Below are 270,156 nucleotides of genomic sequence, written 5' to 3'. Positions count from 1 at the left end.
TGGCTAAAAGAAATCTGTACCATTCTTGAAGAAGTCAAATTTACTTCTCTTTCAATTTCGTCAGGTGAATAAATGAGTAATTCAAATTTGCAAGAGCTTACTTGGTTGGAGCCAGTTGCGGCTGGTGGGGTAAAATTTTGGGTAGGCCAAGCCAGCAAATTACATATATAGCTATGAAAATATAAACTTATTTTTATGTATAAAAATACTTAGAAGGTAACTGTAACAGACTTACGTTATTTTTAAAACTAAATAAAATTATGAACTAAACTTGGTAACGCCTCAGAATAACTGATTTTTATGTATCAATTATAAAACTATTTCGCTATTCCAAGAAAAATTTTAAAAAATAAACGAGATCGGCCAAACCACTAGTAATAACAGTGAAAATCGAACTAATGCTCGGCGACAGTGTTGCCATCAGGCAAACTTCATCATCGTTACGTTATATAAGTTGCATACAATAAGGCGATATAAAAATCATGTGATTTTTTTTTTCGAATTTTTTTGAACTTATTTGCGCAACCGTGCACTTGTTTGCAATTGTGTTGTTTGTTTAAAAAAGATATTACAGTTATAGATTATGATACATATTTTTTTATCAAAATTTAGAAAATTTATACTAAGTACAATTCGATAATTATGTTACAAGTGGCAACGAGGCTCGGCGAAAGCCTGGTTGATTCGGGCCTATACACCGAGCATAACACGACAATATAAATCATTGTCCTGATGCCTGGGCCTATTAATGATATTTAAAATTCATGAATACGATTCGATGCTTTCTGTGATAATATATAACAAAGTTGTCCTAACGGACGCTAACATATTGAGTGCTTTAGTACATTTAAAAGTTATTTACATGATTTAACATAATTTTTGAATATATCTTTTTCAATTTTAAAGCTCTTAAAATTATTGGGTAGTCCGGCGTTTCCTGTCTACCCCCAAAAGCCGCCACTGGTAGGAGCCCGTGAATATTTGGATTTAACGATTTATTTGCTATCAGAACCGGTATATCGACTTATCTAATATTGAAGAGTTTTAATATTTGTTTGAAATAATGTATCTTAACTTGACCATCCGTGTACATAATATTCAGTCGGTTCGGTTAATAACTAGGTATGTAAAAATACTCACTTGGGCACGTTGCATTTTGCTTTATTTTTGTTGGTATCTTTAATTACCTGTTTATCAACATAACAAAGAACACTGTCTTTTATAAGCATCAACTCTGGACGTTTAACCTTACCGTTCACGATTTAGCAACAAATGAAGTTACATGCTTTATGTGGGAAGAATAAACTGCTGGAAGAGGTGGCAATCAGATAGCTTCTTGTATTTACCGCTTTTTATCGGAACTTCATGATGTGGAAGAGGTAACTTTCCACTCAGATACTTGCGGAGCCCAAAATAAGAACCAGCAAGTCGCTTTTATATTCACTTTCGCTTTCACAAAACTCCCAAATCTCAAAATTATAAATCACAAAATTTTAGTCAGTGTGCGTACTCACATGGAGTGTGATACGGATCATGCTCTTATAGAGAAAGAAAAGAAGAGAACGCACATTAAGATAAATCACCCTAATGACTCGTATCAGTTGGTAAGATCCTGCAAAACGAAGAAACCATTCAAAGTAGTGGTAGGTAATGAAACAAGAAGATTTCTGGGATTTCACAGTCTAGGAAAAGGAGCATTCTTCTTCTTCTTCTTCAGCCTTCATTCATCCATTGTTGGACATAGGCCTCCTCCAATTGTTTCCACGCTTCCCTATCTTTTGCAATTCTCATCCACTGCTTTCCAGCTACAGCTGTTATATCGTCTATCCATCTCTTTTTGGGTCTTCCCACGCTTCTTTTTGTTTCTCGAGGTCTCCAGAATGTCACTTTATGAGACCATCTGTTGGTGTCTTGTCTTGCTACATGTGCTACCCATTGCCATCTCAATGTCGCTATTTTTTCCATGATGTCGGTTACTTTAGTTCTTCGACGTATTTCGGTGTTAGGAATTTTGTCTCTGAGGCTTATATTTAACATGGCCCTCTCCATGGCCCGTTGAGTTACTCTTAATTGTTCTGCCATTTTTCTTGTTATTGCCATAGTTTCCAATCCATAAGTTGCAACTGGTAGTATACAAGTGTCATAGGTTTTTCGTTTTAAGTGCATTGGGATTTTTCTGTCTTTTAAAATGAAGCTCAACTTCCCAAAAGCAGCCCATGATAATTGTGTCCTTCTTTTAATTTCTAGGGTTTGATTTTCCTTTTCGTTTTTAATTGCGTGTCCTAGATCTAGGAAAAGGAGCATTAATCGTTAAAAAGTTAACACCCATGGAGAAAAGTTCCTCTGGCAGCCAGTGCAGTGCTTCCAATATAATAGTAATATTGGAATAGTGAATAGTGAAATATAAATATAGTTTAGACGTCTCCAATCCTTTTAAATCTGTAAATTTCCGAAGAAGAGGAAAACATGTTGTACAAAGCACATTGTCCCAAATCACAGACAAGCTTCTGCCAATTAGTAAGGAGAAAAAGATGATCTTTTGCCGCTCATCGATGAAGTTTTTCATAATTTTTACCGAAATTTGCCCACTACAGATAGATATGCAAGACTTACACCCCGATTTGGTAGAGTTTGATGCAGACAATCAGTAGTTTTTTTATATTCCTTTTTGAATTAAAGTTGATGTTGCGTGTTATAAAGAAATAAAGTGTAAAAAAATGTTAAATTTTTTGTCCTGGAATTAATGTACAGTAAGTACAATAAGTCGGTAACTAAATAAGAATACAGAAATTTGGCGTGAAAAGTGGGTAAGTTAGATTTTTTTAAGCTTAAATAATATACTCACAGCTCATAATTATTTATGTCATTCGCTTCATAATTATTCACCGATTTCTACAAAAACGAAATTGAACTTAAATTTTTTATTCTTCAAAACTATTAAAATGTTTAAAATGGCCATACTGAAAACTTTATATTTTTGATTTATCGACTTAATCACAGATGATACAGAAATATGGGAACAAGACTGGCCGGTGCGCCTGTGTTAACCCTTTGTCTACGCACATTTGCGTAATTTCATTAGTGCACGAGATATGCGGGAAACGCATAAGAAGCCAATTTATGGCATTGTGTGTATACTCTCGAATAGCGTATGCTATTTTTATCATGCCTCAAATGAACCACTTTAGGACCACTTTAGTGAACTGAGTCATTATCAGTATTAAATGCAAATGAATTCATATTTAAAATTTTTCAACAGTTACTAAAAGTATCAGCCTCATGATATGATGTTAAATTCGTATGGATTAAGGGACATTCAGATATATTGGATAGTAGTATTGCGGAATAAATATTTATTTTTCATTAACCTTTAAAAAATTACGTGCCACTAAATAAATGGCTTAAATGAATTAACAAGTACAAAAAATGTCTATAACCTCTATAAATATGATATTACAATAAATGTTCAAAATGACCCCCATTTTCTTCAATACACATTCGGTATCGTTTTAATAAGGAAAACCGAATGCGCTGAAAAATCATATTTTTCTGACGAAATTGATTTGCAGCTTCAATTATTCTAACACTTCCCTACACTTTCCTTTTCATAAACCCCCAAAAGCAAAAGTCCATGGGGATAAGACCTGGAATTTTGGGTGGCCAAGAAATAGAGCGTCACGACCCCTTCCAATTCACCGACCAGGATACTGCCTGCAAAGGTATTACCAGAATTCATTACTGAAATGCGTTGGAGCGCCATCTTGTAGAAACCACATATTTTGCCTTATTCCAATATTCACTTCTTCCAAATAGTCTTGTAAATCGTTTTTACGTATTAGATTGTTATCCACAATTCCTGCCATACACACAAACATTAACTTTGAAAGTCCTTTGGTGATGAGTCGTTTTTTTGGAGTGAGGATTTTCGTCGGCCTAAATGTGTTCGTTATGATGGTTTGTTATTCCATTTCTACTGAATGTAGCCTCGTCGGTAAACAAAATATTTTTAATAAAATTAACATTTCGAGTGTTTTCCATTAACAACCAATCGCAAAATCAAATCCTTTTAGGATAATCTTCAACTAATAACTCTTGAACCGTTGTTAAGTGATAGGGTTTAAGCAGCTGATCTTTCAAACGCCTCTAAACCCTTACGTGAGGAACATTTAGTTGAGCAGCTATTACCATTATACTTGTTCCAGGGATTTCTTCAATGATTTCTAAAATGTCTTCATCAGTTGCATCCATTATTGGACGACCACTATTATTGCCAGCAACTTGCGGTTGGCATGTACCCGTTTCCCGTAAACGACAATCAATGGTCAGAAATAATCGTCTATCGGGTGTATTTCGATTGGGGTATTTTACAGCATAACGCCTTGTGGCTGCTGCACTATTTCCTTGACATTCACCTACGATATTCCCGATAGTTTATTAAAATCAATATTATTCTTATTCACACAATAAATGATAGCTTCAAATTATTGACTATTATTGATGGAACTGTTTGTAATTATTGTATCCGTAGAAACTAATTGTAATTTTATGGCCAACTAGGAAAAAACTAGTTTTTCGAAAAAGTGATAAGAGGCAAAAAAGTTATAAAAATATTGTTTTAAACTAATGATTACACAAAATTCATTTGATTTGAACGTACTCAAAAGTTTGGGGGAATTTAGGGCTGCACACCCCTTTTGAAATTTTTCTGTGCGCTTAGATTTTGTTGTTTCTTTTGTATGAAAAATGCTTTCAGAACAAGAAAGTAACGTGTCCATTTTTATTACAAAATGTTAAGTAGTTTAGGAGATAATGCAAAAAACAATGTTTATTTTTGTATCTTCAAAGGGCTGTAACTTTTTTTGTGTACACTTTTGTCCTAAGGTAAGTTGGATTCAATTAATTTATTTTTTCCCCGGAATGCGTGATTGAATTTATAACATACCTTTTTGAAACACCCTATATGTGAGTGTGGAACTAGCTTAGCTGATCTAAATCACATATTCTTTAACTGTCACTTACATCTCAATACAAGTACGCGACTGCTTCAAGAATTGCTGTAATGAATTGAAGATTATGGTATCTATTGAAACAATTAAATTAAAGGCGTTAATGAAAAAATGATCATTTAAATGGATATTTCCTTTGAATGTGTACCTATTTGTTACCCACATATCTAACCGCGGTTTATGTCTTGTGAGTTATAATGAAGTCACTCTGATAAACCCCTGAGCGTGGAAAGTGTCCACCCTGTACAATCCGGAATGAATAAATACTTTTGTATATAATTACGTGGCTAAAGGTTCTAAACTAATTAACTGTCCCGTCTTTCTCCATATCGATAGCGCCTGGCGGTGTATCGGTAGCAGAAGAGTCTTTACCTTTCTGTAAAATAATATAAACAAGTGCACAAGCCATCGCTACTTTACTGACTTTACTTTGTCAGATTCTAGTAGCGTAGGTGCTCTAAATATCTGGAGGACCGTAGCTAGTATTCCGAATACGTTCTCAACAATATGCCGAGCACGAGACAACGTAATTAAAGACTCTTTCGCTGCCTGCTTGGTAAATTCCTTGGAATGGTTTTAATAAATGGGGTCCCAAAGCAAAAGCATCATCTGCAACGAAAAAGTAAGGGAAAGTAGTTTGACTATAATTGGGTAGAGTTTCATATTTGAAATTTTGAATAACATAACACTATTTTATTACAGTTTTCTGTTTACACTTACGTCACTTATGCGGCATTGACATCCAACATCCACATATGTGAACATGTAATTGGCATCCACAAGTGCCATCATAACAACACTGAATGTGTGGTTGTAATTAAAAAACTATGGTCCATTATTCATTGAGCTCTGAATCAGTATATGCTTCCCGTCTATAACTCCCAAGCGATGAGGAACATTCCACCTATTTTCGAATTCAATTGCAATTTTTTTCCATTCATCTAAAATTCTCGGCATCTGAAATAAATAATAAAGAACATGAAAATAGCATTAATAATAAATGAAATCAGTGTGTAAGATAGTACACACTGTGGCAAAATTCGAGGGAGATCATTGGAATATCTTAGTATACTCCTCCTAATTCCTTGAGCTCTTGTCAGGGCATAGTGATACTCTAAATATTGTTATCTTAGCTTATTGTCTCCATTGGCTGTGTTTCTGTGCCATATAGACGGCTTCATGTAGGGATTTTCTCACCAGAGTCTTCATTTGGTCTGCTCATCGTGTTGGCTCTTGGTCTTTGGCCCTCTACCTTTCCTTCTACTACCAATAAGAGCTGCTGTTTTCGCCTATAGTTTTTAGGCATCTAAAATAAAATTTCAAAAAATGATCATTTAATTATTAACTATGGAATAATCGTAACAAAGCAGCCTACGACGCTGTGAATAGAAGAGAAATGTTCAAAGCAATGAAAGAGCTAGGAATACCAAATCAGTTGATAAATTTAACAAAACTAACTATTAAAAAAGTTGAATGTAGAGTACGAATTCAGGGGAACTGTCTGAACCTTTTAAAACAAATAACGAGCTGCGCCAGGGAGACCCTCTCTCCTATATACTGTTCAATCTCGCTCTGGAAAAAGTAATATGTTTGTCACAAATCACAACCATTGGTTCAATATATAATAAACAAGTGCAAATCTTTGCATATGTTGATATCAATATTGTTGGGAGAACGGAAAACGCTGTACGAGAGGCGTATGTAGCATTAAAAGAATCAGCTACCAAAATAGGTTTAATAATAAACACCAACAAAACGAAGTATATGAAAATAAGCACGCAACCACAAATCCTACTACCACTTGTGATAGAAAACATCATTGAAGCAGTGAAGAATTCGTATACCTGGTAGCGCTCCTTAACACTGAAAATAATACTACCGCAGAGATAAACCGCAGAATTTGCACGGCGAACAGATGCTATTTTGGGCTCAATCTCCTCCTTAAATCCAAAATTATATCGATAAATACAAAAATGAAACTCTACAAAACAATAATACGCCCAGATATTATAAAACATATTAAAATAAGACGTCTGAGGTGGATAGGACATGTAATGCCGATGCAACAAAATGACCCAGCTAGAAAAACGCTCCTTGATAGACCCATTGGTCAGAGAAGAAGAGGAATACGTGCTTGGCGGAGGAAGGCGATGGATAGGGACAACTGGAGGGAAATTCTTGAGATATTTGTGTGCATAAGTTCGCAGAATTTCCTTTTTATGCAATCTATCTACATATATATATATATATATATATATATATATATATATATATATATATATATATATATATATATATATACATATATATATATATATCTTAAAATAATATATTTTTCACACTCTACACATTTAATAATTGTTCATATAAAAGCAAACCATATATAGTTAAATATTTATTTAATAAAAATAACAATTATGGAAATCAACTAAAAAACAAAGACTCACCCATATTATTTCGTCTAGTCGAAAATTTATAAATAACAGTAATCTACATTCTACAATATTTCAACTTTGTCCTTAACAAACTACTTTAAACCAATTATAGAGTAAAACAATACGTAATTTAAATACATATTGATTTTACAGATCAGGTAATTAACTTTTACTTGACTAATTAAAATGGACAATTATGGGCGAACGGAATGAGCCCCGACCATCCTCTATACTTAACATCAATTTAAACAATTCGCGAGATAACAAACTAATTTTCACTCACCCAGAATAATTTGTACTATGACATTTATAATTCGTAGTTTCAACTTAAACTTACTTTAATTGGAGATGTGGGTGATTCCTACACCCATTCCTACACTCCTGAATGTACGAATAGGATGATAATTTGGTTAAAATTTTCAATTGGCATGTTTGATTAACTTAAGGCTGTTTTATCGGTGCATCAAAACCTAGGGACAGTGTTTTCTCTGTTATTTACTGACAAAATGTCTCGAAATTTGGACACGTTATTCGAAATTATGTTGCCTTTAAACTGATGGTTTTACTTTTTTTATTTTTTTGAAACTTCTGTTGAAAAATTGGAATATACTGTTTAACGTTCTATTATAACCAAACTTTTTACGCCCATCACTCGAAAGAGTTTTTTTTTCTGTAATCGTTAATTTTTGTTTCACCTTTCTGTGTCCAGTAATAATCGAGAAAAGCGTGTTCCAACTTTAAAGAAAATTGCTAAAAAATACTGAAATCTAATAGTGAAACGTGTTACTCATCATTGGGCTTAGTTTCATCGTTATCGCCTTCGTGACGTCAAATCTCATGAACGTACGGTCAGTTAGTTCGTGTTAAAACTAATTTGAATGGAGAATAATGTATTTGTTGTCATTAAACTACCCGTCGGCCGGCGGCACTGAGTAAAGATGGTCTCGCGTAAGCAGTGTAGAAAAGTAAGTGATACGCCCATTTCAAATCGCAGTTGGCTTGAACTGCTAAAACAGCCTTAATCTTAAAATTCACAAAAACACAATATAAACGAGTTAATTACTACTGTCCCCTTTTCTCGCACCCTAGCTTCCAAGGCTTGCGATCCTTCTAGTTATTGCACCGTTTCCTTCTTGTCTTCATGATCTTCTTGGCCTGCTCCTTTTTCTGCGGTTGGTGAGGATTCACTGTAGTATTCGCTTTGGCGATCGTTACTGCCTACAATTTTTTTCGCCTACAATATTCTTTTTTATTTATTGCCTAGTAAATCTTTTTAGGAACTTTTCAAGTACAATATTTATGTGGTTCCCAAGCATCTGCGCCATGCAATTCCAGAGAACAACTTAAGCCATAGGATTTATCTAAGAAGATTATTTATCAGGTTTGCCTTTCGAGCAATTTAATTTAATTGACTAGCTCGGCAGTGCACCCAGAATAGTTGATTTGTAAATTCAGTGGGGTCCAAGTAGCTTTTATTTGCCGGCTCTCTACTTTAGCGGTGGAAGTATCCTCCCGCTACAGGGGTGCGATCCCGGCAAGGGGATATATCTACTTCAGAAATAGCACACCTGTCCACACGAGCTCATGGATTTCCCCAGCCTCCCATCACCGGGAAAACCATGTCCAAACTGAAAGCATTCCCATCTCCACCTTTTCCTCCCCCACTTCCAAACTAACTGGCCAACACGCTCTAGCCATGAGTGACGTTTTAATGACTTAAAACCCAAAAAGCTATTTTCCATGAAAGACGAAACTACTGTTAGGCCCTCAGTCTCCGGCGTCTCCAACACCCCCAACCAAGGTAGCGGTTGGGACAGGATTGGAGCAGAGGGTGCTAAGAATCTCCGGAAAAAATCAGGCTACTATAAAGAGCGATAAATGCTTATTACTTCATACAATGTTAGAACTCTTATATCAGACCAGAAGATGATAGAACTGGAGGAAGAGCTGAAAAACATAAAATGGGACATCATCGATCTTAGTGATATAAGACGAAGAGGAGAAGCCCAAATTACTCTTAAATCAGGACACGTATTTCATTTTAGAGGTGAAGACGACACTTCAAATGATGGAGTAGGATTCATTATACATAGTAATCATCATCATCATCTTGGTGCTACAGCCCTTAGAGGGCCTCGACCTTCTCAAGCTTTCTACGCCATTCTGTTCTGTCTCTTGCTTGCATTTTCCAGTTGCCGACTCCGATCTTCTCGGCATCTTGTGTTACCCCGTCCATCCACCTTAGCTTTGGTCTACCCCGTCTTCTCATTCCTACGGGTTGCGCTGTTAGAATCTTTTTTATCATGTTTGACTCAGGGGCCCGGGCTACATGTCCTGCCCACTGCAGGCGGTTTCGCTTAATTATAGTGGTAATATCTTTACCACCAAACGTATGCTTGTAGATATTCTGCAGTTCAAAGTTATATCTACGCCTCCATAATCCGTTCTCACAGACCGCTCCGAATATCTTGCGTAGCACCTTTCTTTCAAAAATGGATAGAGCGGATTCATCTGTTTTCGTTAGCGTCCATGCCTCTGATCCATATGTGAGAACGGGGACTATCAGTGTTCTATACAGCCTTATACGAGTTTTTTGAGACAGACGTTTGTTAGCTAAGTACTTTGATAGACCATGATAACCCCTGTTTGCAATTATTATTCGCCTTTTTATTTCCTCAGATGTGTTATTATTGGGGTTAACCGATGTCCCTAGATATATGAACTCTTTGACTGCTTCGAAGTTTTGGTCATTGATGATTAAATTTGTGTCAACATTTCCAGCTCTTGTTTTTGTGTTAGTCGCCATGAATTTGGTTTTATTTTGATTTATCTGTAACCCCATTCGTTCTGCTGCTGCTACTAGCTCGGTTAGGATTTCCGCAGTTCTCGCCCTAGTTCTTGTTATAATGTCCACGTCGTCTGCATATGCTAGAATTTGGACTGATCTATTAAATATTGTTCCCCTGCTATCTAAATTAGCGTCTCGTACAACTTTTTCTAAGGCGACATTAAAAAGCTGACACGCCAGCGCATCTCCCTGCCTTAACCCCCTATGTATTTGAAATGGGGTTGACGAGTCGTTTTGAATTTTAACTGCTGATAGCATCTTCGCCATTGTCACTTTTATCAAACATATGAGTTTTTTTGGAATTCCCAACTCATTCATAGCATTGTAAAGACTTGGTCTTAAGACACTGTCATATGCCGCTTTAAAATCGACAAAAATATGATACATATCTATGTTAAACTCTTGCGCTTTTTCGAGGATGTGTCGTAGTGTAAAGATCTGGTTAATGGTTGAACGTCCACGCCTGAATCCCGCCTGATATTCTCCTAGAAACATTTCAGGCTTTAATCTCTCGTGCAAAATATTTGACAATATCTTGTATGCTGTATTTAGGAGAGTAATTCCGCGGTAATTTTACATAGTACAAGCACTGACTTTCCATTTACATTTCAATTACACCCAGCGTCCAAATCATGTATGCAGAAACATGTAATTTTATTTTTCAGTGTCGAATTTTAAATTTAGCGTCCAAATCATGCACGCCCGATAGAAAAGGCAAAGAAAATGTTTAACAACATTAAGATCAGAAAGTTACAATATCCGGGATATAGCATGAGGCAAACGTTATATCTTACTTAAGTATGTAATAATGCAAGGAACATACAAGAAAGAAGAAGTCAAGGAAAGAGACGTATTTTCTGATTGAACAACTTAAGAGCCTGGTTTGCCAATTGCCAATTATTCTAAGAGGAGATGGTATACGAAAAAGTAGACGAAAATTTATTCGAATATACATTTTTATTAGAGATTCCCATAATCATATCTGCTTCTGGAATATATTTCAGGACTCCCTTGTGTTTTATATGCTCAAAAGAGTAGATAAAAATGATCTTATTCTTCTTTTCGTATTCCTTATGCCTTATAAGCGTACAGGTTAGATAAATTTGATACCAAATATAATTTATTAGGAAACTCTGCTGAAAGTAAAATACAAAAAGAAAATTATGATTTCACAAAGAAAAATTTCACAGTTAAAGTATTATCTGATTTACATAAATACCACAAATATTTTTAGGCGATGGTTTTACCAACAACTGTTTCGTGATTGGCACTTGCATATAAAATATACTAATTTCCTTAAATACACTTATTAAGATTTACCAAAGGAAATGAATATTACAAATTGCGTCTTAACCAATTACAACGTCCATATAGCAATTTTCCAAATAATGCATATCCTTTTCAATTGTCAACTTGGATTTTTAATTTGTTATTACTTACGGTGAAGCAAGCAAGTCAGTATGAAAATTTTGTTATTTTTGGTAGGCTTTTTAATTGCAACAGTAGCAGCTGAAGAAAAATATACTAGTAAATACGATTCTATCGATTATCGTTCGATATTGGCTAGCGAAAGGTTGTTAAAACATTATTATGATTGTTTGATGGATGTAGGGCCGTGTACACCCGATGGAAAAGAATTGAAAAGTAAGTGTTTAATTTGTTTTAATAATGTACCAGGTACTGCAGGGAAATAAGCAAAAAAGAGTTACTAATCCAGATATCTGACAATTTTTTTAGTTGTTATAGGCTTATATAAAGAAAACCTATATGCTATCCGCATAAATTTCGGCGCCTTTTTTTTATTTTTAACAATTAACTGTAAAAAATGTCATTTTTTCGATTTTTTGCTTACCATTGCATAGCTTATTATTTAAGGTAAAATTACAAAACTTTTAAATCATAAAAAAGCTGTAAAATGGCAATTTCTAAAAGTTCTAAAATTAATTTGTTGCTTCAAAAACTGCAAAATAAGGCAAATACGTTATTTGTTTATAATTATTGTAAAAAATCAACCTAGTCATTTGTTACTTTGCCGGAAGTTGGGTATTGTGGTCCTTAACAAACCTTCAAAATTTCAGATCGATCCATTAATTAGTTTAAAAGTTACTCCATTTGTTTATCTCAGAGACCTTTTTTTGCAGTAACATTAGTCAGAAAAATAATGAAGATACAGTAATTCTACGCATAGCAAATGGAAGTTTAAGAATTAAACTATCAATATACATAAAAAAAATTGAAAAAATAATTTTTTACAACGCAAAACCCTTTTGTAAAATGAAGGTTATTTTTGATTTATAAACATTTAGAATAACTTTTATACTATTGCTCGTAGACAAAACTGTTTGTGTATTGTTTCTAAGATAATTTGGGGCAAGTTAGTTTATTTTTAAATTCACAGCTTATTTGTTTATAACAATTAAGGAACGCCATTTTCCGCATTTGAAAGAAAAGAATTCGAAATTTTTTGTACAAAAAGTTGTACAAATATTGCACTATAATTGTCAAAATTGTCAAAAATATGGTTCAAATTAAGACTAAGAGTGGCGAGTGGAGGGGGAACCCACAAATCTACGCATTCAAAAAATGAAAACGCATCTTCAAACTATTACAATTGTTTATATCTTTGGATCTACTCAACGGATTTTAATCTTACTTTTTTTTAATTTGTATATACTCTTTGCGTACATTACAACTATGAAATTTGTTTATAAATTAATTAACTAATAAATAGTGTAATTTGTTTAAGCAATTTATGAAAAAAAATCGTCCAAAAATCGATATTTTTTGTAATACTATCATTGTTAACTATAGAAAAAGTTAAAATACACTATTTCTTTAGTAAATTATCTTTAATAAATAATTTTTTTTTATTTTTTTTTATTGAAAATTAACGTGCTCGGCAACAAAGGCCACTTACACGAAAACGGTTACAATAAATTACAAAAATATGTTATAGAGTACATACTGTTATAATACAATCAAAATTATATTTTATAATATAACAGAACGTCTCTAAGGAATTTTAGACTTGAGGTGAATTGATCCAAGTTATTGAGAATGTCTTTTAGATCACTTTTAAGGCAATAAAATAGTCTTTTTGCTGAATATTGATAACATTCGGTGAGAATATGGTTAATTGTTAGATGTGATTGACAGGTCTCACAAGTGGGTCGGTTGCTGGATGACATCAGGTATCCGTGTTAATCTTGTATGTCCTATTAGAAATCTTCGTGTTACAATAGCGCCTGCACATACCCACAGAGATCAAATCAATGGGGCTATCGACTAACTGTTGGATTTGATGTAATGCTGAGTTATTGGTGTCCCAGTGTTGTTGCCATCGGGTTCTTGTTCGTTTCTTAATGTGAGACTTTATATCTTTACTAATTTGTATATTAACCGTATTATCAGATGATGTTGAGGCAAGTTTTGCATGGCTATCTGCAAGTTCGTTGCCTGTAATACCAATAAGGGATCGTAGCCAGATTAATGTAACTACTATTTTTTGGAAAGCGATTAGTTGGTATTAATCGAGGATCTTTTGGACAATAGGATGATCAGTGAATATATTTTGGATACATTGTATTGAGGCTAGTGAGTCTGTGCATATTGCAACTTGTTTATTAGGTGAAGAAATGGATTTGAAAGCTTGAAATATGTATGCTAAATAGTTCGCCAGTATGAACACTACAAAACGAGGGGATACAAGATGATGTGATAAGGTTATCTGACGTGGTAACACAACAGCCTACTCCTGTATCATTCTTTGAGGCATCAGTGTAGAGTATAGTCGTATTTATTTGTAAATATAATTTCTTTAAAAGATTTTTTAATGAAATCCCTGGGTGTTGTAAGTTTATCGAATCTTGTAAGTGACTAATAGTGGCGAGTGGAGGAAGAACCCACAAATCTACGCGTTCAAAAAATGAAACGCATCTTCAAACTACCACAATTGTTTATTTCTCCGGATCTACGTAACGGATTTTAATCTTTCTTTTTTTAATTTGTATGTACTCTTTGCTTACATTACAAATATGTAATTTTTTTATAAATTAATTATCTAATAAACAGTGTAATTTGTTTAAACAATTTATGAAAAAAAAAAAATCCACCAAAAATCGATATTTTTGTAATACTATCATTGTTAATTATAGAAAAAGTTAAAATACACTTTTTTTAATAAATTATTTTTAATAAATAATTTAATATTACTTAATTTTAAGTAAAAATAAGTTATTACATATCTTTACATTGATATATAAGAAAATAAGTGTAACTCACATTTTATTTGATTGTATGTATAAAAAATTCACAAATTACATTCACATATTCTCAAATAATCATACAAATTAATAATATTTCATTCCATGCATTTAGCAATATTCCATAAATACACAAAATAATATATATTTCATACATTTGATAATATTGAATGATACATGCAAATATTATTCTTATTAAACACAGCAATCACACATTTTTTTTAAATTTTCAAATATACACAATATGAGGTAAACATTTTTAATTTCTAATAATAAATGTATTTTTAGAACACTCATAAAAAAAGTTACCCCCGATACAAGAAAAAGTGAACTTGTAGGATGAAAAGGTAAATTTCTCTTCTGACAATCGTCCAATCTAGATTTTCTAGTGCATGGCCTATCTTGGGTAATGCCAAATTCTTGATGTCATAATTGCACACGATTTTCTTCAAGTTAGTTAGAGCACGCCATATATCTTCGTAGCTTGCTCTGTCTGTATACGACTTCCTGGTCACCATATACAGCAAAGATCGAGGACCATCTTCTAATCTCAGTACTCTTCCAACTTTGCGCTGCTGATTTCTTAACTCGTCCAAACGACCGAACTTCTTATAAAATACGGATGAGATTGCTTTAGTCGTCTCAAGATCTTGGGCAACACAGTGGGCTAGTGAGACGTCATGCGGAACACTAAAAAGATCCTGCTGAACTTCTGTGGTCACGCCGAATCTAGCACTCTTTCTCTCTGCGTAATTTGACATAAATTCATTAAAGCTTGGTCGCCGGTCATCTTTGATCTCATGTTGAAGGGTTCGTTCTTCTTCTATTTCATTTGAGCCAGCATATGGTGCAAGACGATTTATGTGAACAACTTTTGGTTTACCTTTCGGCAACTCCTTAATTCGGTATATTACGTGATTTATTCTGACGTTGTGGATTATAAAGCCAAACAAGATCACCTACTTCATAGCTTTCATTCTTACATCGAGAATCATATTGATCTTTCATTCTGTCATTGGATAACTGGATGTGTTGTCGGGCAAGTTCATGAATGTTGTTCATTCTTAACTTCAAGCGGTCGACATAATATTCGCTTGCAACATGTTCTTCGGAAGATCTGCAGCCAAACTCTCGGTCGCAGGGCAAACGACCTAACAACAGGCATGTTGGAGTCTGGCCTGTAGTTTCATTCACTGCCGAGCGGTAGGCCGTTAGTAATAAATGAATGTGCTGGTCCCAATCTCTTTGATGTTCTGATACAACTTTGTTCAGGTGTTTACCCATCGTTCGGTTCATCCTTTCGACCGTTCCATCTGAATAAGGATGCAGTGGTGTCGTTCTGGTCTTATTGACACCAATCAATTTACAAACTTTTTGGAAAAGGGTTGACTCGAAGTTTCTCCCTTGGTCGGAGTGGATCTCCAAGCGAACCCCAAATCGGCTAAAGAATTATTTAACAAGTACCTCTGCAACGGTAGCAGCTTCTTGATTTGGTATCGCATAGGCCTCAGTCCATTTCGTAAAATAATCCATGGCTACCAGGAATTAATAAAAATATTTATTTCTATCATTCGTCTCTGGAAGTGGACCTGCAATGTCGACTCCTATGCTACCCTTTCCATAGGACTACTAACATTGTACTGTTTTATAGGTGCCCTCTTTTTACCAACTGGACCATTACTGGTTGCACACAGTTCACATTTCCGGCACCATCTTCTTACATAATCTTTACAGTTCACCCAATAGAACCGTTGTCGAACCTTTTACAGAGTCTTCGTAATACCAAAGTGTCCACCTGATGCACCGTCATGCAACTCACGCAATACTTCTGACACTTTACTTTTAGGAACAATTAACTGAAGCTTAGATTCTGTACCATCATCGTTCTCAAAGGTTCTATTCAGAAGATCATCTTTTAGCACTAGGCAATTCCATTGGCTCCAGTAACACTTGACTTCGGGACTACATGCACTAATGTCTTGCCAAGAAGGTCTTTCACTTCGACGCATCCAATCCAATACTCTTTTAATACATGGATCATCTGCTTGAGCGTCTTGTAGCTGTTGAGGCTGCCATTGATCATTAATGACGGTGGTTCGTCTCACGAGACAAAGTCGTTCTTCTAATCTAAGAGAGTGATTACAATTTGCACTGCACGCTGTCTTGACCGAGCCTCTGCATTTGAATGACTTTTTCCAGCCCGGTGTTCGATCTGTTCTAGCTTTCTGACTGTTGTATTATTTTCTTGCAATTTCCGACGAATGTGACCTACGTCGCCGCCATTCCAACATCTGGTTTCGAGTCTCTTCGGCATCGTGTTACGAACTACTTTGCGTACGATTTCCTCCAGACGTTTATCGTTTCGTTCGTTGCTCTCTTCAAAGGTTCGTACTCGATAGCTCCGTGAAGTTTGACTACCTGTTTCGTGCTCCAAGGCAATGACGAGCGCTTCATCTAAAACTTTCGGTCTTGCTAGTCGTAAAGATTTATGTAGTTCACTGTCTCTCAGCCCATTGACAAAGGTATCTACAGCAATTTCTTCCAAAAGGTTGTCTGGTATCTCTGAATAAGCTAACCGCACTATACGAGCAACATCTACTTCAAACTCTTGCAAATTTTCACTTTCCCGTTGAATTCTACTTCTTAGTTGCTCCTTGTAGACTTGTTGTAAATGGACATCTCTATAACATTTGTCTAGTCGAGTGAACAAGGTCTGGCAACACTTTTCTTGACCCTTAGGAATCGATCTTAGGATATCCGCAGCATCACCTCGTAAAACAACAGTCAAGGAAACGGCTTTTTCTTGTTCTGTCCAATGATTGGCTGTCGCAATAGCTTCAAAGTGTCTAAGGTATATAAACCAAGAAGACTTTCCATCAAATAGTCGCAATTTGAATCTCATATGATGTGTCGTTTCGTCTCTAGGTGATTCTTCTTTCACTACCAGATCTAGAACTACTGCATTAACTGGTGGTAGCACTTTCGTATTAGTTATCATGGTCTCTAATTGTTTGATGTTCTCTTCTACATTGTTTACATTTTTCTGTATCTGATTAAATGTTCTAGAGACTTCTTCAAATTTCTCATTGTTCTGAATACATACTTCGTCGAATCTTCTAGAAACCTTTTCGAGTTTCTCGTCGTTTTTTCTAGCTACTTCTTTAATAATTTGAGACATTTTATCGAATCTTTCATCATTCTTTCTAGAATATTCTTTAATCATTTGCGAGATGTTTTCAAATTTATTATCATTTTTTCTAGAACTCTCTTCGATCATTTGCGAAACATTTTTTATTTTCGTTAAAACTGCTTCTTCTGCTATTTGGAACCGGAATGTCTCTGGGTCATCTCCATTCTTGTTCAGAACATCCTTCAGTCGTTCTTGAAGGATCTTCTTGGACCCGCTGCAGTGTTAATCCGTTCTTCTAGTTGCTCACGCAACTGTTTTACTGAAAGTTCTACTAGCAGCATCTTTGGTCAGGCACACACATACTTTTTAAATTTTCTTTCGTACAAAGATCACTACCGAACTATTCGGATGTTTCCGACGGGTCTAGCCGCCTGATACTATCACATACCCTGTTCTGAATGTGATGCATGTTATATTGGTCAAACTGGCCGTTCCCTTAAAGGACGCCTTACTTCACATCGTAGTGACATTAAACTTTCTAAACATACTTGTGCCCTTGCAGAACACGCAATCAACACCAAACATACTGTGAATTTTGATGATGTTAGAATTCTCTGTAGAGAACGTAACCTTAATAAGTGACAGTTTATGGAGATGTGTCATATTTTGAAACAACCTAATGCATTAAATAAGAGAACTGATATCAGCAACTTAAGCCAAATTTACCATGCACTAATACTACAAAATTGATTCTTCCGTATTCTACTTTTAAATTATTGGTTTCTTCTTCAACTTCTTTTATTATATCAAAACATTTATGTTGGCATCTACAAAACTTTTCCTTAAATCTCACCAGCTGATTGTCATTTCTGACATTCTAGCTTTCAAATACTTATTTTGCATGATATGATCATAACTGTCAAGATCCCTAGCCTTGCCGTTGTTAAAATAACATTTCAAAATTGACAATTACATTTTTTAATAGATTTTAGAATCAATCAATGTTTTCAAAAGTTAAATTAAAAAAAAATTAATATAAAATTACTTTAATTGGGAATCTTCCATCGTTATGTGTTTCTGTGTTTTTGCTGATTTATTGAATAGTTTAATTTTGATGTTTCTTCACAATAATAACAACTTAATGCTACAGATCTTTTAAAGGTAAGATCATTTACTTAATTGTTTTTCATATAGATGTATCGCTAATAATACTCTTTTAGATGAACTGATGATGCCCAATGAACATTGGGCGAAACGTCTTCAATAAATAGATAAAGTAGCACAACTCTTCTTTTTTATCTCCAAATTGACCGAAAATATCCCATTCACTTACGAGTACACATTTATATATATATATATATATATATATATATATATATATATATATATATATGTGGCTAAACACCCCTTTAGGGGTTACGCCGCTTACGCTCTCTAGATCTATGTTTTGAGGTAGATCAGTCCTCATGTTCCTTATTTAATTTTCTCAGTTATTTTTCTCCATTGTGTCCTATCTCTGGTTTTTCCTTTCCACTGTCGTATGCCCGCCTTGTTGAGATCATTTACAACTTCTTGTAACCATGTAGATCTTGGTCTTCCACGTCTTCTTTTGCCAGCTGGTGTCCATTCCAATATTGAGAATATCGTCGTAGTTGATCCTGATCTCCATACGTGTCCTAGCCATTTTGCTCTTTGTTGTTTTATTTTACACACTATATCTTCCTTAATTTCTTCCAGTAGCTCAAGGTTCGTTCTTTGTCTAAATTCATTTTCATTTATTTTTATTGGTCCCAGTATTGCTCTTAGTATTTTTCTTTCTTGTATTCTAAGGTTTTCCTCTTGTTTTTTTGTCATGCTGAGGGTTTCGGCTGCATACATCATCGTCGGTCGAATTATTGTTTTGTATACCTTCATTTTCGATTTCTTACTCAATAGTTTATTTTTTAGTAATTTCTTATTTGCATGGAAGGTCTTATTTGCTGTAATAATCCTTTCTTTGATTTCTGTTTCTCTTTCTCCATTGTTTGTTATTAATATTCCCAAGTACTTAAATTTTTCGACTTCTTCAAAAATGTATTCGCCTAGTCTAACCTTTTTGTTTTCGAAGTTTTTATCAAATCTCATTATTTTTGTTTTTTCTTGGTTTATTTTTAATCCCATTACTTTTCCTTCTGTTACCATTTCATTTAACATTTTTTCCATTGTTTTTCTATTTTTTGTTATTAGCACAATATCGTCAGCGTATGCTATTATTTGTCCTTCTCTAGTTCTAAGGGTACCTTTGTTTATTTTCCTGACGATGTATTCCAGGGCAAGATTAAACAGGGTTGCTGATAACGAATCTCCTTGTCTAACCCCTTTATTTATGACAAATTCTTCTGTGTCTCCTACTTGAGTTTTTATACTCACTACAGTTCTACTCATTGTCATTTTTATTAATCGTCTTAATTTGTTTTGTATTCCCATTTCTTTCAGAGCTACCATTAATTTTGATCTTTTTATTGTATCAAATGCTTGCTGAAAATCTATAAAAAGCAGTTCAATTTCTATTTTATATCCATGAGCTTTTTCCATAATTTGTTTAACTGTATGTATGGCATCTGTTGTAGACTTTCCCTTAATAAATCCGCATTGATAGTGTCCTATGATATTCGTCATAGCGTTGGTCAGTCTTCGATGTATTAAGGTCGACATAATTTTATATGCTGTGTTTAATAGCGTCAGTCCTCTGTAGTTATTACACATTTGTTGGTCTCCTTTTTTATGAATCGTGATAATTTGTCCTTTGTTCCATTCTTCCGGCATTTTTTCTTCGTCCCATATGTCTTTTATTAAATTGTACAGTTTTTCTTTTAATTCTTCACCACCATATTTTATAAGTTCCATATTGATCCCGTCTGATCCTGAAGATTTACCATTACGGCTGCTATTTATAATTTCCTCAACTTCCTCTTTTGTTGGTCTTTCTAGCTGGTTTCCTAACATCATTGTCTCTTCTTCTACGTTTTCATTTAGGTCTTGATCTTCTTGCTCTGTTAATAATTCTTTAAAATAGTGAGTCCAAATTTCTTTATACTCTTCATCATTTTCTGATACTTTTCCATTTTTATCTTTTATGCCTTTTATCTTTCCTTTAAAAGTTTTGTTTTGCTCGCTAATTTTCTTATAAAATGCTTTTGTGTTTCTGTTCTTACTTTCTTTTTCTATTTCTTTTATCTTATCATCTAACCAGGCACGTTTAATTTTCCTTATTTTTTTCTTACATTCATTCCTTATTCTATTGTATTCTTCCCTATAATCCTGTCTATTTGTTCTTATCCACATTTGTCTAATTTCTATCTTCTTTTTTAGCATGTTATGGCATTCTTCATTATACCATTCTTGTTTTTTTTTGTTTCTTTTTATTCCTATGTGTACATCCGCTGTTTCATTTATACATTTTTTTAAATTTCTCCATTCTGTTTCTATATCCTTTGTATATTTACACTGTTCCTTTAGTTTTTTGTTCATGTCATCAGCATACTTAATCCTTATGTCTGGAGCATTCAGTTTTTCTACGTACCATTTGTCTTTCATTGTCGTGTTTTTTAGAGTTCTTTTGACTTTTTGTTTTACCTTTGCAGTCACCATAAAATGATCTGTGTCTGCATGCGCACCTCTGTAAGTTCTCACGTCCGTAACCGATGTTTGTTTCCTTCTTGTAATCAGAATATGGTCTATTTGGGACCATGTTTTTTGGTCTGGGGAAATCCATGTTACTTTATGGTATTTAGGATGTTCGAAATTTGTACTAATGATAATCATATTGGTACTAGCTGCTAGGTTACATAATCTTTGACCATTGTCATTTGTTTTTTCGTGTAATGTGTGTTTACCTGCTACTTGGTTAATGTAGTCTTCCTTACCTACTTGGGCGTTAAAATCTCCCATTACCAGTATTGTGTCTTCTCTAGGTAAATTCTCCATTTCTCGTTCAAGTTCCTCATACATTTTGTCTTTTTCCTCCGCAGCAGCACTTTCAGTTGGAGCATATACGTTTATGATTGATATATTAAATGGTTTGGCGTTAATTCTCAGGTAAGCCATACGTTCATTTATTGGTTTAAATTGCATAATGTTATTTTTTATTTTTCCCATAATTATGAAAGCAACTCCATATTGACCTTGTTTTCCATGTCCCGAATACTGTAGTGTGTAGTTTTTTTTATTTATTTCTCCTTGACCTGCCCATCTAATTTCTTGAATCACTGCAATATCAATTTGGTATCTTTCTAGTTCTGAGACAATCTCCTGCATTTTTCCTGGTTCAAGCATTGTTCTGATGTTCCACGTACTTATTTTTAGTTCATCGCGTTTTTTCATTTTTCTATTATATTTTTTCCTGCTCGTCTGTTTTATCTTATCTAATCTATTCATGTCCTTTTCCTTTGTCATTTTCGTTTCCGTTTTTTGTTGTGTGTACGATATTTGTTGTTTTATCGGTTTTTTGGCGTGTCTTGGTTTGCCTTTTCCAGTTCATTCTTCTCTTTGTTCCATTTCCATATAGCCCCGTCAATATTTAATTTTTGATAACCTACTCTGGTGTTCATACCTTTTTCTTGTTGAAATTTTGCAATTTTCCGTATTTCTTGTTGGATCTTCATCTCTTCTTGCGTTAGATCGTTATTGATGTATATTTCTGGCTTTGATGCCCTTAGTTTGTTTTTGTTCTTCATGATTTTAATTTTTTCATTTCTGTTTTTTAGTTTTACAAGACATGTTTTGTCGCCTATTTTATAAGCATCTTCTATTTCTACTTTAATGCCTAATTCTTTTTCCACGAAATTTGCCATAATCTCGTTGACTACATTTGGGTTATTTGTATCCATCGGTAGACCCTGGACAATAACATTGTTAGCCTTTCTCTCTTTCTCGAGCTGTTCTACCTTCATTTTCACTATCTTTAGTTCCTGCTTCATTTCATCATTTTCCTTTTTTAGTTGTTGGTTACTTTGTTTGAATTCATTTATTTCTTTTTTTAATTCTCTGAGGTCATTTCTATATTCTCGTTGTTCTTCTTTTATTCCTTTTACCTCCGTTGTTAGATGTTTTGTTTGATCTGTTAAATTTTGCATCATTTTTAAAAGCTGATCTATTTTGTTTTCATCTTTCTGTTGTTTGGTTGGTGTTCTGGTAAGTTTCTTGCTCTTGTTGAAAATATCTTCATCATCTTCCTTTCGACTTCTTTTTTTATTGTCTTCTGAGGTGTAGTCATCATCGCTATCCATTTTTATTTCTTTTTTATGTATTTTTTACTCTATATTATAGCAAGCGGTAAGTTCTAGTTCTCCGGTCAACCCGTCAGAAGCTCTAGAACTTCTCAAGCAATAATTGAGTATGAAATTTAAATTTATTAAATATTTTATTTCTTCTAAATTTTGTTTATTTAGTTAATATTATTAATTAGCGGATTTCCTTTCTTGGATTTTTGAAACTTTTTGGATAACCGGCAACGTCGCATTCAATTTGATCAAGACTTGTCTTCTTATCTGTTATTAAAAGAACTGGAATTTCTAAATGTCGTTTTGTTTTGAATACAATAAAATGTTTTAAAACTTACTTACAGGTCACTTTTTGCCAATTTTCTTTGCACTGCAGAGAGTTTATGTCCTCATACAATTTTTCACGTATAGTTTGGATTTTATTTCTCACTATTACCTCAAAAATCGGAATAAACACTGGTAAAAATGTTTAACACTTTTATTTCGCACAACGCGCTGTTGCCTCTCATATCATCTCTCATATATATATATATATATATATATATATATATATATATATATATATATATATATATATATATATATATACATATATATATATATATATATATATATACATATATATATATATATATATATATATATATATATATATATATAAAAGTTATTATGTACTAGAATTTTCTGGATTAGTCCACCTCTAATTCGCCTCTTTGACGGGTCGATCTCTCCCGCGCTCGATATCGCTTGAAGTTTTTAGTCGCTTTCGAGATGCAACTGTTACATGGGCACGCCGAATGCATGTTCCTAACAATAAGATTGATGTTCACATATTTAAACATTTAATGGTCTTGATGTTTCATCTAAATAATAATGTTTACATTCAAAACGTATTTTATAAATACACTTCTTTGGTCTTTCTTGTTCATTGTTAGGTTTGATTTTAGATAATATAGATCTCAGTCTGTTTGTTGTTTTGAATGTTGAATTTATTTCCCATCTTTTAGGTTTTTCCGGTAATCTTTTTATGTATGGTATTGTTAGTTTCCTCTATTATTTCTTTAAGTGGGCCTCCTTTCTTAACACAGGAACGTGAGAAGAAGATGGTAAAACATATCATAAGATTACAAAAAATCAGATTTGCACCGACTAGAACTGAAGTACGTACCATTCTTAAAACAAAAATCCAAAACACTCAGACCGCAAATCGGAAGGAGTTTCACAGGCACGATCAGCGAGTTTAAACAAAAAAAATGTTGAAAACTACTTTTCATTGCTGCAGAACATCTTGATAGAGCACAATTTTCTTGATAAACCGGGAAATATATTTAACGTAGATGAATCCGGACTTCAACTAAATAATATACCAGGTTATGTGTTGGCAGCAAAGGACTCTAAGAGAGTAGCTGCAATAACATCCGGTTAGATGGGTGAAACCATCTCTGTAATCGCTTGCTGCAATGGATAGTGCATGTGTTTTGAAGGGAAAATGAAAAACCTGAGTATAAGGATGGTCTGCCGCATGGTTCCATAATTTTTATATCACAAAAGTTGGCGTACGTAACAACTGACATTTTCTTTCTATGGCTAAGAAACCATTTTGCACCGAGGAAGCTTAAGGGAATAGTCGTGCTCATTTTGGATGGACATAGCTCCTATTGCAACAGTGTGGATACATTAGAGATTGCACTAGACCGAGCATTTTTTAAAGCTTTAAAATCCTATTATTACAATGCTTGTAATTCCTACATTAATGAATTCAAATAGAAAAATTTAGAGACTAGTGTTTGGAGGACTGCTTACAAAGGCCTGGTACCAGCAGCTAAGCAAACTAAGAGACGAAAAGCGTGTACCACTGACACGGAATCCGACTCATCGCTGGATGTCCACTTGCAATACGATGATGAGGACGTGGACGATAATGCCAAATATGATACAAGAAAGAACAATGACTTTAACAGCTGATTTCTACTTAAATATAATACAAAGAAATATAATGATGTTAAACAAAAAACAATCGAGATGGAAATAATAATTATATTATACTATAAGCAATTTAAATGTAATGACAATTAGCAACAAGACATAAATATACTATGATTAACGTTAATAATATTTTAACGCGACACAATAAAATATTAAATAGTTCAGAACAACTATACAAGTAACCCATACTTGTCATGGAACAGCAAACAATGCAATTGGTATATAATAAAATATGTACTTTACCACCGAAATGCTACCATGTAGCGAAGACCCTCTCTTCTTGTCAGGTCAGGAACAAAAGTATCTCGAGATAGGGAACACTACCCCAGAACTCCAACACACATCTCTTTTGGCTGAGCAGCCTCCACCCCTACTGGATGGAACGACTGATGGTAATTGACTGCCACGGCCGTTGGGCCCAGAGTTGTTTTTTACAAGCAAACGCTAGGTGTGTGCGATAAATACCCAGCGATCTGCACTTTTAACAAAAGCCATTAATTTTTTTTATCGTCCTTTGTTAATATAGAATGTATGGAAGAACACTCTTTTGTCTGCTACAAAGTATTTAACAACCGTTCGTTGTTCTCTAAAGTCTGTGTTTTTGTACGCGGAAACTTGGCTAAATATACGGGGAGAATCAGAACTAACACAAAGTCTGTTAATATATTGCAAATATTTATACACAGTTGGGAAACTGCAACAAGGTCGCCATAAATAATTTTCATATCATTTCTCAAAAATCTTAAAAAATGATTCGTTAACATGAATAAATTTGTTTTAGATGTTATATCAGATGCATTGAAAACGGAATGTATAAAATGCACAGAAAAACAAAAAGAAGGTGCGAAAGAAGTAATCGAATTTTTGGTCAAGAATAAAGTCGACTGGTGGAATAATATGCTGAATAAATACGACCCTGATGGAATTTACAAGGCAAAATATCAAGATGAATGGAGGAAGATGGGTTATCCATTCTAAAGATATGTGACTGTAATAAAATTTAAACATGAAGTTTACGCATTATTTTTTTTCTTAATTGTGGGAGATATAAATTAATGTAATTTTTATGTAATATACTTAAACTAATAAAAGTCTTGGGATAATAATTATGGTAGTAGAAATTTATTAAAGACCTTATTTTTATAATATAGAATATATTTTTATATAGAAGCACACTTCACTGTTTTTTTTATAACTAATAGGCCAGGATAATAAGCAAAAGAAGAACCCCATTTGTGTCACTGACCCGGCCAGGCAAACGACAGTTGTTTTGAGTAGTATGGACCTCTCTAACAAAAACCCATGTATGTTTCCTGCAGTCGATTTTTTGGATTTAATTAGTTATTAATAAGATTATCATCATGGTGCTACAGCCCTTAGAGGGCCTCGACACTCTCAAGCTTTCTACGCAATTCTGTTCTGTCCCTGTCTCTTACTTGCATTTTCCAGTTGCCAAATCCGATCTTCTCGGCATCTTGTGTTCCCCGCCCATCCACCTCAGCTTTGGTCTACCCCGTCTTCTCATTCCCACGGGTTGCGCTATTAGAATCTTTTTTATCATGTTCGATTCAGGGGCCCGGGCTACATGTCCTGCCCATTGCATGCGGTTTCGCTTAATTATAGTGGTAATATCTTTACCACCAAACGTCTGCTTGTAGATATTCAGCAGTTCAAAGTTATATCTACGCCTCCATATTCCGTTCTCACAGACCGTTTCGAATATCTTGCGTAGCACCTTTCTTTCTAAAATCGATAGAGCGAATTCATCTGTTTTAGTTAGCGTCCATGCCTCTGATCCATATGTGAGAACGGGGACTATCAGTGTTCTATACAGCCTCATACGAGTTTTTTGAGACAGACGTTTGTTAGCTAAGTACTTTGATAGACCATGATAACACCTGTTTCAATTATTATTCGCCTTTTTATTTCCTCAGATGTGTTAATATTGGGGTTAACCGATGTCCCTAGATATATGAATTCTTTGACTGCTTCGAAGTTTTGGTCATTGATGATTAAATCTGCTTCAATCTGCTGTGTTTGTGTTAGTCGCCATGAATTTGGTTTTATTTTGATTTATATGTAACCCCATTCGTTCTGCTGCTGCAACTAGCTCGGTTAGGATTTCCGCAGTTCTCGCCCTGGTTCTTGTTATAATGTTCACGTCGTCTGCATATGCTAGAATTTGGACTGATCTATTAAATATTGTTCCCCTGCTATCTAAATTAGCGTCTCGTACAACTTTTTCTAAGGCGACATTAAAAAGTTGACGCGCCAGCGCATCTACCTGCCTTAACCCCCATTGTATTTCAAATGGGGTTGACGAGTCGTTTTGAATTTTTACTGCTGATAACATCTTCGCCATTGTCACTTTTATCAAACATGAGTTTTTTTGGAATTCCTAACTCATTCATAGCGTTGTAAAGACTTGGTCTTAAGACACTGTCATATGCCGCTTTAAAATCGACAAAAATATGATACATAAATATCTATGTTAAACTCTTGCGTTTTTTCGAGGATCTGTCGTAGTGTAAAGATCTGGTTAATGGTTGAACGTCCACGCCTGAATCCTGCCTGATATTCTCCTATTCGGTATAAGGCTTCAATCTCTCGTGCAAAATGTTTGACAATATCTTGTATGCTGTATTTAGGAGAGTTATTCCGCGGTAATTATTGCATTCCAGTTGTTTTCCCTTTTTGTGTAACTGGCAAATTCAATAAATCTGCGACATGATAATCAACAACGACAGCGATGTCGATGAATCTTAAGTTAATTATGTATTAGTGTTATGGTGTTATGATGAATAATAAATTTGTACAAAAAATTTATGATCTTTTTATATTTTTTATTTTTATGTTGCATTTCTAAGAAGAAAAAGGGTACAAGTGCTAGTTAGCAACATAAAAATAGCTCCAAAATGAGTAAAGTCAATAAAATTATGATTATTTTAACAAATAATAATGCCTACAGTTACTAAACTGGAGAAGAAAAATTAGCATTAAAAAATCATGGCAATTACAGTGAATGCTCAACTTTGAACGACATTTACTCAAAAGTTACTTTTTGTCACTAATACCCCTTTACTTCTAGGGTCCCCATATGTGAATTTAAAAGGTATGTTTAATAAATAAAAACGTTCAACCTTCATGTCGATTCTAATAATTTAGAAACCTAAATCGGCGCAATGCAACAATTTGTATGCAGATCATACCTACCTTGAGTAATAATTGTAAGAAATGATGTAGTTGTTGTCATTTGATTATTTACGTCATAGTAATCGCAGAAGGTGAGACTATATAAGTACCAATTTAAGAAATAATAGTTCTAAATTAACATCAGTAGTACTGCTAAGTGATTAAACATAAGAAAGGATTGAAAATGGGATATTTATCGTTAATTTTCTTACTGGCTGTCGTATCGAGCGGCGTTTTAGCTCAAACTTATAACACGAGATATGATAATATAGATATTGATCAAATTTTGTCCAACAAAAGAGTATTAGACAATTATATAAAATGCATATTGGACGATGAAACTAGAAGGTGTTCTCCAGAAGGGCGAGAGTTCAAAAGTAAGTTTACGAATGAATAAATTCACTTACATTATTTCTAATATTTAAACTATTTTATATTATTTAATATGAATTATCTGAGAAACACGACATCAATTATAGCGTAAGAATATTTTATAAAATTTTGACTTTTAAATTTAAAGTTGTCAAAACAACTTAATTTAATTGTATTTTGTCAAAAATTTCAGATTTGGACGTACCGTTCGCGTCATAAAAAACTGGTACAACTCATAACAAAAAATTGTGTTTTTTAAGTTGTGTACGTTGATCTGGTCACATGTGTCATTCTAATTTCTAGGGCACTGTTGCCAATTAAACGAAAATAATGAAGCCAGCTAAAAGCAGAGTTGTGCGACAGACCGCCAGTTTTGAGTATACTAAAAACATTTTCGTCACATTAAATTTGTTTAAACATGCATCCTAAAAAATTCTCATATTAATTTTGTAATTCTTCATCATCTCAATTAAGTACCCATACATTGATTTGTTTTTTATTATAATTTATGAAAATATTTCAATTCAAAAATAATGATAGATAATCAATCTAGACATAACTTTTAATTATTATAATAACACATTACAGTGAGATATTGGATTGTAACTGTCACGTTTCGAAAAGCGTTTTTTCGCCCCGGATATTTTATAGTTTATAATACGTAGGATAAAGCATAATGTTAGTTTTTCACATTTATTGTTCTTGTAATAAATAATAATTAATCTTGGTAGTTTGCCTGCTACTAAACTTATTGACACAAAATACAGATCGTGTTCGGTAGGTAATTGAAGTATAAAATTACAGTAGATGCATTCCAATGTTTCCTGTGCCAATAACCTAGGTTTAAAGATCCTTCAAACATTCTGGATATTAGCTCAACCCTATCTCTGGTTATTACATTTATTAGATACGGTTTTTTGTTGTTAATGATAAAAATAATAACTATCTAAAAACTTACATTTTTGAACGTTATTTTTTATATCTAGATTTTGTGTAATTCCGTTATCTGTGACGGCAACAACGAATTGATTCACGAACCATTGTGTCCAGTCTGTCCATTGTAGTAAATATTATTTAATCGTAGTTACACTTTTTTGGAAAAAATTGTTTATTTCTATTTTTTCTTAATTATGATTATGATATTGTGCATACAGGGTGAGTTTTTAGTGCTACATCGATCGATAATTTCATTATGGTATAGAATATCCAAAAAGCTTATTTAGAAAAAGTGTAGGCAATAATATTCTCCATACTTGAAAAATATGTGAAATTCTACAGGGTGATTAATAACTACGTGGTTTAGCAAACATACCATTTTTTTTAAATGGGACACCCTATATATTTTTTCAAAGTTGTATTCTTCTCATAATTCTTGTTCCTATAGTAGTTTTTTGAATTACTATACAGAGTATTTAACAAGTTATGACCGTCTTTATTTCGAAATCTCAATGGAATCAACACCATGAATATAAAGAAGTAATGCATAAACAATTATTTATTTTATATAATAAAGTAAACAATATATTGTAGTTTTTAAATTAAGTTTAATTGAAATCATTGACAAAAATTTGTATAAAGAGTGAACTTCAAAACAAAATTACGATTTTGTCAATTTTTTTAAATGGATCACCTTATATTTTATTTTTTAGAAATATTGTATTTATGATACTCTTTCATTTTTATATAACATTCCCTATACCTAAACTCATTACTTTCCGAGATATTTTTAGTTTTCTTCAAATTTCGGAAATGCATTCAATTTTTGTAAGTTGAAATAGGTATTGAAGATTGAGTGATAATATAACAAAATTATTTTTATTCAAGAAGTAACTAAAAAAAAAATAAACCATAACAATATGTAATGAATGTATCAATAAATGTGATATTATGGAAATATATATATATATATATATATATATATATATATATATATATATATATATATATATATATATATATATATATATATCACACAAAACAATATACAATTAATGTAACAATTTTTAGATTGTTATATCAAGAGTATTCTAAACCAGGAATTTTTAATAAAATATTCCTAACTGCCGATTGTGGCGCGCAAATAAGTAAAAGGCCATTTGTGTCAGTTCCTCCTCCTCAGTCCTAATCCCTTTTGGGATGTAGTGACACCATCAGGCCTTTACAGTTTTTTCACGATTTCCCTCCATCCTTTCTTGTCCTGGGCTAGTTGTTCGGCTTCATGCAACCCTTGGTTAATCAATATTTTTGTTTGATCTACCCAACGGCTTGGAGATCTTCCCCTAGGTCTCTTTCCTTCAACTCTACCTTCGACTATCAGTTTTTTCATCGTACCTGTTCCTCTAGCAATGTATCAAAAATACTGCAAATATATCTGCTGTAAGCAATATATCCTTTACTTTAAGTTGTTCTAATATCGATACGTTAGTGCTATGATCAATCCAGGATGTTCTTAACATGCGGCGGTATACCCACATTTCAAAAGCGTCTAGTTTATTTTTATCCGCTTTCTTTAAGGTCCACGTTTCGGATGCATATGTGGCTATGGGAAAAATGAGCGGCCTTACCAGCCTTAGTTTTGTGTGTATTGTTATGCTAGAATTTTTCCAAATTGCTACCACTTTCATCATAGCTGTTCTAGCAATAGTCAACCTTCTACATATCTCTCTGTCACACCCTCCGTCATTTGTTATTAGGGACCGCAGGTATATGAAACTATTTACTACTTCAAAGCACCCAATTTCTTTAATGTGTTGAAGATTATTCCGAGCTCTGTCTACTATCATGATCTTTGTCTTACTTCTATTTAGCTTTAGTCCATATGTTTTGCTTTTCTCCTCCAGACATCTCATTATGTCTTCCATTTCTTCTTGATTTGCCGCGATTATTAAAGTGTCATCAGCATATCTCAAGTTACTGATTTTTTGACCTCCTACTGATATTCCACCCTTCCATCCGTCTAGTACCTTTCGCATAATGTGTTTGCTGTAGATATTAAACAGAGTTGGCGAGATTATGCATCCCTGCCTGGCACCTGCCTCTGTTCTGAAATGATCGGAGTGGGTGTTGTTTATTTTTACGCTGTACTTATTATTTTCATATAGACTTCTAATTAGTTGAATTAAGTGGTGGGGTGTTCCCATTTCCACTAGTATGCACCATAGCTACTGCCATTTGAAGGCCTTTGTGTAATCCACAAAGCAAATAACATAGGAGTATTGAATTCACGAGTTTTTTCGATTAGCTTTCTGACATTAAGAATGTGTTCTCTTGTGCCTTTTCCTGGGACAAATCCAGCTGTCAGTTATAAAGGTAAAATAGTAGGTTTTGAAAAAATGACAGTGTGGCTTGTCTTTATTGTTAAAAATGAATTTTTCCGTATAAGAGTTAACAGATATCGTTTGGGTATTAGAAGAAAGTTCGAGAAATTGCTTACTTGCATTCACAATATATCACGAGCGATATCCTCAATGGAGGAAGCCAAACGCAAGAGAGAGAACCAAAACTGTTCTAAGTGAAGAAAAAAAATATGATGTACTGATAGCTACTACTGAAGATACCCACATCAGCACTCGTGAAATTTCACGTCAACATGACATTAGTCAAACTTCGGCGGTAAAAATCCTTTGTAAACATAAACAGCATCCTTACCTTATACAGTTACATCAAGAATTGACAGTCGATGATTATCAACGCAGATTAGCTTTTTGTCAATGGTCTCAGCAGCAAGTGCAAAGAGACCGATTTTTTTTTTTTTCGATTATGTACGTTTTAGACATGAGTCTACATTTCACAAAAATGGAACGGTGAATCGGCATAATTTTCATTACTATGCATCAAGCCATTCCTATTTAGTTAACACTTATAGTTAAACTAGGTGGTCTATAAATGTTTTGGGTGGTATTGTTGGCGATTATGTGATTGGTCCACATTTTTTTGACGGTCGTGTGAATGGTGCCATATATTTGGATTTTCTAAATAATTATTTGCCAATACTACTGCAAAATGTACCGCTTAATATTCGACAACGAATGGTTTTTACACGACTGTGCTGCAGTTCACCATACTGCTCTTATTCACAATCATCTAAATAATAACTTTCCTGAGAGGTGGATAGGCAGAGGAGGACCAACTGTTTGGCCACCGCGATCACCAGAATTCTCCAAAATTGATTTTTTCATGTGGGGCTATATAAAAGACCTTGATATACCAGAAGCCTCCAACAACGCTAGATCATATGGAAAATAGAATACGAGAAGCTTTTACTAAAGTTGACTTACAAATGTTAAGAAATGTGTCTCGGTCATTTGAATATCGATAACAAACTTGTATAGACGTTGAAGGTGGACATTTTAAACATTTACTTTAGACTTATTTCCTTAATATTACATTCATTACATATTATTATGGTTTATATTTTTTGTTAGTTAATTATTGAATAAAAATAATTTTATAACATAATGACGGTATTAGATTTTTGTTTCGATACAGGGCAGCGGCAAGCCGCTTATACGTATTTCGACCTTTTTAGGTCTCCTCGGAGCGGTATAGCCACTGCTGAAAACAAAATCTATCCAGTCGTAGACTAATAGTTATCAAAATACCTATTACTGTCATAACTACGCCATCTAATAACAAAAAGAGAAATCATACGATTTCTACCTGACGAAACCGAATTCAAATTTTTACCACTGTGCCTTCTAAAACTTGCGATAGCTTCACGGATGATTCTTGATTTTAAGGAGCGGATGGAGGCGATGGTTTTTGCTTTTTCGAAATCTATTTTGTGGCCTGTCTCAATATGATGTTGGGCTAGGGCTGACGTAGTATCGGAATGTTTGACTGATATAGAATGTTCGTAAATACGGTTATGGATTCGTCGCTTTGTCTGTCCTATGTATGTACGTGGGCAACTGGAACAAGGTATCTCGTAGACACTATGGTCTTCATTGGGGATTTGGTCTTTTACGGATCTGACGAGATTGGACAACTTGGAGTGAGTAGTGAAGATGGTTTTAAAGTTTAGAGGAAGAAGAGTTCTACTGATCTTGTCAGTGACACCTTTAATTAAAGGTAGAAAAAGGTAAAAGGTAAAAAAATAATCGAGGCTTTCGAACACTGGTTATACCGCAGAGTATTAAAAATATGGACTGATATAATTACAAATAAAGAATTACTGGAGAGGGTTGGTAAAGAAACAGAACTAATCACCACTATACAAACCAGAAAACTGGAATACCTAGTCCACGTGATGAAGGGACCAAAATATGAAATTTTGAGACTCATAATACAGGGAAAGATTCAAGGAAGAAGATCTGTTGGCCGAAGGCAGAACTCATGGTTTAAGAATCTACGTGATTGATATCAATGCAGATCGATTGATTTGTTTAGAGCAGCAAGTTCAAAAATAAAAATAGCCATTATGATTGCCGACCTCCGTAGGCAGACGGCACTCTAAGAAGAAGAATTTAAAATTAATTTGACCATATTTAAAGTGTTTTTACCCATGCATTTAGTGGCTTCAAACATGTAAACCTAGAAAGCACGGATGGTAGAATAATCATTCAGAAAACGTAGCCCGATAGGTTTTTTATGTTAATATACCTTTTATAAAGGATTTTTTATTTTAATTTTTTTTTATCTCGTGATAAATTATAAAAAAGAGATACTGTATTTTCAAGCAAAGATACTCTTCATAATCACAAGTGTTAATTGAGCGCACAATTAGGAATATGTATAGGTACGTAAAGGTTGCACTGGTAATTTGCATTTCAGGTCATGTACACGTTCAATGCCGACCGGTGCAAAATAAAGTATTGCACTATAAGCATAAGCGATGGCTTATACAGCGAGGGAAATGATCAGGTGATGCATCAGCTCCTTTAGCTATTTTTGAAGAGAAGAAAAAAATTAAAATGTATTAATAAAAAAACACATTAATGACTCTACAGTAATAAATTTGGGTAAAGAAAATTCATAGATATTTTAATTTAAAAAATGAGTATGGTGGGTGATAAAATGAATAGAACAATTTAATCAAATGTAGGAGTAACTTTTTATTTAAAAATGTTTACACAAATACGCTATAAAATACAGGGTTGAGATAATGAGAGAGTATGAAATCAATTGAATATCTTGAGACAACTCTATAAATATCTTCAAAACAAACAGGAGGGTATTTATGAAATTTTGCAACTAAGTACAGGGTTTCTCATTATATTTTGAACCCCCACTTATTTTCCTTAATTTCGGGAACACAAAAAAAAGTTTTAAATAAAAGTTGTATTATTTTATCTGTACCGACCAACAGTATAGCAACAGATCAAATTTTGTATACAGGGAGTGCCCAATAAAATGCATCTTCAATATTTCAAATGGGACACCCTGTAATTTTTTTATAGTTTTGAGTAGCCCTGCATTTCCTGATTACAAATAAATAACATAGTGTAGCATTAGTTCTGTTCTATAATGGCGTATGGTACTACTATACTATACTAAGATAAGAAAAAAATATATTTAGAAAGTCAACAAAATTAATGACTTAAAATACTACATTTAAGATACAATGCTACATTTAAGATATAATACTACATTTAAGATTACAATAGATGCTCAAAGTGCCCTTCATTGTTATCAATGCACAAGTAATATCTTCGTTTCAAATTTTCTAATGCGTCAGATATTGTGTTATTATGACCATTTAAACTTTCAATTTCCGCGCGAATTTTTGCCGTGATAGTGTTAATATTTGTATTTGAATCAAAATACACTTTTTCTTTTATATATAATAACATATAATAATATAATTATACTTTTTACAATGTCAGTTTGCCAAGCGTCGGCTTTTGAGATTCTTTGATGCCAATGCCGACCATTGGCGTGGAAATTAAGAAAAGGGATCAGTTATCAAACGCATATTTCAAGAAAAATCATATAATTTTTATTAATTTTTACATAATTATATTCAGGAAAATTTCTCAATTTTTGGGCAGAAAATGTTTAAACAATTTTTTAAACAAATTCAAAATATCACCTTTTGTGCTCCACAAAATATTTTTTAGGTTTTTGGGTGACTCTAAATAAGATCTATGTCATTTTTCTCAAAAGTTAATAGTTTTGGAGATATAGGCGATTTAAAATATATAGGAGATATAGGCGACTTATTATTTAGTTTTTACATAAACCATAATATTTTTTTACAATTATCAGTAAATAATGGCTCATTCTGTCAGAAAATTTTAAAAGATTATCTATCCAGCAATTAAGATAGTCAACTGAAAATTAATTTTTAAACACGGCCTACTGTTAATGCACAAACAGGGTGAATCTTCAATATTTTGCTTCGAGTTAGAGATATCTGAAAAAGTTATTTGGAAAAGATGTTCCAAATATTATTATAACCCCACATAACAACGTTTTATGTCAAAATTCGCACTTTTACTTTTTTCATTAATTGAAGAGCTTATTTCCAAAGTGTCTTAAATCCAAAATTTCGATTTTTTTAATTTTCTTTTTTTAAACTTTATAGATTTCTTCAAGTCTAGAATAAAGTTATATGTACCAAAACAACTTCTTATTTACCATTTAAAAGTGCATATGAAAATTGTAAAATTGTATAATTTGTATGTTAAATTTGTATGAAAATCTGTAATTTCATGGATTTCATTATATGGATTTAAGACACTTTGGAAATAAGCTCTTCAATTGTAGTCAGGATTCTAAAACGGACAGTTGGCTGTCCCGAGATGCATCTTTAGACAGCCAATTGTAGATTTAGGATCGAGATTACAAATAATACTGAAAAACTAAAATTGCGAATTTTGTCATGAAATTTGGTATGTGCGGTTACAATAAGTGGAACAACTTTTCCAAATAAGTTTTTCCGATTTCTCTAACGCGAAGCAAAATATCGAAAATTTACCCTGTTTGTGGATTCGCAGTAAGCGGCGTTTAAAATTTAAATTTCAGATGACTATCTTAAAAAAATGTGCACTATCAACATGTATGACTGTGCAAAATGTCAAATCTGTATGTATTTTAGTAGCTGATATATAGAGGTGTCTTCATCTTAAATGCGACACACTGTATAATAATGAATACTAGTGTTCAAGATGCATCGCGATAGCTGTAAAGAAATTAATTAGAAGGACTGAAAAGAATCGTCAGAGTCTTCTGAAGTCGAATCGTTCCCAGGTTGGATAACTATTGGTGCTATTGCCGGTAAAACAGGATATTCGTTTTCTATTTTTACAACATGAGCTTCGCAATTTTTCCACACATCGCTATTAATGCCACTAATTATTTCTCGAATATTCTCAATGGCCATTGCGCTTAATGTTGGTGACTGATTATATTTTCGCAATCGTTTTTTTACGGTACCCCAAACCATTTCAATTGGATTAAAAATGCAATAGTATGAGGGTAATCGCAAAAGAGTATGGCCGTGCCTGCTGCAAATGGTGTCAATAACGTATTCGTTTTTAAAATTCCGACTTTTGATAATTCTAATTAATTCTTTCTTTACTGGAATCTTTTTAGGAACAGTGATGTTTTTAAGTTGCATAAATTTTAAAATTTCGTCCTTTTTCGTGTTATTATTAGGTATTTTATTTAATATGCGGGAATGATACGAAGCATTATCCATAACAATCACTGAATTCGGCGGAATATTGGGCAAGAGTTGTTCAACAAACCACTTTGCAAATAAATCGGCTGTCATATCTTCGTGATAATCGGCAGAAGACTTTGTTATATTTTTGGCCGACAATAGCAATGCATTAGATACAATTAGAACAATTGCATTATCAGCCATCCCAATATTTTCTTTTTTCAAACACTCATACATATTTAAGACTATTCTTTAGGATTGTACGTGCAAATCTTTATTTTTTAATTCGGAGCTGTCATTAACATAATTGTCATTATTTATTGATAACACAGAAGTTGACGCATCTTAAAAAATGCCATCCTAGAAAAATATAATATTACTTACCTTATAATAAGCCTCCGCCTCTGCAAAAGGAAATATTTTAGGGTGTCACATAGCGAGACAAACAGGTGTTCATTACGATTTATAGCTTTGCGCTTCGCTGTTGCCATAATGCATGAGTTTAAAATTAGTGAATATAACTTTAATACCATATTAATATATCTGCAATTTTTCATGTTTCCAGGTAAGGTATAAAATCAATGAAATTTGGAAAAAAATAATACAATTCTTGAAACCGTTTTTGAGAACTTGGATTCTTAAAAGTTGTCTGATTTCTTCGAAGTCGATCATTATATCTATAAAAGTATTACCGCTAAATTCACCAACATGGCAACGTCGATATGGACGGAAGGGTCAAATTCTCTCCAGACTACAATGTGGCCGATATTCGAAAATTACTTAGAGTATAAGTAATATATACAAAGTTCACGGTTGCTTTAATTCATTAGTGAAGAGTCCATGGAAATATTAGTACCTAGTTAATTAATTTATAGATATATTTTTTGAGAATATGTTCATATTATTTTTTAAGAGTGTCGTTCGTTGACTAGCAATTGAATAATAACGAATAGAGAATAGAGCATATTTTTTAAATATAACCTTAGGAATTTTAGGAAATATGTCTGACAACCTTAATTTGAAAGGCGGTCTCTTTGATACCAGAATGAGGCATGTTTATGTTGGAAAATTATTAGTGCATGTACTATAACAATTTGCCAGGATTTACAGGAATGGGTAGAATTGCTTCTACACCTGTTGAATGTTTTATGCTGTTTTTTGGTGATATTCTTCCCATCATCATAGAAAATACTAACATATTCATTCGAGCTAACTCACACAAGTATGCTAATAAATATGACACCAAACACACTGATGAGTGTGAAATAAAAACATTATTGGGTTTACTATATTTGGCTGCATCTCAACATGGTGGTCGTAAGAATTTGTTGGAGTTTTATGGTACTGATGGATTGGGAGCAGAGATATTTTCTGCTACAATGGCTTTCAGAAGAGTCAAGTTTCTGTTGAGATGTCTAAGGTTCGATGATATTAATATTATAGAAGAAAGAAAAACGCTAGATAAACTTGCACCGGTAAGAAGAATTGTTGAAATTTTTAACCAGAAATGCAAAGCTAATTATTCTCCTGGACAATATATAACACTCGATGAAATGTTACTTGCATTTCGAAAACCTTGACAACACATTTAGAAATTTATGCTGGAACTCCTGACGGACCTTTCAAGATTGAAAACTCTACTGGTGCTGTAACCGAAAGAATGTGTTTACACTTATCTGGAACACAAAGAAATATTACAATGGATCGATGGTTTACTGGATATCAGACTGTAAAACGTTTGTTAGAAGTTCACCAACTTACAGTCGTCGGTACCATTCAGTCCAAGAGAAGAGAATTGCCGCATCAAAAAACAAACATCAAAAACCGATCTCGACGTTCGTCTGTTTTTGCATTTGGTACTGATATTACTGCAGTGTCAAAAATGTATTGCTTTTGTTCTCTATGATTCTGGGCAATAAAACTAATGAAGCAATTGGAGAAGAAGCAAAACTGGAAATTATTGTAGACGTTGTTGACCGAAAAATATCTTCCTATAATGTTGCTAGAAACACTAGTCGTTGGCCTATGGTAGTATTCTATGACCCCGTCAATGGAATGTTGCTGCCGTCAATGCTTTCGTAATATATAAAAGAAACAATTTAAGAATTGCAGAAGATTATTTATGAAAGATTTAGGAATAAATATGACAAAAGAAAATATGGGAAGGAGAGCTTTGAACCCTCATTTAGCTCGAGTTGTACGACAATCAGCTTCGCGCCTATCAAATACTCCTATGCCAGGAACATTAAAATTGACCACCAATAAAAAAGGAAATTGCAAATACTGAAAGACGGAAAACGCGATATTTTTGCATATTTTGTCTGTCCTGGTTGTGTATGGAGCATATTGTAGCATGTTGCTCTGAGTGCAGAGATAACACTTTAGGGTAAAATTCAAACTTTTGTATTTTGTGCAGAGAATTTTTCTATTTTTTGTTATAACTAAATTTATGTAGTTTAATTATTTGTAGTTTAATTTGTATTCTTCTTCTTGGTATTATTCTTCTTCCTATGAGTCCTCTTATTGCGGCTCTGGCCGTTGCTGTTTTCTGGACTGTCGCGTTAACATGTGGCGTGAATGTTAGACCTTGGTCCATTGTGACTCCTAGGTATTTGGCTTCGTATTACCATTAAAAATAGTAGTTAAACACATACAATCTACCAAGGGCATATCAGATAGAGTAGCATACACGACGCTTAAATTAAAAAGAACGTCCTTAAAAATCATACAGGTGTACGCTCCAACAAGTACCTACAGCGATGAAGATATTGAACATTTCTACGAAGACATAACAACAGCTATGGAAGAAAAGAAATCAAAATTAACGCTAATAATCGGGGACTCCAATGCCAAAATAGGAGAACAACTACATAAAGAAGAAGACAAAGTAGAACACCATGGATACGGCAAAAGAAATGATAGAGGACACACATTGATGAATTACTTGTAGGAGTAGCAACTATATGCAATGAATACATTTGAAATGAAAATGAAAATGAGCCATGAAAAGTTCGCTGGACATACCATTAGACAGAAAGACGACAGATGGAATAAGATGATTATACACTGGAGACCATATAGTTACAAACGAAAAAGAGGAAGGCCACAAATGAGATGGTCAGATGACTTGAAGAAACACGCAGGCCCGAAGTGGATACAAACTGCCTACAAAAGAGAGACGTGGAAGAAGAAAGAGGAGGCCTACGTCCAAAATTGGACTGCAAGGGCTGTATAGATAGATATATAGATTGCCATTCGATGGGACTATCTTGCACTGTTAGCTGTTCTTCTGGATTATTTCTTCTGGGTTCCTATGGGTTTTGCAGCGATTGCAGTATCGTCTGCATAAAGGCTGATTAGTGTTCCGGGTGTTCTTGGAACGTCTGCAGTATATATACTTTACAGGAGGGGTGATGAGACTGTTCCCTATGGTACTCCAGCTTCCGGGATTCCGTGCTCAGATAGAACTGATCCTATCTGGACCCTGAATCTCCAGCCACTTAGGTACGTAGAGATTAGTTTCGACATGGCCCTGCTGTATCCATAATCTCTCATTTTGTATGTCAATCCATGCCACACTCTGTCGAAGACTTTACTTACATCCAGGAAGGCTGCTATTGTATATTACTTGTCATTGAATCCAGCGGTTATGTATTCTGTAAGTCTGCGTACTTGTAGTTCGCTGGAATGTTGAGCTCTGAATCAGAATTGTGCTTCTGGGATTAACCCTAGCCTGTCTCTCTCTGATTGGAGCCTGGTTTGGATGACTCACTTTACTATTTTACTGATGTTATATAATTGTAAACAGACCAGCAGTTGGACACATTATTCATTCAGTCATTACTCGTATTTGAGTTCAGTCGTGTTTTGCAATATGATACGTAAACATTCATAATAAATAAGTAATGTCATCGATACGCTATTCCATGTATATAAGTAGCGAATAAACTAACCGAAATACCGAAATAATATATGTTCACTAGTCCTTCTCTCTAACCATTAAGATGTAGTCGCAGGAGTTACTTCGCCAGGAGGCGAAATAATCAAATTATGCATCCAGTACAATAGCAACTATACTTTTTTCTATTTTATATTATACACCCAAATAATCCGATTTTACTTCTATAAACTACGTAAGATAGGTGGAGTGCTTTTTATATGTAAAAAAATTAGTTAACTTATTAAATTTAGATTGCAAAATCTATTAAATTGAATTTAATAAAATTTGGTGGGCTGTTTTGTTATATTATAAAAATTTCCTAGGCGAACGATGAAGGTCCTAAGTGCAATCTAAGTAATTGACATTCACAGCTTGTTCCCCCTCCTTTTTTGTATTTATTGGTAGTTTGCACCAAGGGTAATAAATTACTTTTTAATCAGTTGTATCTTATAAAAAATTCAATTATCGCGATTTTATTTCCGTACGACTTTTCCAAAATAATTCGTTTTAAAGTTGAATTTAAAACAAGAGAAGTGAAAAAAACGATGTTTTTAGTAATTTTCAAATATTTTAATATTTTATTAATATTCCCAACCTATTTGAGAGGAAGGATAAGTTTATTGTTATTACTGAAGTTATAACATAACTTTTTCTGCAAAAATCAGATTGCCGCCTATCACATCCAAATGTATTCGTTTTTTCACAGATCTGCACTGGTGTATCGTCGTTTTTACGGTATGTTATACTTTTGGCCAATGTTCCATCTCCAGAGAGCATCAAAGGTATAAAAATTTTAAAATAGTGGTTGATGGTTGATTAATGGTGGGAGTGCGAGCAATAAGGAGCAATCAGAGATAGGGCTAGCTGTTGGCAAGAGATGACGCGCTCGGCGGCATTATCGTTACAAATCTCTTATTAATTGTCTCACTTACATTAATTTTATTTTTCAGAATACATACCAGAGGCCATACGAACAAACTGTGCTAAATGTTCTGATGCACAAAAGCGAATAACAAAAAAGGCTTCTGTCTACATTATGGAACATAGACCACAGGACTGGGATAAAATTAGAAAGAAATTCGATCCTCAAGGAAAATATCAAGATAGTTTTGCCGCATTTCTTAGGAGTGTAGCTTAAAATAATATCTGTTTTTACATTATATTAGACTATATTTTTATTACTTATTTATTTTAACAACTAAAATTCTGTCCCATCCTAATATATATTAATATTTTAAATTGCAATTCTAAACATAAATCTAAGAAAGATACAAAGGGAAACAGCCATGCATCATGAACAACTGAGTTAGATGAACAATTTTTTTCTTTCAATCCATCCATGAAATCTATATGCAATCAAAAGCAATAAGATAAAAATTAATAGTTTAGAATTACCAAAAAAAGAGAAAGTAAATAGTTGTAAAACAGTTTTTAAAAGTAAATAGTAAAATGTCAGTATAAATAATAGGTTAAAAAGACATTTGTTGAAATCTGGCAACTGGAGGTTTGAGGGTTCTGACTCTGTTGTCAAATCTATCCATAGATAAATTTCTATCCCCTTAATCCGCTAACCTATCAAAGGGCAGAAAAAATTTTATAATTCATAATAATTAACTGTAATTAATATCATCTCTTTTCTTTGTATCATGTTCCTAAGCGAGATAGGAAGTGATGGGGAAATGTTCCAACGTCCAATTATACTGTATTCTTTTTGATTCTTTGACATACTGACATTGACATGTGTTTTCGTATATAAATATTTTTATAGTGATTTCACTTTTTGGGTGTAAAATTATTATTGAAATACACAAAATCAAGTTTAATCAAATGGAAGTAAAACAAGAAAATAGCGAGGAAGCTTGTAAAGTAGAACTAGAGTATAATGATTTGGATAATGCTCTTTTGGATGGTTTTAAATGTGAAATTCAGGATGAATCAAATAGGCAAAGTACACATGATACATATAATTATTTAGACTTTAAAGAACATCCTAAAATAGAACTAGATGGGAATAAACTTAACCCATTTGAAGAAAACCAAAAAGCTGAAAAAGGTTAGTAACAATTGGGACAATGATTAGTTGCACCCTCATTGTTTGTCCCAATATTGTTTCTCCCAAATTTAGCAGTATTATAATTTTTATTAATATCTTTGTCAGCTAATATAATTTTGATTTTAATTACAATTTAAGGGCATATAAGAATTACAATTTAAGCATTTAAATGATATTTTATTTCGTTAACATAGGAATTTCAGGTACAGCATTTTCTTTTCAACATATTCTTAAAATCATGCATGAAATTTCACAGTTCAAATTCGTTAGTCAAGGTGGATGGACGTATTCGAGTTTTGTGAATTAACTGGTGATTGGACTTTTGTGAAATATAAGTATAATTAGTTGTTGGTTGTGATATTTGTATTTACTGAGAGCGTAGTTGAATTTTTTAAGAAGTAATGTCAGTAGAAACGGGCGGCGATAAGCCGCCCGATGAAAAAACACCTATAATAATAGTGATAATGATAACAGGTATATACAACTAATAGATTTTAATAACAGTTATAGACCAGGTGATAATGGACCATTTTATGTGTTGTTGAACACAAAAATAAAAATTTAAATTTAGGGAGACTTTTTCCAATTATGGTATAACTTTTCTTAATCAACTCAATAGATCTACACCCCTTTCAAACATTTGGAATTGTGTAAAAGCTATAAGAAACAAATATCATCAACAAAAGAAAGCTCCATTGCACGAAGATTTAATTGAGGATGTTCTGAATCAGCTAGCCCCACCTTCTGACTCACGGTCCCTAATGTCAATGTAGAAAATCTAAAAAATTTTCATTTTTATTCTAGTTCAGATACTATGTCTAAAGCTTTTACCTATTCAGAGTTAATTTTGGCATTAAAGTAAACCAGAAGCACGGCTCCCAGTTTGGAGGGTTTCACATAATATAAAATTTTACACAATCTTCCAGCTAAACAAATAATTTTAAAACTGTTTAACAACTGGTGGGTAAAACAAGATTATGCTGAGACTTTAAAAAATATTGTTATATGTTTAATAAAAAAAACCATAAAAAGATCCAAAATTACCATCATGTTGACCTATATCGTTAATGTCTTGCCTGACCAAGACTTTGGAATGCATGATTAAGTTTCGCCTAGAATATTTTATTGAAAGCAATTCTCCTGTACCCATTACACAGTATGGATTTCGGAGAGGCTGTAGTACTATAGATTCATTGACCCATATGGTTATAGATGCACAAATATGCTTATCTGATAACAAATACATGTTATGCCTATTTGTTGACCTAAAAGGTGCATATGATGTGGTTGATTTGAGTATCTTATAAACAAAATTGTGTAGAATGGGTATCAAATAACTTAATAAATTTGTTTCTAAACAGAAAAATGTATATTCATGATCACAAAAATGTACTCTACGGACCAAGAACAGTATATAATGGTTTACCGCAGGGATCAATATTGAGTTCACTTTTATTTAATGTATACACAACAGAGCTGCATAGTTTGATGGATGACACTATAAAAGTTATTCATTATGCGGATGATATTTGTTTCTATACTATCCATAGTTCAAATGAATGATAAATTACAGATTTAGAATAAGTATACCCGTATCTTTTGCTGCATGTGTGATTGGTTACATACTATGGGTTTTAGTTTTTCACAGCAAAAGACGTGTTATGTGTCTTCTTAGGCACAGACTTAAAAACTCTGATTTGTATACCATAGGTGATTTTACTATACCCATAGTGAAAGAATATAAATATCTTAGCATCTATATTGATAATAAACTCCTATGGACCAGCCACATAAAACATGTAAAGCAAAAAATGTGAGAAAGGACTCAACATCCTGCATGTATTTTCCAAATATAATGGGGTGCAGATGTTAAAATATCCCTTACATTTTATAAGTCATACATTCACTCAATAATGGATTATGGATGTAATATTTATGCCTTAACTAGCAAATCATTAATCAAACTTATTAATCTTAGACAGAATTCAATATATGGCAATTAAAATAAGTCTAGGAACTATGATGTCGTCACCTAATTGTGCAGTTCTCGCTGAAGCACAAGAACCACCTTTGTGCATTCGAAGAGAGTATTTAGCGGATAAACAGCTAATAAAGTAAAGGGTATTTAGTACAATTATGGTCAAAAAAATATCAAATATAGCGGTCCAGATTCTTACAGACAAATATTGGAGAAAACTAATACATAGTCAAAAAAAATATCCTGTTTACGAAATTATTTTTGAAGCCTTAATGTTATTTAATTAAAATTAATTTTCAAATCTATACTCTGTAATTTAGGAGAGAATAAAATCATCAACTTTACAGATGGATAAAAAAAAGGTTTAAAATTTTTTTATAAAACATTTTTAGTTTGTAATATTAACCATGTTGAGCAATATCAAGTCCCACGTTATTTATAGATTTTTAGTGCAGAAGCTATAGCTATTAGGAAAGCTTTAGATTGGTGCGAGATAAATTTACCTTTATCTATAGTAATTGTAACAGACTCTCTCTCTCAGGTTTTGCACACCATTAAAAGCCCTCCTTTTAATCATTATAACAACAATATTCTACTATCTATAAAAAATAGTATATATAAACTGCAGTAGTATGGTGTACAAGTTACATTAGTCTGGGTTAGAGGTCATTCAGGGATAACTGGGAATGAAGCAGTTGATCTTGCAGCTAAAAAAGCACTTGACTCATAATTGAGACTAAACATGTGCAACTCATTAGATTTTATTAATTTATATAAGGCTGATGTTAGGGTTAGATGGGAAGCTCAGTACAGAAAATTTTCAACTACATCAGAGAGTCTCTATTTTAAAATTCATCCGATTTTACAGACGAACATTCCTCACATCAATTCATGGGATTATAATAGAAGTCATCAATTATATCACGTTTAAAACTTAATCATGGTCGCTTTCCAGCACATTTGTTTCGGATTGGCATCTTAGATTCTCTGTGTTGTCCTCACTGTCCAGAAAAACCTTTAGCCGATATAAATCACATTTTCTTAGAGTGTCAAAAATATACTGTGCATACATATATGCTGTACCAAGAACTGAAAAATTTTGTAAGTCTACCAACTAACATCCCTACTTTATTAGCACAACAAGAGAAAGAAATATACATTTTAATCAAGTTTGTTTTAGAAGCAAAAATAGATATTTAGCTCATATATGGTTAAATATATGTGTATTTACAAACATTATGTAATTAGAATCCAAACCTCTGTTTTACCCCATTTGTTAATACCTCCTGCCCGTGACCTAGTCTAGTTTGTCTTAATAAAAAATGTCTTGATGGGTCCCTAGACAAGAAACGAGTGGCCATATTTTTATCCTTATCTTATCCTTAATAATAAAAAAATACAAATATTTTGTGGCAAATGGACATGTTCTAATGCAATCCACTATCTACACACATACACGCACACACACACACATCCATCATGAAATTCAGATCTCAAGTACTTAAAGGATCTCGAGTGAAATATGTTCTTTTTATTCTTACTTTAACTCATCTGTTCGAGGAAATTTCAGTTAATGTGATGACTCCGAAAGCTTGGAGCAGGTTTTAAAAAGTTTTTTTTAAGCATTTTTTTTAATTGTTTCACTTTTTGGTATTTTTAACACAAAACTTATCAATCACACTATTCAATATAAGAGCACCAATAAAACTTTACTTCCCATATTTTTTTGCCTAATTAACGATTTTAATATAAACAAGTTTTACCACCAATGTTTACTCTAGACTTCGGCAAGCAAGCAATAGTTTAACCCAGCCTAAGAGTCTTGCACACCCCTTACGTATGACGATAGGGTGATACATTTCATTGGAGCTAGGAAGATTAACTCCTTTAAGGGAATTTAAGGCAATAATTTAGTTATCCTAATCTTTTACATGCTGTTAATCTGTATGTACCTTCCAAGCAACTTAAAAATACAAATAGACTCTACACTACCTTTCACAGTAGAAATTAGAAATTATGGTAAACATGTGCCAATGTATGCAATATTGCACTCATTATCATCAACAACTATTCCGTCGATCGTCAGATGTAAGCTTCCCTTCTTAAGTGTGTCCATTCTGTTCTGTTTGTGTATCCATTCATGACTAGCTGTTCGCTTGATGTCATCAGTTCATCTGATTTGAGGTCTGCCTTTACTTCTCTTGTTTGCTCTTGGCCACCATTCAATAATTTACTTACAAATACATTCATTGACATCTTTAATATATCAAATAGCAAACTGAAAGAAACAGTATATGATATCAGAAAGTAAATTTATTAATTATTATTTTTATCTTGTATTTTGTTAATTTTCTTTTAATTTATAAAATATATACTGTAATGGGGCTTTCCCGTCAAATAAATAAATATTATTGTTTTTTGGTGCTAATATGCTTATATTGAATGCATTGAGGTACACATTAAAAGGCAAGAGCTAACTATCACATATATAAAAAACAGAAACAAAGGCTTCTGAAACAAATTCATATCATACAGTTCTATCTCAAATTTAATTATGCTTTAATTTGATTATTGTATTTCTTTGATTTTGCAATTATTTTCCCTTATTCTCAAATATTTATATTATAGCTAGTTTATATTTTAGGTTATCTCCAAGAGGAAAACAAAATGGAGACACTAATTAGACATTCATCTTATGAAGGAAGTTTTATAAGTCCATATGCTGAAGGTAAAACATTCAATATGAAAGTTGTGACTGAACAAAGACCTTACAAGTGCGAAATTTGTTTTAAGGAATTTATTAGAGCAGGTCATTTGAAAAGACATTTGAAAGTGCACACTGGAGAGAAACCTTACAAGTGTGAAATTTGTTTGATGCAGTTTTCCCAGAAAAATCATTTGGACATTCATGTGAGAGTGCACACTGGAGAAAAACCTTACAAGTGCGAAATTTGTTTTAAGCAGTTTATTAAATCAGATAATTTGAAAACACATTTTAGAGTGCACACTGGAGAAAAACCTTACAAGTGTGAAATTTGTTTGATGCAGTTTTCCCGAAAAAAACATTTGGACAATCATGTGAGAGTGCACACTGGAGAAAAACCTTACAAGTGTGATATTTGTTTTAAGCAGTTTACTACTGAAAGTTCTTTGAAAATACATTTGAGATCGCACACTGGAGAAAAACCTTACAAGTGCGAAATTTGTTTAAAGCAGTTTACTGATAAAAGTACCTTAAATACACATTTGAGATTGCACACTGGAGAAAAACCTTTCAAATGCGAAATTTGTTTTAAGCAATTTATTAAATCAGGTCCTTTGAAAACACATTCGAGAGTGCACACTGGAGAAAAACCTTACAAGTGTGAAGTTTGTTTTAAGAAGTTTACTCAAGCAGGTCATTTAAAAAGACATTTGAAAGTGCACACTGGATAAACACCTTACAAGTGTGAAATTTGTTCGATGCAGTTTTCCCAGAAAATTCATTTGGACATGCGTGTGAGAGTGCACACTGGAAAAAACCATACAAGTTCGAAATTTGGTTGAATCAGTTTACTGCTAAAGCTAATTTAAAAACACATTTGGGAGTGCACACCAGAGAAAAACTTTCCAAGTGCGAAGTTCGCTGTAAACAGTTTACTACAAAAGGTTCATTGAAAACACATTTGAGATTGCACACTGGAGAAAAACCTTACAGGTGTGAAATTTGTTTTAACCTATTTTCCCAAGCCATTGCTCTGAAATATTATATGAGATTGGATACTAGAGAAAAACTTTACAAGTGTGATATTTGTTTTAAGTAGTTTACTACAGAAAGTTCTTCGAAAATACATTTGACATTGTACACTGGAGAAAAACCTTAAAAGTGTGAATTATTGTTTGAAGTCTTTTCTGAAAAATTATTTTTAAATTCACTTGAGATTGCCCACTGGAGAAAAACCTTACAAGTGCCATATTTGTTTTAAGTAGTTTTCTCATAATATTACGTTTAAAGGTCATTAAAACGTACATACAAGAAATGATCTTAAAGAGTGAAATTTGTTTTAAAAGCTATTGTTTAGTTTAAAAGATAAAGTGTGTAATTTAAATTAACTGCAAATATGCAAGTTAGAGAGACTTTATGGTTAAATTTTTATGTTAATTATAGTATTTTTAAAAGCATATATATATATATATATATATATATATATATATATATATATATATATCTATCTTTAGAGGTAAAGTGTACTAAGTCACAAAAGTGAATTATTGAGAAAATGACGATTGAAGTTGTTAGCTATCTTCAAAGCACTAGTTTGGCTAAGTAGTAAAATAAAATATTTTGTAATTGGATCAAATGTTTTTGCAACAATCATATTTTTGACACTAAACCTAAAAAAAAACATTAAACCTACAAATTTTTGAAAAAAGTGACTTGGTACATTTTACCTCGATTTTTTTTATTCAAAAATGTGACTTAATACTGAAGTAATAAAGGTGTTTTCAACTATTCCTCTGGCTTTTTTTTGCTAAACAGATGTTCATCAATACCTAGCTTCAATATTCTCCAATATTTCGACTCGCGTACTATTTAGTATTCAAACAATCAAAATTATCTGTAAGTGAAAGTAACAGAAGTAAAGAAGGAGTGGTTGTCTAATTTTTATTTCGTAACTTATACAAAAATATAAACATTTTACAGTAGACTTAATCGTAATCGTCATCAATAGTTTCATTTGATACATTATTAGAATGTGGTAAATTATTATAAAAACTATGGAACACCTTAAGAACCCATTTTAATAAAATCTGCAAATGTTGGTATCTAGTAGAGCGTAGTGGATTCAGTCCTTCACGGATAAGAGGCAAATTATTGTCGCCTAGTTTTGGATTTCTCCTGATTCTATTCAGATTAGGTTAGGTTCATAAAAGTCACTTTTAAAATCGGTTTGATAACATAAATAACGAGGTGCATCTGCTTTCACCTGCAATTGAACGGCCATAGATATTATAAAAATCAAATCACTTAAATCCTTGAGGGTAGAATTCAAATTATGAATACGATAGAGAGTTTTTATAGACAACTATACAAAAAACAGCAATGTAACCGGAGTGGATCATTACCAAAGATAATCAATCAGGGATCTGAAATTTTACCGGACGTAACACCCAATGAAGTTCGAAGGTCAGTGCAAGAAATGAAAAACAATAAGTCCCCGGAGGCGATGAAATAGTGGCAGATGCCTTGAAGGTGGCTGGAAAAAGATTATGGCAGGTCCTTGCCAAACTATTCACTAGATGTTTGCAGGAAGCAATAACACCAACCCAGTGGTATAACGCAGAAATTATCATACTTCATAAAAAAGGGGATGCTACCGACCTCAGGAATTACAGGCCCATAAGTCTACTTTCACATATTTATAAACTATTTACAAAAATAATTACGAAACGACTAGAAAATAAATTGGAATTTTATCAGCCCATAGAACAGGCGGGTTTTAGAAAAGGCTATGGAACAAACGATCACCTACTGGTAATAAAAACTCTTATAGAAAAATGCACTGAATATAATAAACCACTAGCTTTAATATTTGTCGACTATGAAAAGGCATTCGACACCGTAAATCAACAAAAAATGTTGGAAGCCTTGACAGAATGCCGAATTGACTATCGGTATATAAATATAATTAAACATATATACCAAAACGCAACAGCCAGTGTTAGAGTGGGTGATCGTCAAACCCAGAAATTCCCGATACAACGTGGAGTACGCCAGGGGGACACCATATCGCCGAAACTGTTCACTACGCTTTTGGAATATATATGTAAAAGGGCAAAAGTGACCGACAAGGGCATAAACATAAACGGAGAAAAGCTTAGCCATCTAAGGTTTGCAGATGATATTGTACTAATAGCTGATAGGATAGATGAGGCCAAAGAAATTTTAAATCAGCTCTACCTTTCCTCGCTAGAAGGGGGATTGAAAATAAATATATCTAAAACCCAGATGATGACAAATCTTGTAGTCAGCGAAGATATATGCGTAGGAACAAGATCCATAGACCAGGTAATGGCCTATAAATACCTAGGTCATGAGATTCGCATAGGAAAAGATAACCAAACCGTTGAGCTTCTCCGTCGTATAAGACTGACTTGGGCAGCCTTCGGCAAGCTGAACCATATTTTCAAATCGTCTGATATACCAATATGCCTTAAAAGAAAAACGTTTAATCAGTGTGTTTTGCCAGTGTTAACTTACGGTGCCGAAACGTTGACCATGACAAGGAGAACAGTTCAAAAGATCCGTGTGTGTCAAAGGGCGATGGAGCGTGCTATGTTGGGCGTTTCACTACGAGACAAGATCCCAAATCGCCAGCTACGACAAAGAACAGGAGTGGCTGATGCAGTAGAGAGAGTAGCAACACTAAAATGGAACTGGGCAGGTCACGTGGCTCGAATGACAGACAATAGATGGACAAAGCGGATACTGGAATGGAGACCAAGAGATGATGCCTACCGAAGTAGAGGTCGCCCACCAACACGTTGGACTGACGATCTAAAACGTTGTCATAGGAATTGGATGCAAGAGGCACAAGATCGAAATAGATGGAAAATTATGAGGGAGATCTATGTCCAGCAGTGGATAAGCGAAGATTGAATGATGAGATATTATAAAGTGAAGACTACAGTGAAAAAACCAGATATGTCAAAATTTCATAAAACCGAGAAAAACGCATATTTAACTTTAAATACCATAATGTGTCTTACATTGAAACGTATAATAAAACCCTGGAGTCAAAATTGATCCATAAAAACACATGAACGGCATTGCACTGTTTTTATTCAGAAAAATGTGTTACACTCTTTAAAAATCCAGGAAATTCTTGTCAACCGCAATTTGTCCATTGAAAGAACCAGCTTAGTCATCTGAAACAGAAAATTGTCAATGCTTTCAATAATGAAAATAGGTTTCATTTTGATTAGTATTTCTATTGTGAATGATAGGTAATTATAAATACAGTAAAACCTGTCAATAACGGTCACTAAAAATGACAGAACTATTGGCCGATATAAAAAGGTGGCCGCTAATACCAGGTTTTGTAGTCCACAAATTTTGGTTTGGGGAACTTTGAAACTAGCCGGCTAGTACAAGTGGTCGGTTTTGACAGGTGGCCGTTAACACAGGTTTTACTGTAACATAGCTCGTTAAATATCTCTACCTCTGGTTGGAACACCAGGGCATTCGTCAAAATTTTCCGGTGGAAGCGTGCTCCGGGCGTCGGTGTTTAGTTTTAATCGCAGAAGTAGATCGACGCCGACGTTAAATAAAGAAATAAAAAAAGAGTAATTATAATAATAATAATTTACCTGTTACGACTAATTATAAGGTAAGACGGAGAAAAAGTCCACAGCTGCAGGACCACAGAATCTCATAAGACTCATTAAATCGCTGTGCTTGGCTTTTGAAATTGCGAGGGGTCCTGAAACAACATACAGGGAATAATATTATAATTTTTTGTGATACCTTATACCTTACCTGAGTAGGCTGGTAATGGTAATTCAAATTCTCCATTCTTCAACTCCGTAGTTGTTAAGGTCATTCGTTTCTTCAAGATGCTTGAAAAGAATGGTCCATTGTAAGAAGATCGATTATTTATAAGTCGACTGTGCTCTGATGTGGCAACAACCTCTTTCAAATCCTGAGTTTTGAAAGGGCATTTTGGAGCATACTTTTTGTCCAAAAATGATTTCCAGTCCAAAACTATTTTTTGTGTTACTTTCACGACGATGAATGCAGACGGCTTTACGCGGGACCCCTTGATCATGTCTCTAAACTCTTTTGGTACTTCAAAAGGCATTTTTAGATTCCACAGTCCAACATTCTTGTCACACTCTAAGTATGAATGTCCACGGATGGGATATGTAATTTTTATTTCACGAAGCCCATGGATTTTGTTGTTTACGATATAATGTATGAATCGGAATATTGTGAAATTAATGTGTGAATAATGCGAACTTTTTATACCTGCCTGTTTATATTTTTACAAGAAACAAAACTAGTTTTTCTATTACGTTATGTTATATCAATGCATAAATGTCTTGTTGAACATTTAATCATTCAGAAAAATAATTATATTCGATATTCACAAATGCTTGTTCTTACAAAAAAACTTTCTATTATAGAAACACGCATTGTTAATAATTTTTAAATCAATCCAACGCTATCTACCGTGAAACTTGTGACATATCTGGTTCTTTCACTGGACGCATGGACAAAGCTGGTTTTTTCCCAGTACCCCGAAACTTTGAAGTGTAATTACTCATGACAAGACTACTTTTTGCCCTGTACGATAGTTCTAAAATGTACTTCACCGCGTGTTCTATACCATAGAATAGAAATCTAAAATTTGAAAAAAATTTACATGTCTGGTTTTTTCCCTGTAGTCTTCAAGTGTTCTCCATTTGTCGTTTTCTTACGTGCTAGATAAGGCAACTGTTGAGATATGTACATACTTTTAAAGTTCTTAAAACCATTTGTTTTCATTGCTAACACTTCATAGAGATTTTTTTTGTTACACATTCTGGCAATCTGTTACCAATCCCAAGGTGTCATAATATAAAACTGTGACTGCTTTCAAAACCTCTAGATGTGTAAATCCTCTCAATAAAAATGTATGGCTTCTACTTTTAAGATTGGGACAAATTTGGAGGATATAAAAGTAGCAGTTGAGGTTTCTATTTTGCGATGCCCAATTATCGGACCAAATTATTAAATCTTGAATAGTATGTGATATGTTTGAGAACAATATTTATTTCAGCAAGCAGGAGACCATCTCGTTGACTCCCCTTCCAGCGGTTAACTCATCCCACATACAGCAATATACATTTTTGTTACTTGCATTTTAGCTTAGGCTGGCATTTTTTAAGATCAACCATTATAACTTTTAGGCTAGGAATTGTAGAAGACCTTTTCTTATCATATTCATCCTGTAGGCTTTTCTTCTAGCGTTGACGAATCACGCAGTTTAGTTTGTAAACCGTTACAAGTATCGCATGTGTCATTAATCGGCGATTTAAAGGAATAGTTTAACTCTGTGTTAAATATTTCATTACAAAGCCATGGCTTGGCTATATTTTCCAATGAAATATTCTGTTCCTCACATTGTTGCTTATAAAGTTCATACATTTTGGAAATATTCAAATTTGAAGTGATAATACCTTAATAGTGACCCTAGATAATTTTTAATGGTCTTTTCACGCCGGTAATGCGACTGTTCAATAGGAAATTGTAAAACGTATTCTCTTACACTACGCTTCAGTTCTTCGTTAATTTTGTTGGGCGGAACCTTTTTTCCTCTTCTATCTTCAGATACCACACCACTAAAAGTAGTTTTTTTCTTAGATAAAGCGGTTCTAACAAAGGTCTGTGAAATGTTTAATGTATTCAAGTAAAATAATTTACAAACGACTACAACATACGTCTGGTCTTTGGCGAGTAAATATCGTAAAGTTTTGTGCCGTTGATTTTTTCTTTCGCGTCGTATATGGATTGGCTCAACTTTAACACTTGATGTGACAAATTGACGTTTCTGATTAATATCAATTTGATAAAGATGTAAAATGGAATACTTAAACAAAAACAACAGATCTCTCCAGTGACAGATATCTACCTTAATATCAAACAATACTGTACAGAAGTTTGGCAGCGATGCTGGGATTCAATAACTCAAATTTTAAAGTCATTAAACCCTCTATCGGTGTCCGGCTCCAACTTCCAGAAAAAAGAAGAGAACAGGTGGTTATAAATCGCCTAAGAATTGGTCATACAACATTAACCATTAACCCATCAACACTTATTAACGAAGCAGCTACCACCAGAATGCTCATACTGTAGATGCCAAAAAAACAGTTAAACACATACTTACAGACTGTCCACTTTACTCATATGAACGAAGCAACATTTCTGAAGAACCAGGTCAACTTAAAAATATATTAAACTGTAATAAATAATTGTAACTTAACCAATACGATCAAATATCTTAAGGACATTAACCTATTTCATAAAATGTAATTTTTCTTTTAGTTGATAAATTTTTATGTTACCTAACCTTATAATATGTACACTACCATATATATTGTAATAAACTTCCGCTAATAAACTTTTACGGTTGATGCGGTTTTTGGAAAAATTTTTTTTTCATTACTTATTAGTCAACACCGCAACTGTCAAATAAGTGTAACCAATTTATGCCAAAATATCACCTTCGTTCGATTACAGTTACAGTGTGTTCCGAACAAATGTTCTTCATAAAAACGCTTTATAATGCATTTATACAAATTAAATGAAACATATTGTTTATTTCTTTAAGTCAACATTAATAGAAATCTTTAAATATTATTTCTACGCGTATATAATAAAATATGTCTAGTGGCTGTAATGCCAGTGTACTCGGCAAAGTGATTCTAAAAAAGAACACACTTACCGCCTAAATATTTCATGTTGGTATCATGTGACCTCACGTGCTATGACGCGGATGACGTGCAACGGTATGTAAATTAGATGAAGTATAGCTTAGCTTACATTTTATAGTCTTTAAGTCATTTCAGTTTTTACTTTTTTTTGCTTTTGGGTGTAAAATTATTATCACAGAATACTGGAGTATTTATTCTGTGTTATTATTGAAATACACAAAATCAAGTGTAATGAAATGGAAGTAAAACAAGAAAATAGCGAGGATGTGTGTAAAGTAGAAGTAGAGTATAATGAATTGAATGCTTTTTGGGATGGCTTTAAATGTGAACCTCAAGAAGAATCAAATAAGCAAAGTACATATGATTATTTAGACTTAAAAGAAGATCCTAAAATAGAACAACATGGGAATAAACTTAAACCATTTAGTGAACTCCAAAAAACTGAAAAAGGTTAGTAACAATACTTATATGTAATTGTTTCTCCCATATTTATTTATTTATTTATATACGGCATCCATTTACTTACAATTTTTACAAAGTTACATCTTACAATCAATAAATTATTAAAATAACAATCACAAGTTTTACAAAGTTACACCTTAACAACAATAAATTATTAAAATAACAAACACCTCAGAATAATACAAACATATAAGAATAATATAGATGTAAACAAACTTATTGTAAGATACTTTTTAGTTGTTTTTTAAACAAACTAATTTTGGAGTCAAAAATATCCATTTGTCTTGGTAGGCTATTAGCACTCCGGACCAATCGTGTAGTTGGTTCATTGATACCATAATTAGTGTGGTGAAATGGCACTGAAAAGATTTCTAATTGTCTGTTGCTTCTACTAGGAACTTTAAGACTAACAAGCGATAAGAGTTGAGGACAATCTATAAAAGCATTTAAAAACTTTGTGTAAGAAACATAAATCTAACAATGTCCTCCTTGACTCAAGTGTTGGTAAGTTAAGACTATCTCTTACCCACTGATAGTTGTATTCCTCTCTCCTGTATCCACTCTTATAGGCTGCTACCCTCAGAAATTTATTCTGGACTCTTTCAATCTGTTGAATGTAACAGTGGTATGATGGGGACCATACAACTGATCCAAACTCCAGAATGGGTCTAACGAGACCACAATAAAGTTTTCTAAATGTAAACAAAGACAGGTCCACTGATGTGCGTTGGATAAATCCCAGCACTTTCATCGCTCTATTTGTTACTTGGTTGATGTGGCTTGAGAATGACAGTTTGGTGTCTAACCAGATTCCCAAATCTAATACTTCATTTTTCGAGGCTAATGGCAAGTTATTTATGTAGTAAACAAATTCAATTGGATTTCTTTGCCTTGAGAATGTCATTTCATGACATTTGTTTATATTGAGTGACATTTTGTTTAAAGTGCACCAATCATAAAACGATTTAAGATCTTCCTGTAATATAGCAGCATCATTCCAGGATTGAATTTTTCTAAACAGTTTTACATCGTCAGCAAACATAAGAACACTACAATTTTTGATTTGTTGTACTAAATCAACCAGAAACAAACAAAACAAAACAGGGCCACAATGGGAGCCTTGTGGCACGCCCGATGGAACTGTTATTTCAATTGAAGTGTCACTTCCCAAGTTAACTGCCTGCGTACGGCCACTAACAAATTCTGTAATCCACTGAAGAAGGGGATCCAAAATACCCAAAGCTCTTAGTTTTTGTAAGAGAACCCCATGGTTTACCCGATCAAATGCTTTGGAAAAGTCAGTATAGATTGAGTCAACCTGGACTCCCTCTTCAAAGCTGTTGTATATATGATTCACATACAAAACTAGGTTGGCATCTGTTGACCTCCCTCTCATAAAGCCAAATTGTTCAGGATTAAAAATGCTTCTAAAACTCCATGTCAGTTTCTTACTAACCAAACAATCAAGCAACTTGGGCAGCTCTGACTGATTACAGACAGCTCGATAGTTTGATATATCGTTCCTTGCACCCGATTTAAAAATCGGCTTTAAAAAACTTTTCTTCCAGAGACTGGGAAAGCTACCAGTACCAAGTGATCTGTTAAAAATAAACAAAATTGGTTTTGTAAGTACACATATACATTTTTTCAGAAAATATTTAGCAGTAGTTCCAAAGAATAATTTAAGTAGTACAATTAGGAATAAAATACAATTTAAGGGTATATAAGAGACAATTTAAAATTAAATACTTACATAGTTAAATGATATTTTTTTAACACAGGTAACTTCACTTATAGCATGCCCTTTCAACATTTCCTTAAAATAATGCATGAAGTACAAATCTTCTCAAGTAAAGAATTAGTATTCTTGCTTTGACTCATCTTTTTGAGAAAATTTCAGTTAACCCTTTCGGTCCTGATTTATTTTGCGATGATAAAAAATTCTGGTTTTTGGCACATTAGTATTTTTATTTTTTTGTAATTTGACGTTTTGTTCAAAAGCCTAAGTTTAATAATTTTTGAGTTATGTTGTGTGCACCACAGTGCACACTGGGACTCAATGGTAAATTTGGTGACAGGTAAATATTTGATCAAATATTTATATTTTTTTTTTGGGAAATAATAACACAAAAAGCTTCTATTAAATATTATTTAATTTAAAACAAAACTTTTGTTATCAAAAACTGGAAAATGGCCATATTGATCCAGTCGAACATCATCTACGGGTGCTTGTTCTTGTCATCCTCTGCTTGTGGAGGGTGTAGAAGGAGGTGTAGCTGATGGTCGTCCTCGTTTTGCTGGATTAGTTTTGTTACCCAAAATGAGGGCTTCAGCAACAACCGCCCGAAAGTGTAAAAGGTCTAAAACCATCTTTTTTGTACACCGAGTACCATTGCTTTTGACTTATATTCAAGCCAGGCATTTGTACAAGGTAAATCGATAGCATGAGTGAAAAGTCAAAGTGTCCACTTGTGACTTCAAATGAAAGTCCGGTAGAGAGTAATTAAAAGTCCATTTTATCGACACCTCCCATATGTTCATTGTAATGCTTTATTACTTCTGGTCGTGGAATATTGATATACTCTTTCGCCACCTTATCCCATCTTCTATACTGGTCCACCGTACCCACACTCATATAGTTTGAGGCCATTACCATCGCCTTGTTGTCAAACCATTTCGTAAGGATGACCTTTGAGGTCACTAATTTAGATGATATCCTGATTTTTACATGCCTTCATCTGTGTGTAACTCCAGCCACTTAGAAATACAAATATACTCTACACTACCTTTCACAATACAAATTATGGTAAAAATGTGCCAATATACACAATATTGCAGTACTTCAATACAAATAAATGCATTGACATCTTTAACATATCAAATAGCAAACTTAAAGAAACAGTACTTGATATCAGAAAGTAAATTTATTATTTTTATCTTTTATTTTGTTAATTATCTTTTAATCTATAAAATATACATTGTAATTGGAGTTTTTCATCAAATAAATAAATATTATTATTTTTTTGGTGTTAATCTGCTTATATTAAATGCATTGAGGTATGCATTAAAAGGCAAGGGGCTGCCTACTACATTATATAAAAGACAGAAACACAGGCTTCTAAATTCTTTATTTTTGCATTTATTTTCTCTTATTCTCAAATATTTATATTTATGTTAGTGTGTATTTTAGGTTATCTTCAAGAGGGAAACAAAATGGAAATTACGGAGACACTAATTGGACATTCATCTCATGAAGGAAATTATGTAAGTCCACATACTGAAAGAAAAATATTCAATCAGAATATGAAAGTTGTGATTGGACAAAGACCTTACAAGTGCCAAATTTGTTCGATGCAGTTTTCCCAGAAAAATCATTTGGACACTCATGTGAGAGTGCATACTGGAGAAAAACCTTACAAGTGTGAAATTTGTTTAAAGCAGTTTACTTCTAAAACTAATTTAAAAATACATGTGAGAGTGCACACTGGAGAAAAACCTTACAAGTGTGAAATTTGTTTGATGCAGTTTTCCCAGAAAAATCATTTGGACACTCATGTGAGAGTGCACACTGGAGAAAAACCTTACAAGTGTGAAATTTGTTTGATGCAGTTTTCCCGAAATAAACAATTGGACATTCATGTGAGAGTGCATACTGGAGAAAAACCTTACAAGTGTAAAATTTGTTTGATGCAGTTTTCCCAAAAAAATCATTTGGACATTCATATGAGAGTACACACTGGTGAAAAACTTTACAAGTGTGATATTTGTTTTAAGCAGTTTACTATAGAAAGTTCTTTGAAAATACATTTGAGATCACACACTGGAGAAAAACCTTACAAGTGTGATATTTGTTGTAAGCCGTTTACTCAGGAAGGTTCTTTGAAAAGACATTTGAGATTGCACACTGGAGAAAAACCTTACAAGTGTGAAATTTGTTTGACACAGTTTTCCGAGAAACATCAATTGAGAAGTCATTTGAGAGTGCACACTGGAGAAAAACCTGACGAGTGCGGAATTTGTTTAAAGCAGTTTACTGATAAAAGTCATTTAAAGAAACATTTGAGAGTGCATACTACTGAACATCCTTACAAGTGTGAAATTTGTTTAAAGCAGTTTACTTCTAAAACTAATTTAAAAATACATGTGAGAGTGCACACTAGAGAAAAACCTTACAAGTGTGAAATTTGTTTAAAGCAGTTTACTTCTAAAACTAATTTAAATATACATGTGAGAGTGCACACTAGAGAAAAACCTTACAAGTGTGAAATTTGTTCGCTGCAGTTTTCCCAGAAAAATCATTTGGATATTCATATGAGAGTGCACACTGGAGAAAAACCTTACAATTGTGATATTTGTTTTAAGCAGTTTACTAAAGATAGTTCTTTGAAAATACATTTGAGATTACACACTGGAGAAAAACCTTACAAGTGCGAAATTTGTTTAAAGCAGTTTACTGATAAAAGTACCTTAAATACACATTTGAGATTGCACACTGGAGAAAAACCTTTCAAATGCGAAATTTGCTTTAAACAATTTATTAAATCAGGTCCTTTGAAAACACATTCGAGAGTGCACACTGGAGAAAAACCTTACAAGTGTGAAGTTTGTTTTAAGAAGTTTAGTCAAGCAGGTCATTTAAAAAGACATTTGAAAGTGCACACTGGATAAACACCTTACACGTGAGAAATTTGTTCGATGCAGTTTTCCCAGAAAAATCATTTGGACACTCATGTGAGAGTACACACTGGTGAAAAACTTAACAAGTGTGATATTTGTTTTAAGCAGTTTACTGATAAAAGTAATTAAAAAAAAAAACATTTGAGAGTGCACACTACCGAAAATCCTTACAAGTGTGATATTTGTTTTGAGCAGTTTACTGCAGAAAGTTCTTTGAAAACACATTTCAGATTTCACACTGAAGAAAAACCTTATAAGTGCGAAATTTATTCGATGCAGTTTTTTTAGAAAAATCATTTGGAAACTCATTTGATAGTGCACATTGAAAAAAAAAACCTACAAATGTGAAATTTGTTTTAATCAGTTTTATCATAATATTACATTTAAAAGACATTCGAAAGTACATCCAAAAAAAGATCTCAAAGTGTGAAATTTGTTTAAAATATTTTTTCTTAAGTTTAATTTAACTGTATATATGCAAGTTCATCGTGAAAAGAGCTCTCATCCAAAACTGTTTAGAACTAGAGAAAACATAGAAATTGAAAAAAGGTCAAATTATATTAATAAAAGAGATGACTGCATCCGGTTACCTTCGACATGAAGAAAATATCATTCATAAAGAAAATATCGTCCTCCAATCAAAATCCCACCGTCAGAAATGTTCGCACCAACCTCCACCCAAACCACGCCACCATGGTACAAATGCTTGTCCTCTATTCCCAGCACCAGTAATGCATTGATTAGTGATCAGTGTCGTAGTGCCTGGGGGCTCGGGAGACCAAGATCTCAGAAGCAATGAAAAAGACATCAAAGAAGATGTCGAAAGCTCAGTGCGATGATAATCGACGCGGTTTAACCCAGAAGTCTGTTGAGTTTAAGAGAATTAAATGTTTTAATAGTATTAATCTTAGCTTTAGGTTATATATATATATATATATATATATATATATATATATATATATATATATATATATATATATATATATATATATATATATATGGATTGACCACCTCACTTGTTTGTTCATTGTCTTTCTTAACCAATCACTGGGGGAAAAATGGTGATCTTAACCACCTTTTTCTTTCTTTCTTTGGTTTTTACTGACAGGTTTATCACCCAAATTTATCATATTCTTTAAATTTACCGCTCTATTGCACTAGAGGTTGGTAATTCGCCTTGTGGGTGGCTTCTACTTGTTGCTTCCATTTAACCGGCAGCAGCTAAGAAGCTAAGAGTGGCAACCTCATTATATTTTTAAATATTACTATATTTCAATCTTAATCAATTTTAAATTTAACTAAGAATATACAGTTGGAAGTGCATCTTATGATCTTGTTAGTTCTCTGCAAATTAATGTTTTTTACTTAAGCTTTTTTACATAATTTTTATATACATGTACAATTACCACATGGTCTTTTGCTGTGCTAAGTTTGAGTTAATTTGTAATCTGTATTTAGTTTCAATTAATTGTATATACAACATAATCTTATAATGTCCATTGTCGTAAGCTTCTTTACATATTTAAGATCATTGGTAACTGGTCACAGGTAAAACACTTATAATAACTTTTCTATGGATGTTTGGTTTTTTCATATTGTTCTTTTTAGATGAACTGATGATGCTTTCTGATTCATCATCATCATTGGCTTTTACAACTCTTCGTGAGTTTTTGCCGCATTTACTATTGCCTTCCATTGATTCCGATCCTGTGCTATTATTTCCCATGGCCTTACTTCCATCTTCTCCAGGTCTTCCCTGACTGCGTCTTTCCACCTTTTTCTAGGCCTTCCTGTCGATCTTCTACCATCTGGTCTTTCCCAAAACACATTGCTAATCAGTCTGTCGTCATCACTCCGTACCACGTGGCCTGCCCATCTTAATCTATTGGCCTTTATGTATCTTACGATGTTTCCTTTCCCGAAGAGAGTCTATTTCATTGTTGTATCTGCTCCTCCATTCATTTGTCACGCTGTCCCTGCAAGGACCATATATAATTCGCAGGATTTTGCGTTCCCATACTAATAGCTTATTGATTTCTTTCTTTCTCAATGTCCATGTTTCACTTCCATATGTCACTGCTGGTCGTATTATGGTTTTGTACATTTGGATTTTGGCACGCCTTGAGAGAAGCTTTGACCTCATTAGATGTTGAATGGCAAAGAATGATTTATTCCCCGCCAGTATTCGTATTTCAACCTCCCGTTCTCCTGTGTTTTCACTGGTAATTGTTGCTCCTAGGTATTTGAATTCTTTGACCACCTCAAAATTATGCTTTCTGATTAGTCTTCAATAAATAGATGAAGTAGCCACCTTCTTTGTCTTTTTTCTCTCCACTTTTTTTTGACCGAAAACCTGATTATATATATATATATATATATATATATATATATATATATATATATATATATAATAATTAATTATACATTAGCTAATGGGTGATAGCTGATATCAAAATAAAGCCTTTGCAAATTGCTTAGGCAAAATGTTGCTAGTTTTCGTTCTACAGGGTGATTCATTAATATGTTTTTATATTATGTTTAGGGATATATTGAAGACTATTCAATTTAAGTGAAAATGATATTAGTTTTACCATTGACACTAATTGGCGCCACCTACTATAACATTGGTTCATTAATGTGGCCATAATTTTTTTGTCCGCCCTGTATAAACATTCGAAGAAAAAAAACATGAAATAACATTCAATTCTACACAAAAAAGGTATTCCTGTTTCAAAAAAGTACACCGTTTTCGAAATAAACTTATTTTGTTAATGATACGCATGTCTTTATTTAATTTTTCGCAAAACAAGCAGGTACCTAGGTATACTGTGAATTTAATGGCAAAGTCAAGACGTAACTACGAATTTATTTATTATTAGTTGTCAAAGTGCAGTGCGAGTCATTATTTGTCAAAGTGCTATTAAGTTTTTTATAAACCACTTGAGATAAAGGTAAAATGCCACGTTGTAGTGACTTTTCTAATGTAGAATGGGCGATATGATCTGTTTGTATGCCCAGGAAAATTTTTGTTCTCATAAAGCAGCTTAACGCTATTTCGAACTTTATTCCAATAGAAGGCAACCAAACCATAAAACTATTAGATAATTGTTTGACAGATTAGGCGAAACGGGGTCACTTCATCCCAAAAACAGGAATGCTGGAAGACCGAGAGTAAGTGATGCGGATATGGAGGATGAAATTGTTGTGCGTGTTGCAGAAGATCCAGAAACCAGTACAAGGCTTGTTTCTGCGGCCACTGGTATAAGCAAATCTACGGTGTCAAGAATAATACGGACAGAAAATCTGTATCCGTATTGTTTTACTCCAGTACAGATCTTTTACCACAGGATTTTCCAGCAAGGCTCCGATTTAGTCAGTTTATGATATGTTATGATCCAATATTTTATAATAAAATTTTATTTACCGATGAAGACACATTTACTAGAAGAGGTGTTTTTAACTGGCGCAATAGCCATACCTATGCGACAGAAAATCCTCATGCATTTCAAGAACACCATTTTCAACATGAGTTTTCCATAAATATCTGGTGTGGCATATTTGGGGATTGTATTGTAGGACCATTCGAATTACCAACTAGGCTTGACGGAGTAACGTATCTAAATTTTTTGAGAGAAGATTTACCAACTCTTTAGAAGACATACGTCTAAATTTAAGACGTAACTCTTGGTACATGCATGATGGTGCACCACCACATTATAGCCCAGAAGTTAGAAATTATCTAGATGAAATTTATCCTCAAAGGTGGATTGGTAGAGGTAGTTTATACCCAAAGCCTAAGCAAGTTGAGCTCAATCGCTATATTTTGATGTCAGCTATCACCCATTAGCTAATGTCAAATTAATTATGGGACACCCTGTATATATAAACCAAATTTGCTAAGCCCATGTTATAAAAATAGAAAACGAATATCCTGTTTTACTGCCAATAGCACCATTAGTTATCCAACCGGGGAATGATTCTACTTCATAAGACTGACAATTCTTGTTAGTCATTCTAATCAATTTCCTCTTTTTTCGTCATGATTTACTATGGAATCAGTAATAGGAGAATTTTACTGTCATCATTACATATGGTTGTCTTTTTAAAGACGAATCACATGCTATGATTTTTTCTAACGGATATTCTCAAATTAAAGTTGATTTCATGTAATAGAATGAACTATCTTACAACATACATAATTTTAAAGTTGTCTGAATTTTCAATAATAATATGGATGAGTCAGATAAACTTAAATTATTAGAAAAATTTTTAACCAAGTAATAAAAAACAAAATTTGTAACTTATCAATGTTTTATATTTTGAGAACGATTTCTGAAGTAGAAATCTAAACATCAAAAATATACATATTTTGATCTTAAATTGTGGCTTTCATTTTATTACCCAGTACCCAGAGATTCAAGTGGTAGAACAGCGAATAGCAGATCAATACCGGGTAATTATAAGAAATAATCTTATACCAGAAACTAGATGTGATATCATCAGAAGCGAAGTCGAACGGGAGATTCATAACCAAGAGCTAGTTGAGGTCAACGACAGCAGGACAACAACGAGTTACACAATAGCCTAGTAAGTGAAATGGCATGTGCCGTACAAGAGTTTAATGCGACAAACCCACTTAGCAGACCACCGCTACCAAAAATAGACTGTTGTAAGAAATTATACATGTTATACAGTGAACGGCTAAATTATGGAATATTATCATTATTTCGAGAACCGTCGAGTTTTGAGGGAAATCCCGAAACAGGTCTATTTTTGTTATAACGTACATGGAGTAGGGATGATGTCACCGGTGTAGGTGTAGTGACGTAATCGTTAATTTTTTTAAATAGAAATCGGTTTATGCGACACCTCATTTAAACGAGAATTTAATTCTCTACTTAACGACATTACATTTTTAACTAAAATATTTTTTAAGGGTACAAAAACAATTTTTTTTAATTTAAATTCAACTAAATTACAACTAATGATTTAATTCATAATTGTCTATTGACATACACTTTTGATTTTATGTAACCCCACAGGAAAAACTCTAGAGGTGTTAGATCTGGCGACCTTGCTGGTCACTCTATAAAACCTCGTCTTCTGATCCACCTCCTGGGAAAGCAATAGTTTAAAAATTGACGTACTTCACATGCGTAATGCGAAGGGGCCCCATCTTGTTGAAACCAGATATTTTCACTAGGTAAATTTGGATTATTGGCATTTGGATACATGTCAGCAAGGACAGGTATAAGTTGATTTCTCAAAAAAGTTAAATAACGTTCTCCTGTTAATTTTCTTCAAAGAAAAAAGGGCCAATGATTCTGTCATTAATGATCCCTGCCCATACATTTACTTTCTGAGGATATTGCGTGTGTGACTCAGTCATCCAATGTGGGTTTTCTTGACTCCAATATCTGCAATTTTGACGATTCACGGTACCATGTATAAAAAATGTGGCTTCAACGGAAAAAAGGATTGGATTGATGAAATGTGGATTGCGGATACATAAATCCTGCATAATTTCAGAAAATTGAAGCCGGTGATCGGGATCGTCGTAGTTTAATTATTGATGTAGTTGAATTTTGTAGGGATGGTATTTTTCATTTTTTTAAATACGTAATACCGATCGTTGGGAAACTCCAGCATATTCACCCATTTGTGTTGAACTACTGTGAGGATTGTCATGTACATTTAATAAAATATCAAGTTTCACATTGTCTTCAATTTTAGGACGCCCAGCGTTTGGAATATGTTTAACGTGCCCATGTTCTCCAAATTTTCGGACTATTTTACTTACTGTTGATTGGCTGATGGGTCTTTCTGGATATTTTGCATTGAATAAATTGCATACCTCGTTCTGTGTTCTTTTTTTATCTCCGCGTCCGCTAAGAATTAATATTTCTATGTGTTGTGTTTCATTTAGGTGAGCCATAATTTAGTATACAAAAGTACTGATGACAATTAACAAAATCAAAACATTTACGTCAATAAATATTACAGTAACTATGCCACTATCACTTGCTCGAATTAACATTTGACAAAAAGTTTCAGTGTTTATGAGATAACTTTTTGTGTCCATTATTATTTTTGATTTTTTAAGTATTTACTTCAGAAAGTCATGGCAGGAACCGATGGATGGCATTTCGAACAATTAATTTAAAATAATTGTTATGCATAATTTGGTTACTTTACAGTACATTATGAATTAAATCATTAGTTGTAATTTAGTTGAATTAAATTAAAAAAAATTGTTTTTGTACCCTTAAAAAAATATTTTAGTTAAAAATGTAATGTTAAATAGAGAATTCAATTCTCCTTAAAATGAGGTGTCGCATTATACCAATTTCTATTTAAAAAAATTGACGGTTATGTCACTACACCCACACCGGTGACGTTATCACTATTCCATGTACGTTTTAAGGTGGGTATTTTATAACAAAAATCGACTTCGGGATTTCCCTCAAAACTCGACGGTTCTCGAAATAATGATAATATTCCATAATTTAGTCGTTAACTGTATATATACAAATTATGAACACTGAAGTCTTACCCAGTAGCGGAACCAAGGGGGGGTTTGGGGGTTAAACCTCCCCCAGGTCACTATTCCGACAGTTACTCACAAATTTTAAGGACTCAAAATGGAGGTAGCATAAAAAAAATTCGGGGCCCAACCAAAACCTCTCCCACAGAAAAATTCTGGGTGCGCCACTGATCCTAAATGTGTACTTTCCGTATGCATGAATCATAGCCGTTTAGAAAATCCACTACCTCTAATAATTAAAATTCAAAGTATTCCAATTTATTTATTATTCTCTTCACATAAGTCTATATATACAAATAGTAAAACTAATATTCAAAAATTTTTTTACCACCAAAACTCGTTCCATTGGGAACTACCACTGGAAAATTCATAGGTACATCTTCTCTTGCCGATGCTATTGGCGTAATGCTAATCTTCTTTTCGCTTTTTCGACGTCGACTTTATTAAAACCTCATCTGTGAACGTCCTCTTCCTCTTTGTTCCCAGTTCACTCGTTCTAGTTTCTCTTCTAAGCGAAAAATCATTGTGGCTCTCCGCCATCATGAGTATCTCGATAGGTTCTATGCATTCCTGTTGCATCGCTAACGCCATTTTATAAACTAGACTATCGGTTCTATTGTACATTATTGCATTCGTAAACATCAACATTGTATCGCGTTTGAATTCCAAGGTGGATCTAATTGTACCGTTTTCGATATTCTTTTTGATTGTGAGAAGGTCCATTGGTCTGTAAACTGTAGTACTGTAACCTAAAATGCACGAAAATTTATTATTGAGCGAAGCTATGAAGCAATAAAAAGCCCAAAACCTACCAAATTTTTGCAGTAAGTGTCAGGAAATTTTGTGACCAAAATGATGATGTGGAAATCTGCATTATTGAACAGAGAAAATGCATTTTCCAAAGAGCATTTCGAAGTGATGAAAAATGATAAATTTGTAATTCGGCAATAATTGACGGAAATGAGTTCAATATTACTACTTGGGAATTACTGAAGACAAATATCATAACGGTGATGGTCTTCACAAAATGTTTATTAACAAAATTTCCTGACACTCATACGAATAGAATGCAAAAAGTTTCATTTAGATCCATGCTACTGTAAAAATTTGGTAGGTTTATTGCTTACCGAATAAATAAGGTCATACTCGATCATTATTCACGATCACCAACAAACTCGTATATAAATAATAATAATATAATATATATATATATATATATATATATATATATATATATATATATATATATATATATATATATATATATATATATATATATATATATATATTGTTACGAACATGCTTTTGACATGGCTCATATAACGGTTACAACTCTAACAAGGCCACAAGAACATTCGCGATCCTTCGAGTGAGAGACAGAACAACAGGTCACGTAGGCGAATTAGAGGTGGGACAACTCCTGAATGTTCTGGAACTTAATACTTTTGGTATATAAATGACGCGATGTTAGAAGTTAGTTTAGTTATTAAGATACTACCGAACTGTAAAGTTATAAATAAATATATGTATATAAATTCGAACCGCTCGTTTTATTTAATCTCGCTACAATATATATATATATATATATATATATATATATATATATATATATATATATATATATATATATATATATATATATACAGTACTTTAAGTTTTGGATTAGATATTGCAAACTACATAAACCGCTCAAATCGGCAACGTTGCCTCGTAAGAGGTAATTGTAATTCTCCGATCCCCTCCGACACCTTAGCCTTAGAATCCTAGACAGAAAACGAGAAAACCATTTAGTAACACATAACAACGCAAAGGATATGCACCTACGTCCGTCGATTTTTGTTTTGCTGATGTATATCCGGTTTATTTCTTATAACAAACTCGATAAAAATACTCTGACCATTATAAGGCGGTACATTTGTATCGATTTTTAATAATGTGAACAATTTTTTGTTAACATTATTGTTTTTGATGAAACAAAAAATATACTATTATTAAAAATAAAAAATAATTCTTAATTAAATAAGAAATAATTCTTTATGTCCTACAGATATGATTCAAATATTTGACCTACGGCTGAACAGTATCCCAATCTGTCATAAATTTCTGCGGGCAGATGTAAGAGTTTCTGCTGTAAAAGGTTATTCTGTTTTTTAATCCATCCAAATTTTAGGCTCTAGCCTCAGGATGATCGTAGATGATGCTTTTTAAATATCCCCAAAAAAAGTCCATGGGTGTTAGATCTGGAGATCGCGCAGACCACTTAATATCGTCTGTTCTACTGATAACTAGATGCGGAAAAGTATTGTTTAAGTACTCATTAATTATTCGAGCGTTGCGAACTGAACAGCCGTCTCGATGGAACCAAACATTCTCCAGATTTACATCAGGAAGATTGAGAATAGCGGGAAGAAAATGATTCTGTAACAAATCGAGGTATACTCTACTATTCAAGTTGTCCTCAATAAAAAATGGACCTATTATGTGGTCTCCTAAAATGCCAGTTCAGACGTTAATTTTTTTGAGGATGTTAAGCTCGGTAAACAACACTTCTGTGCTGGTTTTCCCGCACCCAATACCTCGTAATGAAAGGATTGTGTCTCCCTACTAACGAAACACATGATTCATCAATGAATAAAATGTTTTTAATAAAATTGGGTTCATCATTGGCTTTCGTTACTAGAGTTTCTGAAAACTCCATTCTTCGAAAGTCTGGATACAGCTGCTGCGTTTTACATTGCTAACATCTAACTGTCTAGCAACGCTTCTACCTGAACGTGTTGAATCTACTTCGATTGTTACACAAATGCAGTAACAACTCTCAAAATTTTTAACAGTATGAATTGCCTGTACGCACAGAAAATAAATCTACACACTGTTGTCCAGAATTACCATCATAAAACAATTGTATTATTTGAACCTTTTCTGCTGGCGTATAAACAGACATGTTGTTCACAAAAATAAATTAAAAATCTACGTTGTTATTGCTTTAAACAACCACTGTATAATGACAAATTATTGGCGACGGGGTGACGGAGATTCGTGGAAAGTCGACGGCGCACATTGTTGCCATTTATAGTGTGTATATCTAATTTAAAACTTAACGTACTATATATATATATATATATATATATATACGGGGTTGCGAAAAAGTCTGGCAACAAGGCTGTATCTTTGAAACGAATTAACTTAAAATTATGACTTTTCAAAAATGATAGTAACTTGATGCAATAATAAATAATTTAACCAGATAATTGAAGAAACTTTGTTAAACATATTAAAGATGTAATTTTATACATGAGGAGGTAACATGCAAACAGGCTTAAGTCACACTTAGAAATCAAAGTTGAGTTGGAGGTGCCAATGCATTGTTCTGTTGTAGCCAAAGTGGTTTATTTCATCTGATTCATGCAAAAAAATATTACCCATGGTAAAAGCATGTTAAAAACCACCTTTACACGCAAAACAACTTATTTCCACTATACCGGTCCATGTTAACCAGCTTATTTCCAACCAACCAATAGGAGCTCTGCAACTGCCACTCAGCTGATCCAGTGAGACTTACAAATTTGAGGTTATGTGAGGGTTTATTGTCAAAGTATTTAAAAACAATTAGTAATCACTTTATTATTTAAAGAATAATGGATGGAGTAGATGTGTAAGTGTTGGTGAAGGAAATGATAGGACTAAAAAGAGAAGAATTACATAAGGAAAAAGGGAAAGTGAACAAATTACCAAGTATGTTGCTCCTAAGAGAGCCCTTGTTTTGTTCTGTTCAAGCACAACAATAACCGCTTCACGTAAAAATAAAGCCTATTTATATCAGCGCTTTCAAAGAAGAGTTTTATAAACTTCCAGACACAAAAATACAAGACAACATATTTGCCAATCTGATTCATACAACACAAATCAAAAGACATAGGCCTAGGTCGGTAAACAAAAACAAAAAGAAAAAACCTGAACCTGAGCGAAAGTACTCGATACAATACTTTTTTCCAACTGTCTCTGGTGCTAAAACGTTTGTATATTTAAAGCTTTTTCGCACTGTTATTGGTATTGAAGAAACTACAATAAAAGCATAGCCAAATAAGTGCATTTTGGGTTTGCTGTTGAAGGGAAAAGAGGAGGTAGTTTATTCGTCTTCCGGGTTTGGACCGTGTCATTTGTGAGTGACCCAAAAGTGGGTTCATCTCGACGTTTCGCTACAATTGTATGTAGCTTCTTCAGGAGAACAAAAAAGAAAACAAAAGACAGGAAGATGGGTAGTTAGCAACGGTAACTCAGTTACTCAACGCAACCAGAGGCGAATACTAACTACCAAGATGGGCATTTGGTCACAGTAACTCAACTACTTAACGCAGCCAGAGGTGAAAACCAAATGCCAGGACAGGGATCCACGTCCAACAGCTCAGAACACTAACGCGTCGAGAGGCGGGGAGTGAATCCGACTATTACTCTGCTACCGCTCTATTTATAGTCGCGGTGACCTGTCGTGTCGGGACGTATCGGCACACTCCGTGGCGCGAACGTCAAGAAGCGCGCGCTGGCCAATCGTGTGGCTGCATCGTGGTAGCGGGACCGGATGGCGGCTCTAGACTGAGATTCCAGATGGGAGACAAGTAGTATCCTTCCTCTCGATTGATATTATGTGGATTTTTTCGGATCTCTAGAGATTCGCGGATTTTCCTGGAATAAAAGAAGGGGCTCTTAGAAATAATATGGGTTTTTTCGAACAATATGGAATGACCGGTTTCTTGGCAGTGTTCTGCAACTGCAGAATGGGAGAAAAGACCTGATCGAATGCATCTTTGATGCTCTTGAATCCGAGTTTTGACGGAACGACCAGTTTCGCCAATATACACTTGTCCACATGAACAAGGAATAGAATAGACACCACAGGAAGATAGGGGCGGTAATGGGTCCTTAGGAGAGGGTAGATATTGTGAGATTTTCTTGGGTGGTCGAAAAGTAGTCCTGATACCTTCTTTGCGAAGAATTTTGCCAATCCTATCAGTGACACTTCGAATATACGGAAGAAAAGCCAGAGGAGTATTACCCGAAGATTCTGAATTTGTCGTCCTAGGGTGTAAAGGGGGATGTAGATGTCGGTGTGTAATATTTTGAATTGTGGACTTGGAGTAACCGTTGGCGACAAGGGTTTTTTGCAGATGGCCAAGTTCTTCTCTAAGGTTGTCAGGTTCAGAAATCGAAATGGCCCGATGGATGAGAGAGTTGATCACAGAATTCTTTTGGGCAGGATGGTGGTGTGATGAAGCATGTAGGTAACGATTCGTGTGAGTCTTTTTTCTATAAACAGAGTGACCCAATCGGCCATTGGGTTTGGAGGTGACTAACACATCGAGAAAGGGAAGGGACCGATTATTTTCTACTTCCATTGTGAATTTTATACTCGGATGTTAAGATGATCTAGGAAGGGAGAAAGGGTATGTTGACCATGGGGCCAGATGATAAATGTATCATCAACGTAGCGGAACCAGACTTTTGGTTTTAAGGGGTAAGATTCTAGGGCTAAAGACTCAAAGGCTTCCATGAAAATGTCAGCAATGACAGGGGAAAGGGGAGAACCCATTGGTGTTCCAGATATTTGTTTGTAGAAATTGCCTCTAAAAGAAAAATATGTTGAAAGGAGGCATTTTTCCGCAAGATCTGCCAAAACCAAAGACTTGTTATCATTGGTCAAGTGATCTCGCAGAACAACTAGAGAGTCATGTATGGGGATATTGGTAAATAGGGATGATACATCGAAACTGACGAGAATGTCTTGGGGATCTACCGTGAGGGAGGAGATTAAGTTGATGAAATGTGTGGAATTTCGGACATAAGAAGAGGTACGACCAGTATAGGTCTTAAACTGATTCGACAAGTACTTTGCGAGTTTGTAGGTAGGAGAGTTAATCGTAGTCACAATGGGACGAAGAGGTACGTTGTCTTTATGGATTTTGGGAAGACCGTAAATTCTGGGGCAGATGGAGTTTTTCGGAACTATGGACTTCTTAACATCATCGGAAAGACGGAAATCCGGAAACCCGGAAGACGAATAAACTATAATTCTGACTCTGGCCGTGGAAGCCTACGATTTCAAAAGAGGAGGTGACTAAGATTGGACACCTTCGAAAAAATGGGAACAGGAAAGTCTTACAAAAGTATTGTGTTGGTAAGAGGCTTGAAAAACTACAAGTATGAAAGAAAAGAGTCTTTTATCAAATCTGAGTAGTGAGCTAAGTATTAGTAAACTAAGTAAAATATTAACATAGGTTTTAAGTCACCTGCTTCCGATACTTACAGTACGTGCTGCCTTTTCAAAGAATAAGTTAAAAGTGCACCAGCACAGTGTGCTGAAAGGCGCAGCTAATGGTTGAAAAGTGGATTCATTCAAGAAGAGCAAACTACAGAAGAGTCGTTTTATAACTACATGGAAATAAATGTTTCTCATTCTGTTAACCTTTACTTTGATCTTCAACAAATTCATCCACAACCGAAAAGTCCAATTCAAGAAGCTTATTACGCGAGACAACTTTGGTTTTATACCTTTTGTATTACTAATCTAAAAACTCGAAAACTACATTTGGACAAAGAAGCAGGCAGGAAAAGACAGTGTGGAAATATCATCGGCTCTTTTTAAATATTTGAAAGAAGCTAATTTTTAGGGCTGTTCTGTACTAAGGTTGTTTAGCGATGGTTGTGTTTCTTAAAATAAAAATAATATTGTTCTGAGAACACTGATTCATTTTTTCGAAACACAAAATATCAATATAAGGAATTTATTGTATTTCGCTGTAGGCGGACATAGTTTTTTACCCGCCAACCGTGTTTTTAGAAGAGCAAAAAAGCAGTTGCGAACAAAATCCATAACAGGAATACCATGACATCTACAGTGGTATAGGCAAGGTAAGAGCACTAGAAGATTGACCACTTCTTGATACTAAGAACCTAAGTGAATACTATAAGGACATCCAATCAATTAGTGAACTGAAGAGAATTGAAATATGCTACCGGATACAAGAAGAAATTGGACACCTTCGAAAAAAGGGGAAAAGGAAAGTCTTACAAAAATATTGTGTTTGTAAGAGGCTTGAAAAACTACAAGTATGAAAGAAAAGAGTCTTTTATATCTTTGAGAAAGAAAGGGAAAAATAATCTTAAACAAGTGAGACTGGAAGAACTCCCACTTCCTCATTTGTTAACCAAAGAAAAGACAAATATATTCACAAACTTTTGAAAAAATTGTTTTTCTAACCCACGCCTTGGTTGGTACAAGAGTTTTATTTTTGATTAACCCACTACAGGAGGTGCTGGTGAGGAGCAGAAAGTAATGAGTGACTGTCTCGACGATGACTTCTGACTTTCGTCATATTTAAAAAACTGTTTGTTACAATGTAACCAAAGTTAGAGCAGGAGAACAATTCACTGAAAATACTCCAACACCGGGAGGAATTAGACAAGGCGACAGTTTAAGACCCTTCTTGTTTAACCTACTCATGGGCAAAATTATAAACAAAGTAACATCTCTCAATCTCGGATACAGAATGGGCAACAAAAGAAATGGTATGGTGTGTTATGCAGATGATGCAGCAATTATTGCCGAATCAGAAGATGATCTTCAGAGACAACTCTTTCAGTTCTTTCAAATAAGCCGCCAACTAAATATGACCATTTCTAACAACAAAACAACCCCATAGAACAGGTGATGCAATTCAGGTATCTGGGCAAAGATATATCAAGCACACACGACCCAGTAAAGGACCTAAGGAGTCAGATCAACAAAGCATCCGAATTGTCGGGATGTCTGCGGGAGATAGTCTGTTCAAATCCGTATATGCGCACAGATAGTAAAATTAGAATCTACAAGACTTGTATACGACCGATCATGACATCATGAAGATACTAACAAAACGAAACAGATGCTAAGGGTTGCCGAAATGAAAACCCTAAGAACAATAGTGGGCAAAACAAGAAGGGACAGGGTGAGAAATACAAACGTTAGAGAGCAGTGCAAAATTCAAGATATTGTAAGATGGGGAAGGCAGCGTAAGTGGTACAATCATGTAAGACGAATGGATGAGAATAGACTCCCAAAAATTGCCCTAGAAAACAACCCGCCCGATTCAAGGCCTCCCGGAAGACCACCTAAAAGGTGGAGGGATAGTTGGCAATCTACCTCCCAGGAAATTAACCAGAGGCAGCTCCAGAATTAAATAGATCAAAAGATCTCCAAGAAGTAGAAGTTTTTCAGTTATTTGGTTAATTATTTATTATTGCGTCAAGTTACTACCATTTTTGAAAAGTGGATGAATTGAATCTTTTTAACGAAGTTTCTTCAATTATCGACCGTACGACAAAATTTGTAAAAAAGAAATTGTAGGAAATCGCATTTTCTTATATCTATATATTACAATTAAAGACAGTAGTTAATTTGATGTAAACTAAAATATAATGTAAATTATTTAAACAGAAACATGTTGTCATTAACGCCAATAAAACGAGATAAATACATACCTGGCGCCTGATCATCATTAATAGGTTTCAAAAACAATGAGGCATATTTATTTGTCGCCAATCGATTGTAGACTAAAATCACAGACTTTTTCCAATTCCTGTACTCCTTATCATCGTCATAAAAAGCCGAAACGGATACTGGAGAGTCGGTGGGTGTCACCGAATCGGTAGGTGTGACTGGAGTTGAATATCTTCTTTTACTACTTTTACCTCCATCTTCTTCCTCCGTCCATGGGCTGTTTGATCGGTCTGTCTCTGCCTTTAATTTTGATTTTGCGCCTTTCTTTTCGACGTCCATTGCATTATCGGACATTGTCTCCTCTGTTAGATCTTGGTCATCAATATTGGATTTGTCCAAACCAAGGAGCATATTAAAACCTAAAAAGATACCGTTTTATTGAGTATAAAAAGTAATATCAATAAAAAACAGAATATTAATAAACATTTTCAGTTTCCCTCGCACGCCCATGTATTGTAACGAAATAGCCCATCTCCGATACGTGGTACGTGTCACAATTCTTAGAAGGATGAATCTAGAATATTCAAGTGTTGGCACTTCAACCGCTCGTTTTATTTAAAAACGGTACAGTGGTGTCACGGTGTGACGATAATTGATTTATTTAAAAATAAATTCAGCAGTGACTTTAGAAAAAGACTTTTGAACTTTTGAACAGTATTGTTCGTCGGGAACATCCGCGTAGTTAGGTAGTGATCTTTGTACGAAAGAACATTTTAAAAAAGTACGTGTGTGCCTGGCCAAAGATGCTGCTAGTAGAACTTTCAGTAAAAAAAGTTGCGTGAGCAACTAGAAGAACGCGGTGAAGACTGCAGCGTGTCCAAGAAGATCCTTCAAGAACGACTTAAGGATGTCCTCAACAAGAATGGAGATGACCCAGAGACATTCCAGTTCCAGTCAGCAAAAGAAGCAGTTTTAACGAAAATAAAAAATGTGTCTCAAATGATCGAAGAAACTTCTAAAAAAAAATGATAATAAATTCGAAAATGTTTCTAGAAGATTCGAAGAGAAATTTGAAAATGTCTCGCAAATGATTGAAGAAACTTCTCAAATTATTTAAGAAGCAGCTAGACAAAATGACGAGAAATTTGAAGAAGTTTCTAGAACATTCGATAAGATACAGAAAAATGTAAACGACGTAGAAGAGAAGATCAAACAGCTAGAGAGCATGATAACTAATACGAAAATGCTATCACCAGTTAATGCAGTCGTTTTAGATTCTGTAGTGAAAGAAGAATCACCTAGAGACGAAACGACACATCATATGAGATTCAAATTGTCACCATTTGATATAAAGTCTTCTTGGTCCATATATATATATATATATATATATATATATATATATATATATATATATATATATATATATATATATATATATATATATATATATATATATATATATATATATTTAGGGATTCTACAGTATTCACTGCCTTCCCTCGCTCAACCGTTTCCATCTCTCTCTGTTGTTCCATTCTCCATCGTTCAGTCCTCTCTTACTCATGGCGTCGTCTACTTCGTTCCTCCAGGATTTTCGGGGTCGTCCTCTTTTCCTCCTTCCTATGGGGCTCCATTCGGTTATTTTCTTTATCCATCTGCTGTCGCTAGTTCTTCTTACATGTCCATACCACTTTAGTCTTTTTTGTTCTACATATGTTAGTATGTCTGTTTCTATTGATGTTCTTTGCTTTATTTCGTCATTACTTCTCCTATCCATTCTTGTTATTCTGCAGCATCTTCGCAGGCATTCCATCTCTGTTGCTACTATCTTACTGCTGGTTTTCTTGTTTATGATCCAATTTTCAGCCCCATATGTCATAATACTTCGCACTAATGTTTTATAAATCTGCGTTTTTGTCTTCATATTTAGGTGTCTATCCCACCATACTGAGTTAAGTTGTCGGATTGCTGTTCTTGTTTGTCCTAATCTTTGTGTAATTTCTTCCTCTGTTGTTGCCTTTTTCGTGATTATAAACCCCAGGTATTTGAATTTATCCTTTCCTTTGATTGTTACGTTGTCATCAATCTGTAGATCTTCTATGTCTTCTTCACTTGTAGATAGGTACTCTGTTTTCGCGAGGTTAATATCTAGGCCAGCCTTGGTATATTCTTCTTGTAGTTTTTTCATCATGTAGCTGAGGTCGTCTTGGTCTTGTGCAATCACTACTTGATCGTCTGCAAAACTTAATGTATATAGGTATTCGTTCCGTACCGGTACTCCCATGCCTTCGCATTTTCTTTTCCATGTAGTCAAGGCTTTCTCTAAGTATATTTTGAATAGGGTTGGAGATGTGGAACAACCCTGCAGGAGCCCTTTTGTTGTGGTGAAGTCTCCTATGATTCTTGTTCCCATTTTAATGGACACTTTATTTTCTTTATACAGAGCTTTTGTAGCTTCTATGAGTTCCGTCTGTATTTCTAATTTGTACATTGCCTCCCATAGTTCTGACCTTGGTACAGAGTCATACGCCTTTCTCAGGTCCACAAATGCCAAGTGTATATCTCTATTTTTTGCTTTTTTCTTTTCCAACAGTTGTTCCAGTGTGTATATGTGGTCTATGCATGATCTTCCTGCCGTGAAGCCTGCCTGATCCTCTCCGATTTTGCCTTTTATCGCTTGCTCTATCTTTTCTCGTAGTATCTTCCCATATAATCTTCCTATTGATGATATTACGCTTATTCCTCTGTAGTTTTCGCATCGTTTTCTATCTCCTTTCTTAAATATAGATGTCATATATGCCGCCGTCCATTCCTTTTGGTCCATATACCTTAGACAATTTGAAGCTATTGCGACAGCCAATCATTGGACAGAACAAGAAAAGGCTGTTTCCTTGACCGTTGCTTTACGAGGTGATACTGCAGATGTTCTAAGATCGATTGCTAAGGGTCAAGAAAACTATTACCAGACCTTGTTCACTCGACTAGACAAACGTTACGGAGATGCCCATCTTCAACAAGTCTACTAAGCACAACTAAGAAGTAGAATTCAACGGGCAAGTGAAAATTTGTAAGAGTTTGAAGCAAATGTTGCTCGTATAGTGCGGTTGGCTTATCCGGAGGTACCAGACAACATTTTGGAAGAAATTATTGTTTCCAGAAATTTGGAAGCTTTACGACTATCAAGACCGAAAGTTCTAGATGAAGCGCTCGCTATTACCTTGGAACATGAAACAGCTAGTCAAACTTCATGGAACCATCGAGTAAGAACCATTGAAGAAGACGACGAACCAAACGATGAACGTCTGGAAAAAATGGTACGAAAAGTAGTTCGTAACACGATGCCGAAGAGACGCGAAACCAGATGTTGGAGTGGTAGCGACGTAGGTCATATTCGCCGTAAATTGTAAAAAAATATTACAACAGTCAGAAAGCTAGAACAGATCGAACATCGGGCTGGAAAAAGTCATTCAAAAGTTGATGCTCAATCAAGACGGCCATACAGTGCAAATTGTAATCACTGTCTTAAATTAGAAGAACGACTTTGCCTCGTGAGACGAACCACCGTCATTAATGATCAATGGCAGCCTCAACAGCTACGAAACGCCCAAGCAGATGATCTATGTATAAAAAGAGTATTGGATTGGATACATCAAAGTGAGAGACCTACTTGGCAAGACATTAGTAAATGTAGTTCAGAAGTCAAGTCTTACTGGAGCCAATAGACTTGCCTAGTGATAAAAGATGATGATCTTCTGTATAGAAACTTTGAGAACGATGATGGTACAGAATCTAAGCTTCAGTTGATTGTAATTAAAAGTAAAGTGTCAGAAGTATTGCTTCAGTTGCATGACGATGCATCAGGTGGAGGTAGACTATGGAAAAGGTTCGAGAACGGTTCTATTGGGTGAACTGTAAGATGATGTAAGAAGATGGTGCCGGAAATGTGAACTGTGTGCAACCAGTAATGGTCCAGTTGGTAAAAAGAGGGCACCCATGAAACAGTACAATGTTGGTAGTCCTATGGAAAGAGTAGCAATCGACATTGCAGGTCCACTTTCAAAGACGAATGATGGAAATAAATATATCCTGGTAGCCATGGATTATTTTACGAAATGGACTGACGCTTATGTAATACCAAATCAAGAAGCTGCTACCGTTGCAGAGGTACTTGTTAAAGAATTCTTTAGCCGATTTGGTGTTCCCTTGGAGATCCACTCCGACCAAGGGCGAAACTTCGAGTCAACCCTTTTTCAAAACGTTTGTAAATCGATTGGTGTCAATAAGACCAGAACGACACCCCTACATCCTCAATTAGATGGAATGGTCGAAAGGATGAACCGAACGATGGGTAAACACCTGTCCAAAGTTGTATCAGAACAACAAAGAGATTGGGACCAGCTCATTCATTTATTCTGAATGGCCTACCGCACGGCCGTGAATGAAACTACAGGCCAGACTCCAACCTGCCTGATTTTAGGTCGTGAAGTTCGTTTGCCCCGAGACCTAGAGTTTGGCTGCAAACCTTCCGAAGAACATGTTGCAAGCGAAGATTGAACAACATTCATGACCTTGCTCGACAACACATCCAGTTAGCCAGTGACAGAATAAAAGATCAATTTGATTATCGATGCAAGAATGAAAGCTATGAAGTAGGTGATCTTGTTTGGCTTTATAATCCACAACGTCGTCGAGGCTTGTCTCCTAAATTGCAAAGACAATGGGAAGGTCCGTATCAAATTAAAAAGAGAATAAATGACGTAATATACAGAATTAAGAAGTTGCCAACAGGTAAACCAAAAGTAGTTCACATAAATCGTCTTGCACCTTATGCTGGCTAAAATGAAACAGAAGAAGCACGAACCCTTCAACATGGGATCAAAGATTACCGGCGACCAAGCTTTAATAAATTTGTTAAATTACGCAGAAAGAAAAAGTGCTAGATTCGGCGTGACCACAGAAGTTCAGCAGGATCTTTTTAGTGTTCCGCATAACGTCTCACTAGCCCACTGTGTTGCCCAAGATCTTGAGACGACTAAAGGAATCTCATGCGTATTTTATAAGAAGTTCGGTCGTTTGGACGAGTTAAGAAATCAGCAGCCTAAAGTTGGAAGAGTACTGAGATTAGAAGAGGGTCATCGATCTTTGCTGTATATGGTGACCAGGAAGTCGTATACAGACAGAGCAAGCTACGAGGATATATGGCGTGCTCTAACTAATTTGAAGAAAATCTTCTGCAATTACGACATCAAGAATTTGGCCTTACCCAAGATAGGCCATGCACTAGATAATTTGGATTGGAAGATTGTCAGAAGCATGCTTGAAGTGATCTTCCGAGAAACCGGCGTACGAATTACTGTGTGTTGCGTTAACCCGAAGAGATCGTGTCCTTCAAAGTCAGTAGACTGTTATTTCTTCTTGAAGAGTTCATGCAGAGCTGGAGAGTCCTGTAGATTCCGCCATCCTGGGCCTACATATAGAGTTGCTGATCGGGACGCTCAGTTCTAAGAGGGGAGCAGTGTTACGAACATGCATTCTACGTAGCCCATATAATGGTTGCAGCCCGGGACCATTTACACATTGTGAAAACAAAAAGGATGATAGAGATGATATACATGATAGACGCAGATATACCTAATCTAAAATACATTTACCTTTTTCGTCTTTTTTCTTTGTCCTGGAATAATCCCTCTTCTTTGCATTTTTATCAAATTTAACTTCTATATTCAATTCATCAAACAATTCATCCCCGAACTCAGTCTTAATTTCAACATCTTTTCCAGGCTCTTTTTTAACTTCCGCCACCGAATCTGACGTTTCGGAAGATTCTTCGTACGTAGCAATCGATGTCGTATCTTTGCTTTCCGTGGGACTGCTTTCTTCAATTTCGGTTTTGATTTTTTCTTCAATTTCCGTTTTTATCGACTTAACATCTTCGGAATCATTCGATTTTTCTGAACTTATTACTTCCGATTTGGAATTTTCTTTATCTAGCTCATCATCGTCAGTTACCACAACTTCTACTATTTCGACGGAGCCCGGAACCGCGGACTGTTCAGTTTTTCCAATCTCTTCCTCTTGTGGTTCCTGTTGAGGTTCTTCACTTTGTTGATGCTAAAAATACAAACAAGTCAAGCTGTAGAATATTTACAGATTTCAATATTTTGTTATTTAAGTATCGTTTCAAGCTATCGAGAAAACCAAATTAGAGAGTAGTCTCGCAATAAAAATAAGGTGTTGGGATTTAACTCACTTCTACAAATATTATAAAATAATCTACCTATAAATAACACAGGCCGACAAAGGCTTTTGGTGCGCTGAATAGGAATCTCAGCTCCACATTGACTAATTGGCTCTGGTCTCTGAGATCTCCTAACTTGAAAGTGCAAAAATAGCGGTTTTTGGCCATTTTTGAGGTTATGTAGACCCGTTAACCCTTTTAGTCACAGCGTCCTCCTACGAGGACATAAGTAATAAGGATTATGTTGCCGAATAGTGGCATTTAACCTTACCCAATAACATGTTCTCTGTAGAACGACAGTGTAGTTACTCATTTATGAATGATGGTGCTACCTAGGACCGAGCGCAGTATCAATTGCCTAAAGTTGATTACGTCAGTTTCGCGCGAACTGTCCAACCTCCATACACGTGTAAATTTGTGATAGATTTAGACGTATAATTAAAAACCTGAAATATATATATATATATATATATATATATATATATATATATATATATATATATGTAAATACTTTTTTCTTTTTGGGTGTGGTAGTCAATAAAAAATAGAGCTTTGCTAAGGCGTACTATTTATTCTGAATCCAAGCTTTCGGTGGTTTTTTGCCACTTTTATCAAGGTCTACAAAGAAAATTACTATGTTGTAACAAACTGAATGGTGCCAAAAAGGCTGTAAAAAACTATAAAAAACTTACCCGAATGTAAGATTCGTGGCATAAACAACAACGTTAAATAACATGATAAAACTGAGGTTGCAACTAAACTTAAAAATGTACTGTTAAAAAACACTTTAAAAATTACTAAAAACGTTAAAAGTTAAAAACAAAATGAAGGACGACATGTTAAAACAGTCGTCGTTGTAGGCTTGATTTCAGTCACATTTCACGAGCAGAAAGAGAAAGTGAGTGGATAATTATTGTTTAAATAGTTTGGAGAAAATACAAAAAACAACTTTGAAAATAACAGAATACTGTTAGTGAATTTTTAGTACTGCCAACTGTATTACCAACTTGAAATTAAGCGGGAAATTAAAAATGTAAATTAATTTCCCGCTTAATTTCAAGTTGGTAATACAGTTGGCAGTACTAAAAATTCACTAACAGTATTCTGTTAGACGTTATTTTCAAAGTTGTTTTTTGTATTTTCTCCAAACTATTTAAACAATAATTATCCACTCACTTTCTCTTTCTGCTCGTGAAATGTGACTGAAATCAAGCCTACAACGACGACTGTTTTAACATGTCGTCCTTCATTTTGTTTTTAACTTTAACGTTTTTAGTAATTTTTAAAGTGTTTTTTAACAGTAACATTTTTAAGTTTAGTTGCAACCTCAGTTTTATCATGTTATTTAACGTTGTTGTTTATGCCACGAATCTTACATTCGGGTAAGTTTTTATAGTTTTTTACAGCCTTTTTGGCACCATTCAGTTTGTTACAACATAGTAATTTTCTTTGTAGACCTTGATAAAAGTGGCAAAAAACCACCGAAAGCTTGGATTCAGAATAAATAGTACGCCTTAGCAAAGCTCTATTTTTTATTGACTACCACACCCAAAAAGAAAAAAGTATTTACATATATTTTTTCCAACTAGTCAAAAAACTTTGGACTACTTTTTCTTACTATATATATATATATATATATATATATATATATATATATATATATATATATATATATATATATATATATATATATACAATTGGTTTGATTGTAACTAGACGCTTTATAATTTATGCTTTTTTATTTAAATACACGAATGACAAAGAAGTCATTATTTTTCAAAGGGGTAAATAATAAGAATGGGTATACATTTAGGGTCACTTTTTTTATAAGAAGCATAGTTTTTAGAATTTTTTAGCAATGTTGATACCGTTGTTTTGAATTCTGCATTCCGATAATTTCCTAAAAAAATGTGGACAACTTGTTTAAAACTAGTCCATGCTTTTTTTCTGTGTCATAGTTCTCTTAAAATTGCAATCTTTCATTACCTTCCCAATGTCGAAGTCTACAAAAACAGTATGGGTAGTTTGTAGGGGTTGCTAGGGTTAAAGTGTTTTGTTTCGATCAGTAAAACGCAGTTACTGTTTTTAAGTTTTTTTAAACATAAGAAATTTAAAATGCGAATATCTGAGCAAACTTAACGTCATTTAAAAGATTGAGACTTATATTTTAAGATGTTTGTAACAGTTTCTGGGAGAAAAATTATATTATGATACTACATAACCTCAAAAATGGCCAAAAACAGCTATTTTTGCACTTGTAGGTTAGGAGATTTCAAAAAGAGTAAATTTGGCAATCTGGAGCTCAGATTCGGATTAAGCGCAGAAAAAACCTTCTAAAAAGTATATTCTGATATCTGGGTCCGAATATTGATCAATTTTGTACACATGTGTAATCTAACATGTTTAAAAATTTTAACGTCTTGGAAATCTGGTGGGCCATTCCCAAACGGAGAAGAGACATCAAGCATCTTTAGTGAAATACTTGTTTTTTACAATCATTGTCTGTTTGTCTAAAGTTTAGGTTGAAAATTTCCACTTTATGTTGTACTTTTTTTATCACATTTTTCACTTCGTATTTCCATGTGAGTCTTTGTTCTCCATGCCATTGCCTTGTCCATGTTTGACTTCCGTATGTCATTCTTGTAGGACGCAGCTACATATAAGCTAAATATAATTATATCGAAAACATAATTCAAAGACAAGGAGGATAATATTTTGACAGAACAGCAAGAAATACTAAGAAGATCGACAAAAAATTTTAAGAAAAAGCTTGAGGGCGATTGAAGGAAGACGAACTCCGATGTACCGTTAGACCGAGCAGACAACAAAGAAATGCCCCCCACTAACAATACCCAAGATTAAAACAGCGGTAGACAAATTAAATAAATAAATAACTGGATACATTCAGTGGAAAAAGAGTGGACACCTCGTAAAACACAAAATAACAAACATTGGATGTCAGAGGAAACCTTATAATTAATAAAAAAAGAATATTTATGCTACAACATACTACAAAAACCGGAAGTCACATTCAACAAATAGGAGAGCTAAGCAGGAAAATAAAATGTATGTGCACCAGAGATAAAAACAACCACATAAATAACGTGTATCAGGAACAGGAGCAACATGCAAACCGCCATGAAAGTCATGAACTATCTCTTCTTCTTCTTCCTCTTTATAAGCAATTCTGCTTGTTCATTGGCGGATTAATAACTCTATGGAAAGTTGTCATTACATCTTTGTCATTACGGGTCTCCTTCATTCTGCTTATGTGGTTATTCTCATCGTATTTCCTGTAATTATTCTCAGTGCTCTCATCTCTGCCGTTTCCAGTAGCCTTTGCGTTGTGGCTGTGTCGGGTCTTGTTTCTGAGGCATATATCATTATTGGTCTTACACTGGCTTTATAAATTCTTGACTTAATCTCAGTGTTAATGTGTCTGTTTCGCCATATAGTGTTATTAAGATATCCTGAAAGTCTATTTGCTTTTTGTACTTGATCTCTCACTTCTTTGTCCAGGTGTCCATAGCTAGACAGTGTAATTCCAAGGTATTTTATATCCATTACTTGTTCAATACTGATGCCATCAATTTCTATTTTACATCTGGTTGGTTCTTTGCTGACTACTATTGTTTTAGTTTTCTGAGATTAGATCGTCATATTATATTCTTTTGCTCTTATGTTAAATCTGTGGACCAGTCTTTGCAGACTATCTTTATCTTGGGCTATCAATATTGCGTCGTCTGCGTAACAGAGTAATTTTATTTCTTTGTTTCCCATTCTGTATCCTCTTCCTTTGTTAACGCTTTTGATGATTTCATCCATGATCAAATTGAAGAGTTTCTATAGGTTGTGTAAGTTGTCCATCTATTCTGACTTCCATTTTGTTGTTTTGTTAGATGTTTTCGATAGTTTTTATAATATTTAGGGGAACTTCTCTATTATACAGAAGATGAATTACATATTTGAGTCTTATAATAAACTACATGAACTATTTAAATATGATAACTATTTAAATAATTACATAAACATACTCTTACATGAATTATTTAAAAATGTTAAGTATTTAGCGCTAGAGTTCAAGCCACAACTTCAAGCCATTCAAGATCAAAATGGAAAAGTAAAAACCGACAAAGAGATCATTACAGAGACCTGGAAAAATTACTGCTCAGAATTATACAAAGACAAAAGATGCATCAGTCTCAGAACACAAGAAACATGCAATGGGAGAGGCAGAACCAAACATTTTACGAGCGGAAGTAGAGAAGGCTCTCAACCAACTAAGAAACAAACAATCCCCAGGGATCGATGGCATACCAGCGAAGACTCTAAAATAAAGGGCGAAAAATGGAGTAGGAGTAGGAGTCAAACGCAGGAACTATAAACAAGAATGCAGTACAAGTAATAGGATATGCGGACGATATAACCATAGTAGCAACAGATAAAACAGCATTAAAGAAAACCTTAAGCAATAGAAGAAACGAAGCCAAACTGAGAGGACTGGAAATAAATGAAAAAAAAATTATTGTAATTTATTTACGGTATTTGAATTCAGTGTAAACAAATGAAAAAATACCTTCGTAAAATATTTAATGTCGTAAGTAACAAAGACTAATAGTAGTAGTGTAGTGTAATAGTCTAATAGAAGGTAAAAGATTAGAAGAACTTACTGACTTGTATGCATTTCAAGTCTATATGTCAAAAGATGAGGCAGATTCAAATTTTAAGAATGATTTAACGCAAAAAAGAAAGATACAAAAAATCTAAGACAACTAAGAAACACTACTGTACATCAAGAAATTTACTACCAACGTCTTTGTCAATTAATATATCTCCAAGTACAGAGGAACCTATCTAAAACTTATCAAAGCAGCTAAAAAAATGTACTATCAAAATCGTCTGGAAAGATCTAAAAAAAATTTCACTTCCCAACCCTGAAAATCTAAATAAATACTTCGTTAATGTGAATAAACGACCCTTATACAACCAGTGTTGACATATGGATCGAAGACATGGACCATTTCCAAGGCAGATGAAAATCTCCTGCTTATATTTGAACGAAGGATCCTGAGAAGAATATTCGGTGGCATCTGTGAAAATGGTGTTTGGAGAAGGAGGTACAACTACGAGATATATCACAGATATAAACATATATTTGGTGGTAAAGATGTAGTATCCCTTATAACAATAGGAAGACTAAGATGGGCAGGACATCTGGCAAGATCACAGCAGAACAACCTTCCTAGAAGAATCCTTATGTCACAACCAACCAAGTAGAAGTAGGGGTAGGCCAAAACTCAGATGGAGAGATGGTGTAGATGAGGATGGTAGACAATAGGCGCAGCAAACTGGCAACAGTTGGCAATGGATAGAACTGATTGGCGTAATAGACTTGGGAAGGTCGAGGCTCTTTTATAGGCCTGTAGCACCCATGATGATGAATGTGAATAAAAATATAACATCAACTATTTTGCCATAAAAGTATCCTATTTCCTATCTCCCCAATTAAAAAAAGGTCTCTAATTCATTATTTAAAAGACCAGTTAATAAATCTGAACTGATCGAAACAATCAGTAGTATCAAAAGCAAATCTTCCTGTATTACTTGATGGACTAACAATAAAAAGGAGGTACATATAAATAAAATATATCCATAAAAAGGAGGTATTCATAAAAAATTTCTTAAATCTCTCAAAAAATGTGTTGGAAGTCCTGGTCTTACTAATTAATGATTTCTTTGAAAAAGGTATATTTACAGAGTGTCTAAAGACAGCCATTATTATTCCTCTTCACAAGAGTGGTGAAAAATCGAAAGTCTGCAACTATAGACCTATTGCCTTACTACCGTCTTATCCAAAATTATTGATAGACTTATAAAAGTCCGACTTATGTCCTTTCTCGTTGAAAACATTTTATCACAGTCAGTTCGATTTTTTATCTAATAAATGTACCAGTGATGGTATGTTTTCTGTACTACATCAGGTCTATCAAGCACTAAACAATAATCTTCTAATTTACTCTCTTTTAACGTGGATAACACAGTAGCACTATCCTATAAAGGAGCTCTTCAACCCTTGCTTCTTAATAACAGCCAGATCAGTATCGTTGATTCTGAAAAATCTCTTGTAATTTTTATAGACAGCAACCTTAAATGGTCCCTTCATATCGATTTGTTAAGTAAGAAACTAGCCTCAGCCTGTCATGCAATAAGACCTGTTTCGAAGGAAATCAATTTAGCATCTTCCAAAATAACATATTTTACTTTGTTCGAGTTTCATCTTCAATATGGTTTTCCTTTTTGGGGCTCTAGTACAGCTGTCAAATCTGATCTAAGAGCAATACAGTATCTTATTAACCTAAGTAGAATAACACATTTCAGAAGTTACTTCAAAAATCACGGGATTTTAACTCTTCCATCTTTATATACAGAAACTGTTTGCTTAATTCGTAAACACCTACATGTTTTCCAGCAAGACCTAATCATGACTACTCCACCAGAAATTCAACCTTTGATGTGTATTTACCGATCCCGTCCACTGTGTTAGTAAAGAAATCTATATTACATATATATTCGGCAAAAAAATTAAACAACCATCTCCCTTTGCAACTTAAATCTGCAACTTCTTTCGTTAAGTTTCGTAAAATGACAAAAGCCTATCTATCTAAAAGACCATATTATTCAGTGGAAGAGTTTCTTAACGAATAACTAAGAACAGTATCTTTATGAAAAAGTAACTAAAGTATTTTTATATATATTTGGGTATCACATGCAGCAACTTAAACTTATTAGTTCGTAATGTTTTCTTATACAATTTGCAATTTATTTAAATTCTGCAATGGATTGTGTATTTTATTATCTTTTATTTTGTGATATTGACAATGTATGTAATTTTAGTAAATTTTAAATTGTTATTGTTATTTTTTTTGACTTTTTGTAAGCTTTGTCCATAAAATTGTACAATTTGCAGTGACAATAAAGCATATTTCTATTCTATTCTATAACAATCAAATAAGACAAAAAAGTATTATAAATATTACTCACCATAACAATATTAATTTGAATATCCGAAATATACGTTTTTATCATCACAAATATGTTAAAAAGTGTATATAATACTACAAGTACAACACATTAACTAATCTAGATACCAACAGAAGAACAAAACTGGCTTTCTTATAAAAAGTGGACCAGATAATAAAGTTGTAGTAGAAGTTTAGTCCAGTCAAAAATATGTATACATTAATAAAGTTGCCGAGTAGCACAAGGCTTGTGCTGTTGTTTTGAGAACTGTGGGGTTTGCGCCCTAGGGGGTTAATCCTATACGTTACTTTTTGCCTAATTTTTTTTTTACAATGATGTTTATATGTAAGTGTTCTGTCCAGTATTCCCTTCGAGATTTGTGTTCCAGGTTCAGCTGGAGATTTGCGTCCTTGTTTCTAAGGTGAATGAATTTGAGTTTTATTTGGGTTGGTTAGGGAGTTCTTGTCATAGAATTCGAACATGGTGGACAGAGCCGTTTCTAGCTTAGCCTCTACTCCACAGAAGGGCTTGTTTTAAACAGTTATGGCCAGTTCGCCTGCATATAAAAAGTTTTTTGAGTAGACAAGAGTGGGCTGACCGTTGGTATAAATATTGAAAAACATTGGTGGGGGTACATTTACTTCGGGCAGGTTTTCTCAACCAGCTCTTGCCGTTTAAGGTGCTCTTTTTATCAATTAAAACACTGTCAAATCGGTTCAGAAAACCGAGAATATTTTAGATTTCCTTTGGTGTTTTTACGTTGCAATTTAGTTTAAATTCTACTCCAGTGGCCTATTCATGAACGAAATATTTTCTGTTTGATCACTGCCTTGAGATCTATGTGGGTTTGTATTTCTTGGAAGATTACATAGAAGAACATACTGCTTTAGCTGCTTCCCTAATATACCAACATGAAATACCAACTTATTTTGTGTATAGTTTATTGCAGATATAGTGTATTTCTTGAATTAGGGGATTTGTCTAAGTATGCGGTTCGATCTGCTTTAAATAATCTGGATAGATCAGTGTTAAAAGCTGGAAGATTACAACTCCATGAAGGTACCAAGAATATTTAGAAGGTAGTGGTAGAATTTGAAAAATTGATGGTACCTAATGAATATTTAAATTTGTAGCGCTATGAGTGCGGATTTGGATCTATTCACAGGGAGTGGCTCTATATGATTGATTAGATTTATTGTTGGATTACTTGTATTTGCCGAGACCCTGGCAAAGCAAGTCATTAGAAACTGTTGTATTCTTAAATAAAGCGGTGGCTCCGAGGATTCATCATAAAGACATTTTAAGTAGTGATTCTTCGTCGGCACCAAGAGCAATCAGCGAGATATTTAAGAAGATAATTTTTTGCAGGCACTTTCCTTTAGTTTCCTGAATATGTGTTCTTCAACTCCAAACTTTTTGTAAAATATGACACCCAAAAGTTTTTATTTGTCTACTATTTGCAAATGAAATCCATGTAGATTATAAAAGGTGAATTCGATCTATATTTTTTAGATTGTAGAGCTGAGGATTTAAATCCAGCGCTTGATGACCTAGCTGTAGTTACCTTGAGCATATAATACAATATCATCCGCGCATATAGAATACCGTACTGGTGGTTATATAGATGAGTCAATCATTCAGGCTTTCCCAGGAGGTGGATCGGAAGACGAGGTTTTATAGAGTGGCCAGCAAGGTCGCCAGATCTAACACCTCTAGACTTTTTCCTGTGGGATTACATAAAATCAAAAGTTTATGTCAATAGACCCCAAAACTTACAGGACTTGAAAGATAGAATTAGGCATGAAATGAGTCTAATTACTCCAGAAGTCATCCGCAATATACTTGATTTCTATTTAAAAAATTAACGATTACGTCACTACACCCACACCGGTGACGTCACCCTACTTTATGTACGTTATAAGATAGGTATTTTATAACAAAAATCGACCTGTTTCGGGATTTCCCTCAAAACTCGACGGTTCTCGAAATAATGATAATATTTCATAATTTAGCCATTCACTGTATAACTGTAGTATACTCATCGAGCAAAAAGACAAAAGAGGGAATGTAAAGGTAGTGGGGGTAAAAATATTGTTAGACAGGAAGTGCCATCTTGAGAGGCCAAATTAAACAAGGAAAGAGAGTGTTTCCTTGTTTAAGAAATCAAATTTAGTTGGGTTATGTTATTATTTGTCCCAACTGTCACATGAAATCTTATTTATATTGAAGTTTTTTAACAATTGTTTCACATTTTAGACTGTTATCGTTAATATTTAATTAAAATTTTCTCGTCTAAGACACATTCTGAAAACTATTTTATAGCTACTGTTAATAAGTGTCGGAAAATTTAAATTTGGCGCATTCGCATTAACGGATATGTCGGCCATCAGAGGCCACTTTTTTGGTCGCCTTTTCATAACGATTAGATTCCCTCTTTTGTCTTTTTGCTCGATGAGTATACTATACAACAGTAAAAAGTTATAGGCTTTTCTTCTGCAGAATACGTTTTAATCTGCCAAATTTGTTCCCCAGAAGAAAGGCTTATGTAAACTTGTTTTAATACTCTTCATTTGAAAAGAAAAAAGGACATCATAAAGGTTTTCTCTATTATTTTATCAATGGAACGAAAATTCTTAAAACTAAAACCCTTAAACAATGCAAGTGCTTGTTTCTCAAAATACACTTTTAGTAGATAGGCCCCTCTTCTACCTACCGCCTCAATTGATGTGCTATAAAAATTCACTTCTATTGTTTATAATACTTGTTAGATATACTAACCTCTGATATAACCGGTGAAATATTTTTCGTTTCTTCTTTCGGCTCTTCGACATTAGAAATATACTGATTTCTATTCTGCTGCAGTTCGATCTCTTTGTCAGTCGGACTTGTTTGCTCTAAATAAGAAACTTGTTGCTGGTACTGCGGAACGTACGGTTTGTGATCTTGTTTGTTGATGTTGGAAACCTTCACCGAAGGTTGGATGATGGGATCCTCCTGAAATTCAAAAGGATCCACAACCGGGGCAGGAGTAACAAATTTTTCTTCCACTTTTTTTTCTTCTTTTGGCTGGAAGTTCATAAAAAAAAAGTAAATATTAATTTAAGGAGAAACTTTGCAAAATGCTATATATTGCCGAATTTTTCCACAACTGCTAGTGAATTTTAGGGTTGCAGTAAAATCAAACCTCTGCTATACCAAGTTGCTTATAACTTCGTTTTTTTTTTAATGGGACACCCTGTATATTTTTTAATTTTAGAAATACTCACGTTATTCTGAACATTTTTTGTTAATACTTCCTTATACCTATTGTGAACCGTTTTTGAGTTATAATGTATATAATATAGTTCAATATCCTCTAATGTAATTTGAATAAAAGTTTAAATTCTTTATGAAGTTGTTAACCAGATACAGCATTATCGTTTACAGTGTAAAGTTGTCTTTTCATTATACAGGGTGCTGTCAAAATTGGCATAAAACTGACATTCTAAATTTTTCCCTAATTCCTTTTTTTCAAATGGGACACCCTGTATGTAATTCATTATTTTAGAAAAATATGTTTTTCAATATCGATCTGTATTAGTATTCCCTATACATATCTCTAGCAGGTTTCAAATAAATTAACTTTATACATTTTTGTCGCAAAAAATTTATTTATCAAGTAGTCAATAGAATATTCTGACAAAAATATCAGTTATTTTTAATGATTAATAGTTCCCTGGTTATACACAATTGATCATTGATTATCTGAATTTACAAATAATAAACTATAAGAAAAAATTTAATGATTCTACCTAAAAAGGTAATTTACTTGCCTACTAGAGATGTAACTCTGTACTTTGGCTTTCAATTAAATGTCCTAATAAAGTAATAAGGACACTATTCTGACAGGATAGATGCCCAAGGTTTAAATATATAATAATAAAATAACAATACCGAACTCTCTGATTAAATGTGTACACATAAAACCGTACAACAGAGTTGATAGGGAGGATTTAAAACCTCAACCTGTAGTTGACAATTAGTCCTTAAATGTTATTTAGTATTATTTAAAAAAAATGACAGGACTTTACATATTATGTCAATATTATAAAAAAGATTATTAAAACTGATGAATAAAACTTAATACAAATTAACAGTGTTCCACACTCTAAATGAGGGAGGTCTTTCCGGCTGGTTCCCTGAAGTTGTCCGGGAATAGTCTTATAGAGATCTGGACCTCTGAAGGAACAGCTAAGGGTGACGGGTAAAGGTGTAAATCCAATAGGGAAAAACTTAATTCTTTTTTTTTCTGCAAATAAACCCAAAAAAAATAAAAATAAAGAATCCTTGACTCCTAATTTTAACTTCTTCAGTATGCTAAAAAGAACATTTGTGTTAGCGTTCCTTCTTACTATTTAGAAAAAGTAGGGAAAAACACAAGGTTTATTAAGCCAACTTCTCTTCCCCAAAGTCAAAACCAGAGTCCTCGCTAATTCCTAGTCGGATAAGCTTGTCTGCCAAACTGCCGCTTGGAGTCGCTGTTTAATACCAACTTAGAAATTACAAATTACTAAGAGATATCGACTGAATATTGATTTATAGATTTTATTTAAAGTGATGCAAGGATTATTGACGTGAAGGACTTTTATTTCACACCGTATATTTATTTAACCCTTTAAAATATTATTTATATTATAATCTCTTTCAGATACAAATTGTTATTTGATTGTATTAATTATTCTTTATATATTATGTATATATATCGTATGTTTAGTGTTTACAGCGGGATATAATTTCTCTTCCCTACTCTTTTTGTTCCTGTCTAGGAACCATCTGTATCTTTCTCGTATTGTTTTTGTCTTATTTTCTTTCAGTTCTCGTCACTTTATATTGTCGTCTCAGGTGGACTCTTCTTCTTCTTCTTATGGTGCCTATCCGTTACGGATGTTGGACACTAACATGGCTATTCTGACTTTGTTGACTGCTGCCCTGAAAAGTCCGGTAGTGGTTAAGTTAAACCATTTTCGCAGGTTATGCAGCCAGGATATTCTTCTTCGTCCTGGACCTCTTTTTCCATGCACTTAACCTTGAAGTATGGTCCGAAGTAGGTTGTATCGTTGTTCATTGCGCATTGTATGGCCCAGGTATTCTAGTTTGCGACGTTTTATAGTTATGAGTAGTTCGCGCTCTTTACCCATTCTATGTAGTACTTCTTCGTTGGTAACTCTGTCTATCCAAGAAATCCTCAACACGCGTCTATAGCACCACATCTCAAATGCTTCGAGTCTCTTCAGTGCTTCAGATGCTTCAGTTAAGGTCCATGACTCCAAGCCATATAAAAGAACGGTGAATACGTAGCATTTTAGTAAACGAACTTTTATTTCCAATTTGAAAGATTTTTTTCATTTTGACGAAAGCTGATCTTTCCTTCTCGATCCTTATCTTAATTTCCGTCGATTGGTCCTACTGTTCATTTAAGTTTGCACCCATATAACAAAAGTTGGTGATTTGTGTTATAGGTTGTTGGTTAACTAGTAATTGACCAGGTGGTATTCTATTTTTGCTTATAACCATGTATTTGGTTTTTTTGATGTTAAAATCAAGCCCAAACCTGCTACTTACTTCTGCCACCCTGGAGACAAGTGTCTGCAGACCTTTAAGACTGTCTGCAAAAATGACAGTATCATCAGCGTATCTTATGTTGTTCAATCGTTCTCCGTTTATAAGTATTCCCTCGTCTATGTCCGTTAGCGCTAGGTTCATAATGTGCTCTGAATATGTATTGAACAATAATGGGGACAATATACATCCCTGTCGCAGGGATGGCGCGTGGTTCAGGTGGAATAGACTTCTTAAATGATCTACTCCGCCTGCAGGTACGCTCTACGTAGGGCTTCGTGTGAAGTGTACGAAGTACCCCTAACACTTATCTCTCTTCAGTTCAGGATGTTATAGAATTTTACCAAGTCTTGATAAAGACTTGGTATAAATTCCTGGAAAATAATTTGTTGAAGTTTTAGAAATAAAACAACAATGTAGCAAAAACTAGCTACAGAGTCTAGGTGAAGCGTAGAATGGGACAGAGCCCCGACTGGAGATCCCTAGAGCGTACGATGCTCTAGGTAAGGTCGTGGTCAGTAGACTGATCTCCACTTGAAAATCGTGCACATATTTATACACAATTTTTAAGCCGAGGTGGGCGGGGCGATGCGCATTAAGTGTGTTCTATTGGTCGATAGACTAGATTCTCGTATTTAGTAGGTTTCCCTGTTCTTTCAAAAATAGGGTGGTGCCCAAAAGTTTCTTCTCTTACGTGTATTTACCTCGCTCTCGAATCTCTTGTAGTCTAGCTTTGTCGAACCCCGACCAAGACACCTGTGCCAGACTGAATCCCATACCGTAATACCCTTATTTGTAACCGTGTTGCCAATGATCAGAGCAATTTCCATCTTCCATTACGCACACTTCTCCACAACCTAACAGTGGCATTTATTACGCTACACTTTTAAGCAATGTGTATCTTGTATTCCTACGTTTGAATCAATTTGTTTCCTACATTTTTTATACTCGCGCAGTTAGTGAACTTAGTGTCCATCATGATCTTTACATGATTTTTTAATAGCGACCCAATGGCAACCCCTTTAATTTTGACTGCATAAATCATAATTTATTAAAAATGTATGGCACTTTTTTAGATTATGTTTAAATCATCTGAATAACTAATCATAATTGTATAGTAGTTTTAATATTATTCAGTCCGGTCCTGATCCCACCGCCATATTGGTATGATCGTTAACCATACCTTCTGACGCCGTTTTTAATATACACGTTAATACGCTCATAGCTTCTCCATAGATTCTAACACGATGGTTTGCACTTTGTTGGTCTTGACATATTTGTCGCTCTTAGTTGAAGGCCTAGTCCAAAATAACAGCGGTTAGCCACGCATATTCTTTTGCTTATTTCTTTGGATGTGTTGTTTTTGCAGTCAACCAGTGAACCTAAGTAGCAGAACTCTTCCACCGTTTCTATAGCTTCGTGTTGCACCTTTTAGTTATTTTGTTGCATTCTTGTACCGCCTAAGCTAATTCAACCTAATCCTAATAGTTTATGTTATGTTAATAATTACTACTACTTACCTCAATCTTAGGCTCTACAATGTCCTGAAGGTCATCCTCATCGTCAAATTCTAAATTAATATTAATATCTCCATTTCCGTCCAATTCTAAATGATGCTCAGGATCAGTTACAATATCATGAGCATTCTCTATGATTTCCGATATAATATCATCGACTTCTTCTTTCTTTATTTCTGGAAGGGGACCATCCTGGACTAATATGCTGTTCGCTAAATCGTCAATTTTGATGTTAGGCAAGCTTGGATCATCCAAGATATCATTTGTAATAGGTTGGTGCTGTTGTGGCTGATGGTGATGAATTTGTCCTACCAAGTCAGGCGTTTCTTGGCCAATAGCTGAACTAACAAGTTGTTGTAAACCAGGAGATACCTGAAAATAAATTTTATTTCATAAAACCAGACGAGATGTGTGCAATAAATTGAACTGTTAATTAAAGATTTATGTGGGAATATTAAGGTGGACAACTTAAAGAACAGAAATGAAAATACTTGTGTAGACTGTAATAATTTTAATTGGTTGCTTTAGTCATTTAGACTTAGGGAAGTTGAGTGGCAATCCTTTACCAACACTAGCAAAAATACCTACTGCAATGTATATCCAACTCTTCCATCTACTCCGCCAAACGAGAGAAGCTGCATCTCTCGGAAAATTTATACTATGTACATTAGATCACTTTTTGGAGATACTACAGTAAACGCATCTCTCTCTTCAATCCTGACCCACCGGAGGGAGTGTAATGGCCATAGTGATGGCGTGTATTGTCCGTCTCCAAAGATCTCTGTCTCTGGTCATTTCTTTTAACTCATACATGCCTTTTCCCTTCCTTCAAGCGCTCTTCTCATAATACACTTCTCCAAGAAATTAACGCACCACTTCAATAAATCAATTTTATTTGTAAACAGGCAAAGAAAAAAAATAAAACTTTACAAGATTTATTTTACATTTTATTAGTAATTATAACAATTTGTCTAATCATCAGAAAATGTTGAAGTACAGGAGAAAAAAAAAATAAAACGGAAAATTCTAAAAAAATAATCATAAGAAAAGTAAACTAAAATATGAAAAAAGTCTTAATAACGAGTTTTTCCACCTTTACTACGTATAACAGCCTCACATCGTTGGCCCATACTTAAAATTAATTGCCGTATTTCATTTTGGTCTAGTTCTCTCCAAATCTGGATCAGCCTCTCCCCCACTTCCTGTAAGTTGTTTGGTTGGATCGGTGTCGCTCTTAATCGCCTACCAAGGATATCTCAGAGATTTTCAATCGGATTTAAATCCGGAATATGTGCTGGCCATTCCATAGTGTTAATTTCTACCTCTTCTAGATAATTTCTGACGATCTGTGCAATGTGAGGTCTAGCATTATCTTGCATTAGTAAGAAATTTTCACCGATATAAGGAGCGAATGGTACTACATGTTGCTCCAGGATCTCCAATTTGTACCTTTCAGCTGTAACAGTTCCATTTTGTATGACCACTAGGTCCGTACGTGCGGTCAAAGAAATACCACCCCACACCATAACGGATCCTCCACCAAAAAATGTGGTGTGAGAGAAGTTACATTGAGCATATCGTTCGTTGGGTCGTCGCAACACACGAACACGTCTGTCGTTATTGTACAAACAAAATCGGGATTCATCAGTAAATAGCACTCGTTCCCAGTCAGCCTCTAACCAATTAACGTGTTCTCTGGCAAAAGGTAGTCTCCCCCTTCGATGCTCTGCAGTTAATAGAGGACCTCGGGTGGCAATCCTAGGTGTTAAGTTGTATTCCCTAAGTCGCTGGCGAACAGTTTCAGTACTAATTTGTATATCATGTACGTCTCGAAGCTGAATTTGTAGACTTCGATGTGTTACAAAACGTTGTCGAAGTGCAGAAATTCTTAAAAATCTATCTTGAATAGGGGTAGTTACCCGGTTTCGTCCTTGCCCTGGTCTGCGAGTATGATCCCCTGTTTCGAGGAATCTTTCTAACACCCGTGAGACGGATGTGTGGGACACATTAAACCGACGACCAATTCTTCGGTAACTCCAACCTTCTTCCGACAGTATCACTGCTTGGGCACATTCATCTCAGGTTAAATTACGTGATTGGCGCTCCATAGTAAACACAATTAACAATAATCAACAATTAAACAGTAGCCGAATAAAATTCGCGAAGACTTGGAAATTAATATATTTATAGAGTTAGTACATTTTTTGCTTCTTTTTGTTTTGTTGCAAAAAAAAACTATAGTGATAAAACACAGTCAATATATATAGAGTGTACGAATAGCATATACAAGGGGCTTCCAAACATAACATTACAATGGAAATTTTTATTAACGCTAAAAAAATATTTTAATATTTCAAAGTGGTGCGTTAATTTCTTGGAGAAGTGTATTTTCCCCATATCGTGGGCGTACTGGGAAAATCCACTAACTCCATTTTTTTTTCAATTTTGACATTTGGTTACCACAAACATCATTTTATATCCACAAATATCAATATATTAACAGGAAAAACCGTATATCTCCAAATTCGTCATCTATAAATATAATAGTCTCCCGTTTTATACCGCTGTCGCGGCTTTGGGAGTATAGCAGGGTAGTCTGCTATATCTAGGGCCTACGGTATACAATTCGTCATCTACCGTGCTTAAATCTGAACCATGATTTAGTCTAAGTCCAGTAGCGGAATTTTATACAGTAGAAATATATTAAGTGCTTTTAGTTGATTCTTATTTACAAAAAATTACAAAGCTTGACAAGAAAAATCAACTAACTGCACACAGTGTAATTTTAGTTGCCTATGCAAGATGTAATAGTAGAACCTGGGACAAGGAGAATCAACAAACTCCAAATACTGCGGTAATGTTTGACAAACACTACATTAATTTTAATTTTGTTTAGACGTCGATGCAACAAGTATTGGTAGGTTTATAAAATTCATTAGAATGTATAGCAGAAATAAATTATTGTGTAAAATGGTAGAGGCTGCTGAAAAGGCACAAAATCTAGTAAGTATTCACTTTATTTTTTGTTTTTGTAGTTTTATTATTAAAATTATTTGATTATTAACAATACTATTGTTTTGGTTTAGAACGGGAACAAAATGGTACTTGCTCTAAAGAAATCATAATGAATGCTGTTCAAGACGAACAACAATCTATGTCAATATGTAGAACAACAACTCCACTGTCCGGTATAAAACTTGTAAAGCTTTTACATATAATAGGGATTCATTTCAGTCTTCTCCGAGCAGCTCTGAAAACACTAAGAGTCCAATAAATAAATTAAATAGTTGGAAAGAAAGCAATCCTGAAACTTGGAAATGTAATGTTGCCAGGAAAAGACGAAGTCAGGGTTTAGATTATGAAATTAAGAGAAACAAAATGACCAGCTAAGACACCCCAACCAGTTGATTGTCAAAATTGTCGCTTTAAATGTCACTAGCACTTCACAGAAGAATACAGAAAAGTGATGTGTTTGGCATATTGGAAGCTTAATTTTGTGTCAGACAGAAAGATTTTATTTTAAGTAATCTTACCGTAAAAGGTCCAGAAAGAAGACGAGGCAAAAATAATGACTCAGTTATTGTTCAAAATTCTAAACAATACCATTTTCAGAAGAATAAAGCCAAACGTCGTATATGCCAGTCTTTCTTCTTAAAAACACTTAACATTAGTAACTGCGTTGTTCTAAATGCCTTTAAACATAAAGGTCCATCTGGAAATTTTGTTGGTAATGACAAAAGAGGGATATCGTCTCCTGTCAATAAAACTAAGCCTGAGGTTATCGCCGAGGTAAAACGCCACATAGAAAGTTTTTCCAAACTGCAATCACATTACTGCCGTTGAGACAGTAAAAGGCGGTATTTGGATAGCAAATTGAGTATATCCAAAATGTATCAGTTCTATACAGAAAAATGCGAAACGGAAGGAAAATCAACAGTGTCATTGATAACTTATAAACGAATATTTGGCCAAAATTATAGTTATTCATTTGTTAAACCAAAAAAGGATAAATGCTTAATATGTGAAACATATAAGCCAATTACAGCTGAAAATGTAGATAATAAGACTCTACAACATCATTTACAAAGAAGAGACAACTGCTATTCTGTAAAGCAAGCAGATAAAGAAAGATTTTTGCAAGATAATAGTTTTGTATATGCAACATTTGATTTACAATCTATGTTACGGATACCAAGTTCAGATGTTAGCCCAATGTATTACTCTCGAAAATTATGTGTATACAATTTGACTATATACCAATCATGTCAAGAAGCAAGTTGTTGTCATGGTAAATGAGGAAGTTTAGAGATAAGAATGTGCCTCTTTAAATATATTACCCAGTTGCCGCCACATGTAACTGAAATAGCATTTTGGTCTGATACATGTGAAGGACAAAACAGAAATCAACATGTAGCAACCCTTTTGTTATATGCAGTGAACAATTCACATATTGATGTTATAGAACATAAATTTCTGGAAAGCGGCACAATTACATGGAAGCTGATTCCATGCATAGTGCGATAGAAAAAGCAAAAAAGTATGTAACTATGTATTCAATGAACGTTTGGTTAAATTTCTTTCGGATAGCCTGATCTACGCGAAAATCAAAAAATTCTAAACCGTACAAAATTACAGAAATAAAGTACACAGATTTTTATTATTTGAAGCAACTTTCAAAACGTCTTATCTATAGACGAATAAAAATAGATCTACAGACGAAACTGGGAAGGTTATTAATTAAAAGCTTAAAATACTCCAAGCAAGAACCAGGCATAAATGAATACAAGTATAAACATACTGACTCCTACCTCTCAATTTATATTAACGGAAAGGGAAGGCCAACAAATCAACCAAAAGATTTACCCATGCTTTACAAAAAACAGCTACTTATCAGTATTCAGAAAAATAATGATTTAATGAAATTTTGCAAAAACAACATTATACCAGATCAATTTCGAGGTTGGTTCAGGTCTTTTCCCACATCAAAACTGGTCACAGATGTCATACTTGACTGGTATACTGGTAATTCTTTCTGAGTTAGTGCCTGAACTTAACTCTGTATATCTGTTTTTTAATAATATAAAGATTAAAGACTTTTTTCTCTTTTGTTATAAAAGGTTTTACCCCATAAATATTAATTTATAGATTTAAATGTTTCAACTGTTCTATTAAATAAGTACATTCAATGGCAAGAAAAATCAACTAACCCCATATTAAAAACAGTTTTCATGAATAAAATAATATTTTTCAATATATTGTTACATGTATGTACACACCACCTGTGGTTAACATCCTTCAAAATCATATCCAGGTACCAAAACTTGAACAGCCAGTGTACCCGATTTTTAAGAGGTTTAATAATGTTTAAACACATTTTTCTCAAAACTTTGTGAATTAGTGGATTTTCCCAGTATGCCCATGATATATATATATATATTAAATAATTGTGGAGACAGTATACATCCTTGTCTGACACCTTATTCTGAATGGAATTTGTTTGAGAGTGTGTCAAGCACTTTAACTGTTCCAGTAGTGTGTATAGTTCAGATATAAGTGAAATTAAGTACTGTGGTACACCTACTTCTTTTAGTATCTGCCATAAGTGTTGCCATTTGACCCTATCAAATGCTTTGCGATAATCTATAGTATAGCATTATTTTGCAGGAATGTGAGATAAGAGAGATGGTTCTATAGTTGTCGCATTTATGGAAGCTGCCTTTTTATGTATTTTCGTTATTGTAGATTTTGTTCAATCGTCAGGCTATTGCTTAGAATGTCAAATTTTGTTACAGAGCAGTAAATGCATACCTATTTAAAATAAAAACTTTCAGAAACAGATACATGTGAATGTGACAGCAGTTTTGATGACCTTAACCACTGGGTATTTCAGTGTCAGTATAATCAAGAAGCCATAAAATGTTTATTTCAAGCCTTCTCCCAACAAAAAATCATACTGCTGCAGAACATTGTTTCTCTCCTATATTTAAGTAGTTGAAACCCACTTATTAGATTGATTTCACATTCATACAGTAACAAATCTTACAAATGATAGAGTAGGATGTTTTCTCTTATATAAATATCTATGGCTTGGATGTTTCAATGGGAAAGACAAAATCAAGACTGAACAGTAAACAGAAAATTTTGCAGAGATCATTGTAATTTTTTTTTAGAACAGTCTCTTCTTTCAACTTTATACTGCATTGTTAAACTCAGATGTGTGGCATGTGTCAATGTCTTAAGGGTCGATGTGGCATGAATCTTGGTTGTTTGAGCATTGTTATCAAAATTTGGCAAACATATGGAATTTCTCTGGCTATCTTCATGCCAGATAATGAATGCTATTGCCTGTTGAACTAAAAAGTGCAATAACTGCATTGATAACATTGGTGATGGATTAAAGATGCACAAATTTTGAATCACACTAGATAGAAAAGCTGGAAGAATGTACAAAGACAAATATAAATGGTATTGAATTTCTATGTAGATTAATTACTACATAATATTCTCCTTAAGAATACAGCAAAAAAGGGTTTACATATTAGAGCACATACAGTTCCGTTCATGCAAATTAAAAAAGTATAAGTCCTATATCTGTTTTGTTTCATATTAGTTCTAGTTTTATAGAAAATTTACTTACTGTTACAGTGGGTGATGAATTTAATAAACTTGCTATCATAGGATTGGTACTAGTATTAGGAATAGGTCTATTGGTAATAGCTGTATGTAGAATAGGGGTGCTTGGAACTTGTGAAGGAGACTTTAATAAACTTGTGAGTAAAGGAGAAAGTGCAGGTTTCATTGTCTCTGAAGGTTGTGAATATATTTGATGATGTTGTTGTTGATTGAGCTGTGGTTGCTGTTGAAGGACAATCTCATCCATATGTTCTTGTTCTATCAGATTGTCTAGGCGATCTGAGCTTTTACGTTTTTGTCCCATTATAGTTTTTGAAGGTCTCCAGACCTTCTCAATTTCCTGTTTACGTAGTTCCCTCTCTTTCAACCATCTGGCATGTGTTATGGATTCCTGTTCTTTTTGGTTCTCTTCATCTTCTATTTCCTGACACCACTTATCTAACTGTTCCTCTGATACCTTTCCTAGAAGTTTAAATAATGACAAAAATTTATGGGAGCAAAAATAACAAACAAATAATTACATAGGTGACAAATATCACTTTACATAATATTTCATTTTACAAAACCACCTAGTCTATAGAATACACATAATATTTATATTATAAATGCTGTTTTTATTATTTTTTTTTAGAGAATTTACAGGAAACCCCATTTTTTGATTAAATTTCAATATCTAATATAAAATATAATAAGCATAAATCTATACATTTTAAAACACATATAAAAGAAAGAATATGACATCATATTTACTTAAGTCATAAAAACATATCAAATTTATGCAGGAACCTCTTAAAACCTAAATACTTTATTAAATCCAAAAATGGCAGGTAAGTCTACAATAATGTCTAGATAAAATTTTAGTTTATCAACCATGTGATCTAAATGACCATAGAGGGGGACATGTGATCAATAAACTCTGCTCATTAGAAAAAAAAAACAGGGACTGCTTTGCCTCAGTTTTCTCTGTCACACTATGTGACTGTATTGCAACAGGGAGTCAATTTGTAATAGATGTCTATGGATTCTTGGGTCAACCTAACCTAACATAACCCAACTTAACCAAAGTTCTGATACATAAATTGACTTTTAATGTTGTTTTAATTGACATGTAAGTTGCTATGTATACTCGGTTCGCTATCTCCAGTCCGAACTGGCTAGTGAATTTAGTAATTATTTTTTGCCAAGTTAGTTACTTTTTGACAGACTCGAAGTGGCTGGAAATTACTATACAACCAAGCACACATACTTATAGCCAATATTAATAGTAAACAAACTAAATAGTATATAAAATAGAACTTTACAAATTACCGACAATCAATATTTATTTATTTGCACCATATATAATAAATGGTTATGTTAAATTATAACAACTAAAATATATCTTTTAAATATATACTACCCAAAATGTTATGGGTTGAGTATACACTTCCACTATTTAGAATAATTCTTCTTTTTTTAAAGAGAGAAGTCTGCAATAGTAGTATACTTGAGCTATTAATAGTGAGAAGTAGGAATTGTCGTGTTGTAGGTTTCCGACAATGAATCTGTCAAAATATGCCCGAGCTAAGTGAATGGAGTATATCAGTTGACACACAATCCTTCAAAAATTCCAGTATCTTACTAATTTTGGAGTTCTTAAGTACTTAGTAAATTTTAGCATTTGTACATATTTCTCATCCAACTTTGTTTTTCTTGCTTCTGTTATCTTCTAAAAGGTTCACTATAGAACTACAAAAAAGATACTCCTGTATCATTTTATAAAATGTTAATTCTGTGATGTATATTTTAATACTGAGACATAGAGACCTTCTACACACTTAATACCTAAATTATCCAAACACAATCCCCTAGTTAAGATTTTTTGCTTTTTCTCTGTTTGTTTATTTATAATTTCATTATTAGTTTATTGGTAAATTTTTTTGTTTTTGTTAAGTAAATCCGATTCTCTGCAACAACAACTAAAATAGTAGCTAATTTATATCTGCTATTTCTTTTAACAGCAATTATTATTTTATAGTGAATGGTATAAGCATTTTTTACAGCTAAGGAAATAAGGACAAATTATGTGTTTCTAATCTAAACTCCCTGTAAATGTCTATAATGAACAAACCTGACTGAAGCAGAATCATATCCTCTTGTAATTTTTGATATTCTGCCTTTTCTTCTGCAAGAAGTTTCTTCAATTCTACTTGCCTCTCGGTACTTAGTCTTTTTAAAATACTTTCTGCCGGCGTTTCCCCACCGGAGTCAATAGTGCTTTTCTTATTTTTTCTCTTAGGAGTTTCGACATTACCCAATAACATGCCATATTGGGCCGCACAATTTTTTAAATGAAACCAGTCAGACGGTCGATTTGGTTCACCAAAAGGTTTTAAAGCTCTAGAAACAGACATCCAATTCTGGTCGCCACTTCTACAAACTGCAGAAGCCAAACAAAGTTGTTCTCTTACGGACCATTTATCTAATGGTTCTCGTTTCAATTGAAGCCTTTCCTGAACCGATGTCATGTTTATTGGAACTTAACTACGTATCTTTCGCGTTCGAAGGACTTATGGAAGTTGAAAAATGTAAATATAAATAAACTAAACCTTGTAGTTGGTTAAGTGACATATGGCATATTTAGGAGCAAATTTGACAAATGACTGCCAGAGAAAACGTGATTTGTTTGAAGTTTGAATCATCACAGAGTGTTGTTATTTTCATAGTTTTTCCCACTTTTCCTATAATTTTTATAAGATGACGTTTTAAATATGATTTAAATAATATCGAAACATTTAAAACATTTGCCGAAAATGGAACTAAATCTGCGAAAATCGCACAAAATAGTTTTATCAAAATAAATAAAGGTAGAATTTCAGAAATCAGCTTCACTGTTGCCAAGTTCAGAGTTTTCCTTGTATGAAAATGTCAAAACAAAGCTTAATAATAAACAAAATGCAAAAAATTAATTGGGACACAAAAATTTAAAAGTTTTTGCCGCTGAGAATATCATCAGAAATAATTTATTTATTTATTTTTTGTAAAAATATTGGTCATATTGGAATTTTTTTAGAAACATAACCACGCAGGTTTATTAGTGGAGTATTGGAATTTTTATTTAAATTTTAAATTTGTATTAAATTTTATTTGGTGGTTATAACAGCGTTAAAATAAATTTAAAATTTATTAATATTTTTGAAAATTCGATGTGGTGCCAAATAATCACAAAATTATTTTGATGTTTATGAGCTTTCTGTTTTTACATTTTTGTATGTGTTCTGTGATTTTTACACAGATTTTATATTAATTTTTCAAAGCGATTCAATCCTATAATATAATGTTATAGGACTTAAAATCAACGGTTTTTAATTTAATGTATAACGCCAAAGGTAATGTTATTACAGTTATTGTAACACTTTGTACTTACATACTCATTAAGGTTCATTTTTTAAATCATCACATGACAATTATACTAACAACAGGATACTGAACCATAATTTTAAATTACTAAAATAATATAAATAATTTTCAACTGTAAAGTTTTATAATAATTATTTTAATGTTCTGTTCAATTTATTAAAATTGAAACGTGCGTATTTGAATTTACCGCGACTATCTGCGCAGAATAGTTGCGTTTGCCCTTGTGATCCTGTCGGTCCCTCTGTGCTCTTTGAGCGTTGTTGTGAATTCAATATGGCGAACGTTGGTGTTGTATCCGTTTACAAAAAGAAGTTAAATTGATCTGCGAATAAAATAATTATTTAATTAAATACAGTGTACTTTAAAAATCTCAGCATCTTTGGCCCTTTCTGGCATACAATAATTTTTATTAGATTGCATTTCATTTTTCACAAAGGAATTGTGTTTGCACTCATAGAAAATTAGTCAAATCTCTTTTCAAAAATTTTAATTTTGCTAGCGTTATTAGCAAATTAGTGATATTCAGGTTGGTATTTTGTTTACTCTTCACGACTAATATTTAGAACTTGAATGATATGTTTGTTGATTCAATCATCTGACATAAATGTTATGTTTTTACTTTGCAATATTATGTCAATTTTGTATTTTTGATTGTAGACGGAATGTGGGAAATTTGCCAGTATATAGCTGAGAAATAAGAAAATTTCAACCATGACGGACACAAGAAGGAGAGTGAAATTATATGCATTAAATGCGGATAGACAGTGGGATGATAGAGGTACAGGACATGTTTCTTCCTCCTATGTTGATCGTTTGAAGGGAATATCTTTGTTAGTGCGTGCAGAAAGTGATGGTTCGTTGTTACTAGAATCGAAAATTCAACCAGATACTGCTTACCAAAAGCAACAAGACACATTAATAGTATGGTCTGAAGGTGACAATTTTGATTTAGCTTTAAGTTTTCAAGAGAAGCTTGGTTGTGATGAGATCTGGGAGAAAATATGTCAAGTGCAAGGAAAAGACCCTTCTGTTGAAATTACACAAGACATTGTTGAAGAATCAGAAGATGAAAGGTTTGATGATATGTCTGATTCTGCCCCACCAATTGAGTTACCTAGCTGTGAACTCAGTCGTTTAGAGGATATCAGTGAATTAATTAGCAACTGTTTAAGCTCTCCAATGAGAAAAGAAAAGTTAGCAACTGCTATTGAAAGTGAAGGGTATATAAGAAAACTTATTAATTTATTTCATATGTGCGAAGATCTAGAGAGTATGGAAGGGTTACATCATCTATATGACATATTCAAAAACATATTTTTATTAAACAAAAATGTTTTATTTGATGTGATGTTTAGTGATGAACTAATCTTTGATGTGGTGGGTTGTTTAGAATATGATCCTTCATCTCCTACTCCAAAAAGACATAGAGAATATCTTAAGCAACAAGCAACATTCAGGGAAGCAATTCCTATAAAAAATACAGAGCTGCTGTCAAAAATCCATCAAACATTTAGGGTTCAATATATTCAAGATGTTGTGCTACCCACTCCTTCAGTGTTTGAAGAAAATATGCTTTCAACATTGAGCAGTTTTATATTTTTTAATAAAGTTGAAATAGTGTCCTTAGTACAAGAAGATGAGAAGTTTTTGACAGAACTTTTCTCCATATTAACAGATATACACACACCCAATACCAAAAGAAGAGATTTGGTTCTCTTTTTAAAAGAATTCTGTAATTATTCACAAAACTTACAACCTCAGGCTAAAGAAACTTTCTACAAGACTTTAACTTCTCTTGGAATTCTGCCAGCACTTGAAATAACCCTCGCTATAGATGATGTGAAGACCAAGACTGCTTCCATTGATATACTTACTTACATTGTAGAATTTTCACCATCTGTAGTTAGGGAGTATACACTACAACAGGCTAGTAATACTGATGAGGTAAGTTGCTCTGTCTTATATTATAACCAGTTTAAATTATTCAAAAGTTGTAATTTATTGTCAAAAACTTAATAATTTTATAATGTTAAAAGTTGGTTATCCTAAAGTGAAAGTTATCTTTATGATAGCGGTAAAGTATAAAAATCCTTCATGCAGTTACATTTAATGTATTTGTCCATTACTGAAATCTATTTAAGTTGTTTTTATTGGTTTATATATTTATTTAAGTTCATGTATTTTTTTAAAATTTTTCCAGGTAGGCCAGAAATTGTTATTAACAAACAAAAAAACAATTTTCGGAATCACTTTGAGTAAAAATTTTTTCGGCATATCTCATTGAAATAAATACTTTTTCTATTTTGATAATTTTTCGAAAAATGTTTCATTTTTGAGTGATTTGCAATTTTTTGTCAAAATAAAATGCCTTAATTAGTGATTTTTGGGATTTTTTTTTTCTAAAAAACTACTAAATGAATTGCAATTCTATAAAAAACTTTATAATCTTTAAACCTTCAAGTACAAGTAAGAATATTTTTGCAAAGATAAATGGATTCTATCTTGCTCAAAATATGAAACCAAATAATTCAAATATGCATTTCAAGCAATCTATCGCTGTATACTGTATATGATAACAAGCTTGTACAGTTACAGTGCTTAGAAATGCTGTTTACTTTAAAACTGTTTTTAGCAAGATAGAAACCACATATCCTTAATAATTTACGTAATTCATTTAGTAGTTTTTTAGAAAAAAAAAAATCACTATTTAATCAAGGCATTTTTTCAACAAACAATTGCAAATAACTGAAAAAAGAAGCTTTTTTCAAAAAATTACCAAGATAGAAAAAGTATTTACTTGGATGAGATACATCTATAACAATTTTACTTGAAGTGATTTGGGAAATTATTTTTTGTTATATTATAACAATTTTCGGCCCACATGGAAAAATTAAAAAAATAAATATTTGAACTTGAAAAAATGTACGGAATCAAATAAAAAAAGGTTTGGTGCGGCAGAAATGCAAAAAAAAACAAAAATACAAGCTTTACTGGGAGCGCATTTAGCTTACAGACTAACCAGTGGCACATAATAGACCAAATCTCATACTAGTTAATAAGCTTACTAGACAGACAACACTAATAGATGTGGCGATACCTAACAATAATAATCTAAGTGTTAAATACAACGAAAAAAGCCTTAAGTACAGAAATCTGGAAATAAAAATAACAAGACAATGAAAAATGGAATATACTTAGACAATACCTATTATTCTCTGTATGACTGGAGTGTTTTCAAAGAGCCTATTAGAGAACAAAAAACAGATGGGTCTTAATAAACATCTCTATAAGACCATGAAGGAAGCTGTGCTACGCTTTTGGGAGATACTCTGAAGTATCAAGTCCCTAGGGCTTGATAACACGGAAAGAGTCCAACCAGAGGTCAATGCTTTTAATACTGTAGTTATTTGGGATGAGTGAATTTTCTCCTTTGAGGGAGTGTGTGCTGAATAGCTAAATCTACAAATAAATAATAAATTCATCATGAATGGGTCAGCCACAGCCATAAAATGTTTGAATAGCACTATACTACGGTTGAACACATAAGACATGGGCAAGTCCTGAATTAGCCTGCAAGACACTCCATGTCAAACACAGGATAATGCATTAAGTAAAGGAAGAAGAATAGAGATGATTTTATACTTAACTTGTTTCAATGTTAGTTTTTTATGTTTGAAATATTTGACAGAGATTCTTTAAAGATTTTCTGTTTATTTTAAACTTTTTTTTATTGTTTTCTAAGGATTGTGAAAAATCCAAATTAGATTTGTTTTGTCAGTATATTCATATTCAAATACTATGGCACAAAAAATACTATCTGATAGAGACAATATTGTATTATTATTTTCATATCTTAATTATGACATTTATATATAAATATTCTATTTTTGGAATGTGCACAATTGATACCAAGAAGAAGTAGGAAAAGTTTACTTATTAAAAAATAGGGAAAGCCCTAATATACACAAAATATAATCCATTTATAACAACATTATAAGGTAAAGATAACAATTACAATTTAAATATAGTACCCAGAGTTATTAAAAATATAAACCATATATAACAATATCCATAAAAACCTGACTAAAAAAAACAACTACCTAACTATTGGTTGATATGATATACCATTTGACATGATATAAAATTAATTCTTATTTAAATTTATTTCAGGATCAAATGCTTCTCAATATTATTATTGAACAAATGATATGTGATAATGATCCAGAATTAGGGGGTGCTGTTCAATTGATGGGTGTTTTAAGAATTCTTCTGGACCCAGAAAATATGCTAGCTTCTGTCAACAAATCTGAGAAGACAGACTTTCTCAATTTTTTCTACAAGCATAGTGTTCACATCTTAATAGGTAAGTATTTTTATGATATTGGTTTTCAAGAATAGTTATTAAACTGTTTCTAAAAACTATTCAATTACTTTACTCAGAAGGTATCAAATATGTCTGACTTCATTATATAGTCGAGGAAATAAACCATAAAAATAGGCTTTACTATCGATTTTCTGCAAAGTAAGATGGATTTGAATGAGGTTTTGGGCATTTGATTCGTAATAATCTCTACAAACTGTGTGGCTGACCATATTTGGTAATAAAAAACTGCATTTGTGCTTTAAAAAATGCATTTTAAAAGTGAATTTTTAAGTATTTAAAGTTAAAAGCTTTTATTTTATTTATAACTCAATGAATAATGATACAATGGGTCTAATTTTGTGCTCGAGGGTTTTTGAGGTTGCTGAATAGAAATATGACTCTGGAAAGAGTTTCTGAAGTACCGGGTACCTGATAAGGGTGTTCCTTCTTTTGGAGTTAGCCTTCAACTGACAATTGGCAAGAGCCTCCCAGTAACAAGTTTTGGTTGATTAAATAATGAATTTTAACAAACTCCAGAGGGTGGTGTTAATAACAGTCTTAGTGGGTACTCCGAAGACTCTTGTGAGTGTCATATGTTAGCTACCTCTAAAGTCCTCAAGCAACAAAATTGGACTTATTTTTATCAATATTCATTGAGTTATAAATGTTTTTAATACTTAAAAGTGTATTTTTCTCATTGTTCACGATCAGATATGGCCACAAAGGTTAAAGTAAGTTTATTAACGTTTCAATTTCCACTTCGGAAATCATTCTCAAAATATAAAACATTAATAAATTAAACAAATTTTGTTTTTTGTTACTTGGTCAACAATTCTTCTAATAATTTAGAACAGTAAAAATACAAAATCCAGAGGGTGACCCAAAGTGCAGATGGGAGAACATGATAGAGAAGATATCAACAGAATGAAGATACCTAACTGGAGAACAACAAATAGAAAATAGAAAGGAATGTAATTTTTTCCACATAACAACCTGTGAAGGAAGACAGTAGAGAATAAGAAGACAGTAGAAAATAATGTTTAGCATGCAAATAAATTTGTTACTGTCTACTGACCCTATTGTTAAATGTGAAAGATGTTACAAGAATATATTTTGTTTCAATACAATAATCAAGAAAAATAAACATAATTGCCAATGCATTAATGGCATTTATTCAATATTATACTATATTATAATTATGACAATATTCATTTGCACTTTTATCCATTCTCTAATAAATGGACATAAAGACAAATATGAAAAAAAATATTAACGCTAATATGCGATCAAGGTGTGATTTTTGGCAGTTAATGTAAAAACTGCACTGAAATAATCAAAAATATGCTTTTTAATTGTTAATGGCAAATTGCTAATTGAACTTCTATGGACTATCTATATTTCTATAAATACATGTGATTTTTGGATTAGGATGGGTAAAATAACTATTTTTAATTGGATTTTGGAAAACCTACAAGTTTCTATTGTATTAATATATTTATTAAATCATTAAGGTATCACAATTAAAAAATCATTAGTGTGTGAATAGACGATAATCACCATAAATTAAGTCATTATTTTGTCAAATGATTTATCAGATTTCCATTATTATTTCATAATTAAGCCTTGAAACTTATTTATCCTGATTGTCATATTTGTTTAATCATTTGTTTTTAATTTTACAATAAATAAACCCTAGGTAAGCTTTACAATTTGATCAGTATCCTGATAAAAAGCTGAACTTTCATGATGAAATCATCATCAAAGCTGAAAATGTTTGCCTATGATATTATCATTATACCTATTATTTGTTTTCCTTAATTACACCTATTCTTATGTTTTCTATCATGAGTCATGCCAGTTTTATTTCTCCTAACATTTCTCGCATAAATGTCTTCCAATTGGCCAAAAAAGATGTGGTGTTTAGAAAAATTTTCATTTCCTTGAATGTAATAATCACAGAACTGGCAAAATAACTTCCATAGAAGTATTACTCTGCTAATGAACAAGCAGAATTGTTTATACTGAGGAAGATGAGGCCTAAATCTGTTCTAGTACATTCATTGTTAATTTAATCATTTTTGGCCACACTCCTTGTGTGCTTTGCAGGTGTTTTTTGTTTGCTTGTGACTCATAGAAAAGTTGGTGGTTATTTTAAGTGTGAGTGGCATCATATCACACCTACTTTGCTATAACATCACTTATGCATCTGACGTAATTTTTCAGGAGAAGCGTTTAAAAATTCTACATCCTATTATATTGTATAGTTCTTGTCGACTTGACAGTAACTTAAATTTTATCATAAAATGATAATATTTAAACAACAACTTTAGATTTTATTTTAAAATAGAAGCAAACATCTCACTAATTATTATTATATATAGGCGAGGTTTCTGCAGCCTCTGCCGCTTCTCGCATTTCGAACGCCATCGTTTTCTGTCCATCCATTCGTCTTCTTTGATGATTCTATCTCTCATTATGTGCCGTACATTTCTTCCCAGGTAACTTCTTCCCCTTCTTCTTCTTTGTTGTGGTTTGTAATTTAAAGCTTTCTTTGGCCATCTATCTTTATTCATTCGCTTCACGTGACCATACCACACTAGTTGTCTCATTTCAATTCTGTCTACACTGGAATATACAGTATTTGTCCTCCTTCTAATATCTTCATTCCTGATATGATTTTTTTTTGGATACATCACACGCGCATTAGAAAATCCATTTCTACTACTTCTATTATTTTTTTTTATCTTTTTTCGTGATCTGCCAAACTTCTGCCCCATAAGTCATAATACGCTCTACCAAGGTTCGATAGATTGTCAATTTCGTTTCTTGTCTAATATCATTAGACCATAGTAGAGAGTTTAGAATGTTTACCGCTTTTTTTCCCTGCTGCGTTCTGTTTTCGATATCTCTTTTGGTAGTGCCTTCTTTAGATATTATAGATCCGAGATGTTTATATTCATTACATGTTTTTGTGTTTCTAATTTCTAACTTTGGATCTTCTTCATCATCTCCTGTTTTAAGATACTCTGTCTTTGACATATTCATATTGGGGCCCCATTTTTCATATTCTTTCTTTAGTTTTCCAAACATGTTGTCCATGTCTTCCTCATCATTCGCTATGACTACCTGATCATCTGCAAAAAATAAAGTTGTTAGACATTTACCATCACTTATGTCTATTCCCATTCCGGATACTTGTTTCCTCCACTGCTCTAGCGATGATTGAATATATATTTTAAATAAGGTTAGAGATAGACAACATCCTTGTTTAAGCCCCTTTGTTATTGGAAATGATTCATTTATAAATATAAAGTTTCCTTCTTTAACGACACTTCTTGCATTTTTGTATATATTTGCGATAGCATCCACATACTCTCTACTGAGACCTACTTTCGTCAATGTTTGAAACAGTTTTTTCAAAGGTACCGTATCATATGCCTTCTCTAAATCTACAAACAATAGGTGGGTAGATAGGTTCCTTGCCTTCCGTTTTTCGATTCCTTGCTGCAGAACGAATATACCATCAGTGCACGATCTTCCTGCACGAAATCCATTTTGTTCTTCTATGTCTTCATATTCTGATCTTCTATTTCTTTTATGATTTGACCATACAACCTCCCCACTGAGCTGATAACAGTTATTCCCCTATAATTAGAGCATTTGCGTTTATCCCCTTTCTTGAATATTGAGCTGAGGTATCCAACATTCCAATCATCAGGTATATTTTGTCCTTTTAAACATTTGTTAAATAGTTGAACCAACATCTCATGTAATATTTTTGGTCCATACTTCACCTTCCACGCTTGCCCAACTCTTGTTCCACCCATATACCTATCCACCTCTGCACATCTATGATCCCACATCTAATTTTTTACTTTTCACTACTTCTCTTTTTACATCTCGATTTAATTTTTTATATATGTTGTGATCTTCCTCCTTTTTCATTGACTGTCTAATTACTATTATAAAAATATAAAAGTTTAAAAATTTCTACCCTCACAGCAGAAGTGACGTTATGGGCCTAGAAAATAATTTATCTGTCAATTGATCAGGCAGAATAAACATGATATATAATCTAATCTGAATCATCTATGTCATCTTCCGATTCATCAGTAGTATCTTCGCCTAGATCCACAACAACTGGTTCCATGGTAATTTCAATGAAGTTATCAAGGTTCCACATATTCTGCTCTTTCACTACACTCTCTATACGTGTTACCAACGACTGTGAGGTCACCTATTAAGCAAATTTTTTACATTATTTAATTTGAAAGTATCATTGTTCCTTTCTACTTTATTTTTTATTTGAGCCCATATAAGTTCTATCGGGTTTAACTCACAGTGGTATGGCGGTAATTGAACTACAATTACGCATGGTTCTTGGGCCATTTCATCTACATTTTTAATATATTTATCTTTTAAGAACAGATCCTTTTTCGATTTTTAACAGAATATCTGAAAACAATTTTTCAAAATGATCTGCATCCATTTCCTCATGGTAATCTCAAGTCTTTTTAGAAACAAATGTATTTAAACCTTCTTCAACAAATCCAAAGTCGCTACCAATACGGCTAACAATAAGGAGTTTTCATTAGATTGAAGAGAAGAAGCAATTTTTTTTATAGTTGGCGTTCCTTTTTGAAACAAAATTTATTTACTGCACAACTGGCTTGTTTGGTTGTATCATCCAATTTTATTTGTTTCCTTCCTCTTGTCTCAACCTTCAAAGTATTGTTATCGTTTGTTACGATCTGTTTTTTAATTACTCTGTACAGACTAGCGTCAGAAACTTTTGTCAAAATACTACACAGTGTAACTCCATCGTTTACATTCATATTTTGTTCTCTGGCTCGAAGTCCTTCCAACACATTTTCGATCATAGTCAGATTCATCCTCATCTATTTCCTAACAGGGATTACACAAAAAATTTTTATGACTTCCTTACAAATCAAGTTTTCACATTTTGGCTTTCAGTACTTGCTTTCAGTTTTTCGGTTCTTCCTTAGAGGTACATTTATTAGATTCTCGTTCCATTTCTAGAGGCTCTACTTCATCTAGAATTCCCAAATGGTCCCTTGATTCTTGTCGCGGTTCCATTTTACTAAACGATTCAAATTAAAAATTACAATGGCTTCCTAACCTGACAATCATATTTTAATGATATACCTTAAACTTACCCAAATATTAAACACAAACATAAAAGTTACTTTGAAATTACAAAAACGTGATCGCACGCGCAGTGAGGAGTACCCTCACCTAAAGAGGGCTGTTAGTTCAATCAAGTATCACAGCATAGTATACTGACCGCCTGAAATAATCTGAAACTTTATTATCTCCTCTTATAAATGGTGCTAAACGCATTCCTTGATGGTCAAGGTTATCGTATTAGCTAAGATAATGTCATTGCTTATAAATATGGTGAGGGATTCCCTTATAGCGCGTGTAACGGCGGGTTAACTGCAATTTTAGCTAAATAAAAATTGTATGTGTTGGTGAACTGCCTGTAGTATAACATAAATTATTTTCCCCCAGGTTTATGATATGGTTAAGTAATTTTATGATCCCACAATTGGTTCTGATATAAATCTAATCAAATTATCATTATGACAGTTGATCTTTTAAAATGTATTCGTTTCTTACATAATTCATTTTGATTTAACTTCAAACCCGATATTTTGAACCTACCCAAATCACATTTAGAATATTTTAAAAGTCTATTGAACAAGAACAGTCCCATTTATGTTATTATATGTAGTCCAATTATTAGCATGATTACAGTTATGCTTAACATTTTAAATAATCGTTAGATAAAGATAATTTAGACAATTATTTTTTTAAGTGGGATTTCTGCACATCGTATTTTATTGACTACAGTGTTCTTCCATGTTAGCTATATTTTAATAGTTTCTTGTGTGGTAACAGTTTATGTCTATTTCTGAAGTATGTTTAATTAGTGTGTCCACACATATTTGTTTTATTCTACCCATATGTCTTTGCAAATGCTTACAATCATTGTGTTAGATTAAACTAACAATGTAATATTGTAGTTGGTCAAAATATGCAATATCTATGTTTGTTCCTAAAATATTTAGCAGAGAGTAATTTGTGTTTTGTAAAATAATTTATTAAGGTTTACATGTTGAAAGCCATTTTGATAAAAAATTTGCTGTTCAGTTATGTACTTATTTTCTAATTCTTAGCAGTTTTAACACTGTATGAGTAATCAATTCAGTCCCTATTGGTAATATTTTTTTCATATTTTCTTTTAATATTTAAACGAAAACTCATAGTCAATCTACTTAGTCATCCAAGAACCTTGACGAAGGGGCTCTTCATACTCTGTTGTGGTAGCCATCCTGTGAGGTGAACACGACCAGGTAAGAGCGGTTCTATTCCGAGTATCAGGCAATATCCAGGTTTTATTAGCCTTTTCTTGGCACGCGGGGACCTTCCGGGAGTGACTATCTAGTTCCTTATGGGAGAAGAATGGACCAGAATAAAACAAACAAAAGACCGCTAAATCCCGAACAAAGCAACGCTAGCCATCTGGAAATTATGCAACTGAATTTGTTAGAGATCATATTACTGAAGATGAAAAAGATCTGACAAAACCGCGATGAGGGTTAGCAAAGATCGAAAAAGTTCAGCAGACAACTATAAATGGAAAATGTTTCAATTACTTCTTGAGGTAAGGAGACTGTACTGTCAACTGAATTTATTGTTTTGAAGGCCGTAGACGACCTATTTTGTTAGAGAATATTTGGTCACACGAAACCATATTAGCCTAGATGTGTTTTATAGTTTTAAAGATTCGGTTAATTTTTTTAAATTTCCTTTCGGATAGGTGAGTAAAACTCTACAACTGTTTGTAAAAGATTTTTATGCGGTTTTTGTTATTATTGGATCTACTTTTTCACCAAGTTCCTTTATGGAGTATTTCGTGCTACTTGTTCATTTGTGAAAGTTCGTGATGACTGTAACGAACAATTGTAATATCAATTTCTTGGAGAAATACAAAAGATAGAACATTTTCTGGGAAGTAGACTACAAAGTATATCATCCAAAGCAGGTAGCATCCAAAGTTGAACATATTCCTCTCCTAATTTCTAATTATGGATCGGTAATTCCCGAGGTCTCATGTAGCGCCCTTTTTGTATAATAAAATGGTAAGTGCACTGTGCCATCTTGTAGGTGTTTCACATTGGTGCAAACATAAGTTGAACAGTTGCTTTATATTCTCTAATAGGTTGTCATCTTCGATCTTTGTGGCTTCCGCAATGATTCCTTGGTTGACTAATCATTTTCCTGAATTTTTTAACTTTTCTGTTAGATGCTCATCATGGTTGACTTCTATATAATTCTGTATAGAAATCTTCTACTACCCTTAGTAATTCATCTCTGTTGATGATATTTCCACCTTTATCTTCTTAGAACTTAATTATCTTCAATCGTTTTTTAGATTTATTTACTTTTATATATTTGGTTGTCCATTCTAATGGATTTTTGTATATTACCTATTTGATTACCTATTTGAAATGCAAACTGCAGAAAAGCAATTCCATAGTTAGGTGACTTTGACCTATTCTTTCTTGTGTAGGTCAGTTACACAAAGACTTACAGTTTTAATTTGGCTTGATGCTCCTTGGATTGAATGCTGCTAACAACTCAATCGATTGGCTGCTAATAGCTGGATCGACTGTCTGGATGCTAATGCTGGTAACAACTGGATCGATTGGCTGGTAATAGCTGGATCGAGTGTCTGGATCTAGTCTCTTTTCCACCGGGTTTAGTGTCTGGTCTGGGTCTTAGTGTAGGTGATTAGAGCGGACTGTAGTTTTAAGTCACTATGTGGCTTCTCTTTTCTTCACTGAGAGGTTTACCACAAATGATGTTTTTCTTTTTGCTCGAATGACTGTGTATAAATTCTCATTCGCTCATCAAGCTCTCTCACTCACTCACCTCATTCACTCACCTCACTTACTCATTCACCTCAATTACTCATTCCCACTCACTCTCTCACTCATCTATCTCACTCATTTACCTCACTCACTCACTCATAAATGTTTATAACTCCAACAGTTTTGCTCTGATCACTCCGAAATTTTAACTGGATACTCTTGAAGAGTTATACTATCGAATAAAAAATAAAAAAACGCAAAATAAAATCCTACCCCCCCTTAAATAAAATAAAGATCTTGTGATTATAAATGAACAAGATTTGAGAAGGATTGATGGATTCGACCGTTACTTGATGGAAATTCATTTTATGTAACAATAAAACACTGAAAACTTTGTTTTCAAAACTTCCACAAATTTTTATTTTAAATTCTTATCACTACAGCTGTTTCGGCTGATTGCCTTTCTCAAGTGATCTGTTTTGGCATGGGTTTACACTTTATAGTCTCTAATGAAATAACTCCTCAGTTCTCCCCTCCTCAACTTATTTCATTAGAGACTATAAAGTGTAAACCCATGCCAAAACAGATCACTTGAGAAAGGCAATCAGCCGAAACAGCTGTAGTGATAAGAATTTAAAATAAAAATTTGTGGAAGTTTTGAAAACAAAGTTTTCAGTGTTTTATTGTTACATTTGAGAAGGAATTTGGGAATCATATCGGAACCTGCAGCAAATGAATGATTATTTCACGAAGTTAATATATATGCCATCATAAATTTCAGAATTTTTAAAAAAGTATTTTGTGAAGAGATACGTTAGCTTTAAGACTATGTTGATTTACTATCTGGCAATGTACACCCTGTAGGATTAGAGACATTAGCATAGCTATCATCAAAAAATCTACTATATCTTCAGTATTATCCCCAGAATGATAGATTGTCCAGGTACATTTAATTTGTTACAGTACTCGATTTTCTTTTATCATTTATATATCTATAAATATGCTGGATTCTCTCTTAGATTATTACGAGACTATTAGTAATATTAATATGATTTGAATGACTTTTTTGAGATTCAATTTTACATTTAGATCTAATATTAGAAAATAGTTGCTAATCAATATCAGATTTCGTTTATAAATTTTTTTTTATGACGAATTTAAAAAAAAAAATTAAATCTTAAATTGGAAGAAAATAATTTGGGATAATTAGAAATTTTTATCATTTTTTTAGAGACAAATAATTTCCATTTCTAAAATCAAAGTAGCCCTTCTTAAATTCTAGTTTAGGCCTGATAAGTTCTTCTTTCTTCTTCCTTCTTGTATGTAGGCTTTAAAGCCTGTTTCTTCTTCAACATTAGCCTAATAAATTGTTTAAATTGTCGCACCATCTTTTTCTTGGTCTGTCAATATTTCTTCGTCCATTTAGTGACTTATCTCGTGCTATTAGTACTATCCTATCCTCAGCCATTCTACTAATGTGTTCATTCCACTCCTGTTTCCGTTTTTTCACCCATCCATTTATGTCTTCTATATTGCATGCTCTTCTTATTTTTTCGCTTCTCTCCCTATCCAACAGACTTTTCCCTGATATTCTTCTGAGTATTTTCATCTCTGTTGTTTCTAGTAGTCGTCCCGTTTTAGATGTGTCAGGTCTTGTCTCCGCCGTGTATGTTAATATAGGTCTAATTGCTGCTTTATAGATTCTTGTTTTTGTGTCCTGTCTTAGGTGTTTGTTCTTCCAGATTGTGTCATTAAGAGATCCCGCCGCTTTACTCGCTTTTAAGCTTTGTTGTCGTACTTCTTCTTCAATGTCTCCGTAACTAGTTGTATCTATTCCCAGATATCTAAACCTTGCTTCCTGCTTTATTATCTTCCCATCAATTTCGATTTTACATCGTAGTGGGTATTTAGATGTTGTCATACATTTGGTTTTTTTCTGCTGATATTATCATATTGTATTTCTTCGCTGTTGTATTGAAGATGTGTGTTAATCTGGCCTAATCAGTACTTGTATATGCTAAGTGAATATTATGCACAGTCATTAAACAGTCAAAATTTCAGATATTTTGTAAAAAGCAATTTTAAATATCTACCATTATTATTAGGGTGCACTTTTGATACAGGTTGAGAAAACAGTAGTATTCACAAATGTATCATAGCACTCAAGTTTTTAGAACGCTATTTGAAAATTGTTGATAAATATTATTTGCTGATTCACAGTGGTCAATATAGCTTTCTGATGGTGACCTGGGTGACAAATCAACTGCTTCAAAATATGTAGTATGTATTAATTATTCCATATAACCTCAACATATTGTATGTTGTATATTATTGACTGGTGGTGATAAAATCTAGATTATTAGAGACTGTTCAGTAATTAACTCGTCTCCTCCCCCTTCTTGTAACTTGTGGCTTCATTTTAATCACAGCGATGAATGGTATACCCATGAAATTTAATTTCTTGCTAAGGGAACTGATTCTATAATTACAAAAATGTCGTAGGAACAATTTAATACTGATAGCTCCAACTCATTAAATATTGTCCTTAATCCCCCCATGTTATGGAAATATGCTGTTAGTGACTTTCCCACATTACCCATTATAGTAGTTCATCTGTTATCACGATTTTGTATCTCGGCTAGAAGCTCTATCATTAAGTTGGTTTTGGTTACACAGGATATTCTCTTATTTTTCTTCAAAGATCTTCAATTTACAGATAACTGATTGTAAGTCTAATTTGTTTTTTTTTTAACTCCAAACCAAATGTTTTTAAATGTTTCTCAGTAACCCATACAGAAAAATATTAATGTTCTGCTTTTCAGTACAATTATCCGAACTTCGCTTAATCATAAACATTTATCAATAGAACGAAATGTTAGCATATACTGCTATCACATGATACACTATTATCTTCGTCACTTATGTCTACAAAATAGGTAAACAAATGGACATTTTTAATAGTTTTAAAAATGCAACATTTAAAAATGATTATCAAAAATATAGCAAAAATGAAAATTGGCTTCCCTTAAATTACTTAGTGTATCATCAAATATTTGTTAAAAGATTTTAGGCTACGTCCGCACTGACAGGTGGCTTGCTTAGCGCCTATTTATAGAGTGTAGAGTCTAGCGAGTCACCTAGCGAGTAACGAAGTGAAATCAACTTAATAAAATATAACCGACCTACCGATGGCACATTCGCTAGTCAAGCCAAGCATGCAGTGCGGTCGGTTGCGAATATTCTATAACGTTCGTTTCACTTTGCTACTCGGTAAGTGACTTGCTACACTCTAGGCGCTAAGCAAGTCACCTGTCAGTGTGGACATAGCTTTAGAAAATTTCGGATGATTTTATTTTAACCTATATCAAGAACAATTAATTAATAAAATAATATTCGATCTTGTAATCCTTTCTTAACTTTTTTTAACAATTTTTCTTATAACTTGAATAATGCTTTACAGTATATAAAACAAAATGTATTTATATATGTTTTATATTTTTACAGCTCCACTTTTAGAAAATACCATCCAAGACAAACCTCAAAAGGAAGATTACAGAAGTGTTCAACTATTAGGTCTAATTTTAGAACTTCTTTCGTTCTGTGTTGAACATCATACCTACCACATAAAAAACTGTATACTAAACAAAGATCTACTTCGCCGTATACTAGTTCTAATGAAATCAAGACACAAGTTTCTTGTACTGTGTGCTTTAAGATTTATGCGTAAGTTAATAGCGCTTAAGGATGAATTTTATAATCGTTACATCATAAAGGGTAACCTCTTTGCACCAGTAGTTGATGCTTTTGTTAGAAATAATGGCCGATACAACCTACTGGACTCTGCTATTATCGAAATGTTTGAGTTTATCAAGGTAGAAGATATTAAGACGCTGTGCTCGCATGTGGTGGAAAATTATGCGAAATGTCTAGATGACATTTGCTATGTACAGACTTTTAAATCTCTAAAGTTGCGCTACGATCAACACCAAGACAAACTGAAAGATAGGGACCGAAATAGTTTAGATGGGTGAGTAAAATATTGTTTCGTATATATATATTTTTATTTAAATAAATTCTACTTTTAACTATTACCAATCTTAATAATAAGTAAATTACATGTTAATTTTTCAGTGATAACATGTAGGAAATCTCTCCATTGAGATATATCCTTTAATAATATAATTATCAGCCGATGGTAATAATGTACTGGCTATTTAAAGCTGTCTATTAGGTCTGTTAAAAATGTTTCAAATGGCGTATTTCATCGTTTATATTGAACATATGCACTAGAACATTAAAGTGTGCACTAGTTTTGTTTTTTGTTTATTTTAACTCCTGTTCGTTCTTCTATATTGCACTTTATTATTGGTTGTGAGATACAATACCTGGTTACCTCAAAGAATGTGACCTAGATGGAACATTTTTCAATCTTTCATGAAAGTTCTTAATACTATTAGTTCTTTGTAAAACGTAATCGTTTGATCATTATTCAACCCATAGTGTTTGTAGAATTCTTCTGTAAATCCACATTTCTAGGGCCTCTAGCCAATTTATCATGGTTACTTTCAAGAGTCCAGATTTTAGTACCATACAAAAGCGTTAACCACATGCAACATTTTTCCATCCTCTATTGTAGCTTCAGATTGTTGTTATTACAGAAGAGATTTCGTTTTAATGAAGATTGAACTTAAGATATTCTTATGGAGGTTCATTTGCTTCGTAAAAAAATTTCCCAAATATTAAAAAAAATTACTCTTTCAATTGGTTATTCATAGAGGTATTTATTTAAATCAGACTGTAAATTTCGGCTAAATATAAAATTGTTCTTATTCACATTTATATTCAATCCCATTTTCCTTTCTAATTCGCTTACTCAGTTCAGCAGATGTTCGAGGTCTTGAAGATTATCGCATAAAATTACAGTGTCATCTGCATACCAGATAATATTGATAAATTTCCTGTTTACTTGAATGTCACAAACTTATTATCCTATAGCTTCTACATCTAGCAGTGGAATTTCACTGTAGTTATTACAGTTGGTTACATCTCCTTTTTTTAATATTAAAATTAATATTGTCAGCATCTTTTCCTCTTCCCTCTTCAAGTTCTGAACCTCCCTCCTCGTTTAAAAAAGTTTAATAACTTTTAAATCATCTCAATAAGTCATTGTCTTGGTTTTCAACCACCATTTAAATCAGGGATGTTCCTATTCAATATATTTTCGGATTTAGAAATATCTCATCGCTTGTATCTATTGTGAATGCTGTTGCTATTAGTTTGTTTGCTTTAATTTTCTTTTCGTACAATATATCATTTCCATATGGGTTATAGTTTTTTTTGGTTCCTCGAGTTCTGTCTTCAAATTGTTGTTTTCCTTCTTTAGATACCTCATTTCTTCTCGAAACTCCTTGTTATTTATTCATATTTGCTTCATTTGATTTAATAGTTTTTTTTAGCAAACTATTCGTGAATTCCTCAACCCTAACTGGTGATTTGCTTACATCTACAGGTTTTTGTATTGGATGCTGAATCATTTTGGAAGGTTTAAAGCATTCCCTTTACGTTATCTTTAGGGGGTTCGTCCTCATAAATCAGAAGCTAGTGCCTAACCAATCTCAGGATAGCTGCGCTATAACTGATACTAACTGTTATTTTGTTTTGAGCTTGATTTTCTAATTAATTTATAATTAAATTCACAACTAATTATGGTGGCCTATTTAATAAGCCAATGTCAGTGGCTATGTTATGGTCTTAACAAGCCAGAGAGCCCAGGTTCGATGCCGGCACAGACATCAGAAAGTGCTTCATGCACCTAAGTCGTCTGTTCCGATCGTTAACTCATGTTAGGGATGCTGTCGCGACCTGATAACCCTAACTTTTTGACTAAGTCAGAAGGTTACACGAACTTTACTTTAGTTGGCAAATTGAAAATTCACTGTACCAGTGGTAATTTCGATAAAATTGTTTAGTGTTTATGATTTAAACACCACGTTGTCACACCCAGAGTTTATATATAAAGTATATGAATATAAAATTCTGTTTATAATTTACAAGCTTTAATTTAACAAGTTTTAGCCATTCTGTACATTACCTAATGCTGTGTTTGTTTCCAGTGTACCCTCCATATTGCGAAATACTCGTTACCGCAGGGACCAAAGACAAATGGACGAAGAAGAAGAGATGTGGTTCAATGATGACGATGATTTCGAAGATAGTGAGACAGTTCTTCCAGCCTCCAACGATAAGTTAGCCAAGAAAATAGATTCTGATTTAGATAGTATTGGAAAAATAATAGAAAAGAAACCACAAACAGAGGTGAACGGTCCGAAGATGAATCATAATTCGTCGCCGAAGGCAACTGTCCATAATAACAACACGAGTCCCCCAGGACAAACAACGGCAAGTCCTATAGCTACAAGTGACACCAAGACACAATTGATCAAAAGGGTAAGTTGTTACTTTCCTTTTTTTAACTGACGGCTGATAGGTTTTGGACTTTCCTTTTGTTTTAAAATTATTATTGGGATTTAAGACTTTAGTTTTTCCTCAAATATGTTATTTTATTGCCTCAGTATAATCCGTTTGGGTCACTTCATGTGGCACATGCAGAAGATAGATAAATATAAGGAAACGAAATGTTTGTATGGAAGTACAAACATATTTAGGAGGGACAAGATGCACATACATGTACATTGTAATTTATGAACGGCATCAGAAAAGATGAAAAACTATCTACTCTCGAATAAAAAAAAGGTTAAATGGGAAAGATACTATAAAGAATGTATGCAAGACAGCCAATCAAGGATCAGGGCTAAGAAGAAATAGACCATATAAGTTCAAGAAGAACAAGAAGTACACTAAACAGGCAATACATTTAAATCTTGGAAATTATTTATTTATTTATTTCTTCAAAAATTGAATATCCTAACCAAAACAAAAATACTAAAACTAAATATTAAATAATGATCAACTAATTATTAAATAATATTAAAGTAAATTGAATTAAAATATATTAAATTTTCCTGAAAATCTTATTAAAATGAAATGGAATAAAATATTCCAAGTTAAAGGTCACTCATCTTCGTTCCCTAACAGTGTCAGTCAGAGTGCATAAATCTTACGGATTTAAGTATACCTTAAGGTCATCAGCAAATAGCAAACATTGACAAACCTTTAATACTCCAGAAATATCATTAATAAATAAGTTCAAGAGAAGAGGAACCACATGTGAACCGGAAGTCCATTTCTAAATTTAATAGTCGAAGTCAGATTTTCCCTTTTGTTCTCGAGCACGCAACTCTGTCAAAACGGTTGTAAACTGTTCCCGTTGAAGTTTTGTTTTATCATAACATATTTTTATGCCATCCTCAATGCGATTGCGCTTATTAATTGCGTTTTTGACTCAATTGAGATGTTTCTTCTTCAGGTACCATCTCCGCTACGGAGGTTGTCAATCATCATAGCTATTTTAATTTTTGAGGTAGTAGCTCTAAAAAGTTTTTTTGAGCTGCATCCAAACCATTCTCTCAGGTTCTTGAGCCTTGAAATTCGTCTTCTTCCGATGCTTCTTCTGCCATCTATCTTTCCTTGCATTATGAGTCGCAGGATGCCATACTTCTCGCCCCGCATCACATGTCCGAGATACTGTAGCTTTCTTTCTTTAATTGTAAGTTCAACTTCCTTCTCTTTACCTATTCTTCTCAATACTTCATTATTCGTAACTCTATCTACCCAGGAAACCCTCATAATTCTTCTATAGGTCCACATTTCAAAGGCGTTAAGTCGTCTCATTGTGTCTAGATTTAACGTCCATGATTCCACTCCATAGTATAGTACACTGTATACGTAACATTTTGTTAGGCGTACTTTAAGAGCTAATGTTAAATCTTTGCCACATAGGACCTTTTTCATTTTTATAAAATTAGAACGTGCTTTTTTGATTCTGACTTTGATTTCTGCAGTCATTCATTATTTTCTGTTATAAGTGTTCCTAGGTAAGTGTACTTTTTTACTTTTTCGATCTGCTGGCCTTCTACTGTCAAGATGTTTGGTCACCACCTTTATTGACCTGTTTTTGCCTTCAGATGCCTGCTCCACTTGTAATATCTTTACCACGTCTTTGTGGGCAATACCAATATTATTAAAGATGGGAGTAATTGTGCTGTTTTCACCATTTATTCCTTATTGAATGATACTACTAGCTGATTCCGGGATGCCAGACACTCATGAAATTATTAGCACATTCAGCATGATCTTCATCTTAATGCAATAATGTTTCGACATTATGTCGTTGTACCAGGAACACACTGCTGCTGCGGTTGCTCAACTGTGTCTAGCTTCTCCTTTAAGGACTTGATTTACTCCTCTAGTTGAATGAACTTGTTAGTTAAAACAGGTATTTTTTAAAACAAGGACAGCACCCATCATTCGCAGAAGAACAAATTATAAATAAATAATTGAACCAAATTTCTCCTCCAAATGGAAAACAACACGGCAGCTATCACATCTAGGAGCTTTCACAATTTGATCATCATTGATTACTTTTAAACATTTTTTACAAGATTTCATTTTCACAATATTATAACCTCAAAAATTTTGGTTCAGAAAAAACGAAGTCTGAACCTTCACTTTTTTGTGGGAAAATAGTTACTATTAATCATTTTATTTATTTAGGAAAATTTAATAATTTATTTAGGGAAATTTATTAAAATGAAAAAGACAGAAAAAGATTTGATTTCACGTACAAAGCGTCTATGTATCTGTTGATACGTATTTCGACTTAATAAGTCTCATCAGGACAGTTATTCATAGCAGAACGGCTATGAATAACTGTTCTGATGAGACTTATTAAGTCGAAATACGTATCAACAGATACATAGACGCTTTGTACCTGAAATCAAATTTTTTCTGTCTTTTTCATTTTATTCGGATCTACTCTGTATGAGTACAAGAAACAAATTCGTTAAAGATTTCTGCTTAGTTGAGAAGACATATCGTGGAATGCAAATTTGAGATTCCCCATGTCTCTATTAACATCTTTATCAACGTCTGGCTATGCCTTGCAATTTTTAGAAGGCTCCAGATTAAAGCAGAAATCTGAATTTGTTTCGAAACTATCTTACCGGAAATTTATTAATTTATTTAGGGAAATTTATTAATTTATTTGGGGAAATTTAATAATTTATTGATTTATTTAGGGAAATTAATCACAAGCATAACAAACACATGTGATCAATTTTGGGGTTAATGAAACTAAATGAATGGAAAATAGGATTTTTAAAATTAATCCATAAAAAGGGAGATTTTAGAATATGTGATAACTACAGGAGCATTACAGTAACACCAATATTTAACAAGTTGTATGCAAAAGTTATAAAAGAAATAATTGAAAGTGAGTATAAACAACCAAAGCAGAAGAACAATATTGGTTCAAATCAGGATGATCATGTGTTGATATGTATTCACTTTAAAACGAATAATTTAAAAGAAAGTAAATACGGAAACAGGTCTCTATATAACATTATTAAAGACCTACAGAAAAGACATATGCACAGTTTCAATCCAACATGAAGTATTCAACCTTTCAAATTCTTTTCATTCATTTAATTAATTTTTCTGTATATTGGCGACATTGGTGTAGTTGCCATACATTCACAAATTTGATCTATGTACATGGTTATTAATCCACAATCAACATTTTTAGGGTTTAGTAGATTACGAGGGCGGTGATTCGGACGAAGAAGATGAGGAGGGTGAGGTGACGAAAAGGCCGAGACTTTCATAGTCGAGTCCACAATCTGCAGGTAAGTGCGTTACATACAGACTTTGGTAACGCGCGGCAAAGTGTGATCTCATAGTGAATGTGTGTGTAAAACACGAACGGTCAATTATTTAAACGCAACCAGTCAGTGGCAAATTGCAGCTGTCAAAACGTGACATTTGTTGTGTTATCCATATCCTCCGAGTTGTTCTTTTCTATTGTAGAAAATACAATTTTTAAGGAGACACTTAATTTATGTACGCTGTGTGAGGACAGGAAAGATATATATGTTGTCCTTTGTTTTCTAGAAGACAATTTGTAAAGGCACAACTTTTTTAACTTCCGATTGTATAAAAAGGGGCATTTGATTGTTACATTTCGCAATATATCAAATGTATCTGTAATTTATTACTGAAGAAAGCAGAACAAGAGATTTAATTCCATGTATATGAATTTTTAGAGTTTTTTAACAGATAACAGTCTATTTATATATGAAAATATATTTAAAAAAATATTATTCTGTCTCTTAAATTAATTCAAATTAGTGAAAAGTACACATGAAATGCGGTTGTAAATAATTTTATGATATATGCTTAGAAAAACTCTTTAAGAGATTGAATAATCCTAGTAGGCATGTCTTATCCTGACCATTTTTATTTCAATTATTAACATCACTTCGTGATTTCTATGAAATCTTTGCGCATCCCCAGCTTTAGGTTTTAATAATGGTATTGGCAAAGAAATTGTAAATATCTATTGAACAATTAAGTAATCACTGAATTCAAAGTACATCGACTGGCATTTTGATAATGACATTTAAAGTAAAGTCTATTATTAATTAGAAATATATTGATGTTGCATTTTTAAATACGTTTTTGTGTTTCATTCTTTTTCAAAGAATTATTTATCTTTAATAATCCTTTACACTGACATGGTGCACACGATGCAAAAGTAGAGTAACCTCATTATTATAGTCCTTTCGCTCAGCGAAAATAGGAAAATTTTGACAGATTCATTGTTGGAAACATATGACACAAAAATTCCTTCTTCTTCAAGTGCCCTGTCCGCTGCGATCATGGTAATTCTGATCTTGTTTACGGCACTTTTGAATAATTCGACCATAGTGAGCTTGAGAATTACTTCCACAGATTTTGGAGTCACAAGTGTCTTGTCCTGTCTCACTATTAATAGCTCAAATAAACTTGCTGCTACAGTTTACTTAATTGAAAAGAGAAAAATAATCATGACTAATGGGAGTGTATAATCATTGGTTTGTAAATACTAATATATAAACGTAACATTTTTATTCTGTTAATAAACTGCATGTACATATTTTTTGCTATGTAAATAATATGCTATGAGCGTGTTGCTTGTTTGCATCCTAATTTCCAGCCATTCGGTCAAAATTTAACCAACCTAGCAAAAATAATTTAATAAATTTACTAAACAGTTCGGACTGTAATCAACGAACCGAGTATATATGTATGCCAAAGGAAATTTTTTAAATTTTTCCCCTCTGAAATGGAAATCGAAACGTCAAAATAAACATATTTTCAATTAAACTTATGGTTAATTATCATTACAAATAGTAAATAATGTTAAAATTCTGAGTAAATGCTTCCGAACAATATTAAAGAGTAAATAATCTTTTTTCGTTAATCTTTTAGGCTAGTTTCAATATTAGTGGGCCCTTTCACTCAACCTAAGAGGTCTGTTGTGGCTCATCTCTAGGTTAAATTTGTTTTTTCACCCCAGCCTTTTTAACAAAGTCTATTATGGTCTTTGGTGTCACATGGTGTTCGATTTGATAATGCCCAAAGGTACTGGACCTTATCCTGTCCAACCCTGGGCAGTTACACAGAAGGTGTTCTACCGTCTCGTCATCAGACTGCCAGAATCTGCAATTTATATTTTCCGTCAGTCCGATTTTGTTCTTATGTCCCTTGAAGCGACAGTATCCTGTTAGGAGACCTACGATAATTCGCAAATCATTCGTCTAGTAGATCATTCATATCTAGTAGATCTTTGGATCTCTTCTTCGAAGGTTTATGTATAAAAGCCTTCGAATATTGTCCGATATTGTTCTTTTGGTTGTGCTTCCTGCTATGCCAACGAAAGGTTTTGGGTCATGAATGTTTCTTTTGCCCCTCCCCTGGCAAATAGGTGTGCTTTTTCGTTCCCTTCAATACAAATATGTCCAGGCCCCCAAAGTAAACTTTGTTGCGTTTTTTGGAGTCAACGCAGTCTGTTATAGTCAATTAGATTCAATTCCAGTGCCTTTAATGACGAATGACTATGTGATATAATTTTTATAGATTTTTCTCTACAGTTCCTCTTTATTAGCTGTATATTCTAATTATTCTTACCGTTTCTGCTGTATCTGCTACTATTTATATATTTATATCTTTAGTTATCAAACATTCAGATTTGTCATCTTCTTAGGGTGCCTCTCGGTTCCGAACGTTAGCGATAATTCTGGCTATGATGACTTTGTTGGTTGCTATACGAAATAGCTGTGTTGAGGTCTTTTTATACCATGCTCTCAGGTTAGCAAGCCAGGATATTCTTCGTCCTGGGGCCCTTTTTCCTTCAATTTTACCTTGCAAAATGCATTGAAGTAGCTCGTATCTGCCTTGATTTCCCATTATATGTCCCAAGTACTGCAGCTTACGGCTCTTCACGATGTTGACCAAATCCGCAGTTGTGTTCATCCTCCGCATTACTTCTTCATTGGTGACTTTGTCCATGGTATCTTCAGGATCCTTCTGTTATATTCCAATACATACATTTTTCTGGCTGTGAGTAGAGGATTTATAGTTGATCTATTTTGTCGAAAGCCTTCTTGCTCTTATTGAATTTTTATGCATTTCTCATTAATCTTATCCTTGTTAACAGTTTAAGAGTTGTGTTGAGTAAGGTGATTGTACAATAATCGGTAGGGGTTTTACTATTTCCTTTTTTATGTATTCGTATTATAATGCTGGTCTTTTACTTGTATGGTAGATGCTTGCTATTTTAAGTTTCTTGAAATGGTACCTCTGTGTTTTTAATCATCGTTTCTCCAGCGTATTTTAACAATTCATCAAACAATTCAGTTTGGTATATCATCGGGTTTAAATTTAGGTACTAGTTTTAAATAATCTTTGTTACCTTCATTACCCTGTATGTGGACATTTTGAGAGGACATAGAATAGTAATCTTTGAATTTCCAATCATCTATTCAGATGGGGTTTCCTCAATCACCTCTCTATAGCATGATGAGGAAGATAGTAGGATGATTACCTCGGTTTTCCTTAGCCTTGATTTCTCTCCGTATACTTTAGTAAAAGGCTTTTCAAAATTTTCTTTAGGTTGCATTTCATTTGCTACCATTTCCAACTCAGGGTGATTTTTAATTATCTCTCCAGATTTGATCCTGATATCCTTTCGCCCTGCTTCCTGCCGTGTTTATCCGCCTTTTGTATGCTACCTTCACCTCCTCTATCTATATATGTAAAGGAGGGAGGTCAAGTATGACCTCCATGGAGGCGGTTAAACCCTAAAGAAAAAATCTAACGGATTAAGGTCCGGAGAACTAGCAGGCCACCTTATGAATCCTCTACGTCCAATCCATCGATTTGCAAAATTTGCATTCAAAAACTTGATAATAGTGGGAATTTGATCAACCGATAATAGTGGGAAACTTAATAAACCGTTGATAATAGTGGGAATGCGTCCTTGTTGAAACCAAAATTTTGTGGTAACTGGGCATTCTGTTTATTATGTACAGGAATAATTTGGTTATTTAGAAAATATAAATACTTGTCACCAGTCAAGTTTCTGTCAATAAAAAATGGGTCTATAAGCTTGTTTTGGACAATTTCTATCCAAAGGTTTAGCTTTTTTACACGATCGCCATAGCCGATCATCCTTTTTCACTTAAATGAACCATTTTTATTCACAACTTATTACTGTGAATTGGTTTGTCAACAGTTACATACAGTCCATATAATTTACTTACCGTTGCACTTATCATTGACAGTCATTATTGTTGTTGTCGTTGTCATTATCATTGACAGAGATCGAAGTTGACATAGCTGCCAAAGTATAAAAAAATCCTGAATCCATTTTAAAACAATATAATCTTTCCGGCGGTTTGCTGCTTCTTTGGACGCTTTTGGGCGGTTTTCTCTGGGTGCTGTCTACTCAGATGACTACCGATTTTATTCCGGAGTGAAGTGATATCCATGTTTCATCTGTTGTAGCATACCAATGAAAAAACTCACGACTTATTTTAATTAGACATGTCCAAACGGCGCTGAGATTCATCAATTCGTTGTTATTTTTGCTCTACTGTGAGAAAAAGTAGCACCCATTTAGAAACAAGCTTTCTCATACCCAAAACCCATGTATAATAGTCAAAATGCTACCCTTTGATAATTTTCGAGTGTCAGCTATCTCTTGCAACTTCACGCTGCGGATTCCCATAATAATTTTCTGCATTTTTTCGATGTTTTCGGGAATAACCGCATCATTTGGTCTTCCCGAGCGCTCAGTATCATTGGTGTCGGTACGTCCGCATTTGGATTTAGCAAGCCGTCGTTTAATGATTGTAATCAATGGAGCAGAGTCCCGGTAACACTTTTTGAGTCATTGTTCAGTTTGGATGCTATGTTTTTTTTCATAGGTATCGCTAGGAGTTATTGTCCCGGACAAACTGCGTTTCCGTCTGACATGTCGTCCTGGTCTTTTATTAGATTATCTTACTCCCTCATTCGCCTCTTTGATAGTTTCTTTCTGATATTTATAAAAACCACGAACTGATACCCTTATAAATTTCATAACAACAGACAGTAGCGTTAACAGTTTGGTCTAATACTCATAGATAAGGAGATGGTATATTTGAATTTAATGTTAGTGTAAAGGATCAATATTCGAAATGAAAGACAGAAAATATTAGTACTTTAATATTTTTCTAATTAAAACATAGTTACATACAATGATAAAGCAGATATTTAAGTACCCATTCCTTTTTATATATACTGTATATTAACCTTTTTCCAATGACATTTTTTCCCGTGAAATTATGTAGATATTAATACATATGACAGGGTTTCAAAAAGGTTTGGACAATTTTTTTATCAAAACAATCGTATTAATATTGTGTATAATATGGTAATATGGTATAATATGTAAAAAATGTCACATATCGGCTACATAGAGTAAATTTTAATGTACTTCTATACTGAAGAGCTCATTTAATGAGCAATAACGTCTGAAACAAAAACTTAATAGTGTATTGTTACAGTATTTATAAATAATCAAGGTTTTGTTGATCAATATTTTTATTCCGTTAATAAAATATACATAATCGAAATATAATTGAATCAAAATTGTTGTACTTAGTTGTGTGGTGGTTGGTACGAGGATTAGTGCTAACAAAACTGCAGAGTGATGACGAATTCTGATTCAGCGTCGAAGGGAACTAAAAGAAAGTAACAAAATCGGAATTTTCACTTTCCGTTCAAGATATATTAAAAACATACATAGGTGTCTCTAAAATGGTGAATAGGTCGAAAAGACGTTTATATTATCTCCCTCTATTAGTATCTGGGTGTGTTTTCGCTGTCTAGCAACTCATATATAGATATGTGCAAGTACTGCAAATACATCGTGTCCTTTATACAGGTCTCCACAATTGTCCCCTTTTTAATATCTATTATGTGAATCTATTATTATGAAACTGGCTAATTACAATTATGTAGAAAGTTCAACTGGTTTGTCGGTTGCTGAGATTAAAAATATATCGACTAACTAGAATTATATCGTTCTCTTCTTCTTCGCCGGCCATATCAGAATTATCCAACGTTGGCGATCACCATTGCGAAGGCTTCTCGATCTTCTGCAATATGGAATAATGGTCCTGCATTTGATATCTGAGTCCATTCACGAATGTTTTTTAACCAAGAAACTTTCTTCCTACACCTCTACGGCCCTTAATTTTGGCTTTAAGGATCAGTTGTAATATTTTATATCGACTTCCCCTTACTATATGTCCCAGATAAGACATTTTTCGATGTTTAACAGTCTTTAGCAGTTCTCTATCTTTGTTGACGCTCCTTAGTACTTCTTCATTAGTTTTCCTTGCTGTCCAAGGTATCTTCAGCATTCGTCTATGAACCCACATTTTCAATGCTTCAATTTTGTTCATGATATCGTTCTCTAAACAGATAAATATACAGTGATGTCTACGAAGTGGATATACTGTTCTTGTCTTGTACGCAGAACAAATTCTTAAGTGTCTGAGCAAAGGTAAAGTCGTGAACAAATTTAACTTTTTATGACGCAGTGGCGTTTCAAAAAGAATTTTGTAACAATATAATCTGACATTTAAAATTTATGTTCTGAAAATGGTTAAGGATATGGTTTTCAGACGTTTAAAACTAGCTTCCTTTTTGCGAAAAAAACCAAGTTTTTAATACACTCCAAGTTTATTATTTATTTATTAATTTCATTATTAAAATGTCAAAACTATTATCCACAAAAAGAACAGAATCAATAAATATTTTGCCTTCTTAAGAATAACGTCCAGATGTTTCTAATTGACATTAAAAGGGTACAAAGGATATATACAAATTGTTCATAACTCTGAGGTTCTAAGCATTGTGAAATTAAAATAGACTAAGTTATATCTAGCAGTAGATAGCATTTAGTATCGAATATATATAGTCTAAAAATGTGTAGTGTCATTGGAGTGCTTAGAGTTGTTCAATACTTCGTACTGTATCTGATTTTTGGCGCGTGGTTTTCGAAAAGTTTGACAAGTAACAAAGTGAAAATTATCTACATGGAATTTTTTTATTTATGTTTACTATAAAAAAGATAATACGGTACAAATATGTGTAATATTTATTGTCTTTATTATAGATGATATATTTGTAGCATACATTTAAATGAGAACGTTCCTGGATAAGAAAATTGGCGAAAAACTCACTCCGGTGTTTAGTACGTACATCTATGCGTTTATTCTGTACACCTATTCTTTGTTTTGAATGTAATTCTCTACAAAGATCTTTTTATTCTCTTCATTTTCTGAGTTGACGTATTTTTCTTAGCATTAGCTGGTTTAATTAGCTGTTTGATCATTTCCATTGTCTATGTTTCTTTACAGGACAGCACAGAATCGATCCGGTCAGATAAAAGCAGTACTAGCTCCTTGTTTAGCTGGACTATCTGCAATATCGTTACTGAAATATGTAATCTTCTTTTTAAATGCCTTTTCTCCTAAGAACATACCAGTCACATGTTCTTACCTTGTCCGCAACGGACCTAAATACTGACTCCTTACCACTGGCAGAGGTTCTTAAACCAGGAGCACGTTTCCTTTCTCTTTCCCTAAATAATTACATCTAGTAATTTATATTTAGGATTTCTCATCACGTGCAATTTTTTTATGGTATAAGACTGTAGTGTAGAAGTATATTGCTAGTCTAGTGTTAAGGCCATTGCAATCGATTCTTTCATATGTTTTTGATCCATCAATATAATAGGTCAGGGTATCTAAACATTTTGCTTTGAGCAATTTCATTTTGGGTTAATTCCCACTCGTTCATGAACATTTAGTGAAAGTTCGAAATCCTTTTTTTGCAGCATAACGTCTGTGGAATCTTTAAAATCCTTAAACTTCATATGTTCAGTCACCCATTCGCTCCACATTTGAAAATTCATTTCTTAATATCAATTATTCAAAAAGTATGTACAGCATAGTTGAAACTTTTATTCTTAGAAAGTCATATTTATGGGTAATCTCAATTGGTATGAAGAACTATGGATCCAGTTTTCCCACTGACAATTGTATACGCAAAATAATGAGTACGGTGAATACAACTTCAATTTATGATCACCCAAAACGACTTTGTAAACACTCTTTTTGTTTTTCGAGACAACTGCCGAATTTGGGAGACCAGAACGTTTAGTATTATGTATTTGTGTCTGTACGATCGAGTTTAAGTCATGTCATTTAATCGTTGTTTCCTACGGATCAAAAGGAGTCTGAATGACAGTTATCAAACCGTTGCTTTGGTTTTATAGTATTTCTTTCATCAAGTAACTTTTCCATTTCTTTGTTTTGAAAATTACCCGTAAGTAGTGTCATTAAATCCACTGTAGTGTGTAAATTAGTGCACTACGTGTGTAAAACATGTTGACAGATGTCATTTGAAGGTTGGTACTTACCTTCAAAAGTCATTGTGTTATTAGTGGCGCCATCTTCAAGCCAGGGCAGGGATTAATATAATGTACATAGCATTAAATTTTAATAGGTACTAGGGATCCTACATCCATTTATGAAAACTTCTATTTAAAATTAATTCTTTTTTATCAAGTTTCTTTACTTTTTATCTTACTATATTCTTATTGTTATTATTTTATATTATTCCAAATGTGTTTATTTTGTACATATCTCCTGGGGGCATACTTTATATATAATGTTATCTTGTCATTCTTTTTGTATTTCACTATGCTATATCTTATTTTTACTGTTAAATTCAATTGACGTATATCAATCAGTATGAAGTATAAAATTTAGACTAAAATATTTAATTTCCACCTTTCATTTTGTAATTATTGTGATTAATATATCTTTTATTTCGATTTTGTCCTCTATTTATTTGTGTACTGGATATTTAGCACAATTTTTAAATTGAACTTAAACAATATTTTCATGGTTGTATAAGTCTAAATTAAAATGTATAGTGTAATTGAACAATATAAAAGATGTTATTGAGGTCTCGTGTTATTTATTTTAGATGCTTAAACATATATGGTATTTTTTTAATTTGTGGAATTTGGGCGTATTTATTTATTTTCTATTTTTCAAAACTGAATTTACAAAATCAAAATACAAAAAAGTGTATTTATTTTGCTCACAGGTTTATCACAGTTCGTTCCAGTATATATATATATATATATATATATATATATATATATATATATATATATATATATATATATATATATGTATATATATATATATAGTTTGAATACAGTATTTTAATTGTTCGGTAGTCATAGCATGTTTGTGACGATGGAAACTAGCTTGTTAGGAACTTCGGACCGCCGTGATGTTGACCTTTTTAACGTTTTATCCGAAGAAAAACTTAACATATCGTCGGCTTAGCATGAAAACCACGTATCTACAAAAACAAGATTTTACAAGAGACAAAAAAACTTTCTCGTTTATTTACATTTATAGTATTTTAACTTTTTTAGTGCTTAAACTCAATAAATAATGGTTATAGTTTATACTATTACAACAATATTTAAGTAAAATAAACCGTTTCGTTTAATTTGCAGTTACGAGTTTTTCATTTGTAAATTATCTATCATAAGTGGTACTTACGAGCTTCTCATTTTTGTCGACAGTATGTTCCAGGTAAAATAGTAAAAAATTTAGTACAAAAAAAGATAAAGATTTATACTTTATTTCCTAAAAATAATAATACATATTAAAAAGATACTTAAAGAAATGAATTTGACTTCTAAAATACAAAAATAACTTAATTTATTTGCTGTTCTTCTTTTCACTCAAATATGGCAATTGGTCATAAAATGGATGAATATCCCTTGGCAAGACTGTTTTTAGTTCCTGTAAATGTTTATATTTTGTTCGCGTTATTGGAAGTGGCTTCGAATAAAGTTGTTCTATAGTATCGGTCTCAGAAGGCTTTTTTAAAATTCGCCGAGGTAGTTCTCTGTATTCCTCATTAAAATCTAACTTTACCTGAATTTCACCATCTGGACTATATTTGATACATTTTATATCAGTAACCAAGGGGTCCCCTGCCTTAGACCCTGGCCTTAATGATGACAGGTAATTTAAACTGCTAAATTTTTTAAAAAAAGTAAAATCTAACGTTTCAACATAGTAGGGTTTAGGATTTGTTCTAGCTCTTTTGCAAGCTTCCGTATATGCACAAGGTGAATAAATATCCCTATTTTTTAATGCACATTCAATTTTGGCGTGCATGGAGTCAACCTCCATTTGGGTATGGCCTTTAGTCAGGTACTTTTGATAAATTGTTATTCCCGTTTTTACAGAAACTAACATTTGAGTATTAGCCATAACACAATTCCTATTTTGATATGTGCATCCATCCGAGTACAGAATTATTCTTCTGCAACTACTTTTGTCCACTTTGTTTATAATAAAATTATAAAGGATTGTGGCAAATTCGTCTGCTGTAACACCTCCTTGTGTTTCGTCCCAAAGAAAATTATAGCCGTCTGAAGATTTCAGGTCGTAAATACAAAAATTGTGTACTTTTAACTTGGTTTTATAATATAGCGCAGAAGCCTGCAAGACAGGACATAACAAGACAGCCTGAAGATCCATTGTCACTACCATGGTATTTTCAGATTTTTCTGTTTTATCCGTCTGTTTTTCTTGACGGGCTGTATCCTTATCTTTTAAATGTTTGGTGTAAACTTCCTCTGAAATATTTCCAACTTTAAAAGAGCAGCATGTGTCACACTGGTCTTTTTTCGGAGAGAATAATGAAAGATTTTCTTCTTCAAACATAACTGAAAAAGTGCAAATGGAAGCAATAGATCGAATGTTATTTGATTCACAGTAACTTTTGTATTCCCTGTGTAATGCAGCTTTAGATTGCCAGAAAGGTTCTAAATACAATTTGGTAGAAGATTTTCGGCAATAATGCGATTCCAGTTTGGGTAAACTTTTTAAAAACTCTTTAACTGATTCTCTTGTTGTGGAATTGTTTGCTTTCTTTCTAGATTCAGTTCGGTTATTTGTAGCTGTTGTTTGAAACTTTTTCCAATTAGTTACGGTCCACTCGCCCATGGAAGTAGTGTTTAGAAACATCTTCTTGCATACTTGCAGTCGTGCCGAATGTATAGAAGAGTTTAGAAAATATTGCAGGCTATCCTTGCGACGAAATGAGATTTCAGGTTCAACTGTTCTTCTTTTCACCTGAGTGACTTCTACCATAGTCTGTATGAACACTTTTCTTTGGTCCCACGACAAACTCCAGAAATGTTTGAAAATTTCTCTTCTCGAAGTTTCATTAAACTTTCTACATTTTAGTTTAGCGGTCTCTTTTCTTGATTTACTGCAATTACATGGAGGTTTTAATTTTCTTTCAGGCCTTTTCACATCAAACAAACTTCTACCATCAACTTGTCTCCTTCCCTTATATTCTTCACCACGCATTCGTTTTGATTTATTTGATTCCTGTAGCCAAAGATTTTTATTTTTTTTCTTACTTCTGGTTTTTGCTGAAACAGGTTCTACTTCACGTTCAGAATCAGGATTTGTGTTTACTTGTTGAACTTCCTCTTCATTGTTATTATTTTCAGATTTCCTATTGTGATCTGAGGGAAAACTATTCTTTTCTATCTCTGTCAAACTTTCTATCTGATTGGCGTTAAAAGCGAGGTTTCGGTTGCACTGTACGACTCTTTCGCTGTCATGATTTACTGCCAACTCGCATTTATTCAAAGTGGAATCTGGCAAACACGTGTCAGCAAAAATTACGTCCATATTTTCTATATCAAAATCCGTAGTTTGTTCACTTTTCTCTAAAAGTTTTCTACTGCTACTACCACTCATTGATGGATTGTCAACACAATATTTTGGAGATGCAGAAAAAGTACTGACATCGTTTTCTGAAGATTGTCCATTGGCAATAGCCAGTTGTAGTATTCTGCTGGCTCGAGAATTAGATGCCATTGAACGTCTGAAACCAATAATTATCATTGTTACTTAAAAATTAATACACATTATATACATGAAGATTATTATCACGAAAAATGAAAAACTCGTATCTACAATATTTTTTGACAATGCATCATTGACCATTCTGCTTTTAGGTTAATGTAATGGCAGTTAAGAGGTTTTCATTATTAATACTACTACTACTAAGTTTTTATTTATATCTTGCAGTTTAAATAAAAAAACTTACCTTGCTATCTACACGAGTAAACGCTGAAATTAATATAGATATTATTTTACTACCAAAATATAAGCGCCGACTAGCACGTGGTAACTAATGAGCACTTCCGAGGTTTTCATCCACAGGAATTCTATTTGAATTACTTACGTGGTTTTCATTTTATGCACTAGATGGCTCTGTGTTCAAAAAAGACTGTATTTCATATTATAAGATCATCAGATACGTGTTTTTCAGTGATATAGTGAAAAAAAATTGAAATCAGTAAAAATGCAGATACGTGGTTTTCATGCTAAGCCGACGATATGTAAAAGGATACGTTTTATTTTCGTTTCACCTACATTCTAGTATATATAAATTGTGAGTTAGGACCGACACCTGACTGACATTGACAAATCTAAATATAATCATCTTCCAAGTTATATCTACTAACTGGGTCATGTTTTTGGTCGTATTGTTTCGCTGAGTTTTGATTATGTAAGTGTGTGTTTGTGTAGTAAGTGGGTTAACCCATTAGCGCCCACGATATGTGGTTTTAAGAATTAATATATTCTCCAACTATTTACAACAGTCATGTTTATAAGATTAGTAAAAAGCACCCACCACCATTTTTTTCCTCTTAGTTCGATCCATTAACTGTTTAGTTGCTGATCATATAAGTCCACACCACCCATGGACTTATTATAATTTTTATATAAAACAGGTTGAGAAACATCCACTTTGCCCTTAGCAGAAGTTGAACATCGTTTTACTTGTGCTACAGGTTCCATAGAGTCTTAATTTTGTAGGCTTAGTCACTATGTTACTATTTTTCCATCTTACAAATAATATACCTTGAGCCTTGTCATATTGATGTTCAAAATAACCTCTGTCATGTTTTTTCAATTGTTTAGCATTTGATAGAGGACATTTTTTGTTCTATTGTCTCTTACAGTTCCAGTAGCTTTAATTCCTACTCTTTTTAATTTCTCCAACAGATCGTAACTTGTAAAAAAGTTATCAAAAAATAATGAGTGGTCTGATGGACAAGCGATGAGGTCTACCGTATCCAGAACTACTTGTGATGCTAATGGTAGGTTACTTTTCTTATCAATATTTATGGCTCCACGATAAGTATCTATGGAATAACAATAACCGTTGGCAGTACATAACAAGCAATTGTAACCGAATCTAATAGGTTTACTTTTTATAACTTGCTTACTGGTATGTCTCCCAAAAAATTTAACCATAGATTCATCAGCACATAAATGTTCATGAAAAATACCCAACTGTTTGTAATTCTGATTCAGTCGTGTTAGCAGAGGTCGACCTTTTGCCATTTTATCATGTGTTGGTAATGCTGTATCGTCGGCAAGGTGATTGTAACGCTTTATATCTAGAAATCTGTTCCTAGACATAGATGCACAAACAAACGGCACATTTAAATCTTCGGAAAGACTCCAGTACTACATTCTTTCACTGGGTAGTTGGTGATATCCTGTTAGTAATAATACACCAAAAAAATGTTTGTATATCTGCCTTGGATACAAAGAAACTATGGTTGTTGCATTGAGCTACAAATTAGTTTGGGTAACTATGTTATCAAATATGTAGTCAGTGAATAATTTTTCAAAAATCTCAACTTCATTTAAGTCATGTAATTCATTTTTAACGATTTCAATCTGCTCATTCCACCCTGATGTTCCTACCACACTATTATTTGTACAAGTTTTTGTCAATTACGGGCCTTCACGCTTGTTCTTGTAATCTTTTTAACAGCAGTGCCAAAGGTACATCCACTAAGTCTTCGTCTTCATATGAAGAGCAATGAACTTCAGTTTTTCCTACAACGTCTTTAGGTAGTGTCAAATTTCCTTCTATAAGGTTATCATCCTCAACAGTTAGCATATCTGGGTCTGGAGGAATAATAACAATATCCTCAGATTGCGAATTAGAAGCACGAATATCTTTTAAAGTTGAAGGTAAACCTTATTTCTTTCCATAGAAATTTCGAACAATACTCTCAAAATCATCTACAGATGCCATATCTGTAACAAAATACCATACGCCCATTGTACTCATATAGGTATACCTAATTTTAACAACAAATAAATCGCGTTATAGTTAAAATTCTGAAAAATTAATCACTTAAGCTCTTTACTAAACTTATTATAAACTATCGTAAACCATTTGACGGTAAAAAGAAATAAATGATAGAAACTTACTGTAAATTTACGAAGTAAGTTTCGAGAAAATAAAAAACGCACTTGTTGACTTCATAAACAATAAATCAAAACTAACAAACTAGCTGAAAATCATTCAACGAAATCTGTTATGAGTGTTTAGTTTCCCGCAATTACTAAGAATTTCAACAATTTTATTGCAGATAGCACTAGTATGTCAAAATAGCAGCTGTACTTAAATGAGTACAGTGGGCGCTAATGTGCGGACTGCGGAAAAGTGCGTTAAACACTTTCTTCTTGAGCAAATGAGGCAATTTCTTTCTGATTTGGTCTGGCATGATACTGGCCGTTTGTTTTCCCTCATTAATTAGTCGACCTAGATAATTCCACTACATTCCCAATTAAATTTACCACAATCTTTGGACTATCTCTTAAATTTTTTCATAGTTAAAGATTTTAAGAGACTGGAGGCTGGCTTAGTTTAATAAAACTTCTCCGATATGTTACAAACAAAATAAACATATCGACGATGATATCCAACTTGCTACAGGAGAAGAAAACGTTCCAACAGATTCCCAAAGACTCACAATGATTCAGTTTTTACTCCAGTGAGACCAACAACGATACCCAGCGCTCCGAGTATTTTTTCATTTGCAATTCTTCGGTTAAAATTCTATGCACACTATTATTTGAGGTACAGACTACATATACTTCCTCACGAACGCTTACATAATTGTCATATAATATGATACGGTGGTATTTTTCAATCATATCCGGGGCAGTACTAATTTTTATATGTATTTTCCGATATTCTCGTCCACATTTTCCCCGCTTCCAGGATCTCTATTTCCTCATCCATTTGTCTCCTATGTGATCTATCTGGTTAACGGTTTCGTTGTCAGGTGATTTCCATGTTCCTTTGTGTATCATTTTATGGGGAAATCTTGTTCCTTCTACTATCATGTTTTTGGTGCTTGCAAAGTTTATTAGTCTCAACCCGTTATCGGTTGATTCTTCATGTAAGCTCTCATATCATATAGTTGGCTGAAAAAAGTGCTCTTTGCCAATTTTTGCATTTGAGGTCTCTAACAATTATTTTCACGTCATGACGTGGACGTCGATCATATATGCTTTGTCTAAGGTGCCGTAGAATTCATCTTTTTCATCGTCCTTTGTTTCTTCCGTGGGTGCGTGTACACCAAGTAAGCTATAGTTAAAGAATTTTCCTCTAAGACGTAAATAACATATTCTGTTGTTTATGCGTTTAAAGTTAAGGACTAATTGCTTTGCTTTTTTACTGACTAGAAAACCACTGCCAAACTCGTGTCGGGTGCTATGGGTACTAGGGGTACTCGGATTTGGGTAGTACCGTTAAAAATATTTCTCGATAAATATGTAAGAAAATTGCTCCTTTCATTTTTTTTGTATAATAATAAAAGTAAATCGTAAACTCTTTGTAAATTATTTTGCACATTATTATTTGATTAAAAAAACTCCCATTTTTGTGATAACTTAGTTTTTTCATATTATGGAAGGCATTAAGATTGGCATACCAATGGGTTTGGAAAACATAACTGAATGACTAGTGAATGAGTATTTATCCCATGCATTGATGCATCTAGAGATACATACATTTCTTGGAATACATTGTAACATCTTATATTTCTAGTTTTCTGTTCTGAATATGGTGAATTTAGAATTTAATCTCCAGGATTTTGCTACGATTGTATTAAGTAAATACTTATTAATGATTGTGGTTAACATTAGAACTTTTTAACACATTAGTATTTACCGAATTGTGATGAACCCGTTTTGTAAATTCTTTGTGATAAACCAAGTACTGCTTTAACAATTCTGAATATTGGATTTGTCGTTTTTTGCCTTGATTGTTTTTGTCACATTAAAAGTTTGAGAGTTACCAAATATTTTTACCCACAAAATGTACAATAAACGTACTTTTTAACCAAACTTACAAAGTAGAATCATCGAACGCATTGTTATAGTGTATAAAAATGACTTCACATTCACCACTCGTGGATTTCGAATATCATGAAAATTTGTTTAGTTTCCTACAAATATTTGTGTTAATGCAGCTTCTGAAGTGATGGAAATCAGGAAGGATGTAAATATATATTATTTATTATTGTATATTCGCTCAAAGAACTACAGCAATATTTACCTATCAACAAAATTAACATTTTTCAAGTAATTGTGCACATGTATTAAAAAAAACTTTGAAAAATTATTACATTGAGAGCCGTGGTACTTTTGGGGAAAGTTTTCTTTTTTCATTTTTGGTGAAGTTGTTTTATCTGTATTAGAGCAAAACTTATATTTCTTATATTTTTAGTTTTTGTAAAAATAAAATGTATAGATACGGGAACTACTAATGGTAGATTGCCAAAATATGTACGATTCCTAACAACTATATGTTCAGATGATGTAAATGTTAAAAACAATATTCATACTTGTATAAAAGATTTTTTTGTCTCCCCCATTGAAAAATAAAGTTTTATAAAGCCTATGTGTAATATAAGAGCATGGAAATGATTTTTTTTTATTTTATGTCATCAAATTATTGATTCAGCACATTAAGCACAATCAGCAGGATATACGTTCTGGTAATTGGCAATAAACTGGTTACAAATTTGCGATATTGAAGCCAATAAAACCTATTGGCTTCAATATCGCAAAGTTGAGTTGCAAATCAGTCCTGAAGCAATATTCTGAAGTTGAATACTAATACAAAACTAATATTATACTGCATAATTTCACATATGCCCATTCCAAAACAACTTGTGGTATATCACCCGAAAATAGCAAATGTTTTAATACGAGAGAAAAATCTTTGCGAATATCACTTATGGAGATTCCGACCATAGTAATTTTTGCTGCTCGGCTTCATTTGTATCTTCGTCGCTAACTCATTATCAGAATTTCCTGGTACATTTTCAATGTATATTTCTTCAACATCAGTTTTCGTCACATACGTTGCTATACAAAGGACATTTGTTGCTTATCAAAAATAAAAAAAAAATTAATGTTAATATCTAAAAATATACAAGTTTAGAAGTATCACAAACAGCTTGTTCCGGTCAGTAAAACCGGACTGGGTCGAAGTGTGCTCGCAGGGGTCCCAATGACCCATTTACCTTTGGTATTGAATTGATTTTTGCCAATATATGATTTTATTAGGCATACTTATGGAGTCTTCATTCTGTCACATGGAATGAATATATTTGCAAAACACTATTCTGACATCCTCATAACATACAGTTGTGAGGAACCGTATCATAATTATTAAATAATTAGATAGTATTGCAAAAGAAAACAGTTCCACAAAAATGCTAAATAACCTTTCGTCTTTTTACACAACCAAAAACTTTTTGTATGTAAACTGAGCGAATGCAGTACGACATTACTTACTTGGTATTATTTAAAAGTTACACAAATATCCTTTTTAGTTACCTTTTATAATATAACAGGTACTTGTGCATTCTCATTCGTGTAACTTTTGAACGACCCATTCTTATTTGTTACAAAGATGGCAGCATCAGCATATTTTTTATACAAGCCATAAATAAGTTTTTAAAACAACAGACAAAAGGCCATTTTTTCTAATATTCATTTTTATGTAACAAATTAATATTTTAAAGAATTGTAAAATACAAAAATGTACTCGTTATATATTTAGGTAATAAATATAAGTAAAAATGTTTGTGTCTATTTATTTGTAGCAACCACCTCTGCCCTCAAGCGTTCAGCTAAAGCCTTGCGTAATTGAAGCTGCTGCGGTTCAATGTCGGATTTTTCACCAGTTAATACAGCAGCTGCAGCTCTTGCGGACCTGGGTCTTCCCTTTGATTTGGTGTCACCTATCGACAAAAAAAATTGAAGCCGTACTAGAATAATATATTTTATAAAACACATTTCATTTTAAGCCAAATAAAAGTTATCACCAAGTATTATTGCACATTGACGTTTGTTTAAATTTAATGACTGAAGAATTTGTATGCTTGAAATCCCCGTCACCTACAGTCTATCCTGAAAAGCATTTATTCTATACTTTATTTCTTTGCAACTGGTAGCTCATTACAGATGCAAATCTTCAAAAAGTGATCAAACTGAAATCACTCAAAATAATATATATTCTCGTGTTGAAATAATATTTTAGATATTATTCACAGTGAAGATAATTGCTGATGTTACAAAGGAATATAGTGAGTATAAAAAGTTTAAGAAGCACTATAAATCAACAATATCATTAAAGAAAAAACTGGCTTATGAGAATTTCTTTTCCAATTCAGAAAATATATCTCGTGACAGTTGGAAAGTTATAAATTATCACAGAAATAAATTTCAAAATAAAAAAGTCTGTCCAAGAGCGATTACATCAAACGATTTCAATAATTACTTTACTTCAGTAGCTGAACATATTAGGAAGTTCTTTTAATTCTATAAATGAACATGTCATAGATTTTTTGAAAGATGTACACTCTCCTTGCGACTCTTTATTTTTATTATGTATCAGTGATACTGAAATTAGAAATGTTTTGCATACATTGAAAAATTCACAGTGTACGGATTTTTATTTCTTAAACAAAAAAATAATTGTGGAAACAATCGATATAATTATTGACAAATTAATTGTACTTTATAATAATTGTCTTACTGAAGGGATTTTCCCAGATGCATTAAAAGTAACAAAAGTGCTACCGGTGTTCAAAAAGAGAGGTTTAGATGAAATTTGAAATTATCGTCCCATCCCAGATATTCCCATTTTCGGCAAAATTTTTGAAAGTATTCTAAATGTTCGTTGGATAGAATATCTAGAAAAACACAAAATACTTCACTGTAATCAATATGGCTTTGGAAAAAATTGTAACACACTACACTAGCTAAAGTGCCCTTAGAATGTGCTACTTTGCACTATTCCATAGCCATTTACAGTACAGAATAACTGTTTGGGGTAATTCTTCTCACGCAGATCGAATTTTTAAACTACAAAAAATAGAAGTGAGGATATTTGCAAGAGCAGAGTACAGGGAACACTGTAAACCTTTATTTCTGGACTTAGGTATTATGCCACTACCTTCACTCTATATATTATATGAGACGCTTTAAACGATAACATATTACTCACTATAAATTTAGATTAGAAATAGGCTTAGGTAATAAAATCAAAAATTGTAACTACCACAAATAGTCTGGCTAATTGGCTATGCCAAAGCCATTATACAATATTAAAAAAAAATACATCTGTTCGGCAATGGTTTATAGCCTTGACGGTCACCCTTAAAGTCTATTTGAAGATTTGCGTTTGTAATGAGCTGCTAGTTGCAAACAAAAATATACTTTAGATATATTCTATCTATAATGCAATAGCGTCTTTTGACTTTTGATAAGCAGTATGAAAATTTTCTAAGGAAAATGATTTTAATTGAAGTATTTTATTATAAAAAGAATAACAATAAACGAAGAAGCACCTTAAGGTTTTGTTCTTTGTAATCAAGGATATAGCAGTCGATATATCGCCAGCATACTAGGTATACCTCGTATTTCTTATTAAGTATCATAACAAGAAAAGAACATAGAGGTATATAAATGGAGGGACTGCACTGAAGCAATTTTCATAATTAGGCAGATAAAAGAAAAGTCGCTGGAATACAAGAAACCAGCATATTTGCCTGATATATTTAAAGAAGGCGTTTGATAGAGTAATAATTAGAGACGCGATACATTTATTATATGACGGGTGAATACCACTAGATTTAGTAAAAACGATTGAGAATATATATAAAGAACATAGCGATGGTTAGGTGCGAAGGAAAACTCAACCTATAAAGTATGAAACAGGCATTAGACAATGAGATTTGCTAATCCCATTAATATTTAATCTGATAATGGATGAAATCATAAAGAGAGTCAAAACAAGAAAATATGTTAATATTATTTTTATATGGGATTAAGCTACAATTGATTGTAATGAAAATTACATTTTTTTATTACAATCCTGTGAATGCAATAATTTTAATGTGGGCGATCCGCAAGACCACTAAGTGTCAGGATAAAAGAGCACAAGAGATACATCAAGGACAGAGTCTTCGACAAATCTCAGATATGCAAACATGCATGGAACAACGAGCACATAATACAATGGAAAGATACATTCAATGATCAGAAAAAAAAAGGACATGAAAAAGAGAAAAATGTGTAGCAAACCGATCAGCGTAATGTAGCATGTTTTAGTTGCCAATATTAACAGAAGAACCAAACCAAAAGCAGGCTATTCCCTGCAAGATCAAGACCAGGTAAGTCAACCATCAATTTTGAAAAACATAATCTACTAACAACTTGTTGATTAAACATGGTGTTTCACGACGAGCTTACACTATCTATGTCGAGTAAATACTTAATATTAAAAGTGAAACTGGAACAAACCATGAAGTGGAGATATCCAGGAGTGGCTAGTATACCTGTTGAATACAAAGCACGTGGTGTTCGTGTGTATTAAGGTCACCTTAATACACACGAACACCACGTGCTTTAAATACTTAATGTTTATTTAAGAAATTCCCTAATCAGCGTATCGTCTCTCCGGCTGAGGGCTGGTGTTAGCCAATTAAATTTTACGACTTGTTTGTCTTAGAATGTAGGGAGTATCGAATATAATAAGAATATATATATATATATATATATATATATATATATATATATATATATATATATATATATATATATATATATATATATATATATAAATGCGTAGATATAGTTAGAGTTAGTCAGTCGAATTTGTTCCACTGAAACAAACTGAATTAAATAAAACTTTAAGTCACATTTTTTGTCTTTTGCGAAAATTAACCGTAGGACATTCCTAACGTAATAATCTATATATCGAAAAAAATTTGGTGTGTAAGGATTGCAAGTTATGACAAACTTTAAGAAAATATTTTGACGGATGTGCTACTTCCGGTTATACCGGAAGTAAACAGCAACTTTGTTATTTTAAATGGAATACCCTGTATATTATTGCATAAGATTCTAGATACAATTTGTATGAGGTATCATGGGTCAAAACTTCATATTTTTTTTCAAAAATTTTGACAGATAGAGACAAACTTTTCAAAGTGAATATCTCATACATCTACTTTTGATTAGGTTTTCTTAGCAATAGGCAATTCTTAGGCAATACTTTTTACATAGGACAGGATGATGGTCTGTCGCTATAGCGCTCTTCCTTTATCCGGGCTTGGGACCGGCAAGAGTGAATTATATGTTACTTGATGTACACAACAACAATGTACTTTTAGAAAACACCGGGCGTAAAAGTCTACACTCGTAGAAAACTAACATTGAGCTCGAAGACACAAACATAGAGGTTGATGAATATATTTACGTAGGCCAAGAACTCTCAACCAAAAAATATACGCAGACGGCGGAGTCGAAGAAAAATCAGAAATTCTTGGAATGCTTTGGAGAACTCAACTTTGTGATGAAGAGCAGAATAGAACTCAAATGAAAATATGACTAATGAAACAATGATTATGTCAGTATTGACATAATGCAGCAGGAGCGTGCACTTTTACAGCAGAAAAATCCACAGACTCACAAAAATACACGTTACACAACGAAATATGGAAAAAACAACCATAAAAAAATGGGTGGGATCGGACCGACCTCACGATGACCAGGTAGCAAGATATTAGTATCAGGAAAATAGCAGCCAAAAATCAATTCACACAAAGATGAACTGAGGGGGAAAATATTGAAAAAAAAGGCAAAGGAAGAAGTTTCTTCTAGATTTTAATTTCGTTACATTGGAAGGTGTAATACGTACCTACAGTGAAGGGACACTTTTGGTGAAGAGAGGAAGGGAAATCTTTGTATGTGTTGTTACACCAAAATAAAAATATTAAATAATCTTTTTCCTCACCTGAATCTAGCTGCTTTTTTCTCGCTTCTTTCTTTAAAGCTACTAATTTATCTCGTTGTGCTCGTAAATATTCTTGACGTTTTTTTAATTCTATTGCATCTACCTAGAAAAAATATATTATTTTTAAGCTTTTAAATTGGAGGTATTTGAATCATAATTTATTAAGAGCATAAAGTAAGGGCCACTCCGTAATTTTAGACATTTATATTGTTTCGTATTTTTTTCGGTTGTAACATACTTTACTGATTGCTTGAAAGAAAGTTGTTGTTTCGATAAGTGTTTGACAAAAGAGGCCTCCCACCCAAATTTCTAAAAACCATTATCGGTATAGTTTTTATTGCAAGCTACGTACAAACAGTACGTAAAGGTCATGGTTACAGAATGGGCAACAAAAAAATCCAAATATGTTGGGCAAACGACGCCGCATTAATGGCCGAGACAGAAGACGAGCTCCAAAGATTAACACACATCTTCAACAGCGAAGAAATACAATATGATAATATCAGCAGAAAAAACCAAATGTATGACAACATCTAAATACCCACTACGATGTAAAATCGAAATTGATGGGAAGATAATAAAGCTGGAAGCAAGGTTTAGATATCTGGGAATAGATACAACTAGTTACGGAGACGTTGAAGAAGAAGTATGACAAAAAAACTTAAAAGCAAGTAAAGCGGCGGGATCTCTTAATGACACAATCTGGAAGAACAAACACCTAAGACAAGACACAAAAACAAGAATCTATACAGCAGCAATTAGACCTATATTAACATACACAGCGGAGACAGGACCTGACACATCTAAAACGAGAGGACTACTAGAAACAACAGAAATGAAAATACTCCGACGAATATCAGGGAAAAGTCTGTTGGATAGGGAGAGAAACGAAAACATAAGAAGAGCATGCATTATAGAAGACATAAATGGATGGGTGACAAAACGGTAACAGGAGTGAAACGAACACATTAGTAGAATGGCAGAGGATAGGATAGTAGGAATACGAGATAAGTCACTAAATGGACGAAGAAATATTCACAGACCAAGAAAAAGATGGTGCGACAATTTAAACAATTTAGGAGGCTAATATTGAAGAAGAAACAGGTTTTAAAGCCTACATACAAGAAGGAAAAAGAAGAAGAAGGTTTTATTTGACGATTGCTAATTGTTTGTGGTACGAAGAGGCTGGTCCACACAATTAAAGTTTAATGGTTCAGGACGAGAACATTTATATTTTAAATGTTCATTTTTGTTTTCTACTGGAATTCAATTAACAGGCCATAGACTGATTTATTAAATAAAGCACCTAAAGAGGATATGTTGACTGGATCCAAAATATTTAGATTACACAATTTGACAAACACAGTTATTCTAACAACTTTCTCACATTACAGTAGACTCGCGATTATCCGAGATAATTGGAGATAAAAAACTCGGATAATGCGGAGATCGGGTATTTGCTTAAAATAAACGAAAAATTCCAAAGTTATAACGTATATAATTAGTTTATTATGTACATATAATTGAAGTATGTAAACCTGTATACAAAGTACATAGTTGAAATATATAGATAGGAAAACATTTACGTACTGTATCATCTTCATGTTTTAAAAAAGACTTTGATATATTTCTGCGTCAACTTCTGGCCTCGTTTTGACGCTGCGATGTTGCGCCAACGCTGAAGATGAAGGACATCGGTAAGGGGTTGACTCTTCCTGTTGCTCAATGTAGGCGAGGGCAGCTCCAATCGCCTTCAATCCTTCGGAGTGAGATATTTTCTCGACTATTTCATCTGTGTCAATCCTTGACATTGTGTAGGTTGATAACCATGTCGGCGATTGCATCATCAGTCAGTTCCATTTGCTGATCTTGCATAATCCTCTTGTTGACGTCTTCATCGTTTATCGGCAGTTCCGTTGGTAACTGATTAGCGAGGTCTACTATTTCAGCAATACAGTTATTGTTATCTTTTCCATCACTTTTCGCTTCAATTTGAAAAAGCTTTCGCCATGACTTTTGCAAAGTTGTTACTCTCACATCATCCCACGCTGAAGCTATCCAGTAAGACACATCCTTAATGGCGATCTTTTTAAGGACTGCTGTCACAGTCATTCATTCATCCAACCAGGTCAACAATACTTGGAGAAGCCTTCGACGATAGTTTCGTTTCATAGCCTCTAAAACCCCTTGGTCCAGAGGTTGAATGAGAGATGTGACGTTTGGTGGCAAGAAAATAGCTTTAATGTCACCACTTGCCAACGAACTTGCATCTGGATGAGATGGCGCGTTGTCCAAAAGATGAATAGCTTTTCTTGGTAAGTTTTTTTTAAGTAGGTCTCAACAACTCAAACAAACTCGTCAAAAAGTAAATCTTTAAAAATTTGGCAATCCATACATGAACTACGTTGATTCCTGTACATGGTGGGTAGGCAGTTTACTTGAATATTTTTAAAAGCCCTTGGATTCTTCGATTTTTCAGTAAGTAGAGGTCTTAATTTTAATGATAATGATCCAGAAGAGGTGCTACACATCAAAAGAGTTACTCGTTCTTTGCTTTTTTTGTATCCAGGCGCAGTTTTTTCACTTTGAGCTGCCAGTGTTTTGGTTGGAAGCATCCTGAAATTGAGACCCGTTTCGTCATAATTGAAGATTTGGTCAGACGTGATACCGTGCTGTAAAATGGGATCTCACAATTTTAAATTAAACGGCTCAATTTCAGATGAATCGGCCTAAAGTTTTGCACCCGAAATGTCCAATTGTCGGATGCCATACCTCTTCTTCAATCTGTCGAGCCAACCATCACTTCCAGTAAAATTTTCCTCGCCATCCTTAAACCGTTTGTGAAACTCGACAGCCTTAGCTTGAAGCATGGGGCCACTAATTGGACTTCTCAACCTTCGAAGATTAGAATACCAGAAAAATAAAGCTTCAGAAGTCTGTTCGTATTCTCCTTTCTTCATAGTTTTCCACAACAAATCACTTCCACCACTCACACTTTTATTAAACCGTTGTTCAATATATTTTCGTTTACGTCTCCAATCTTCTACAGTCACTTCTCCAGCACCTAGGTCAGCATCAACCTTTTTTACTGACTTATATATAAGGTTCTTGAACTCCTAAGTGGAGCATAGAGCTTCAGTGAAAACGCGCCATCGGGTTCTATTTTGCGCTAAGGCCTTCACCTCATTCCAAGACTTTCCTTGGCCTCTTATCTCGTCCATGATGGATCTTCTCCAAGTTTGTACTGGGCGACCTCTTTTTCTTTTCCCTTGGGGATTCCACTCTAGGGCAGTCTTTGCGATACTGCAACTATTTTTTCGGAGTGTGTGACCGATCCAACCCCACTTTCTGGACTTAATTTCATTTTGTACCCTCTTTTGTTCGGTCAGGTGTAGCAGATCGTCGTTTCTGATGGTGTTAGGCCAGAATATACGAACAATTCTTCGTAGACATTTGTTAACAAAGACCTGCAGTTTGTCTGTGAGGGTGTTTGTCACTTTCCATTTTTACTGACTTACCCTTATCAAAGTGTTTTATAGCACTTAATTTTGTTTCTAAGCAAACCACAACTCGTTTACGTTTTAAACTCATATTAAACTTCAAGTTACGTAAAAACTACACAAAGAGAAGACATGAATGAACATGCAAGAGCTTACAGTAGGACGAACCGAACACCGAACAGCTAGAAGCTGTGATGACTCAAACTGATGGGTGGGGGAGTGGAAGGGGAGGCGGCCAGTAGAAGCATAGTGGCTAGAACAATAACACTCGCTAGTGACTCATCTTTTCAGCGTACCAACAGCCAGCGCACACGCTTTAACTTGATTTCGAGCTCCAAACTAATTTATTACATACTTTGTTCTATTCAATTATTACTACCTCGGTTAATCCAGAGACTCGGTTAGTCGGGAATCGGATAATCGCGAGTCTACTACTGTATTAGAAATATATACCTACTTAAATAATTATAATAGTAAGATGATAAATAAACATTTCTAATTTATACTTGTTTTTACCTTCTTTTTCTCATTTTCTAATTTTATAAGAGCTTCTTTTTCTTCAGCAATGTTTTCTTCTTTCTTAACTGTAGCTGTTTCTTTAATTTGTGGAATTTTAGGCGTTTCATTTATAAAGTGACCTTTAAATAAAAGAAAACATGTAAACACTTTCAAAAAAGTTAATGTCTTTCTAATCTTCTATACTAAAATTCAGGAACATACTCTACAAAGCTTTATTCTAAAAAGATGTAGATGCACGTCTGTAGCATTATATATCTACATATCTAAGCAAATGAAAATATAGTACATTTCACGAATTTGCGACTATTTTGGACTAGGAATAAAAGCTTTAAACGGTCTGTTGCGCTGAGAACGTTAATAGCAGATTCTTTCAATATTTGAAGCATTGTCGAAGACAAGCAAAAATAAGGTTTTAACTGATAATGTATTTTACATTCATTTAGGAAATATATAGTTATTAGTGCAACTAGAAGAAAATGACCAATTTTATTGTTTCTAAATTGTACTGGTAAGTATTTACTGATAAAATAATAACCTTACAGTATAGTCACGAATTAGATGCATACTCATAATCGCTGTCGACGGTATTTTTATTTGGATTGTAAATGATGACTGTGTTAATTGATTCGATGCTATTTTTACGCATCCATTACTCTTCTATTAACTTTTCACATTTCCGCAAACTTTTTCCCAAATTGCAGCAGTAGCAGTATTCACTGCTTCTTACCATGTTTCTAAAACTGCTACGTCATTGTAACCGTTAAGTCCAATATGGTTATCGTAGTTAATTTTGCATATTTCCCAAATATGATCAATGGAAATGAATTCACAATGGTAAGGGGGCAGTCTTAACACATTATATCCAAAACTATGTATAATCTTGTCTACTATAAATATTTTTGGTTTTTCATTCCTTTTGGTCAAATGTAATAATTCAATCTCAAAATAATTCCGAGGCAAAGACACATTTTCATTCGTTAACGATTCTTTTATTCTAAATACATACTGTTCAGTAATTTGTTGGTAGCTTATTTAAAATTTCCGAATAGTATGGTGCATGCGTTATCCAAAACTATAACAGATGGTTCATGTAAACTTGGAAGCAGTTTTTCTTTAAAACATTTCACGAACAGCTTTGTTGTATTCATTTTATCGTGATAATCAGCTGATCTTGATTTTGACGAAACACAAAATTCTCTCCATCAATAAAACCATGTTTCACGCCCGCATCCCGCATGCAATATAATATGAGTGGCTCAGAACTAGAGGTGCCTATACATCGACTTTTAGTACAAAACTTAGCCTCCTTTTTCTTTGAGGTGATTATTACGTTTATCCAGTCGTCTGACACAAATATATTTTCGTGATATTTTCTTTCCTTGCCAATGACACCAACATTTTGATCGCAAATAAAAAAACTGTATCCAGACACAAAAATTTTTAGATTTATTTTCTTTACATTGTTTCTTTGCATTTTGTTAAGAAGACCTAAAACGACTTGTAGGTACATTTCTATTCTGCCCTCCACAACTATCAGAATATAAATTTAGGATGGATGTTGTTTCAGGCAAAAAAATATAAGTACTTGATCAAACATGACACAATCTCTTGAGCACCACGAGAAGTAACACTTTCATTCCATATAAACATATGCCCAATGTTTTTAACTTTATTATGTACACACAAATTGAAAATCCACATCTGTCCTTTGTAATAAGCTACAGATGTAGACATAACTTGCACTGGCAGTTCTGTAGATCAAAAACTGCAAAATATTTTTCTTCTTTTTCGTTTTTTTGGTGCTTCAGTTTTCTTCTTCTTTAATTGCTTCACGACTTCTGTTTTTTTTTTGGTGTAGGTTCTTTTCCACTTCAATGTTAGTTTTCTCTTCCCTCCCCTTCATGTAATGTTTTAAACATAATTTTAAAATAGTCGCATTGTTGACACGTGTATTTTTGTGGCCTGTGAAACGATAGATTAAAAGAATAGTTAAAGATATTAAAGACAAAAAGAGACAATGGCTTCTTTTCTACAACTTTTCATTATACATTAAGGCCATGTTTAAATTTGGAGGCAAATATTTCTTACTTGTGTGATGCCTACAATAATGTGCTTCATATATTGGATTTAATTTAATAAACTCCATTAGGTACTTTGTATCATCTCTATTTCATTTATTATCGTATGAATATGAATGTATACCGCGTTTATCCGAAATGGGAGTTCCTGTATATGCTTTTCTTTTTAGAGCATTTGTTATTTTGCCATCGCTAAAATCTAATACATTTTTAAAAAATCTTTACATATTTTGTGGTCATTTCCATTTGCATCTTGTAATCTGTAATTCCTCGTCTTATGTTTTCTTGATATGTCCTCCTTTGTATATTTTCTTTTTGCAGGTGTAACAGTAATTTGGCCAGAAAAAAAAGCATCTTTGGACATCCAATCTAGCGAATAAAAATATTGAAAGATTTGTTTTTGACGATTTTCACTTATTTTATTAGAGCAACTTGAGTGGCAAGTTCTACAACAACTTCCTGGGTTACATACATTTGGACGAACACTCTAACCTTTAGCTGAAACATGTTGTTCATCGTTCATAACTTTTTGGTTTCTTATAAACTTTTTGTCACAAAAATATCAAAAAAATTAGTCACAAAATGTGCAATGCACATAAATTATATTTACAAAAGGATTTGCTGTAAATAACTTTTTAATTCGATTTAGAAATTACTTGATCCATATTTTCGTTATTAGAGCAATCTACTTTCTTAGGTACTTCTTATGCTGTAAAGTGGACCATTGGCTGTTGAGTGTCTAACGATAATACAAAACAATCACAAATTCGTGAAATATATTCTATATAATATGTAATTATAAAAAATTGCTTTATTATTAAAGCGCTATCAAAAATGAATGTATGATAAAAATACTAAAGACACTTAATATACATTTATTACCTTCTTTTTCTAGGGATCGTTCTGAAGAATCTAAAAAATTGTTTTTAAAATATCACATCAATTGCAAAATACACTTTTTATCATTAACGTTCCGACTATCAAATCCAAAACCGTTTTCAGAACAGAATTTTAATTAATTTAAACAAAACAATTTAATGAGAAAGTTACCCACCATTGTACAACTATTTCTTTATGAAGCAAATCAACATTTAAGAGGCGTGTTAGTTTCTTAATATTTCGAACATTATTAAATTCTACAACAGGCACTTTATTATCTTTTATTTTAACATACATTAAATACACTGTTAATAATATCATGACGTGACGATAATAATGATCGTCTTTACACCCTAGGCAACTAAAGATGTCCACGGTAGTAGTCGGAGTTGATATAGTTAGCTGATAGTTGTCAATCAGGAAGATAACTTTTTCATTAGTTATCATTTCAGTTTTCATTAGGTATTCTGTGCTTCATTTATGTACTTCATCTTAATTAAACTTCATTGGTCATTGTGAACGATCATTTCCAAATACAGGTATTTTTCTTCATCTAAATCTTCTTATAGGTGTTTAGTTTTTTACCTATAAACATCCGTTTTGTTTTTGAGACGTTTAATTTAAGCTCAAACTCTTCAAATACAACACTTAATCTTCGTAGAATACTCTGCAGGTCTTTTAAGCTTCTATTTTAGCAGTATCATCTGCGAGTCTCATATTATTAGTGAATTCTCAATTCATCCTCCTCTTTATGAGGGATGAAGTCCTCAGACTTTGTCTCCGTAAAAATTGCTTCGAAGTACAGATTAAAAAGTATAGGTGATATCGCACATCCTTGATGAACCATTTTTGTAGGTCGATGCCGATTTTAGCATTTATTGATGCATTATTTTAATAATAATGGTCAACTGGGTGGTACGCCTCGGTTCAATTCAGTCTTCTCACAAAGTGTTCCCTGATGAAACGCAGACGATGAAATAAGTGTAGGAGAATGGTGAGATACTCGAATTTAGTCGAAATGATATTTATTTTCTTTTTTTTCTGTTAGAGAATTTTCTGAAAAGTTTATGTTTATTTTTATTCTTGTAGACTAGTTTGTTATTAGTTTAATGTGTTTTGAGACTATGCCTGCGGATTTAAAAAGTTTTATGAATTTTTCATGTTTAACGTTGTCGAAATCCTTTGAAAAGTCACCTGTATTTAATTTAGTTCTTTTGGTCTGAGACTGTGAGTCTGAGCTTTCCAGTATTCCGCACAGATTAGACTGTGCGAGGAAGTTTTCATTCCCGGTACGGTGCGACACAATGTTTTCCAGAAAACATTCTATAAATACATGACAGGTGTGAATACTGTTTAACAAAATGAACACCTTAGGACATAACACCGGCGCTGCAACTATTCTTACATAAGTCTTATATTTTCAACAAATCGATTTATTTATTTTTTATTCCATATGAAATTATAGTACTTCAGCAGTATTTACACCAAATTTGAAGTAAATTCGAGCAATATTACCGGAGTTATACAGATTTGAATACCGCGCGGGCGGTATGTGCGCTCTCAGTTTAAAAATTTCAAACGCATTTTTTTCGAAACTCTTTTTCTGTGTGGTAGGCACGGTTTCTCGAGAACGAATCGACCGATTTTGTTGTAACTTTGCACAGTTCATCTTTATAGTATTATTTCGAGATTGAACAAAGGGATTTTTAATCGGTTTATTCGTTTTTGTTATATACGAAAAAAATATTTTAAAAACGATGAGAATCAGAAAATTGCTAGAAAATAGATCAAAATTCATTCAAACTTTTTTAAAAACTTTTAACTTCAATATATTTCAATTCCTTCGTTCAATCACGAAACAAGACTGACTCATCATGTAATGAGATTTCATATGTTCCAACTCGTTATAATAAAGTAAAATGGGCACGGAAACAAAAAGAGATGACCCAAAAGAGAACCCAAAAATGAGTGACTCTTGTTGAGTCCACAAATAAAGATATAAAGGTATCGGACATGATGACGACTCTGGTAGCGGACGCTGTCTCTGCCTCAATAACTCCAATCATGGGTTTACAAATGAACCTTTAGCACAGTAAGGCATCTTCAGTAGAACTTACTGCTGCTATTAGAAAGTTTGATGTCATCTTAATGTAATAGTTTAGGGTATTTCATGGACAAATAAAATGTATTGCGGGTGTTGCAGATCTTATATATAGCACTTCTGTCCGAAGACTTCTATACTAGTTAATTGAAGATATATAAAAAGGCAATTAGCTGCAGTAGGACCGATATAGAAGACACGATATCCAGAAGAAAAAAAAAAAAACAATTCAGGAAGAGTGCAAAAATAAACAAACGATAAACTACATACCTTTTGCTTCTTCTAACGCTTTTTCTAATATTTCTTTTTCTTCCAAAATAACCTCAGGTTTTATTAAAGAAGATGATGGTTCTTCAGAATCTGGTGTGAAATTCCTAAAAAGAAAAACATTAATAATCTGAAATTAGATAGATCGGAAAATTTTCCGCTCCACTTGTTAAAATATTACAATTGTATAGGTACATCCAATGTTTGGGACAGTATACACTACCATTTTTAAATTTTCGCGGCATCTGTCATCTCTCTACCTGTTGAGTTTGTTGGTTTCTCTTCTGAGCCGGTTTCTACGTTCAACCTATTGAAATGCCATAATGGCGACTGGCAATTAATATCGAAGACATGTCTTAAATCTGACTATTCGTAAGGATACCTTTTTATTTTTGACGTCATCTATGTGAGCATAATGACGTCATTGCTAAAATTTTTGAATGGAAATGTAGGTATTGTAATATATTATTTGAAAGGTCTCTTAAATACCTATTCAGCCATATCAGTATGTCTGAGTAATTGATATTTGGATTTTATTTAAAAAATGAATAAACTTTAATCTAGTTCTTTAATTAAAAACCTAAATTAAGTGTTCAAATTGTTTACCTTCAGCTAAAATACAATAAGAAAGGCGTGTCGCGAACTTCCAGAGTTATTTGTGCAACCTCAATACGTATTCTTTCTTTGAGTTCATTAATATTTTGTGGTCTAGTTTGGTACACTTTATTTTTCAAGTATCCCCATAAAAAGAAACCAAGAGGAGTCAAATTAGGTGACCTAGGTCACCATTCTATTGTTTCTCTTCGACCTGTGCACCAATTTGGAACGACGTTGTTCAACCAAGTTGCGCACCCAGACAGCATAGTATGCAGGCTACAACCATAAATCATTTCTGGTTGGAAACAACCGGTTCAATTCGGGAAGCAAGAAGTTTTGAAGAAATTCTAAATATCGAGGACCTGTTAAGGTTTCTTCGAAAAAGTGTGGTCCAATGATCCTATTATCTATTATTCTCGCCCAAACATTAACTTTCTCTGGATATTGAGTAGGGTACTCTTTCATCCAGTGTGGATTTTCCATAGCCCGGTACCGATAAGTTTGACGATTGACATGACCGTTTAGTAGAAATATAGCTTCATCAGAGAATAGAACCTTTTTATAAACATCGAATCTCTGTTATTTTGTTTCATTATAATTTCACAAAATTCAATTCGTCGATCAAAATCATCTTCCATACTTTGTAGGGATGCCACTTTTTCTTCAGCTTTCTAAAATCTGTTGAATGGTCCATGTCATTATCTAATGCTACTTGCCGTTAACTGGTATGCGGATTATCTTAAAAGGCTAACAGAACCTCTAGCTGTTTGTTTTCAGATATTGGTTTTCTACTACCTTTAGGGAGATATTTGACATGACCCGTTTCTCTGAATTTCTTCTCAATTTTGCTTACAGTGGATTGTGAAATTGGTTCTCGATTGGGATATTTATGATTAAATAACGTACATACTTCTTTCTTCTTCTTCTTCTTCTTTTGGCATCATAACCCTGGATGGGTCTTTGCCTGTCTGGCTATGTCCTTCCATTCAGATCTCTCTTGTGCCCTTCTTCTCCATTGTCTTATGTTTATTGTTTTCAGGTCGTGTTCCACGTCATCCAACCATCTCGTTCTGGGCCTTCCTTTTTTTCGCCTTCCTATGGGCTTCCATTGTAACATTTTCTTTGTTGTTTTTGCATCGTTTTGTCTTTGCACATGTCCCAGCCATGACAGTCTTTGACTTTTCACAAATCTTACAATGTCATAACCTTCATTTAACTCATTAACCTCGTCGTTTCTCCTGATTCTCCATGTGCCATCTCTTGTACCGGGCCATATACTTTCCTCAGTATTTTTCTCTCGAATGTCCTGAGTTGGGCTTCATCTTTTTTCGTCATTACCCAAGTTTCACATCCATAGGTTATTATGGGTCTAATCAGTGTTCTGTAGATAGTCATTTTGGTTCTTTTGTCTAATAATTTCGATGTCATCAATCTTTTATTAGCATAGCATGTACGATTCCCGCTGGAAATACGTGCATTAATTTCGCTACTTACGGAGTTCTTCTGATTGATTTCTGTGCCGAGATATGTAAAGGCATCCACTCGTTCGATAGTATAGTTGTCTATTGTGATATTATTTTCATTGTCAGTTATTCTTTTGACTGTCATATACTTCGTTTTTGCTTCGTTTATTTTGAGACCTCTTTTTCTTGCGTACTTATATCAATCACTATTAGAATTTCAATTCTTTGCGTTTTAAACAGGTTCATGTTGATAGATACAAAGACTTTTTGAATACGTCTACTACGATAATACTAATAATCACTTGACAGAAAGTTAATCAAGTTTGAATGTCCAAGTATCATTGTTGGTGCTGATAAGGTAACTAGATTTTTAAAAAAGTAAAAAGTAGGTAGATAATCTGTTGAAATTTCATTAAAAATATTTGTGACAATACGCAAATCAATTACTGTACATATTTATATGGCTGAATAGGTATTTAAAAGACCTTTCAAATAATATATTACAACATCCACATGTCTATTTTAAAATTTTGACAATGATGTCGTCACGTTCACATAGATGACGTCAAAAATAAAAAGGCACGCTTACGAATAGTATTTCCTTAAAGTCGCCGGCGTACAAAATAACGAATTTATTTCTTTCATTTACACCATACTATACATTATTAATTAATAATACATTAATTTTATTGATTGTTAAATGCTTACTTTGATACTTCCTCCATTACGTTGTGTTCCAGATCTACAGATTTTTCTATTGTAACTGGTATTTCTTGGACGTTTTCTGTTTTACTCGTAGGAATAAAAGACTGAGGGGTTCTACCACACTTTCTTTCTATTAATTCTAAAGCTTGAAGTTGTAATTCAACGTTTCGTTGAGCCATCATCTTTTTAAACATATCATAATCGTTTGCTGCCCAAACTTGTTCAAAGGAATTCTACAAAATTAATTAGCTAATAATATTCTACTAGATAAACGGTGTTTATCTAGTAGATTATTATCTATTAAACATTAAATAATATGGTACTAAATTATTAAAAATCTGTTAAATTATTATTTTTGGTACACAAAGTTGCGGTTGCCAATAGAAAACAAGCTGTTCCGTTTGGTACGCGTTGTCGTCTTGTCGTCATCTCTGGTATCCAACCTAACCGAAGCTACGTTGTAATTTCAATGAGCAGGTAACTACTCTTTTTACCACAGGCAGGTTGCTGGTCTCACCTGTAAATACTCCTCTATCCGGGCTTGAAACCGGCAGTGAACGTTGATGAGCTACTCAATCTACTCATCAACTGCCCCAGGCAGAGTTTTTCAATAACTATTAATCAAAAATAAAAATACATATACAGCGAAATGTAAAAAGGCATAACTGTCTCTTCATACATGAATACGACTGGTAAATATTAGGTATTCAAGTTCCTAATATTCTAGATAACTATTTCTTGTTACGTAAAAATATTTTCCAGCGTTGTACACAAAGAGATAAACAAGATTTATAAAAAGTCTTTAAATAAAAATAAATAACTATTTAAATACCTTACCGGATCGAAAGCAACGTGGTACTTTTTGCTCTCTTTACAAGCATTCTCAAACTGTTCGCTAGTGATTCCAATGTCCTCCATAAATGTCCCAAGCATAAAATCTACCTAAAAATTTAAAAATCTCAATTTAAACACTTTGTCAACTCTCAAAATATGTGTATATCTAGACCAGATTTACCAATGGGATAATATTTTACCTTTAATATATAATCAGATACTGATGAGTAGAAAACTTCTCTAAAATCTGTAAAAAAGTATGGTCGAAACCAACTTTTTAAAAAGTATCAATATGAGTGTTAAAATTTTTTTGTTGTGTATAATTTATGGATTTTATTAAAATTAACTTACCAGGTTCTTAAATTCTTCAAAAATTTTTTGGTATTCCTCATTTTCTTCAGCATTAGGTTCAAAAACTAAAAAAATATGAATGTACACGCAATAAGTATTCAGGCTCAAAGGTCAGGAAGAATGCGAACTGAATGCCAGTTTGACAAAGGAAAATAAAAAGATGGGAAGCCTAAGATCACTGATGAAATCCAAATATGTATCGAGACAAACACAGCTAAGGATATATAAAACAGTAATAAGACCCACAGTGACGTCTGGTAGTGAAGTATGGACAATGAAAAAAGCAAATACGGAGAAATTGGAAAGATGGGAAAGAAAAATGCTCAGAGCTATATATGGATAAAAAACACGGTGGAAGATTGGTTGCGACGAACAAACAGTGAGCTAGAGGAGCTATATAACGAACCACGCATCAGTTGCTTGGAGTTGAATGGAAAGGAAGAGGATGTAAAAAATGATTCTAAAACGGGACCCAATCACGAAAAGAAGAAAAAGTCGACCCAGACAAAGATTGTTTGATATCATACAGGAAGATCCAGTGGCTTAACTAGGGGACGGATTGAGGACGGGGTGGGGAGGCGGAGGTTTTTTTCCTTTGAAAAAAAGTAGGAAGCGTTTAAAAAAGATAATGCCTGGAGAAACAGCCGAAGATGCAGGACTACCTCTCGAAGATGAAACTAAAAGATGTAGGCTTGAATGCTTAGACAAGATACACCAAGAGCTTCAAACTAGAATGTAAAGAATGGAGACTGTATTCGAAAAATTCAAAATCGTTCAGGACGAGTATTTACTCAATGATTGTGAAACAGAATTCGATAAGCAAGAAATTGTTAATAAAATCAAAAGATTTCGCTACTATATAAAAGTTGCAAGAATAAATGAATGGGTCAGAAATTGGATAACATTGAAGATGGCACAGTTTATTCTTGATATGGACCTGATGGAATCTGTTCAAAAGACATTTGTGTATGTGTCTCTAATGCTTCTAATGAAAGGAGTTGTTCAAAATTTAAACTCATAAAAAGCTATTTACGATCCACGATGAGCCAGACGCAGACCCACCTAAGTATTCTGGCAATGCTCTCGATTAAACGTGAAGTAGCAATCAACGTCTACTTCGACAACGTCATAAAACAATTTTGAGAAATAAAAATAAGAAAAAAAATGTAAGAAAAAACTCTGAAATAAATGAGTACTTATGAATATTAACAAAATAATCTTGTGTTATAAATGTTAACCCTTGCTTTTAATGTTTGAATAATGAATAAAGACCAGATTTCAAACATGTTGTATTTAGGTAGTTCCTATATGGAGGTAAGTCTTAGCTTTTTCCTATATTGGGGAAAGGGGCCTCTTAGTTACTTCCGCCTGGGGCCTCCTGAATTGTTGTTACGACACTGGAAAGATCTCAGAAAAGAAAGAATTGATGGTTGGGGAGAAAGAGCAAGAAACAGGGATAAATAGAGGAGAATATTAAGCCAATTTAGTAGGCAAGGAGCTGATTGGAAAAGAAACCACCCCAGTTGCTACATATATAAGTATGTAATATATAAGTATTGTATTAATTATATTTTAGCCATAGGCCTTCAAGGCCTGTTGAGCTTTGTAAATAAACATAAAAATATTGAAACAATTAATTTTACTATATTTTAAATTTTCTTTTTCTATCGATTGGGAATAAAAATAACAAAATGACAAAAATGTAGTAACAATTAACCAGCGATAATTTTGTTAATTTTAATATCTAAAACTAAAATATTTCAAATATTTTATAAACTAATACTTACTTAAAGATTTCTCTTCGATAAAGCTCTGCAGAGGTGCATTCCATATCGGACCATTTAGAAAAGTCACTAGAGAATCAAAAACCCACGAGTTGTCTTCTTCCATGATTGAAGGAGCCTTTGAACTTTTTTGGCCAATTTTTACAGTTGGAATAAAAATATCACAAAACGATTTCTGTGTTGTAGACAATGGAAAATTTTCACTTGTCTACATTCAGTTTGTGCGTTGTCTTGGTAACGTACGAACCAAACAATTCATTACCTATCTCATTATTACGGGTTAAAAGGTACATATTAGTAAGTGATATATGGATAGTAGGATACGGATTGTAGTAATTTATTCGAATGTTTTATTGTGCGACTATATTTAGGGGTTCTGTACTGATTAAAATTAATTTTTGACGTCACTAGCTATAACTGCAGTTTAAATTACTTATGTTTTTGTACCGTTATCGAGATACAATACACGTAGGTATATTGTATATACAACATAATCAACAATGTATCTGTGTACATTTCATGCAATTGTTTTTATTAGAATTATCTATAAATTTTTGAAACCTATTATTAAAACATTATTTTAGAAACCTTGTCAAATATAAAGAAAGATATTTGGACATACCTCTATTTTGCATCATCCTATCCTCAGAAATGCGTATTTATTTTGACGTGACAACGTCTTAAATTAGGTTGTGGCTCGGAGTCATTTAAGAAAAAGTGTAACGCCCGCTCACGTCTGTTACAGTGAGTCGCCGAACGAGAGAGAGGCCCGCCGGACCGGCGAATGCCTTGCGTCTCTCTCCCACTCAAACATGATCGGTCCGCTGCGCGCGGCACTAGAGAATGAGGCGCGTTGAATCGCTAAAGTTCAAAATCGTTGAAAGTATCGTCAGCTGTGTCTGTAGTGAAAATGTGGAGTGCTTAGATTCGTCATTTACAACAACTACAACAATAAAGGTAAATAATTGTACACTAATATTTCATTATCGTAAACTATGATTGATTAATTAATTGTTAGATTGACACAAAAGTTGAGAAACTGAGTTTATAGGTTATGTCATACTATTGACAAATGTTGATAGTGTTAAGTAAATTATTAGTTTAAATCACTCTGCAATCAATCGTAATTCAGTCGATTGAGAAGAAACAGCGCGTATTGCTAGTCAAACATTTAAAATAACAAATTATAACTTCTAACCTGTCAAAACAGGGCGACCAAACAAACGAACTAAACCGACCAATCACCACGCGCGGAGTTAGAATTTAACTGTGTTTAGCAAGAATTTCAAATTCCAATTTTAGTAAATGTTTTAATTTTCAACTTTACCATTTACATTTACAAATTTTAATTAATTTCAAATTTATTTAGCAAAAATTTGAACCTTCGATCTGAATAAGTGTTTTGATTTTCAAATTGATTCTTTAAAATTAAAAATATTAAAATATATATAATCAGAAGTGAACGTCACATAACATTATCTGTACTTATTATTATTTAATATGTAGGTAAATACATGTGACCATACTTGGTAGACACAATTGGAAATAGTAATTTTTTATAACTGAAAAAAATAAATATATAAAATACTGGTAGCAAACAATAACTTCAATGATCGATATCTCCGCAACTAATTGATATATCGAAAAAATTTTCAAATAAATTTTGTAGAAAATAATAAGATCAATAATATAATATAAAATAAATAATATATAAAATAATATATAAAAATATAATATATAAAATATAAATAATATATAAAATACCTAATAAATCGGTAATGCAATTCTTATTTTCATTCAATTCCTTGTTCCTATTGTGCAATTTAATAATATTCATATCAATAAATATTCTACCGAGAAAAAGACGTTGTCACGTAAAATCTTCGCCCGTAAAACCGACTTTACAGGCAACCGATTTTTTTTAGCATATTGTTTAAGATTATCTTTTGAGAATAAGATAATCTTAATCATCATCATAATTGGCTCGATAATCCGTTGTGGATCTTAGCCTGTTCACAAAGAAGTCGCCACTCCTGTCGATTCTTGGCAATTTCCCTCCATTTTCTGACCCTTAGAATCTGTAGTTCTTCTTCCACATCATCAATCCATCTCCTTAGTGGTCGTTGATCTGTTAAAAATAGTTCCATTCATTCTAATATTTATTTGTCTGATTACCTTTTCCAAGGCAATATTAACGAGGAGACACGCCAGCGCGTCCCCCTGTCTTGGACCATTATTAATGTCAAAGAACGTAGAGTTTTCTCCTTCAATTCTAACACATGAGCTTACAATTTTGCATTGTTAGTTGGGGCAACTTAACTAACTTAGGAGGGATCCCAAAGTTTATCATTGCATTGTATAATGCAGTTCTTTTCAAACTGTCATAGGCTGCTTTAAAGTCGACGAAGAGGTGGTGTTTATCTATGTTATATTCTAGTGACATTTCTAGAATCTGCCTATGTGCTTGAATTTGATGTGTAGTTGACTTTCCAGCACTAAATCCGCATTGATATTGACCAACAATATCCTTTGTAAAATGTTTAAGTCTTTCAAACAACACATTGCCAAAGATTGTCCAATATCAAATCTTCAGAATTCATATCCGAAATTGAACAGTATAATTTTATCACCCAGTAGACCGAATGAATTTATTTGTTATTAAATACACACACGTAGTTAATTAGGTTACATACACATTTGGTCAATTATCAATAATATAATTTGGACATCAGTCAAAAGTGCTGACAAAAGTTAAACAATTTACATAAATTAGATACACATATCACCGCGAGGTCCGCGAATATATTGACCCAATTAAAACTTATATAAAACTAAGATCTCTTCCCTAGAGAAGCATTCAATCAATATTCACTCAACAAACTTGATAGTCTTCAACGATCAACTTCATCAGTCTCTACTCAAAGTAATCCCGGGTCAACACCCATAGTATACGTCTCATCAATAAACTCTGCTACTATTATTTGGTGTTTCCATTACAACTGAACGAACATCTTCACTGAGCCAACGAAGGGGAATTTGTTCAAAGATTTTATACGCAGATGCTAACAGAGTGATGCCTCTATAGTTCTTACAATCCATTTTATCACTCTTTTTATGCAACGGACATATTATTCCATTTAGCCACTCTTCTGGTACCAATTCATTCTGCCTTATAAGTATTAGTTAATGGATTGCTGCAAAAAGTTGATCACCACTTTTTTTTTATATATTTCCGAACATATTTCATAGATTCCTGGGGCTTTATTGTCTTTGAGTTTTAGGGTGGCATTTGACACTTCTTCTCTTGTTGGGTATTCACTGTGTAGTTGACGTCGTAGATTTTGTTGATTGTCTATGTTGTAACCTCCTTCAATATCGTTTATATTTAGATGTTCGCTGAAATGTTGTGCCCATCTATTAAGAATTTCACAGTTATTGTTTTTACAAATTTTTAATCATGGTTGAAATTTTCGACAGCTATTATTTAAGGATTTGTAGTATTTCCTCGTTTCATTTTTATCGAATAAACTTTGTGTCTCATTGAGAGCGTTCTGTTCGTATTCCCTCTTCTTACGTCGATGGATACGTTTTTCCTCTCTTCTAAGACGTCTATACTCTTCTTTTTTTCTCAGTTTACAACCTGCGTCAATGGTTTTTTGATAGGGGAAACCGGGGGAATACCGCGCACGGGGACATACCGCGCATCAGTATCTTGGCAACACGGCGTAAGTATTGTAACATTCAACACAGTGCGCCGTCTCGTATTTGCTAGCCGACCACATGTTTGTAATATGACTGCATTCGTGGTATTGGTTTAGACAAGGTCACAGATTGTTTGTTTTTCAAGACATTGATGTAATTTTCGACTAATATTTAACAAGCGGTAAGTGCTTTTGTTATTAATTTTCATTAAAACTATTCAGTGATTATTTTGCTATATATGTATAGATAATTTCACGTACAAAAATAATGCATTTTATTTAGTCATTAACGAACAGTGATAAGTTAAGTTAGGTTATTCACTTAGGGGGAATACCGCGCAGCTGTGTCGGGGTAATTTCGTGCTGCGCGGTATTACCCCGTGTAAGAATTTTTGCTGATATAGTGTTTTTATTGCATTTTAGATTCCAAAATGCCCCGTGCTTAAGTTCGGAAAACTGAAAGATTACAATGAACAGAAGATGAACTAAAAGCTGCGATCACTGCTATACGATCTGGGCGAAAAATACTAGAAGTAGGCCGATCATTCAATATTCCAGAATCCACTCTACGTGACAAACTAAAGTCCAATAGCCATAAAAAAATAAAACTTGTCAGGAAACCAATTTTTAATGATGAACAGGATTCCACCATAGCCAACCATGTTAAAAAGTTGGCGAATATATTTTTTGGAGTCACACCATCAGAACTAAGGCGTTTAGCATACCAGTCTGCTGAAGAGAATAAAATAGAACACCGTTTCGACTCGATAAAGAAGATCGCTGGTGAAGATTGGTTAGAACTCTTTTTAAAGCGTCATCCAGACATTAGTGTTAGAAAACCCGAAGGTACCAGTCAAAACTTCATTTCTGCATTCAATAAAGATGAGGTTGAACGATTTTTTAACAATCTGCTCACAGTTATGGAAAAGTTCAAATTTCCTGAGAGTCGAATTTTTAATGTAAATGAAACCGGCATTTCTACGGTCCAGAAACCATAAAAAATTTTGGCACCAAAAGGTCAAAAGCAAGTAGGATCCGTAATATCTTGGGAAAGAGGGGAAAACGTTACCATAGTATGCGCTGTAAATGTTTCAGGACAGTTTGTCCTTCCTATGTTCATATTCCCTCGAATACGTATGAATTCACAATTAATGAGAGGAGGCCCAATTGGAGCAATCTACAGATATTCAAAAAACGGTTGGATAAATGAAGATTTATTTTTCAACCGGATAAAACATTTTTGTCAGCATATAAAAGAAAGAAATCTTCGAAATCCAGTGCTTCTCATATTGGATAACCATGGGAGTCACATTTCTTTGGAGATTTATACTTACTGCAGATCACACGGAATTGTTATAGGTTCACTTCCCCCTCATACCTCACAGGCTTCAACCTCTTGACCTAATTTTTTTTGGGCCCCTAAAGAATGCTTTCAATCGTGAGTGCGACTTGTATCTGAGAACTCATACTCATAAAAAATCACACATTTTGAACTTGCTTCCATTTTTAACAGAGCATGCCTAAGAGTTGCCACGATGGATAAAGGAGTATCCGGGTTCTGGGCTGCTGGAATATGGCCCATAGATCCTAATAAATTCTCTGAAGATGATTTCAGCTTAATAGATCACACTGAAGTTTCAGATATGCACGTTGTAATGGACTTAAAAACCGACGTTACCAATGATGACAGGGCCCTTGATCAGTCGAGATGTGACGAAACTCTGCAGAGAACTCCACCGAGAAATACCGAACCCCAACCGGGACCATCGAGATGAAACTATGCACAAGACTCCATCTTATAATGCCAAATTGAAATCAAACCAGTAAGCTGCACCCCAGCCTGGAACGTTAAAACTCAGTCTAGTATACCCATTGAAAAGCTGGCTCCTCTTCCTTCCAAATTTATAAAGAAAAGTTCCAAATCACATGCAAAACAACACTCAGAAATTTTCACTACCACGCCACTAAAAACGCAATTAGAAATAAAACAAGAAAGAAGAAATATTAAGAAAAAGCTGAAGAGGCAAAAAAATGAAACCAAGCAAAAACGACAGGAACCGTAGGAAAACTGGCTACTAAAGCAAAGAAACGACCTATACGCAAGAAAGCTGGACTTAGAAACTTACATTTTGATGATTCTGAGTCTAAAAGTTATGATGAGAGAAAGTTTTGTGATGATGAATTAGATGATATAAATCTAACGTTAGAAAATGAGCAGTGTTTGGTGTGCGGTGAATTCGGACGAGACAAAGAAATTTGGTACCGTTGTGTAATGTGTTTGAATTGGGCTCATTCAGAATGTAGTGGTTGGGACTCAGCAGTTAATTATACATGCGATATGTGTGCCAAGGTCGAACGAAAGACAGTCAGAAAGTAAAATTATCTCTTTAATGTTTTTTTTTTAAATCTTGTCTTTAAGAAATCTGTTTTGTTTGCAATATTTGCTTTATTAGAATAAATTTTTTTTCGAATAAAGATTTATTTAATTCTGCGCAGAATTACCCCGTACTTGGGGGAATATCGCGCAATGACAGATTTTTAAAGTAAATTTTTTTCTTCAAAATCCGTTAAACTTTAATCCTATTTTTTATGGGATTAACGTTCCCAATAGATACAAGTTTCATTTCTTTTTCTGACTTGGTTTTGCCCAATATTTCAATCGATTTCTGTAACACAATATCTCGTATATTTGCCCATAGTTGGTTAATGTCTTCTTCTTCTAAGTTTTCTGTCCGTATTTGATCTTCTATTTGCTGTCTGTATACATTTGCAGTGTCGGGATCTTTTAGTCTATTAATGTCGATTTTTTCTCTCCTTTTTTAAATTGCATATTCTCTCCTTAAATCGTGCTTTAACTAAATAGTGATCATTATCTATGTTTCCTCCTGTAAACGACCTAACATATAAGTTAGAGCAGTGTCTTGCATCGATGATTATATGATCTATTTGTTAATCGTTTCATTATCAGGAGATTTCTAAGTTATTCTCTCCTTAAATCGTGCTTTAACTAAATAGTGATCATTATCTATGTTTCCTCCTGTAAACGACCTAACATATAAGTTAGAGCAGTGTCTTGCATCGATGATTATATGATCTATTTGTTAATCGTTTCATTATCAGGAGATTTCTAAGTTCTCTTATGTATATCTTTATGGGAAATCGTGTCCCAGCTATTACCATGGTCTTAGACATCGCAAAGTTTATGATTCTGAGATCGTTATCATTAGAGTCTACGTGTAAGCTCCCTTTTCCGATGGTGGGCGAAAATATTTTCTCTCTTTCGACTTTGGCATTTAAGTCTCTTGCTATTATTTTGATGTAATTTTTTGGGCACTCATCGTACTCTCGATCTAGTGCCTCATAGAACATGTCTTTTTCATCATCCTCTATTTCTTCCGTTGGAGCATGGATGCTAATAATGGTATTATTAGCGAACTTCCCTTTAAGTCTTATTCGACATTTCCTATGAGCAATAGCTTTGAAATCAATTAAACTATGACCTTGCTGCTTACAATAAATCCGGTACCAAATTCGTGTCTGGTAGGATGTCCACTGTTGTACATATTGCAGTTATTTTTTTCCAGGATTCCTGAGCTATTCCACCTCATTTCCTTTAAAGCAATGATATCTGCTTTGACTTTATAATAATATATTATTATAGTGGTCCGATAAGCAGATTTTGAGATGTTTATAAAAATCATTCCTTGGAATATATAAGCAGACAAAGCCTTATACAGGGTCAACTAAAAGTAAACGCATTAAATCCAGTTAAAGGATTTTGAAATACTCGAACTAAGAATTTTTGAATTGTTCATGACAAACCAACACCACTTACAAAACTATACAATGCAGCAGACTTTACAGACTCTTTAACATATACAAATCACTCATAAGTGAAATGTTTCTTACAAAGCTTGATCACCACAGAAAATACTAAAATCGAGGAAAAGTTTTTTTTTGAACACTTCGAGATGCATAAAAATGTTCCTTCTTTGTAGATTTAATGGAAAGCACAAATCTTAAAGAACCAAAAATAGGATTACAACAGAGGGCGGTCCAATAAAATGAAACATGATTAAATGGGAGGAAATAGTGTCAAAACTACCCCCATAGCTGCAAACCAGCAGGAAGGTCTAAATAGTCCAAAACTATATTCTAAGGAGGCTGTGAACATCTCCACATATGTATCTAAAAGGTTTGTTTATAGAGAAACCAAATATCCCAGATAAAATGAATGAAAAAGAACATGGAATCTTCAATGATTTAAGAAAACATCGAAATGAAAGCCGAAGGAACTTGACAAAGTATGATGAGAACAGACCAACAAGGCACAGAAGATTCACTCACCAATTAGTAGGATAATCATGCAGTATGAAGAATCACTAATTTGTAAGACCCTGGAAGAAGTAGGATAGAAATATCAAATAAAACCTTTGTAAAAATCAAAGAGGTTTATGTATAAACATGTAATAAAAAAAATTACAACAGGTTTTACTGAATTTTATTATAAAAGTACATTTTAAATTTAAAAGTTAGCAGTATATCATACAAAAATATATAAAAATTAATGCATTAAAATTTCCATTTGCATTAAACGGCTATTAGTATCTCCTGGCATTCTATATGGCAACATTCCAGTAAAGTTTGTCAAACATTTTGCTTGTTCCCTCAGTGTTTTCAATTGGACTTCCATTGTCTCATCCCTGAATCTTGGTATATATTCAGTATTAGATTTCAGTTTTTGGTATTGTGCAAATATCATATTCATTGCAGCTAGAACTATATCTGGAAATACTTTGCAAAGATCTTGATGATAGTTTTTAAAGGTCTTTACCCTATCATCAACTTCATCCATTCTTTGGGGCACCAATTGTAAATCATGAAGAGTCTTCGATGCTTGAGGATAATTTTTGTCATGATATTGATTAAAAAATGTAATCAACTCTTTTAATTTGATAAAGGAATTTACTATAGTAGGACTTGTTTTATAACCTTCTCTCAAAAATCGATTTGCAAAGTTTGTTGCTTTTTCAGCAATTCTACTTCTTAATGAATTTGGTTCGTTTTCTAAGTGGACTGTTCTGGATAAAATGCTGCAGTTAAGTTTAAGAACTTCTTCTTGATTATTAGCTATATCGAATAAATCAATAGCTTCTTCAAAAAGACCTTTTTTCAAAAGGTTTTCTGCTGTTAATTGAGCAATGGTTTCACATGTAATATTTGCATATGTAAACTGATCAATGAGGCATTTAGTTCTAATACCATTACTTTGTACTTTACCTAATATCAATTCATATTGTTTAGTTTCAACAGCTAGATAAGCAACACTTACTTTAAAGAGATTTTCGCCCTCTGGACTTGTGTAGTTTCTGAGGAAATAAAAGTAATGTAGTGCTTCATTTGGGCAAACAAGTTCAAATTTCTTAACATAAAGCATTACGAATCTAGGAACATTTAATCTGCATGATGGTTTTTCATCCATAGGATCAATGCTCATTAAAGGAGCACCTGTGTCAAGTGGCCCTCCAAGCATATATAACTCATTTAAGGCTAAAGCCATATGCAAACCATGGATTTTGTACTTCTCAGTTCTAGATAAAAACTCAAATGCTGCTTCAAACTGGCCTGTCAAAGCTAACATTTGAAAATATAGGTGAGGTTGATTGAAGGCATTATAGTGAGTTTCTCCATATTCTTCCAGAATAACATGTTGCAAATCTTTATACTTAATGCTGTCTTCCTCACCTGTCAAAGCCCTTACTAAACTAAGTTTTAGCCACAGATAGTCATCAGCAGTTCTAGCAACTTCAGAATGTTCATCATTTATATCGCAACAACCTAAGATGGACCATACCATTCTTTTAAAAGGATCAGTGTCATTTCTGATATGTCTTCTATAGGAAAACTTAATGGTCTCCTCTAAGAGATGTATTTCTTCTACAGTTGCACCATTAAATTTGGCTTCCAATAATAAAATCATATCTTTGAATTCAGGTAATCCAGACTTTTTCAAACAGTATATTGCAGCCGAAATATCTCCTGATCTGAGACAATAGTAGACCATTGGCCACAAAGGTTTATCTTCTACAAGTCCATCTTGCAACCCTAAGTATTCTCCTTGCAATCTCAAACCTACAAAACTGCGAACTAAATGGTACGTTCCTGGAATTCCTCCTCTAATAGCATGGACAAGATCATCATTTATAATGTTATTCATATATGTTTTATACCTATCTTCCAGATAGCTTTTTGCTTGTTTAACCATAGCATCTATAAAAGTATTGGTATTTCTGGTTTTAATGGGGTCATCTGTTTTTGGAAAAGGAGGAAGCTGAGTCATATATTTGATAATTTCCCACATGTCTGTAACTTTTTGATCTTTAAATTCATTCACAATAGAACAGAATATATTAACAAGATTTGGTTTCTGGGCACCTTTGCTAACAGCTTTGTTATAATCAATTATCTTAGAAACATATATAGTCTCCAAAGGACCTAGATTACCTGCTGAGTATGTAGGACGATCCATATTTATAGTTAAATGTTTATTAGTACCTATTTCAATGGCTGCTCCAGAAGATGTACTCATAGCATTTAAAATTTTCCTTTTTTCTTGTTTCCACTCGGATTGTTGGTGTTCCCATGACATATCATAGGTAAATGATAACATCTTATTATAACCTGAATCAAAAATTGAGAGAATCTGTGTTCTGGTTTCATTTTCCAAAGTATTGTAGATATCTAAATCTGTAACAGGGAGAATTGGTTCAAATGTTCTCTTAGTACTGAGTGATTCAAGCTTCTGGGCAATTTTGGGAAGATCCACTCCTTTTGCACCTAACAGAAGATTAGCTTGAATATCTTTGGCTCCAGTTTGGGCAACTCTCGAGTACAAATCAGTGGACGCTTCTAATACTTGTCTTATAGACCTCTCTACTTTTGGAAGATCTTGGCTTCCTCCAAGTTCATTTGTGAGCTTTTCAGCTTCTTGCAGTAGCTCCGAAAAGTCAGACATCTTTTATCTAAAATAGGAACTAAGTCAAATTTACAAATATACATTAAAATATTATTTTACCTGTTATTTAAAACACTGAAATATGCTTTGTTTGCTTTCTGTTTTAGATCGTTAAAATTTTTGAGGTTAGATCAAAATACCGATGGGAACAATCGAACAGACAGTAACTATCTAATTATTCGAGTAATTAGATTCGATACCATTTCATTCGAATAGTTTGTTGTTTATTAATATTCAGCTATCGTTAGTGATTGTTTCAAGAAATGGTTTTAAGAAAAACGCTAGTAAAACGTAAAACTAAAATAAATATTCAAATATTGTATACTGATAAAAAATATTTTTATTTAAGCATTTTATTTTTCGAATGGTTTCGAATAGTATATTATATCGATGGTTTCGAATGTAGATTCACTCGTTCAGCTTCCTGTCAACTGTATTTTTAGTTCCAAATATACCCAACACAAATATTTAAACTGAGAATATTCTATTTAATTAAAAAGGTGAATTTACTTTCTAATATAAGTAACTATCAAGGTGTAATTGTTGAAACATTAAAGGAAATGATGAGTTACTGAATTTATTAAGTTTTTAGAGACAATGGTTCACGAAATTTATAAATCTTATTTTATTAAGCTGGTCATAAAAGGTCAATATTATTGCGGAATATATTGGTTGATCGTGTATAGATAATGTTAAAATGTGCAATATATTGTAAGAAATCAACTTTGATCTGAATATCTAATATTCCATCACCTATCAGTTATTTGTACTCATGATTTGAACCCAAGTCACTACGATGTAGAAGTAGATACTAATTTCTTTAGTTCAGGATCGTCGTATTTTATGGGACAAAACTGAAAACTCATATACGGATAGGGTTAAGACAAAGAGTCCTTTGTGGAAGTTTGCAAACAATTGCGCGATAACTTTGGGATCAGTAGTGAACAGAAAAGAAACGAATTCGGTAATTAAAATGCTTTATTTATATATTGTATTTATTTATTTATTTACAGGCTGTGCCTATTATAATTATAGCTCCACATCTTTTTAAAAAACGCTATATTTGTCTCAACTTTAACAGACACACTACATTACCACTTATTTAAACACATTTGATTGACCACATTAAATTTTACAATTTTGCCAGCTCACGCAGAGCCAATTGGGGTTAAAAAATATTCCATCATTATTTTTCTAATGTTATTAGCAGAAATGCCTCCACGTACGCCTTCACTTTTTCATATAGATTCAAGTCCTGTGATGGTAAGAGTATCTTTTGTGTTGTAGCCATCTCTTTCTACAACATAATTGTATAAAACAATAACACACGCCTTGACAATAACGACGCAAAATCCGGAACCAAGTTGATTGCTCTGTGGAGTATCCTCCATTTGGTGGTCAATATAGGTAAACTCCATTCGCTTAGCTCGGGCATATTTTGACAGATTCATTGTCGGAAACCTACAACACAACAATTCCTACTTCTCAGTATTAATAGCTCAAGTATCCTGCTATTACAGACTTCTTTCTTTAAAAAAAGAAGAATTATTCTAAATAGTCGAAGTGTATACTAAACCCATCAAATTTTGGGTAGTATATATTTAAAAAAATATATATTTAGTTGTTATAATTTAACTTAACTATTTATTATATGGTGCAGATAAATAAATATTGATTGTCGGTAATTCGCAAAGTTCTATTTTATTTACTATTTAGTTTGTTTACTATTAATATTGGCTATGAGTACGGGTGCTTGGTTGTATAGTAATTTCCAGCCACTTGACGTCTGTCAAAAAGTAACTAACTTCGCAAAAAAATAAATACTAAATTCACTAGACAGTTCGGACTGGGATTAGCGAACCGAGTTTACTAAATGTACATTCCACATACCTACGAGCTCTAGATAGGCGATATTTAAAAATTCGTTTTCCACATGTCAATTCATGTCCAGAGAACGGTCTGATAAGTTGTTTATGAAGTACTAATACTTTATTACCTACAAATAAAAAGTAAGATATTTTAGGGTTTTCCGTTCCAGGAAGACATTTCTCTTCAGGAATTCCTACTTCATTTTTTAGTACTGATTGCCACAAAGAGCATTTTTTAAATATGGTTGAATCACTATATTTGCTATAACTGCCGATATCTACGAAAATGAATCGATAACGTGAGTCTGCCACAGCCATCAACACTATAGATGAATACCCTTTATAATTATTGTAAAACATTGAATTACATGGGTGAAATCGTTCAGCAACTTCTTCCCACTGGTGGGGTGCGGTAGGCACGTGGATATATTCTTGCCGCATCCACCAAATAGCTAGGCACAAATCCCTCACTATTTTGCCATTCGTGGAAATGCCTAGTCTGAAACTGTAGTGAAGTTCCGTGAACGTCAGATATTTGGAGAAAAATGTAGACATTATGATTGGAATATAAGAGAAAAAAAAACATTACATAATATTATTTACCCTGCACTTATAAGTTACAAATAAAAATAAATCAAATTTAATTTTAAAAAAATTTTGTTTTTGTTTTTTAGGCAAAGCTGTAATGAAAAAATGGACGAATCTTCGGGATTTCTTTCAAAGAATCGAGAGAACTAAAAAACTATGTTTAAAGTCGGGAAGCGAGCAGCATACGCATAAAACCTATATTTATGAGAAGCAGCTTCAATTAAAAAAAATTACAGATCCAAGAGCCACTGAAGACAGCCTTACAATCAATAATGGGGATGACTGCGCTGCCGCTAAAGAAGAAGGGAATAATGGATGTGCGGAGATGGAACCCTCCAATCTTGAGTTAATTGAAAGTCCTCTTCTTCTTCTACTATTTGGAGATCTTTAGATCTGTTAATTCTGAAGCTGCCTGTGGTTAATTTCCTGGGAGGTAGATTGCCAACTATCCCTCCATCTTTTAGGTGGTCTTTCGGGAGGTCTTGAACCGGACGGGTTGTTTTCTAGGGCAATTTTTGGGAGTCTATTCTCATCCATTCGTCTTACATGATAATACCACATTCTCTTACGCTGCCTTCCCCATCTTACAATATCTTGAATTTTGCACTGCTCTCTGACGTTTGTATTTCTCACCCTGTTTCTTCTTGTTTTGCCCACTAATGTTCTTAGGGTTTTCATTTCGGCAACCCTTAACATCTGTTTCGTTTTGTTGGTATCTTCGCGTACTTGTATGCCATATGTCATGATCGGTCGTATTCAAGTCTTGTAGATTCTAATTTTACTATCTGTGCGCATATACGGATTTGACCAGACTATCTCTCGCATACATTCCGACAATGCGGATACTTTGTTGATCTGACTCCTTAGGTCCTTTACTGTGTCGTGTGTGCTTGATATATCTATGCCCAGATATCTGAATTGCATCACCTGTTCTATAGGGTTGTTCTCAAGCACTAACTTACATCTGAGCGGATCTTTTGCGATTGTCATACATTTAGTTTTGTTGGTAGACATGGTCATATTTAGTTGGCGGCTTATTTAAAAGAACTGAAAGAACTGTCTCTAAAGATCATCTTCTGATTCAGCAATAATTGCTGCATCATCTGCTTAACACACCATACCAATTCTTTTGTAGCCCATTCTGTATCCGAGATTGAGAGATGTTACTTTGTTTATAATTTTGCTCATGACTAGGTTAAATAAGAAGGGGCTTAAACTGTCGCCTTGTTTAATTCCTTCCGGTGTTGGAATATTTTCAGTGAATTGGTCTCCTGCTCTAACTTTGGTTACATTGTTGTTATTTAGGTTATGGACTATCTTTGTTATGTTGGTCGGTGTTTTATTTTCTATTAATATATTTAGAATGTCTCCCAGGCGAACCCTGTCAAACGCCTTCGTCAGATCAATGAAGCAAATTTACTCTGGCATGCCGAACTCTATAGATTTTTCTTTTATTTGTTTTATTATGAATACTGCATCTGTTATAGACCGCCCTCTTGTAAAACCTTGTTGTTCTTCAGCATTAGTGCTTCGCCTTTCCAATTTGTCCTTAAGAATACTCGTGAAAAATTTCATCATTGTATTTAAGAGGGTTATTCCTCTGTAGTTTTGTGGACAAGTTTTTTGTCCTTTTTTTAAATATGGGGATTGTGATGCTCTTATGCCATTCCTCTGGTGTTTCTGTGTCGTTTTTTCGTCCTGATTTCAAAAAACCGCAACAGCAGCCTAAGAAAGGAAACCAGATCCTGTTGAACTGGAATTAATAAGTGCCCTCCTCCGACCTACCATGTTATTTGAAGTCCAACCATCAACTCAGTACCAACTGCACAGTATTATGAAACTGGTTTGCAGCTTGTTAGGACACCAGCCGAATCTCCAGCAGCTCCAGATCCATTATATGTTCTTCAAAAAACTGTTTAAAAAATTGAAATAAATAAAAAATATATATAAAACAATATAAAATTTTTTCCACCTACTTACCTGATATAGTCAAGTATCATCAAAAGATGATAAACATTTTAAAAGAAGCAGACCTGGATGACAAAGACCTTAGAATAATTTCAGAACTCTACTGGAATCAGACCGCATACATGAAAATTAACGGAGAAGAAACAGATCACATAAAATACTACGTGGAGTTAGACAGGGATGTATCCTATCGCCGTTGATATTTAATATGTACTCAGAGAAAATTTTTAACGAGGCTCTTTACGGAATAGACGAAGGCATCCTTTTAAATGGTGAAAGAGTAAACAATGTTAGATATGCCGACGACACCATGGTGATAGCAGATAGTTTAGAGGGACTTCAGAGGCTAATGGACAGAATAAACGGGTACAGTCAACAGTACGGACTAAATATTAAAACCCACAAAACGAAACAAATGATTATCAGCAAGGAGAATATAAATGGGGCTCATCTATACATTAATGGGACGCAGATAGAGCGAGTAAAACAGTATTGCTACCTGGGAACTATTATAAACGAACAGTGGAGCAATGTACAGGAAATAAAGTGCCGCATAGGAAAGGCAAGAACGGTCTTTAACAAAATGAGCGCCATCTTCAAAAGTCACAACATATCCCTAGATACAAAAATGAGACATTTGAGATGCTGTTTTCTCTGTCTTGTTGTACGGGGCGGAGGCATGGACGCTTACAGACACCACTATTAAAAAACTTGAAGCATTTGAGATGTGGCTTTATAGAAGAACGCTGAGAATATCATGGACAGCAAGGATCACGAACAAGGAAGTTCTAGAAAAAATGAAGAAGGAACCAGAGATTGTGTTTACGATCAAACACATAAAATTGCAATATCTGGGACACGTTATGAGAAATCAGCACCGTTACTCCCTGCTGCAGTCTATATTGCAAGGTAAAGTCAAAGGTAAGCGAGGACCCGGTAGAAGGAGAATATCATGGCTGCGGAATTTAAGAACATGGTTTAAAAAAACCTCAACGGAGCTGTTTCGAGCCGCAGCGAGCAAGGTCATGATTGCCAATATGATTTCCAACATCCGAAACGGATAGGAACCAGAAGAAGAAGAAGACTTACGTGATTGTGACTGCCAACATCTGAGCAGGCTCAATACACTCCCTGAAGCTAGTGTTGCGAATATACCAACTTCAGGCCATCTCATGTTGAGCGAATGAACCCACTGCATACTATACTTTTATTTTTCTTTGGTCGACGATACAATATCATTAACGCAATAAGTTGGGTACGCTCCATGGTTGACGAACAACTGGTTTGATCCATGATGTTTGATTAGCCTGAGCCGAGTCGTGTATATGTGAAAATGACGGGTTATTGTGTCGTGCAAGGCAAATAGTCTCACACAACTCGGTCGTGTAAGTATGAAACTAGTCTAAGATGGACTAAAACTGTAGGGCCCAAAATCGGTCGTCCAGGTTTATAATAAAACTAGTTATAACTAATAATTTTCTTTATCATTTACCTATTAAACAATATAATTATAGAAACGCCAAGAATAATAGACATATCTATTGTATGTTTACTTACTTTTATTGTTCATACTTTTATATTTTCAACATTTTTGTAAAAAACAGTTTGTTACTTGTATACGTAGGTACTTATTAGGATGAAATACATTATATGTTTCCTATTTTAACAGTGACCAATGATTTACTTCTATTTACAGCTCTCTTTATTAAATTCGAAGCTCGCTCTGAAAAACTAACAAATATTTTATTAATATTAGTATGTATTTCTTAAGTGCACCCAGGCGAGGGGTTTCGGCGGTTAAACCCCCCCAGGCCACTATTCCGACAATGTTACTCACACATTTTAAGGACTTAAAATGGTGGAGGTAGCATAAAAAATTTCGGTGCACAACCAAAACCCCCCGTACAAGAAGATTCTAGGTGCGCCACTGTATTTATGTAAAACACTTAAAATGTAAATTTTTTAACAAAATACTTAACCGTCCCAGCTGATGTGTGCGTCTGTGACTGTGATCTCGGACTGAAATAGTGGATAGATGTTTCATCAAAAACTTATTAGACCGGCAAAGAAAAGAAGCTAAAAAAATCTTATACAGATATTTGAAGGTTTTAAAAGGTATATGAGGGGTAGCTGATAACAATTCCGCGAAGACATACAGATACCAAGATTTTATATTGGATTTAGATCGGAATTATTTCCAGACCAAGGCAGGATAGCAACGTCATAGTTTCTCAACCATTCCATGGAAGTCTTGGCAGTATGGTAGGATATTCCATCCTGCTGAAAATGCATTATTAAGCATCCCTTTCAAACAAATCTCTGTCAGTCGGCAGCAGTTTGGCTTGCAGTATTTATCGCAAAACGTCCAACTCCGTTCGTGGTCATACACGCCCACTCACAGGCTGCTTCGTAATGACCGTAGTACACTGGGACAAAGGGTCGTATCCCAGTCAGTGGTACACAAACTTCACTTTATCACTTCCAAAGATCGAGATTCCGGTTTGATCATTCCAAATTACCTTACTCCTCTATTCTTCTGTCCAATCAATGCGTTTTTGCTTCTGTTTTTTGTTCAGAAATGGCTTCTTTCTAGGGGTTCTTACTCGCAATCCATTTTCACACAACTTTCTCTTGATACTGTGGTCCAATATTTGTAAACCAGTTGATTTGACAATAGCATTAATGTCTTTTGCGGATCTACCACGATTTTCTAAAGAGCATATTCTGCGCTCATCATATTGACTAACTTAAGGTGTTATGATAACGTTTACAAACTTTCATTACACCTGACTTTGTGGCACCACCACCTAATTTGTTTCATATTTATTGATATGTGGAACCTTTTTCACGAAGGGTAATTGCTTTTGGCTCTCTTTCCTGTCAACACGTCCCAAAACGGTCAACACGTTTTGGGGTTCTCCGACAATTAAAAAATATCACCTTAGTAACAACGACCTGAATTCATTAATAAACACTAGAAGCCGCAAGAAACTGTACTAAATGCTTCCAATTGGACAACTAAATCACGACCACGCCACTCATCGTTGACTATCTAACCAAACTCTAACGAGATACAATATTTTCAGTGTTGCCATTGACAAACAAATTTGAAAAACAATAATTTTTGTAAAGTTTCCAGAATTTTGCCACTGGTGTATATGTGTTGTTTATAAAAAATGTGTTACAATTAGTAAAATAAAAAATAATATACAAAAACGAGACGAGGGAATAGAACGAACATGTTACAAGAATAGATAATTATACACTAGCCCTAATCAGTGGCAGATCTAGACATTTGCCTTGGTTGGGCGGGGATAACTTTCAATGAAACACCATCCAAACGACAAAAAAGATAATTACAAACGATATGAAAGACATAAATAATAGGTTTTGTTTAATGTTGGACATTGTTATGGGAGGAATTCTCCATTTTCCCTGCCCGTGCTTCGTTCTTGGCCCGAAAAGCAACAGATTTAAGATTAAGAGGCACTAGATCACCAGGAAGACTATTTAAAACATGGCGAGAGAGCTTTCAGTGGAGGTCACAAATGCGACTACATCCTTAAGATCAAACAAGAACAGATCTACGAACTAATATAAAAAGAAAGATTCAATGTAAATAATATCAATATAAACTCTTTCTTGTTTTCAGAATTTTCAACTTAATTACTATTGTAAGAATACCCACTTATTCCAGCTTAGATCTAATTCTTCTAAAACACTTGACCTTCTTATATATCTGCAAAGCCAACTAACAGCATTCGATGCAGTAATTCCATTCCAAGATAAGTTTAAAACACGTAAACGATCTGTATTTCGAAGAGATCTAAATATTAATCTGTTTCCTGAAAATAAAAGATATACTTAATACCTATGTTATCTTTTACATATCAAGAGGACAACATAAAACCCGACTAAACAGCATCTTAGAAAGCTTTTTATGCGCTTAAGAATCGAAACAATTAAGAATAATTTTAACATTTTTATACATTCTACAAATATAAGCACAATGAACAGGAAGAAACTCATATTACTTTTGTAGACCTGCAAAAAGCATATGACAACATCCCCTTAACAAAACTGTGGACAACGTTGAAAAGATCTAACATCAACCACACATTGATAAATGCTGTATCTCACCAACCTTATTCAAGATATATGTTGCAGCGGCATTGGAAAGATGGAAAAGAAAGGTACATAGGATGGGTATCGAGCTTAGCAATGAATGTATATATACACTCCAGTTTGCTGATGACCAGGTAGTGCTAGCGACCGACAGGGAAGACATGCAGTACATGCTAAGAAAACTGATAGAAGAATATAACGACTGGGGAATGAATGTCAATACAACAAAAACCAAATATCTTTGTATTGGAAACGAGTCAGATAACATAGACCTCGAAAACGGACAACATATTTCCTGCTGTCAGAGCTATGACTACTTGGGTGTTGCCTTTGACAATACAGGAACTGATACACGGGAAATAGAAAAACGAATCACTCAAGCAAAGAAAGTCTTAGGATGTCTCAATGGTATACTGTGGAGTAAAGAGATAACGAAAGGAAGGAAATTTAATATATATGAGACCATGATTAAAACTACTCTTCTTTATGGCGCTGAAACATGGAGAATTAGTGAAAAGAACAAAAAGCGAATAGAAGCAGTAGAGATGGATGCAATGAGAAGATCTTTAGGTATTTCCAGACGAGACCGAATCAGAAATGATGTAACAAAACAACGTATGGGAATAGAAGGAAATATAACTCAAGATATAGAGAAGAAACAATTAAGGTGGTATGGGCATGTTCAACGGATGCCAGCATCAAGACTCCCCAAAAAAGTAATAGAATGGTAACCGATAGGTCGACGGAAAAGAGGAAGACCCAGATTAGAATGGCAACACGGCGTAAACAAGTCCATGAGCGAAAGAAATTTAACAACAAACGACTGCGAAGATAGAAAGAGATGGTGTTTAGGTATCGGACAACGTCGAAAGACGTTCTAAACCGATGTGTATATATACATTCTACAAACATTCTATAAAGAGTGTTCATTAAAACATAATAATAAATTCATACACCAACGAATTCCTGAAGATCTTACCTCAAGTAAATCACTTGGAATTCCGTTTTCAGTCTACATTTAGACAACGTAAGATGAAAAGTAGTTACGACATTTAAAATATCGGGACGAAAAGTTTGAGTTAATTTCAAATATGCCTCCGTATTGCCAGTTTGTATCGCCTTTAAATGGACTTAACCTTTAACATCATCAATTTGAATCGTTATATCAAAAATTCCAGAGTTCTTTTACATTGGAATACCATACTAATTTATCATGTTTCTCGTGGAAGACCAAAAATAAATTGGAAAAACCAGATAATTCAGAACATTGGAAAGCTTGCACTCAGAAACTGAAGAACCATATACACAGATAGGAGAGAATGGAGGAAGATTGCATAAGTCAGGCAATTAACTGTAGAAGTAAACAAGATTAATGCGGAATGATTGTCCGCGAGAAATACATTGAAGAGCCTTCTGAGGCTGGCAATCACTCGACGCGACAGGTTGAATATTGCCAACCAAAACAAAAATTCATCATCATCATCATTCTGGCTTTACAACCCTGCTTTGAGCCTAGCCTCATCGAGAATTTCTCTCCAGTCGTCCCTATCCATCGCCTTTATCCGCCAAGCATGTATTCCCATATTTCTCATGTCTTCATCAATGTTATCAAGAAACCTTGTTATGGGACTTTCTCTTCTTCTCTGACCAATGGGTATATCCGCATTACATGCCCTATACACCTCAGACGTCCTATCTTAATATGTTTTATGATATCTGGTTCCTGGTATATTCTATAAATGTCGAAGTTGTATCGTCTTCTCCACACTCCATTGTCATTCACTGCTCCATATTCCAAATTCGTTCACTGCTTTTATGACACCGTTTTCTATAACAAGTCGTCGTAGGATTTGTGGTTGCGTGCTTATTTTCATATACTTCGTTTTGTTGGTGTTTATTATTAAACCCATTTTTGTAGCTGATTCTTTTAATGCTACATACGCCTCTCTTACAGCGTTTTCCGTTCTCCCAACAATATTGTATCATCAGCATAGGCAAGGATTTGCACTGATTTATTATATATTGAACTAATGGTTGTGATTTGTGACATACGTATTACTTTTTCCATAGCCAGATTGTACAGTATACAGGAGAGAGGGTCTCCCTGGCGCAGCCCGTTATTTGTTTTAAAAGGTTCAGACAGTTCCCCCTGAGTTCGTACTCTACATTCGTAAAGTACGAATGTAAGCAGTTGAAGGCTGCTTTGTAGTGTATAATTATGTGATGAGTATCAATGTCATATTCCAGTGTTTTTTCTAAAACTTTTCAGGCTTGCAATCTGATGAATTGTCGATTTACCACCTCTGAAACCAGCCTGGTATTTTCCTACTATCCGTTCTGCATATAGTGGCATCCGGTGACATAGTACTGTGAAAAATATTTTATACGCTGAATTTAGAAGCGTAATTCCGCTGTGGTTAGAGCATACAAAGATATCTCCTTTTTTGTGTATGGTGCAAAGTATTCCAATATTCCAAACAAAAATTCTTGATATTTTAATCCTCGTCTCAAACTTAAAGTAACAACTCTAACCCTCATAAATTGGGAACTTTGTAAATGCTTTTTGAGTCTTCATAACTTTTAACATGGTGTATATTTTTTTAACAGCTGCACATAAATAGAAAGTTTGGACCTATTTTGACAATTTACTATTAAAAAAAAAAAATGGAAGAAACTGTCTTTGAGTTAACAAGCAATAATCAAATACTTTTCGCCATTGCAGAATCAACAAACACACGGTGTGCTAGTACGTGTTGATATTATAATATGAGTACACTTTAAAGATTTTATGATAATTGGGGTGTCCCCTGGAACTTTAGGAGTAGCTTTAAAAACAGGTTGGATGAATACAGAGTGCTTTTGTACAATTTGTTAAGCATTTTATTAATCACTCGGTACCAGAGAAAACCCTGCTTTATCACTAATCATCAGTCATTTATCGATTGAGGTAATCGATTTATGTAAAAATAATGGCGTTACAATTCTAACTATACCGACACACTATACGAACAGATTACAGCCGTTGGACTTAGGCTTATTAAAACCATTTCAAAAGTTTCTATAATGCTGCAGTAGATGCATGGATGATTAACCATCCTGGTCAGACATTTACAATTTATAACGTAGCAGCCTGTGAGAGCACAGCATATCCACGAGCAATTATCCCAGTTACCACCACAAACCGGAATATTCCAATTCGATCTGCATGTCTTCACTGAAGAAGATTTTTTGTCAAGTTTTGTGACAGATAGGTCGCTTGTTGCAGTTGAAGCTGCTGCTGAAAATATAAATGAATCTCCAGATGTGAAAAATCCAGGTCCAAGTAATACTGATACCACGAAAACCTTTGTTAGCCCAGCAGTTTTTAAGGGCTATCCTAAAGCTCCGACAAGAAAATCTGGGGAGGCAAAAACGCAAAGGAAAGACGATGATAGCAACTGATACCCTGGAAAAGTGGAACTGATTAAATCTAAAGAAAAAACACCAAAACAGAAAAAGTAACAAGGCGCGTATTAGATAGTGATTCTGATGAGCAAGATGAAAATGAGATGGAATTACAAGATTCCAGCGAAAGAGATGGTTTTATTGGTGAAGATCCCGAACCAATTAGTTTAGAAGATCTTGATTGTTGCCCCAATAATGGTAATTATGTGCTTGTTCAATTTAACTTTAATCAAAAGACATACTATGTAGGTATTTTTGTCATATCTTGTCTCAAATAAAAGAAATCAATTTTGAAATATCGTTTGTACGAAAAAGCGCTAAATGTTCTTCTTTCCAGTTATCCCAGATCTCTCACATGTATTAAAAAGAGACATTAAAATGATTTTGTCGCCCCCTTTAATGCAAGTGTTAACCAAGCGCCAAAGTTTGCGTTTAAAATTTGAATTAAACTTTGGTAGTCTTAACGTAAAATAATGTTCATTGTTGCGTCTCATTGTTCCCACATTGAAAGGAACAGTGAGACATTTAGTTATTTTTAGTATTTTTGAGGTGTTAACTTTACCTATTTAATAAACACAACACTAAAATTAACAACCAAAGTGATAACAAATAAATTGAATAAAATTATAACACTAGCAGAAGAACAACAAGGTTTTAGGTCGGGAAGATCATACACCGACGCTATATTTATAATGAGGCAAGTGCAAGAGAAATCATTAGAATACAACAAACCGGCATATCTATGTTTCGTGGACCTTACAAAGGCATTTGACCGGGTCAAATTAAAAGACGTTATCCACTTACTGTATCTAAAGTATCTACCAAAATAACACAATAAAAGTAAAAGTAGAAGAAGTAACCGACCCTATTGAAGCTGGCAATGAGATACGACAGGAAGATTCCCTGAGTCCTCTATTGTTTAACCTGATTATGGATGAAATAATAAAAAAGTAAGAACTAAAAAAGGATACCAAATGGAAGAAAAACAACTTAAAATAATCTGCTATGCAGACGATGCAATACTACTCTCTCAGAGTGAAGATGATGTACAACGAATGCTGCACCAATTTAATAAAACCCCAGAAAATTTAACACATTAATTTCCCCAAAAAAGACAAAATGCATGGTTACAACAGCAAATTTACTAAGATGTAAATTGGAGCTGGAAGTTCAGATAATAGAACAAGTGATGGAGTTTAAATAACTAGGCATCACATTATCTAGCTACGGAAAGCTCGAAACCGAAGTGGAAGATCAAGTGAATAGAGCAAACAGAGACGCAGGTTGCCTAAATGAAACAATATGGAGAAATAAAAATATTGGGAAAGAAACGAAAGGCAGAATTTATCAAAAGGGTCATCAGACCAATAATGACATACCCGTCAGAAACAAGACCTGGCACAGAGAGGACAAAAAGGATGTTATAAACAGCAGAGATGAAAACACTTAGAAAAATTGATGGTAAGACACTATGGGACAGAGCTAGAAGTACAGATATACGACGTAGATGCAAGGTGGAGAACATCAAGAACTGGGTAAGAAATAGAAGAGTAGAATGGAACGATCATATAAGCCGAATAACAACAAATAGAGTAGTAAAGACGGCAAGAGACGGTTCCCCAATAGGAAGACGATCAGTACGAAGACCACGAAAACGATGGAACGACAACTTACTGGAGGCACATTGAAAAACAGACAGAGTCATGTCTATATAAAAAGAAGAAGAAGAAGAAAAAGAAGAACTTTACCTATTGCTGTGTAAAATTCATTCCATGATAAATTCAATTCGGACAACACTTTATTATTAACAATTATTTTTTCAATTGCATCAGCTGATTCTCCTGTTAGCTTATTATTGCTAAGGTTTAATGCTTTCAAGGAGGGCATGTCACACAGGCCTTGTTGAATGTTTCTGATCCCTGTATCGCCTAAATTGTTGCAACTTAGATCCAATTCAGTAAGGAATTGGGAATTTGATAAAGATTCATTAAGTAACACAGCACCTGCAAAATGAAAAATTAAATATTTAAAACACATTAAAGATATTTTAAATAACGTAAAAAAAACGAATAAACAGAAAAAAGTTAGATCCTCTAAAATTCGCGATAGGCAACAAAAGTGAAGCGGAAATATGTTTCTAAGGGTAGGGACACGTAGAATGCTGGCGCGCTTAATGCTGTTGCTGACCAGCGCTTATTTTTAGCGCTTGCCAGCTTTTACGTGGACAAATAAAAAGCTAGATATCAGCATCAGTTTGTTTAGAACTTTTCGTGGTGAAATATGTTGTATTTCGAAACTGAAGATGGAATATTTTTATTAGAAAATGTCCACTTAAAAATTTTACATAGAAGGAAGGTTGGTGTGCATGAAATTAATCGTAAACGGTGGGAATTCGGGAAGTACCACCATCTCTTTCCGCAGCTAAAAATGGACAGCCAGAGATTCTTTAGTTACATGAGGATGAAGTTGTCATCCACGTCAGTTCTTAGTGGACTTAATAATACTGAGTTAAACCTTAAGACATGTGACATTAAACAAAAAATAAGAAACAAAGATGTAACAATACAGTATCAGATCTAATCAATTTTTATAATAAAAAAACAATTTTAACTGGCAAGACAGATGGAAAATATTAGTGAATATATCAATAATCATCCCTAAATTCTGTTAGGGATGGTATCAAGAGTTCGATACAGTTTATTTTTAGGATTTTTGGAACATTTAAACCAGGCGACGAAAACGATGGATCGTTAGACTCCGCCCCTCTTAAATATCAGCAAAACTTACATCAAAACTGGATGTCGAGTTGGTCCGCTAGTGTTCTACTAATCGGCTGTGATAAGAAGCATTATTACCGAATTTGGCTCGACTCGTGAAAGAAGGGATTTAAACCATTTTTAAAACCGTCAAAAAAATTATTGCTCTATCGTCTAAAAAACCACTCTTACTACCTATATGGGCGATAATCAGTCTTTGCCCTTTACCATCCGTAACCTTTGTCATACCTTGGTCATCGTAACCCTGTTGATAAACTGTTTACAAATGCTTGACGATAACGAGTATCTTACCAGATCTTAGATACTGTGTAACTAGCATTTACCTACGTTTCGTCCAGATAATAAATCTTTTTGTGAGCAGAACGAACCTCTCTAATAGAGCGAAGATAAAACTTCGTCGCCATGAGACTAAATCTTCTCTTTCTATTAAGCCTGTTCATGAACATGAACTTTGTAGAAAAATACTAGCGGATGTTGGTGTGCCTTTTAATGGCAAATTAATTTGACAGTCAGAGTATTCCTTCTGGATAAAAAACCGTATCTAAACCGCATTTAATGATTTCAAACGAATGACTGGTCGCAAATGGTTAAGCCTGTTTTTAAAACGCCACCCAGAGGTTGCAAAAAGAAAAACACAAACCATAAACCCTGGAAGAACAGCCAAACTTAATAAGTTTATGATAAACGACTATTTTAACTAGTTAAAAGAGGTGCTGTCTAAATTGGACGTTTTTGATAAACCGCATTTGATTTTCAATATGGATGAGATAGCATGTCGACATTCTATTCATAAACAACAATCAGTCTATGCTAAAAAGGATCAAAAATGGTACATATGCTTTTCCCTGAATATGGTGAAAATGTGACCATAGTTTCATGTGGAAAAGCACTGGGCCAAGTGATACCTCCAATGATTTTCTTTACTGATTTTCGATGGAGGTAAGTCTCACTTAGATGCAGGTATTACTGATGTGACTTACATGAAATTACACTTTGTTATATTCCTAGCAACACTACTCATGAGCTACACCTAAGGAAAAATCTTTTTGAAGAATATTGGGACCAAGAGGTTTTGTTGTACTGGACCACGACAAAAACTACCGACGGACATAGGATTAATAAAATAATTTTCGGAAAAATATGTTCCAAAGTCTAGCCAAGAGCTTCTATACCCAATAATGATTTTTGGTATTTATCTGTTTGACCCCAATGTTATCTCGGAACAAGTATTTGCTCCAGCTGAACTTTTTAGACACGATAAAGAAAATGATGAAGAAATTCCATCACAGTCGAAGACCAATGACAGTACCCAGTCACCAATGATACAACAACGAAATAAAAAAAAAGTATTCTCCTATGAAAAAGCTTAATAAAACAAAGATTTATTCTTCAGACACAAACACAGCTTCAGTTTCCGATATCATGTCTATTCTCTATGAATCCAGTAATGATGAAGGTGTTTTGGGGACTTCCTTTCAGGAAATTCTTCGAACCACTGAAGTGAAAGGAAAATTGTCAAGCAAACTGAAAAAAGGAGAACTTATAAAACTAAAATGACTCAATGACAAGAAAAATAAAGGAAAAGTTCAATCTTCATTAAACGATACTCTTGAAGCAGGTCCAAGTGGAGTTCAAACTAGGAAAAAAAAGAAAAGAGCTGGTTTTGCTACGTATGTAAAGAGGACCGATTAGCAGATATGAGACTGTGGACAAATTGCTTTAAATATGTACATGAACGATGTGTAGTACTAATAAGTAGAGACAACTCTTACATTTTTTTGTCCAGCGTGAGGATAATATAAAAATTGTGTCAAGTTTCTTAAATGTTAATAAACGTACGTTTGTGACTTAATAAATGCCTTTATTTAATATAAATCTTGCAATAAAATACCCCAAAACTGTTAACAATAATTTTATTAAAGTCTAAAATCATCCATCAATAAACTTTATCGTAATAAAATAAAAGAGCATAAACCTTTATTCGTTCTCCATGACTTTGAATAATTAAGTATAATATTTAATAATAAATTATAATAATATAATATAAATATAAAAATAATATAAATAATAATAATAATTAAATAAGATGGGCCTTATTTGGGTCGCGTACCTTACATAGAGGTGTTGATTATACGGTCCGAAGAATGAGGTGCAACTTTCTGGAAGAAGTAGAATAGAAGACCAACGAAGACTTAGTTGGAAACGGTTAGACAAAATATGGTCTCTGGAGTTAAGTAAATGGTTAGATTAGATATTTGAGAGAAGGTTATCGTATAAAAGACTGGATTATAAAGAGAAAAGTTTTATGATATTTGCTTGCTTACCATCTGCTCCAATATTACACTTTTGCATATTTAAAACACGAATGGTACCGTTTTCTTCAATCATTTTACAAACAAATCCGACCATTTTTGTCGTTAAAAAATTGTCTTGTAAAACCAGTGTTTCTACGTAGTGATTTCCTGTAAGCGTGTCCATGATTGCTTGTAATTGTTTTTCTCTCAAACCGTAAAACTAAACATATTCAATAAAATAATTTTAAAATTACCAATGAAATATCATTTAATCTCTGAAGTGATTAAAAGCTATTAAAAGTGAAAGTTTATATTATCAGAAAAACTAAAGCTATGACAAACCAAGCAATATCAAAAATCACAGTAGAACAATCAAACCTAGAACAAGTGACTAACTACATATAGTTAGGGAAAATCACAAATCTAATTAAGGAAAATCCAATGAAGGAAGCAAAAAAAGAGAAGACCAGCTTGGGCAGCACTTTATGCTGATGAGTCACACCAAGCAGAATCACTAGAGAACATAGTTGTTGACCCCTCAAATAAGGAAAATCCAATGAAGGAAGCAAAAAAAGAGAAGACCAGCTTGGGCAGCACTTTATGCTGATGAGTCACACCAAGCAGAATCACTAGAGAACATAGTTGTTGACCCCTCAAATAAAAAAATTTAAGGCTAAGACATTACTACAACTAAATTTTAAAGTAAAGCGGTATACACTGCTCCAAGAATAATTAACGCATCGTTAATAAATGTATTATTTATTTATTAATAATACTCCAGTCATCAGAGACAAAAATCTGACATCTAAACTGAACATCTGAACATCTAAAAATCATACGAACAAGCTGAATTTTGCTGAGAGTGTCAATTTTGGGACCAGAAAAAAGATGCAATAAAGTTTACCACTCTTACTCCTAATCCCACTCCTACTTCTAATCACGTCCTCCAACTTGTTGGGTTGGTTCAGTTGGGATCGTAATTGCCTCCCAAGCGTATTCTAGATATGCTATAATTGATTAAGGTCAGAACTACGTGCTGACGAGTACATTGTTTCCTTCAACTTCATAAGGAACAACATAAAAGTACATTGATCTTCAAGAATGACCAATATGTAGCATTCAGCAGTTAGAATTAGGATTTCTATTATTCAATACCATCAAGTCGGTACGAGCTGTTAATGAAATGCCTCTCCACGTCATACGGAGCCTTCACCAAATACAATGGTATTCATTATATAATATTGTGCATATCCGTTCATTTAGCCTTCAAAACATAAACTGATCTATTACTTGTATGAAAGCAAAAGCGTGACTCATCTGTCCACAAAACTCATTCCCATAGCTTCTTTCCAATTCAAATGATCAATGCCAAAAATTTAACCGTGCTCTACGATTAGAGTTTCACGCAGGACGCGGGACAAGCTTTTGTTCTGTCTCGCGTCCCGCACTTTTTTAGCTGTCCTGTCCCGCAGCTATTTTCGCTGTCCCATCCTGCGTTCCGTCCCGCGTATCGTCCCGTGTTCCGCGGGACGCCCCGCTGTCACGCAAAGCTAACTTAAATTAGGTTTTCTAAATAAGTAAAGTAATAAAAGCAATGAAAGAATTTAATATACCAACACAACTAATAGAACTGATAAAAGAATCTCTAAAAGTAGAAAGTAGAATCCGGATACAAAATGAATTAACGGAAACAATAGATGTGAAAAAGGGACTACGCCAGGGAGACGCTCTATCATGCATCTTGTTCAACATCGTGCTCGAGAAAATACTGAGGGACACAACAGTCAATACACGAGGAACAATCATTAATAAAAGCGTGCAAATACTAGCATTTGCAGATGATGTTGACATAATCGCAAGATCAAGAAGAGAAATGATAGAAGGCATACAACCAAATAGAACGAGCTGCACAAAATAGTGGTCTTAAAATCAATCAGACCAAAACAAAATATATGCAGGTAAGAAAAAACGCAGAAATAAGGCAGCCACAAAATATAACAATAGGAGAAAACAACATAGAGGAGGTAAAAAACTTTATATACTTGGGATCCCTAATCACGTCTGATAATAACGTTACGGAGGAAGTGAAGAGGCGAATATTTATTGCAAATAAATGTTACCATGGCTTAATTAGACACCTAAGATCAGATAACGTCGCAAGAAAGACAAAATGTCAAATATATAAAACCCTAATAAGACCGGTACTCACATATGGCTCAGAAACCTGGACACTTACTAAAAGAGAGGAAACGTTGTTAGCCACCTTCGAAAGAAAAATCTTGCGACACATATATAAGGGCACAAAAGAAAACGGAATATGGCGAAGACGATACAACTCTGAACTATACAAAATATACCAGGATCCGGATATTATAACATTCATCAAAATAGGACGGCTGCGTTGGATAGGACATGTAGAAAGAATGGAAGAAGGCGAAATACCAAACAAAATATTCAAACAGATGCCAGTAGGAAAAAGAACAAGAGGAAGACCGAAACTGAGATACTTAGAACAAATAGAAAATGATATAACAACCTTAAAAATAAAAAACTGGAGAAAAAAAGCACGAAACAGATCGGAATGGAGAAGAATCCTAGAACAGGCCAAGACCCAAAAAGGGTTGTCGAGCCAGTGATGATGATGACTGTTGAAGTACTATACTTTCATATGGAATAAAAAAATAAATCGATTTTTTGAAAATATAAGACTTATGTAAGAATAGTTGCAGCGCCGGTGTTATGTCCTAAGGTGTTCATTTTGTTAAACAGTATTCACACCTGTCATGTATTTATAGAATGTTTTCTGGAAACCATTGTGTCGCGCCGTACCGGGGATGAAAACTTCCCTGCACAGTCTGATCTGTGCGGAATACTGGAAAGCTCAGACTCACAGTCTCAGACCAGAAGAACTAAATTAAATACAGGTGACTTTTCAAAGGATTTCGACAACGTTAAACATGAAAAATTCATAAAACTTTTTAAATCCGCAGGCATAGTCTCAAAACACATTAAACTAATAACAAACTAGTCTACAAGAATAAAAATAAACATAAACTTTTCAGAAAATTCTCTAACAAAAAAAAAAGAAAATAAATATCATTTCTACTAAATTCGAGTATCTCACCATTCTCCTACACTTATTTCATCGTCTGCGTTTCATCAGGGAATACTTTGTGAGATGACTGAATAAGTAAATATATATTTTTATAATAATGGTATAAATACACATTTCATATTTATATTGTTTTCTGAGCATATTTTGTTTTTACAAATTGTCTTTATCAAAATTATATTATTAGATTAATTTAATAATTATTTCATTTCTACAAGTGGCACCATTTTCTGTACAATGTAGGTATTATTTAAAAATTTCTATTTGATTTGAGTTTCTCCCGCAGAAAAATTGCTGCCCTGTCTCGCGTCTTGAATTCTTTCCAGACTTATTTGGAAGCTGCTTGTGTTTTAAACACCGTGACACGCTTTCTACCTTGCTTATCTCTTCTTGTATTTGCGATACTCAGGTTTAGGATACACCGAATCTTTCACCTATTCGGCGAAACTCTTAACCCCCTTCTAACCCTCGTGTAATATAACTTGTTAAGTACATTCCTCAGGTGTTATATTTCTTAATTCTAGTTGCATTTTAACAGGTTAAAACAAATATTATAGAGGGAACTTTCCAAAATATAGTAAAATACTGTATAGTTTATTTAAATTGGCAAATAAATCTATAAAAATACCAATTGGAGCGGCGTATTTTATCATGAATGTAATGAAATTAAAGTAACTGATGAATAATAATTAATAATGCATATTTTGTGCTATAATTTTCTATAATAAGGTTAGGTTATTTACAGTAAAATAAACCAAAGCTCTTCTAAAGAGAAATTTATTTTTTATTAAGTAGATACAATAAATTATTGACTGATTGATGATATTCAAGTGAAACAGATACCTACAGGATATTTACAAGAAAAAAACAAGGGAGATCTACAGGAACGCAGATCGACCGAATAAAAAAGGGTTTGAAAAACAAAGAATATATTGGCAAGAGGTAGAACATTTAGCAGTAAATCGTAAACGGTAACGGGAGGACTATGTTATATTATGTATATAATTAAGTATTAAATGTGCCTACCTTTAAGTTCATACGTTTACTGCTAAGAGTATTTTTTACTCTTCTGAGAGGGACAATGTTAAATTCCTTACAAATATTTATATATTTCTGTACTCCAATGTCGTCGTAGACAGGTACAGGTTCTAAAATGTAAAAATGCATTAAAAAAATTTAAAAACAAGTAAGAACCATAATTTCCATTTTTTACATACACACCTATTAGTTTTAACACGTTTTGTATATTAGTATGTAACTTGAATGGCAATTGTTATTAAATGTTATATAGCTTCAACTAAGCTATGTGCGTGAGTGAAAAATGATAGATTTTAAAAGAACCAAGTACTAACAAAGTATCAATCTTCGACATCTAGGGTTATTGCAGGATGATACGTATTTTACGGATACATAGACTTACAAAAGCAAATGTTTTTTGCAAACAATCAAGTAAATGCAAAAAATGATACAGTAGGCAGTACAGTAGACTAGCGCGAATTTTCCTATTTTAAAGAAAATAGAAAAGGACTGACTACGGAGCTTTGATGTAATCGTACTTTTACATGAAATGTATCAGTTTCGCCCACATGAGTCTTAAAATTACTTGTTACTTTCTCATACATATTCATTCTTTACATACGTCTTCCACAATTTTCACTTACTCTCCGGGAAGTCCTTTCTTATTGATTAATGAAAATTGCATTTCTTATTAATCTTCCTTGCATTAATCTTAACTGACTTTTCCAAGACAGTCTCCGCGAACTGTAGTCTTGCGGACACTGTAACACATACGATGTTGGAATGCGTGGATTGGGCGGATCAAAGAGAGACGTTTGATAGGGAAAATATAACTGCAGAATATCTGGATCTAGGAGAAAAATGTAGAAAATATTGGGAGATGAGTGGTGGTGGACAAAGGTCCACAAATTTATAAGGAAACTGATTTCATCCAAATAACGTGATGAGAGGAAACTCGCCACGACGATTTGCGGGCAAGAAGTATTCTACAGCATTCTGTTGAGTTCTGATCGCCTTTGACTAAGGAATGACGACGAGTAAGGGAGAGTGACGACTTGTGAGAAACAGCGGCCTTGCTTGAGTACAGGATTCTAGTTTTTTTCGAGGAATGTGTATTGTAAGTTTTTATTCAATACTAGTTATCTGAGGTGAGGCTACAGATATCTTTTTGAGATGCTACCAGATTTTGGAGCGATTGAAAGCAGAACCAGATTGTCAGAGTTTTTGTTATTTTTGTACGATAAAAATACTTTCTTTGGGCAAAGGTCTAACCAGGAGGAGAGGTTACTCAACTAGGAGAAACCAGATTCCAGAAGAAGAAGACGATCTAATTTGCAATTTCAACTTTGATCTTACATTTAGGGAGATAAGTTTGTTTTTTAATAATAGTTATCGACGTGATTAGAGAAAGAATTTTCTTTTGTTCCTACAATTTGTCAAACATGATAGGGATATGTGAATTATATGTTTTGATTTTCTCATAATTTATATGTCATACTTTTGAAACTGATAGAAAATCTTATCCATTTTATAGCAGGTACATATATGAATATTTGTTGCTAATGTTATATTAAGGAATTTTCCATATGACATTTTCTATCGATTTTTTTTATTTGTACAATGTATTGATGAAATTTATTTTCTTATTTTGGATATTTGTGTTTTATTATTCCTTATGGTCCTCTTACTTGCAAATACAACGGTAGAGATACTGAACCACGAAAACAGAGCCTGAGTAAGATTGAGTAAGCTATTTGAACCATTGTAGTACAATTTAAAATCCATAAATTTGCTTGTCCTAATTATATATATATATATATATATATATATATATATATATATATATATATATATATATATATATATATATATATATAATAATAATAAATAACACAAATAGACTGACTGTTGCAATTCAGGTCTGTTCCCCCAGTGCAACAGAGAAAACTGGCGCAAAACAGTCCCTGCATCTCTTTCTAATGGACCGTAGTTTATCGACCACGATTAGGTGAAATTAACAAGGCCATATCATTTTATATAAGCGTGCCAATATTCCGAGATGTCGATAATGAAAATTAATTGGTTACAAAAAGGATGCGAAGCGAATGCGATTAGGTAACTTGGTAGGTTTGATAAGTTAGTTATATTTCAGGAACTGGACATTTTCAAAAGAATATCATAATCTTACGAGAAAATGTTCCAAGAAAATCTAGATACTGTGTAAATATATTAAACTACATTTGCGACGACAAATGTAGGATTAATAAAATAATTTTTTCCAAATAGATGAATATTCCGCATTTTTTAAATAATATGTTCGAATAACGTATATGTTCAGGTATTGTAAAAATAATTGTTTTATTCGTGCTGTGCTGATATCTTATCGACTCCTTAAAAATATATAAACTTACCAACATAATTAAATGCATCGTCTATTCCAGGATCTTTCAAAATAGGAAAAGCATAATTTATATTTCTTAACAGGGAGCTGCTAGATAAAACTAGTTGTGCAAAACAAGTGAAAGATTTCGTCCTTTTGTTTAGCAACTCCTCACTAGTACATCCCGAAAAATTTAAATCCAGTAGTTCGTCATCTTCTTTATCCTCTTCCTCTTCTACCGTTCCTTCTGTTTCTTTATCAGATTCAACTATAGTTTTCTCTTTTGGAATTTTTTTGTAACTTTGAAGTAAGCGAGGTCTTTTAGGGCCAATTTTAACGGGTTTTTCTTTAGTAATTCTTTCTTCCGTGATAGTGTTTGACATTGTGTTTTAAATAAACTAGTGTGATTTAAAAAAATTGTATTTGTTTCGAACTTTGAAATAAAACTGTCTGTGTGACATTTATCGTAAGTAATAAGCCACATTCTTTTGATGTCACTATGTCTTCTTCTTCTTCTTCTTTTTGGCTTTTATTCTACTGAATAATCAGCCAGTACATTTGTTTTGTTAATTTTTTGGCCACTGTCGTGAGTCTGAGAATATATTTCATGGCCTATTATCGGTTAATATAGACATTTCCTCTACATAATATCTACATTTTATTTTTTTTTGTTTCCTTATAAGTGTTTTTTTTTACTAAAGACACAGAAGTGTACTTACATTAAAATCTGGTCAGTAAGACCAATTATCAATTTGTTTCTAACTTAAATTACTAATGAAATCTTAAAATTAGGTGTCTACTCACTAGTATCTTTCCTATTATTTCTAATAACTAGCATTAAATTTAGCATGCATACTCGCACAACACTTTACTCTGCTTTTCACTCATTCATTATACCAGTTCAAAAGGCTTTGTTCTTTTGAGCCTTCTCTCTAGGTTCGTATTGTCGAGGAGCTGGATATCCTCGACGTTTACATGATGATGGAGTCGTTGTTCATGGCTCCCTGCAAATTTCTTGATTATCTGATTGACGTCTTCCATCTTGAGGTCCCGGTGAAGGTTGTTGTTCCTAACGTACCAAGGCGCATCTACGATGTTCCTCAGCACTTTATTCTGGAATATCTGGATTACTTTGATGTTACTAGGTTTGGCACAGCCCCAGAGTTGGCAGCCATAGGTCCATACTGGTCTCAGTATTTGTTTATAGATTAGGAGTTTATTATTTATGGATAGAGAGGAATGTCTTCCCATTAACCAATACATTTTCTTGTAGCGGATGCCTAGTTCTTCTCTTTTCTTCTTCACGTGAGCTTTCCAGCGAAGTTTCGCATCAAGAGTGATCCCCAAGTACTTTGCTGATGTTGCAATAGGCACTTGGACATCATTTATTCTAGTTGGAATATTATTAATTCTCTTATTGGTAAAATTTATACGGACTGATTTATTCTCATTCAGCTTAATTTTCCATTTTTTGGTCCATTCATGGATTTTATTTATTGAATTTTGTAGTTTTTCTGTAGCTTCTTCGACGGTGTCACTTACCGCTAAGACAGCAGTGTCATCTGCGAAGGTAGCTATGGTGTCGTCTTCTAGTTCAGGTATATCACATTAGGTATAGGACTGGACCCAATACACTCCCTTGTGGAACACCTGCTTCAATATCCTTGAGATCAGTGTATGCATCTTCTTGTTTAACTCTAAAATGTCTGTTCGCTAGATATGATTGTAATATATTTGAATTATTGTTTAGGCATGAATGATTTAAGTTTATGTATCAAACCCTTATGCCAGATTTTATCAAACGCCTGTGCCACATCTAGGAAGGTTGCAGAACAGACTTTTCTTTTCTCTAATGATCTTTCAATTTTAGCAGTTATTCTATGCACCTGGTCAATTGTCGAATGCTTATTTCTAAATCCAAATTGATGATCTGGAATTATTTTCTTTTCTTCAATTATTGGTAGGATTCTTCGCAGGAGGAGTTTTTGAAACACTTTGGACATCACAGGTAGGAGTGATATTGGTCTATATGATGTCACCTCATTGGGGGGTTTCCCAGGCTTTGGTATCATGATCACTTCAGCTATCTTCCATAAATCTGGAACATATTGTAGTCTAAAGGCAGCATTTATTAAATTTGTTAATTTTACCATAGCTTTTCTTGGTAGATTTTTTAGCAGTCTTCCGGTAATGAGGTCATAACCTGGTGCTTTATTTGGGTCGATTTGTTCTTTAATTAACTCAGCTACTTCTTTTGGGGAAGTTGGCTTGATATTCTCATCCTTATAAGTGATTTAAATGTTAATATTGAATAGGTTATAATTTTATATGGTTGATCTGTAGAAATCTGAAAAGAATTTTGATAATTTTAGGGTTAATGTCGCATAGAAGCATTGGTACGTTAATTGTGGTTTTGATATTAATTTTGATCAGTTCCTGATAGACATCATAATCTTTTATTTTGTTTATTGGGCATTACCAAAATATGTGTTCTAATGTTTCCATTTGTCCACATTCACAGTATGGGTTATCGCGAATGTTGATTTTATATAAATGTACTCCTGTCAGGCAATGACCAGTCCTCATTCTAATAATAGTAGTAATATGCCGCCTATCTATGTATGGGATTGTGTCAAACCATGGTTTATTAGGAAAAAAATTTTATATGTTGTTATACCACTGACCTTTATATTAAAAAGAATTTAACTATGTCACTATGTCACTTTTTTTAGGTTATTTGTATTCTTAACACACTCACTGCTGCACTACAGTCGCGTTCCACCAGAGCGACAGAGAAAACTGACGCAAAACAGTCCTTGCACCTCTGTTTAATGGTAAGGGTTTATCGACCACGTGACCTTCTTACTGGTCATTTAGATCACGTGGTCGATAAACCTGTCAAATTAGAAAGAGATGCAAGGATTGCTTTGCGTTAGTTTTCTCTGTCGCACTGTGGAGGAGGAGAAAGTATAACCCTAGAGATGACAAAACTTATGTGCAAAAACTGATACTGCACTGCAAGATACCAGATGCATGGAGAAACAGCATAATGATACAAATGTTCAAGAAAGAAGATAAAGAAGACCCCAACAATTATAGAGGTATAAATCTACTGACCACCGCACTTAAGCTTACCATAAAAGTCCTAACCAACAAAATCAGTAAACTAACAACTTTATCGGATGAACAACAAAGATTCAGATCCGGAAGATCCTGCGTAGATGCCGTATTTGTACTAAGACAAATCACAGAAGAAGCCAGCATATCTATGTTTTAGAGACCTGACAAAGGCTTTCGATCACATCCAAGTCGAAGACATCTTAGACCTACAGGGTGACTCGTTAAGTCCACTTCTCTTTAATATAATGATGGACGAAATAATACAAGCAGTACATAAAGGTCATGGTTACAGAACGGGGAACCAAAAATCCAAATATTATGTTCTGCAGACGACGCCGCATTGATCGCCTAGACAGAAGATGACCTCCAAAGATTAACACACATCTTCAATACAACAGAAAAAATCAAATGTATGATAACATCTAAATACCCACTACAATGTTAGATCAAAATTGATGGGAAATAATAAAGCAGAAACCAAGGTTTCGATATCTGGGAATAGGTATAACTAGTTACAGAGACAATAAAGAAAAAGTACGATAACAAAGCTAATATTGAAGAAGAAACAGGCTTTAAAGCCTACATACAAGAAAGAAGAAGAAGAAGAAGCACTGGGGGAACGGGCTGGTATTGCATCGATCATTATGGGTATTTCTACAAAATTTAGCCGATATCTTACAAAATGGTCTTTATATTTAATATAAAAAGGCAATTTACTTCGAAAATTTTGTTCATATACTTAAGATAAAAAAATGTGAAGAAACAACGAGCTATCGAAAAATATTGTCCAGTGCTCGTAGTCCAGTTGTTTAACAACAAATTTGTAACATAACTTCATTTTACTGTGGATCTGACCCATTACATAACAACAGAAAACAAATTGATTGTCCAGATATTGTATTGAATACAACAAACATAATGAGGAAGTAGATCTACAGGATTCCTTATTGGTGTTATATCCAATCAAAGTATAAAGAAATAAATTGTATCACCGGATTTTTTTTACAAGAAAGATGTTGCAGTAGTCAATGCTTGGCTTTTAAATAAGCGAATAAAGCGACAATTGTAAAGATTGAATGATGTTATATCACTACTCAGTTTCAAAACAATTCTCGCAGAACAACTTAATCACATTGGCATCCTATAAAAACGAAAAAGGGTTTCTGGAACTAGAAATTTAACTTCAGAACAACCATCTTAAAGAAAGTGCCACCCAAGATATATGTACAACTGGATCAGTTTTCTCATTGGAACGGAACGGATGGACCTTCAATACAGAAAGATGTAAAAGAAAATGAAGAGTTAAATGTGAAAAATACAATGTAAATATGTGCTATCATGGCAAAATAACAATTGTTTTAGACTTTTTCTAAACAATCCAAATTGTGTGCATACAAAATTTCGAAATGGGTACATACATTTTTGTTAAAAAAATATAGTGTTTTCCATCAAATCTTTTTTTTTATGTGTGCGATGGTGGCATTGTATTGAAGGGACTAGAGGAACTAGGAGCTGTTTGTTTGGGAGGGAACATAGTTTGTTCTTTGGCGAGATTTTCTAAAGATAAATAGTTTGAACCGCTTACATATGATACGGAAGAGCGTGGCCATTTTTGTAAAAGTGGTAATGTTAAACATAGTTTATCTTGATTTTTCAGATATTGTCTCGTTTTCGCAATTTTCTAAGAAGAAAGAGAGATGGAATAAATTGGTTTAAGAAGGACATGGTTTATTATGTTTAGAAAGTTGTATGCTCTGTTGCTGTGGCATTGTTTCGGTAGTATGAGTTAGGTCGCGAGAAAATGTAGAATTTTGAGGTGACAACTTTCAAGATTATGGATAGAATTGTGTATTTGTTTGATTGGAGAATCTATTGAAACTACTGAATGAGTAATGTCTATGTCATTAAAAAAACTTGTAAGATGAAGTATTGGGGCAATTAGTAGTAGCATGTCCTTATTATTTGCACAAATATTGGACGAAACATTCCGTTTTGGTCGTAGATAGAAAAAATTTATTTTCGTTGCCTTCACAAGGAATTAACAAGAAGGTGTGAAGCTAAACATTATCAGAGAAAGAAAAGAAATATACCTGATGGCGAAAGCTGAGGATGTGAGTATTCATGAGATGGAGGATTGCCTGCTTTAAGGATGAGGCTATTTCAAGACAAAGACTCTTAACTGCATTTCTGTCAGTTCATGGGGTAGAGCTGTTGGAGATTAATATTGTTTTTCTTGGGGAGACAAATTTGCGGATATTAGAATAAGAGGTCTGATTTGAATAAATGGGTGGCACTTGGTAAACAAGATTTGGGTTCGCTAGGTATATGCAGATTATTTGGTCCAATGTCCAATGGCTTTAACGTAGGCTATACGCCAGTAAATTACCCTTTTGGAGTGTAATTTTCATCGTCACGACGGATTTGCTTGAAAATTTGGATTTAGGTTCCTCTTACGCTCTACTTAACTTTTGGACTTTACTTAAGGTGCTTCACCTTTGGATTTTACTTAAGGTGTGAAAGCCACCCCGTCTCTGGCTTGAAAAACATACGTTTAAAAATAAGTTGATAAATAAATAAATTGACTAATTCTAAGCAACTTTTGCTTTCCAAAAGTAACATCCAGGGAAAGAGGGAACTCATGACCCATGTTCGTATTATTTGTGCAAATGGGAATGCTTTACCACCAGTTTGGATTTTTCCGCGGCGAAGATTTGATGCTGCCAGAATGATGAAGTCAGTTCCTGCTGACGGACCTTTAGGTTTAGCGTATCCCAGCGGTTGGATAACACTTTATTCAAGTTTTGAAACACTTTGTGAAAACTGTTAGATGTTCCCCAGAAAATCGGGTTTTGCTTGTAATGGACAAACATGAGTCGCATATATCCTTGGAGGATATGCCTTGAAGTTTTGCAGAGCCAGTGACATCGTTAATCTTACGCTTCCCCCGCATACCTCAAATAAACTCCAACCTTTGGATCTAACTGTTTTCGGTCCATTTAAAACTTTTTTTAATCAGGCTGCAGATTCATGGTTGCTTTCTCATCCTGGACAAACCCTGAGCATATACGATCTACCTTTGATGTGTTTTCAGTATTGGGACAGAGTCGCTAATCTAGTTAATACAAAATCTGGATTTCGATCTACAGGGATTGTTCCATTTGATAAAAATATATTTTCTGAAGAGGAAAGAATCTTTACAATCCTGCGTGGGTCCTAGCCTCCTCAAGAATTTCTCTAAAGTCGTCTCTATCCATCGCCTTCCTCCGCCAAGTACGTATGCCCATATTTCTCATGTCTTCATCGATGTTATCAAGAAACCTTGTTCTGGGTCTTCCTCTTCTTCTCTGGCCAATGGGTCTATCAAGGAGCGTTTTTCTATCTGGGTCATTTTGTTCCATCCGCATTACGTGCCATATCCACCTCGGCCGTCGTATCTTAATATGTCGCCGAGTTGCAAGCTGTAAAATCGCACATAAAGACCTTGCAATAGACTAGCATGGAAGTAGTCATGCAAGAAATTGCAGCAAGTTTTGCAGAACCTGTATATCGTTGTAAATAGTACATATTTGTGCTGCTCAAATAGTCACAAGCACTAACCTCGTATTATAATTTCTTCTTTAAGTAGGTTCGCTATCAAGTACAGACTCTTATTTTAATATTATAAATTTTCATTGATACATAGAAAACATATCTTTCCATCTTCTTGATTTTGTCACTACTTTAATTCAGGTGTATAAAATCACTGGAGTAAAACACTGACAAAGGATATTAAGCCACAATAAACATCATAGACCTTGTTCTAATAATTACATTATTTTCGCTTTTTTGCTTTTTTTAGTTTAACTATTTCAAATGAGTCATTTTATTAAACTATTTATCATATCTATTGGGAACACAAGAATGTCTTTCAAATAAATAATTATTAGACATTTATTTGCCAGTCCAAAAACAAATTTCTTAATAGCAGTGTCCTCTAAACTGTAAGAAAATCTGCACCTGCTGCATTCAGTAGAGAGCAGAGTTTATCGTTTTCGACAAAAAAATTGTAGAAATAATTTTATTTAATTATAAATGATTCAACAATTACGTATAATTAAGTAGTTATATATTTAATTTTTTTATAATTTTTTAAATATTATTTTTGGTTTTTATTACGGTTATTGCTTTTAATTTTAAGCAATCATCTTTTTATAGATATAAAAAGCACAAACAACAAATCACATTATAAGCATTTTCTAGTATAAAACAAAGGATCACCAACAAATGAGGGAGTGGGAAAAATGATTAACAGAATCAAAAAGGATTAAACTAGTTACAGAATGGACTTCAAATATAGAGCTTAACATAATAGGCCAGTAAATGATCGTGAAATACGGCGATACCCTCTAATGTCCGTGTCAATTATACTTACCCTTCACTTCAAAATTTGACTTGTGCCAAGTAGTTAGTAATTAACGCTAAAAATCTTCAATTTTCGTCAATATTGATCATAGACATGTTTTGTTGCAAAAACTGTACTTTTTTGTTTAATTCTTATTTGTCATTAAATATATAAACCCATATTGCAGGAATGTAAATATGGCTTTCATTCACCTGTGGATAAATATGTAGAGCTATAAAGTTCGATTATCCGAAAAAACCGATTTGGATAATCGACGCTCTACTGTAATGATATGTTAGCAGCCTAAAACACCTATTTACAGTAGTTGCTTCGAAAGTTAGAGTGTTAGAGTTGATGATTGTCAACTTCCATAACGGAGATGGCGCTTAAAGCAGAAAATTGACAAGGATTCATGTCTGGAAAATTGTTTAATGACGTGGTTTTCATTCTAAGGCTGGAAAAGCTGGCAAAATCATTGAAATGTGCTATATATTTATATATTTATGCTATAAAGCAGCCCCTACTGCTATCATATTTCATATTACATTTGCTATATAAGCAATATATACCGCAAAGACCCAGTACACGTTTGGAAAACTAGTTGGGCCAATGAGCTGGGCCAATGAGCTGGCTAATAAGTTGGGCCAAGTAAGGACAGTGATTATACGTTGGTGCAGTTTCTAAGTCTGCGTTAGCCTTTCAATTTTTATAGAAAAGTGCACGAAATGAAAGTGATTAAAAAACAATGGCGTAAAAGACGGTGGTGAATGCTGAGTATTCATCGAAATAGGACAAGGTAATTATAAGAATACAACCAGTTTGCATATTTAGACTTTTACAAGATGAACATGACCCCAATTACCATAGTGAATAAAGTGAAAGACGAAATGCAAGTATCTGATGCCTTTTTAAAAATTTTCTGTCAGGGAGACTATGAACAACCAACTTGTTCAGCTGTTTGAAGAACTATCTGTTAGTTCGATCATTTCATTCGAATGTCGTGCCGATTTTGAGAATCTTCTACAACAAATTTTTGCAATGGTTACAAAACAAGACACTGATTGGCGAGAAGCTGTACCAGTCAAAATACGATTCGCATTGACTTTAAGAGCGTAGGCGCAAAATTTCGGTCCAATGCTTTTTAAATGCATTCGTTTTTTTCGAATCCTGAGAAAACTAATAAGTATTTATAAAAAATTTAAACGCAGATTGAAAGATTACATTATTACTGAGTGCCGAAAGTCCCTAAAAACTTCTATAATGTTTATTTTAATAAGTTACAGGGGTGAAAAAAAGAGAAAATTTAGTGTGATTTTTAATTTCAAATATCTCATTAAAAAAACTTTTTGTTTATTCTAAGGGAGATTCGGCCCTCGATAGTAATATAATTTTTCATTCTACGTTTAAATTTTTCAAAAATATTTATTAGTTTTCTCAGGATTTGAAAAAAATGAATGCATTTAAAAAGAATTGGCCCGAAATTTTGCGCCTACGCTCTTAAGATTTTTAGCTAATGGAGATTTAGCTTCAGAGTTTACACTATCTGTTTCCACTATCTGTTGCACTGTTACACTGTTACACTTATCTCACTCACTGAATGAAGTTCTGAAAAACCAGATTAAGATAGGTAAATAAACCTATTCATATTTTTTATGCATTTGTATATGCCTCATGCAAAATATTTGAAAACTGTCTTGATTGAGATTGTGAAGAATCATACCTTTCATCAGACTGTGGCTGTATGGTTGATGATGGACCTCATTGAATAATTTGGACAGGTGTAATCTCATTGCAAAGTACAACCAACCATTTTCTGATCCTGCATGTAAAATTGTTATTCTTTTCCCTTTGTTTGATGGAGCTTTTGTTTGACACCTGTGGAAGAATCAGACCATCCTTTGAATAGTGTTTCATGAGTGTCAAACCATGTCTCGTCCAGAAAAATTATTGGTCGATCTTCTGTACGGTACTTTCTTATGGAAGTTATATATTCAGTACGCCACTTTTGTAAACGATGGGACTCCATAAGCACTTGCCTTTTGTCAATTGTACGATATCTGAAGCCCATTTTAGACAAAATCCTCCAAAGACTAATGCGGCTACAGTTTATTTGTGTATCATCATTAGTAAGCCGTTGTTTTAAAGCATCTAATGTAGGTATCCGTTGCTCTTCGTACATTGTGTAAATTTTTCGTCTTATTACGTCCTTATCACTTTCGTCAATACATTTGGTAGAACCGGCATCCTTACGCTTCCTTCTTGACTTAATGGGATTTGATGTAATTCTTTTCACTGTGGTTAGAGGTATTTTCGTTAAATCAGATATTTCACTGGCAGCAGTATTAGCAGTAATTCCTTTTGTAAGTAAAGAACTATATATTGTTTTTACGATTTCTCTAGCGTCAGCAGATAAATGCTTTTTCTTTGCTGGAACACTGGAAGAAGCACCATCAATGTTTTTCCACGGACGCCACATAATGCTGTTTTATAGGTATAAATAGTTATAACACTGGTAACACTTGTAACACTTTCAACTAAATGAAACAAAATGTATATTTAAAAATTTCTCATCGGTTTTATATACTTTTACAAATTATACAGAATAGAGGGAACCTGCATAATTATTCCAGGAAATACTTAACGATCAACAAATTTATTGTGGTCATTAAAAGATCAACCATTGATAGTGAAACTCACTGTTAAAATGTTTACAACTTTATAAAATAAAATATATTCTAATCGTTTTTATAATTTTATACGATTTTTTAATCTTATTACCAGGTTTTTATATTACCAGGAATTTATTATACAAACAAGATAACGACACTCCACAGTAGCTTCAATTTTACCTGAATACTTACCTGCTCAACTAATGTTGACTAAGCTGGGGTACTTGCGGTCGGGTTTTATTGCAATCATTAAGCACTCAACCATTTTTCGTGAAATAAACTACCCATATAATAAATAAACTTATACCAAAATAGTCTTGTAGTGTCAACTATCAGAAAAAAAAATATATGTATATACAAAATTGCGGTGAGCAACTTAGACAGTCTCAGCAACTGATTGACACCTAGTCTATGCCAATAAAAAAAAAGTACTTGGCAACAGAAAATAGTTTATTAATTTTTTTGTATTTTGAAAGCGACTTCCGATCTGAAGGTCAAAACGTCAATCAATTTTGTTTCCAATTTTATAGTTGTGTTTAATTCCCGTTATATTTTTAGCACATTAAATGTGTGTTTAACCATAAGCAAACATTTGTTGCAATATTTTTTTAGACTGTACAGGTATATATACTCTAGTAGAAAAGCTACATCCTCGTATAACTATTCTACTATAAAAATAACATTTTAAATGCTAGACCTCTGTCGTTTAAGTACCGATTCAATCTATTCTATTCAGTAATGAATTGTTATGTATACAAAGAACATTGGCCCATCTAGTTGCAAAAACAATAAAATCAATCGCAAACGAGGGGTCTGGTCGACAGAATTTTTCATGAACAGGTGCAAACTAAACAATGGTCATGGTAGCCTTATGTAAGAGTAGCACGTACCTGACTAGCGTGTCAAATTTAAAATTAATATTTTTATACGAGATTTGCGTTCATATATTTGATTTAATTTCTGAGTCGAAGTGATTCACGTGCTATTAAATATGCAGAGTTATATTAAAAGAAAATCAGCAAATCTTTTATATCGAACAAATAACTAACTCCCAATACTAATTAATTTTAAATATAATACTACCATATAATAAAAAATAAATATTATTATTGAGCTGACTCATGCTGAAACCTAGAACGGCCTAAACGTCCTAGGAAAGCAGACTGGGAATTCTCTGCAATACACATCAAATCGGAGAATGTAAAGTGGATGGAATATTTCTGGTCTCCTTCCAAGGATTGGACATCTTATTTCCCACCCTAACAAATATATTAGAGCTAGCTTAGCAATAAGTTATATACCAAAGACTTGGACAACTGTAACAGCGGTGTACATACACAAAATAGGACGACAAGAAAACGCCCTACTTAAATCCTACAGGCCGATCAGTCGTAGATCATTTCTATTGAGGACACTAAAAAAATTCGTGGTAGACATATTCCATAAGAAAGGGCAAGCAACCAGCATGCATATTAAGAGAAAAAATGAGCAGAAACAGCACTGGACGAAGTAGTTCAGAAAATCAGACACTCAATCACACAGAATCATTAATAATGGAGAGATTACATTAACCGCCTTTCTAGATATAAAGATGATGCAACATCATGCTGCCTGCGTCTCCTGTCCGCCCATGGGAGGGGATAACGGATAGGTGAGGTAATCGCAACACAGGTACTACGGGGAAGGTAGAGCCCTGCGATGCGTATGCAACGCGCCACCTTCATTTTGGTGTCGGACTCGTAGGGGCAGTGGAGTCGGTAACGGTCGTATGCCGAAAGGCCAGGTAGACCAGGGTCCTGCCAGTTTTCATAATTGGAGGGCACAAAGCAACGCTATGCTCCAACCGCCTCCATGGATGTCAATATTAACCTCTCTCCATTACATATATGGGTGGAGAAGGAGGCGAATGTATGAGTATACAGAAGACGAATAAGACGCCAGGAAGCTAGGCAAGAGGATACCGGGATCAAATCTGGAGAGATAATTAAAAATTACCCAGAGTTGGAAAGGTACCAGATGCAATATAAAGTAAATATACTTTCGAAAAGCCGTTTACTGTCCTCTTTCCAGGAATGCATAAATGCTGGTATACTGACGGCTCCAACATTGATCAAGGATTTGGAGCTGAGACATTCAGCTTCATTCGCTCTTTTCTGGATGGACAAGATTTAATTGTTTGAACTGGACACGTAAAGTAAAGTAAGTATCTGATGGATGGAATACGTAGAAAGGTATCCTAGTCACATAGCAATGTGATAAAAAATACTACATATAAAAATAGCAGGAAAGAGAAAAGTAAATAGTAAGAAGTAATGTGAGTTCTGTAAAAGGCAATATGAAAAATAGAGAATATAGGAAAATAGAAACGGGCAGCGAAGCTTTTAATGAATTATATGGATTATTTAACGTATATTTATACACCCCATTTTCGATTTCGTCCGTTTAAGAGTGTTCATGGTTTATAATTGTAAATTAATAGTATAACTGCTTTTATTTACATATATGTATAGTTACTACGTGATCGTATACATGACTAATTTTTTTACTTTGTATCGTTTAACGTCAGTCATTAACATTCGTCTCGTATATTTATTTCGGGCACTAAAATATTTTAATGAACCAGCCACTTGATGTACTTCTGACATCAGTACAGCCTTGCGATTGTTTCTTTACTTTGTAACTAATATGAAGTATAGTTCGGAACTAACGAGTCAGTCAAAGCTTTGCCATTTTCCAGTGAACGCCGCTAAAAGAATCGATTGCCTGGTTGTAAAAAACGCGTTAAGATTGTCGGGAGTCTCTAGTGTATTCATGCGTATAGCTGTGAACATGGACATGTTAGTGAGACGGCAGTATAACTGTCGATTCCGAATTTGCTGCCGGTGTAGTCAGGCGTCGCCGGCTTGTTTTTGAAAAAACCAGGGAAAAATGTGTTATATTCTTAAAGGGGTGAAAATAGTGAATGTTTATATAGGGAATTTATAGGTAAGATTTTTTTGTTTAAATATTATTTGTTATGTTGAACAAACCTTTTGATTTGTTTAGATATTTTAAATTAGAGGACTTTTGCAAATATGTAATGCCAAAAATAGTGGTAGTACTTGTGAGATTAGTATAAATAAAGACCATTATATTATTTTTTGTTGCCTACAATTAACTTTCTTCAATTAATTTGATTAGTTGATTTAATATTGATAGTTAATTATTTTCTCTTCATTTGTTTTTCTTCTGTTTCTCAGCTTTTGTTCCTTCTTTTATTTCTTCTAGCTTTTATCAAGTTCATTTCATTTCTGAAGCGTTTATTCTTTTGTCTTGTTATTTCTAATACTTTTTTTATTGAACCATTTTTGATCATTATTTTTCTACTTTCATAAATCCGTTCTGGTTTATTTTCTCATTTAAATATTAGTTATTATGGATTCCCCTTTTGAAACATTCGCTGTTGATCACTTCCATTTTCGTTATATCCGCTATTTTCTTAACTGCGTCATTTCCGCTGAATATAACAAATTGCTTATTTTGGTGTAATATTTATATACAGGGTGAGTCATAACTATTGGGACATAGACTAAGGACAGGTTATTTGGACCAAAATATGGCTATTGGGCTAAATATGCATTAATAAAATGTTGCTGAGAAAAAAGATACAGGGTGTTAAAGTTAATTTTTGTTTTTCGTTTTTTGCTAATAGTTTCCCTGTATATTTATAAATTGCTATCAAAATTGGCACAGAGGCATATTCTTAGACAAGAAATAGTATTTTATTTACAATTCTACTATCAAATACCAAACTAATAAACAAAGTTGCAACTAACGTAAGGCTTCCGTTTTGACGATAAATCAAAACTAAACACACTTCAACTTAAAAGAACTTACAAAAACTCAAAACAAATGTTCTACATGGTCTCCTCCGATTCCTCCGATCCTCCGATCTATGCCTTTTCTAATTCTTTTTATAAAGAATTTTCGGACGTTAAAAAAATATTATTCTGCCCCATTACAAGATTAGCTGCATTTTGAATGTATCTCCAAAGTTCGTCTCGTGTATTAATTTCATTGGCATAAACTAAGAACTTCATATGTCCCCAAAAATAAAAATCTAGCGGGTTGTACTCAGGACTTCTTGGTGGCCATTGAAAATCACTCCATCGTTGAGGAAATACGTCATTAAGATGATTTCTAACAGCTAATGGAAAATGAGGTTGCGCTCCGTCCTGCATAAACCACATTTTTCTTCTTACATCCAGTGACAGATCATCTAAAATATCACTAAGAGTATTTTCCAAAAATAATAAATAAGAATCTTCATTTAAATTCGGAGGAAAAACATAAGGCCCTAGTAGTTGGTCGCCTATAATGCCACACCAAATATTAAATTTAAACTCATGCTGAAAATGTCTAGCTTTAATAGCATGCGGGTTTTCTTCTTCCCAATAATGACTATTTCGCCAATTAAAAACCCCTCATCTGGTAAAAGTTGCTACGTCGGTGAACATAATATTCTTAATAAAGTGTCTGTCATTGCAATGTTTATTCAGAATACGTTAGCAAAACTGTAACCGTCGTGGAAGATCTCTTGGAAGTAAATTTTGAACAGGAGTGAAGTGATAAGGATGGAGGTTCTCATTTTTTAGAATTCTAACAATAGACGACTGACTTACTCCTGTTGCTGCTGATAGATGTCGTGAACTTATTTCAGGATTTTCATCTACTCGAACCAAAAGTTCATCTTCTTGATTAGGTGTGATTTGTTTCGGTCGACTTCCCCGATTTTTGTGTGAAATGACCCAGTTTCACCTAAACTACGATATAATCTTGCAAAAGTTTTGTGATTTGGTTGCCTTCTGTTTGCGTATAACATTCCATACCTTCTGGCTGCCGAGCGACCGCAAAAATTTTCTTGTGCGTATACGCAAATCATATCTCGCATTTCTGCATTAGTAAAATGATTGTGACGGGGCATTTCGATCAAAAAAGTAATGATTACTTTTAAAAAATGCAACATTACACTACACTGTCACATCAAAAATAATTTACTCTGAACAAATGACATTTACCAACAACAATTATCTGACAGTCGAAAGCAAACTTTTCATAAATGAAATAATATTTGAAATCCTTTTTTAAGACTCTAAGCAGTTCGACTGCGTTTGTATCGAAAACGGTTGAAATTATCATGTTTAAACAAGAGTACGAATTTTACGTAAAAATGATGTTTACGTCATATTTTCTAATAAAAATTACTAAAAAGTTTCATCAGAAAAAGTTTAGACTCAATTTGATCATTAGGAATGATCCACGTGGCGCCCTCTATGACAAAACGTAAAATTGTAAATAAAATACTATTTCTTGTCTAAGATTATGCCTCTGTGCCAATTTTGATAGCAATTTATAAATATACAGGGAAACTATTAGCAAAAAACGAAAAACAAAAATTAACTTTAACACCCTGTATCTTTTTTCTCAGCAACATTTTATTAAGGCATATTTGGCCCAATAGCCATATTTTGGTCCAAATACCCTGTCCTTAGTCTATGTCCCAATAGTTATGACTCACCCTGTACAGTGCGTCCATAAAGTAACGCATAAATTAATTATTAGCTAAATAAAGAACATTCTTAGAAATTTCCGAAAAAGGTCGATTTTTGATTTTAATTTACCTACTATTTTTTCAAATTTTAATATTAATATATAGGGTGAAACATCTTCGTATGATGACCCCACCATTTTTTAACACTTTGGCTACTGGCTTTAAATTTTAAGTTTTTTGTCAGAAACGGAAACTATTTTTTGGTAAAATTCACAATATTTCATGCTAAAAACACGTAAATACAAACATTTAGGTATTTTTTCGAAAAAAAAAAAAAAAAATCATGTGTAAAGGCCGTGTCAAAAAATGGTACACATAGTTTGTGACAGAAATAAACGCTTAATTATTTTCTTAGAACCTGTGTGTCGATTTTTGGAAACAATGTTCATTTTTTTGCTTGACAGTAATGAGTGTCAAAAACGCAGTTGGTACACAAGAGCTTCTCACAGTATGCTAGACAAGATGTTTTAACACGTTTTGTTTCTTTTATAGCAAAATTATGTCGATTTCTATATCTATTAATTTTATATCTTGTACAACGACCTCTCTGTTCCACTTCGGAAAGTTTATGATTTCTTTCTTGGTTAACACGACGATCATCCAAATGTTCAATCTGAAGATTTAGACTACAAAAAATTTCTGAGGCGATTTTGTCTCCAAATTTAGTGACACTTGTTTTTTGTTTGTTATAGCCTCGTATGCAGTATGTGCATTTATAATAGATGTATTAACCAAAAGTTCTATTAAGACTTTTCCTATACCATTTAATACCCCTACGCACGGCTGATGAATATGATGCTTTTTGATCAGAGACATATATAAATGATTTCATAATATTATACCGCACGATTGTGGAAGGCTTTTTCACCACACCCTTTTTTGTTGGCACAACCACTACTTCAGGCATAGACTCCGTAGTGAGAAACGTGACATTTCTTTTGTCTTTCCTTTTTCCAATTATGACTTTACTGTTGCTCTGTCCCATGACTAAGTCACCCCTTTTTAATTTAGCCTCACTTACTACTTTCGGATTATGCTTCCTGTTTAAACTCAGTGTGCTTATTAAATGTGTATATTTGTTCAGAATTTCGTGTGCTAAATTCATGCTAGTATAATAATTATCTGTGCACAGAATCAGTGGCGCACCTAGAATTTTCCTGTGGGAGGGGTTTTGATTGGGCATCGAAATCTTTTTTATGATGCTACCTCCATTTGAATCCTTAAGATTTGTGAGTAAGAGTGTCGGAATAGTGCCCTGGGGGGAGGTTTAACCCCCAAAACTTCCCCTGAGTGCGCCACTGCACAGAACGCCACTTGAAGTGGTTCCATAAGCTGTAGTATTCCATTTTTGTACCAATTGGCTTTTCATTTGATGTTTGCCCTTTTCCTGTATAAACTTTAAAATTGTATGTGTAAACTTTCACTCCACACAACTTTTGTGGCGCTTCCCCGGTGTAATTACGAAAGCTCAGTCGTCCTCGAAAAGGAATCATCGTTTCATCTATACACACATTCTTGTCAGGAACATAATATGCTGATTGAAACTTCTTGATTAGCAAATTTTGCAAGGGAAGGATTTTTTTGAGCCTATCATCTGAGACGTCTTATCTTGGACACATATTTAGACAGGACAGGTATAACTTCCTTCAGTTTATTATAGAAGGGAAAATAGAAGGACGACGCGGCCCGGGTAGACGACAAATGACCTGGCTGCGCAACATCAAAGATTGGACAGGATTAGACTTTCAAAGTTTAATAAGGAAAGCCCAAAATAGGGAAGACTTTGCAGAGGTCATCGCCAACCTTCGCTAAGAAGACGGCACCTAAAGAAGAAGATCATCTGAGACAATTTCGTTGTTTGAGAAGTGCAAATTGGAAAAAGGGAGCTCAAACCTTATCCTGAACATGTGAACATTTTTGTACAGCATATTGGTGCTAAAATAATCTTTCAAAGTGGGTTTACGATTCAACCCCATCCAAATTAGAAGACCTAAGAAAACAAAAATTTCGAATTGATTTGTGTTTCTCCATTGTCCCAATGTTTGTTAATTTGTAATTCCTAATATTATTTTCTGTTCAGCATATCTGTTAGTTTCCTCGGCAATAAGTAATAAGATTTCGTTGTCAATAAATAATTTTCAAAAATAAATCGGATGATCTTCTTCCCTTTATGTAAAAAAACTTTGGATGAATCCTGAATTTTCCGTGAAAGTAAATGTCTTCAAATTACCTACAAATTGTAAATAAAACTCAAAACTATAAAAGTGAATACTAATTTATATATTACCTGCACAATTATTTCAAATGACATTAGGATTATTATTCTTCTTGTTCAGGTACCATCTCCGCTACGGAGGTTGGCAATCATCATAGCTATTTTAATTTTTGAGGCAGTAGCTCTAAAAAGTTGTTTTGAGCTGCATCCAAACCATTCTCTCAGGTTCTTGAGCCATGAAATTCGTCTTCTTCCGATGCTTCTTCTGCCATCTATCTTTCCTTGCATTATGAGTTGCAGGATGCCATACTTCTCGCCCCGCATCACATGTCCGAGATACTCTAGCTTTCTTTCTTTAATTGTTAGTTCAACTTCCTTCTCTTTACCTATTCTTAATTATTTATTTGCCATTTTACTAATTTTAAAAACGTAAACACACAAGAGTAATATTGTAAAAACTAATACCCTTGATTGAATATATATACAGTAGACTCCCTCTATAACGAGAACTGAAATGGCAGACTAATTACCTCGTTATAAGCGGATCTCGTTATAATATCCAACAACAATAATATTGTGCATACATATAAATATGTAGTTTTCTAAAACATTAACTTTCTATAGTGAAGCCATTCGGAGCAATATAAGATGCTAATAAATATTGTTTGAATGGCGTTTTTAAAACAAAGTTGTTTATTTTTATTGTCAATGAAATGCATTAAAACAAAAAAGAGTTGTTTACTTTTACTGTCAATGATATAATGTTAAAACAAAAAATCTGTATTCTGTAAATATGTATAAAGCGTATAAAGTTATTTTGTCATTTTTGACTGCTTTAAATTGTCCAGTATTCTATCTATCATATTTTCTAAAGATGTGAAACAGTTTTATGCTTCTTCATTTGCGTTTTGTCCTTGGATAAAGTTTCTGACAACCTTTAAAACACTTTCCACATCTTGTCTATTAGGACCCATATTATTAGGTGTGAATGGTCAACCCAATACAATGACACTTGTGAATCATAAATTTTACATTTCCGACTAAGAATCATAAATTGTAAGAAGTTTATTGCGGGCGGCCCGCAGTTAAAAAGGGTATTTATTTATAGCTACGGCCGGGCCAAAACGTAAAAAACACGTTTTGTAATCTTATTTTCTCTCGTTATAAGCAAATTTACCTCGCTATAAAGGGTTATAGTTCAATAGAAATTTCACGGGACATCTAATGTACCTCGTTATAAGCTAAACCTCGTAATAACCGTGTTCGTTATAAAGGGAGTATACTGTATATATATACATATATATATATATATATATATATATATATATATATATATATATATATATATATATATATATATATATATATATCCAATATTTCAATCAACGCTAATACAGTGAACCATGCCTACAAGGTAGTAATATGCCATTTGCTGAAGGAGTCTCAAACTACTCCTCCAGAATTTTAAAAAATCGGCCATAGTACGGCCATCTGTTGAATAAGTCTTAAACAGCTTCGCCAGAATTTAGTCGTAAACTGTAGGAGCCTATAGTAAAATTCCACCATTTGGAAGAGTGATTTCATTATTTAAACGCCGAATGTCTTTAAATTTAAATGTACTCAGCGGCCCCCAAAAACTACCCGTTTAATTTGCGTTTTCTCATCAGAAATCATAGAAATCATATGAATACGAAAAATGGGGGATGAGTATGAATATGTCTAAAACAGAATATATGCGAATAGGCAGTGAAGACGAAGACCCGGATTTGGAAATTAGACAAATGAAAAGGTGCTACGAATACAAATATTTGGGAAGTATTATCTGCAGTAAAGGAACAACTGAACGAGATATAGACTATAGAGTGCAACAAGGCAGGAAGAGTGTTCAAATTCTGAATTCGATTCTTTGGTCCAACAAAGCTACTATGAGAACTAAAATGACTATCTACAAAGTAATTGTAGAGCCCATTCTTACATATGGAGCAGAATGTTGGCAAATGACAGTAAAAGGAAAGAAAAAAGTTGACACGGTTGAAATGGACTACCTAAGAAGAGCTTGCCGTATATCAAGAGTAGAACGTATACCTAATTCTGAAATTAGAAGAAAAACAGATAGAGTACATACAACTTCTGAAAGAATAGAAACTAGACAGTTAATATGGTATGGACACGTACAGAGGATGGACGACAACAGATGGCCAAAAAGAGCTATGGAATACAATCCAAGTAATAGAAGGAAACGAGGAAGACCAGCCAAGTCTTGGATACTAGGTGTTATGGAAACCATGAAAGACAGAGCCATTGATGAAGACACCTGGAGAGATAGAAAAAGATGGCGATTGAAATGCGGGAAGCGGCAGAAGCTGTAGGATCCCCGCTTATATATATATATATATATATATATATATATATATATATATATATATATATATATATATAAATCATAGAATGTCCAATTAGTACATTTATTTGTGCTTCTCTCTAGCAGACGTAACGACAAGATGCCGTAATAGTGTAGCCGATTCTTGTTCACAAGTAGCAGTTATGCTCCTTAAGGTTATACAAACCTGAATTCTTCGACGCAGCGATTATTACCGACATAAAAATTACAAAAAAATATGTTTTTTCAATAGTAAAAATTAAGCACAAAATTGTATTGAAATAAATTTTCATTTACATAGGCGGTGCTGGCGGGAGTGCTTCTGTTGCCTTTTGTGATTATATTTTTTGCGGTTGAAGTTTGAGGTGATAATCCTAGTATTATTGGAGTTTGTCGTTTTATAGTAAATTTTTAATTATATTCTGTGATTATTAAAATATAATGGACGAACAATCGAGTTGTTCCAAGAGAAGACAGCAAAATGTTAACGTCAGAAGAGAAGGTAGTGATACGATATGAAGGAATTGAATTGCATGATGCAGAAAAATGGCATCAAATATTAGCCAAGCGGTCGATATTTGTACCAGTTTAACAAAAGTATCCATTAGCTGTATTTATCATGTGCCTAAAAATACATCGGAAAATAAAAAGCAAGTAAAACGTCAAACTAAAGGTAGAAAAAACATTGTTTTGGATGACGAGACAAGACATTTTATTTTCAGAATAAAATTCCAACACTGAAAAAATTTCTCAAGGGCTCGAAAACCATTAAAAAAAAACATTGAAATTACTTTTTACCCAAGATATCTCGTAGAGTATTAATCAGAACTATACGCGAAATGAACTTTTGATATGTAAAACAGAAAAAGTGTGTTATTAGAAAAAAAAAAAAGAAATTATTGTGTGTAGAAGAAAATATTTTAAAGAAATACGCACACCTCGCAGCATTGAACGGAAAACATATTATTTGGATGAAATCTGGATTAACGAAGTTCATACAGTTGGAAAAGATTGGCAAGATTTAAATGTCAAAGGTAAACGCGAAGCATTTATAGAAGGCTGCTTTACAGGATTAAAAGCTCCACCAGGAAAGGGACGACGTTTAATCATTATCCATACAGGAAGTGATACAGGATTCCTTGATGATGGTTTGCTTTAATATGAGTCAAGAAAAACAGGAGATTATCATGAGGAAATGACTTCCGAAGTATTTGAGCGCTGGCTTAAGAAAATCTTAACAAAATTAGAAACTGGTCAGGTCACGCCAATAGACGTTTCAGCGTAACTCCCGCGACAGCTGGGTAGCATCAATAAGCTTTCTGCAAATTTATTTGATTTTTTATAGCTTTTCATATAAATTCATTATAAAATCTTATCACTACAGCTGTTTCGGCAGAGTACCTTTCTCAAGTGATCTATTTTTGGTATGCATTTACGCATTATAGTCTTTAACCAAATAGGTTGAGGAGGGGAGAACTGTTTGTCTCAAGTTGGTTAAAGACTATAAAGTGTAAATGCATACCAAAAATAGATCACTTGAGAAAGGCACTCTGCCGAAACAGCTGTAGTGATTTATACTAAATTTTGTGAAAGTTTTGAAAACAAAGTTTTCAGTGTTTTATTGTTACATAAAATGAATTTCCATGAATTTTATTTGTCGACTCCTAATAAGTTTCCTGATAACATACTAATTCTGAATATTTGCTTATTATATTAAATTATTATTATACCTTCGACCAGAAAAAAGATCAGGCTGATTAAGTTTCGTAGGTAAGTAGGTGGACGGAGTCCACCTAATATATTTATTATTTGTTTATATAGTGTGTTGACCGAATTTACTTAATAAGTAACTGTCGATATCTTTCCTTGGATTTGGTCTCAGAACCGAAATATTTTTTCTTCTCTAAGGTTTCTTAATTTTCTCCTTGAACCCCAAAAACATTAAGTGGCGCCCTGTTTCTATCTTATTGTCCAATATCAAATCTTCAGAATTCATATCCGAAATTGGACAGTATAATTTTATCACCCAGTAGACCGAATGAATCTATTTGTTATTAAATACACACACGTAGTTAATTAGGTTACATACACATTTGGTCAATTATAAATAATAATTTGGACATCAGTCAAAAGTACTGACAAAGTTAAACAATTTACATAAATTAAATACACATATCACGCTAGGTACGCGAAAAATATTGACCCAAATAGAATTTATATAAAACTAATATCTCTTGACTAGAGAAGCATTCAATCAATATTCACTCAACGAACATATCGTCCCTTGAGAGCAGAACTATATTATGTCACAAAATGCAAATTTTACAGGAGAGGTTTTTTTTGTTTTTGAGATCTCCTTACGTAAAATTGTAGTAATAAATTAAATTGAAATATTTTTTTAGTGCCCAGATACATGTTTCTTTACCTAACATTCTCTAAAATTACGAAATTATGAAATAAGTGGACATAGTATACTCACAAGTTTTTTAATAATTCTATGTAAAGTATCGGTATAGGTTACTACTTTTGTAATGTGACATAGAATAGTTCTGATGTAATAATAATAATTAATAATAAACAATACCCACTAGTTTAAATCTTTTATTTGAAATAAAACACATTTTTAAAAAGATCTTTACAATGCATAAAGAATTCGAACTTAAAAATAATCCAAAATACTGTTACTAGCGATAGAAATAAGAAAAATCCTAATTCAATTGTCATTGTCTGAATCTTTTGCTGTTTCTTTCTCAGAAAATGGTAAATTTTTAAAAAAATTGTGATAAGGATTCAATATAACTCTCTTGTCACACAGAAATTTTAAATGGTCATACTTTTTTTTGGATATGGGAAGTAATGTTGTATTAAGTGGTTTTAAGCAAAAGTCTCTGGCATTGACGTTGAGTGACTTTCTTCCTTTTTTAGATATAAATATTTTTTTAAATGGATTATCGTTACTGTAAGAATATTTTATGAAAACTACATTTGGGATATAAAAGTCTGTTTCAACGATTTTAATTTTATTCCACGTGACTTTTTCATTTTGGCCATCCTTGTCCCAGATGATTGTCGTTTTTTCTTGTAGACTTTTTAAATTCAGTATGTTTGCTTGCTCTAGTTCAATTACAACGTAAGGTTGTTTTCTTTTCGCAGACCTAACGATTGTATACCATTGTTCAGGAGTATAAACAGATACATTCCTCGCAGCCTTCTCTATAACACTATGTACTGAGTCCCCTTCAGACTGTGTATGGCCTTTTTCTAAAAATGTATGGCGAATTTTTATTTTGTCTTTTTGGCACAGATAATTGTATAACGAAAACAAATATTTGTTTCTGTTTTGACCAGAACAGTTGTCCGAATAGAACGAGAACTCTTTTACACCTTTTTGGATCTGATTTTCAATAAAAAGAAGGAGACAGCTGCCAATTTCTGAGGATCCCCTTTTTGCAATACATTCATACCACATGTAGCAAAATGAATCTTTAGTTGCTAAGTCGAAGACCGTGAAATTATACGTACTGAGTTTTAATTTATAGTACGCAAGACCAACGTCGGATTTCGGGGTTGAAAGCACCTGTTGTAGATCAAACGCGGCTGCGCAAAATGTCGTATTCTCTTTAGCTTTTTCTTTGTCGATATTTTTCATATCCCTCGCCATGTTCTTGTTTCGAATATGCAATTGAAATGTTTCTTCTAGTTTTAATTTTTCTTCTGCAGATGAATGTTCGTAATCGTGACAAGTATCACACAAATCTTTTTTGGGGCGAAAAAAAGACATATTGAACTCGGTATTAAATATTGTTCTGTATAAACTTTCCGTCGCTTTTTGTTCGATATTGTTATTTTGACAATATTCTTCATAGAGGCTATACATTTTGGATATATTTAAAGTCGCAGGTAAATACAAACGTGTTGTTTTTTGCCGACAGTAGTGACTTTCAACAGTTTCGAAGCAGTTAATATGGTCGCGAATGGATTGTTTAACCGATTCATCTAACATTGAATTTTTACAAACTTTACCTCTTTTGTCTTCACGTACAACTCCCGTGGAACCAATCTTATTAATTACAGTCCTAATCATCTGAGCGCTAATACTTAAAGTATGAAGAAAGAAAAGTTTGCAGACTTGAACTTTCTTAGTGTCGACTTGAAGGTAATAGACGAATGTAAAATTTCGTCTGGAAGTTAGGTCCTCGGTTGTTTTATCTGCGTTATTTCGGATTCGCGTTCTTGCCTTATTGTTACATTGAACAAATTTTGAGATATAATCTCTTTGTCTGTTTATATCTGCAAGATTCCAATATTCCAAAAATATCTTTTCTCTGTCTCTTTCTTTTATTTTATCAGAACATTTCATCCTGCATTTACACGAAACCTTAATTTTTCTTTCAGGTACTAGATTTCCTTTCCAGTTTATGTAAGACTTGCCGCTGTTTCTCGATGCTTTGATTTCAGTTCTTCTCCAGGTGTTGTATCTGCGTTTTCGTTTACGGTATTTTTTTTCTTTTCCGCTTGTGTCTTCCACATCGGAACTATCAAATTCAGAGTCATTAATTGGAACTTGATTATGACGGCCAACAGTAGCTTTTAATTCATAATTGGGGTCATTATCTTCGTCATCTCCTCCAAACGGGTCCGATTCTGAAGAAGATAGACTTAAATCATCAAGCAATACATTTGAAGACGGACCAGGTAAATTCATTGTTAACTTATCTTCCATCATATTATGTGATGTACTAATTACATCAACTGTGGTTAGCAATGGCTCCTTCACTTGGCTGATATTAAATGAATCGGGATAAACTGATGACTTAGATGTACAAAACTGACTTGAAACAACGTGCATTGAAGATAAAAATGACATATCTGATTCACTAGTAGATGTTTCCCTTAATAACAGATAAGATGGAGGTACCAAGTTTTCACACCTGGTCATTAAAGAACGGACATCTTTTACATAGTTTGCCACATCTGAAGTTGATTTGTAGGGAGAGTTTTGAACAGTTATTTTCTTATCTGAAATGAAAATAATATGTCAGTACCTACTATCTTTTAATTCATTTCAGATGAGATAAATTTTATGTTATGAAATAATTATAATTAAGTAATGAAAGACGAAATAAAGTATGACTAAGAAACACATGCTATCTACTGAAAAAAGTATTTTTTATAATTATATAAATTCGCATTACAAAATATTTTTAGGTAATAGTTAATAGGCACGATTTTTTTATTATCGATTTTACTTACCTAAACACCTATTCTCCTTCCCTTTCATATTTTGAAACATTCGTTGAATCCTTGGATTATTCATATTTTACTACAGAAGAAATGTCGCAGAAAAAGTGTATCTCCAATGAAATCCTATACTAACATACCAAAACTAGGTCAGAACAAGTCGATCTCCATTAAAATTCCACTTTATTCACACAAAATATAGGCAGAACAAGTCTATCTCCACCACTGCAATATACTACTAAAATGAAAACTGATCAGAACAAGTGTATGTCCATTAAAATTATTCAACGCATACTCATTAAGTATACCGTTGCCTACATAGCATCCTTCTGCACTGAACTGACGTCGCTTCAACACATAGACTAGTTAGTAAGGTGTATTTTTTACTGGTCTCCCCTCCCACTTGGACTTCGGCTGATTCTGCTGCAAATCAAGCATCCGTTAATGGATACGTTCGGCGTAAAATCGCATAAAATGAAATTTTGGAGATAGAATAGTTCTGCTCTCAGGGGACGATATAGTCTTCAACGATCAACTTCATCAGTCTCTACTCAAAGTAATCCCGGGTCTACACCCATAGTGTACGTCTCAACAATAAACTCTGCTACTATTATTTGGTGTTTCCATTACAACAGAACGAACATCTTCACTGAGCCAACGAAGGGAATTTGTTCACTTATCTTACCTTTGATAATTTTACCCATCTATCTTTCTGTTTATTTCGGTATCTTTTCTAATACGTCTTATCCTGTCATGTCTTTACTTATTTCGTCCGTTGGACCCATTCCCGGTTCCAAAAGCTAGTTTAGAACCCACGACTCGCTCTCCACCAACCATCTGTCTGCCGTCCGCAGTGTCTCCATTGGGGACCTTTCTAGCACCATAAAATAATGGTTTCCGAGGTTAAAAAAAGAACTTGACAAAGTCTTTAAGTCTTCATGAATGTTGTTATTTTGTATGTATATCAAATTTAGAGAAAACTATAAACGTTGGAACTGCAAAGATTTAAATTTATATTTTTTTAAATTATCAGGGGGGGCATGACCCTCTCTCTGGATCCGGACTTATTAGAAACTTTGTTATTTTTTGAAAACATTTAAATTTACACTTACAGTTTTTGCCAGTTTTTCTTTTACCTTTCAGACATTTATTTTTATTTTTAATATAGGATTTTCCTTCGGATTTCCTTTTCTTAGTAATATTTTTATTAGTTGATTTTTTACAACTTGATTTTTTTAAATTAGGTCCGGGGTCACCTGAAGAAAAATCGGGATCTCTGTCCGGATCGTTCGGATGGTTCGCTTGAACTGTGACTACCCGACATTTTACCATTACTCAACAGACTATTGAAATGTCATAAAACTGCACAGAATACGGACGTAAATTAAAGACGAATAACAACCTACACTAAACGTGGCATGTCTGCAACGAGGCCATAGCGACCTCTTCCTCATTTTGGAGGACCTGTCTTCTTTTTTGCACTAAATCTAATATTATAGACATCTGAATATTCATTATATTTTCCTTACGAGTTAACGAAGGTGTGTCGTATTTCCACCAATCGATAGAGTGCTTTTGAATTAACGTACATTGATTAAAAATCGTAAAAATATGGAGCTGCCTCCTTTTTGCATCGATGTCTCCAATTGTCGTGTTATCGTCTTTCCCTTTTTTATTTTATTTATTATATCTGTTTTATCTAATCCTGTATAAATTCCAAACCCCAGCTTTCAATTTCTTCTTCCAGCTTTTTTATTATGTAGACGATGTCGTCTTTGTCTTCTGTAAAATTATTTGATCATCGGCAAACAAAAGGCTATCGATATAGTTGTCGTTAATTTTTAGTTCCATCTGTCCACATTTCTTGTTTAAGTTTTTTAGTGTTTTATTTATATAAAATTTAAATAAAGTTGGTAACAGGCAGCATCCTTGTTCGTTTATCGACTTAAAACGTTCATTGTCTTCGTAAAGTGATTTTACGGCATTTCTGTAGGTGTTCTTTACTCCGTGATTTGTCACTGACTTCCACAGGTTGTTGACTGGAACGCTGTTATAGGAGATCCACGAATACAATGTGTAATTCAGCTTTGAATGCTATTGTTTTCTCTATAAGCTGTTTTATAGAAAATTTATTATCAGTACATAAGCATCCGGGACGAACACCACTCTGCACTCTGTTCTTCTGGAGTCCGCAACTGTTCCTCCTGCCCAGGCAGATATCTATATCGTTCAAAGATGACCCATTTGGAATAAAAATCGTTTTAGCATTTTCAGCAAATCCGATGAGTATTGCCAATTTCATGGTTTTAATCTTTAAAAACCAAAGATATGTAATATGTTAGAGACGCTTGAATTATTACCGTGCCTACTAAAATAACTTTACTATTTGCTTTTACTGTTTGACTTACTTTCAACATTATGAACAGAAGAAATTGATCGTTTTTAAAAAAAATCTTGAAATCTATTTAAAAATAAACTATTAAAATCATTCTAGTGGCTTGCAAAAATAGTTTGTGTTGATTTACAAGTGTTCAAAGTGGGATGAACATTTGATAAATATCCAAGGTGTTGATAAAAAGTAATTGCTATCGGTAATGTAATTTCTTTCAGGTTTTATAGGATTTGTTTTCTTTTATGTTTTAACGAGGACGTGAATTTAATTAAAATTTAAATTGGATTTTGGATTGTTCAAAATACTATAAACAATTTTTAGCCCACATTTTTTTAAAATCGGTTAATTTTCTTTAAATTGTATGAATTTTTTGTGTATCTATATTTTACCGTATACATTTATATACAGTATGAAACAAAAATTATAGAAATACATTAATTATATTGTTTATCGTTTAAATTAAGAGAAAAACGTTTACAGTCTGTCCCAAACCCTTCTTTCAGTGCGTCACTAATTTTGACGTCATATAGGATTTTAAGAATATCGAGAATTATTGCATGACATTTTAGTTAAATCTGACAGTTGAAGGATCGTAATCGGCTAAATGTAAAAATGTTATTTTTTGAAAATGTGGAGTAAAAACTTTAAGAATTCAATTTTTTTTTAATTTACATATTAGAGGACCCGTCCTGTATAAAAATTTTTATTGTGCATTATATTGGAACGGCAGTTTGTCATAATTCCTATTCTATACACTCCAAGGAAAGTGCTTAATTAGCTAAGATTTATTTATGTATTTATTATTATTTATTACAAACACTATGGCTAAAATGTATAGTATTTAAACTACTAATGTGAATATTTTTTAGAATAATTTAAAACTTACTTCACGAACGGCAGAAACTGGTAATAAAGTTGTCCCAGCCTCTTTTTCTAATTGAAAATAATTTAATAATTTTAATATTAGTCTTTGTTCATTCTCGGTATATCTCGGCATATTTAAAATATTTTTATGACAATAAATACAAAATTAAATTTTCACTGTAAAATGTCTAAAAATACTATCCTGAAATGACAATTATCATTTTATCAGTTGACATTGTCAAAGTACTGTCACTATCGAGACCATCTGCGTCAAATTATATTTATGCGCATCATTGATTGGATATCTATTTTTCTTCTTCTTCTGGTTCCTATCCGTTTCGGATGTTGGAAATCATATTGGCAATCATGACCTTGCTCGCTGCGGCTCGAAACAGCTCCGTTGAGGTTTTCTTAAACCATGTTCTTAAATTCCGCAGCCATGATATTCTCCTTCTACCGGGTCCTCGCTTACCTTTGACTTTACCTTGCAATATAGACTGCAGCAGGAAGTAACGGTGCTGATTTCTCATAACGTGTCCCAGATATTGCAATTTTATGCGTTTGATCGTAAACACAATCTCTGGTTCCTTCTTCATTTTTTCTAGAACTTCCTTGTTCGTGATCCTTGCTGTCCATGATATTCTCAACATTCTTCTATAAAGCCACATCTTAAATGCTTCAAGTTTTTTAATAGTGGTGTCTGTAAGCGTCCATGCCTCCGCCCCGTACAACAACACAGAGAAAACATAGCATCTCAAATGTCTCATTTTTGTATCTAGGGATATGTTGTGACTTTTGAAGATGGCGCTCATTTTGTTAAAGACCGTTCTTGCCTTTCCTATGCGGCACTTTATTTCCTGTACATTGCTCCACTGTTCGTTTATCTATTTAGCGTATTCTAAACTCCGACCAATTATATATCCGTAAGTAGAATTCGCTTTAATATACAAATACCCGTGAACGAAATATAATTTTCTAAGTTCTATGTATAATAATCACAGACTCACGTTTTTTCTATCACTTCTAGCTTAATGCGTTAGAGAGAATTCGATAAACTGTGACGCACTGAAAGAAGGGTTTGGGATGAACTATACTTTATTTTTCGCCACGTCATCGTCATCTGGATTAGCCTGACGAGGCAATCGGGGTAAAGCATGACATGTTTTACCATGTGATCTGAACGTTCTTACCTTGTTTGCTGCTGCTAAAAGAGGCTGCTACTCTTTTTTTGCCTAGCTAGGGGGGTATGAAAAACGTCAAAATTGATTTTGTGCATTAGTTTTTGGTGGTGGAGCGCTAAAGAGATGGAGTTAGAAGCCCTGGTGAGTACCTATTTGCCCTCGGCGATGACAAAGAGTTTTGAGTGTTTGCTTGGCGCGGTTGTTTGAGCCAGCTATAGTTCAGAGGACATATCTTTTGCTGAGAGTTCGGATTCTGTCCTTAATCGGTGTTAGGTTTGCTATTTGGTGGATTAGTGCTGACGGGTAGTCTCTGTGCTTCCTTATGCAAAATCTGAGGATTTTCCTTTCGGTGGCCATAATGGTGTTAATTTGGAGCATTAACCAATGCACGCCATGTATTCGGTTATTGGTCTTATGTAAGTCTTGAAGATGTGCAATAGTGTTTTATTTGACGTATTGCCGAGTTTACCAGACAACTCTCCCAGGAGTTTTGCCCTTTTTCTTAGCCTGCCTAGGGTGTTTTGTATGTCGGTCTTCCAGTTGGGAGTTCTACTAAAATGAACTCCCAAATAGGACACCGAGTTTCTGAAATCAAGTAACTTGAATTGAAATATTTTACCATGCGAGAGATCGTTTGAAAAATGTTTTAATTATAAGTATAGTATATATAGTAACAGCCGAATGTTGTATATATATTAAATCTCCCATTCCGGCTCCGAATCCTCTGGTTATTATGATAGCAACAGGACTAAGAGTGCCAAAAATCCCACGACTGAATCAGGCTCTCAAGACGACGACCACTGCCTATACCAGGGATCGGCAAGTAATTTTGGGTGGGGTCCAGACATATTTTGCAATAGGTTTGGGGAGGTCCAGGAAAAAAAATGGCAAAAATTCCATCAAATAAATCAAATTAGTGCGTTACATTTGATTCACTCGACGGAGGTGTATCACTAAGTTCTGCGAAAAGCACTCGTATGGTTTGCTAGCTTAATTTTATTTCCACTCACAACGCAGTATGAAATACAACAAATAGGTGTACATTTTTAACCTCAATGTGAAAAATTACACTTGTGTTCTTGTGCCAGTTTTTTGAAGTTAGGTTCACGCTGGGAGCAGCTAATGCGAATAGTCTCCTTAAGATGAGCGTTTCTCTATATTGATCGATTTTTGTTCTTCAAAAAATTTATTTTTGAAAACGAGTTTTCACAAAGAAATGTGGAGCCAAACATAGTAGCAACGTAAGTGGCCAAATTTTTGCAGTTTTCATGTTTCTCTGGAACATTTTTACTCCAAAATTCTTCGGTGGATACAGTTTTATGCATTTGCAACAAAATTTCTTAAATCGTGCGAAATATCGATAAGCCCCCACTGCCCTACTGCATGTAGTACGAACGCCACGTAGGTGCAGTCATACCCCCTACTAACAAAACCGGCTGGCAAATGACTATGGGTTCCTTATCATCTAGAGGAGGACGAAATCGTCGAAGGCGAGAGTGCTTTGACCGAAGACTGTACCTGCAGAAGAAGATGACCACCGGAAGCTGCTGTGCTGTGTTGTGTCTTGCGTATAAGCTATTATAACATTTTTAGGGATTTCTCTGAACTGAAACACTTAGAGACTTGCTTTTATAATCTTTTATGAACCTTTTCTTGTGCAACTATAATTGTATTTTTGTTTATACATATGTTTACTAATAAATTTATTCCAGCCACAGAGTCATTAAAGGAGAGGAGATGTCATCGCGTGCCTTAGTCGTGGAATAATACGCACTCTGACGTGCATCGTCCCGCCTGAAAACCTCTACAATTTTCACTATTGGCCAACTGACCTGAAAATGCCCATATCCAGATAAAAGGAAATGTAGAAATATGGGACATTTTCAAGTCATGGTTACAAAGTTCAGTATTGGCACCCATATTATACACTATATACAATAGCGACTTTACAAACCTACGTTACATTAACACGCTCACTTTGCTCTACTCAGACGATACCGCTTTCGTAACAACAGCACGAGACGTAAATTCAGTACTAAGGTTTGCTCAAAATCACCTTAACCTGGTCGACAGGTGGTGCAGGAGATGGAGAGTAACACCTAACCCTAATAAAACTCAGATGATTCTCTTTAGACACCCCAGTCTCAGCAGATTCACCTCATACAACATAGCCGGAAGAAACAACCTTAGACTCTGGGGCGACTGACTCCAACTCCGCGACCGGATTGAGTACCTCGGTGTGGTGTTTTTACTCAAACACTGGAGGCTCAATCTGAAAATAGCCTGTAACAAGGCTAGGAGCCGAGTCGGTCTACTCAATGCTCTCTGTGGTAAGTTCGGAAGGACACACCCACGTACACTCATACATACTTACAAAACATTTATCAGGCCGGTGATCGAGTATAGATCTAACCTCTATATTTCAATCCACCGTCACTTCACACAGCAAACGACGCGACTAACCCTCCGCCCTTATTCATCAACTGTCGAACATTCAGCCCATCAATGAGAGGCTCTCCTCTCTGAGCAGGAGTTACACAATCAAAACCATCCGTGGCCAAAACTTCAGAGCCCAAAATATCTTGAAAATTACCTGCTCATCCATCGGCAATGTATTCAAAAGACGACCTAAATCCAAACTTTCTTTCCTACCCACTAAATTACTGGAACTGGCCAGCAAAGAACTCCCTGATGAATACATTGACATCCTGGAGGTAACTCCTTTCTTTTACCGCCGTAATAACCAATAAATGCTCACTTCGAGCTTGTCTAGACAGGGAGGGATCGGTTTTCTGTGGTTTCCCATTGCACAATGATACATGTCTATTGCAAAGGATACAGCCAAAGCAAATTATATTAATAGTAAATTCAGTCAATTCATAACCATATTTTCACTAATAAAATTCTGAAAAGGACCGTTTTAGTCCTTCTCCGCAGACACGCCCATGAAGCGATCCACCAGTAGAACCAATACAACGAAAAAGCCAACCCACCAAAGAAAAACAAACCACGTCCTGAGGAGGTGAAAAACCTAAAACAGGACAACAAAACACAAACGAGTGAATATCCAATCATAAAGAAAGATCATCGAGACAATGTGATAAGTCATGGCTAATCTTGCTCCGGCTCCCATATAGAGTCTCCTATAGTTCTGGACTAATGGCTGGAATCTTTTCACCTTTAAAAATGTGTTTTTATTTCATTACCCATGTAAGAAATATCGATAATCCACCAAATATGCAATCTACGAAGTGGGCACTTCGAATTGGCTGGTGGAAATCCCTCTGTAAGGCACCGTGGGAATGGATAAGTGGCCGTAGTATTCCAGGCCCTTCCTTCCCTCTTGGTGATAATATTAATATTATAAAGTTCGAGTACAGTTGCGTTCGAGCGAGGCTCCGAGTTAAGCGCATCAGCTAGATTAATTTCAAATTACTGTATTCTAGTGAAAACCGCATCAAAATGAGTTTAGAAAAGCTCAAAATGTTCCTTTTCCATATTCTATGATCCTCATTAATATGATACTAAATTTTTTGATCTCATCTAACGAAAAAGTCGTTATAAACAAACCCGATTGTTTTTTTCATCTAAATTGTTGACTTTAAACTTATATAACTTCGTAAAAAATTGATAAAATTCAACTTAAAAAAATTTATTTTAAAGCTTCTTATCATAGCTTTAAAATAAGGTGCTTTAAATCTTTTTTACGTTGAGCAAAAGCAAAGTTATAAGCATAAATCCGATGACTCCTTCAGCGTAAACAGCACACCAAGCAGTAAGTTTGAGCAAGTGTAATGGCTATTCGTTGGTGACACACGGATTTTTTGTTCCCCAGAAACGATAATTTTGTTTATTCACGTAACAGCTAAGATGAAAATGAGCCGTATCGCTCATGATAATTTTCGATGAAAAATCGTTCTTCTCTTTGTTGAGATTCAGGGTGCGCGTTTGTGAGCATCTCGTGTGGTCCCAGTATCTTCAGGACGAGTTGCCAAATGCCGCAGTGTTTGTCAAGTGGGTGTCAGACGGATAGAAAATTTGCGACGAAATTCACGCTGAGCCAATACAACCGACGAATTGTTGGGCAAAAATGGGAAACAATTATTCTGCGTTCTTAAAGCAAACCAATTTATGACTTGTCTTTTTGTATTCTGTATTTGTTTACTTTACAAATATTACAACCGAATTGATATTTGGCGCCATTTGCAAAAGTTATAGCGTTTTCCAGTGGGATGATTATTTTATATACTATTATTATAGATTATTATAAATAGACGGTTGCCTTTCTTGATCTTCTTCAGTCGTTTGCTTTTGCTCTAGAATTGACAAACATTCATTTATCTCATATTGCTTTCCACTTTTCTTCATTCCTCTTTTCCTTGGTGTGCCCTTCTTTTTTTTATTTATTTGATGGACGGTTTTTCCCTCCTTGACACAGCTTTTTCTCTACTACATGTCGTATTCTTCTCTAACCCATTTTTTGACTTCTTCCATTTTACGCACCACCTTTCCAACTGCTTCTCTTTACTTTTAGTGGGCTTTCTGCATTCTAATATCTTCAGATATTCATTTTTGAGGACTTGTGTACATTTTTTTTAAGATACTGAAAATTAACTTAAATACAATCTAATTTTGTTTCCAGCGTAATTCAAAATGTTTGCACAGTGGAAAGCGTCGTAACTTTTTAAAATATTAATTAGTGTTTAATTCTCATTTATTTATTTTTACTCTGTATGATTTTTGCACGTATCAGCAATCCTATTTTATATATGTAATTCTTAGAGTATTTTTTCATAATTATTATTTAGGCGTGCACACTACTGGTTTCTATGACTCACGCGATCAGTCAAAGGGACAAACTATTCTGAACAATTAAACTCAAGGACGTGCCAATTTGCGTAGTAGTGTTAAAACAGTCTCTAATAAACCATTGTCGTTTCCTCAATATTGTAAAGAATGATTTCTTTGTTTTATGGAATTATCTAAAGTCGTAAAGTCAATCCACTTTATTAGTATATATATATATATATATATATATATATATATATATATATATATATATATATATATATATATATATATATATATATATATATATTAAGTCGTACCAACTTGCTGGAAAATTATTAAATAGATTTCATATGAATTTTATTCTATAAATATTCAGAAAAACGCGTTTGAAAGGTCGTGGCAAGTGTAATTTAGTATGATTCGGAAGTGAGTTGGTGGATGTGTTGCAGGTTATCTTCGATTTTAGTAGCTGGATATTCGAAGACGATGTGGTTGATTGTTTATCCAGCAGCGCTACATTTGTCACATGCTGGAATGGGGTAGTACCCCATTGATTTAGCGATGTGTTAAATTCCATGGCCAACTCCTATTTAGTTCAGATTGCACCATTGATGGCGTGGGAGAGAAAAACTGTGTGGCTTGATTGTGGAGTTCTCTACCAGATCCGAATTTCAAATCTCTTGTATCCATTCGCACATCCAGTACTCCTCAGATCTGAAATTTGCCATGTTGTAGCAATTTTTCTTGGCGATTGTCTAGAATTTAGTTGCAGTCATCTTTGAGCTAGCTTATCATAAGGCGAGAACTTGATTGCAGCTGAATTCTTCTTGTCATGAAGCCAGTTTGCTTTGGAGGGATGTCTGGGTCTACAAACTGAGAGAGTTTCGTATAGACTATCCTCTCAAATAATTTGTAGCAGATAATAACCTATAGCTCTCAGGTAATGCAGGCTGTTTTCCCGGTTTAGATATTTCGAAGCCTTCCGCTTAATTTGTATTTATTTGTAAAATTCAAGAAGTCATTTACCAGTTTTTGGTCCTATGTCTTTTATAAAGTTGCAATAAATTTTATCAGCTCCTGTGGTTTTACGACATTTAATTAAGTTGGGAGCTGGGAGGGTGTGCTAGTTCGTCAGGTCATAGATTTTCATATTTGTTAGGCTTTGTTGTTATACAGGCTTGACTTCTCCTTTTCTAAGAAGCTTCCATGCAGGACGGCGACTGTGTATGAAATTAAGATTTTCTAGATTTTTTCTCCACCTTGTAGTTATTACGGCATTTAGAGCTTCTAGGAGATATTCACCAGTATTGGGGTCTTCGGATTGTTTATATTTATCAAGTAGGTCTTTACATTTGTCATTCGAGTATGGAATGTAATATTTATTTACTCCACGTAGAATGTGCTTTTTTGTGCAACTTTTATAATTTTTAATCTCTTGCTTCATATGCCTGATATCATGTGCTAGTTGGAATTTATTTCCACTTGATCTTTCGATAAATTACATCTTTGCATTGGAATTGAGTTAATGATATTGTAAATATTGGCCTATGTTGGGATTTAGGAAAGACGTCAAGAACTTATCTTGTAGAATTATTAAGGGCAGCTTCGCTCACCCCATTCATAAAAAGAACGCCTCGCTACTTAACCATATCCAATTGATAGGAACTCATAGATTCTAGGCACTAATATAGGACAGTTGGATATTTAAGAACTGCAAAATATTGTAGTGAGTTTATTAGTCTAATTTATTAACTTTATTTATTATAAAAATGTTCTAACACTTAGTTTATTTAAAGTCTTTATTTGTACAATATAACTAATTTATTTCACACTAATAATTATATAATTTATTTACATTTATTATAATACGCGCGTTACATTTTAAAAACTCGACGCGATATTATCTTCAGACTGCCCCACACAACGAAAGTCCCACTATATATACCAAAACAGCCGTTAGCATGGAATCTCTCGAAGCCCATGGATGTTGACCTGAATTGCCTCGAATGAACGGGAACCCAGACTGGTTTTTATAGCGGCTCGGAGAAAATACTAGAACAGAAGTGAGAATAAACAACATGTTTACAGGTTTTTAATATGACTCATATTTTATCGTAACAATATCAAAAACAAAAGTTGTGGATAACACAACAAAAATTGCCAAACTCAAATGGAGCTTCGAAAGAGATCGAAATTGTATAAAATATAATTCTCTAAACTTAATAATACACTTCAATAATTAAGCTTTCGCCTCCATTCACTATTTTCTTTCTTAACCCGGAAAATATCGGCTACACGAAAAAAATTGTAAAGAAATTGTAGGAAATTGCATTCGCAACAATTTCAGTTCTTACCGTTTTTAGTCGAAAAGTTGAAAATGGTGGAAATATTGAGCAAAAACAGTTCTCCTTTAAATTCAAGATGGCAGTAACGTAACGCAGTAAATTTTTAATTTATAATAATATTGACTATCCTAAAGCCTAAAAAGAAGGTTAATAAAATTTGGGGTAGTTCTTCATGCAAGGTTATGCCTTTTTTTCGTCTAACCCGATTGGACAAATATATTTTAAATATTAATAAAATGTACCAGCACAGTCACTTGAGTCATTTATTGCAGATATTTATATATTGTAATTAAAAATTATCATATCGCTTTTAAATATTTATTTCGTTTTTAAAATGCCAGATGTTTTAAAATGTATTCCAAAATATATCATCATACATTAAGTGATCTACATAAAACCCTGAACTTCTTTAAATAAAAATTGTGTTTGTTTCTTTCTTATATTGGTTCGTTATTGTGTTGATTATTTTTTAGTTTATATTTGCAATCTGTAACGAACTACTTTTTTATTTTTTTCATTATCTCTAATTACATTAAGAGCCAAACATAAAGCAAAGAAAGTTGATATCTTTGAAAGCTTAAAAGGTTTTTAAGACCTTATTTTTGTAAATGGAGAAGATATTAAGTTTGAAAAGATCGTCTCTCTCTGTCACAATTTTTGAAAAAAGATGAATAACTCTAAAAATACGTTTTTTAGAGTTATTTAAAAATAAGTTTTTAGCTATGGTACCTTATACAAATTTTGTCTACAATTTTGTCGGAGAATCTAAAAATGCAATAATTTAATTAAAAATAAAATAAGAGATAATTATTTTCCTCACTTGGGCGAGGCAAGTTATAAAAATTACTTAAAGAAATCGATTTTTGCTATGAAAATTAAAGAAAAAAACCTGTATTGAACGATACAGAAGAGATTATTTGTTGGCGAAGGCCTATTTGAGAACGATAAAAAGATTGAGATCACAAGGGAGATGCATTTTCTATTTTTAGATGAAACCTTTTTTATTAATTGCTGTATTGCCAGATTCCAGTAAGAATCTAAGTAGATGACAGTCAATGACTAGATCAAAAATTGTTCTTCTTTATACATATTCATATAAATGTTATATTTTAATTAATTTGCTTCAATATTTATGATATTTTTTTTTCAGTGTGGCTACAATATCTTCGGAGCATAATGAAAAATGGATATGTTCTTTGGAACGACTCTAGTCATACTCTTATTGATAAAAAATGGTATTTCAACACCAGTGGTGGAGTACGATAAAATGTCCAAATATGAAGAATATATTGTTGAACATGAGATTTCCAGCGGACAAGCTAGAAACAGTGTTTTAAGTATAGACTTAAAATCAAGTAAGTACATGGTCTATTTGCGTTCATTGTTATTCGTTTCTTAAATTGTTGTTTTTCACATCCAACTTTTTTTGTATTTTTGTGGTGGTATCAACGTATAGGGACGTTCATCAAAATGAACAAGGAAGTATCAAGAGAAATCAGAAAAGACCTAAGAAAATACAAAGATGAAAAAATCATCAAAACCATTGAGGAAAATAAGAATATGAAAATAATGAGACGCAAACTCACAAATGGAAATAAACAAATAGTCAAACTCAAGGATAGAAATGGGGCAATATCACATCAAACAGAGAACATTTGTTACAAATTGTGGAATCATTCTATGAGACATTATATAGCAACCAATCGACTCTAGATATAGTTGAATATCAGCAGAGGAAGGTTCAAAATCAGGGTTCCGAAGATATCTCAGATCTCCTTGGACGAAATTTACAAGGCTCTAAAAAAGATGAAGAATAACAAAGCTCCGGGGGAGGACGGTGTCGTCACGGAAGCGATAAAGATAGGAGGTTCAGTACTGATAACCAAAATTCAAAAGCTCTTTAATCTATGCCTATGGAATCAAAATATCCCAACAAAGTGGAATAATTAAAAAACTGTACTCTTACACAAGAAGGGAGATATAGCAGACGTGGAAAGATACAGACCAATCAGTCTCCTTAACCATCTTTATAAATTATACACCCGAATAATAACGAACAGATTAGAGACAAAGCTGGATTTTTACCAACCTCGGGAACAAGCCGGTTTCCGCCCTAATTACGGCACAAACGATCACCTGCAGTGCCTAAAAACCCTGATAGAAAAAACTAACGAATATAACCGTCTCTTGGCATTGATATTTGTAGACTTTAAAAAGGTGTTTGATACAGTGGAACTACCGTCCATCTTAAGAGCACTACAAGATTGCAGGGTCGACCACAGATATTGTAATATAGTTAAAAATATATATGAAAATGCCACAACAATCATAAGTCTACATTCAGCAACTAATAAAATAAGGATAAAAAGGGGAGTCAGGCAAGGTGATACCATGTCACCAAAGCTGTTAATTGCCGTTCTTGAGTATGCATTTAAAAGACTAACATGGCAACAGAAAGGAATATCCATCGATGGAGAAAGATTAAACCATCTACGTTTTGCGGACGATATCGTGCTTCTGTCAGATAATCTGGGAGAGATCAAAGACATGTTCCAAGAACTGAATGACATACTACAAGAAACTGGGCTGGAGATAAATTTCGAGAAAACCAAAATGATGACCAATATGGTTCCCAGCGAAGAGATATAGATCAATAACAACAAGGTAGAATTAATCGATAAATACACTTACTTGGGTCCTGAAATTAGAATAACCAGAGACAACCAAACCTGCGAGCTAAATAGACGAATCACGTTGGGATGGGCGGCATATGGAAGGATGAGAGACATTTTTAAAACAAATACCCCAATTCACCTGAAAAGGAAGACATTTAACCAACGCATCTTACCAGTCTTGACCTACGGAGCGGAGACCCTAACTTTAACGAAAGCTACTGCCGAAAAACTGAGGGTAACACAGAGGCGAATGGAGAGATCAATGCTGGGCCTGACCTTGAAAGATCGCGTGAGAAATAAGGAGATACGCCGACGAACTGGCGTAGACGTTATTATACTGCGAATCAATAAACAAAAGTGGAGGTGGGCTGGACATGTTGCTAGAATGGAAGACGGAAGATGGACGAAGAGATTATTGGAGTGGCGACCAAGAGCCGACAAGCGAAGTCAAGGCAGACCACCCACCCGATGGACCGACGACCTAAGAAGAATAGAAACAAACTGGATTGCAGCAGCTAGAGATAGAGAGAACTGGAGACGTTTGGAGGAGGCCTATATCCAACAATGGATGTGAAAATGGGGCTGGATGATGATGATGATGATGATCAACCTAGAGGAGCACAAATAATAATACACCCGCCCAGCGTGATAAAATAATTACGTTTGGACAATATTCCTTAATGAATTCTTTCTCTCTATTAAGGTTATCTATATATACCTACTGATGGCCAAAAAAATGCAACACTTTGTATACGTTTTTTTACCTCGCTACTTTTTCTTTAATTAACTTTTTTTTGTTTGAAAAAACCAGAAAGATTAGAAAGTTTATTTCTGTGTATTTGTAATTTTTTGTTTGTCGTCCGTAATTTCGTCATTTAAGAATTTAAGCGACTTCGAAAAAGGAAGCATGGAAACGTGGCTTAATTCTTATATCCCCGATGATATTGTAACCATTGATAATTTTACTATATTTCGTAGAGACAGAAGTACTCGTCGAGCTGGAGGAGTGGAGGAGTATGCATCTATTTAGCAAATGAAATTATCAATACTTTTTCAATTAGTAATAACACCGTACCAGGTATAGGAATTATCCACTTACTAACTCTTTTATATTTAATATCGTTTGCATATACTGACCTCTGAATAGAGTACTTACTCAGGACAATATGCTTATTGACAAACTTGAGGAATTATCATCCCTTGAAAATCTCATGATTTTTGGAGATTTCCATTTTCCAGTGATTAGGCCCATTAATTCCAAAACTGATACTATCAATTCTCAAAATTTGTTTAAAAACTTTATCATGAATTTAATACAATTGATAACTGAACCTACAAGGTTTCGAGCCAACAATAATCCTTCAATTTTGGACTTATTTTTCATAATTGTCGATTAATTAATTTCTACACTTGAAGTGTCCTCTTCTGTGGATCCTTCTGACCACTCGCTTATTACTGCTCACATTCAACTTAGTTTAACACCGCTTTTCAAAAATAATTTCGTAATATATGCCACTACTGATTTCTTTAATGTTAATTCAATTTTATCTCAATTAAACTGGCAATCTATTTTTCTTAATCACTCTGATCCATCGTCAATGTGTGACTCCTTTCTTCATACAATTACAACATTTAGCTATTACAACAATTTCTGATCATACAACTTAACGGCAGCTATGCAGAAATCGACTAAAACCTTGGATTAACCTCTCAGCAACCCGCTTAATTCGACATAAGTGAAAGCTTTGGCGTACATATAAGCTCACTGGTTACCTTGATGATTTCTTCTTCTTCTTCTTTTTTTATGTATATATGACTCTGTCTGTTTTTTAATGTACCTCCAGTAATTTGTTCTATCGTTTACGTGGTCTTCCTACTGATCGTTCTCCTATTGGGGAACCATCTCTTGCCGTCTTTACTACTCTCTTTGATGTCATTTGTCTTATATGATCGTTCCATTCTACTCTTCTACTTCTTACCCAGTCCTTGATGTTCTCCACCTTGCATATACGTCGTTTTTTGTATGTGTTTTCATCTCTGCTGTTTCTAACATCCTTTTTGTCCACAATGTTATCATCTTTCCTCTGACTTGATCTACCACTTGTTGTAATTCGTCGCGATGATTTTTTCGCTCACCGTAAATTTTCTAACTGAGCCAAATAATCGTTGCTAAAGTTTGTAACAGAATTTGAAGAATTTGTCATTGCAAGTGGTAACAGCAAAAAAGTTTATCGATACATTCACACATTTTCATCCTCTAAAGTCTCCATACCATTACTTCAAAAAGCTGACGGGTCTTTATGTTCTTCGAACAACGAATCTTCGGAATTTTTATCGTTTTTTTCTGAGGTTTTTGCAGATGAACTTAACGATACCATTTCTTAAATAGTGTGCCTAAATTTCCCTAAAACTCTTGATAATATTTCTTTCACACCGGATACAATTAAACATAATTTATGGAAACTGCGCAATAATTCATCACCTGGATTAGACGGGCTTTTCCACAAACAATGTGCAGGATCTGTATCAATCCCTATGTATTATATAATGAATGCTTCTTTTAATCAAGGTTCTCTCCCCTCGTCCTAGAAATTGGCTTCAGTTACTTCTATATTCAAGAAAGAAAATAAACTTGTTTGCAATAATTATCGTCCAATCAACCTGGTTCCTATTGTCGGCAAGGTTATGGAATCCATTATTTCGGAAGCTATGTCTGAGTTTCTCTTTCAAGAAAATGCCATCCCTCACCAACATCATAGCTTTATCAAAGGTCGTTCAACGATCACAAACTTACTTCATTGTGTTAATGATTGGTCATCATCTTTAAAAAATCGACATCCTGTTGATGTAGTCTACTTAGACTTCTGCAAAGGTTCCGACCGTGTTCATTTGAATTCAAGGTTGTCTATTCGACAGATACTTCAGGGTTTGTGTTAGGGAAGACTACTCACTAGATAAGCCAGTCAAGAATGGAGTACGCTCATTGTATCCATTTACGATGATAATACGAAATTATATGTGAATACAATTATAAACCATGTTCTTCAACACGATCTTAAAGCAATATTCGAATATTCCTCAGAATGGTTACTTCCGCTTAACATTAAAACATTCGTTGTTCTACATATCGGCAAAAATAACTCATCACTACCGTACTTTATTAATGGACATCCTTTAAACACGGTAACCTCCCACAACGATCTTGGAGTGATAATTAATGGTGACATTGGTCTAATCATATAGTGTCGGTGTATAAACCTGCAAACTCAAAACTGTTTTTGATCCGTAAATGTTTTACACGTATATCTCTAACCTCTGTTAGTAAACTGTACTCAATATACGTCAGACCTATTCTTGAGTTTGCCGTGCCAGTGTGGAGTCCAGGTCTCAGTCGCGATAAAATTCTACTTGAAAATGTTCAGCGTAAAGATACAAGACTGGCATACGGCCGAGTAAGACCTAGTTACGAACATAGACCAGCGTTTTCCAAAGTTTTTTGGTCGAGGAGCACTATTCAGGACAGAAATTCTATAGGGAGCACTTACCATATTGCACCTGAAACCGATAGAGATGCCACAGAGAACGAGAGATAATATTTGGGGGGGAGGGGATATTAACCAACATTTTCCATTCACTTTATTCAATTTTTCTTTTCAATCGCAAACATAAGAAGTTTAATTACATATAATGAAAAAACAAAAATTAAATGAACACTCAGATTCTATTTCTAAAATCTTAAAAAATGTAATGTCTTCATTTTTATGTGAAAAATGAGGCTGGCTTGATTTGCACAGGTTAGTAATATTCGCTTGAATTTGGGATAACTGCAATCGAATGTCAGGTTCCGCATTCAGTCGAGATATATATTTTGTTTTAGTGGCCACATAGGCACTTCACATAAGTATGTTGTTGCAAAAGGGAGAAGAATAATTTTCGCTTTATCTGACAAAATTTTAAATTCGTTTTTGGAGTGACCAAAAATCTACTATACAGCGTTCCACGTTAAGAAAATAACATTGCGGAGATAGGGCCATGTATTTCTTATGGACAATAGAAGCGCAGCGATGCCACGATGAACGCAAGCACGATTCAGGGTTGTATAATTTGTATTTTCGTTTTCACAGACATAAATTAAATTAACGTTTTTTAACGTAATTGAACAAAAGTGCCCATTCGAAACAAGAGATGAAAAGTAGGGAAAATTATTTTAATTAAATAAATAGTATTTACAAAAGATAATTTTATTTTATCTTATTTTAATTATAGTAACGACAGTTTATTTGTTTTTCGGTAAGAATATCATATACCATGAAGTATAGAAATCAGTAGAAAATATTGCTTAGTTAAATCATGAACTTTGCCGGCTATTAAAGATTTAAAAGCAAATAAACGGACCGCTTGGAATGCATATATCTAATTACTAATTGCAACTTAAAATAATACGGCGTGCGTATGTCAGCGATTTTATGTCGTTCTCTGAGACTACATAATGATAATAAGGCTTTGTGGTTCTTCAGTTGTTATTCTGACTTTACTAGTAAACCGCATTCCTGAGAGTTTTGGCAACACTGATCTCCATAAGCCTAATGTTATTTTCTTAACTTGAAACGCTCTATAGCGATTTACTTTCAAAATATCTTTTTTTCGCTGAATCCTATGTCAAATCTATCAGGCCTTCATACTGCTCAGATGTTACGGAAGCTGGTTTTTTTAACATTGCAAGGTATGGATCTGCAACCCAAAAGTTTTCTTTAATTTTGTCGTGGAATTTCTCAGGAAAATAATTATGGAAGTAAATTTAGCAGGTGAGTGTGGAACTCATTAAAGACAGCTTCAGGTATGTCCGGTTCCAGTTCGTCTCTAAGTTTTGTGATTAGTGGAAAGCTATAAAGATTTTTATTTTTCACCGATTCTACTCAACAAATTAATTTCTTCCTATACGCTTGTATTTTATCATTGGCATCAAAGACAGTTATTGTCTTTCCCTGAAGTGAGAGACTAACTTCATTATTAAAAATATTTGTTAATCATGCCAATTTAATTAACCAATGCTCGTTAGACAATCGATCACCCAAGGCAAAATTGCTGTCAGTTGGCAAGGTTCTAGCTTCGGCTCTCATTTTAAAGCACCTAGCTAAACATTTGCCGCGAGAAAGCCACCTTACTTCCGTATGAAGAAGTTAAGACGAATGTATACTGCCCATGTCATCGCACATCACATCACATCACTCTAAACAGAGTGATGTGTGAAAACATTGTATTCAGTGGTCGTGATTTAATAAAATTAATTATCTTCACGGTTTCGTCCAAGACTACTTTTAAGGAAGGCGGCATTTTTTTCACATCGAGGCTATGGCGGTGGAGGATACAGTGGCTACTGCTGAATTCCTTGGCTTTTTCCTTTATTCTTTCACAGAGAATGCTATTCTTTGTGAAAAAGCTTTCTATTAACTTGAAAATTTCGGCACCAGTGATGTTAGTTGTCAATGGTTTGCAAAAAATAGATCCCCTTGAAAAGATTCCAAGTGCTAGTACCGCACAAATGCTATTAAAATTGCCAACCCAGCTACATCTGTTGACTGATCTATCTGTAGTGAAAACTTGGTAGATTTTATTTGTGCACAATGTACAAATACACAATACGAGAATGAAACATGACTAACCACTTCCGTCCGTAGGTACACTTTGTTTGGCGTAGTAAGGAGAGGGCGGTCTTAAGCCAGTTCAGAAGTGCCGTCTGACCGTGAAACATCGGCGGTAGACGGAGCGCATGTCAAACCAGTATTTTAATTTTGAAGCTCTTATCTATTTTTTTTAATGTTCAACCGTTTATTATCGCCATTTATAGCGGAGCTTTCTTTCTATTGTTTAACTTTTTATTATCGCCATATAGCAGAGCACCTGTAGATGCTAGATGCGGAGCACAGTTTGGGAAACGCTGAGATATACTATCCATGGCTCATCTTATGACATTCGAGCAGCGACGTCTTTGATATGACCTAATTATGTCCTACCGTATTTTTAAATATTACTTTGGGAACTTTTTCTTCTTTAAGTTCCATCTTCTATCGAAGGTTGGAAATCATCATGGCTATGCGGACTCTGTTGTAATAAGGCGTATTTTTGCCCTCTCATCACATGTCCTAAGTACTCAAGTTTTCGTCTTTTGATAGTTTTGGGAACATAAATACCATATTCACTTTAAATCATGAACAAAGTTTAAGAGGCCATCGGTACAAATTAAAGAGGGAACATACTACTGCCAGGTCCAGGCTGAACTTCTTACCAAACAGAATATTTAATATCTGGAACAATTTGGATCAAGACACCATATATATTCTATCAATACACCAACGTATTGATAGAATATAATACGAGTATTTACTTTTTGTATTCATGAATAGTATTACTTCTGTAAATCTTTACTTTTCCTGCGAGTCACATATTTATCGATCCTGTTTTGGCTATAATTTTAGCGACTTTGGGTACACGAAACGTTTCCAAAGGGCAAGGGTGAATACCCAATCCTGCCTTGCGTGATAAGATTTTATAGCCCGCTGATATTTCCCTAAGACACATAATTTATTCATACACCTTAATATTGATTACTTTTTATACTTCCTTAAACTGATAATATTTTATTCTAGTTAATAAGATAAAAATATTTTAACTATACGTAATTTTTCCATATAAGTGAGGCTATTATTTTGGATATGGTTGCAATTATTTTACATATTCTAATTTCTTCCATTAACATACTCACTTGTTCAAAAAATATTTACTTGTCGGATTTTAGAATTTTAATTTTTTTATTCGGAAACAAATATCTACGTATAAGATAAAAAAAAGTAGGTTTGCCAGAATTTTGTAAATTTTGGTTTCTGCTGAGTAGTATTATTTTAAAGTGACAAACTTGATGCCTACTAAATAAGTTTTGAACATGTTAGTATTTATGACTTAATTATTACATCAATTAAACTGTGCTGTGATGCGACGTTCGGTCATTCATACATAAATACTAATAAAAACAATTTATTAATAAAGTGGACCGTCGTCTGTCCATTTAGAAAATCCCATAAAACAAAGAAATCATTATTTTCAATATTAAGGAAACGACAGTGTTTTATTAGAAAATGTTTTAACACTACCACACAAATTGGCAAGTCCTTGAGTGTAATTGGACAGAATAGTTTGTGCTCCCTTTAATTGATCGCTTGAGTCATAGAACCAGTGGTGGTTACGCCTATATCATAATTATAAAAAATACTCTAAGAATTTATTAATGGGACAATTTAGACGAAAGTATCTAAAATTCCATCTGGGACGTGAAAACGATCTTATAATTGGAATGGTAATACCGATTATAATGAGAATTTGGTGGTGTTGGCTATGAGAAAAATCGTCGGACATAACTTTTCTTGATGCTGGTAGAGGTTGGCCTTTGTCGTCAGTGGTAAGAAAACAAAGATCAGGGTTATACTTCCTCTTCCAAGCTGCAGATCCTCAAGTGCCTCATCCTTGGCATCGAAGAGGGGGTGGATACCATATTCTTCTGACCACTCCAAAAGGGATCAGCCATTTTTGTCATTTCAGAGTACTTCCACATCTCATGGTGGCTGTTAAAATTCCCTATGTATATGGCTGGGTAGGGAATAAGAACATGTGTAAGCCAAGTAAGAGCAGGGGGCTTATAAATATTGGCTATTGTAATATAGCCGATTTTCACAGTTACCTCGTGAATGTTGTTCTTGGTATAAGTGGAAATTAAGGTTGCATTTTCTATGTTTGTGCGTACATAGGTTGCTACATCGTATGCTCTATCGTAGGTAGCACCAAGTAGATCATAGCCTGGGATTTTTCCTCTTGAACTCAATTGGACTTCGTTTTCTGTACGTTGCTTGTATTGCGATCAGGTCAGTATCGTTTTCTTTTAATAATTTGTGCAGAAGTTTGCATTTTGCTTTACTTATGCCTTTTATATTAAGTTGGAAAACTTGTACACAGGGTCCGAATTCTTTTGAAAATTGGTCTTTAGAAGATCCATTTGTTGGAAGTGTCTTTCTTTCGTTCTTTCTTTCTCCCCTTCCTTTTACCCTATCAGGGTGTCGGATTTGGGCTCTATTTTAATTTCCATTTACCCACCTCTTCCATTCTTTTCTGTTTTCTGCCATTATTTTCAATTCCTCGAGTGATTTTTGTTTAAGTTTGGCAGTGTCATCTTTAATAGCTTTGAGAACTCTGATTTCTATCAGGAAACTTTTTTGAGAACTCTTTGATCTAATTTTAGTATTTTTAGTGTATTAGGAAGGCTATACCTTCATTTGCCCTGTTTTCTTTTGCTACTCCAATAAAGATTAGTATATATGAACCTAACTTTGATTGTCCCTTTCCTTTTACCTTCATTTGCCCTATTTTCTTTTGCTACTCCACTAAAGTTTAGTATATATGAACCTAACTTTGATTGTTCCTTTCCTTTCTTTATTATTTCCTGTAGAGGGCATATCTCTATTATTTCTTCTTTAGCACTTGGGTTATTTCTGGATCTCTTGTGTTGAGCGATCTAATTTTCCATGTAGTAACTCTCAGCTGGGTTTTGGTAATTTTTCTCTTGTCTTTAATTCTTGCCGTGGTCGTTTTCATATTATCAATCCGGTTCCAAGGCTTCACATTGTTTCTTTGAGCAGTATTCGTTTTTACGATTGGTAGGTTGCTAACCTTGCCGATTGCTCTCCACATTTTATCCGGTCGTGAGACCTGCTGTGGTAACCGCAGATCTACTCGATATACTTCGCAATTACCTCAGGCAGTGTTATCTAAAAATATCTTAATTATACATTTTTACATATCTGTACTAAATTATACCTTTTTTCAGTCGTTATTCCACCTGGCTGTCAAAAATGTAACGAAGAAGAAAAGCGTTACTGTTTGGGAGCAGATCTCATTCGTGATCATTGTTGTTGTGATAAAAGGCACCATGGTAAGTATTTATTTTAATAAAACCCCCTGTTAAATTTATTTTGAGGTTTAAATTTTATACCAAAAAGAAGCAAAAGTCGATAATAAATCTTTCAATAAATCTTGTTCAAGAATTTTTATATTGTATCCAACATAATGTAATATAGACTACAAGCCCGTGGGGTATTTTTAAAGAAGTCTTTAAAGGGGTTTTTATTACCAAGAAATATATCAAGATAAATTTCTTGGTAATGAAAACAACAAAACAAACTTAATAGACCTTCTCAAAATTGCTTTTCATCAGTTCGGCTATGTCACGTAACAGATTCGCTTGGTTACTATAAATTTACATTTGGTTGATAATACAGTGCAGCCAGAAAAAACCGATCCCGGATTTGACAAACTTTACAAAGTGCGACCTCTATTGGCCAAACTCACGGAAACGTTTCTTGCAGCACTGAATCCACGTGAGTTTCAAGCGATTGATGAGTATGATAAGATTCGAAGGTCAAAGCAGTATCCGACAGTGCATGTTCAATAAATCTATAAAACGTGGCTACAAAGTATGGGTTAGAGCAGATTCAAGCGAATTCATGTGCGAGTTCCAGATATATACCGGTAAAGTGTGAAATTCCACCGAAAAAAACTTAGGACAACGAGTCGTACAGGATCTAACAAGGGTCTTAGTAAATAAACACCACCGAGTATTCTTTGACAACTATTTCAACTGTATTGATCTTCAGAGATCTTTATTGTCGGACGGAATTTACGCAAGTGGAACCGTTCAAAAAGAAAAAAGAAAGGATTAACCAGAGTTCAAAACTGACAAACAAATGAATCAAGGAGATTTAGATTACTGTATTTCAACAGATGGACTATCTGCGTTGAGGTGGATGGATCGCAAAAGTGTGATTCTTTTAGCAAATCACCGAAATCCAGCAACAAACGAAGTTTTAAAGAGAAGACAAAAAGACGCTACTCTGAATGAGGTTTCATGTCTACAAATGGTAGTGCTCTACAACTCACATATGGGATATGTTGACAAATTTGACATGCTGAAAAGTCTTTATGAGGTGAATCGTAAATCACACTAGTGATGGCATAGAATATTTTTTTCTTTTGTGGATGCTTGCGTCGTAAACGCATTCATTCTACTTTATCTTAAAAGCCAATCCAAAAGTGTATCTTTGAAAGAATTCCGGCTCTCTGTAATTAGAGGCCTTATTGGAGCTCCAGAATGATTAAAAAGGGGAAGACCATCACCAGTGAGTAAATTCAAAAGACATATTCCCTTGGAACTGCACCATTCAAAGTCTTCTTATATGTCCCAAAGAACTACTTCTTTGAGATGTGGCAACTGCAGCACGACAGCACATGTTAGCAGAACACAGTGAACATGTTCATCTTGCACCTTACCGTAAAAAATGTACGGCATGTCCAAAAATGATATTATTTTATACAACTAAATTTAAATCAGTGAGTTTCATATTGGCTTAAATTACCTCATTTGTACTACTTAAAAATAGAGGGGTGCGCCGTAGATTTCTCACCCCTGTACCAGCCGATATGAATGGCATACGGTTTCATGCTGGGACAAATGACTCCTTAAAATATCCCATGGGCTTGTAGTCGGGATGTGCGATGTTCACCGATGATTGAAAAACATCCATGTTGAACGCTCGATGGTCGATGTTTTGATTTAAGTACCATGTTATTGATTAAAATTCCTGATACGAAAACCAAAATATATAGATCTTTCGTTATTTCCTGAAATTTCTATAAAATCTGCAAACAATATATAGAAATTCGACTACAGATTAGCGATCAGCAAATAAATCAATTTTTTCTTAATTATCAAAGAGGTAAATGTACGAAACAGGTGGTAGGATTGAACAAAATAGGCAGTGTTCCCAAACAAATAGCCGAATATTTAAAGTTACCAGATCCCAAAATGTACATAGGTCACTGTTTAAGACCACTAAGTGCCACTATTTTGGTAGATGCCGGTGGTGATTTAATGGCTCTTAAACGACATGGCGGATGGAAATCTTCAACAACGGCCGAAGGATATGTCGATGAGTCAATAAATAATAAGACGTCAACAGCCAATAGAATTATAAATTCAATTGAAAGTAATTTACAGACCTTTACAGCTCATCATTCACCACGTATTATTGAACAACCGCCAAACTCGGATAAGGGTATAGTTATAAATAATTGCCAAAATTTTACAATTAATTATTATAAATACATGTTTAATTTAAATTGTTCCCGAATTTTGTTAAATAAATAAAAGTTATTTGTTATACTTTTTATTTTTATAACTGAAAATAATCGTAGGAAAAGTATAGTACACAACTTGAGTTGTAAGCTTATTACATGCTTGTAAAATTACTGCGCTCGCCGTTATGCGGCTCGCGCGCAACTTTTTTACTCGCATGTAAAAAGCTTCTTACAACTCTCATTATGTAATATACTATTAGATAACTAACTGCCTTCACTGGCTGGTAATTTATATAATGACACGCTTATTGAAGTTTCCCGGTAAATCCCAGCAACGAAACGGGATAAAAGGAAAGCTGCTATCAAAACTATTATTTCTACAAGATAGTGATAAACATTATTGGGGTTTATAATTCTAATCTATTACTTAGGTATTTGTTTTTTTTTCTAATAATTTGGTTGTGTTTAAGATATCTATCAAGAGATAATTTTTAATTGTTTAATATTAGGTTAAAGTTACACAGTTACACCATGTTTTTCAGCAATTAACATGGATATTTTCTTTTCGATATATCGTAACTATCGGTGTTCAGGTTCGATGTTACCATCAATGCTCAACATCGATGTTTTTTACCGACAAAGCATCCCTAGCTTGTAACGGACATAAGACAAGCATTTAGGCTTAATGTATATTACAAGAGGTCTATGTTTAACAGGCGACGGTACAGGCTATATCTTCTTCTTCTTAAAGTGCCTATCCGTTCCGGATGTTGGCGATCATCACGGCTATCTTTACTTTGTTTATTGCAGCGCGGAACAGTTCAGTCGTAGTCGTGTTATACCACTTTCGTAAATTTTGAAGCCAGGAAATGCGTCTTCTTCCCGGTCCTCTCTTACCATTTACCTTCCCTTGGAGAATCAGCTGGAGAAGGCCGTAACGTTCTTGATTTCTCATTACATGTCCTAGATATTCCAACTTTTTAGTTTTGACGGTTATGAGAATTTCACATTCTTTCCCCATTCTACGCAGGACCTCCACATTAGTAACTCTGTCAACCCAGGATGTTATACCACAGGCTATATGATGATGAATTAAAGAACCATTAAAATGTAATCTCTTTTAAAATGCTATGTTAATCAATTCCCTTTTTTACACACATTTGCAAAACATTCTCGATTATTTCCTTTTGGTATTTTTGACTCAGTTGAATTTATAGTTCAGGCATTGTAAGAATTCAATATTTTCGTTTCAATTTGGACATGTAGGCGTGTATAATTATCACACAATAGAGTTAGCGTAAATAATATCCGTGCAGTTACTAAAACTAATCTTGCAGTTGATTAACCTTAATTACTAGGGGGCACTAGACTCAGTAAAGTATGTATTAACATTAATTATTTTCTCGTCACTTCTAGTGGTATTATTAATATACAGGAGGTGATGTATGAGTAACATCTAATATTACATAATAGATCTTTTCATCCCATATCTCCTATTTATTGTTGTTTCCGTTAAAATTTTTATTTATTCATTGATATAAGCTGCACGCCTTGTAGATGTATAGTTTAAAATTATTTTTCCTCTTCCTTACAATTTCCTATGTCTTCTTAGTGTTATCCACTATTTTTATCCATTAATGATTTCTTATATCTTATTCTCCATGGTTGATATCACCATGTTACACATCACACTCACATCTGAAATGTCTGAAGCATGTCTTGCTTCTAGTAAGACGTGGTCGATCTGATTTCTTGTTTTCATATCTGGAGAAACCCATGTATCTTTGTGGATATTTTTGTGTGAAAATGTTGTCTTGCTTATCACCATGTTTTTGTCTGGTGCGAGATCTATAATTATTTGTCCGTTGTCTTTACTTATTTCATGCAGACTATGTTTACCTATTCTTCCCTGAGATATAATTCCTCTTTTCCTAATTTTGCGTTTAAATCTCTTAAAATTATTTTAACGCTATAATTGTTTATCTTTGACACTTATTGGTCTAATCTGGCATAAAAATTGTCCTTTTTTTCTGCTTCATTTTCCTTTGTAGCTGCGTGCATATTTGAGATTTATATCAAGTAACTTTCCTTTAATTTTCAGAATAGTAACCTCTCGTTAATGTTAGTAAAACTTTTTAACGCATGATCGTATCTTTCACTTTCCCCCTTGTCCACCTCGTGAATTGCAGTGACATATTACGCAATTTCCATATTCCCAGATGCCTTCGTTCTTCCATCCCATTTCCTGCAACGCTAAAATATCTATTTTGTAGATTTTTATTTATTCACTTCAGTTTTGTAGTTCTTTTATTTTTCCTAATGTGCTTATATTCCACGTTCCAATTAAAATTTTTCCACTTTTCTTATTTTTCTTCATCCTGTTATACTTATTCAAATTTTTGTTTGTTTTATCCTGTTTACTAGTCTCCGCAGTGCATTTACTCTTTTTGTCACCAGTGTGGGCACTTTCTATTTCAGCGTTATTTTTTGTGCTTTGCTTTCTAGCGTTAATTTGACTAAAGTTTGGAAAATTCTCCGATGTGCTTTCAGCGGTCGACTGATGATGATGGTCATGTTTAATACTCTTAGCTCTGTTATAGCCCTGATTTTTTCCTAACATTATAATTATGAGGAATTATGCATTAATTTATTATTGCAGTTTGATCCTTTTTCTGACCTAACTTTATAACTCTATTATCTTTACCCTTATCATTAAGATTAAAGTCAACATTAATATAAAAATAAAAAATATCAAAAGTTCTCATAAAAAAATCACCAGTATTTCTCTTAAAATAACTAACTTTTCATCCTCAATGCGGACGAGGTCGACATAATTCTTAATCACCTTACCATTATTTTTATATTCGTTACTGTTATTATTAAGTATGCTACTTGCACCACACCGACAGTAAGTATTTCTTTTTGCCTTCCGTAATGTCTTCGTCAATTGCTGTTTTTATTTTATTTTCTTTTTCTTGATTCTTCGTTTAACTTGCTTTTGCTTTTCGTGTTTTTTGAGTGCGCTCTTTTTGATATTTTTATTGTTCTTTCTATTGTAACGTCACCATATTTTCTATCTTTATTCTTTTTTTAAATCTCAGGTTACTATAGCTTCATTTTCTTGTGATAAACTTTGCAGTTGACTCAACGTGAATAAGTCGCCATTTAGAAGCAATTTGTTATAACGAATACCTGCATTTTAACCTTTCTCTCTTGCTTCTTTTTGATATTTGCGATTTGAAATTTCTTTCTTTGAATTTGCATGTCTTTTGGATAGTCTGTATTTATAAATATGTCTATACCTCTCAATTTCTTTGTTTCTTTGAGAACATCGTTCTTTTTACTCAAATTTTTATAATAAAATTTCCTAAAATAGAAAATAGTGCACCTATTTTCTTGAAACTTGCTACTTGAAAACTTAATTGAGTGTAACAGTATTTTCGTAGACAGCTCACTGTAAATTTAATTATCTGGCAAATATTATAAATTATTATCTTGGACACATATAGGAAAATTATAAAGTATGATCATTGAAAATCATCACAAAAAAACCAATCATTATGTCTAAAATTGCCTGCAGCTAGTTGACATTAGGTTATTAGGTCTCATTAATTTATTCCCACACCATATTATTCTCGTATACATATATTATTATGTTCTAACTAGTTAGAAAATAACAATGCGTTCCAATTTATATTAATTTTGTGAAAAAACGTTTACAGTAACAAATAAGCGCAATCATAATATTTCGACTTATTTGTCACACATGACAAGTTTTGTGACCAAATTGCAATAATGCGGTTCTTTTTTGTGTTTTGTGAAATAACGGAAATACGATGCTGATACGATTTTACTTAAACATATCACCTATAAATAAATGCGGCTTGAGAAAAGTTAGTATGCAACAAGACTTTTTCATTTTATGCTTTCAAATAAGGTCGATAATATCGATTATGGTCTTTTTTTCAACTATGGATAGAAATATTTCAACGTGCTCTACTAATTTTATCGTGGTTTACTAATGGTAAATAACCAAATTTAAATAATTGATGAATTCAACCGTGACTTGATGGAAATTCATTTTATGTAACAATAAAACACTGAAAACTTTGTTTTGAAAACTTCCACAAAATTTATTTTAAATTCTTATCACTACAGCTGTTTCGGCTGATTGCCTTTCTCAAGTGATCTGTTTTTGGCATGGGTTTACACTTTATAGTCTCTAATGACTCCATATTTCATAAACCTACCCATACTGACACGACTATTCACAATTCATCATCCCATCCCACACAACATAAACTGGCAGCCTATCATAGTATGTTACATAGATTAACAGAAATTCCGATGTCAAAATACAATTTTGAGACAGAATTAAATATCATTAAGCAAATAGCAGTAAACAATGCATACAACGAACAAAAAATTAATAAAATGTTAAATCAAAAACTACACAAGAAAGCCCTGAACTTAGTATTTCCACCACCAGTGAAAAAACCCAGTACCTTCTGCTCGATTACATATACAGGCAAAATATCAACAAAAATAGCCAAACACATAAAAAAGAAAGGAATAACACCAGCTTTCAGAACAAATAACAACCTAGGCAAATATATTAAAAACAACAAGAGCCAACATAAAAAACACTTACACAGTGGTGTGTACAAACTTAAATGTGGCGACTGCCCAAAAACTTATATTGGTCAAACGGGTAGAAATTTTAATAAACGAATAGCAGAACATAAAAGGGCTTTCAATAATAGAAAAACAGATTCTACATACGTACTTCACCTTCTAGATCATAATCATTCTTTTATTGACGAATTTAAAATTCTCCACATTCAAAATAAAGGCCTTAAGCTATCTTTGTTAGAATCTATGGAAATCAACAAATTAAAAAACACAGATATAATTCTGAATGACCAGCTTGAGACAAACAGTTCTCCCCTCCTCAACATATTTCATTAGAGACTATAAAGTGTAAACCCATGCCATCTATGTAACATACTATGATAGGCTGCCAGTTTATGTTGTGTGGGATGGGATGATGAATTGTGAATAGTCGTGTCAGTATGGGTAGGTTTATGAAATATGGAGTCATTAGAAACTATAAAGTGTAAACCCATGCCAAAAACAGATCACTTGAGAAAGGCAATCAGCCGAAACAGCTGTAGTGTAGTGATAAGAATTTAAAATAAATTTTGTGGAAGTTTTGAAAACAAAGTTTTCAGTCTTTTATTGTTACATAAAACCAAATTTAAGTTTATATCAGAAAGAATAATGAAACTGATCTTAAAAGATTGTTAATATGAACAATAATCATAGCGGTATATAATGACAATACACACCGAGTTTTTAAGAAATTGTTTCACGCGTATAGTGCGTCTGTGTATCGCTTATACGTATTTCGTCCTAATAGTCCTCTTCAGAACGGCTTTCACAGTCGCTCTGAACGTTAAAATAAATCTATTCTGTCTTAGGAAGCAACTCTAACATGGCTTCGAATGGACGCAAATAGCGACATCTGATATTAAATCCGTAAACTAATTTTCGAAACCAATACGTCTTCAATAAAGGATGAAGTAGTAGGTTTTTTTCTACAAATTGTGACCGATATTCCTTCCCCAAGTATCCTTGTGAACTACATATTATTATATTATACTTTTTGAAAGAAAGAACAGGTTAGAGGTGAAATATTTTTAAACAATGTAAATTATATTATAAAAATGTTAAAAACATAATATAAGTCATTTACTATTTAAAAAACATCAATTTTTATAATTAAATTAAAATGTACTTCTGATAATATAACATTTCGTGTTTGCAACCTAATAACAAATAAATAGCTGTATTTTATTTCAATATTTCAAGGTTTCATTAACCATTTTTATTAATAAACATGTAAAGGATATACCAGAAATAATCAGACTTATTATCATTTCAACTGATATTATCCACATATACAGGGTGACAATTTAAGAAACTTTTCATCGTTAACGCTTTCATTCCCATAAATTATTTAAAAAATCGGAAAGGCAAGTCAGTTTTTTTGCTTTTAAAAAGAGCTTTTCAGTCAATTTTTTTAGCCCTTAAGGTTCAACCTCCTTGTACTTAATATGCCATATCTAATTTTTGGAGAAGACAGCTTATTTTGCTGGTAGCTATTCAGAATAATTTGGTTGTAGACTTATTGAACCTTTTTCTCAGGTTGTGAAGTCAAGAAATTCTTCCTCTCCCTGGTCTTTTTTTTCCACACACTTTGACCTGAAAAACAAGTTGTAACAGGACATATCTCTACTTATTTCTTATTGAGCCAGATTTTCTAATTTGTACTCTTTGATTATACAAACGATCTCACATTCCTTCTCCATTCTACGTGTAACCTTGACATCAGTCATTCGGTCCATCCTTGAAATTTTTAAAATGCGCCACCATTTAACACCATACAGTGTGTCCGTAAAGTATGGAATAAATTCGATATTTCCTAAATGAAAAGCCTTTTTAAAAAAATCTTAAACGCCGATTTTTAAGTTTAATGTTCTACACTTTACAATAAAATTTCATTATACAAGGTGATACCCGTTAAGGTGATGACGTCATCGTCTTTTTTTTAAATGTAACACCCTGTAGTTTAGGACATTTTTAGATCGATAAAATGAGCTTATTCCAAAAAAGTATTATACTGGAGGTCTAACGCATATCATTTGAAATATATGTGCTTAGAAAATTAATTTTTATTGATTTCTAATATTAATAAATTATAAATAAATTATAATAAATAACTTGAAAGTAATCCAGTAACTAATACATGACTTTATCTTAAATGTTCGAATTGTAGCACTTGTTGTATTTGACAGTAAGCCAAACGTTGTACAAATTCTTGTAAAACCTTGTTTATAATTTCTTGAGAAATATTGTTTATTTCTTGTTAACGTTATTCGTAATCCTTGTTTTTAAGTCTTCAATATTTGCAGTTTTCGTTTTATAAACAACATTCTTCAAATTGCCCCACATAAAATAATCTAAAGGATTGAGTTCTGGCGACCTGGCTGGCCATTCAATATGTCCACTTTTTTCACTCGTTCGGAAAAATTTCGTTTAGGTACCTTTGAACATCTACAGCACAATAATGCGGAGACGCGCCATCCTGTTGAAACCATAAACTTTCATCAAAATCTCCAGGATTAATTCTACTGGGGAATAAATTAACTAAAGTAGGTATGAGATATCCCCTTAAAAACTAAAGGTATACTGGCCCGTTTAAATTACCTTCGAAAAAGTAGGGTCCGATGATTCTATTTCTTACAATGCCAGCCCATACGTTTGCGGGTATTGTGTATAATGTTCCCGCATCCAGTTAAAGTTTCCTTTTGCCCAATATTTACAATTCTGACGGTTGACATTAAATGTGAATGTAGTCTCATCAGAAAAAATAATTTCGGTTTGTTTGCTTGCCCTATCTTCAGCCCAGTAATTGCTCAGTCCCCACTTTCAACCCCCTATAAGTGATACCTAGACTTCGGCAAATATGCATATTGCATATTTTGCATATTGTGCATATTTTATGCAAATATTTCATATTTTGGCATATTTGTATAAAAGTTTGCATAAAGTGCATAAAAGTTCAGATTTTTATACTGTATTTGAAAATTTTTAAACATACCAATTTATTTCAATTCTTGTATAAAATTTTGTAGTCATTTTAATCAAGAAATGATCTAAGTACGTAATCTCTACAGGTACAAAACATTTACAATTTCAAAGAAGATTAATTTAAGTAGCCCTCAACATTCTTAGAAAGTCTCGGTCACTGAGGCATTCAGTTATTGGATAATCGCTAAGGGTTCGCTCATTTGCATTTTATGATCTAATCCCCAAATCTATCTACAATTTATTGTATCTTAACAGCAGGTAAACGGCTAATAGTTTTGTTCCTAATTTAGGGATTTTCCCAAATCTCCCAGTTTATTGAATTAGGTACCTAAACATTTCTAATTTGATGCTCAGATTTGTAAATCATTTTTGTTTTGACATTCAAAGCGTAAACACTCGTTGTGCGTAACAAAAAGGAAGATTGTGATTTTATAATGCCTAAAACAACCAGTGCTTCAACTTGGATTAAACCTTATAAAGAGCTGTCTATGGATATGGGAAAAATCTACTGTTCAGTCTGTGGCAAAATTGTAAGTATCTAATATTTTCTATTAAATATCTAATATTTCATACATACAGGGTGTTTCCAAATGACACTTACAACGTTTGACTGTAGATACTTCTCGAAAAATTAAACAAAACGATATAGTTAATGAGGGGTCAAACTCATTTACTTTTCGAGATACAGGGTGTTAAAATTAAAAAAAATTAAATTCTTTTAGTTAATAACAACAATAACTTTAAAACCAATAAACGTATTTACTTGAAATTTAGTACTCGTAGGTTGTTTTTAAATGAAAAATAGCTTCCTTTAGTGAGAAAAATTTGTCCATGGTACAATACAATGGTGAGTATTTAGAAAAATTTTTCACCTTTACTTTTTTTTATGAAGTCAGCTATTCTAAAACACAATTATTTTTATTGTAATTGAATTAACAAAAAAAAAGCTTTTGTTGAATTTTAAAATAAGTTATATGATGTACTAATGGTTAGTAACAAAAACTAATTTGAGGATTAATACTGCATTTAAAACACTTGGCGAGTGTTTTTTTTCCAAACCAGTTATTTGATTAACCAAAAACACCTTGTATATTTTTATATTTTAAAGGTTGGGTTAAAATAAAGGTTTTTATTTTTATTTATAGATAGCATGTGAGAAGAAATTTCAGATAGACCAACATGTGAGAACTGCTTCACACATTGCAAAAAAAGGAAAAATAGGAGGAAAACATCAAATTTCAATGGCTAAATGTTTCCAATCTACTTCAAAAAAATTAGATGAGCAAGAAACTTTTAATGAAGACTTGTGTCGCGCATTAGTGTCTGCAAACATACCGCTTTCAAAATTAGCAAATGTAAATTTTAGTTCATTTCTAAAAAAATATTGCAAACTTAATGTTCCAAGTGATCGGTCTCTAAGAAGAAATAATGTGAACGGGCTATACTCGTCGGTGTTAATTAATATTAAGAAAGAAATTGCAGATAATTATTTTTACATATCTGTAGACGAAACCACTGATTCCTCAGGAAAGTATATTGCTCATTTATTGATTGGTGTTCTTAAAGAAGATACCTTACCAAAATCTCATCTTATTTCATGCCAGCAACTTGAAAAAACAAATGCTTTAACAATTTCGCGTTTTATACAAGAAACATTAGCAACTTTTTTTCTTCCGACAACTATTCCTTCTAATAAATTACTGCTTATTTTATCGGATGCTGCTCCTTATATGGTGAAAGCAGGACAAAATTTAAAAATATTTTTCCCAGATTTAATACATGTTACTTGTGTAGCGCATGGATTAAACAGAGTTGCAGAGGAAATACGTCTGAAGTAGTCAGTGTTCTAGCTGGAAATATTTCGGAAACAATTAATTTAGAACCAAATGTTTTGGTTAGTTTGAAAAATGCTCCCGTTACATCAGTTGATGTTGAACGAAGTTTTTCCATATATAAATATATGTACTCAGACAGAAGCCACAAGTTTTTGTTAGAAAATTTTGAACACCACTTGGTCATTTATGGTTACCATAATTCTAAATAAGTTTATTCATACTTAAAAATGATGTAGTTACTTAAAATAAATGTAAATCTTAATGAATAGTAGGAAATATTTAGTTATGTACACTTTTTTTTTAAATAAAATTGTTACTATTTTACGATTTTTTTATTTATTTGTATGCATATTTTGTAAAATATTTGCATATTTTCGGGTAAACACGTGCATATTTATGCGCATATTTTCTACATTTTTATTTGCATATTTGCCGAAGTCTAGTGATACCCAATGCGGTAGGCAAATTATTCCTTTACAAACTTTATTAACTCTATAGGTAGTTCGTCGGGTTCCACAGCTTTCTTCGTTTAGTTTGTTTTATTGCAACTACTTCCGAATGTAAGATGTCTGGTCCTTTATATTACCTCTTTTTGATCTTCTTCTGACCTTTATCGAATAATTCCGTAATGTATTCTACCCACCTGTTTAATTTTTGTTTGGTATTAGTTATAATATTTCCATCTGCATCATGTAGAACTTGCTAACGATAAAATTAACCATTGAGATCGACAAATTATCAGGTTTACATTTTTTTTTACTTTTATATATTAACCAGATAGGGGAAGGGCGGGCAAGATGGCATACTTAGTTTATTTTCCATATATCTGAGACATAAATAGAGATAAATCATTCCTTTTGATGTATAATGATAGCCAGGTCATTTTTCTACTATTCTAAGTTGTGATGGGTAGCTCTTTCGGGGCGACAGACTCAGTAAAACACAGGTTTGAAATAAAAATAAATCTATTAATTTAGTATATACAATAAATAAAAATAAAAAGGAATTCCACGTTGTATACTTATACAATGAATAAAACTAAAACGAATTCTACGTCCCCGTCTGGATCCCACGATGAACGAAGTCCCCGGCGAACGTCTATAAAAGAAAAGAAATTAATTAGTACTAATAAGAAACGAAATGGGGGAAATCGATCGCGCGCAGATTTATACTCGCTTTCACTTCAATTCAGCGAAAGCTCCGAATACACTCGCAAACAAAATATTTAGCTGTGCAGACCCATGGCAATGTTCAATACACAATACCGACGGGTTCCGCTTGGCTAAGGACAGAGTATGATCCTCAATACGGAAATCTCTCTGTCCCGGTTGGTTCTGTGCAGATCCACGGTAATGCTCAATACGCAATACCGACGGGTTCCGTTTGGTTAGGGACAGAGTATGATCCTCAATACGGAAATCTCTCTGTCCGGAATGGCTCGCAGGTTCACTACACCGGCGAGTCAGGGAGCCTAGAGCGCTAGCTACAAGACTGCTTAATTTCGCTATTCACACGCCTTAAATAGCCGTTCTGAATCCCACTTGGCCGTCACGTTGTAGAAGTGGATGCGCAAATATTGACACTCCCACGGTTCGAACTGTTAAACGATCAGAGCATCGTTACAAAGTAACAAAAAATCACTCATACAACGAGATTGATTTAAAAAAAATTAAAATCAAAATGTAACAAAAAACCATTTTGCCCGCCCAGTGCGGGCAAAATGGCATACACATAAACAAGAGTGTTAAATACAAAAATAATTATAAATTTTTATTTTTACGAAGAAAAAAAATTGAAATTAAACACTTTAGTTCATACAAAGTTCGCAAATAAATTGTTTTGCTTTTTTGGGAAGTCCAGCACATTCTGAATGTGATCAGTTTTGGCAAATTCGGCATCTTAACCATCCTTCATTAGATTTGGACCTACTAAACGTATCATTGCAGTAAATGCAAGCGCAGTCCTCTTGTTCATCATCATCAATACTAAAGAGTTCTTCTTCATCACTTAATATATTGTTCAGTATTGGTCTGGTCACAATATTTCTCTTGCCTTTTCTCTCTGACTGATGTCTATCTTTGCTCACAATGCGTCTTCCATCACTTAAATCATTGACTATTTTTCTTTTCACGACGTCTCCTTTTCTGCTTTTTATTTCTTGTGCTTTTTTTTTTCATTTTCTTTTTCGCGGAGATATTTCAAGGGGCTCTCGGTTAATACATCTTGGTATTGACCAGATTTACGTTTGGTAGATTTTCTTACATTACTCTGAGGTACCGGTGCCAATTCCATCAGGATTCCTTCAATAGATTCATCTTTAGAACCAGATGCCGATGGTTCTTGGACATCATGATGATCGTAAGTTGCAGCGTGAGGATCATTGACATCAGCAGGTAAAGATGTAGAAGCAATGTCAGGTTTATTAGTAGAACCAGGCACATCTGTAGTTGCACTAGGCAAAAATGCTTGCTCCGGAAAAATGTCACGATTTATAGGTGATATTCCTATGGCCCGAAAACCATTTATTGCGATTTCTGAGCCAATGAGTAACAGCTTGATTATAATATTTATGGAGTGGTCCGAAAAAGGCAACATCCAATGGCTGAAGGCGGTGCGTGCAGTGTGCCGGCAGGCAAAGTAAGACCACTGAATTCTGTTTAGCTAATTCTAAAGCTTCGTAGCTTTTATGGCTGGAGTGCCCGTCTAAATTTAATAATGCTTTCTGCGCAGGATTCGGCCTGACATGGTCAATGAAATTTTGCATCCACCTTATGAACAAATCTCCGGTCATGTATCCTGATTCATTATGCAATTTTAATATTCCTACAGGTGCGCCGTCATATAAAAGTGGGTTAAATCTTTTTCGGGGGAAAATTATTGATGGTGGTACGTAAGTTCCTCCAGAACTCATGCACACTACAACTGTTGTGTGTACACCCCTTTCTGCGCTCCTGATAGAGCCCACTTGTTTTTTTCCTTTCTGAGCAAAGACTTTTGGCGGAACTTGGACGGTGGTCAAGGCTGATTCGTCCATGTTGAATATCATGGTATTTTGAATTTTGTGTTCTTCAACAACTTCTTCTAACTTATCAAAAAATTTATTTACCTGTGGGCAACTATTGCAGTCTCCATATCTTCGTTTAAAACTGTTGCCAGGGAGCCCAAATGTTTTTTTGCTTCAATGGCAATTTTATTTTTATTACCTGCTCGACGTCGTAGTATTGAGAACGATACATGAAATGTATTGCTTGCTTTAAGCCAACCCATTTCGGAATTTCGGACTGCCTCCAAAGCTCTTTGCATGTCTTCCTCACTCCAACTATTTCTGTTAGACTTACACATGCAGCGTATAAAACATAATTACCAAAAAGTGAATTCAAAAAGCTCTATAACCTTAATTTAATAAATTATTGAATAAAACTTACATTGACGCATCGAACTCGACCAGCACTTATTCACAAACACACCAATCTCGTGGCCGGCAGTGCAGTTAAATTAGGTGCACGAGACTTAATGTGGACAGTGTTGCTACTGTTTATAATAAGTATCCAGAATTGCGGTGACGTAGAACCGTTAGCTTGACTACGAGAACAAAAAACCATTTTGCCCGCCTATGCCATTTTACCCGCCCTTCCCCTACTATAAGCTGTTATATTTTGTGCATTGATATGTACAAAATTTAAAAATAATTAAATAGTCATTACTTATATACATATATTTTTGATTCATTATTTGAAATATATTATGACTACAGAAATTGAAACAGTTTATTGATGATTTTGAGTATAAATTTACTACAAGTAATATTTTTGTTTTAGAATTTTTTCCTTACATACCACATACTTGTTATTTGGGCAGTCAGTTATGCTCTACGGTAGCAAGTGACTGTACAGAATATCACAGACTACGTACCTGTTGTTGTCAGTTCGTTGCGGCAGTGAAATGTAAGTATATAACGAGGGTTAGTTGACTAGATTAGATCAAAATAATTATGTCTGCTGATTTTGGTTCATAGATGATAAATATCTTTTGAGAATACAACTGCTTAGCCTAATGGTCAATAGAATGATTTCCCGCTACTTTTATTACAGAAATGTTAATCTGTAATCTATACTTTGCCAGATATCAAAGACAGAGTTGAAAAAAGATCTGATATTATTCACTAATGTTTAAGGATATGTTCTAAGTGCAACAATGTTAAGGAAGAAGCAAAAATCAACACACTTATTTAATTGTTTCGTGTCCGAATTCAAATGTTGTTTAGAGTTTCTCCGCCCAGTAACGGGCGGCGTCACTTAAATTGTTGCTGATATGCCACAATTCTTTGAGGGCGCATCTACCACTGCAAGTCTACACTTTAGTAGGTGTTCCATGTTCTAAAGTTCACTGCATTCGCATAGTGAGTCCTGTGCATAGATCCTAACCCTTCTTATTTCATTTGTCCTGTTCTTATTCTATTTAGTGATTAGGTACATACCTAGGCAGGTACCGCCAGGATTATCTTGGCGTAGCAGGTAGTGATCAAGTGGTTTCAGTGAGGGTGTCTTTAGAAAGTCTTGCTTTGATCTTCGTCTAGACTGTTCGTCAAGCAATGCTCTATATAGTGCGTATCTATTGTAGAACTCTTGTTTGAATCTTTCAATGTATTTGAAATGAATGTATGTGAAATGTATTTGAAATTAGTGCTACTTCACAGAAGGTCTTCTCTTGAAGAGCTACGGCTAGATCATCTACATAAAAAGTATTTTAAGTGTGCAGAGGTTAGCTGATCGATCATATAAATATTGAACAACATTGTTACAAGTACACTCCCTTAGGCAAACCGTTTTTTGGTTTCTTCAAATACTCTTCTTACCATTTAAGGTTGCAAAGGCTGTTCTGCAGTACAGATGCGAGTATCTTTGTTAGATTAATGTCTGTAGTGATTTTGAAAATGTTTGATAAGAGCAGCTTGTGCTGCTCACAACCAATGCCACATTCGTAATCAGTTTTTGCTCGTAGCCACTCTCTTTGGCAAGTGCTTGTGTAGTGCATGATTTTCCCGTAGTTAATCCGGCTTGCTCCGGGATTAGATTCTTTCTAATTCATCCAAACAATTTAAAGAGGTGTCATAGCAGCGAGATCGGTCTATAACTGCTTGATTCTGCTGGATATTTTACCAAGGATTTACCAAGGCGATCACTTGATATTTCCGCCTGAGCTTTGGTATTTTCTTGGTCCTCACACAAATGTTGAATAGCTGTAGTATCTATAATTTTGTATGGGGTCCAAAGTGCTTGTTTGTTCGGTGCATATATCATCTACACCAGCAGCCTTTCCATTTTTATCCGGCTTGTTGGTTTGTACTGTTGCTTAGTTCCTTTAGGATATACAGTGTATCGAGGTGGTTCATTCCGTTTCCAGGGTCAATCTTCAGGAGCCTTTTGCCTTCTTTTCGGTTTCCCCGTTTCTCAATAAATGGTGTGCTATGTGATTGGTGCTTACGTTTGGGATGCATTTTTTTCTAACGGGTCGCCGTTAAATTTTTTCACAAAGTTCTAAGCGATCTTGCTACTGTGTGTCATGTCGAGCTGCTCCAGTCTTTCTTCTAATTTCTTTTGCCTGGATTCACTGAGTTGTTCAAGCAATATTAATCCGCGGTTAATTGTGTCTTTACTAAATGGATCTACCTCGAAGAGTTCACCGTACTTAGTTAGGAGGCTTAGGAGGCTTAGGAGGAATACGTCAGATAAGCCAGGGATATAATGCTGCCTCCATCATCATAATGGCTGTATAACCCTGTGTGAATCGTAGCCTCCTCAAGAATCAAGGAACTTTGTTCTGGGACTTTCTCTTCTTTTCTGAACAATTGATCTATCAAGGAGCGTTTTTCAAGCTGGGTGAGTTTTTTTCATCTGAATTACACGCCCTAATCACCTCAGACGTCCTATCTTATGATTTATATTTAAATCCTGCGTGGGAATGGATTGTTATTCACCGAATATATATATATATATATATATATATATATATATATATATATATATATATATATATATATATATATAAGTAAATATATATATATATATATATATATATATATATATATATATATATATATACATATATATTTGTATATATTTTATTTTCGCAATTCTTTAGGTTTAAATGAAAACATTATTAGTTTTTCGTTGTTATGTAATTATTTCACTACTCTTTTGTTAATTTAGAAGTTAAAAAGCAGATCGGATTGACTCCGTTCATGCGAGGAGACCTTGAACTGTAAAATATTTGAATATAATAGTGCTATAGTTAGGTAGGTTTATAGTAAGTGGATCACTTACTAATGTTTTGAGACCTTGTAGGTACTTTTAATAAAAATAAAAAAACACATAATTCTAATTTCCCATTACATTTTAAATACTATTTTCAAAAAACTATACCGATATATACTGCGCGGCATAAGTTAGGGCTATTACCAATATAATGGTAATGAAGCCTTCTCTCCAACTAAGGCGAGGTCTTACTCTTTTTTTTTCTAGTGAGGTAGAATATATTAAGACTTGTTTTGGGAGACGTTCTTCAGACATTCTCGGTACATTACCGTACCATCTGAGTTGTTGGGTACCAATATCGTCTACTATTGTATGTTTTACTTTCATAATTTCTCTTATTCTGCTGTTCGTTACTCTTTCTAGTGTAGATTTTCCAACTGAACGTCTCCAGAAATCTATTTCCGCTGTCTCAAGTTTTCTCTTGTATCTTTCCTTTATTTGCCATACTTCACTACTGTATGTAATTATACTTTTAATGATTGTGTTATGTATCTTGTGCTTGTTATTATTAGAGATGGATTGATCCCAATGGATACTATTGAGAAGGAAAGTTGCTTTTCTTGCTTGGTTGTTTTTCTCCTCAATTGTTTCGTCTACTTTGTCTTCTTTTGTGATGATCATACCTAAATATTTATATGTGTTGCAATGTTTGATAACTTCCAATATGAGGTCCTGTTGTTTCTCGCCGATACACATATACTCGGTTTATTGGATATTGATTTCAAGTCCCCATTTTTTATACTCCTCGATTAATTTTCGAGTCATATACTCACGACAGTTTGTCACGGCAATGCCTCTGTAATTGTCACATTCATCCCTTCTGCCTTTTTTGTGTATAGCAAATATGAATGATGTCTTCCACCCCTCTGGGGTTGTCATTTCATTAATGCAGTTTTGGAATAGTTTGGCTAAACTTGTATATAGTTTGGTTGTACCGTGTTTAATTAACTCTGCAGGGATGTTATCTGGACCCGGTGCTTTGTTATTTTTTAGAGATCTACATATATCTTCCACTTCTTTCGTTGTTATTCGTATGGGCGAAGTTAAAATATTTATATTTTGTGTTGCGTTGCTGTCTTTAAATTGTGGTCTATCTTCCCTTAGGAGTTTCTCACAATATTGATCCCAGTCATCCATTGTTATTGTTGACACTATGTCTCTCTTCTTATCTTGTCTTAAAGATTTTAAGACTCTCCAACTTTCTGTGCTTCTTCGTCCTCCTAGATGTGAATTTATCATGTTACACTTTTGTTGCCATGCTTCATTTCTCTTCCGACATATCATTGTTGGTACTTTAACTTGAGACTTCTTGTAGATTATTTTATCCGTTATATTCTTTGTATTTAAGAATAGGCTTCTGTTGTTGCCTCCTGGAGACACCTTTGTATGTGAGTGCAGTGTTCTTCATTATTATTAAATTGTTTATTTTTCAACTTTTGATTTAATCTATTTTTTGTATAGTTCTCTTGCGCTTTCTTGTTCTTAGCTGAGTAGGATATACCTCTTCTGTATTTCTTTCTCCCTTTCATATCCTTCTTTTTCTTCTTTAGGTTTATTTAGTTCAAATGTAATCTTAGCTTTTACTAAGTGATGATCGCTTCCACAGGTAGCTCCTCTCAATACTCTTACATCTTGTACAATCATATTTGTCTTTGGTCATATGATTGTGTAGTCTATGATTGATTTTAACCCTCTCGTATTTTGCATCCATGTGTATTTGTGTATGTCTCTGTGTTGAAAAAATCCATTTGCAATTTTCATTTCAATCTGTTCGCATAATGATATTAGTCCGGTATCATTATCATTTACGTGGCCCTCTCCGAATTGACCTATAACTGCGTTATGGGGTTTTTTCCAGTTCTGCTGTTTAAGTCTCCCTAGATGATAATTTCTCGAGATGTGCCGACTTTTGCAACCTCTAAATTTAATTTCTCAAAAAAATCGTTTGTAATGTTTACTGGTGCGTCATAATTTACTGCATATACACCCAAGATTGTGCATTTGTGTCCTCTAATCGTAAGATTCATTTTTATCATTCTCTCGTTTATGGCCTCCAAAGTAGTTATGTATTTCCTTAATTTTTTACGTATTAATATGGCAACACCTTGTTGAGCTCTTTTCTCCTTTGATACCCCGCTGTAGAAGTGATCATATTCTCCGATGTTTTCTGATCCTTGGCCCTTTCGTTTTGTTTCGCTGATTACTGTGATGTCCAATTTCAGCTTACTCATTTCATACATTATTTCATTTATTTTAGGTCTAAAACCTTGCACGTTCCAAGTTCCGAAATTCATACTTCTTTTTCGTAGCGTACGTCGTCGTTTGTTGATCGATTCATTCCGAGGCGTCTTGCTGGGTTTTTTAACATTTTATTTTTCTCTGAGTAACGGGGAGTTAGCCCGATGCCTCAACCCCCGACTTGGAGGGCCAGGGTTTAATTTTGGAGTTTTCTTTCTCCTAAGCAATTTGCTTTCACTGCAGCTTAAAAGCATCATCTACCCTTCGGTCTGTAATCCTAGACAAGGAGCCATTACAGGGTGCTATCAACCGGGCCAGTTGAACTCTGGTTTTTTTTTAAAGGTGTTACTCCTCTATCCCTCCTCTTTTATCCGGGCTTGAAACCGGCTGGCATCGGTTATAGAGCCACTCAATTCACCCCACACCAATACAAACAGAGTTTGTATATATATATACATATGTATATTTAATTATAATTTGAAAATGTGTAAAATATTACCCTAAAATTATTAACTATTTATTTATTGGTAATGTTTTAAGTATGTAATAAATAGTGTTTTGTGTTTCAGGGAAAACAAAATCTGGAGCTGTAGGTGTTACCGAACCAAGGATGAAAATAGCTGCTTATTTTTTATTTGTTATTTTAAAGATGTATTTTATATAAAAATTAAACCAAAGACATTCTCTTTATAAGTGTATATAAGTTAATAAATAAATTATTATTATGTAAGTTTCAAAATATCTGTTTATAAATTATGAACTATATATAACGAAGGACAGCAAATGATCATATGAATAACATATTTGTAGAGCACGAACTTATAGAAAATCAAAAACCCAGAAGTCTGTCCATTATGTTTTCGTCGATTTGGAAAATACATACGATATTATACAGGACATTAACGAGAACACGTCGGACATAATAGAGAGATGGGAAAAATCGAGGGAAGCAACAAACAGCATGGGCGACTCTATGAAAGTGTGACAGACAGAAGAAAAAAGAATGAATGTCCAATGAGATGATGGATATGATGAATGAAAGACGTAAATTAAAAAATAAAAATGCAGAGAAATACCAACACATTCACACATACATAAGGACACAAATTCGAGAAGCCAAAGAAAAATGGTTTTTCAACGAATGAGGTGAAATAGAACAATACGAAAGTGAGTACGACAGTTAGAATATGCACAAAAAAATTAACAACAAGCAAGAACAAATTTAATCAGTCACCTAAGAGAATCAAGGTTAGTCATCAAGGATCTTGGAAATATAGAAATCCTACATAGAAAAATAATTTTCATTATAGAGGACTGATATCAGGTATACGTAGAAGAAGAAACAGGACCTTCTATGTTTAAAAATCGGAGATATGAGGCCATTGCAGCACTAAAAAACAACAAGGCATCAGGTCCGGATAACGTACATTGCGAAATACTTAAAATCTAATATATGCCAAACAGACAATTCCTCGATAATCTAGTTACAATTTTTAACAAAAATATATATATACAAGGAGGGGCAAAGGCGATGTTATTTTGCTCTAATTCTTTTTAATGAAAAAATTTGGTTTTG

General features: G+C 33.7%; 9 protein-coding genes across 11 annotated transcripts; 5 read left to right on the top strand and 4 right to left on the bottom strand.

The window, feature by feature from the left end:
• The first annotated feature begins 11,687 nt into the window (after window positions 1–11,687).
• Window positions 11,688–42,215, top strand: LOC140444254 (uncharacterized). Its single transcript, XM_072536000.1, has 4 exons — window positions 11,688–11,933; window positions 25,710–25,904; window positions 28,279–28,497; window positions 41,988–42,215. The coding sequence occupies exons 1-4, from the start codon at window positions 11,750–11,752 to the stop codon at window positions 42,173–42,175; spliced, it is 786 nt and encodes a 261-aa protein (XP_072392101.1). The 5' UTR covers window positions 11,688–11,749; the 3' UTR covers window positions 42,176–42,215.
• A 148-nt stretch (window positions 42,216–42,363) lies between these two features.
• LOC140443280 (uncharacterized) lies at window positions 42,364–49,552 on the top strand. Its single transcript, XM_072534435.1, has 2 exons — window positions 42,364–43,090; window positions 47,713–49,552. The coding sequence occupies exons 1-2, from the start codon at window positions 42,865–42,867 to the stop codon at window positions 48,501–48,503; spliced, it is 1,017 nt and encodes a 338-aa protein (XP_072390536.1). The 5' UTR covers window positions 42,364–42,864; the 3' UTR covers window positions 48,504–49,552.
• Window positions 49,553–55,627: 6,075 nt separating this feature from the next.
• Window positions 55,628–61,604, top strand: LOC140442594 (uncharacterized). The gene is made up of 2 exons (XM_072533605.1): window positions 55,628–55,973; window positions 59,176–61,604. Exons 1-2 carry the CDS (start codon window positions 55,760–55,762, stop codon window positions 60,651–60,653), a joined length of 1,692 nt encoding a protein of 563 aa, XP_072389706.1. The 5' UTR covers window positions 55,628–55,759; the 3' UTR covers window positions 60,654–61,604.
• Window positions 61,605–67,455: 5,851 nt separating this feature from the next.
• Brd8 (Bromodomain containing 8) lies at window positions 67,456–105,314 on the bottom strand. Its single transcript, XM_072534434.1, has 7 exons — window positions 104,796–105,314; window positions 102,690–103,147; window positions 96,056–96,424; window positions 91,716–92,003; window positions 81,331–81,790; window positions 75,721–76,098; window positions 67,456–67,955 (listed from the first exon to the last, which is right to left on the bottom strand). The coding sequence occupies exons 1-7, from the start codon at window positions 105,190–105,192 to the stop codon at window positions 67,615–67,617; spliced, it is 2,691 nt and encodes an 896-aa protein (XP_072390535.1). The 5' UTR covers window positions 105,193–105,314; the 3' UTR covers window positions 67,456–67,614.
• A 621-nt stretch (window positions 105,315–105,935) lies between these two features.
• On the top strand, window positions 105,936–146,192 carry flfl (serine/threonine-protein phosphatase 4 regulatory subunit 3 flfl). Of its 3 annotated transcripts, none has more exons than XM_072534433.1 (7): window positions 105,936–106,053; window positions 106,742–108,028; window positions 110,255–110,447; window positions 121,850–122,372; window positions 124,459–124,792; window positions 128,049–128,148; window positions 145,953–146,192. In XM_072534433.1, exons 2-6 carry the CDS (start codon window positions 106,796–106,798, stop codon window positions 128,127–128,129), a joined length of 2,364 nt encoding a protein of 787 aa, XP_072390534.1. In that variant the 5' UTR covers window positions 105,936–106,053; window positions 106,742–106,795; the 3' UTR covers window positions 128,130–128,148; window positions 145,953–146,192. The 3 variants fall into 3 exon arrangements, 2 of the variants coding, with proteins under 2 accessions (XP_072390534.1, XP_072390533.1); XR_011951192.1 differs by lacking the exons at window positions 105,936–106,053; window positions 145,953–146,192 and adding exons at window positions 106,328–106,610; window positions 131,368–136,736 and having other exon boundaries at window positions 128,049–131,271; XM_072534432.1 differs by lacking the exon at window positions 105,936–106,053 and adding an exon at window positions 106,328–106,610.
• LOC140444253 (cilia- and flagella-associated protein 36) lies at window positions 145,939–165,532 on the bottom strand. The gene is made up of 8 exons (XM_072535999.1): window positions 165,233–165,532; window positions 163,446–163,510; window positions 163,098–163,202; window positions 162,264–162,493; window positions 159,499–159,602; window positions 154,168–154,289; window positions 150,152–150,254; window positions 145,939–146,090 (listed from the first exon to the last, which is right to left on the bottom strand). Exons 1-8 carry the CDS (start codon window positions 165,333–165,335, stop codon window positions 145,939–145,941), a joined length of 984 nt encoding a protein of 327 aa, XP_072392100.1. The 5' UTR covers window positions 165,336–165,532.
• Window positions 165,533–173,414: 7,882 nt separating this feature from the next.
• Nup93-1 (Nucleoporin 93kD-1) lies at window positions 173,415–176,114 on the bottom strand. The gene is made up of 2 exons (XM_072534431.1): window positions 176,006–176,114; window positions 173,415–175,952 (listed from the first exon to the last, which is right to left on the bottom strand). Exon 2 carries the CDS (start codon window positions 175,943–175,945, stop codon window positions 173,495–173,497), a length of 2,451 nt encoding a protein of 816 aa, XP_072390532.1. The 5' UTR covers window positions 175,946–175,952; window positions 176,006–176,114; the 3' UTR covers window positions 173,415–173,494.
• A 5,802-nt stretch (window positions 176,115–181,916) lies between these two features.
• Window positions 181,917–199,971, bottom strand: LOC140442592 (uncharacterized). The gene is made up of 6 exons (XM_072533604.1): window positions 199,550–199,971; window positions 197,148–197,269; window positions 193,040–193,229; window positions 189,687–189,941; window positions 184,058–184,214; window positions 181,917–182,100 (listed from the first exon to the last, which is right to left on the bottom strand). Exons 1-6 carry the CDS (start codon window positions 199,899–199,901, stop codon window positions 182,016–182,018), a joined length of 1,161 nt encoding a protein of 386 aa, XP_072389705.1. The 5' UTR covers window positions 199,902–199,971; the 3' UTR covers window positions 181,917–182,015.
• A 12,435-nt stretch (window positions 199,972–212,406) lies between these two features.
• Window positions 212,407–269,313, top strand: LOC140442591 (uncharacterized). The gene is made up of 5 exons (XM_072533603.1): window positions 212,407–212,673; window positions 237,838–238,042; window positions 248,235–248,339; window positions 263,847–263,972; window positions 269,150–269,313. Exons 2-5 carry the CDS (start codon window positions 237,871–237,873, stop codon window positions 269,242–269,244), a joined length of 498 nt encoding a protein of 165 aa, XP_072389704.1. The 5' UTR covers window positions 212,407–212,673; window positions 237,838–237,870; the 3' UTR covers window positions 269,245–269,313.
• The last annotated feature ends 843 nt before the right edge of the window (window positions 269,314–270,156 follow it).

The sequence above is a fragment of the Diabrotica undecimpunctata genome, chromosome 6 (genome assembly GCF_040954645.1).
Source record: "Diabrotica undecimpunctata isolate CICGRU chromosome 6, icDiaUnde3, whole genome shotgun sequence".
In the NCBI taxonomy this organism is placed as follows: Eukaryota; Metazoa; Arthropoda; class Insecta; order Coleoptera; family Chrysomelidae; genus Diabrotica; species Diabrotica undecimpunctata.
This window is presented reverse-complemented; position numbering and strand designations above follow the sequence as displayed.

Coding starts and splice junctions, on each gene's coding strand:
- LOC140444254 (XM_072536000.1), top strand. CDS start 11,750: ATGAAAATTTTGTTATTTTTGGTAGGCTTTTTAATTGCAACAGTAGCA. Junction 11,934..25,709: donor CGATGGAAAAGAATTGAAAA/GTAAGTGTTTAA, acceptor AATTTGTTTTAG/ATGTTATATCAGATGCATTG. Junction 28,498..41,987: donor AGAAGGGCGAGAGTTCAAAA/GTAAGTTTACGA, acceptor TTTATTTTTCAG/AATACATACCAGAGGCCATA.
- LOC140443280 (XM_072534435.1), top strand. CDS start 42,865: ATGGAAGTAAAACAAGAAAATAGCGAGGAAGCTTGTAAAGTAGAACTA. Junction 43,091..47,712: donor AAACCAAAAAGCTGAAAAAG/GTTAGTAACAAT, acceptor TTTATATTTTAG/GTTATCTCCAAGAGGAAAAC.
- LOC140442594 (XM_072533605.1), top strand. CDS start 55,760: ATGGAAGTAAAACAAGAAAATAGCGAGGATGTGTGTAAAGTAGAAGTA. Junction 55,974..59,175: donor ACTCCAAAAAACTGAAAAAG/GTTAGTAACAAT, acceptor TGTGTATTTTAG/GTTATCTTCAAGAGGGAAAC.
- Brd8 (XM_072534434.1), bottom strand. CDS start 105,192: ATGACATCGGTTCAGGAAAGGCTTCAATTGAAACGAGAACCATTAGAT. Junction 96,425..102,689: donor ATTCATCACCCACTGTAACA/GTAAGTAAATTT, acceptor ATTTATTTTCAG/GTATCTCCTGGTTTACAACA. Junction 76,099..81,330: donor AAAGAAAAAAGACGAAAAAG/GTAAATGTATTT, acceptor GTATCTTTTTAG/GTTTTAATATGCTCCTTGGT.
- flfl (XM_072534433.1), top strand. CDS start 106,796: ATGACGGACACAAGAAGGAGAGTGAAATTATATGCATTAAATGCGGAT. Junction 122,373..124,458: donor GACCGAAATAGTTTAGATGG/GTGAGTAAAATA, acceptor GTTTGTTTCCAG/TGTACCCTCCATATTGCGAA. Junction 124,793..128,048: donor AGACACAATTGATCAAAAGG/GTAAGTTGTTAC, acceptor CAACATTTTTAG/GGTTTAGTAGATTACGAGGG.
- LOC140444253 (XM_072535999.1), bottom strand. CDS start 165,335: ATGGAAGAAGACAACTCGTGGGTTTTTGATTCTCTAGTGACTTTTCTA. Junction 163,203..163,445: donor TTGAAGAATTTAAGAACCTG/GTAAGTTAATTT, acceptor TTAAATTTTTAG/GTAGATTTTATGCTTGGGAC. Junction 162,494..163,097: donor ACCACGTTGCTTTCGATCCG/GTAAGGTATTTA, acceptor TTAATTTTGTAG/AATTCCTTTGAACAAGTTTG.
- Nup93-1 (XM_072534431.1), bottom strand. CDS start 175,945: ATGTCTGACTTTTCGGAGCTACTGCAAGAAGCTGAAAAGCTCACAAAT.
- LOC140442592 (XM_072533604.1), bottom strand. CDS start 199,901: ATGTCAAACACTATCACGGAAGAAAGAATTACTAAAGAAAAACCCGTT. Junction 197,270..199,549: donor CGATGCATTTAATTATGTTG/GTAAGTTTATAT, acceptor TTTACATTTTAG/AACCTGTACCTGTCTACGAC. Junction 182,101..184,057: donor TTAGATCTAAGCTGGAATAA/GTGGGTATTCTT, acceptor AATATTTGTTAG/TTTTTCAGAGCGAGCTTCGA.
- LOC140442591 (XM_072533603.1), top strand. CDS start 237,871: ATGGATATGTTCTTTGGAACGACTCTAGTCATACTCTTATTGATAAAA. Junction 248,340..263,846: donor TTGTGATAAAAGGCACCATG/GTAAGTATTTAT, acceptor TTTTTGTTTTAG/AATTTTTTCCTTACATACCA. Junction 263,973..269,149: donor GTTCGTTGCGGCAGTGAAAT/GTAAGTATATAA, acceptor TTTGTGTTTCAG/GGAAAACAAAATCTGGAGCT.